Here is a 288,358-nt window from a genome sequence, read left to right as displayed (position 1 = left end):
TTTGGCATTAAAGAAAAATCAATAAATTTGACCCATACAATGTTTTTTGGGGCTATTGCTAAAAATTTACCTCAGTGACTTGGTTTTGTGATCCAGGGTCACAAATATGTTTCTTCAGAATGCATAAGAAACATTGTCGTGTTAACACATCCCTCGACATGTTTAATTTTTAAATGCACTTTATGTTTAAAAACCTAAATGTTCCACACATGTTGCAATTTAGTTTAAATGTTAACCAATGTTTTGGCAGCAACTTAAAGAAACTTACCAATCAGGTATTTGAACATCCCCAAACGCTTAATTTTGGCTGTATAAATGTTTGTACGACTAAAATGTAACATTTCGAAGTTGCAGTATGGTACAGCTCGAGTCTGAGCAGTAGCTATTCACTGAGGGATGAGTTAGTTTAATACACAGCATGGGTGATTTTAACACTAAGTTTGAGTGATAGGGCGATACATTTGAAATAGGTGGGCATTAATGTGATGTTGACAGTTCAGCGAGGATAGCATGATCTTTCTCTCTCTGTCTCTAACTCTCACCCACACGCTCTCCCCCAATGATCGGGCTCTGAAGGTCAGTGGGGGTGTTCTTGCATTGTACCAGACATAAGTGGGCTAATAACCAGGCAAATATGAGTGTGTGTGTTCGTGTATTGACGTCGGTGCGTCTGCATGTAAATTGCTGTCACAAAATCCATGGTTAAAGCTCCAGGCAGTAATCCATTTTCACACCACCTAATCCTGCCAAATAAAGCCACGCTATACAGGATCCACGCACTGCAGAAACGCTGCATCGCCATGGTAATCTAGCATACGTCACTGCTTATGTTTATATGTTTGGTTTTTTGAGTAAGGACAGTATCTCAATTCTTATGAAGGCCCATACAGATCAAAACTATAAATAGATCTGGTGCTGGATGCTAAAGTTATTATTTGAATATGCTACCTGCAACATGTTGACCTTAACTAGCTTTACCTGTTTTTCAATCATGACAGTAGATCTCCAGTAGATGTGGCAATGCTAAATGTGCAGCTTAATATACTGGCTAGGGGCCACGCCTGAAGCGCTGTAGCCCCTGTATGATCTTCTCTTATTATTTTCGTCCAATGGGAGTCTATGGCAGCCCTATGAAGGGAACATAGGAAAATGAGGAAAATTGGCACACTTGTAGTGATGGTCATGAAGAGTGATCTAACCAATTTTGGGGTCTCTAAGATCAACTCTATAGCGCCACCAGCAGTTCAAATATTCAACATTAAAATGATAATAACTCTTGAATCCCTAATTCTAGAAAAATGTACAGTAGTACACCTGATTACTCTCTTAATGCTAAATAGCTAAATAGAACACGTTAAATAGCTTACATTAAGACTCCACCCATTACAGTAGTGGCCATTTTGAAAAGTAAAGTATTCCGTTTTTTTTTCTCCTTCAAATATCCTTCAGATATTCTTCCCAACATTTGCTCACATATCCTTTGGAATATAGAAATGACTGAACAGAATTTTTTGACCTACTTGTGAAAAAGAAAAAAAAGTTATGACGCTGTGAAGTTAACAAGGTCGACCCGAAATTGGTTCAGAGGTTGTATCTCGGCCAAACTTTGATCATCAACACAAAACATGGTACGCATCATCAACACCATGATTTGAGGGCCCATGCCAAAGTTGGGAACAGCACCACCTATGGGTGGCGAGTTACCAAAAACGCACATTTTAGCTCATAACTTTTGAACAGTTAGTCAGAAAATCATGATCCTGGTTGTCATGCCAAATCTGTGGATGTCAATTGCCAGGATTGGCCGAAGCATGTGTCCGCCATTTTGAAATTTGTCATAAATTGTAATATCTTTTGAACATTTGGACATATCTGCATAAAAATTGGTGGGGATCATCAGCACCATGTGACTTTTCAGCTATCAGGTTAACCATAAGCTACATTAACATTTTTTAGCATAGCATGCTAATCTGGCAATAATGCTAAGTCACGCTTTCGTGAGCTCATTCTCATACCTTAACCTCTCCACGGCAGCCTGTTGAACATTGTGGGTTGTGGGTTCGAATCTTCTGTTCCAGATTTTCAGTGTGTGTTCGTATTGAATCAGAAACATGTTTTGGTCATTCTCATCTGAACTTTTGTTCAATTTTGAACTTATGTACTTCTGAACCTATCTGTTTTACATTCTATCTGTAGTACATTCTACTTCCGGTTTTGTTCTTCTCGCTCTGCACTGCGTTACAGCCCTTCTTGGGCTTTGCCTCGGAATCGCTGCTTGCAGCTATATTTTTGTATTATGATTTGAGAAGGGTAAAGTTATTTCAAGGGTCAATCTCTTAATAAATATAGAAAGCTGAATACAGTTTGGCCAAACAACTTTAAAATAAACAAAGGCATGCAAATCAAATTTAAAGGGGACCTTATGCAAATGCCTTATAATTTTTTATAGGTTTTTTAACACAGTTGTGTGGCCGCAGTGTGTGAAAACAACCAGCCTATGGTAAAAATCCACCCACATCGGCTCCACACAAAATATCACACGTTTGTTTTCCAAATTGTCTTTCTGAAAGAGCACTCTGTAAGGCTAATGTTGCTAAAGCTACCATTATTTGGTCTGTTTGGTCTGTTTTAACTGATGCTGCCTTCACGTGCTACCAGAATGATTGTAAATAGGAATGTGGTAGTTATTAATTGCATTATTAATTTGCGTTATTAATTTGTCGAGCTCATAATCACAAGCGGAAGTTATAAAGTTTGTTAAACCACATGATGGCATCATGAGTTATTTTTATCGTGTGTGTGTATATATATAGTAATACTATGGCATTCTACCATAATGACATTTTAAATATGTACTTAATGTGGAATCCAGATAATGTAAATAATTACTCAAATGAAATACTTATACATACATCATATACATTATTATTTACTAATGAAAGCACACATATTGCAATATGTCAAATTTCACATATAACATCATATTAATTTTCTAAATATAAACTATTACAATATACAATTTGTAAATATTACATGTGTGTGTGTGTGTATATATATATATATATATATATATATATATATATATATATATATATACACACACACACACACACACACATTATTTGTTTTACTAAATGTAAACCCATTAGAATATGCAATATGTAAATACACGTCAATAATATTTACATATTGCATATTGCAGCTTCAAACTCTTTCTGATTCATAGCGAATGACCTTTATGTGTTCATTCCAGCCATGAAACCCATCACTTTATTACTCTTTGACTCTCTCAGACAAGTTCACCAAAGCATTATAGACAGAACTGTCTTCTGCGTGTTAAAACTAGAGTCAGTTAATTAAATCTGAATGCGAGCGTGAAGCTGCATGCCGAAGAAGGAAGAAAGAGGATTTTCTGAGTAACTGTCAGCTTAACCATTAAAAACCGCAAACCCACACGTACCCTGTCAACAGCCCAACCCTGCAATGACAACACCCACTCTGAGCAGGGGGCCCCTATACACACACACACACACCAGGATGTGTTTGTACGTCACAAAGTATCTATGTATATGTGTATGTGCACATATACGTGGGCAGCCAAGTGTGCGTGGGTGTGTTTGAGTAGGAAGACACGCTTGAGTCGCATAGGCATAGCAAATTAAAGGAATCTTAGTTTTGTTTTTCATCACCACCCCCCTTTTTTCTCTCGCTCCCTCTCTTTTTCCTCATGTTTCTCAGGTTTATGTTAGAGGTCACCTATTTCCAGATACGAAAGGAAAAAGATCATGTATGTTGTACGTATATAACTATATATGTACTTTTATATCTACACACATGCATTTACTTGCATGTAATGTGCATGTATATGTTGTCATAATTTTTGTCCTGTGTAATATTGTTAAATGTTAACGCATCTTTGCAAAGTTTTATATTTATACATTTACAAATGTGTATGTTGTCTTCATTTTTGTTTTATAAATTGCAAAAAAAAACACATTTTCTAAAGCACCTTTTTTCCACAACATTAAAGAGATTAAGTTTGTTGATAAGTTGTGCCATTTGTTAATGGATCCTTTGCAACATTTTTAAAACACTTAATCTAATTGTACGCTTTACATTTAGGTATGTACATATTATCTTAATTTTTGTACTTAAAAGAACAATAAATTCTAGTTATTTTTCAAATGCGCTTTTTAAACAACATTGAAGAAACGTTATGCCATTTGTTAACGTATCATTTGCAATGTTTTTAAAATGTTTCATCTAAATGTATTTTACGTGTAAGTAGATATTGTCTTAATTCTTCAGATGCAACAGAAATTTTTTATTTTGCCATTTTTCAAATGCGTCTTTTCGCAACGTTTAAGAAAATTTTATGCCATTTTTAAAGCATCTTTTTCAACGCATTTAGAATATTTTATCTAAATGTACATTTTACATTTAGGTACATATTGTCATACATATTGCCTTTATGTTTTTAGATACAACTAAAATAAATTGTAGCTAGTTATTTTTCATTTGTTAATGCATGCTTTACAACGTTTTTAAAATATTGCATCTGAATGTACATTTTAAGTTATTTAAAGTATGTAAATATTTTCACAACAGAATCTTTTTCTTAGTGGTTTTCAAATGCATTGTATTGTTATTGTAAATGCATTGCAATGTTCAAGAAACATTTTACCATATATATATACACACAAATAAACAAATATGCATTGTTTACAACAGCAAGAGAGACACTGTGATAGCGAAACAAAGAAAATCATCACATTCCCCTGAGAGCAGATACGTTTTACGAAACCCCAGTAAAAGGATTCATGTTTGCAGGCAAGGTGCTGTCGCTTGTCATTTTTATCACATAAGATGGAAATTCTTTTGTTTCAGGGAACAGACCAACACGAAAGTGGGGGTTGACAGCAACCACCACGCACTTCCTCCCAGGGGTTGTTCGTTGTGCCCAGCCTCCTTCCCAAAATAGCTTGAGAAGTTGCTCAGGCAGATGGGAGGCTGCTGATGCACCCCTCTATCTAAAGATCCAGCCTTTAAGATGCATGACTACATTTCATTTTAATATGCAGCTTGTGCATTTTTCAAGCTAGTGTGGAGGAAAAACAAAACATTATTTAATTCTATATGTGGATTCTACTGTGGTGTTGGTTTAGGTGTTTATTTAAAGCTGTAATATAACTGAGATGTATGAAGGAAAAAACTTTCTGACTATTTTGAATGTACATTTCTATAGCGGTATACTCAAGTGGGTTTCGGGGGGATTTTGCGCTCAAGAGAGCGTGAGTAAATTTCCTGCGGGGTTTACTTGCTGAATGCATAAATGCAATCTGCATTGTAAGTTGCAAGTGGTCTTGCAATGTTTAGACATTACAGTATGCATTTCCGAAAACCAAAATGAAAATGTCACATGCATTTTTAACATACGGTAATTAGAATGTAAATATTTTGTGTCGCTTCTGCTTAAGAGTTCAAATTTTTAAATTAAGAGAAATAGAAGTAAAAATATACTCATCACTCTCAGGCCTTCCAAGATGAGTTTGTTTCTTCATGGGAACAGATTTGGAGATATTTAGCATTACATCACTTAATCAGCAATGGATCCTCTGCAGTGAATGGGTGCCGTCAGAATGAAAAAGTTGATCTGTTTTAGGAAATAAATATATTACCAGGTCAAGCACTATTTACAAGTGAAAACAGTCATAAACAGTTCTAAAAATATATATGTTGATGGATTTGAGATATGAGGAATATGATATGGGATATGAGAAGACAACAAAGGATGGACATGTCTTTAGGATGTAATTCTTACGGATTATTGACTCTTTTGGCTAGAAGTGACTTTTAAAGTTAAAACACCATAATGGTGTATTTGTTACTTAAACAAGTGTAACTTTTCCCTTCAGTGGACGTTAATCAATGGACAGGAGCCAGCTGGCCTTATTGAATTTATTGTTATAATGTTTTCATCAGCTGTTTGGACTCTCATTCTGACGGCACCCATTCACAGCAGAGCATCCATTGGTGAGCAATTAAGTGATAACGGTTGATTTCTCCAAACCTGTTCCGATGAAGAAACTAATTCATCTACATCATGGATGACCTGAGGTTGTGTATTTTCTTCATAAAATTTCATTTTCATCTGAACTATAACACCGGTAAAACCATCCCCTCTTTGCATAGCTCCAATTACTGTATAAATGTATATATATGTGTGTGTGTGTGTGTGTGTATTTATTTTTTTATTAATATTATTATTATTTTAACCATGTTTTTAACCTGAAATTTAATATCGAAACCAAACCTACCACAATAGACATTTACTGTAGTAAAAAGTGTGACAACTTTCCCGGGTTTCCCTTATTTACATGTACGAACATGGCCACCTCAAAACTACACGCATATGCTGTACTGAAGGCTGTGTGGTTTCATGTCGAAAAAAAAGAACACGGTATTACCGATTAATATTCCTCAATATGTCATCATGAATGTGTATTTTACCGTGTATGACCGTTCAGGTCTTCTCTCTTTCTCTCTCGGCATTCCGTCCCACGCGAGCAACTCCGCCCACGCGAGGATTTGCGTCAACTCGGCGCGTGGGAGTGAGACAGCAATGCAGCTTACATCGGAATATCCCCGCACAAGAGAGAAAGAGACAGTGCAAAGGAGAGACAGCACCGATGAGCCTTCAACAGACTTTCTCTCCTTCGCGAGAGGCGGAGCGCTGCCTCGAGACAGCGGCCAGCACCGGGAGCAGTCGCGCGCACCAGCTGAGAAAGAGAGGTACGTAAACCCGAGTAGGCTACTAATAGAAACATTTGATACATAGATGTACAGATAAGGAGGGTAGAGAATCAAAGCATGCTGATTTGAGATGGGTATATTGACTCAGTATCTGGATTATGGTGTAATGCACAGCAGTGTTTGCAACTATTTGTAATTGCATTTAATTGGGGTGTGATGGTGAAAGATCTGGTCGATGGGTTTGATCTTTTTACCTATGTGCACTTGAGCAAGGCACTCAAACCCTGGTTGTGCCAAGTGGATAGTACCTGTAATAACTTTAAATGAAGTCACTTGGAATGATACAATCTGCTTAAGTACATAAAAGTTAAAACAATTGAAATGCAGATCATCTTTTCACTGCTTGCTGCAAACATCAGAAGAAATATTGCTCATTCATTTACAGTTAACATCACTCATTTCCAGTTGAGAGTAGGACAAATGTATTGAAAGTTTGCAACTTTTGTGAGTAAACTTTGTGACCGTCAGACTGGGTATGATGTATAGACCTTAGTCAGGGCTGACTGAATTTTTACATGGTTGAAAACTGTATGCCGGTACTAGATCATGTAATTTTGATGACTTCCAAAATAGTTTTTAAGAGCTTTTGTATACTAATAGTCGTTAAAGAAAATGTTGTTAAAGAAAAGTCAAATCTGTTGAACACTGTACTTCTGTCCCTCACAGCCTTGTTTTCATTCTTGTCCAACATTAAATATGGCTCTACGCTGACTAAACACTATACCAGTTAAAACTATGTGCGCAGAGTCAGAATTATCAATCTTTTTAAAAAATTGAATCCTTGTTCATTTTTTTATTTTGTTGTTTTACACAGTATTCCCTTCAAAAAGTTTTGACGATCATTTTTTCCATTAGGCTACGACTAGCTTAATAATTAAACATCACATACTTTTAAAAATAAAGCTCCTTGATGGGGGATTTTTGCGGCGATGCCATGACCTCTTAAAAATAAAGGTTCTTCACTGGCATCAGTGGTTTGACTGAGAACCTTTAACATGCACAGGACCTTTCCTTTGCACAAAATGTTCTTTATAGTGGATTATAATGTTCTTCAAATTATCAAAATGTCCTTTACACTAAGAAAAATATATATATTTTAGGTACTGTTTACTGAAAGTGTTTTTGTGGAACCTAAAATGCTTCTTCCACACTCTTAGAAATAAAGATTCTTTATTGGGATCAGTGTTTCCATGAAGAACTTTAAACATCCATGAAACCTTAGCATTCCACTGAAGGTTCTTTAAAGTGGAGAAAGGTTCTTTAGATAATTAAATGTTCTTCACACACCGATAAAATGATTCTTTTAAGAACCGTTCACCAAAAGGTTCTTTGTGGAACCAAAAATGAGAGTTCACAGACCTGTCCTGGGAAATAAATAACATTGGTTCTTGGTGAATTTAAATGTTTCTTGAAATGACAATGCTTTGTTTTGTTCTGCGTTTGCATGTACAGCCATGTCAGTGCTGCTGCCACGTTCCTTGGGCGAGCTGCAACTGTACCGGATCCTGCAGAAGGCCAACTTGCTCTGCTACTACGAAGCCTTCATCCAGCAGGGCGGCGACGATGTGCAGCAGCTCTGTGAGGCCGGCGAGGAAGAGTTCCTAGAGATCATGGCCCTTGTCGGAATGGCAAACAAACCCCTTCATGTTCGAAGACTCCAGAAGGCTCTACGGGACTGGGTCACCAACCCTTCCATCTTCAACCAACCATTGACGACTCTTCCCGCTTGCAGTATACCGGTGTACAAGCTACCCGAAAGTTCCCACAGCAATGGGCAACAGAACCAGCTTGCTGTTCCGAGAGCATTATTACCCACAAGCCCCAGTCCTGGAAGACTGGATCTCAGCAGGGATGGGACGCCGGGTTGTTCCCCGCTCCAAGGGGCTAGCGAGAGTCGTTTCTGGGGAAGCGAGAGCGAACACAGCCTATCTCCATCTGGAGCTTGTTCCCCGTGTTCACCCCTCGACGCTCTAGACGCTCTCGATTCTGCTGCTGTCCAGTGCGTGATGGAGTGCGTAGAGCGACTAGCCCAAACGTTGCCCAAGAGCGACCCCACGGAAGTCAAAGAACACATCCGCGCCAATAAGAAGCTCAGCAAGATGATCGGCCATATCTGCGAGATGAGCGAAGACAATCCACAGAAGGAGGCAGAGATTCGGAAATACAGCGCCATCTATGGACGGTTCGACTCCAAGCGGCGGGACGGCCGGCAGCTTACGATGCACGAGGTTGGTTCGAATGCTAAGGTATTGATATTGTTGAGTGTGCGGATTGACAGAAATTGCTGTTCCATACATTCTTAAAAATAATGGTTTTATTGTTTTTTGTGATTTATCATCCATGGAATATTTCTACTCTACAAGTTCTTTATAGTAGAAAAAGTTTATTTTAGATTTTTTAAATTCCTCTTCATACTAAGTAAAAAGTGGCTCTTTTGTTTATTGTGTAGCTAACAGTCAACGAAGCATCTGCTCAGCTGTGCATGAAAGATCTGTCGCTGCTGACCCGAAGAGATGAACTTTTCTCACTGGCCAGGCAGATTTCACGTGAAGTTACCTACAAATACACCCGCAGGAGCAGCAGGTAAGAAGCAATTCTTCTCAATGTTTAATTTTTAAAGAAAAGTAATTGTTGAAATAGTAGATTAACACATTTAATTTAAAATACCATATTTAAACAAAAGTAAGATACTCCATAATACCATATTTTAAATTGGGTGAGGGACGTTCTTGTTCTAAAGAGTGTTTTATTGGTCTTTTGACCTTGTGAACAAGATGATTCATCAATATTCTTTTTCAACATCCCATAAGAACTTCATAGAGTACATTAGCATTTGCAAACGTCACATTACCAGACAAACATTTATGATTTTTTTTTAATTTTGAGCTTTGCCACTTTTCATGGTCTTTATTTATTCATACAAGGAGCATCTGTTTGTACAGTAAATGTTATTTAATTAAAACGTTTTACCACAAAGACTGTTCATGGTGTTCCAGAATAAGTGTAAAACACAAAATACATCTTCATTTTAGGTCCCAATGTGGTGATGAAGATGAACCATCTCCCAAGAGGATCAAATCTGAAGTAAGTTCTGTAGATTCAGTTCATATTCATAAACCTCACTGCGATAAATTGCTTTATTTGCATGAGATTCCTCAACTTTGCAATCATTTCGAGCTCCAGGTGGTTTCTCAGGACTTCTTTATTAGTTTTGCATTCCTGTCATGATATTTATTGCCAGCCGCCTTCCCATTGTGTCAGAATTAGCACTGTGTTTGTGTGTGCACTCTCTCTGTTAGTATTCTCAGGAGAATAATTACTGTCATGATTCGCTCTGAAATGTCGCGTTCACACAGCTTTTCCCATGAGCGACGGGCTGCGCCTCTGGGTGAACATCTAAAAGTAAATGATATCGTTGTTTCCGTAGCTCCGTGGGGCCTCTAAGTCAACAAAACTCGTTGCAAATAAAGCTCTCAAGATGTCAAATTAAAACACTGTGATCAGTTTTAGTTGGCTTTTAAAAGCTTGTTTTCAACGGAAGTTGTTTTTGTGGGGTTCCCTGGATAAAGAAAAGCTTAGTACACAAACGCGCAATCATTCATTTGCACAGGCGGAGAAGTACACAGTGGACTGAAAGACATAATTGACATCATCCTGTGGGTGCTTACCCACGCATGGCTGTGCCTGTCTCTGCCTGAGTCTAACGTCATACGTGGACACACCAGCTCTCACACACACACGCACACACACATGTGATGACCTAAGAGGAAAATGCGGAGGTTGTCAAGGGGCGACATGAGGTGTAAATTCGTTCAAAGGTGACAACGACCAGAGATGCAATTAAATGAAGCCATCATGGAGATAGAAAACACTTTCAATTCTGTCTCAGCTAATTTTCTTGAAAGTTTGGCATGAGCTCATCTATTTCTTTCACTTTTTCTCACCTTCTCTTAGGATGGTGTGTATGATTTACAAGAGGCTCTTCACGTTCTTCATATGCGTCAAGAGACTGTGAGAGAACAGCTCGCAATCGCCAAATCAAAAGGAGAGGAGACAATCAGACATAGTCTACAGGTAGTCTGCAATAAGTTGATGTATCATAAAACATCGTTTGAAAGTAGTTTTATTGTTGAAATTTTTCCTGAAGAATTTTGTTGGAATGTTCCTTCAAAAAATGGAATTATTTCAACTTGATTGAACGTCAATTTAATGTTTTTTTAAACAATGTTTGCTTCAAGTTGCTTGTTTGGAAACAATGTTTGTTTGAATTTCAGGTTTTGAAAGAGTTTCAAACTTGTTTGAGAATCAGTTTAAATTCTGATGAAAACAGCTTTCAAAAAACATTTTCACACAACATAAAAAAGCTCATTAGTCTAAACAATGTTGAAACAAACATTACAGTACAAGAACACAGTTCAAACAAGTTAGAATTAAACTTGAACTACAGTATGTTTGGAAACAACGTTCAGTTAAAAGTTTAGTTATTTGAACTTTGCTCAAAACATTCTTTTGAATAAATGTTTGAAATGCTTGTTTGAACATCTGTTTATCAGTTGTTTTAAAATGTTTGATTTGAAAACGTAGCTTTTTTTGAAACCTTGTTGTGAAAATCTTTTACCTTCAGGTACAGCTGGACTCTCTGTTGGCAAAGCAGGTGGAGCTCTTGCGTGACGCTGCCGTTCAAGAGAGACTAAAATCTTTGGACTGGCGGATTCCAACTGCAGCACTGAAATACCTCGCTCCCACTGCTCAACACTGCAACAACGGCCTTTCACATCTCTCTGGTACATTTCTCCTCCTCTTCTTTGTTACTTACTGCTACTTTGCATTTGCATTAGTTTCAAGTGTTCATATCAGTAGTTGAGTTTATGGAACTTTCTATTCTTAAATACAGGCGAGAGACCCCTAAACTTGCGCCTGACAGATGTGCCACTGGGGAGGCAACTAGCCAATGAGCTTAAAAGACATCACAAACAGATAGCAGAGGAACGATATCAAAACCAACAGACGTCCGAAGAGAGAATGGCAGCGGCCACAGGTTAGTGCTCACAGCCAGACCATGACTGATTCTTCACAACTTTGGAGTTGGAATTAATCTGGAGTGAAGCTATTAAAGAAAAGAAAAACACATAATAAATTTAGATTTGTACACTTTGAAAAAACAAACATTCTAGAAAGAGATCTTCTGCCTGATGCCATAGGTTCTCGAAGAATATTTAAATCTCTATTTCTTTAGAAAACATTCTTTGAAGAACCTAGAATGTGAATATAACATTCCAAAACCTAGTTCGAAAGAAATAAGTACTTTTAATCTCAGAAGAGGCACTAAATTGACAGTAAAGATTTTTACATTGTGACCAAAGATGTCTGTTGTTGTTGTTGTTGTTTACTTTTTATTCATCAGAGAATCCTAAAAAAATATTATTGTTACCACAAAAATATTAAGCAGAAGAACTGTTTTCAACACTGATGATTGTAAGAAATGTTTCTTAAACACTAAATCAGCATATTAGTAATATTTCCGTAGGATCATTTGACAAAGACTGGAGTGATGCTGAAAATTCAGCTTTGCATCACAGGAATAAATAACATTTTATAGTATATTAAAATAATAAACAGTTATTTTAAATTGTAATAATATTAAACAATTTTTAGATTTTTTTTACTGCACTTTTGACAGACTTTTTTGATACTGTTTTCCTTTCAATATTACATCACTGCTATCGATGCTTGTATAAATATTTTTTGTTATTCAATTATTTATGTTCACACCGTATGTCTTTTACAAATATTACAAGGCATCTAAATATATAAAGATAAAGCACATATTCTACTTTAGTTCAGATTTACTGTAGTCAAAATGCATTCTAGGATTGCCACACAGTCCACAAAATACATATGGTTCTGCCTTCAAATTTGGCCAAAACGTGGTATCTCTGAAGGCAGCGTAATGTTGCCACCTACCTTTTGGAACAACCTTCAAATGCTGTCTAGGTAGAGCGTTAATCTTGAAAGAGCCAGTGAAGAAACGCTGTACAGATTAAAATGGCTCTTGGCCCTGTTTTTGCATGCATGTTGTATCCTGGATTGGCACAGGTTTATCTCAGTATCATCCTGGCACACTGACACCTACACTGCTCCATTAAACCCTGATGTGTCAACATAACGCATGTACCAGCAAGGCTTCAGAGAACTTTTTGTAATATATGCAATCTCTTGCATGCAAATGTCCCAGATGAAGGTAGCACTTTCTCTCTGAAACTCCTACCTGCCTGCGCAAGCTGCGTTAGCGCACTGCGAGTAGGTGAGGAAGGGGGTGAGGATTTACTCGTCTTTTTGACGTTTCGGGTTTTTTCTTCCGCCCAAATGTGGTGTTGACACTGATGTCAATCAGTGTCATTTACTGATCACACTGGTCTTTTGAACTGATTTGAATATCTGAAAAATACGTTTAATACCCTCAACTGTCAATTTGGTGAAAAAGTACCATCCTTTATTTTGGCGTAAGCTCTTTGTTTACTGGAAACTGCTGAATTGTGTTGAAAATTCCAGAATACTGAATTGAGACCTGCACCATTTGCACTTTTATGCTTGTTAAATTGTTTTTAAAACCACACAATGCACCAGAAACAGTGAAAAAAGTGGTGTAGAAATTATTATTGAAAAAGCTAGTAAACATCACACATAATTACAAAGAAACGGCAAGCAACATTTTGAAGTAGAAAGACTTAAATGGTGTTTACTCAAATGGAAAGAGAAATTTGAAGAGTTTCGACATGATCAAACATGTATCTTTAAACTTGGTTCCTGGTTAGAAATTTAAAGCAATTATAATATTTCATATTTGTATTTCAGAAAATGGGTCTCAGAAGGAGCCTGGGCTTCTGGACAAGAGAACCATCAAATCAGAACCAGAGGACTCCAGATAACATATTCAGCCTCAAAGTGAAACTTGGATTTTGTTTGCTCAGTGGATATAGTACTGAAACTGTGTGGCCTTAAGAACTGTAAATGCCTAGAGATCCATTTATTTAGATTTTAAATTGTTTAAGAATTATTTTTATTTCTAATTTTAGAACAAAAAACTTGAATGTCTTGTGGTCTTGAAACTAAGACTGTATTTGTGCATCTTTTTGTACATAATCTGTGTTTGTTTATTTGATTGCATGTCTTATTCGTTACTATTTTTTTATTTAAACTATTCGTTAATTAACAGAAACACTGGAGTTTCGTAGAAAACTGTTGTGTAGTCCTAAGATAGTTGATATGGTTAAATGATGACATTCATCTGTTCGTGTAGTTTGTCATTGAGGATGAACTTAATGTAAAAGAATACTTAATATGTAGAATTAGCTTTGCGTGTTTTTGCGATTGCGTCAATTTCGATGTTAGTACTAGAGACAAAAGTTTATTGTGTATTTGTTACCAGCTCTAGCCTTGTTCTCAGCGTACGATGTTGTGTATCTTGCTTTCGTTAAATGTTAACTGTTGCATTGTGACTGTGATTTTTCTGGAAAAAAATGCGCAAACTTTTTTTTTTCATCAAACGTGGGCATTTTGTAAGTTAGCTGTGATAATCTTTCATTCTGTCTTTTTTTCTATACACATTTGTTGTGTGTTTCACTCTTTATCTTGTCTTTGTAAAATCGTTCTACAAATAAAACCGGACTGGAAAAAAACATTGTTCATGAGATTTCTCTGTGGTTTGCAAATTTTTTTCATTACATGGGTGTTTATAAAGTCAGTTTAAGACAAGTTTTCTAAAAATATGGAAACTTAAAAGCCTGAAAATATCTAAAAAAAAAAAAAACCTTGAGGAAATTTTTTATTTTCAATGCTTTTGTGTTCTCTTGCAAAACTTTTGCGTTTCCTTGAGAAACGTTTTATTCGTTCACACTACTTTAGAAACTATACAAGAGGAAACTATATTTCAGAGCTTTTGAGAATAAAGCAAATGCAGACATTTTGCAAAAATAAACAAAAACAACAAATAATAATTATAATAATAAACTGAATCCCCTAAATAATAAAATTGTATAACAATATTTAAATTAAATTATATAAAAAATATAACAAAATGTAAAAAAATATGTTATTGCTTATAATTATGTATTTAATATTTTACATCTATCTATCTATCTATCTATCTATGTTTTTCTGATCCTAAATCATTGATTTTAGCTGTTTCTGTTGTTGTTTTTTCCTAAATCATCTGGTTTTAAGCTGTTTTGTTAAAATAGCTGGTCTTAAACGCACAGTATGGAATTTTTGGCCACCAGGGGTCACTCAATCAAAATAATAACATAAGACGTACTTTGATGACGTCGGGAAAGAGCGTAGGCTCATGGGAGTTGTTGTTCATTGGAACACGCGCTCTGTCGCTCCCCACATTCCTCACTCATTTTAACTGAGGCCGGCGACACACTGGATGCGTGGCGCAAGCGTCTCAGCTGCACGGCGTGTCAGTTTTTAATTCGGCTCCCATGTTAATAGGTTAGAGCTTGCAGACTGCCTGTGTGAGCCGCGCGGAAAACGCGTGCATGTTAGAAATAGAACCGACGCCTATTTTTCACGCAACACGCGCGCGCGGCGTTATTTTGCCGTCAATACTGTTGATGGTGTCCTTTATCAGTAGGCTTTATATTTATGTTCAACATGAAGTATAGATATTGTTGTCATGAAGACAAGAGCCTGGTCTGTCAGCGGTCTCCCTTCACCTACAGCAGCAGCAGCCTAGTATTTTGACAATCACGTCTTTTCAAACGGAGAGATATACGAATTATCAGACCCCTATCAAATCAATATTCCATCTAACTAGTAGTAATATATGTAAAAAAAAAAACACGGTTGCCTTTCGTTAATAATTATAATTACGTTTATACTAGGATTTCGAACAAGATAGTGAACTGCATTTGAAGCTACTTTATAGAACACATGTAGATTTACATTATACTCTACATGAGAGCTAGTCCGTCTGCGTTTTACACAACACATCATTTCACAAAATATACGGATAGATACAGTTAGCTGAATGGATGCATACCTGTTTATTAGAATGCAAGCATCTCTCTGTAGTTTCAGCTTGTCACGAAGCTCTCTCTATCTTGGAAATGCAACTCCAATATTTACCCGTGTCTCGTTTCTTCTCTTGTCCCAAAACCTTCTCAGGTCATTTATTTCACCCGTACGTTTGCGCTTCACAGAACGTGCAGGCAAAGCATAATCATGATCCATAACTAAGTTATTGATTGAGGTATAAATACGAATATAAACAATATAAATATAAAATATAATAGTCTCGATCAAGGCTAGCCACTACTTTTTCTTCTTCGTCTCGTCTTTGCTTCTGTTCACCTTTGTATTTGGCGGTTCCGCAGGAAGTTAGATAAACCAGAGGGGTCAAAGTTTATATCACGCCATAGACGGGCGACAAAACGGAAATAAAGAAACGTGCCGTGTCTTCTAATTAAACTATAATTTTCTCCGGATTTGAAAATTTGTGGAAACTTTCGGGATAATGTAAGTACACAACTAAAAAATATATATAACATAGATATAGTGATTTCTGCTATTTTTAAAGCAGAAAAATTACATATTACGCCTTTAAATGGTTTTAGTTGGTTTTCACTAAATTTGTAAATTTATACTGTTTTTTTTAGATGGTTTTTAGTCTTATTTCAGATAAAACAACTATATATATGTAGGCTTACATGTGTGTGTGTGTGTGTGTGTGTGTGGACAATTAAACTTTACCGCCCATTTATCTTCGCCATTTAACTTTATATAAGCAAGCTAACAACTTAAAACACTTCACTTACAGATGCAGCCTAAAAAAACACAGCTCTCAATCTGGAAGCACCTCATAAAATCAAGCTGATCCAAGCAGCTTCCTGTTCTGTTTATGTCACACACACACACACACACACACACACACGTTAATGCTAAAAATGCGCCCACGCTCCACACACACACTGTCTCTTTTGCGTGTTCATCGCTCTCTTAGATCTACAGAAGCCTTACACGGGTGTTCCTCAGGAGAAACGTCACTGAACACCTACAGAACCGTGTGTGTGTGTGTGAGCGGTTAGATCACTTGTGGTGACCCAGATGTGTGGGCGGTGCCTGGATGTGGGCGGAAACCTTTCGAACAGCACTGTCTGTGGTGCAGAGGCTTTTGTCTTGATGAAAGAGGGATATAGTTAGATGCACTTATAGAGAGCTAGGCTTATTTTGGTTAAAGAAAAAAAGAAAGCATTAATGAAGATTTCTTGAACTTTATTTCGGCTTGTCAAAGCAGGATTTCCCACGAGGCCTCTTATATCTCACTGTTGATCTGCTCTCTGTGCAGTGATGGAGGAAACACTGGGTTTGTTAGAGAGCGTGACTTAAACAGCTGATTTAAAAATCCACTTGAATTGTCTTGTGCATTAAAATTATAATATAATATAATAAACATTATATTACACAGAATATATAATCCAATAAATTATACAATATTAACAATATTCAATTTATATAACAATCAACAAAAAACAAGTATATTCATTTTCACAAAATATATAAATATTTTATAAAAATGTATGCATATTTTTGTAATAAATGTATTCTAAAATATCACAATAATGTTAATTAAAATGTATTAAATTGACCTAATAGTTAACTAATGGGTAAATCAAATATGTAAATAATAATCACATTTTTGTAATTATTAATTGGTAATTGTTTTAAGGTATTATTTATTTATTATTTGATATTTAAATATGTTTAAAGTCCTTTAAATGTTGAAAATTGAAAACTTAATCCACCATAATTATCCATTAGTATCGTATCCTCTGGAACACGTTTTGTTGTTCATTTTCTGGTTACAATAGTCTAATTCTGTCACTTTCTTTATTGCCCACAAGGTGGCAAGATAGCCCAAGACATCAGTACACTTCCATTCAAGAAAAAGCTGCTGATAACGTATATGCTATGCTAATACACACACACACACACATATATATATATATATATATATATATATATATATATATATATATATATAGTAACCTTGTGAAAGAAAAGAACAAACCATTAATCAGTTGACATAACTAATCATTTGACAGATTAGCAAAAACATAAATAAAAAAACACAGTTAGGACTCACTTAAATGTGAATTAGCCTATATCAATTAGAAGTATAGGCTAGATGTTTTGGATCATAAGGGTTTTAAATCCACATTCAATAAAAACTCCTCTTTTGTCTGACGTCCAGCCTTTCAGTTTTAGACCACGCTGTCTCTGAAGCAGTCAGTGTTTGCATTAGCTATTATAATATTCATAATTATACGGTGAGTACAGACTCAATCCAGGTTCCTTCGCAGTCAATATTGACGCATTTATCCAAAGCGGTTTACAAATGAGGACAATGGAAGCAATCAAAATCAACAAGAGAGCAATGATATATAAGTGCTATAACAAGTCTCAGTTAGGTTAACATACACGTAGCTTGGGCTTTTAAATAATATAATAAATAAAAAGAAAACAGATAGAATAGAAAAAGAATAGAGCAAGCTAATGTTAGAGGTCATAAACACACACACACACACACACACACACACACACACACACATATATATATATATATATATATATATATATATATATATATATATATATATATATACATATACAGTACACACAAACACACACACACACACATACACATACATACACACACACAAAAATGCATAATGAATACAAAAAATTAGAAAGGTAGTTAGATTTTTTTAAAGAATAGAATTAGAATAGTGAGTGTTAAAGTTAGAGGGTCAAATAAAGATGGAAGAGATGTGTTTTAAGCCGATTCTTGAAGATGGCTAAGGACTCAGCTGCTCGGATTGAGATGGGGAGGTCATTCCACCAGGAGGGAACATTTAATTTAAAAGTCCGTAAAAGTGACTTTGTGCTTCTTTGGGATGGCACAATTAAGCGACGTTCACTTGCAGAACACAAGCTTCTAGAGGGCACATAAGTCTGAAGTAACAAACTTAGGTAAATGGGTGCAGAGCCACTGGTAGTTTTGTAGGCAAACATCAATGCCTTGAATTTTATGCGAGCAGCTATTGGAAGCCAGTGCAAATTGATAAACAGAGGTGTGACGTTTATTCTTTTTGGCTCATTATAAATTAATCTTGCTGCCGTGTTCTGGATTAATTGTAAAGGTTTGATAGAATTGGCTGGAAGACCTGCCAAGGGGGCATTGCAATAGTCCAGCCTGGACAGAACAAGAGCTTGAACAAGGAGTTGTGCAGCATGTTCCGAAAGAAAGGGCTGGATGTTGAATAAAGCAAATTTGCAGGATCGGACAGTGTATATGCCATAATGGGAGAGAATTTCATGGATGTGTTCAAAATAACACACTTCCATACTTCCCTTCTGATCGTCTGTCATGTATACAGAGGACAGCAAGCAAGACAGAGCACGTGTGTTCGGCTTGATGTTGTATTTTCAGTGATTTTTAACATCACTTTTTGTGTTCATAACACTAGCATAAGCCTACAGTTTACTGTACAGATAAATTGTACAACGCCTACTAATCTTATAATAAATATGCATTTTATAATATTATCATATTTATATAATAAAATGATATATTATAATTGTGTTTGCAGTTCAATACAAATGGATCGAGAAGATAATGACAATGTTAATGAACTGATCAAATGTATTATTAAATTAATTTTATAATTTTATGTTTATTTAGGCTGTTTAGCCATATGTTACTTTTCTTGACTCATTTGTTCAGACTGCATAAGTAACTATTAATAAAATAATGTTATTTTATATATTACTATTAATTAATATATTTAATTATTAGTTAACAATAATTCATATTAATGAATGAGTTATATTAATACATCCATATAAACACATATCTTGTAAGACTGCAAAAATGTATTATAAATTAAAAAAACATTATATTATATTATATTATATTATATTATATTATATTATATTATAACCTATTATATTTTATTTTTTGTTATTTTATATTATATTATATTAGCCTATTTACCTATACTATATTATGTATGCTTTTTATAATGAATGTTTATTATAAGAAATAATAATATAATAATTTATTACTGTTAAAATTGTATGATTATAAAGCATTATTGTAATCTTGACTTTATCAGACTGTACGCAAAAATTTGATTACCAATAAGTCAAGTTCGATATTAAATATTAAACATTTAATTATTATTTATAAACATGGATTATATATGATATAATTCATAATACTTAATATTTAGATATTTTTTAATTACACACATATAGTTGACACATTTGACCAAATTAAAAATTGTGGATTACAAATATTAAAATTATATTTTATTAGGCTAGACAAAATGTTTTAAAATTTATTTTTTTAACAATTAAATAATAATAGAATACTATTAAGTTTTGGTATTTAATGATTAATTAATATAATAATAATTAATGATATTATTTTTATGTAATAAAATATTATTTTTTTTTTTTATAATTTTGTGTATTTGCACAAATGTTTGAATAATACGTGACGTAGTGACATCATCCGCGAGATATGTTAATTGTTACATAGCTGTAGTTCGACATATTATTTTCTCACACATTGTATGTAGTGTGTACAGCACAGCACGCAGCACACAGCCAGTCCCTACCAACACAGGGAAGTGATATGCGTCATAATCCTGATTGACGCACGCCTGAGCCAATCATCGTTCACTGTGACGTCACAGCGTCCAATAGCGTGCGAGCAACGCTTCAGTGGGCGGATTCGATTCTGAAAACACACCGAGAGACGAGGGAAGAAACAAGAAACTGGCACGACTGTCTAAAAAGCGGATATTCTTACAACTCACGGTGTAATATTACCGGCATTATTGTCCGAAGTCATTCTGTTTGGCCTGTCGGGTTTGAAATGTTACACTTTAGGTTCTCGAGGGCGTTAAAGGAGTTTTGCAAACCCAATCTAAGGCGCCTTTGGAAAACTAGTAACGTTACAGATAATGACATTAAAGCAGCCTCCGGAGGATGCGCTTCTTCGTATAGACGAGCCCTGTGTACGCAGACCGATGGGGCCAACGAGAAGTGAGTAGAGCTCTAAACCAGGTCTAAACCTCAGTGACCAATGCGAGGGGTTGACAGAACCTGTCCAATATTGATATAAAATTGGATGGATTTTGTCCATTCATTCATTCATTCATTCTTATGGGGGCCCCTCATCCCCTGCAAATGATTCCCAGGCCTAGTTCAAGATGACAGATGTGAAGGATTTTTGTTGTATATTTAGAGCTTATGATATTTTAGAATTACTATGAGGTTTTCAAGATATTTAGGGCATGGTGCACAAAAATGGAGCTTGTACAATGAATGGGGGTCAAGGGTTGGGCTTTTAGGGAGGTTTCTGATATATTTGAAGCACTTTTTAATTAAAACAAAGCTTATTTTCAGTGTGAATCGGAGTAATGGACGTGTGGACTGTTCTAGAATCTATCTAAGATGCATTTTACCAAAATATTTGAGAGGAGACCAAATGTCAAGATTTAGTACTTAATCATCATCTATTAAAATAGTCTTTATTTGCATAAATGATTGGTAGACTGAATAACATCAGCCGATGATGGCAATCCTTGTCCAATTCTAAGACCAAGCTGGCAGCTTTTAGAAATGAAATATTTGAAATGTTTTTGATTAAATTGTAAATATGTTTACTGCAAGCAATGCTTTTCATCCTACCTTGTTATCATTAATTATTATTATTATTGCATTAGAATATTATAATTATGATATTTTATTTAAAATAGTTTAAATTATAAAGTTTTATTAAATTTATATTTTTATTAATATTGTTTTAAATTATTACACACACACACACACACACATAATGTAATATTTGGAATTTGGAATCACTTAGTCTGTGTCAAGCTCAAAATCTTATTGAAACATGGTAAATCAATCGGGTTCAGACGAGGTTAGTGAGTTTTAAAGGTGCCATAGAATGCAAAAATCCCTTTTATAAGGTGTTTGAACACAGTTGTGTGGTCACAGTGAAAACAACCATCCTATAATGGTAAAAATCCACTCACTCATTGTTTTATAATATAAAAAAATAATAAACAGTCTCTCCACACAAGCAGTTCCAGACTATGACGACATAGTTGGTGAAAGTCCCGCCCATTTGTGATGCTCTCTGCACTATTAGCATATACACAGCCCTGAGTGAGAAGATGCAGTCCGCCATTACTGTTCTCTTGCTGTAGCTGTATAAAGGTAAATCAGTAGCTAAACTCGAGAGGTTGAAAATCTGAATGTGAGAACCTGTGTCATATTAATATTTGTATTTGTACGTTGAAATTTACATTCACAGCTCTGATGTGAAAAGCTGAATCTTTCAATTTGCACACACAGACAATGATCAAAACTCACATGTTTTGAATTGGAAGTTGTAGATTAATAGTTACAAATGTGTAGAATGACATTCACACAAAGAAAATGACATACACAAATGTTAACGACATATTTACTGTTGCACTTTACTTCAGTTTCGCTGCACATTGTCAAGTTGACACTTACAACTTCTCAGATCTGGCATTACAAGTTCAAATCCTAGTGCTCTGACTTTTGCTACTCCTTTTGCGGTATTCCTGTTGCAAAACTCACTTGTGCACTTGTATATGGAGATGTGAGAGGGCAGAGCTGGGGGTGGGGCTACGGTGTAAATGAAGATATTTTATTGGTCGATGCCCGACCAATGAACAACGCCAGTCATCGTGATTTGCCAAGAAAGACATTTGTGTTTTATGCATATGAAACAGTTATTTGTAAAACACTGCAAACTGTTTTCACTGAATATCCTTAGCTTTGACAGGATTTTAAGACACTGCATTCATTTTGTCATTCAGGTATTATCTGGTAGACAAATAATGCAACATATTTTATATGTATATAGCTTTTACATTGTACCTCTATATAGCTGCTGGAGGTACAATGTCAAAGAGCGATTGAAAGTGTTGTGTGTTGGAATGTCACAGACCACTGAGGACATGGTGCTTAACCTTCATTTTCGAAGGAAATGTCCAGTGAAAAAACAAAACAGAAAAGTCCTATACTTTGTGCTAACATTTTACACCTGACTCGACTGCCTCACAAACAAGGGTCAGTTCAGCGCAAACGTCCAGACTCCAGACAAAGATCACGCGTCATATTTTGTTTTCCAAAAGAGCTTCTTGGCTCTCTGTAAGGCTAATGTTGCTAAAGCTAACATTTTCTCTGCCTGTTTTCACTAATGCTGCCTTCACGTGCTACCAGAATGATTGTGAAAAGGAATGTGGTAGTTTAAAATAACACTTGGAAGCAATGTGAGGTCAGTAACATGGTCAACGTAACACTGGTATCCCCTCGAGTATGAGCTCTTGAAGCTCCGCACTCTTCTGAGAAGGGAGCAGCGTTGCCAGGTTTTTGCCAACATGAAAAGCAACCAACGGCAACAGTGTTAAAGCAGACCGATTCCCGTGGACTAGGCAACCCCAGAAGGGAGGCGGGAGCACCAGGTCATTTTCATTTAAATGGGACCTACACATAAACAGAGCGTTTTGGCTCATACCCTAAAAGTGGCAATTTCAAGAAGCTATAAACTACTATCTGTAAAGTATTTTGAGATAAAACTTTGCGTGCGCATTCTGGGGACACCAGAGAACAATTTAAAATATTGTATCAATGCCTTCTATGGCACCTTTAAAGCATGTCAGTTTCTGCACGGCCAAATGAGCCACTTCCTCTTCCTGTAGTGACGGCATTCAAAGCTCGGAAGTGTTGAAACTGGGGTTTCCTCTGAAAACGTTTCCTCTAAATCTACTGCTCTCTAGTTGACCTTTGAGTGTGCACTGAATGTGTCAGAGTAGCATGTGCTGTCACTTTAGTATGCACTGCTTTCATTCATTCAATAGGCATGAGTTTTTGTCCTTGGAGAGACAGATTGACCTTTCTCTCCATCTGTCTGTCAGTGATTGTGAAGGTCAGGACTCAGATGATCGTAACATCTGTAAGTTTACGTCTAGAGAAACATTCTCATTGTTGAAGTTCTTTATTGAGAGTGGGGAGTCACGTGCCGATTTGGGAGGGGTCTGAGCCCGTCAGCCATGACGGTAGGAGACGCAATCGGTTGCCAGGGGCAATGCCTTCAGAACTTCACAGAGGCGCGACTAAACATTTCAGAGCTCTTTAATTTTTGTGCATTTATTATTTCGGCGGGACAGAGACGGATCTACGAATACGAGAAAGAAAAGCAAGAAAGTAAAGCAATGCAAAAAGATAAGATGAAAGAAAAGGGACCTTACAGAAACAAGTGCAAAACAGCTGAGAAGTTCTCAGGCATCCAAAATATCGACCCATACGAGCTCCCTGCAGCGGAATAGCACAGAGACCTGGACCATTTACCTCCATGCATATATACAGACATTGTGAATTATCTTGTTTTTGGGGTAAGTTACTACACAATGCAAGAGTTTAAAAGCCACAAGTCTTTGGAAAGTTACAAGGCTTTCTGCTGTGGCTGGGTGCAGGACTTGGTACGTTTCTTCACATGTGTTTTAGTGTGTTGTAATTACATTGCATGTAGCAGACACTTCTTGACCAAAATGATAAAGTAATTAACTGCGACTGTTTCGTAAACACTAGATTGTAATGAGATGTGCAATGTACACAAACATTTCCAACATGTTTTAATGTAGGCTAAAGCTGTGTATGTTTAGGTATTTAGCTGTAATTAGATTTTAGCCCAATGACAAGGCGTATGAGATTCAGACGAGGCTGCAGACTGATGCTGTGTCCATTTCGTTAACCTAAAAAACTGTATTCCATTGTTTGTATATTTTTCCATATGTATCGTGTGAGTTACTGGAGTAGTTTTTAACGCAGCAGTGACCTCCAGGCATGGTAAAACAGTGCGGAATTGCAAGCACCTCCTCTACTACCGAGTTAACAACACATGTAAACAATCATGTTTTGCCACCGGCATCCTGCCAACATGGCGGAGAGGATGATATCGAGAGGGGGGCTCTGTACCATGAAGACAACTCCTCACTCTCAATAGTGTATATCAGACAAAATGTAGTGGGCTGCCCTGTCTGCTACTTACAACACCTTCTAAGACAGTGAGTGATGAATTTGAAACTCTCTACATAGGCAACAACTATTTGTCATGCAATTGGCATGCAGGAGAATTGATTTTAGTGGAGTTTGCTGGTAGCGTGTTGCTAAGCTAACAGCTAAATACTGAAATGGGCAAATAGGACAGATTTAGCACGATTTGCAGTTGATTTCAGGAGAGTTTGCTATTAGCAAGGTGCTAGGCTAGCATTAATACTCAAAAAAGCAAGTGACAGGAGATACAATTTGCAATTGATTTGAGTTTGCTGTTAGCATGTAGCTTAGCTTACATTAGGGTTGTGCTGATAGACGATAATATCGTGTATCAACGATAGTCAGAGATATCAACGATAGCAGATGTCTCTGTCGATAGTCAAGACAATATTAGGCTTATTCTCCTATTAATGTAGGCTATTAAATTATAATAATTATTTTTATTTTTATTGGGCAAACTGCCCAGCATTTTCACTTCAGCACTGCATTTCACACACACACACGAGCGCAAATGAGGATCAGAGCCTGTAGCTGGTGAAGGAGTCTCAATCCACAAACAGACGTACATCGTCTGCATATATGAGGTATTTCATTGCACTTCAACAAGTAATCTGAATGACCTGTATATGTGCAATATTTTAAACGAGCCCTCGATGAGTTTAATGCTACAGTTATGTTAGGATGCATCTCATTCTTGTTTCTGTGGCGGTGCGACAGTCTCTTGGGGCGCGCGGCCCAGAGCGCTGTTTGACTGATGCAGCAGTTCTATTGAACTTACCTGTTTTGAATACTTTATATTTGACGTGTCCGTTTATGTCCAATATTAATGTTAAACTGCTGGACTTTAAATGAAATCTACTATTGATTTTCACCGTTGACTGATTTTGCAGAACATTTAGACTGATAACTTCCGTGCGCCGATGCGGCAGATTTGTCACAGGACGCGCGATTTGACAGCTGCGTTCGACTACATATGAACTAGCTGTTTTAAATACAGTATTTTTATAATCAGTGTGTTTGAAAGTATATTTTTTCGATTATTGGTGATTCCATAGGCTCTCTCTCTCTCTCGCACCTGTGCGGTTTAAAACACCAAATAGTTATACCATGACAAGAACAAAGTGTTTTTCTCTTGCTCCACCCATACACGATAATATTGTGTATTGTCGATCTCACGGGCTGACGGTATGACGATTTGAAAAATGACCATATTGCCCAACACTAGCTTTTATCATAAAACGCAAATATAGAAGTAGCACCAAATTGATTAAAACAGATGTTGCCAATAACATGTTGCTAAGCTAACGTCAGAATACGTACTAAGGAAGTAGCACAAAGGAGATACGATTTACATCTGAATTCAGTGACATCGCAGTTTACTAAGCTAACATCAATGCTCAAAAAAGTAGTAGCACTGAAATATGATTTGGAATCGATTTCAAGAGAGTTTACTGTTAGCGTGTTGCTAAGCTAACATAATATGCAAATAACGAAGTAGCACACAGGAGATATGATTTACAATTAATTTGAGTAAAGATTCGAGTTAGCTTGTTGCTAAGCTATCATTGTAATACACAATTCAGAAAGTATCACAGTAGATATTTACAACTGATTTGAGTAAAATTTGCTGTTAGCATGTTGCTAAGTTAACATTGTAATACGCAATTAAGAAAGTAGCACAGGAGATATTTACAAATGAGTTGAGTAAAGTTCGCTGTTAGCATGTTGCTAAGCTAAGAATATGTAAATACTGAGTAAAAAAGTAGACTATTTTTTAATTAGGTTAAACTTTTTTTTATAACTAAAAAGTAATGTAATTAAGTATAAGTATTTTGTATATATCTCGTCCAGTTATCTTGTATGAAAGTGACGTGACATTCAGCCAAGTATGGTGACCCATACTCAGAATTCGTGCTCTGCATTTAACCCATCCGAAGTGCACACACACAGAGCAGTGAACACACACACACTGTGAACACACACCCGGAGCAGTGGGCAGCCATTTATGCTGCGGCGCCCGGGGAGCAAATGGGGGTTTGGTGCCTTGCTCAAAGTAAGTCAATACTAAGTCGTGGTATTGAAGGTATGGATTTTTCCACGGAGCTGTTGCAGTGCATTCTGCGATCAGCAATTCCACATTAAATCAAGCCACATTTAGTGTCTTAGAAGGCATCGTGATTATTCTTAGAACAGTTTTTTTTTCAGAATCACACATATGGTGCCTAAAATGTTGTCAGCACACTAGGATTTGGAACACACCTTAGTAGTCTTTAGAGACTGACATAAGCTGGTTGTCAATGGCAATCACATTCTGATGTCAGATGCTGAATTAATTTTGTGAAGTCAGCCCTTTTTTTTAGACCAGCTGCTTGGTTCATTGATTGAACACACCAATGGTTCATTTGCAAATCCAATATTCTTTTAATCTCTTTCTCTACACATCACACTTTTGCTTTTATTGTGTTCATAAGCATCATATGATGCTCTCAGGCATGTTTGCAGGTCCTGGTTCTTATTCTCTACACTGTAATTTGAGGTGTCAGGTTTCTGAGGCACATGTGCTCTGTCCTGAGGGAGTTTACCCAGCATGTGGCCTCTTGATGGCTTTGTTTTTACACCACACAAAGCTGCTGTTATTTGGATGGATTTGGTGTTATGACTTTTCACCTGGCAGACGATAAACAAGACAAAAAAATCCCTTGTTTACATTTAATCTCCAGAACACTCTTGCATCCAATCAGAGAAGCCTAGCATTATATGGGTTATATATATAATGAGTTTTTGTTGTTGTTGTTGTTTTTTTACATTGATTACCAATAAATGATGGATCCCAAATTTCACTCAAACATTGAAATATTATCCTGTATTATCGCATTTATTTTTACACGGCAAAAAAATCCCAAATGAAATCCAGCCATTTCAAAAAGAATAAAAAAAATTAGGAGTTAATGCATAAATATTTCCAATGCAGATTTCGTTTAAGTTTGCCATGTTAACAAACAAAAAAACTAATTCCACTACACTTGTATAGTAGAAAAGCCCTAGCCTACATATGAATAAAAGAAAAAAAAGAAAAAATCTTCTGAAGAACCATTCACACCAATTACAAACTGTAATAATAAGTAAAACTAGTTTAATAATCACTGTCTTTTATGGGAATATAAAAGTCAACATCACAATTATAGCCATAACGTTACAGAGAAACAATATATTTAGAATCACTTTCAGAAGGATTCTTTCTAGTTGATGAACAATAAAAACTTGACAGCCAATCAGAATCCACCCAACTTGCACATGTGAAGTGGCAGACAACAAATCTGCAGTGCGCGATTATATTAAACAGAACATTATCGTTGATTGGTATAGGTGCTGATATAATTATTCTAATCGTTGTATTTATTGTTTGTATTAACAGGCCTTTGTATCTGTTTCCAATTGATAAATAAAAAATGTGCCTTTTTTGATCGATAATGTGAACAATATATATATATTAACTAAAATAAATGTGAATTTGACTTAGTTTAGTGGGTTTTGTTGGTTTTAACACAGACCCTGTGAACACTAAAGTGAGTGTAAAATGAATCACCTCAGACTCGCTGACATCCGAGGTTTATCGGACATGATGGCGCCAGCTGACACGTGAGTCCACCATATCATAGTAATACCATAGTACTTTTCAGTTTTTGCCAGTTTTGGAGTTTTAGTCGCTGCAGGCCAAAATATGTTGTAGTGAATCTAGAGTCTGCGGATATCAGCTGTTTTTGATGGTTGTTTGACCAATTCTCGTTGAGATGGAAGAAGATAATGAAGATACTGAATCATTTCACTTCCAGGTGTTCACACACTCACAGCTGTCCCCGCAGGGACATTTAGACATGGTTTGCGATTCTTCTGGAGGAATATTCCGATATTTTTTTCCCCCTAAATTGACTCTATCTTTTTTTCTACCTTTGCTTTCACACAAACACACTCTTTTTTTTTTAATATTCACTGTATCGTTCAATACAATGGTAACACCACAGGACTTTATTGAGAATATAGCAAGTGTACTTGAGACTGTTTATAAATGTGATTTTTATTTCAGCACAGGGACTGAAATTTATTTATTTATTGGTTTCTAATGGACTAAAAACTTTGGAATTCAGCCTTGATGTGAAATTTACCTCATATGTTGAAATGTAGGATAATAACAGTGTTTTTATTTAGCCGTGTCATCAAGTGGATTATTTCCAGTGTGGCACGGTGCATTAGCGAGGATCAGAACTGAGACCTTGCTAGGAAGTGAAGGCTTAACTCTCCGTCATCTTGGGACGGGAGGGGTTATGTGACCTAGTTTAATGCCTTTCCAGGTCAGACAGCCTGTCTCAGAGCGCTGGCTATGTTTGTACACAATAGTGTGTGTGTGTCTGATAGCATTTTATCAATAGTCTGGGGTGTTGGGGGAAACACATCACAAGTTACCTAATCAGATGACTTTTTTCAAGTAACTATTAAAGTAATACATTACAACAAAATAGCTAAGTTACTTTTTCAAATAAGTAACACAAGTAACACAAATGAATTTGACAGCTCTCCTGTCCACATGTTGAGGGAAACTGGGAGGGCACTGACACGCACATAAGGCTGAGACTTATTAATTTCACTTTTGGTGTGAAAAGGACTTTATAGTTGCCAGATATAACCTTTTGGGGTTTTTTTTTTGTATTAAAAACAAAATAAGAAAGCCTAGCCCAGGAGACAAAAGTAACAGAAAAGTAATGTAATGATTACTTTCCAATAAAAGTAATGCCATTAGTTACTTTTTATGGAGTATTTTAACACAATATTGTAATGCATTACTTTTAAGAGTAACTTTCCCCAGTACTAATCGCCAAAGCCAATTTATCATCCAAAATGTGAAAGATTTGAGATAATTCTTTTACCTTTTTTTTTTAACTCAGTGTCGTTTCCAACGGCTATTAACAATAGTATAATTATTAGTATTATTAAAAAATATATATTTGATTTGCATTCTGTGGGTCTGTTGTTAACTAACCTTTTATCGCTATTTTAATTCAATCAAGGTCAGTTTGTTTTTACAACTTTGTTTTAGAACGTATGCATTCATGTGTATTTTTCTAGGCCTATATGTTTATTTATTTTGCCAGTGTTTTATATGTCTTGATGTCTCATTCATTTCTGTTTTTTTCCCCTCTCTCTCATTTGGTTGTCTACGCACTTTACATTTGTTGTGTAAGTATCTGGTTCCTTTTTATTTGGTGTCTTTCTTCCAATTATTTCTTACAAAACGCTTTGCTTGGTTTTTCCCGCTGAAGAACATTCCCATTTTGTGTTCTAGAACCACATGTATCATCCTGAAATGACATCGCAAAGCCTTGGTGACCTTTGTTTCAGCCCACAATGGGTTTAAGAACAATGTTTTTCCACCAACTTAAATAACGTCCAAACACTCTTCAGTTCATTTCTGGATAGACTGTGGTCAGAATATAAACCAGTGCTCTTTTCCGAGACCTTATATGGGATTGTGTAGCTGTCCCAGAATGCAATCCATCGTTGGGACTTCTGAATCTGCAGTAGGAAGATTTATTCCCAAATGCTTTAGTTAGATCCTGCTTAACATATTAAAATTTAGCAAACCTGAATTATGTTAAATAACCACCTTTTCTAACAGACTAACTGTAAAATGGGTTTTCAGATGATCTCACAATGCCAGTCAATGGTAAAATGCATTTTTCTTCAATTTTCCCAAATCTTATTCACAAATACGTGTATGTATATGTGTTATAGCTAGCTTATAATCAATCCTCAAATTGTTGATCTTCCTTGACCGTGTAAAAGTAGAGAAAACTGGCGGTAGAAATGATTTATTTATGCTAATGCTAATGGCACTCCTAGTGGCCGACTTTGAGAATACAACTTGTTACTTGCGCAGGATATATTTTTGGCCTAATGCTTTTTGTCTTTTTGAGTTTTTGACAAATTAAATTGGTTTTATATTAAAAAAAACATATTTGTTATCCATTGTGAAACGACTTTTGTGAAATGACTGGCATAATGAGATTAATTCTGAAATTAAAATTAACATTAAATCTCAGTACGACCTCTCCTGCTGCTGATAAACACTTTCCCTTGAATAAATCATTTATTTTTGTTTTCTGTCTGCTTACTGGATACTCTCTGTATCTGTTCACGTCACAGGAGAAGGAAGGCAGGCGTTTTGCCCAGCCTGGAAGATCTGCTGTTTTACACCATTGCAGAAGGCCAGGAGAAAATTCCAGCTCACAAATTTACCACGGTAAAACCACAGCCCAGCTGGCCGAGGAGAACAGGGCCATTGCTACCATACCTCTTATAGCACATATCTTGGCTTATAGACCAAATAGTTGTGTCTAAATAGTGTGAGTTCATTGGGTTTTAAACAAAAGGCATGATTTCTTGTAAATTTAGGCTAAATGTTGTTCCTTTCCAGGCGCTGAAAGCCACAGGTCTGCTTACTGGAGACCCTCGTCTGAAGGAGTGTATGGAGATGTTAAAGGTCACCCTGAAGACCACATCAGATGGCGCTCTGGATCGACAGCTCTTCAAAAAGTTAATATATGGGCTATATTAAACTGAAATGAAACCGACTTACAGTTTTTAGTTTAATAAGAATATATTTGCTGTTGTGTCCATTTAACATATTTAGCCTTCAACAAAAAGTTGCAGTGTAATATTCAGATGGCAAAATCCCATAGCTGTTACCAAAGCATGAGGTTTCATATATCTGCTGTTTTCCAAGGACACATTAAATCAGAGGTCACTGGGATTTTTTTTTAAAGTCCTGCAGTATGTGAATTATTTAATTTTGCTCAGAAAATACATAAAAATGGTTTAAGGCCCGGGCATAACATTATACAAGGTTTATTGTTAGTGCTTGTCAAACCAGAAGAGGAAAACATTTTATTTGACTAAAAAAGGTTTCGTTTGATTTGAAATACTAAACCAACTACATCAGCTACATTAAAAAAAAGAATACAATTTATTCAAATTTGGTGACAACAAAACGAAGTTAAAATAGAAAATTGACAAATCAGATCTAATTCAAAATATGAACAAAAGCTATAATAGAACTGATTATCAATGATTCTAAGATAATACTGCCTCATACAGCTCCAATATTGTGAATTAGTTTTTCTTTATTATTAATTTTTCCTGAAGCATTTTGTAGAATGAGCTGTGGTTGTATTGTAGTTACAACAATTCTGTTTTCAGTATTTAATCTTGAAAGCAAGATATGAAATAGTTTATCACAGTCAAATAATTCAGCTTCTGTGTCTGTTTATCTTTCTAAAATGATTATTATTTATTTTTACGTTTGTGTTGATGTCAATGAATGAACTGATGATAATGCAAATAAAGCATGATCTTCACTTTTCTCTTTCTTCAGGTGTGTGCAAAGCAATATTGTGTTGCTGACGCAGGCTTTCCGGAAAAAGTTTGTCATTCCCGACTTTCAGTCATTTACCTGTCACATCGATCAGATTTATGAGAGCGCTAAATCAATGTCGGGTGGCCAGGTACGCTTCTAATCCAAATATTATTTCTGATGCTATTTGTTTACAGATTGTTTTACAATGTGTTTTATCATGTTTTAATTTTATTAGGTGGCAGATTACATTCCTCAACTAGCGAAATTTAGCCCTAATCTCTGGGGCGTTGCCCTGTGCACTGTAGATGGCCAACGGTGAGAGTTCTGTCTTTAGTACAGTTTAGTTTTGATTTTGCTTGATTATTAACACATGAACATAATTTAATGTATCAAACATTTATGCTGAGCTCTGTCGAAAATCTAAACTTGGCATTTTGTGTATTACAGATACACTGTGGGTGACACGAAAGTACCGTTTTGTCTGCAGTCGTGTGTGAAACCATTAAAGTACGCAATTGCTGTTCACGATCACGGCACTGAATACGTGCACCGCTTTATAGGGAAGGAACCCAGCGGCCTTCGTTTTAACAAACTCTTTCTCGACGAAGATGGTAAGGATTTCTTAGATGAATGTTTTTGAAACATTTTGCGTGAAGAAATAGCTAGAATGAAATATCGATGGAGAAATTAAATAGGTTTTTTGCATTATCACACATTTTAAGACAATTTAGCAAATTTTTCCCTAGAATTCTCATTACCGTAAGGTATTTTCATTTTCACTACTTTAATACAAAAACAATAATATATTATTTAAATGATATGTAATAATGAACTTAATAAATTTTTAAAAATCATTGTATTACAGTATAAAAATCTAAAAAGAAATAAAAGTAACGAGAATCGCAGAAAATCTCAAATTAAACTGTTTGGATGGGATTTTAGGGTGACAACTCATCCTCAAACCACACAAGATGTAGATATGTTCGTTTTGATCATTGGAACAGATTTTGAGCACTGTTGCATTACTTCACTTGGTCACCAATTAATATTCTGCAGTGAATGGGTGCCGTCAGAATTAGAGTCCTAACAGCTGATAAAAACATTAGAATAATCTTTAAGGAATCCACACAACTCAATTATCATCTTGTGTAGTGAAAATCTTTATGTTTGTAAGTAGATGTCGGGGGGATAGCTGGTATAAAATGCAAGGTTTGTGAAATTAAATGTTCATTAGTCATTCAAAGATTTGTTTAAATGAAATAAATGTGTATACGCTTAATGTTGTCGGCAAACGAAAGCAGTATTATGTTTGTCTTTCTATCACTAATCATATAATATACTTTTTGTATACATTATTCCTTTGTTTAACAGCTCTATCTGATTATCAGACTTCTATTCGATGGACAGTAAACGAGAGAGAGTGTGAGCACTGTGTGTGCTCAGGTGCTGCCTTTCTCAGCACCGTCAAAATAAAAGTCCCACCTCTAACACATCAGTCAAGCAGAAAAACGTATTGGCCAATCATATATAATTCGTAATCATAATTCGATATATCGGCATTGGCGATATATGGGTCGACCACTATTTATAAGGAACAAATCCATCATGAAGGCGTTTTAAATTGAAACCATCACATCAGGCCAAATTATGAGTCCATAATCCATAATAATGTTTCCCTACAGTGAAAAACTCCATCTCCTGTTTTCCTCCCACAATCAAAATCCACTGCCATGTTTGTTTAGAACTGGTTTGGACGTGTTCTATATATATATATATATTGTTTTTGTTTATGGTTTTGTTTTGTGCATATTTCTCTCTTGATTCAGACTAGATAACTTTTTCACTGGAAAAAAGCTATATTATTAACAGAGGACTCATATTTTAGCCAAAAGTAAAGGTTGACGTTAAAAAACTTTTAACTTTGCTAAATTTGTTTCTAAAATACATTTGTTTGTAAACTATTCTTTTAATGTTCCCAAAAATAAGCTTCATGCACTCCAAGTCATCTTCATTTATTCATTCATTCATCTGTTTTTCCAGATAAACCTCACAATTCCATGGTAAACGCTGGCGCCATAGTTTGTACCTCTCTCCTCAAGGTAAATCGCATTCTCATCTTTACATCCTTCTACTGTTTAATAAAATGGGGGTCCTAAAACTGCGTTAGCTGTGCCTCCTGTATTTTTTTCAAGTGCCTTGCCGAATGTTTATCTTGATGTGTTTGTGAAAACGAATCAGAGGGACAAATGGTTTTAATCTGATTACCTTCCCCGCTCTCATCCGATTAAGGTTATGAATAATCACGCTGAAAGGATTATATTGAAGAGAGAGATGGGGGAAGATAAGGGGAAAAAGAGCAAACAGATGCGATAGAGAACAAATGACGGTCAGGACTTTGAAAGGGCAGGCATTATACAATAATAAACACTTGAGAAATAAATTGAGAGGGATGAGAGGAAGACATTGACAATGCCCACAGAATTGCTAAATATCGTCTTTTTTTAAATAAAGCCACAATCTGTAGTTAGCATCCTTGCTAAAACCAACATTAGACATGCAGGGCTTTGTTTACCTGTTAACACTATTATGAACGATATTATAAACATGTATAAGCATATATTTATATATTTTTTTGTCATTTACGAATTTGTGATGACAGTTTGTGGCGTTAAAGATAAATCCTGTGCATGATCCCCATCTTTCTCAGGCCTGTCGGGGCGGTAATGTGTGATGTCTGTGTGAAGGCTTTTTTTGTGGTTTTATTGTTGTTACGTATTTTACAGCATTAGGAACTGTGGGGAATTTTGACCCTCCAACAGGTCAAAGATGTTGGTAATTTCCCTTTCATTTATTTGTTTTTCCTCAATGAACAAATTCCAAAGCCAGCTAATGCTAAGCTACGTTAGCGCAAGTCTGACAAATCCATTGCTTTGACAAAAAATCAAATGTAATTCTGTTTCATTCCTTCAGAATCAAGTTTTATTTGTGTTTTGTGCTTTTGAACTTCAAAAAAAATCACATATTTAGTAAGATACAATGCTTTTTTTGTTTGCCTAAATAAGCATTTCTTCAATGTGGAAAAAACATAAGAGCCTCAAATCAATGCATTACACAAGTTTCTCTAGAAGTCTACTAAAACAAACTTATAGACAACACACAGATCTTTTTGATCTTTTAGTTTCGTCTGATTTCTCCACATCCCCTTACCAACTTACATTTGTGATCCACAGCTATAATAATACTTACTTGGACACAAACACTGTTTGCCTTTATTTCTTCCAATGACGTCACTCAAATCTAGCGGGCTAGAATATTTTTTTCCATTCTTCATTTGAAATGCCTCTCATGCTGTAGAGAAATGATTTTACTAATTTATAGAATCTCTGTCTATAATGTCTATGTATTAATATTTTGGTAGTGTCCTTTAACCTGAATGGCTGTGCATTGAAAAGATTGTGTTTAACTCATTTCTACGGTATACCGCATTCATGCCGTTTGTTTTTGACTTTCAGCAAGGTGTAAGCAATGCTGAGAAGTTTGACTATGTAAGTATAATAGTACAGTGTAATGCTTTTTAGATTCGTACTGGTAATCATGTTGAAAGCTGTGGCATTTAATGAAGCGTTTTGTTTTAGGTGATGAATTTCATGAAGAAGTTGGCAGGAAATGAATATGTTGGTTTCAGCAATGCTACGTAAGTGAGGACGGTAGCAGTGAAATTTCAGATTGAAAATATGAAAGTAATCAGATGTTAAATAAAACTATCAATATTAAAATGCAATCAAATGAAAAGTTTATTGGAGTATGTTTAAAAAAATTCACATTTAATTCAGTGTGCTACTTACCATTTCTTTATAATTGTTTATGAAATAATATATTTGTGAAAATGCCCGAAAATTGAGTTCAAATTCATGCTGTAAAGTTTTTTCTTGTTGTTGGAAGGTTTCAGTCAGAGCGACTGTCAGGTGACAGAAACTTTGCCATCGGTTACTACATGAAGGAGAAGAAGGTGTGTGATTAAACATTTTATAGCAATTAGGTATCATTTGAAAATTCACTAAAAACATTATTATGTAAAAATATCTCCCCGTACTTGCAGTGTTTTCCAGAGGGTACAGATATGAACTCCATCCTGGACCTTTACTTCCAGGTTAGTACTAATTAAACAGCATTTTTTGTACACTGTTCGGAAAAGTGTGTTGAATATGTGTGTATATATATATAGCTACCAGTAGACTTAGGCTTCCAACAATTAAGAAATATTATTAAATTACAACATTACAACACTTGCTCATCAATGGATGCTCTGCAGTGAATGGGTGCCGTCAGAATGAGAGTCCAAACAGCTGATAAAAACATCAAACAAATGAATCCACACCTCTCCAGTCCATCAGTTAACATCTTTTGAAGGATAACGTTGCATGTTTGTAATAAACTAATCCATCATTAAGATGTTTTTAACTTCAAACCATTGCTTCTGTATATCTAAAATATGAGTCCTCGATCCATAATATTTCTTTCTCCAGTGAAAAAGTGTTTTTTTCTAAATCAGGAGAGAAATATGCAAAGATCTAGCACTGTTTACAGGCCTAAACACTTATGTTGGTAGGTTTTGATGTGAGAGGACAACAGGGGATGGAAGCATTGTTACTTTATGCACCGGTAGTTTAGCTGGAAGCAATGGTTTGAAGATAAAACCGTCTTAATGATGGATTCATTTGTTACAAACATGCAACTTTTCACTTCAAAAGATTTTATTGATAGACTGGAGTGGTGTGGATTACTGTGGTGTTTTCATCAGCTGTTTGAACTCTCGTTCTGACGGCACCCATTCACTGCAGAGGAGCAGTTGGTGAGCAAGTGATTCAAGATCTGCACAACTGGTGGCCTGAGGGTGAATAAAGTTTATGCATATTTACATTTTTGGATCAGTTATTTCTTCAAAGCATTAATATTTATTTATAAATGAGTAAATATGATCACATATGTTTTTGTATTGTTTGTTTAGCTATGCTCCATTGAGGTAACCTGCGAAAGTGCCAGTGTGATGGCAGCCACCCTGGCCAACGGAGGCTTCTGTCCAATCACGGGTGACCGTGTGCTGAACCCCGAGGCCGTACGAAACACTCTGAGCCTCATGCACTCCTGCGGCATGTACGATTTTTCAGGACAGTTCGCTTTCCATGTGAGGTTCACAGATACGCACCTGGGGAAATGTCTGATGGTTTTACTTTCAAATGTAAGACAACCATTTTCACAATCTGCAACAAACTCCGATTGTGCATTGTACTGTAGGTTGGTCTCCCGGCTAAATCAGGGGTTTCCGGAGGCATCCTTCTGGTGGTGCCCAATGTGATGGGCATTATGTGTTGGTCTCCTCCTCTTGACAAACTGGGCAACAGCGTGCGAGGAATCCAGTTTTGCACGGTACTAAATCTATATAGGCTAATCTCAGCTAATAATCTGTTACAATCGTGTCTCTCTCGCTCACATTGATTTAATTATTCTTTTTTCTTTTAGGACCTGGTCCAGCTCTGTAATTTCCACAACTATGATAATTTACGCCACTTTGCTAAGAAACTGGATCCCCGCCGAGAGGGCGGAGAACAACGGGTGAGTGACAGATCTGTCCCTCCAACCACAAACAGCATGCAGCTCATGCAACTAGGGGTGTGCAGTAACCCAGTGTAAATTACAAAATAAATATTAACTGTACATTCAAAGTGACAAAAGGATGATGGATTGACCTTTTTCTATATATATATATATATATATATATATATATATATATATATATATATATATATATATACATTCATACATAGTAGTTGTGGTTTTATGTAAAAGAAAAATTACAAAAAAGTGTGTGTGTGTATGTATGTATATATATATATATATATATATATATATTTGAAATTTATTTTTTACATTTTTTATATATGTGATAGTGTACAGTAACATAGCATAATATCATTAAATACAAATTTTTATTATATGTTATTTCATAAGGCATTTTTAAAACAAAATACACAAAAACACTTTTGTCATTGTAAAATAGCTCAGAAAATGTATGTTAGTTTGCAGATACCAATTGGTTTGTTTCTGTTTGATCATGTATTTTAGTTTTTTTTTTTTAATCTAATGCAATACATTTTTTATTTTAACTTTACTTAAATGTCCATTTACTTTTTGGGGCCACTGTATATCCCACCTCTAGATGCAACTAATGCTTATAATCTTGACATATTGTAAGTGTCTGCATATGTATTAATGAATGTGAACTGACAAAGCAAATTATGCTAACTGCCATGCAATATTAATCTGTACTATTTAACATTTCACTTCTCTTAGCAATTGCATATTTCTTTTCTTCTCTATTGTCTGCCCTCTGCTGGAGGACCAGCATACTCTCTGCTGTTAAACTCCTCTACTATCCATGTGCCTTCATTTACTATGCAAAATATTGTACTGCTTGACTTACTTAGATCTGCATACTTAATACAGCCTAAATATGCCCGCTCCACTGCTCCACTTGAAAATAACTCCTGAGATGTGCTGTTCTGATTGACTGGCTTGCTTCATTGTCCACCGTTTCCTTGTTTTCTCTGCCATCCATACAAATCCAAACAGGAAATTCCATGATGATATATCTGATAGTCTATCTATGTCCTTATTGGTTGAACCGCAGCAACAGCAGCAGCAGAATCTCGAACCACTGGACTATACGAGCCTCCAGAAGGAACTGGCGCTCACTGACAAAGTGTGGAAAAAAGTCTGTCCTTCTGAAACAGACGAGCACAGTTCCACCACAGAAGTCTATAGGATGGAAAGCATGGCAGAAAGAAACTAGAAGAGACAACGGAGCAATCCAGTCTTGTCTGCCTATCATCCAATCACTTTCTTTAGTTAATCAGTCTTTGGGATTAAAGAGGTTGTTATGGGGTTTTTTAGAACTGTTTTATTTGAGTTGTTTTTGGTTTGGTTTGGTTTTTTTACTTGTTTTAGTTAGTTTAGTTTGTTTTTATTTTATTTGGTTTTGGTTTGTTGTTGTTTTGTTTTAGTTGGTTTTGTTTGTTTTATTATTTTTATTTATTTATTATTATTTTATTTAGTAAGTATTTATAACATCTTTTGTAGTTGTTTTTGTTTGTTTTACTATTTTTATTTATTATTATTATTATTTTATTTAGTTAGTATTTATTACATTTTTTTGTAGTTTTTGTTTGTTTTACTATTTTTATTTATTTATTATTATTATTATTTTATTTAGTTAGTATTTATTACATTTTTTGTAGTTGTTTTTGTTTTGTCAGTTGAGTTTTGGTTTTGTTGGTTCTGTGTTTGTGTAGGTTTTGTTGGTTTTTATACTGTAAAGCAAGCCAAAGACCTTTAAACCTCATGTGCAATTTTCTTTTACTTTAAAATTAAAGTCTGTAGAAATCTGTAAGTCTCAAACAATGCAATATGATATCAGTATCTGGGTAATGATGCACTAACAAAACAAAAAGTTTCATTCATCCAATTAAAACAAATTATGGTAATGATTCACATCTATATTTTTTAACTTGAGCCAATGAAAAATAAATAACTTGCCCTTAGGGAATTTTTACTAAATATAGGGTTAAAAAATATAGATGTGCATCTTAAAATGACTGAATTACAAGTTACTTTCCATTGAGAAATGTTTTAAACTTGGTATCAGTTATACTGACTACTTTTTTTGTTTGTTTTTTCATTTTTATCATTGCCTTAATGAAATGTGACAATATGAAATATTTGAATATAAAACACTTGTTTGTGCCCATAAGATTTTCTTTGAACTAGGTAATTTTTTTTCTTATTTATTTTCTCATTGCGGTTTAATAAATGATTGATAAACACAAATTTATTTTAACGGAGTGTGCATTTTGTTTCAAATGCGACCCAACATGCTTTGGGAACCTCTAGCGATTTGTGCAAAGTTCGCACCGATGTGATGTCATCGTGATGTCGTTAATGAACCAAAAACGACTCCTCTGTTTTCTTCCAGGTCAAGTCGGTTATCAACCTGCTGTTTGCGGCCTACACAGGAGACGTGTCGGCTCTGAGAAGGTACCGCTCCACCAATTAATCATGTTTTTTTCCATTTCTGAAAACAATTTGTGCAGATTGAATCTTGAGTTTCTTGCTTCACGTGTGTTTGCGCTTTGTGCAGGTTTGCACTCTCGTCGATGGATATGGAGCAGAGAGATTACGACTCTCGGACGGCCCTTCATGTAGCTGCTGCTGAAGGTGGAGTGCCAGGAACTCATCAAACTCTGCAACTATAGATATTATCACGCTCTCCAAACCCCAGACCTGCTGTTTGTTTCCTCTGCCTGACCTAATTTTCTCTCTACTGAGTGGAAATCTTGCTAATATACAATTATTATTATTTTTTTTTGTTTGTTTGTTTGTTTCAGGTCACACTGAGGTTGTACGTTTTCTTCTAGAAGCTTGTAAGGTGAACCCTGTGCCCAAAGATAGGTAAGAATATGAAATAATACAACACAGATCTTGTTTTGTGGCATAACTGTTAAACCCACCTATATGTGAAAAGTGGGTCAAAATGTTCCAAAACAGAGATGTAATAAAGCTGCATTGAAGAAATTGTCTCTATAAGACCATCTTGATTTGTTTATTGTTAGCTATTTTAAATATATTTTTATACATTTGAAAGCATTTATTTGTCAATTTATTGTGCTTAAATATCCATAAATGTATTAACCATAATATAATATTAACCTTAATAAAAGTGTTTACTGACAATGAAAATGGATACTGTATAATTGTGGATGTTTTATTATTATTATCACAATGGTGGCAGTTAATTATTATTTATTATTGCAGTTAATTATTATTAATTAATATTGAATTAATAATAATATTAAAATTAATATTAAAATTAAGTTTTATCAATTTAATTGATTATTTAATTAAAATTATTTTTTTGTTTAATAAAAGTTTATGAATTAAGTTTCAGAATTTGTTAGCATTATGTTTATTAGGTAGGTATCATAAACTAATAATTAACAAGCAACAGTTTATTTTTATTGTTAATTTATTCTAGGAATAAGTAATGTGTAATAATGAAAAATAAATATAAAATTTATTTAATTCATTCAATAATATAATATAATATATAATATAGTTTATAGAAATTACAGATAGAAAAAAATGAATGTTGATAGTATATTATTTTGGCTGTTACTTTTGTTTTTAACATAATTATTAGAATTACTAATAACTGTTATTTATCTTATATAGCAACACTTTACAGTATGTTGTTAGAACAAGTTTTATAAGTTTAACTATTTATTAGTTGTGTATCAAATAATTCATTTTTTAAAGCATGTATTGTTTGTTGTTTACAAGTTTAAAAAAAATGAATTACAACATTTGAATGAAGCTTAATTTAATGTTATGAATCGTATGTTTTTAATGGTTGTTGTGTACACTCACCCCATTGTCTTCCATTTAAGTTCTTCACACAAAGAAATGACTTAAAATGATAATCCACAGTACACAGCAGATGCTGTTCCTTTAAACTTGCCGTTTGATCCCCATACAGGTGGGCTAACACTCCCATGGACGAGGCCATTCATTTCGGCCATCACGATGTCGTAACAATCCTGAAGGACTATCACAACACCTATAGCCCCAAGGAGACCACTGCCGACAGCGACAAGGAGACGGCCGAGAAGAACCTGGACGGGATGCTGTAGAGATGATCTGTCAAGTTAAAATACTCCAGATTTTCCCAGTGAGTCTGTGTGTCTTTGGGCCCTTTACCCTGTTTTGTGATGTTCGTGTGTTTGTGTGTGATGTTTAACCTCCATTAACGTGATAAGTTTGTTTTATCTTACACTCGGGGGAATGTAGCCTCATAAAGGTCTTGTTTAGCTGTATCTTCCACGTATACCTATAATATACGTTTAATATACTCAATACAAGTATATATATAAAAAGTGTATACATAGTTCATGTACATTTATGGTTTGAGAACCTTCATAAATAATGATGTCCAATAGATATTAAAGAAAAGATATCTAAGAAAAGACAGCTTGACTGGAGAGAGGGTAGCATTGGGAGGGTTGTGTCATTCTGATTTATTATTATTTATTTTTTTTACCCTTGACTTCCTTAAGTTATACATCAACATGAAGAACAGATCTAGTTCTTTATGCCTTTAATTTGTGTATCATGTTGTGAATATGTTCCAATTATGACAGTTATTTGATTGTCCAAAGAAAATTGCACTTTTTTTTATTTGTATTATATTTATTTGTCTTTCAGTATCTTATTAAACTAAAGTAACACTTTACAATACGTTTTTTTTATATAATCATAGTTAACATTAGTTAATTTAGGTATCATACTAATAATTAACATAATTTATTTATCTAGGCAATTAAGAAATATATTCTTGTTCATTGTTAATGTAGGTTCAAAATAGTCTATCAGGGGTGTGATTCTTTCATTTTTATATGCAGGTCTAGTAAAATTTGACCAATCAATTGATCACTTTTGTCATGATTCCATAACATTAATGTTAAATGATTCTGGGCTAACTTAGCAAAGTAACGCCATGTTGGTTATTGCTTACTTCTAGCTAGAAAGTTTAGCAGCTTCTACAAGGCTCGAAATTGCCAACATTTTTGTCGCATATGCTCCTGAAATTTAATCGACCTAAAAATATATTTGGGAGTAACGTTATATGCGCGGAGCTTATGAGCATATCTGTCCACTAATTACTCGTCCGATTTGCGAACTAATGACTAATTTGAACCGATTCACTTTAATGAATGCTTAAATCTGATCTGGGTCGAGTTTCCCGATAACAATGACTATGTTTACATGCAGCCAATAACCCGTTCAAAACCGGAATATTAGCAATAACCCGGTCGCGCACGGCCATGTAAACACCGACAAAAACCCGGATATGCTCATATCACGGTTTTTAAAAACCGGGATATTATACCTGGGGTACCCCTTTTCTAACCCGAATATTTGGTCTTGTAAACGCGTTTCGGCATATCCCCATCAAAATGTGTGTTCTGCGCATGTTCTATTCGCAAGAAATCTTGGTCTTTTGAATAGAGACGGCGCATAAAAAAACCCCCGCGTGCAGTATAGAGGCACAGTAGTGTCAAGTGCTGCTGGTGGATCAGTACCATCGCCAAAGCGCAAACAAAGACTATCGCTATCTGCCCCAAACTATTCATTATCCGCCTGCTGCTGCTGTTGATGTTGTTGTCTTTGGATACAGGAAGAAGAATCGGAAATGACGCATATTGCGTCTTGTTGTCCGTACGTCCAGACGCTAACCGTGCGTCGCCGTTTACATCGGGATATTGGCGACTGATTACACATTCCATGTTTACAGGAGTAACTCTCTCTGCTCACGCATGTAAACGGGTTATCCTGAATGTTTCAGAAACCCGAATAGTGACCTTAACCCGACCATAACCCGAATTTTAACAGCATGTAAACGTAGTCAGTGTATCTTAGCTCTGAAGAGCGCTCTCAACGTGCAAGGTTATAAACGCTCCACGCGCTTTTCCCAAAATCTTTACTTGACATGAACGCGTTCTACGTGCTACTTAAGAGTCGCTGTCCATTCGCGAAATTCGTGCTGAAATATAACCTATGGAATCGTATTCTGAACGTTCAACCTAATAATCGTCTTCTGTTGTGAATTAGCAATCATAGAAGTCTATAATAAAGCACTGACAAAATGGCTGAACAAAAACACAAGAAAAGATTCCTTTCAAAAATATAGAGGCAAATAAAGATGTTATTTTTAATAGATGTAAAGGACACCATAGAAATAAGGAAAAACAAAACATCTGGGAGGACAAGAAATGCCCAATAAATGGCTAGTATTCGTGCACATCAGCAGCAAGTTATTGACGGATTTTTTGGATTTCATCCCTATTTTGCCCACTCTTTGAAGCATATTTCCCACATTACTCCTTTTATGATTTTTTTTTTGTTCAATCATTTAATTTAGATGTGTATTTAAATTTTTCTTCCCTTTTTTATTATTTAATTTATAAGTTCATTTAAACAAAAAACAAGTACAATGTTTTTTATTAATTTATTATTATACTATATAAATTATGTCACTGTGTGCGTGTGGGGGGGGGGGGGGGGGTAAGTGCACCGTATAGTTTCCTGCTTTTTTGTCCTTTGTCCATCACACCTATGGTTTATACTTTTAATTTAAAATTAAACTAAAAAGTAGTATCTGTAAAAAAATAACAATAACCAAGATTCATAAATGTTGTAAAAGTATTGATTGTTAATTCATGATACACATCTACCTAATGTTAACTAACTGAAACTTATTGTGAAGTGTTACCGAAATTACTTTTAAGCACTACAAGGAACTTTTTCATACCAGCCTGTTCAATGAACTACAGGAATTTCCTGTATTTGATTTATATGTGCTTAATGTCAATGAATGAAACTTACTGTAAATTTTGACCAAAATTACTTTGACACTAGAAGTGTGTTCATTATACTACAAGAATTCCCTGTATTTGATACCTACATAATTTACAATAAGTTTAAATTTGTTAGCATAAGTGGCATCAAAATTACTTTAAATCTCTAGAAGGCTATTGTTATACCTGGCTGTTCAATGTACTACAGGGATTTCCTGTATTTGATAGCCATCTTCCAAACTTCTGTAATAGTAAAGTGTTACTTACTTTACAATTATTTAAAGCACCAAGAGGAAAAATGTCATACCTGCCTGTTCATTGACAGGAATTCCTTGTTTTTGAAACCTGTATACTTAATGTTAACCTAAACCTATTGTAACATGTAAACGTAATTACTTTAAAGCCCTAGTAGGACCATTTTTGGACCCAGACTTTCATTGTATTACATAAATTCCCTGTATTGATACTTATCTTCTTAACTAATGTTAACAATTTGAAACTTTTTGAAATTACTTCAAAGTACTAGAAGGACCATTTTCCACCTGCCTGTTCCTGAATTTCCTGTATTTCATACCTATATAATTTAAAGTAAATTTCAGTTTATTAACATTAGTGAAGTGTACTACGGGAATTTCTTGTATTTGGAAACCAGCTAACTAGTTAACAAATTGAAACTTATTGTAAAGTGTTACAAAATTACTTTAAAACAAGAGGAACATTTTTATACCTGCCCTTTCATTGTACTTAAGGAATTTCCTGTATTTAATATCTGTCTTCTTAACTAATGTTAACAAATTAAAACTTGCTGTAAAATGTCACCAAAACTACTTTAAAGTACTAGAAGGACCATTTTCATACCTGGACATTAAATGTACTACAGAAATTACCTGTATTTGATACTTATCTGCTTAACTAATGTTAACAAATTGCAACTTTTTGTAAATTGTTACAAAAATTACTTCAAAGTACCAGAAAGACCATTTTCCACCTGTTCATTCATTGTACTAAAACATTTCCTGTATTTCATACCTATATATTCCATTTATTAACATTAGATAGGTGTCATGAAATTAATTTTAAGCACTAGAGGGACAAATATCATACCTGCCCAGTCAATGAACTACAGGAATGTCCTGTATTTGATAGCCATGTACTTAACTAATGTTAACAAATTTAAATTTATTGTAAATTGTTACCAAAATTACTTTAAAGCATCAAAAGCACAGTTTTCATTCCCGTTTCACTGTATTTCAGGAACTTCCTGTATTTTTTAACAGGAACGTTTTTCAATACTTCAATCTTATGGCAGTTGCTTAATGAATAATTATGTGGAAAACCAACACAAGTAACATTCAAACTGGGTTGCAGTGTTACCTTTGGTTATTCTGCAAGATATTTAAATCCAGAATGTGAAAATTTATTTGTTTTGTGATTTAGTTCTGCGATTGTTTGGGAAAAGAACCAAGCCAAAAAAAAAACATTTTCTGTTTTATTCTTAGTACATGGTGAAATAACAAGATTCAAGATGAAAGTCGAAAATAAACAAAAATGCACTGGACTTAACACTGACTGCTATGGTCAAAATGCAGTCTAAACATGTCCCATCAGTTGTATAATTTGATGAAGTAACTCTATAGGCACATATTGTTTGCGGAAAAGCACATTGATTGTTCTAATGTACAGTACAGATGACAAAGAAGCACAAGTATACTTGAAAAACCTCCAAAGCTAAGTAGATCTCAGTTATGTGAATATTTTCTAGAGGGACACTGTTGTTAAAGTATTGTAAATGTGTTTTGTAATGTGTGTGTGTGTATATACAGGATAAACTGTGGAAAATGTGTTATTTATTGGGAAAAAAATGTAAGCAACTCAACCAAGAGACTCAAGAGTACAAACAAAAGTAGGTCACTGATCGTATCTGACTTTACTAAAAAACTGTTTAGTTTCTTTGACATATTTATAGTAAATCTTTGTTGCATTGTGTAATTTCTTGGGGGGGGGGGGGTTTTGCAGAAAAAGCGGTTACTATTTTTTTTGCTGTTACTTTATTATTTTTCTGCATTTGTTTATTACTGCTACGAATGTATTGCATTGTTATTGTGATATTTCCTTTTAATATCCTTTTATCATTTAACTATGCCATGCTGTAGATGTTCTAGATTTGTTTGAATTTAATGTCAAAGCTGATCAATATATTCCACACAAGAAATACTAGATAAAAACAATAAAGTCTTTGAACATACATAACTTTTGATATTCATTTTTCTTATCTTGTAGCTGTACATGCATCAGACAGATATCCATTCAATTGATATCTCAAAGATGTAATTTTTAGCTATTTTAAAACATTTTTGCAATGTTTATCTGTTTTTTTTTTTTACTACGTTTTTCAGACATTCGTACACAGTACCTTTTCTTTCGCCAATGTGGGGTTTGCATATCGTTGGTCTGTGCCGAAAGTTTCTAAGGTGCAGATGTTTAATTCCAAAGTAATAACTTTCTATCATGTCCAAAACAAATAAGACAAAATCAAATATTGCTCTGTAATTAAACACAGCAGTGCAATCCAGTGCAAAAAGTGAGAAACGACAACATTAAGGGAACATAACACTAATAGAGCACCAGTCTCTTATTTTCTTCACATATTTAGAAACGGTGTTAGAAAACAGCTTAAAAGGTTTAGTCAGACCTGTCGTAGTTCTTTCTGGATGTATCTTTGGGGGGTTTTATCCCAAAACCAAACAGAAGAAACTTAAAAATAGTTTCTAAAACTTGCTTAAAGAAAAGAAAGCCTATTTTAGGACCATTTTTGTTGAGGACCATTGTGTTTTTTTGTTTTTGTTTTGTTTGTTCACATTATTTTCATAATGTAGCTTTTGTTATTAGTTAAATTGCTGTACTACAATCATTTATTCTTATCTGAATTTAAAAATCCAAGGCAGTATGACGTGTACTGCTCTTGTGTAATGTTTTAGAATGAAAAGTTTTTTTCACATACATTTAAATAAAATATCTGATTGCATTACAGTAATTAAACTCTTATTAGTCCTAAAAACAGGTTTAATTTTCTTTACAGAAAATAAGATTTTGTGAAATGTACCCATCTAGCTTTTTTTTCCCCTTTCTCCTCCATTTTCTATTACTTGGCATCTAAGAAAATTACGGTAAATGCTATTCATTCACAACTTCACTGTCTAAAAAGTTTTCAACAATGAGTGCTGTAGTAACAGTAGCATTACTATGGGGGTTAATTCGATCTGTTCGGATATCTTTATGCTATAGTTGACAGCGTATACAGTGTTTTTCAAATAACGTTAGAATGAAAAAGAGAGGACCACAAACCCAATGGCTATACATTGACTACATGTTCCTCTTTCATTTGCGTTATTGCAGAAGAAACACAGAATGAAGGAGATTTTAAATTTTTTCTGCGTCATCTGTCCTTTCAGGTCACTTACGAGAGACTTAAGTCTGAGGGCTGTGAAAAAATTACAAAAAAAAAAACAGTATCAGAATCTGTTTACATTTTATATTTATATATACATACATAGGAATGATAGTACTCTACCTCAAAATTTAACGAATCGGTGACATATCGGTTCTAAAAAAGAGAGAAATGGAGAATAAGTGCTATTAATATTTTAAGTATTTCTTTAAACTATATTGTAAATGTATAATTATAATTTTTCATACCATGCGCTCCAGCTCGCCATAAACCTCAGGCGACATTGGCATGAGTGTGTCGTTATAGTCTTGTGGCTGCCTAAAATTATTTAAAAGCAGTTATTTTTTCAGTCCTGTACGTTAGCAGAGAAATGGCATTTTAAAATGAATCTAAGGGATTTATTTATGTGCTTTTACTTTTTGATTTTTATGTTTTGATTTCTTTTTAACTTAATCAGAATGGTTTGAAATTTGACAAAGGTTTTGGAGCGCGCTATGTGAACACAAAAAAAATAAATAAACATGGACATGATTTGTAAAGGTTACACAGTCCTGAAAAAAGCTGAAAAAAATTAATTATTTGAACAAGTAGATTACATATAAAGTCGATGCAAATACTCAAATAAATGCGAATCCACGTTGGATGGCAAGAATGATGTGAATTGAAAAAAAATTCAACTTAAGCAGGAAATTCACATAATGCACTGTTACGTATCCAATCAGCGAAGAGCTTTTTGACACATCTGGTTTGAGATGTCTGAGCGTACCAGAAAATGGAAGCGTGCATGCGTGTTGTTTTTATTCGCACAAGGGACACAAAAAATATAGTAATCTAGAGTGATAACGCAATGTGAATGTTCACTTCGCTTTGTATGCACAACGTTATACTATTTGCAATCAAAAATTCCCACATTGGAAATGAATGGGAAGCAAACACAATCTTACTCAAAGCTCATATTTTATGATATTGACCTCAAATTTGGAACACAAATTGCTTAGGTTTGGATTTGATTTTCATGCAGTTTTTGAGTAAAACATGTTTTGGAAAAAATTGTATTTTGTATATTTTTTGTGTATTTTGTAAGGTTTACAACAGTTGGAAATTTCCTTTTCAGGTCTATACAGGTAATAATAAATGGATCATAACTATTCCATAAGTATAATTTAATCCCATAAAATGTCCTAAAATACAAAATATTAAGTATAAAACATCAAACTAAAATATAGTATATTCATTTGACCACTATGCAAGTAGCATCAGAGGGTTAACATTGACTTACATTTCAGAGATGGAGATGAGAGTGGTGCTTATGTATCCCTCATGTAACTTCTTATCCACATCCATTGGTTCTTGCTCTGGATAAACAAAAGTATATCTTAGTATATATATACATTTTTTTATACATTTATTCATTTTTTACATAGTTTGCAACTGTGTGTTTCTTACTGTCGGTGGGTTTGGAGTAGTATTTTTTGAAGGCCTCATCTTTGGGAAGGTTGGGAAATAGGAAGCGCAGAGGGTTTTCTGGGACATTGTCAGCCGCCATCACGCGATAATTGCGGATGATGTCAGGAAGTGAGACGGCAGAGAGTTCCTTCTTCGTGTAGGGCTCCACGGAGCGAATCTGTGGCTCTTCTGAACAAACACAACACCAAACCTAAGTCATGAGCATTACATTTGCAAAACACATTTGATTTGAAGCCAAAGTTTAAGCGAAACCCAGATCCAAATCCAAATGAGCTGTTTTTGGATGTTTTGATTTCAAGACCAGTAGTGTTGTCAAAAGACCCGGTACTTCGGTACCAAGTCGGTACTAAAAAAATGAAAATGTGACGGTACCAGGTTTCTTTAAGTACCGGTGGTACCGAGTACCCGGTCAACCCGGTTCTTGACGCATACAGCGCTATGATTTCCGCTAAGCAGAAAACGCGGACGGAATCTCAAAATCCAATCATGAAAATTAAACTTACATTTTAATATGGACAGTCATGGAATTTGTCAAAGTTAGTATAAATCAATCAAATCAAATCTCCATATGGACCAGTATCTGTAAATGTTAAGCTGCAAAAGTTGGTTGAAATATGAATCCTGCATGTTCTGTGTTTGAATAAATAAATGGTAGAGATGTGTGGGTTTGTTTACTACACAGACTGAAGCGATGAGGGCCTAAATACATAAACCACATCACCAGAACTGTTCTGAGTCACTTCACAAGCATTTTACCATTTCATTTGAGTAAAACCAGTGTCAAAATAAAAGTTCATTTTTATATAATGGGTAGAAATATTACTATTATTTAGTAGAATGTATGTGATACTGCTACTACTGTTGAAAAAATTTATAAAACTTTATTTTTTTTAAAGAAATAAATCACACAATATTTCTTCCATGTTTTAATTTTAATAGCAAATCCCCTTTATTTACCAAAACATAAAATGTGTTTAAATATCATTAATTAAAAGACAAATTAAATTTGGGTTAAACTTGTTAACTTGTTTTTCATAATTATATTACTTGTAGAAAAACTTTAAACCCAATTGTAAATTAGTATAAAGAATGGCATTGGTTTTATATTTAGTGATTAAAAGTGTGTGTTTTTTTATTTTTTTATTAGCACATTTGTGTGTTTTGCTTTGGTACCGAAATTGGTACCGAGAACCGTGGATTTTTACTGGTATCGGTACCGAATACTGAAATTTTGGTACCGTGACAACACTAAAGACCAGATACATTTGTTTTAATTAGTTCTTTATTGTTTCGCAGAGTGAAGGAACGTCTCACCGTTTGCGTCGTGTTCAACCCAGCTGAAGGTGATGGCTCCGTCACGGTTACTCTCGCTGAAGCGCAACAGAAATGTTCCGGACAATTTGTCATGTAGCAGAGCTTTAGTTCGGTCTTTGGTCACAAAGCCCATTATACAGCTGCGAAAGATAGACAGGGTTAAAGCAGAATTCTACTGTGCAAGTCTATTAATATAAACACAATTTGGCATCTTTTTACACTTTAAAACTTCAAATTTCACAATCAAATCAAATTTAAAAATTAACGTTCCTAAAGATATTTCTATGTATTTTTGCTATTGTTTATGCATAAATGTAATAATTTTGTGACACTTATTTTAGTATTATTTATATACTATTTTAGTTTTTATTAATATTTTGAATTTTTTGTCATTTTGTTTTATGCTTTTGTCAGTTGTGTTCATTTTTTGTTCTTTTTAGATGTACTGTAACTACTTAGGCTTAATTTATTTTTACTTCAGTTTTGTTTTATTTATTTTAGAGCTTCAACTTAAACTTTCTTCAGTTATTTGCAATTCCATTTTATCCACTTTCCTTCAAGTTTTCCATCTTATATTGGCAGTTTTGTTGTGTTTCATTATGCTATGTGCTTTACTGGTTTTGTAATTTTTATTAGTTTATATATATATATATATATATATATATATATATATGTGTGTGTGTGTGTGTGTGTGTGTGTGTGTGTGTGTGTGTGTGTGTGTGTGTGTGTGTGTGTGTGTGTGTGTGTCGCTGGGGTATATTTTTTGTAATAGCAAAAAAAAAACATCATACGAGTCAAAATTCTAGATCTTTCTTTTATGACAAAAATCAGTAGGATCATGTTCCATGAAGATATTTTGTAAATTTCCTACCGCAAATATATCAAAACTTAATTTTTCATTAGTAATATGCATTGCTAAGAACTTAATTTGGACAACTTAAAAGGCGATTTTCTTTATTTTGATTTTTTTGCACCCTCAGATTCCAGATTTTCAAATAGTTTATCTCAGCCAAATATTGTCAGATCATACTAAACTACACATCAATGGAAATATTATTTATTCAGCTTTCAGATGATGCATACATCTCAATGTAGAAAAATGTACATATAAGACTGGTTTTGTGGACCAGGGTTTATTTTAATTATTTTGCTTTAGCTTAAATGTAATAAACTTAAAATTAAAGAGCCCCTATTATGGAGTTTTGAAAAATTACCTTTCATACAGTGTGTAACAAAGCTCTAAGTGAATGAAAACATCCAGCAAAGTTTTAAATCTAAAAGTGCATTGTGTAAAAAGTTATTGTCGTTCAAAAGAAAGAGTCGACTCCGAGTCATGAAAACGAGTCGTTTTGAAAACAAGGTGACTGTTTCAAGGTGACGTCAAACTGAAACATTAGCATATTTATGCCCGCCCACTTGTTGCATGTGCAGACCCGGGAAAACTTGACGCAAAGGAGGGGTTTGGAAAAATGAATCGTTAAAAGAATCATTTGGAAGTCTTTAAGCAAAATTGGAAAAAATAAATGCATAATTTTAAGACGAAAGTGTTTATTTTTTTTTACCTTGTATGCATGTCAACCTGTTGTTGGGGACTCCCAAAACCAAAATATGAACCTTTCATAACCCATAATAGGAGCACTTTAAAGTTTTTGTTAACGACAATAACCCTGGTATGTGAAATGGTGGCTGCACAAAATAGTCAGACAGACCAAGTCGGTCCAGGTGATCAACCGTCTAGACCAGCTAGAACCATATAAGATGTTGTTGAATCCTAGCTGGATTCTCGTAATTCAAACATATCTGGTTTCCTACCCATCGTCCCACAGACTCAGCAGGTGTCTCTTTATCAAGTCCAAAATTCCTTCAATCCACAGCCAGAAGGTGAAGTTCTTCTCACTGCCAGACTACATCAAACACAAGTCTCAAATCAAATCACTTCTAAACAAACAGCGGGAACTAGGAAATTTCGACTTAATGGATAAAATAAAAAATCTTGTATAGGCCAACCTTGCAGAATCTATTCCAAGGAATCTGAGCTTCAGGATCCATCACCGCTTTAGGTCCTGTGTGCCCAAGTTTGAACGCTTGTGCATTTAGTTCATCTGTTCCGAGAGAATCAGTTGCGCTCAGAGTGAAGTAAGTGCATCATACTTACCAAGGAGTTTGGTACCCAGCATGCTTAACTGTTCTTGGTTAAGACCTCTTTTGGTGATGGAGGAGAACTGCCAGCTCAGCACTTCCGCTAGATGCCCCCACGTGGCTGAAGGAGGAGTCACGAAGAACGAAAGGTTCTGGATAAAAAAAAAAAAAAAACAAAGAAATTGGAAGTTCTGTGGAAAAAAATTTTTGTGGTGCATGTAGAGCTTATATCTCTTACTAAACCATTAGTGTTGAAGAGGACTTACCTTTGGCTCAGAAGTCAGCATGTTGTACCACATGATGGAGGCCCATCCACTGGGGAGCTGACTGACGTTGGAGATCACAACAATGGGCAGAGATGTGGTCTGAAGATGGAGAGAGAGAAGAAAGTGGATGATGATTATGAATTGTGTTTTTAAACTCGGTTGTTCTGAAGAATGTTCTGACCTCGAAGTTCATGACCATTCCAGACCAGCAGAGCTCAGCCTCGAAGGTGATGGAGTGAAGTTCCTCCGTGACGATCAGAGGGCCCTGCCCAACGTGCAAGAGAGAATTTTGAGGTGCTGTTCTAGCAAGTTTAAAGCTCGACTATGCAGAAATTAAAAAGTGAAGAAGAGCTACACAAAGAGGGAATTGCATTTCTGCTTGTTTCTTACAGTAAATGATTATATGACTTCAGAAGACTAGGAAAACTGAACACAAAGAGTCATGGACTAATTTCTTGACAATTTGTATGTGATTTCTGGAGGTTTTTATGGTCCACATAAGAACAAATGTCATGCAGCTTTGGTAGGTGGGTCAATGATGACAGATTTGACCTTTTCTTAACAATTTGATGACAAGAAACAAGAAAATGTAAAAAAAATTTATTCTGAAAGGATGCATTCAATTGGTCAAAAGTGACCGTAAAGACATTAATGATGTTACTAAAGATTTCTATCACATATAAATGCTGTTGAACTTTTTTATTTATCAAGCGATTCTGAAAAAAAAAAAAATTCCACAAAAATACTAGGCAGCGCCACGGTTTTCGAAATTGATAATAATTATAATAATTGCAGCCTCGGTAATCAAGAGATACTTTTTTAAAAAACATTTTGAACTCACCTCACTTGTTCTGTTTCCGGTAACTTTCTTCTCTTTCAGTTGCTGTGAAGTAAAATTAATTTTGTTATTGTGATTTACTATTTGATTAAATTATGATTTTAAACTGAAGCTGTACTGTGATTTGCTATTTTTTTCTTCATATTACCAGATGACGGAATTCTGCTGCCATCCCATTGGATTCCTCCATGTTCATCACCTTCATGGCCGTTCCCAAGATGTTGAACATGCGAAACCTAAAACAGGAGCATTACTAAGTCAGTGAAATTGTAATTTTTAGGATAATTATATCTTTAAAATAGTATGTGCATAAGGAAATTGTGTAGGACACACCCTTTCCGTTTCTCAACGATATTCCTGAAAGGGGAAAAGAGACACATAAATGAACTTGTAGGCTAAATTACTAGCTAATTTAGAGACAAAAAAATCCCTTGATGATTTACGGTTGAGTCAGAGTATGTACAACACTTACTTGTCGAAGTGCACCTTCACCCGAACAGTGTGGTTGAATTCCTGAAGTTTTATGAGCAGCCTGGAGCACAGAAAAAATGTGATTCATCCATCAACTGAACATTATCTGCCCTTGAAATAGAGAAATGCGAAACATCTGCTGTGTGTTTACAGTTACCGTAATTTGAGGGTGAACAGAACACCTGTCTTCAGCACCAAAGGTCTTTGCAGTTGGGTCGGCATGCATGGCTGCCGCTCAACTACCAAGGAGCTGAAAAAATCCACAAAATAGGTCAAAATAATCCATTATCAGTGAAAAGAAACTTCCAGCAAAGTAGGTTTCTTACTTTGTGATGAGGTTTTTGAAGTTCATCATGATCCTGTCGTCCAGAGTGCTTTTGCTGAGGGTGATGGGATCCTTTTCGTATGTGAATTTCTGCTCCAGCTCCAGAAGTTTCTTGAGCTGCTGCCTGAGCTGAAGCAGAGATTCTCCTAGAGAAGTAAACCTTAGGAGAAAAACAAACACAACACAAAAAAATATGATTTAAATGTGATTTTATAGAGCCTAAAAGTGTGATTTAGCAAAATTATCAATATTTATATACTGTGAAAAGCAGAAAAGGTCTCTCAAATTAGATTTTGTGCACAAAAAAAGTCTATTGTCAGTGGTGTTACAAAATGATCAATATTTATATACTGCCAATATATTAAATATTATCAATATTTCCCTGAAAATTTGCAGGCAGAAAAATTCCAGAAATTTGTGAGCAAAAAAATATTCAATAGTGTAGCGAAATTGTTGCGAATTGACAATATTTCTGTGAAATTTTGCATGCAGAAAGGGTCTGTAAAATTCACTGTCTTCTGTCATTAGTGTTTCAAAATTATCTATATTTAAATACGTCAATATTTAATGGCGTTAATATTTCTGTGAAATTTCGCAAGTAGAAAATGTCTATAAAATTTTGCTCGCAAAATTATTTTTACAAATCCATTGTCTACGGTCAATAGTCTAGTAAAATGATCAATATTTAAATATTGTCAAACTATTTGTATACTGTCAATATTTCTGTAAAATTTCGCAGGTGGAAAAGGTTTATAAAATTTTGCCCATAAAAAAAGGCCCAATGTCAACAATTTAGAGAAATTATAACTATTTACATAAAGCCAATATTTCCAAAACTTTCGCAAGCAAAAAAAGGTCTATAAGAACCGAACAAAGCAGTTTTCTAACTTGAACCCTTGCAAAATCTTTCAGAAAAATCCAGATTGTGTGGATTACCATAGAAAATACTAGATTTTGCAAAAAAAATATTTAAACTCATTGGTATTTGCAGTCATCTGTACAATAGAAAAAATGAATAAAATACATATTGTACAGTCAAAATTCAGAATTAAAATATAACTATGAGCAATACCCATTAGCTTTTTTTATCTTAAAACTATAAAAAATGGTCATGACATCTTGTTAATATGATCATTCTGGCTTTGTTTACCAGAGAATCATAGGGTTTTTTTACAACTTTTCAATTGCAAATAAATAAAAAAAAGTATTACTACTCAAAAAAATAAAATAATTATGGTTAGATGGAAAACATAAATTAATTTGTGGTTTGTGTTTGTTACCAGTTCTGCAGCTGGTCCAAGCAGACATTGGTTAGTCCACCGATGCAAGCCATCTGTTGACGGCGTCTCCATTCGGTCAGTTCTGTTGAGATTAGCTCAAAGACCACCGGATCCATGTTGTTTAACACCTCTGACATGTGACTGATCACTTTCTACAGGGACAAAAACAAGGATGAAAGTAACTGCTTCTCTTCGTTAACCAATTAGCATTACAGAACGGAAAAATGTGATGGATCACCAATGTTCTCACCGTTCTTGTTTCGTTGAGTTTCATAAACATGGCATGGATAGTCAGTCTCTCACGGTTCAGGTCTTCCTTTGAAATGGTCCCGTTCAGTTCCTCTGTTAAAATGTTAAAAAATAAAAAATAGCTAGTTCTGAACTAAGGTGCAGTGACATTTACCATCTTAAACAAATTGTCACAAGCAAGATTTTTGGTACTTGACAAAAAACAACAGCAATTTTCTGAATTGGTTGAATCAGATTACCATTGTTTGGAGAATTTTCACAAAATAAAATAAACCAATACTGGATTTCTGTACTTTTTTATCAATTAACTAGTTCTGACCTAAGATGCAGTTACAGTTACCATTGCTAACTTTTCGCAAGTGAATAAGCAACACTGAGTTTCGGTACTTGTTCAAAATAATAGTTATTCCTGACTAAAGGTTCAGTCATATTTATGGCAAATTTTTGCAAGCAAAATAAGCAATACTGAACTTCAGTACTTTATGAAAAATAGCAACTTCTGAATTAGCGGTGTAACACATTACCATTGTTTGGTGAATTTTCATGACATAAGCAATACTGATTTTCCATAACTTTTGAATAATTAGCTAATTCTGACCAAGGATGCGGTTACACGTGACAATGCAAAAGTGAAATATGCAACAGGTTTCAGTACTTGCCGAAAAAATAGCTAGTTCCAACTTGTGTTGCATCACATTTACAGATGTTTGACAAATTTTCAAGAGCAAAATAAGCAATACTGAATTTCTACATTGTTCAAATAAATAGCTATTTACTGTCGTTTGACAAATTTTCGTGAGTGAAATAAGCAATACTTCGTTTCAGCACTTACTGAAAAAAATAGCTAGTTCCGACTTAAGATGAGGTGACATTTACCAGTGGTCAACAAATTTTCAAAAGAAAAATAAGCAGTTTTAAGTTTTGGTACTAAAGGTGCAGTCGTTTGGCAAATCTTCGCGAGCGAATTTCAGTACCTGACAAAAAGTTACTTCCGACTTGAGTTGTGTCACATTAGCTAGTTTGGTGAATTTTCACAAAATAAGCAATACTGAGTTTCTATAGCCTGCTTTTCGCATAATTTGCTAGTTCTGACACTTACCATTGTTACATTTTTTCAATAAGCAATAATGAGTTTCAGTACTTCGGGTTCTGACGTAAGGTAAATCACATTTACCAATGTTTGACAAATTTTCCAGAGCGAAATAAGCAATACTGCGTTTCTATACTTTTCAAATAAATATCTAGTTCTGACCCAAGATGCAGTCACACTTACTGTTGTTCAACAAATTTTCACAGGCAAAATAAGCAAAAGATAAATAAAGCAGAAATTTTAGTAATGTGACCACACATTTTATGAAATTTTGTTTTTTTGACTACGGATAAGGCATATTTTAATCCTGTTACCTCTGCTTTGTAGAGTTTTGCTCTTGAAGTCGTATTCGTCTTGCTGGTCTTCTAGATTTTTGATAGTCTGCTCTGTGTCCTGAAGGCAAATTAAAAAAAAAGCTGTTTTACACAACTTTTCTAAGAAAATTAGACATAGAATGCCATAGTGTTTGTGTACATCACCTGTACTTTCATCTTTATGTCTTTCACCCTTCCATCCATCTCTCGATGTTTCTCCACGATCATGTCATTTTGAGTGTTTTCGGTTCGATTCTGTAACAAAATACTAATTACTAACTCATTATGTCATTATGTGGAAAAGAGCGGCTTGGACAGTATTGCGAAATATCTCCTTTTGTGTTTTACAGATAAAAAACAAAAGTTCTATAAATTCTTTGTGGTTGAACTATTATTTTAAAATGATTTCGATAAAGATTTAAATGGCATATTCAACTTCACAGTGTTGGAAATCAGTGGCTGTCGTTGAATAATTCCTGACCTCTGACACTTGGGCAGCAGCCAGAATCTTCCTTTCCTCGCTTAGGTTCCTACTGATGATCATCGCCATTGAAACGGGATTGTCTTGGAAGAGGGTCTGAAACACAAGGTTTGTGTAAACTCAGAACCTCAACTGTTTGCAGGTTGCAACTTGTTTTTCTGATCTGTTTATTGCCTAATGATTCAGCGGCTGTAACACAAATACTAAAAGGAAATGATTGTGTAGCCAGTTGCAGACAGGCACCTGCAAGTTCCTCTTAATCTTGCGTATATTGTGCTGGTTCAGGAAGTCTTTCTCCATCGCGAAGCGGCTGTGTTGGTGATCCAACTGGGTCAAAAGATCATGAAACCGCACGGTTGCCAGCGACTCATTCTCCACATTAGCAACATGGTCCCTTTAAGAGAACAAAGAACAGAGGATTCACACCAAATGAACCTGAAACTGGTTTGAATTCTATTTTTAACACAATTCCTATATTTTTGCCTACATAATGCCCCTTTTATGAGAAAAATGCACTATGCAACTATTTGTTTACGTTGCACTGATTCTTATTTGTCTTATTGAACAACTAATCCTGCAGAATTCGCCTTTCTGTTGCCCTCACTAGCTCTGGAGAACCCACAATGCCTTTTATAATGTTGTTACAACAGGTTCGTTGTGTGCAAAACATACTGTGTTTCTGGAAGATGTCATATTTGAAGTAAGTTCATCTGAAGTTCATTCAAGTTTATTAACATCATGTGATCTCAACATGAGGGCCTTATGTACAATAAACAGTTCTTTTGTTTTTTTGGTAAATAGTAGATGTCTTTACCTGTAAAAAAAAAAATTACAAATAATAATAATAATTAATATTATTTAGATTTTCCTTTTTTTACTTTAAAAAAGATACAGATTTTAAAAAAGTATTCATCCATATTTTTGTATAATATTATTTTAACATGTTAATATTAATATTCTAATTGCATTTTTTTAAAGAATGCACATTTTAAAAAATTATAATAATATTCTCATATTTTATCATTTTATATAATATTTGAATTACCTTTAAAAAAAAACATGCAACTTAAAATGAATTAATTCATATTTTAATAAAAAAAAGTATTATTAATATGCTAATATTATTATTCCAGTTACCCTTAAAATGTAAATGCACATTTAAAAAAATATATATATATTTCTTGCCATTTTCATAATTTAATAATATATTAATACTTTCAATTAACTTTTTTCACTTCATAAAAAAAACACTTTTTAGAATAATCTTGGTTGCTTCGTTTAGCGTCATTATACTTGCAGAAGGTTGTGGTAATGTGTTTGATGTAGTAGTAAAGATGTAAAATGCTGATCCGCACCAGTCGTGGCTTTCTATCCAGCTGCTGAGGTACTGCCGAATGGCCATCGGAAAGCTGTCATCGTACAGTTGGTCGACCTGTTCCAAAAACTTTGAATCCAGTTGCTGAAGCTCCAACCACTGACTCATTTCTGCAACTCTGTAGGCTGAGAATTAAAATACATGTCAAATTATGGCTGATAAAAACCATTTCTCTGCAAGATGCAAGATAATGAGATTTCTATCTCGCATGAATGGCTCACTACATCCTTAGAGGGGCTTTTTTGTGTAGTGTGTTTCTCTAACCTAGTAGCTACTTACACAACGTTTTGCATAAAAAGTAAGTAAGCCATATATTATTGTTTTAACTATTATGATTATTATCAAAAATGCACATATTTTTCTGTTACGGCAAAGTCTGTAGTGAATATGAGTGTTTTTATATTATTATTGTTATGAAAATGTGTTCATAGTTTTAGTTTACAGTAGGATTAAATAAAACCAAAGCAATAAGAGTAACAGAAATGTGAATATATGCATGCTTACTTGCATGAAAACAGAATGTCTGTACACGTTAGATTGCGTTACAAGCCAGATGATACCTTTATTTTAAAGAATGCATAACGTTACAACAGAAACAACCATTACAGTAACTGAACATTAGTAATTTCAAAAAGATTGTGCATTATATTTATTTTATTTTGAATGCTTGAAAACAGTGTGTAGGGTGGGATTTGGAAGTACTGGTTTTGTATGAATATATTTTAAGGCTTAATATAAATACATCTTAATTCAGACAGCTAAAGTAACGTTAGGTAAACGTGGGTGGGTGGGTGCATGTGTATGGCTTATTTTTTTAAATACTTTTAAATTTGTTCAGCAAGTTTGATCTTTCAGACTGCGTTCGAATCAATAATAATAATAATAATAATAATAATGCTATACTGATCGATGTTGTTCTGCTGCTTTTATTATTATTAGTATTAGATATTACAGAATTCATGAACACATGATATTGTTTTGCCTGCATTCGTCCGGGCCACATGTAACTGCAGAAGAGTTTACATAAGACCTTATTATATAAAGGGCTTTTATGTTTTCCATTGCGTTCTTACTAGTAAAAATCCCCTAATATCTTAAGATTCCATGTATTCTTTCTAATTATAATATCACGCATTGATCAAACGTGAGATCAAAACTTCCTGTAAAATTTCACGCAGGAGAAAATAAAATGAACGCGGAAATTAAAGTTATTACTTTGTTACTCACCCCCAAACGTTATCCGAATCCGGTAAAAGTACGAATCCACGAATATGTAATAATGTGTTCCACAGCCGCAGAATAACGCGGAAGAACGGGCCAGCTCCCTGTTATTGTCAATTTGTTATTGATTTCCCAGTAGTCTTTCCGAATCCTTCTGCGCAAGTAGCGTGTGTGTGTTTGAGCGACAGCTGGGCGAACCAATCAGCAAGCCACATTTTGTTTGTTACGAGGGCACCAGCCAATCAGCGCGTCCGGGCCTCGTTTATGACGCAGGGTGGAATTTTGGACCAGACGTTGTAGCGCAGCCCACGTGATTTATAAGAAACTGAAAGTCTGAAACTGCGTAGTAGACTTGAGAAAGGTCTTTATTTCATCACCGCGTAAAAACTGGATGCAGAAAAGCAAAATTTTATGATCTCTTTTTTTAATTTGATATAAGGAGCTAATTTGTTTTATGCAGGGGCGATCCTATGATTTTTTTTAGCTGGGGGGCACAAGAGGGGCCACAGTTAATACAGAGGCAGAGGGGCCAATCTTATGTTGTGCATTTGGTCACACTATATTTTAAGGTCCAAATCTCGCAATTAACAAACCATTAACTATGACTTTTGTCTCAATAAACTTCTAATATGATGCTTATTTGCAGGGCTACAAACAAAAACAAATCGAGTAAGGAACCATTGGCTCCTACAAGATAAAAACTTAGGTGCCATTTTTTATTTTTTTAGGTGCCACAGAATAAATGGGTTTTATTTATTTTAATATTATCTATCTATCTATCTATCTATCTATCTATCTATCTATCTATCTATCTATCTATCTGTCTATCTGTCTATCTATCTTTCTGTCTGTCTGTCTGTCTGTCTGTGTCTCTATCTATCTATCTATCTATCTATCTATCTATCTCTATGTGTGTGTGTGTGTGTGTGTGTGTGTGTGTGTGTGTGTGTGTGTGTATGTATGCATGTGACCCTGTACCACAAAACCAGTCATAAGGGTACAATTTTTCAAAATTGAGACTTATGCATCATCTAAAAGCTGAACAAAAGCTTTCCATTTATGTACGGTTTACAATTTTTTTTTAAATCTGGAATCTGAGGGTGCAAAAAAATCTAAATACTGAGAAAATCACCTTTAAAGTTGCCCAAATTAAGTTCTTAGCTATGCATATTACTAATCAAAAATTAAGTTTTGATATATTTACAGTAGGCAATTTACAAAATATATTTATGGAACATGATCTTTACTATCCTAATGAGTTTTGACATAAAATAAAAATCAATAATTTTTACCCATACAATGTATTTTTGGCTACTGCTACAAATATACCCAATTATGGCTCATGTTTTCTTGACTTTATCAGCATTTTAATCCATAGATGACCTCGAAACTAAGGTTCACTTAAAGTTGGAAATAAATGTCTTTTCAAACTTGAAATATACAGTCACACATTGTTTATTACACACAATCTGTACCAATATCATGGACCTTAAGCATTACTTGGCCACTGAGTGTAGTTTGGGCTCCTTCTCAATGCATCCTGGAAATCTTATCATGCACAAAAATAAAGGTGCTTCATGAAGCCATAGAAGAACCTTTTTTGTCTAAATGGTTTCATAAAGAACCTTTAACATCTGAAGAACCTTTACATTTCACAAGAAATGTATGTGTGTGTGTGTGTGTGTGTGTGTGTGTGTGTGTGTGTGTGTGTGTGTGTGTGTGTGTGTGTGTGTGTGTGTGTGTGTGATTTAAGGACACGCAAAAGTTATTCTGAGGTCAATGTACATTAACGTTGCAATGTTTACAAGCTTTACATGTTTTCTGCAGTTTGAATGCATCTTTTCCTGCTTTTTAAATGCTGGCAAGCATTTTTGTTTGGTTATTTTATTTCATTTTATATATATATATATATATATATATATATATATATATATATATATATATATATATATATATAAAGAAAATCAAGTGCAATGCAACTAACCATATATCGTGCATAGTTAGCACAGCAAATAAATGAATACTTTCTAATGTTATTTTATTATTTGCTGTCCTGACTATGCACAATACACACTCACACAAATGAACACACACACACATATATACATATATATATATATACAGGTATATTTGAATTCCATTCAAAAAGTGAAACTTATATATTATATTCATTCATTACATAAAGACTGATATATTTCAAATGTTTATTTCGTTAACACTTTAGAATAGGTAACACTTGTTAACTATTAACTACAACATTTTTCTCAATAAATTCTTCATTTGCTGCTTATTAATAGTTAGTAAGGTAGTTGTTAGGTTTAGGTATTGGGTATGATTAGGGATGTAGAGTAAGGTCAAGTAGAATAAGGCATTAATATGTTCTTAATTAGCACTAATACATGGCTAATAATCTAGTAATATGCATGCTAATAAGCAACTAATATGTGTTACCTATTCTAAAGTGTTACCGAATATAACTTAAGACCAATACAAAGAAAGAATTTATAGAAATCTTGGCAAACTAAAAAGTATAAAAATGAAAAGTATGAGCATGTACAGCACTCAATAATTAGTTGGGGCTCTTTTTGCCTGAATTACTGCTGCAATGTGGCGTGGAATGGAGTCGATCAGTCTGTGGCACTGCTCAGGTGTTATGAGAGCCCAGGTTGCTCTGATAGTGGCCTTCAGCTCTTCTGCATTCATGGGTCTGACATGTCGCATCTTCCTCTTCACAATACCCAATAGATTTTCTATGGGGTTAAGGTCAGGCGAGTTTGTTGGCCAATTAAGAACAGGGATACCATGGTCCTTAAACCGGGTCCTGGTAGCTTTGGCACTGTGTGCAGGTGTCAAGTCCTGCTGGAAAATGAAATCTGCATCTCCATAAAGTTGGTCAGCAGCAGGAAGCATGAAGTGCTCTAAAACTTCCTGGTATATGGCTGCATTGACCTTGGACCTCAGAAAATACAGTGGACCAACACCAGCAGATGACATGGCACCGCAAACCATCGCTGACTGTGGAAACTTTACACTGGACCTCAAGCAACGTGGATTGTGTGAGTCTCCTCTCTTCCTCTCAACTCTGGGACCCTGATATCCAAAGGAAATGCAAAATTTACTTTCATCAGAGAACATAACTTTGGACGACTCAGCAGCAGTCCAGTCCTTTTTGTCTTGAGACGGTTCTGACGTTGTCTGTTGTTCAAGAGTGGCTTGACACAAGGAATGCGACAGCTGAAACCCATGTCTTGCATACGTCTGTGTGTAGTGGGTCTTGAAGCACTGACTCCAGATGCAGTCCACTCTTTGTAAATCTCCCCCACGTTTTTGAATGGGTTTTGTTTCACAATCCTCTCCAGGGTGTGGTTATCCCTATTGCTTGTACACTTTTTTCTACCACATCTTTTCCTTCCCTTCGCCTCTCTATTAATGTGCTTGGACACAGAGCTCTGTGAACAGCCAGCCTATTTTGCAATAACCTTTTGTGTCTTGACCTCCTTGTGCAATGTGTAAATGGTCATCTTTTGGACAACTGTCAAGTCAGCAGTCTTCCCCATGATTTTGTAGCCCACAGAACTAGACTGAAAGACCATTTAAAGGGCTTTGCAGGTGTTTTGAGTTAATTAGCTGATTAGAGTGTGGCACCAGGTGTCTTCATTATTGAACCTTTTCACAATATTCAAATTTTCTGAGATACTGAATTTGGGACTTTCTTAGTTGTCAGTTATAAACATCAAAATTAAAAGAAATAAACATTTGAAATATATCAGTTTGTGTGTAATGAATATATAATATAAAAGTTTCACTTTTTGAATGGAATTAGTGAAATAAATCAACTTTTTGATGATATTTTAATTATATGACCAGCACCTGTATGTGTATATATATATATATATATATATATATATATATATATATATATATATATATATATATATATATATATATGTATATGTGTGTGTGTGTGTGTGTGTGTGTGTGTGTGTGTGTGTGTGTGTGTTTGTGTATGTATGTATGTATGTATAATTATCCATAAAAAACATACAGATAAATTATATGAAAAACCTTTTTGAAAAATCACATTAAAACTTTTCTTAAGTGCACTCATTGTCCTGGGGACAGACTTCTACTGTTGTTGCCCCACGGGGCCTCCATCCCACAGAGGAGCCCTCCAGAGAACAAAATAACAGAAGAGAGGCTTTAGCTTCCATGGAATATGGGTTTGTTGCTTTTGAGCACCATAATGTGCTCCACATGCTTGGAAGGGTGTCAGTGGTGTCACTCTGTTAAGGGTTACAAAGGGACAAAACCAAAGAGGTCCTTTAAGGACACGAAAAAACAACTCAGAGACATCAATAACAGGCATTTTACTTGGTACATCAGATCAAAACTACAACATGATTTTGAACTATAGAATCTATACAATTATTTCCATGTTTTTTTAGAAAAACATATCTATGTTCATCTCTTGCCTATGACATTGTGTAGGCTAACTAGTGAATTTTGTTGATAAGAAACAAAAGATGCAGGCTTTTGGGTAGTTGACATGTTCCAGCAATGTCTAAAAAGCATTTAAAGATTATTTGTAAATGTAAAAATTATGACCAGTTACAGCGATAACAGAGTTCTCTTATCCCTATCATATGTCAACTACCCCATATGCTATGAAACTGCAGAAATCCTAAAGTTTATTGTTTGGACATCATGTTGAGTGAGTTTTTGGGTCAGTGTTCCTGTTTTTGGGTCACTGGGGGATAAGTGACTTTATATAAATAATCAACTATACAACCCCCTTTGACATTAATTTAAAACTTAAAGTACTTTTTGCAATTTTTACATTCTGATATCAAGCTGGTAAAGCCCATCAGGTCATCTCTATGCTCAACTGCATTCACAGAGGAAGCCTTATACCTTCATAAACAAAGAAAGCCTTGTCACCATGGTACTATTGTCCTTGTTTGCAAAAGTCAATGAGAACGAACTAAAGTAATTGGATAAGTTGGTTTGTTGGGATCCTGGTGTGGTCAATTGTTTTAGCAGGAACTATTTTGCCAGGGACAAGGTAAAGGTTATTTCACTTCCCCTCTGGTCCAGAGTAGTGAGGGCTTGCCGTAGCTACTCAAGAAGCTCAGGAGCAGCCACAAAGGTCCACGACCATTGAAGGGATTTTTCCGTATATTATCTGCTCACGGTCATTGAAATACAGCATGTTTATGGGTGACATCTTGGTGGGCGTGCAGCAGGGGCCTACGCTGCCCCGAGGGTTGGCCTTGTTGACAATGTGACTGTGGGGGTACTTCTGCACACATTCACCGGAGCAGTAATTGGCCTTGTAACGCTTGGGAGCAATTATCCAGTCCCAACCGAACTCCTCGAAGTCGACGGTGAGTGGATACCGGCAGCAACGTGACTCGGTGGAATGCTCATCACAATCGAGGCCTGTGTCCCGTCTGGACCGCTTGCCAGTGTCTGATATTTTCACTTCCAGGAAGGGTTGCTGGAAGGGCGGACGTTGGAAAAATTAGCTAAGTCATGGTCAATGAAGTTCAATAGTGCAATTAAGAACATACTTGATATTAATTGCAATACACCCCAAACAAACCTTAACAATCAAATCTATGTTCAAGCATATAATGGCCCTTTGTGGAGTTCGAACGTACCTTGTCCTCCACCATTACTCTGACAACTCATTAAGACTTGGCAAGCCTAGCAAGCCTGAATAAGATTTGACCAATTCTTAAACCAATTCTTTTAAACTACACAATGTACATACAATGTACATACAATTTAAAAAGCTAGACACCGTTAGGCCAAATATATCTTTATTCACAAGACCCGCAGTTCCTAAGTGGCCCCTTGGCAATGCACATTTTGCATGTCTCCTTATTCAAGCACACATGATTCAGGTCATAAACTCGTTAGTAGAGAAGCCAAACCTAAAATCAGTGCGTCAGACAAAGGATTAATGCAAAATGTGCAGTGTTGTGGGGCTTTCAGGAACAGAGTTGGAAACCACCAGACGTGCCCAATCCTGTTCCTGGAGACCCGCGGAGTCAGTCACACCTGTCTGTAATTATTAGAGGCTTCTAAAGAATTTAAAGGGATAGTTCACCCAGAGATTAAAATTCTAATTACTCACCCTCATCTCATTCCAAACCCTTAAGACCTTCATTCATCTTCAGAACAAAAATTTGTGAATTGCAGAGCTTTTTGACCCTGCATAGACAACAATGCAACTACCATGCTTGAGGCCTAGAAAAGTAGTGAGGACATCATTAAAATTATAGTCCATGTGACGGAAGAGCAGAAAAGGTTGAATAAAGTCATTTTTGTATTCTTTGTGCACAAAAAGTATTCTTGCAGCTTCATAAAATCAAAGTCTCTTTAAGAAAAGTCATGTCACTCTGTGGCCAGTTTTGAAACGCCTCTTGGGCATGCAAGTGCAACTCCTATCTCTTTGAATGGGGAAACATCAAATTCTACAAAACTGTTTTGTAAGTGTGACGAGTGGGGCGGGGCCGAGGGACATGGGAGCGAGGCCGGTGGAGTGATTGGAGATGAGTTACACCTGTTTGACCCGCCGGTCTCGAGGCCCATGGAGGAGATGGAAGGATATAAAACTGGAGCGACGACAGTGAAGGACGAGAGAGGACCAGGCCTGGGCTTTTAGTTGTGTTTTGGTTTTTATTTGCGCGCACCAGTCGTCCGTGAGGGGCTGGTGTGCTGTTTTGTGTTTGTTTTGTAATTAAAGTTTCATTTTGATTGTCCGCCGGTTCCCGCCTCCTTCTTCCCGACGATTAGGAAGTTTAATTCATTACAGTAAGCTTGCGATAAAATGTCATATTTGAAATGACCAAAGAAAACTGATAACAACTGTGTCATAAATGTTGTTTATTCTGCTCAAATATTGTTATAAAAAGCTTATTTCTCAAGCTAGATCAGCCAGTTCGCATTCGCAGTCCTAAGCGCACGTCTCAGAAAGCTGACTATTTCTATAGCAGCAGGGATTTCTAACGGAACCTGCAATGACACGATGACTTTACTGATTAGTGATTGGCTCTTTCATTCAGAAGGCGGGGCTTCCTGCAATTAAACGACCATATTGAGCATTGTATTTTTCACATTCAAAACTATACGAGTGACATGTCTTGGGTATTATAGTATTTGATAAAATTAAGTTTGAACCCCCGATGTCACAGGGACTTTTCTGATGATGTCCTAACTTCCTTTCTGGGCCTTTAACATGTCAGTTACATTGCTGTCTATATAGGGTAAAAAAGCTCTCGGATTTCATCAAGAATGTCTTCATTTGTGTTATGAAGATGAATGAAGGTCTTACATGTTTGGAAAGACATGAGGGGGAGTAATTAATGACAGAATTTTATTTTCGGATTAACTATCCTTTTAAGAAGTTGGTTCAGGTGAGTATGATCAGGGTTGGAGCTACACTTTCATAAATCTTTGGCATATCTGTTAATAAAAAGTTTGTCCAGCATTTGACAAGCCAAATATACTTTGTTGACTCCTAAAGAAGCATGGACCTAAGTACCAATGCATGCACTGACTTACCAGTCCTTCTTCTCCGGATTCTGCAGAGGTCACAGCCAGATCATTTCCATTTACATCAAAGGCCTTGATTTCTATCCCAAAGTGACTCTCAGGCTGTTTGAGCCACAACTGCAACAGCTGCTTCATGTTGATGTGCTGCCAGGAGTTTGTCCGGGCGTTCACGTCAATTTTTTGCGCTCGTATTCTTGAGTGGTTGCTCCCGTCAGACAAAGCCCTCAGGTGAGATATCTGGATGAAGACTGTGGTTGGCTCCTCAGCTGGTCGGAGGTAGATCCAGAGCAGGGCCTTGAGGATGCTGTTAGGCATAATCTTCGGGCTCAGTGAGAACATGCAACACTTCGGCATTCCCTCAAGATGCGTGAAGGCTTGAGCTGCAAGGTATTAAGTTTACTAAGACTATGAATACCTTTTTCACTCCACACTCTCAGAAGATATAATGTGGAAATACATTTTACAGGGCAGGGTTCCTCAAATCCTTACTGTAGGGCCACTGCCCTTCAGAGTTGAGCTCAAACCACAATCAAACTTACTTACTTGTGATTTTCTAGGGATCCTGAAGACCTTGATGAGATCACTCGGGTGTGTTTGATTAAGGTTGGAGGTAAACTCTGCAGGGCATTGGACCTCCAGGGCAATATTTAAGGAACCCTGCTTCTGGGGTACAAGGACTTGTTACCAGGTCAGTAACAAGTACCAGTAACTTAGCAGCGTATTTACCCCAAAAGTTCAAAGTAGTACCTTAAGGGTACATGTTACTACTCTAATGTACTAATATGCAAAGGTAGAAAGGTAGAAAGCTTCAAAGTTGTCCATTTAAGAGTACAAAAGCCCCACTGACAAGATGTTGCACCATCCCTATACAAAAGGCAACTCTGCTCCTGGGACCACTGTTCTGCAGATTTTAGTTTGCAACCCTAAAAAAACTGATCACTTGAAAATTCCAGGTAGGGATGTTTATTAGTACATTTGGTAACAAAAATCTGTGGGACAGAGGCCCTCCAGGGGCGGAGTTTCCCATCCCTGCATAAGTTTGTAAAAATCCTATTGTTGCTAGAGTAAAATTCAAATTCTCCAAGCAGAATAAGAACCTTTATTAATCTTTCTTTACTCTCTTTTTATGCTGTCACAGTTGGAAAATGTAAATCACCACAGTTGGATGTATTTATCGATTAACTACTGTAATTAAGGTTTCCATTTAAAATCGTTGAAAAGAGCCCTTATCTTCACAAGCCAAATGTGCTTTCTTTGTTTACTCTTGGTGCTCAGTTTTGTGTAAAACAAGGTCTGTTGCCTTTGGCCATCTTCCAACAACAGCTGAATGAATGAACCATAGTGGGTTCATAGTCAACCCTTTCAGATAATACAAGGCCCTCAAATGTATTTGGACACTTGAGCCACACTTCAAAAAGTATGAATTTCATTGCATTCAATAACAATATAACAAACAAAGTAGCATCTGCAGCTGATAATCAAACTTTCACAGAAGTAACTTGGCATACATTTTAAGTGTGACTTTTGTTTCCACATGTTTGTGATCACCACATATTGTAGTGCATCTTGCTACTTACGTTCTGTGGCCATGGTAATGATGGTCTCACTGCTGCTTTGTTCCTCATCCTCACTAATGCCTCCATTTTGGTCATACTGATCCAGGAGCTCCTGCAGTGGAGGTGCTTTGGGTAAGAGTAGCTTGACAGTGTCTCTGCTGATATTCGGAGCTTGTTCTAGACGCAGGATGCTCAAAATCTGAGACTTAATGGAGTGCAGGCGCATGAGTTTACTCTGCTGTCTAAACTGGCAGGTCGTGCATTGGCCGTTGTCTTCTCCAGGTGTCACAAATGCTTGCAATGTTGTTGTTTTTGTTGCTGCTGTTGAGCTCAGGCTCTGGCTGTGTGACCCCAACACACTCCAAAAGCTCAGATAAAGAAGGATAAACATGTTTTCTGATGCGTCTTTGCAGACGTTTACGCATTTGGAAATGGATGGCCTTTATGCAATCTCTCCAAACAGCACTGGACAGATGTTCAGCCTCCCAGGCAGTTTTATACTTAAGATTCCCTGCTGTTAGATATCCCATGATTGGTGGGATTGATAGGAACAAGTCCAGATGAGAGGAGAGTCCAGAGAGGTTAAGGTCTTTAGGTTTTGATTTGAGGATTTTCAGTTGTATTTGTTTTACTCCATACATTTCTTTATGCAAATACCCCAACTATCATAGAAATTTCATTTAATATTGTGTTGTTGTTTTTTTTATTTAAGATACCCTCATGTTGTTGCTTGGGTGTTATGGATAGTTGCTAGGGTGCTAGTTGTTCTGAAAGGTTTTTACAGTGTTGCTATAGTTGATATAGTGTTTCAAAGGGTATTTGAACGTTTTTAGCTTGATGCTATCCAATTGTTAGTTGAAACAAGATGCCTTCTGATGTTCATTCATGTTTATTTTGCCTTATAACTACAAAAAAGGAAGCAATGATTACAAGTAACACCAGTCAGGTAATAAGATTACCTTTTTGAAGTAACTAGTAAAGTAACACATTACTTTTTAATTAACAAGAAATTATCTGAGCTTTCAAAAAAGGAACGCCAGTTAATATGTTTTCCCATTTATTGACTGACAAGTCTCCTGTTCCCATATTTGGAGAAATGGGAAGTACAGAAGCATTGTGTGCGCTGTGTGAAGATGATGTAGTTCTGGACTAAATGTGAATGTAAATGCATTAATTCATCACACTTGCAAAAAAAAACTGATTTAGCATTCATCAAAATGAATTAAAACAGTGAAATGCAAACTCAGAATATGACGCAAACCTTGAATTTCTTACAAAATGACAAAATTTGAAAGCTGACATTTTGTTTCATACAAAAAGTAACCTGCTCTGTCTTGCCTGTCGGTGCATTGTCAGTGTCGTCTTTGCTCCGCCATGTATTTTTACCCGTGTGAGAACATGGTGTTTGGCGTGAGAACGCCACAGCTTGTAGGACATACCAACAGTAACGGTCTTTGTAAAGGGCCAATTCAGTGGGTGTTTTGAGTATTCCGTTTAGCATGTTTGGGTAGTTGCTAGTTGTTCAAAAACATTTTAAGTGTGTATCCAAGCATTTGATAGTGTACTTTTCTGTGTAAACACCTGAAAATGAGTGTATGAGAAAACACCACCAATTTTATGTTGGTAAATGGGCTTTCTATACTTTTAGACCACCGTTATAGTTTGTAGCATTGTGTTTTGGTGATGGGTTGCCTCTAGAATATGCAGAGCTGGCGACTGAGGACAATATTGCCACAGCTGTTCTCTGCAACTGCAGAAACAGATGCCTCTGATCTATCTATCTCTCTTTTCCAGCAGTGCAGCTTTAATAGATGCAAAAATAACAACAGATGAGAGCTATGCAAGGACAGAGGAAGTGGGATATTGAGCGTGGCCTTTGGTGGGTCATTCACAGCACCACCTGCTGGTGCATCATCAAGTTCAAACAAAAACTAACACTCCTCAGAGAGATAAAAGCAGGTGTAATGGAGAATAAAGCTGTTGTCATGAGATATTTGAAAAGATAAAACCAAATTGATCAATCTGTTGGATATTTGTTCAGTTTATTGGGTGCATGTTATTCTAGAAGTTGTGATAGTAAAAACAGCTTGGTGTGTTTCCTATCATTACAACTATGCGGTCAGACAATGGGTGGAACTGCTTATTCAAAATATGAAAGCACAAACCACAACCACTTTTTTTGTTGTTGTTAGTTTTTTTTTTTATTATTAATGGCAAGTGTCAGGCTCTTTTGCAAACCTAAGGAATGTTACATTACAATTACTTCATTGAGGACCACCCGTCCCACGTAGCGCGTGCGCGCACAGAGTTTAAGCCCAATTCACGCGTCCCACAAATTGAGACTGTGTCACGCATAATCAATGCTTGCTAAAAGAAAGTTGGTCGCTCTATATCCTCGAGCCCCATGCAGCCAAACGAACATTACTTGACAGTTCAGCACTCTACTGTTGCCACACCCACCCCTCAGTTGAACTGCTGATTAGGTTGTTGTCAACTTTTTCGTTGTTGTCATGACAGCGCACGCACGTGCATACCAGACACACTGGGAAGGAACTTTGCACGCTTTCCAATTCGAAAAATGGAGAAAGAGACTCTAAGGCACCGCCATCATCAATTAAAAAAGAGAAGGTGTGTCCTGTTTCAAACTTTTGAAAACTTTTAAAACTTTTTTTTATGCGCCTGCCTTTACTAACATGCGAGTTCACCATCCTTTCTCCTCGTGAACCTCTGGAGTTGTGAGTTTAGACTTTTTTTTTTAACTGTTCCTGTGGTGTTGAGCAACTTCAATTCATTTTAATCCTATAATTGTCTATTATAATTTATTTAAAGTGAATAAATTGTAATGAAAAATAAAAAAAATTAAATAGCTAAAGTAAATCATAAGTGGAAGTGCATCTGTCAATTCTGTCATGAGCATACATCAGCAGTTATACGTTTAGGGGAATATGGCATTATTAATATACCATGTAAGGTGGTATGTGCTAGAAATGGGTAAATCACTATCAGTTAGTCTGCCCATGGTGTGGGGGCAACGCCGCGCAAGGCAGTGTCCCACATTGTCCCTCAGAAACATACCCCTTGTCCCCCCTTGGGCTTATTAGCAGGTGGTCACCCTATTGATTACGTTGTCACTCACTTTAAATTTGTTACTTGGAAGTGGCATGAAAAGTATTTATACACTGTCTATTGAAATATGAGTGGTGCTTGTCTGTGCAATCCTTGCTGCTATTATTCTAAGATATTTTGGATGGTTGCCAGTGTGTTGAAAGGCTGTTTTATATAGTCTTCTGGCTGTTTGTTTATGTCAAAAGAGTACATTCGCACAGCTCTTATTCTGGTAAGTGTAAGTGTTTTTGCCAAAATCTCTTTCCTTAACAAGCTGCACAATTTTATTCATCCTTCATGTTTGTAAAGTGGTTACAAAATGCGTTTAAACTAATGCACTTACAGTGGCAGTCTGGGCACCAGAGGGTTTTAAGTTGCACATCAGCATGTCTTTATTTGATTTGTTCTTGTGAGTTACAGTCTGCATCATTTCCTGCGGTCGGCTGTCTCCAGTGCTAAGTTAGCATTCTCTCTGGCGTTCTTTAACAGCGCAGACAATGTCGCTTCAGTCTTAAAAACAACAAACCACAAATATGACCATGATCACCAGGAACAATTCCAATTAGCTCTTTGACATTTCTGAGTTCCTCAAAGCAAGTTTCGTGTCTCTAAAGTGTGGTTATTAAATGTTGAAAAAAGTTGGGATGATTAAAATGCATTATGGGAACTATGACGTAGATTTAGATAGCAGTTGTTCAGTGTTTTCTGATACTCACGGCGGCCCTGAATGAAGCATCCTTGATGTCCTTCAGGTTTATAATAACGTTGTAATATGCTCCAAATACTGCTGTTTCCAAAGCTTTTGCTGATACCTGCACATGACAGGAATTGTGCATTGCAATAAATGCTGATATCAGCTTATTTATGACCATCAAAGTCATGTTATTTTTCATTTTTTCCAAATGCAAAATCAGCTTTTTACTCTCAGTGGAAAGTGCATTGCTTGAAAGGATGTTGTTGTTTTTTTTGTCTTTGCATATGTCATCACAAGCAAAAAAATATTTTTTTTTATACATATTAAAAAAATTTTTTTTTTAAATAGTTCAGTCTCACCTGAATGTCTGATTTACATGCCACATTTCCGTATTTTACCATCTCTTTGAGAACAGGCCACAGTGTGTTTATTCTCTCTGCCAGAGACAGAGGAACGCCCACCGCCGCCTTCAGACCCTCCTGCATGGCTTCTTCCCTCCTGTACAGTCAAAGGGGTTAGACATTTTGAAAGGTTGTCCTAGCTACTGCACAATGTTTATGTGTGTTTTTGCCAATGCAATTGTAATTTGCATTCTACAACTAAAGAGAATTTACGTTGGCAGTCAAATGCATGTTGTGTAACATGGTAGTTATTGCTTTTCTCTGCAAATATATGTCTAGCCTTTCCTGTTTCTTTTTGTGAAGCATGACATTTGTTTGCAATCGATCAAATGCTTAAACTGGTTTAAAATGATATGGAATGCTCCTTAGTTTTCTGCCGACATATTGTGTCTCTAGTTTGATGGATTGGAAGGATGTTTTTGTTTGTTTGAACTTCACAGAGGTGATTAACTGTACCTTTTGATTTCATCAGGTGTGCCTTTGGGCAATTTCAGAGCAGCCTGTACCGAAAAACACGCAAGAAAACAATTAGATGTCAAGATAGTATCATCTAGCAATTTTGTTACACAAGTGGTATGTATATGCTGGCAAATAAATCCATACATTTTAATTCGCCAACTGTACATTTCTATGGTTATATGTGGTCGTGTACCATGTAGCTGTTAAAAGCTGTCGAATCAGCGTCCACTTTTAATAATAAGTCGTTCATGGCTTCATGAAATGGAGGAATAAGTTTCCTCATCTCCGCATCCAGAGACTCAAACTGCCTCTTCCCGTATGTCATCTGACCGACCATGCAGCCCAGAGCTGCACCCTTACAATAAGACACATAGACATAAAAATAAATAATATATATAATGCAATTTTAATATCTATTCAGAATATGTGTGTGTGTGTGTGTGTGTGTATATATATATATATATATATATATATATATACACACACACACACACACATATACACACACACACATTACATTTTTTTATATATTAATAAAATACAGTTAAAACTATATACATATATATATATATATATATATATATATATATATATATATATATATATATATATAAATATTTTTATATGATATCTTTTAAATGCATATATTTAAAAATGTATTATATAAACATACAAATATATAATATAAATTTACAAATAGTGCAATCTGTATATAAAAAATATACAGTCAGTATGAAAATGTATGGTTATTCTATATATAAATGAATATAGATATAAATAATAAAGGCATAATCTTCACGATTACCATAGCAGCGATTGCCGCAGAAACAGACCCTCCACCAGGAGCCGCTGTTCTGGCCCCAACACTGTGGACGAACTTCTCTAGAGACAGAGACACAAGCCGGCCATCGTCCCGGTTGTCCCTTACCATATACCTAAACTCAGCATCAACCAATCAGATACAGACATCACCGAGAAGCCAAACAGAATAAGAAATGTCACTTATTTTCGGTATATATATTGTATCTTAGGTCTTACTCTATGATTCTCTCCTTTGGAACAAATGGCCCCAAGGAGTCGAGTCCTAATTTGCTGATAACCTGACAGAAGAATGTAAGAGGAATGACATCAGACCTTTGACTTGCTGCTGAGTTGAATGTTTGACCATGTTCATTTTAACCCACCAGTCGGATTTTGTGCTCCTCTTCCACAACGAAGAGCTTTTCTTTTTGGATGTAGAAGTCCGCACAGTCCAGCATCGCCTTCAGAGGAATCAGCCCGACTATCTGGGACCCCACCACTGGAAGGTTCAAATCCTGGACAGGGAGAACAAACACACACCCGATTCACTTCTGATTCAGTTTCAAATGATTCAGATTCAGCTTTGAAAAAACGATCTCACCTTGGCATCTCTGCAGATCTCCTCATAGACCATGTGCATGGGCGTCACCTCAAAGTCCAGGATGTTGGTGGACACCTGAGCAAGGTTGGCCTCTTCCAAGTACCATCCCATTCCCTGAACCTTTCTCAGAAGCCCAGGCTGCGGGAGGAACAATCAGTGAATTAACAGGAACAAGAACATAATCAAAACCTCAGGGAAGTGATACATACAGTACAATTATTCTCAAGTTCGAGATTTGACGCACTCTGAAAACCTAGACCGACCCACTGAGGTCACACACAGACATACCTGATCTTTCCCACGGCCCTGTTCTCTAATATCCAGTGCGATTCTGTGAGCCTGTTCTTTAGTGCTCAGAAGGTTCACGTTGTAGGCGATGAGAAACTTTCGGGCGCCGGTTACTGTGGCGCCCCAAGAAGGGACGAAGGTGGCGGGGCCATATTCAGGGGCCCATTCGCTCTTTTTGAGCTGAGGAAAGAGGTCAGAAAAATAAAGCACATTTCTTTAACTTAATGGCACATAAATAAGTGCCGTTCCTCAGAATGTAGAACACATGTGTGAAGTCTGAAAGTTTTGATGCGAATGCTTTTTTTTTAAGTTTTGACGTTATGGTAGAAATTCCCCTTTGCACCTGACTTACGTTAAACCTGGTGTTTCCCGACACCAAAAAAGATCCTCAGCTGAATTCTCGGACCACAATCGCAATAGCTCTGAACACACCAGAGAACCAGTTTAACCAGTTCAGTGAAGAATTACAGCTACCCAACACCTAAGAGTCTCACTGATGTCTCGATAATTTATGAACTTTATCTCTTGAGACAAGAAATCTAGAGTTCCACTGCACTGCATTCCAATCACAGAGAATCCCTGCAGCGAAAAGGTTTATATATATTAATAGTTACATGGCAAAGATAATATGATTATGCAGCATTTCCCTGGAAAATGGTTGGTTCTTTATACAGTATATGTCAGTTCAGCAACCCCTTCCCCTTCTCTTACTGGCAAATTTGGTTTTTGATTACCTCAGCTTCTTACTCAAATCATTAGTTCTCATGGTTGTAATAAGTAACACAAGTATTCTTTGTTTTCCTATTTATTCACTGACTGTTCTCCTGTCTCTGTATTGAGAGAAATTGGGAGTGAGGCACTTTCTTCAGCCTGAGGCTTATTCATTTCACTTTTGGTGTGAAAGGGCCTTTACAGTTGCCAAAAATATAATTTTTAACAAGTAAGCAAGCCCAGGGGACAAAAAGCATGGAAAAGGTAACTGAATTCATTACTTTCTAAAATAAGTAACCAAGTAACTCAATTAGTTACTTTTTCATGGAGTAACACAAAATTGTAATGTGTAATTTTTTTTTTTATTAACTTTCTCCAATACTGCTAGAAAGTTTTATCCTTGACCACTTTTGCATTATTTTTCTCCAGAAATTTATAAGCAATAAAAATGGCATTATGGAAATAAGTTAACAAACTGTCCGGGCCAGTGTTGCCACCTAGTGGGCAAACCAAATAATTATTGCAAAAAAAAAAAAAAAGAGAGATTATCGGAATGACTTTATTCAGACTATGTAAACACTGGCAGCCAATCATAATCCATAAATATCTGAAGAACTTAAGTATTTAAAGTGACACTGCAGTGCTGCTAATAAACAGAAAGATATTGTACATTAATGTGGACATTATAATATAATTATCGTTCTTGGTGTGAACAGGCCTTAAGAAGACTGTAAAGTGGTCATGGATTTGTGGTCTACGAGCCCTAAGAAGTGAACAGAATTGAGGTCTAGCTGAGTTTTTACCTTCTCTGGCAATGCTTCATATTCCCCTGCACGGACTGAGGGAAGTGACCTTCTGCTCTCTTTTCTGGCCGCCTCTCCGTAGAGATAGACTAAAAGGTCAAGACAAGAAACAAAGGAGAATGGAGGTCAAAACTGAAGCAATTCTCAAACGATTCAGCTAACAGACAGCATGACCTTTGCTTGTACAAACACACCAGGCACATTGAGCATGTCTGACAATCTCTGGCCAAACTGATTGGCACACTGTACACACTCCTCCATGCTGACGTTCTGCACCGGTATGAAGGGACACACATCCATCGCACCCATCCGAGGGTGTTCACCTGTTCAAAAACATCATGTTTTACAAACTAAACTCATGTGAAGTATGATATATCTAGATCATTTACTCCCTCCACAGCAGTACCTGAGTGTTTGGTCATGTCAATGAGTTTAAACGCAACACGGGCGGCATTCAGCGCCCCCTCGATGACAGCCATTGGTTGTCCCACAAAAGTGTACACCGTCCTGTTTGTTGAAGACCCTGGGTCGACGTCCAGCAAACTGCAGCCCTCTGTGGCAGAGATGGCATCGGCTATGGCGTCAATGACCTGGATATTATATATTGGTCAAAATATCGCAAAACACTTAAAAATTGATACATCATCATACACAGGCTCTAAAGAAGATAAATAAATAATTGAATTGTAATTTTAATTTGAGTGTCAATATAAAGTATGTTTTATTTACTTTTTTAATTATACTTTTTAAAAGTGTGGAGTTTATATTTGTAAAAACAAATGCAGTTAATTCACTTGAGAAAATTTCCGTTAAAAATACATTTCAAAACAATTCATGCAATGCAGTTTTTACAGTTTACTTGGCCTTTATTTGTCAACAACAATAGGCGTACTAAACAATAACTTTTCATAAAACATTTTTATTTGGTGATTAAAGTCTCAAAGTTACCTTAAAGCTAAGTGTTTGTTTCACTGAAAGGAACCGAATCATTCCATCAAGAATCGGAATACACTACTCATGGTGTGAATTTAAAGGGATAGTTCACCCAAAAATGAAAATTCTGTCAATAATTACCGTCATGTCGTTTAAGACCTGTAAGACCTTCGTTCATCTTCTCAACACAAATTAAGATATTTTTTATCTAACCCTCCTATGGAAAGGCTCAGAAACGTAGCAAAGAGATCGTTAAAATAGTTAATGTGACATCAGTGGTTCAACCGTAATTTTACGAAAGCTAGGAGAATACTTTTTGTGCACAAAGGAAATGACTTATGTGATGTTCTCCAAAATGGCACAATAGGGTGACACGGAGGAAGCAATTTGTCGAATAAAGTTGTTATTTTTGTTTTCTTTTCACACAAGAAGTATTCTTGTAGCTTTGTAAAATAACAGTTGAATCACTGATGTCACATGGATTACTATACCGATGTCCTTACTATGTTTCTGAGCCTTGATTGTATGAGGATCCTTGCTGTCTATGGAGCTCTAGAAATGCATCAAAAATATATTAATTTGTGTTCTGAAGGTGAATGAAGGTCTTAAAGGTTTGGAACGATATGAGGGTGAGTAATTAATGATAGAATTTTCATTTTTAGTATCCCTTTAAGAAGAACTGACTCATTATGGCGATTCATTCGGGAAACTATTCAGCGTGAGCTGAATCTGATTGACTAAAAAGAACAGGCAAATTCGTTCGGAAAACAGTGTTTTTGATTTTTTTTTAAATTTGTTAAAGGACAAATCATTCATTCTGTAGGCTAATCGGGATACACTAGTTGCGTTTTTTTGTTTTTGATTCAATAAAAAAGATCAAATAGAGTAATTTGACCAGGAACCGGACTATGATTTTGATTCACAAAAACAAATGTCACTGGTCGTGCTGTTTGTTTTTGAACTCATTAGAGTCGTCCAGGAATCAGACTACAGTGGTTGCACCTTTTGAAAGTCCACATTGATGGAAAAACCATTAACAGAACATAATTACTTTTCTCAATGGAACTGGTCTGTGTGTGTTTATCTTACCTCCTTGTTACGCCCCTCTGAGAAATTTGGTACACATTCCACCAACTTAGCCATGACTGAGAGACAACACAAGCTTTCCTCTCACACACTTGTCTACTGACTACGCTGGTTCCCAAACTTGGAACCATATAAAGCGTCGGCAAACATATCTTTTGAATAATTAACCTGTCCTGTGGACTGGATATAGGTCAGTTGGCAATGATTCTCCTGTCTTCATAGATAACCATTTTTTGGGAGGGTTTCCCAAAGTCTGAACAATGTTTGATGGGAAACCCTCCCAAAAAGTCAGAATACATTGGCCTTTTTCTAAACCAGCTTCTGACTATGGCTTGGTTAAAAATTGGGGCGAGAACCTGACATTTGGTCTTTCAGTATGTAGCAGCTAATATAAAACCTGATAAGACCGACAGTTTAATAGTTGACTCTTGAAAACCACTCAGACCGTTGCGTCATGTCCAGAAAACAGGGGCCGTGATGTCTGGTTAATGGATGACCCAGAAAGGGGCCAAAGAGCTGGAAGAGGAGGACAGTTTACCCCTTCCCCGTGTTTTTGGATGGTACACATATACCCTCTTGTAACACTGATATTATGCAAGAATGAGAAGTGTAAAGTTCAAAAAAACAAGAAACAAAGAAAAACAGTTGCTTATGTGGCCTGTATTCACATGCTTTTCTAAAATAATCAAACAAAAATCTCCTTTCAGAAATATTACAATAATACAACCATTTTCAATTGTAATAATATAATAATTATTATTATAGTCATTTTTATTTTAAACAATATGTAATAATAATATACTATTCTTTATTATTTTCTATCTATCTATCTATCTATCTATATATATATATATATATATATATATATATAGATATATATATATATATAGATATATATATCTATATATATATATATATATAGATATATATATATATATAGATATATATATCTATATATATATATATATTACAAAATACAATATTTTTTATTGTAATAATCTAATAATAGTATTTTTCTTTTTAATAATAATGTAATATATAATATCTTATTATCTATCTATCTATCTATGTAATTAATAATACTATTACAGTGATGTACAGTAACAGAGTGAGCTTGGGGGCAGCAATGAACGCTAGATCTGTTTTAACTTACGAAAAAGAAGAAGAACCGGAAGAGAACCGTAGAAGAAGAAGCAGCAGCAGCAGCGGAAGGCGGTTGATTTCCCTTCGCTTGTTTGCTCATGTAAACCGAATTTATTTCTCTTTATTTTAACAACTACAGCTCACTTTTACTCTGGAGGTCATAATAAAGTGATAGGGAGAATGTTGGCTACAGGAACGGTGAGTTTTGGCGGGGTCTTGGGCGCTTTACGCTTTTGTTTATTCAGGAGCCTCGTAGAGCTAACGGCTAAAGCTAATGCAGTCAGTTACTATGGTGATGTATTAAACCTCATACACGCGCTGCTGTGTGTGTTAGGATATGATTAAATATCTTGCGCACTAGAGTGAGTTTACATATTTATTGGAGTAACTTAACTTATTTTTGGTCTACCGAGTTACTCTCGTGTAACGTTACTGTTTGTAAACACGCGTTGTTATTAGTTATGAATGTGTGATTAATAGTTGTATACTTATACTAAAGAAGCTAATTGTACAGAATATGAGTAACGTTAGTCTGATTTTGTCGCGGTTTCTTGTGGAAATAGTTTTATAATCCACTGTTAATAAAAAGTAATAATGATTAAAAAAAATTCTACAAGATTACAAAGTGTATAAATAAACAGAAAATAAACCTAAACGTCTAAAGAATGATTTAATGGAATTATAAAGCAAGGTAAAAATATAATCAATTTATTATATAAAATAGGCATTTCAGTTAAGGTGCAATTGAAGTGAATGCACAGAACGCATACATTTTAATAATAACAGTTAGTTGTAATATACATCAAGTGATGAGTTGTCTGTCTGTGAACTGTGTCCTGTAGACGGTAACCACGGCTGGTCTGACACAGGTGGACCGTGAGAAGATCTATCAGTGGATCAACGAGCTCTCCAGCCCCGAGACGCGGGAGAACGCCCTGCTGGAGCTCAGCAAGAAGAGGGAGTCTGTGAGCGACCTGGCCCCGATGCTCTGGCACTCCTGCGGGACTATAGCGGCTCTCCTGCAGGTGCCTGACTGCCACTTCACCCTCAGATCAACATGTGTTCAATTTGTATTTTATAGGGAAATTCTAGAATTCATTTAGCTCTATATACGTGACCCTGGACCACAAAACCAGTCATAAGGGTTTATAGATTTATGCATCATCTGAAAGCTGATTAAATAATCTTTAAATTAGGATCGGACACTATTTGGCTGAGATACAACTGTTTGAAATTCTGGAATCTTAGAGTGCAAAAAAAATCTGAATATTGAGAAAATCACCTTTAAAGTTGACCACATGAACTCTTAGCAATGCATATTACTAATCAAAAATTAGATTTTGATATATTTAAGGTAAGGATGTACTAAATATCTTCATGGAACATAGATGTGTTCATGGAACATGGTAATGATGTTTGGCAGAAAAGAAAAATCAATCATTTTGACACATACAGTAGTATTTTGGCTATTTCTACAAATATACCCCAGCGACTTAAGACTGGTTTTGTGATCCAGGATCACATATATTGTCATTTTATTAAAACTGTAGTTTATAAAATAGCGCTTAAATACAATTACAGCTCTGTAGGCCTAAACCAAAATCTGTAGTTGTGTAAAAAGTCAATACAAATATTACAATCTAATAAAGTGTTAATATTTACATCTAATAATTAACATCTTCCCCGGGAACACATGATAGGTAAATATTGATAGCCTGAATGCACTGTAAGTCGCTTTGGATAAAAGCGTCTGCTAAATGCAATTATTTTTAATTTAATTTAATTTAATAAAGGAAAGTGTTATTTTGCAGAACAAAAAATTAAAACTGACGAGTTAACAAGGAAAATACAGTATGTAAAAAAAAGAAAAAAAAAGTGTAAATTAAAAAATGGGGAAAAAGTTATTTTTTACCAAGTTTAAATTGATTTAATGGATTTTTTTTTTCAATTCATAATTCAGCCAAATATTTTTTTTATGAAAATGGATGACATTTGGCTGTAAAATAATAATAATAAAATTATCAAAACTAATTAATTAACAATTAATGAAAACAAAGTATAACAATTTCCACTCAATGATAGAAAATTACAAATATATATATATATATATAAGTTATTTGTATCTTCCTTTTTATTGAGTTAGCTGATTTGTTTTAGCTTATAAATTTGATCTAATTTTTATTTTTTTTGAAAATGCTGTTTAACAGTAAAAAAGGTCTTAAACTATTCAGATATTATGTTCAATTTTAGAGAGTGAAAATGTGCAAATATGATTGTATTTATAATACACCATATGTGCCAATTTTTAGAGTATAATCATTATTTTCGAATTTTTAAAGTATATTAGTAAGTAATGAAAATCCAATTGAAAATTTAATCAAACAAAAATAACTTTTTTAAATAAATGGTCCTTTTTATCTATAAAGTACATGTTTTGTATTTATAAATTGTCAAACCTTTTTTTTCTGGGATGAAAATGAATTATATTTGACCATAAAAAAAAATTAGTTCAAAATTGTCATTCACATTAACTCAAATATTAGAAAAAGTATAATGGGGAAAAATAATACATACAATAAATAATACTAACAATATAACTTTCAAATCTCAGATTTAATATCAAAAAAGGTGTTCTTAATGTTTAATGTTTTATTTTTACAGGAGATTGTGAACATCTACCCATCGATAAACCCCCCTACACTGACAGCACATCAGTCGAATCGAGTGTGTAACGCTTTAGCACTGCTGCAGTGTGTGGCCTCCCACGTAGAGACACGGTAACTCACTTCCTGTACACACAGGACATGACACACTACTATTAATCCTGTGCCATGCTGACTGTATTTTTGTCTCTCATCCTCAGCTCTGCTTTCCTGGCAGCTCACATCCCTCTGTTTCTGTATCCCTTCCTGCACACGGTCAGTAAAACTCGACCCTTCGAATACCTGCGGCTCACAAGTCTGGGCGTCATCGGTAAGCAAAGCGGCGAATACAGAAAAGATATCAAACATTGTTTTAGTGTGTATTATAATGTATTTGTCTGATAGGTGCACTAGTGAAAACAGATGAGCAAGAGGTGATCAACTTCCTGTTGACCACAGAAATCATTCCTCTCTGTCTGCGCATCATGGAGTCCGGCAGCGAGCTCTCCAAAACGGTTCGCTTGCAAAAAATATCACCAAATAACACGAGTGATTATCTGAGTGTTTACACATTTAGACGGAGGGATGTGTGTTGCTCTTTCAGGTGGCCACATTTATACTGCAGAAGATCCTCCTGGATGACACGGGTCTTGCGTATATCTGCCAGACCTACGAACGCTTTTCACATGTTGCCATGATACTGGTGACTCATTATATTCCTCTTATTCAGAATTCTGATTATGCTTAACTGACTTTTGTTACTGATAGATCAAGACACTTAAACATATAATAAATACATATATTTAATTCTATATTTACATTTTCTATATTCATATATATAATATACTTTAACTTTAATAATAAAGTTAATGTACTTTGATAAATAAAAATAAATTATATATATATCTATCTTTAACAATAATATTAATAATCAAATAATATATTATTATAGGTGTTAAATAAAAATGCAATATAAATTGTAACTTAATTTTCTTTAATGAATGAATACATTATACATTTATTTAAATAAATTTTATATAGATCTATATATATATATATATATATATATATATATATATATAATAAATATATATTAAATACAAAGTCTAAATTTGTAACTGCATTTTTTTATGAAAATGAATGCATTTGATGGAGAATTTGAACATATAATCAAACATATCAGTCTTAAATTGAAATATTACAAGAATTAAGGGGCAAATGTAGTAATAATGGTAATATTAATATGTAATGACTCTTGTGTCATTTTGGAGAACAAAATCAAATGAAAATATGGTATAAAAAAATTTTCATTTGTTGATAGAAAATTTAATAAAATTATTAAAGAAATACAAAATGCATAAATGAAAAAAAACATTGGATGAAAATGAATGATATTTGAAGGTAAAATGCTTTGAAATATTTTTTTCAGGTACTCTATCAAATTTAAATAAGAACAAATTAGAGAAAAGTAATACAATTTATAGTATTTACATGTAACTGAAAGTGTAATTAAGGAATGAAAATAATGCACAAATTTGCACTTAATTATACAAAAAAATCTAATAAATGCAAATATTAATAAGACGATAATATTTTTGATTCTATAAAATGTTTTGTAACTGCATTTATTGGTTTAACTGATTTAACATCACACATTTTTATTTGTATTTCTTTCTTTTTTGTTCTTTTTGTCTTGCAGGGGAAGATGGTTCTTCAGTTGTCAAAGGAGCCCTCTGCTCGCCTGCTGAAGCATGTTGTGCGCTGTTATTTACGACTTTCTGACAACTCCAGGTATATTTTTTTCACCAATATTTTCCCTGCTTTTGGAGCTTCTTGCTTAGTGCTGGCCTGTAGGAGGTGCACAAATGTTGCAGTTTGGCAAAGATTCGAATCCTGTTTGTGTTGCTGAATCATTTCAGTTCAATCAGTGTGATTGATCACTCCAAATAGGGAAGATCAGAAATCACAGAAATCATATTTTGTGTCTCTCAGGGCTAGAGAAGCTCTGCGTCAGTGCCTGCCCGACCAGCTGAAGGACACCACGTTTGCTCAAGTGCTAAAGGACGACTCCACCACCAAACGCTGGCTCGCTCAGCTCGTCAAAAACCTACAGGAAGGGCAGGTCACGGACCCCCGGGGCATCCCCTTACCTCCTCAGTAACACATCAGACTGTTTCACATACAAGGGCACTTAATATTTTTTTGCCAAGAAGCTCAGAAACGGTGCTCCGCATTCACGGTTTGTTTCGAGATATTAAAAATTGACTTGGGACTCTGCTGGACTGAGGAAGAGTCAGTCTCATCCATCGTTAGTGTTTTCTTTTTCCTCTTCATCCTTTTGACGGAATCAAGAGGAATCGAAAGACAGTTTTGTCTGTGTTTTTCATCACAAAAATGTGTAATTTTGAATGCTGTTAAATAAACAGTGTCATGCCACTGGAAATGTCTAGTGAAATTGCCTTTCTGATCTTAAGGAGGAATTTGGCTATTATAGGAATATTTCAGGCTAGTTTTAAATTACAATTAAAGACCTTATTCGGAATAGACTTTATGAAATGATGTGAATGAAACTGAGGATGTGAAAAGATAGATACATAGTTTGTTCAATACATTAATAGCAATATAATAATAATTACGGAATGGTAATAAGTTTATTTATAATATATATATATATATATATATATAGAGAGAGAGAGAGAGAGAGAGAGAGAGAGAGAAAGACAAACACTATTACATTAAGTGTAAAAAGTGTATATATATACACACACGTACTATTAAGTCCCGTTCACACCAAGAACGATAACTATACAGATGTTAGAGTCCACACCAGCAAATGATATCGTCTGTAAGCACACACTCGTCTGCTGCTATAAATTCTATATTAATATATGTTTTCAAATCAGCAATAATTTATTTTTATGCAGTGTAACCTGAGGTGAATCAGTGGCTAACAGTATGTTTATAATTTGTATAATAAAAGTACTGTTAGCTGTTCAATTTTCTACATCTCTACAACTTGATTATGTCCCATTTTCTTTAAATGGTGAAATCAGGTCTGAGATCCAGTATAGGTGTTCTTGTGCCAATTACAAGCATCATATCAACCGAACGGTCAGCTGAGTTTAGTTGCTAAGTAATCATTATTGTGTAATGAACGATCTGATACGTCGTTAAACACAAGGTAAGAGTTTCACTGAGGCGATGTCTGCAATGGAAAGTGTTTGTCTGCGTGTGTGCGTACAGGAGTCTGGAAGCGCTCCAGGCGCTGGCTCGATGATATAGTGGTTAGGCAGGGACCCCCTTTTAAAGAAGCCAGTGCTGTGTGTGTAAACTGAGCTCAGACACCGAGCTCGGCTGTGTTTTATTCATGAACAGAAACACGAGGAAGGGACAGAGATGAATGGGAGATGAAGCCAGGTTCAAATGAAATTGACCGACGAGACCCCTTGATAGACGCAAATGTGCTTCAGACGAGTTGATTTTTTAATACAATGTGTTTAAAATTAACCTAAAAAGGTTTTAATGCTCTCATTCCCTGTTGGTTGCTTAAGTAACCTGATCCGATCATCTGGGGTCTCCACTAAAGGGCCCCAGTGAGAGAGACCAAGTGAAGACAATAGACTATTGAGCTGTGCTCCACAAACATGCATTAGACTCCCTGAGGCGTGTTTCAGAGGCAGACTGGAAGTGGGTGGCAGTGGCAGTCTGATATATGGCTGTCAAAATAATGAACATTAAGTTGCTTTGATCATATGTATGCAGTGAAGTTATGCTCCTTAGTAATTTTTAGAGGGAGTGCTATTTATACTGTTAAGGTCCTTGCACACGGAGTCCAAAATTTTTGTATACGTTTTTTGTACTAGTCAAAATCAGTCACGCACAGAATGTCACGGTGGCTCTAAATCATCAAAACACCTTTCAAAATGTTGGCTACAAATGCAAATATTTCAGAAAATTAAACCCTAGCTAAATATTTTTGTGATGGATGAAAGTTTCGGAAGCAGTGTGTAAACGTGATTGGCGTAACGGTAGGTATTTCTTTTTAAACGTGCAAAAATTCCAATCGAAAATTTCATACTCCTTAAAGGTTTACTCCATCCACCAAATTTTTTTGTCATTATTCACTAACCCCCATTTCTTTAATTCGTTTCAAACCCGTAAAAGCTTAATTCGTCTTTGGAACACAATTTAAGATATTACATATTACAAAGTTGTTTGCCTTCAAACCAAAGCATAAATACATGTAAAAAAAAAATGTCTTAAAGACATCTAATAAACATCTATTGACATCTGATAGGAATCGTCTAATAGATGTATTGGAGATGTACAAACACTAGAAAAAATGTCTTGTAGATGTCGGATAGATGTCTCTATAGATGTATAGATGTCCATCTATACAGGCACATGTACGTGTCACATTTGCACGTTTATTTGGTCATGATTAAAGCTTTAGTTGTCACACCACAGGAATGCAACACTCCAATTACACAATGTGCCGGATTGTGTTTCCACCTCAAAACTGACATACCCTTGTTTTATGTTTACAGTGGACAGGGAGACACAAGACACAAGGGAAGTTTTTGACTCCCAAAGACAGAGAGGAGACAGAAAGTGTATTTTGAGGACAAGGGGCCCTTGTAGGCATAGAATAGTGTGTTTTGCTGTGGATCTGTGGGTGTGTGTGTTGTGCGTCAGAGGGAGGTGTGTTGTGGTACGATCAGCTCTGGTGAGATGTGGACAATCAGTCCGGCTCTGTTGCAGCGGGGGCCACATTACACCGGCTTCTCCTTAGTTATGCTCCTCTTCAAAGCTCAAATACAGATCCAACTATGAGCCCACAGAGGGTAAGACTTCCTTTAACCCTGAGATAGTGAATATTATTATTGTTCTCAGCTCCTTGGCTGTGAAAGTATTTTTACAGGATACCTGTTCGTAACTGGTGCTTGTTTTGTCTTTCTGCTTACAGTTAAAATGTTATTTTTAATACTTGTATATATTCATTGAAATTTTATAGTAGTTATTTATATTATTTGTATTTTTAATGGAAAATATTTAAATTAAAACATAAAATACATTTAAAAGTACATTTAAAAAAACATGGCTAGCTTGAGGTCATTTTTTTTTAGATGAGCTCTCCTAGTTTTATTTTAGTATACTCATAAATTCAGTTTTTTCTGATTTTGCATGACTGTGCAGTATTTGAAGGCAAGTGTGAGATGCTTTCACATTGAACAGATCCGTACAAACATTAGAGAGTCTGAGGCAACAGCTCTAGTGCTGTTCCCTGTATTAAAGCCAGATGTCCAGGGGCTTTTCACTAACAACAGCCATTTATACCTATGGAAAAGTTTTGTTTGAGGGGGTGCATATGTATTTGTTTAAAAGCAGTGAAAAGGTTAAAAAAATTCTTTTAATATTATTAGTAATGCAGTTCAGTTTTTTTTAAATATATCTGAATATTCTACATTTTTTTGCAATGTTTGTGTGTTTTTTCTTTTGAAATTATTGCTGATGGCGTTATGCTTTTATTAATAAAATTATACTGTTACATATAAAATCTAGCTTTTCATATAAGGGGATGTCCCAAGTATACCTTTTTAATGCATGGTTTTAAAATTTACAGGCGTAAATGTTATTGTATAAATGTGTAACCATTTGCTGTGAAATGTATGATGTCTCTTAATAATCTTTACTCCGCTTCATTCAGTGTGACTCATTCATATATTCTCTCTCTTTATTCTAAAACAGGATACACCTAAAAAATGACAGAACGACAAATGGCTTCTACCGAAAGGAGCCTACGTAAGTTGAAACTATGGGGAAAAATGCATGTTTTTAGCTTGTGTTTACAATGTGCTAGGAATCTGGGTCAGGTGCATTACCTGTTGTCTGACCCCTCCTCACCCTCTTCGTCTCCTGTACTGTCTTACTCCTCAGGTATCCAGGCTGATGACGACCTAAAGTCTATGTTTGTTGGCACAGTGATGAGAAAAATCAAGTCTCGCACTTGGAAAAAGCAGCGTTATTTCCGTCTACAAGAAGACTGCATGACTATCTGGTATAAGAGCAAGAAAGCAGGAAATGCACACTCCACCTGTAAGTAGTGCTGACAAGATCCATATTGTTCCAGTGGCTCAGTGGTAGAGCACTGCGTTCAATTCCCAATGAACACACATACTGGTAAAAAAAAGAAAAGAAATGTATAGCCTGAATGCACTGTAAGTAACTCTGGATAAAAGCTTCCGCTAAATGTATAAATGTAAATGTAAATCCACAAGCTGTAATTATTAGTCCTTTATCCAAAGCAACATGCGATTTAACATGAAGAATCGCATATGCCAGGGGTGTCCAGTCCTTCTCCTAGAGGGCTTGGAGAGGAGAACTGCAATACACCCTTATACATTTTGTATTGATCCTGAAGACCTTCATTAGCTGGTTCAGGTTTATTTAATTGGGACTGGAGCAAAACTCCGTTGGAAGGTGGCCCTCCAGGAGCAAGATTAGACTTATAACAATTAGAGTAATTGTTATGAGAAACCTGAGTTTAAGTATCTTACTTAAATCTCATTAGTAATTGTCCATGGATCAACTCTTGTGATTGAACCTCTAACCAGCCTGGAAAAACTGCACCATTACTCTAGGCATAAATATAGCAGCCATCTAAATATAAAATATTTTCAAAACCCATAGATCAGCACTGGACAACTTCAGTCTTGGAGGGCCTGTGCCCTGCACAGTTTAGCTCCAACTTTCAAACACACCCACCTGTATGTGACGAATAAAAATCTTAAATCTTGAATCTGTAGTTTTCTAATAATCTTGAATGCATTGCTTAGCTTGTTCTGGTGTCTTTGTTTAGGGTTGGAGTTAAACTTTACGTGACAGTGGCCCTCCAGGGCTTCATTCCAGTTCTAACTTCCCTCCGTCTTGTTTACTCGGATGTATATCATTGATTATGTTGCATGGGTGCCCACTTCTGGCACAACCCTTGGAATAGGCTGAACTGGAACGTCTTATCCCCTTGTTCACCTATGGCACTTTTCCACTGCTTGATACAGCACGGTACGGTTTGGTACGGTTTACTTTTAGGGGGGTTTTCAAACTGTACCATTACCAAAAAGTGATGTGTAAACTCTGCTGATCACAGATTAGCTGGAGAGAATCGTCACTGTGTCACTGAACTTGCGAGACAAACACAAAAGAACTGCTAGATTTAAATCAGCACAGCCAGCGAAGAATAGAGTGCTAATGTTTTGAATGAGTGCACCTTTTTTTAACAACCAAAAAATGGCTGTTTCATTGTCTGTTGAAGAAGGGCAGATGTTCCTCTCATTGAAGGCAGAGGAGCAGATCCAGCCAGAGCTTTATGGGGTGATATGGAATGAAAAAGTTTTTCACGAGTCATGGCAGTAGAAGTTGGTGCAACAGTAACGACGTGAATAATCCCGCCCTCTCTAAAGTTGTACTGCACTGCAGTGGACCAAATGCAATGTCTCCAATGCAAACCGAGCTGAGCCATACCGAGCCGAGTCGTACCTCGCAGTGGAAAAGCGCCATTACAATGTGCTATAGAGTTGGTTTATTGTTTACATTTTTCCCGTAATGAATTTGTTTGGTGCAGCATTCTATATGTATATAGGTATGCTTGGGCTGTTATAAAATGTAAAAAAAAAAAAATCATTTATATATCATAAAGTTGTTAGGGGTGGGGGTAAATTAAACGCGATCTGCGATGACGTCATAGTGATGTTGCATTGTTGTCTATAGAGCAGCCTGAAGTGTGCATAAGAAGCAGACTCGCTTCCTCTGTCAAAATCGAGGGGTTGAGGGTATGTCCATGTAAACTTCCCTCATCCACTTGACAAAGTGAAACACACTTCAAAATGGCGGCAGGGATTTCTCTGAGGGTAAGTGCATAGGCAAGTTTGCGAGTGCGTTTCTAAAAGTGAACTGGAATGCAGCGAAGGAATAAAAATGCAGAACCCTGCTCTAGGCAAGGTTCTGTTCCTGGGGGTTCAGCATCATCCAGAGTTTAGCTCTAATTTGCTCCAACACACCTCCCTGGAAGTTTGTGGTAATTGCAAATACCTTGATTAGCTATTTTAGGTGTGTTTAATTTTGGTTGGAGTCTGCAGAACATTGGCCCACCAGAAGCAGGATTGGACGCCCTAGCTCTAGACTGGATGTAGAGTTTGGGTGAGGGTCAAAATTTGAGTCGTAATCTTCTTTTATTTTGGTGTTGAAATCTCTTGAAACCACATAAATGTTGCATTTGTATGGGTCTGAGTCCTGATTGGCCAAATATTGGTCTGGTCTCCAACTCTTAGGGAAGGGGTTCTCAACTCTAGCCCTGGAGGTCCACTTTCCTGCAGAGTTTTGCTCCAATCCTAATCAAATACATCTGAACACTCAAATCAAAGGACTTCAGGATCACTAGAAAGTTATAGGCAGGTGAGTTTTATCAAGGTTGGAGCTAAACTCCACAGGAACGTGGACCTCCAGCGCTAGAGTTGAGAACCCCTTGTTTTGTGGTTCAGGGGATGGTTAAGTAAATGTTTTTCTATATGTTTCTATAGTTTCTGTGGGTGATGTGGAAGCTGTGCGGGAAGGGCACCAATCTGAGGTTCTGCTCAGCATTGCTGACGAGTTCCCTTCTGACCGCTGCTTCACCCTTGTGTTCCGTGGTCGACGAGGCAACTTGGACCTAGTGGCTGAATCAGCAGGTGAAGCGCAATCATGGATTAAAGGGATACGCAAACTCATTGATAACCTGGAGAACATGGGGCAGAGAGAGAAACTAGACCAGTATCCTTCACTGTCACTCTTTATCTGCCTGTCTATCATTCCACTCTCTGTCCATCTTACACACACAAGGTTTCAGGCAGGCTAAAAGGCATTAAAGGACACTTAAATACACTGGAACTGCAGCACGTCTGATCCATTTACCGGCTTTCACTCCATGTTATGCAACATGATTTATGCAAGTTGGACACGTTCCTGGGACAACATTCCTCTTTCTTAAAGTTATAACCCTATCACTTTCTATGCTTGGATTGATGTCCAAACCCCTAGTTTGAGACCTTAAAGGGATACTCCACCCCAAAATGAAAATTTTGTCATTAATCACAAACCGGAAGGCTTTTTACTGTCCCATAGACTGCCAAGTAAGTTAGGCCTGGTTCACACCGGACGCCGAAGCGACGCGGAAGCGGCGCGGAACGGAGGCCGCTTCCTTTCGGCGCCCATGTTAACCTATGATGTCGTTCACACCAGACGCGGAGCACCGCGGCGTGCCGCTGCCGGCCCGCGCCGTGAAGTGCCAGTTTCGGCGTCTGGTCTATTTTTTGCGCGAGCCGCGAGCGATCCGCGTCAATTCAAGCAGGAAGTCCCACCAAGAAACACGAGACAATCCGGTCAATTGTCAAAATATAAGCAATTTTTAAATTAAAATACCGCGAGTGACAAATGCGATCATATTTGTGTATCTAAACAGACTAGAAAAATGAAAAAAAAAAATAAAAAAAAACAGCACACAGAACAACGGGAGCGGGTGGACTACAGGGCGGGTGGGAGGGGGTGGGGGTTATTTACTTACCCATGATGTGCTCTGAATAAACAACAACTGAGCAGAATCGCTTCTCGACCGCTGCGGAGAATACGCGTCTGGTGTTAACAGGCAGGCGCCGGACCGTGCGTGATTTTCCGTTCCGGCGTCCAGTGTGAACCAGGCATTATACTTTCAAAGTCCAGAAAAGTATTAAAGATGTTGTCAGAGTAGTCCATCTGCCGTCAGTTGTTCAACCGTAACATTATGACGCGATAAGAATACTTTTTTGTACACAAAAAAAAATAACGACTTTATTCAACAATTCATCTCTTCTGTTTCTCTCCTCATCTCCATAGCACCATTTTGGAGATTATGAGCTGAACGCAGGCAGCGTTTGAAAGAGAACAGCACAACCATGTGGCACCACTAATTCAGAAGAGCATATGCTGCCTGCGTTCAGCTCATAACCTCTGGACTATTCTGATTACATCTTTCATACTTCTCTGGACTTTGACAGTGTAACTTTCTTGGCAGTCCATGGGATAGTAAAAAGCCTCGTGGTTTTCATCCAAAATATCTTAAATTGTGTTCCAAAGATGAATGAAGCTTTTACAGGTTTGGAACGACATGGGAGTAAGTGATTAATGACCATTTTCATTTTGGGGTCGAGTATCCCTTTAACTTCCAGCTCTTAAACATAACCCTAAAATCAGTTGATAAGAACTCTACTTTGGTAAATCATACCAAGCATTTCAGTTTTCCCTTAAATGCTGTTTCCAGATGGATCTGTGATTGGTTTAAAAGGGCAGACAAAAACAGAGATGGACGGATGAACTTTAAGGAAGTCCGAGATCTGTTGAAGATGATGAATGTGGACATGAACGAGCACCACGCTCTTCGTCTCTTTACAGTAACTGCACATTTATGGACAATCTTCTGTTTTTCTATTGTGCCACTTGATGTAGCTTCAGTTCAATGACCGTTTTGAAACTAGACGTTATTTGGTGATCCATTACCAAGCAGTTGTTTGTATTTTTACATTTTGGAACTTCTATTGTTCTGCAGATGGCAGACAAGTCTCAATCAGGAACTCTTGAAGATGATGAATTTGTGATGTTCTATAAGATGTTGACTCAGCGCGAGGACGTCCTGCGAGTGTTTCAGGAATATTCGGCCGATGGGCAAAAGTTGACACTCCAAGATCTGAAAGATTTCTTACAGGAGGAACAGCTACACAAGGACGGAGTTCAGCAGTATGCACTAAAACTCATAGAATGCTATGAACCTTCAGACACAGGTAACTAACATGGTTGTACTTTTCTTTCTCAATTTTCTTCAAAGCTTAGGTTATTTGTATTTTAATATCCATTTCCCAATGATCTCTTTAGATCATCCTTGGTGGTTTTGGTTCTTATCCCAAACAAATTTTTTACTTTCAAACTTCTCAGACTCCATAACTTTTAGTTCCAGGTATCCTAATGCTGCATTTTGTGTTCTTGACATCTTGGCTTAACTTTCAATGCATTCGTTTACCCTATGTTCCTTTAGCAACAATGCTACAAGTGATGACGTTTGATGGTTTTCTGATGTACCTGACCTCACCAGAAGGCTCTATCTTCAACCCTACTATGGTGGATCTCTACCAGGACATGACTCAGCCTCTTTGTCATTACTTCATATCATCTTCTCATAACACATACCTTTTGGAAGACCAAATCAGAGGACAAAGCAGTGTGGAAGGCTATATACGGTACACATGTTTTCAAAAACGTATTTTAAGTAGGCATTGCCTTTAATTCTTAAAACTTCAATTATTCTTTATATTTATTAATATGTACTTATATGTTTGCATTTTAGAGCTCTGAAACGTGGCTGTCGATGTGTAGAAGTGGACTGCTGGGATGGACCAAATGGAGAACCAATTGTCTACCATGGACACACGTTCACTTCGAAGATCTTCTTCAAGGATGTTGTCACTGTGCTGGGTGACTATGCATTTAAAGTATGTCTCAAACTAGGGCTTTGTTTTCATTCACTCTTTTACAACTGCACATTCATAACAAAAAAATATTTTCTAATACTGCAGTACTAGATATGTCATTTTAATGATTGCCATGGTATTAGCATAATGATAGTGTTCAACATAATTTATTAGCATGGTACCATTTTGAAACATGTTATTACCATGATAACTTTCTTTTAAACAATACTGTACCACAATATGGTGATGTCAACAGGTGACAATACCATAGGTGTGTCAAAGAATACCAATGTATTGGCAAACAAAAAATCATAGTATTGCCTTAGTAAATAAAAGGTTTTTGGACTTTTACTATGATATTTTTGAAAGCATTTTGTAAATATCATGTTACATGCATGTAATATTTCAAAATATACCATAGTATTGTCAGCTGATTCTACAACCCGAATTCCGGAAAAGTTGGGACGTTTTTTAAATTTTAATAAAATGAAAACTAAAGGAATTTCAAATCACATGAGCCAATATTTTATTCACAATAGAACATAGATAACGTAGCAAATGTTTAAACTGAGAAATTTTACACTTTTATCCACTTAATTAGCCCATTTCAAATTTAATGCCTGCTACAGGTCTCAAAAAAGTTGGCACGGGGGCAACAAATGGCTAAAAAAGCAAGCAGTTTTGAAAAGATTCAGCTGGGAGAACATCTAGTGATTAATTAAGTTAATTGATATCAGGTCTGTAACATGATTAGCTATAAAAGCTTTGTCTTAGAGAAGCAGAGTCTCTCAGAAGTAAAGATGGGCAGAGGCTCTCCAATCTGTGAAAGACTGCGTAAAAAAATTGTGGAAAACTTTAAAAACAATGTTCCTCAACGTCAAATTGCAAAGGCTTTGCAAATCTCATCATCTACAGTGCATAACATCATCAAAAGATTCAGAGAAACTGGAGAAATCTCTGTGCGTAAGGGACAAGGCCGGAGACGTTTATTGGATGCCCGTGGTCTTCGGGCTCTCAGACGACACTGCATCACTCATCGGCATGATTGTGTCAATGACATTACTAAATGGGCCCAGGAATACTTTCAGAAACCCCTGTCGGTAAACACAATCCGGAAATCACAGACGCCGTGTCCTCCAGGCTAAAGAGGAGGGAGACCTTCCAGCATGTTATCAGCGTTCGGTTCAAAAGCCAGCATCTCTGATGGTATGGGGGTGCATAAGTGCATACGGTATGGGCAGCTTGCATGTTTTGGAAGGCTCTGTGAATGGTGAAAGGTATATAAAGGTTTTAGAGCAACATATGCTTCCCTCCAAACAACGTCTATTTCAGGGAAGGCCTTGTTTATTTCAGCAGGACAATGCAAAACCACATACTGCAGCTATAACAACAGCATGGCTTCGTCGTAGAAGAGTCCGGGTGCTAACCTGGCCTGCCTCCAGTCCAGATCTTTCACCTATAGAGAACATTTGGCGCATCATTAAACGAAAAATACGTCAAAGACGACCACGAACTCTTCAGCAGCTGGAAATCTATATAAGGCAAGAATGGGACCAAATTCCAACAGCAAAACTCCAGCAACTCATAGCCTCAATGCCCAGACGTCTTCAAACTGTTTTGAAAAGAAAAGGAGATGCTACACCATGGTAAACATGCCCCGTCCCAACTATTTTGAGACCTGTAGCAAATCAAAATCAAAAGAAATCAAAATTGAAATGAGCTCATTTTGTGCATAAAATTGTAAACTTTCTCCGTTTAAACATTTGCTATGTTATCTATGTTCTATTGTGAATAAAATATTGGCTCATGTGATTTGAAAGTCTTTTAGTTTTCATTTTATTAAAATTTAAAAAACGTCCCAACTTTTCCGGAATTCGGGTTGTATTACTATACTTTGGTGCCACAGTACTTTTTTTTATAAGGGGGTGATGTCTCATAGAAATACCATGTAGCCATACATGTCCATAATTCTTAATACTTTAAATAACCCTCTTGGTTACGTTCTTCATCTCTGAGCCTTCTAAACTGGTTTAAAGTACTTTACTAGCTTGCATTTTTGTGTGTGTGACAGACTGGGGCCAGGTTCACTCTGAGCCAGGGCACCATGCCCTTCTGTTTTGGTGTAATGTGATCTAGGGCAGTCGACCCCTGCTTGGCAGTGTGTGAACTGCAGTTCTTTGTTGAGTGTTCCATTTCACTCCATCACTTATACACACACAGTCTCTCTCTCTCCCCTCCACAGGCATCACAGTATCCTGTCATCCTGTCTATTGAGAACCACTGCAGTGTGGAGCAGCAGACAGTCATGGCACAACACCTCACCCAGATCCTGGGAGACAAGTTGCTGAAAAGCCCTTTAGATGGAAAGTTTCCCATTGGTCTACCATCTCCTGAGGTGAGCCGGAGAGCATGGATGGATGCAGTTACTTAAACAAGTACATCTACTTAACGAGTCAACTTAATTGCTGGTTAATGAGCAGTAAAAGTCTAGCACTGGTCATTCATCTTGAAGAGTCAAAGTTCTCAAAGTTTCCACCCACGAGCAGACATTGCATCAGAGTTCAGATTGTGACCTCTCCAGGATACATTCACTTTCTCCGGCTGTTCACCTGGGGCAGAAGCCATATGATCTATGTCCATGTGACATAGCCACGCTGAATTATTAAAGCCAAGGACCCTGCAAAGAAAGACCATCTCAGACTAGCATACACTGCCTTGCTTGTCAAGGCTAATTTAGGCTAGGTGTTTCTGCTAAAACTTGCTAACTGGAGGCCTGCACACCACCATCATCATTTCAGCAGGGTCTAAGCAGAAGTGCTATATATTACTGACAAGACCATCATAGCTGTTAGCCATTATCGAAACTTAACTGAACACCATGGTCTTCCCGTTGAACCTAACTGACTAAGGAAATCTTACTGGTTTAGGTGCAAATTCATTGCATTCCTATTTAGCCAACCACTATTAAAGGCACACCTAATTTGTGTGTCCATGTGTCCACTGTTTAAGTCTTACTGTATGAGATTTCTGATGCTTGTAGTGTTTTCAAAAGTACAGACCACAATATCATTCAGTTTGGACATTTTAAAAACATCCATTTCCTGCTAACATTTCAGCACTGTTGAGCATATCCTTAAACAGCGCTGATTGGTCAATGTGTTCACGTGCTCAATAGATATGACTGTGATTGGCTACAATGATCATCGCTTTACGCTCTTCACTGAGCACTTACACAAAAGCACAAGGGAGCATTTGAAAATCGCATCTATCAGCGGATCCATCTACAGTATGTGCATATATACTAGGGCAGGGATTCTTAACCTTTTTGATGTCGGGGCCCAAATTTTACAGTACAAAGTGGTCCAGAGCCCAATCAGATATTAGCACTGTATTGGTTTATTGATCTCACCCTTGGTTTGATTGTATTCAATAAGTAAATGAAATCCACTTGCAGTTTAACCGTTTATTATTCATGTGTATATAAACCTGCACATACAACAACATGCCAAACACACAATTAATGGAAGAAATCAATCTGCATCAAGAACAAAATTAAAATATTTTACTTAAAAAAAATATATTAATAATATAAATAAAAATAAATAAAATAAAAACAATAAAATGTTTTGCTAAAATAAATTCAAAATAATATTTTTCAAATTAAATAAGTTGTAAATGAAAATTGAAATAGTGCAAATGAAAAAAATATAGCTTTATAATCTACAAAATAAAAAAATAATTATTTTAATTACTTTTTATTCTTTCTAGAAACTGATGCTGTATGTCTGTGTCCATGGCCGCAATACGATTTGGTCTCCCCTTTTCCACTTTAAAAATGTCTCCACCTGTTTCACACATAGGCTACTCCGTCTGCAGTGTGTATGCAGTCTGTGTGCATTTCGCATGTGGTGCAAAAGAAGCACGGACTCATTGAGCTTTCACACAGGACGCGTTTGCAGTCCGCTACTGATCCACGGCTGTTTAGTCCACAAACACAACATTTGTTCATTATTTTATATTTAAAAACAGTCTATGGTCCAACACTGTTTTTCTAACATGGTTAGCTAAATGTTAATGTTTTGTCCGGTTTAATTATGTTTATTCCAGTCATGCAACTCCTGCAGTTAAACTCCACACCACTTCCTTTTTTTAATTGTCCTTGTAAAAAGGATCGGAGGTGTCATATAATAATGTTAGGTTTTTCAACTTTAAGGATGAACCTCTTGTCATCTATTTCTGGCCTCCTAGCATGAATATAGTAATGTGAAATATGATTGGGAATCTGCACAGGGTGTTTATTTTGAAATGCAGATGATTTTTTTTACTTCTATTTTGTATTTTCTGTGCGGTTTGGACGCGGGATGCGTCAGAAATAGACCGGGCACCTATCTTTAGCATAGCGGTGCGGAGAGCTACTTCTGGGACGCTTTTGAAAAGTGCCACGGAGCGTCTGGTGTAAACACAAGCATAGACTAGAGTGACCATGATCAGCTCCGGTAACCGCGTCGGAGCCGTAACACGCCGCGCCGCAGACGTGTGCAGTGGAAATCAGAGGTGAAACAGGCGTAACTTTTGCTACAGGCTATGGTTGACTGAGTGTCTTCTTCTGCTTATTAGCGCTTGTTAAACAACTGAGGCATTACTGCCACTAGTGGTGGGATGGTGTATTGTAACTGTCTCATGGATAACAGTGGTCATTCTGGTGTCTTCAACTGATAACTTGTTTGGTCCCTCGGCCCTCGCGGCCCACAGGTGAAAAAAGGAAAGTTGTTTGCGGCCCTCCAGGTGGCGCTCACGGCCCAAGCGTGGGCCGCAGCCCTATGGTTAAGAATAGGTGTACTAGGGTGACAGATCCGCTGATAAACATGAGTTTCAAACACTCCCCCGTGTGCTTCTATCTAATTCCGTGTCCTAACTACACGTGATGTGACAAGATTTCAGCGACAAGCAATTTGGATGTCCACACTAGACCCGACATGACGTGAACGAATCAATCAAATATCACAGGCAAAAAGAAGCGAGCATGGAGTGAGCACTCTGCTTTTACAATGAAATGGATATGATTATAATCCAATTCAGAAATATTAAACCTTTTTAACATTTGAATGTACATACTGAGTGACTGATACCATCTTTGTTATGGAATATGCTTGTTGCTTTGCAGTGAGTTCACAGTTTTAACATAGATCTTTGCTCTTATTTATTTTCAAGATCTGAAGTAAATCTGTTGTTGTTTTCAGTATGACTATAAATGCAGTATGACAAACAAATGTATGTTGTTGTTCCAGGCAGAAATAGAAACCATTTCTAAAGTAGAAATCTAGCATGTTGCTGTCGTGGCTAATAAGGGCAAAAACTGATTAACATGGAAAAAGATACCTTTTATCGCCTTTAACAACGTCACATTGCATGTAGTTAGGACACGGTGTAAGGGTTTGGTGAAATGATGATCATTTTAGCCAATCAGTCATAATTGTTGAGTGTGTAAACACAATGACCAATCAGCCGTGTTTAAGAATCTGCTCAACAGCACTCAGATGTTAGGGGAAAATTGAAGTTTTTACAATTTTAGTTCCGAATGATATCGCGGTCGGTACTTTTGACAACACTAGATGTTTCCTGATGAAACTGTATCTTCTCCATATTTGTGTGTGTGTGTGTGTGTGTGTGTGTGTGTAGGATCTGAAAGGAAAGATTCTGTTGAAAGGAAAGAAGATAGGTGGATTAGAGGATAGCATGAATGGGGTGGTGGATGACCCTTTGATGGGAGAAGTGAGTGACGAAGAGGAGACTGCTGAAATTGATGATGACCATCATCGCAATGACAGTATACGGCATAGAGTCAAGGTATAGTGATACATTTCAGGAGAGATGTTTGTGTAGATTTTCTAATTGAAGCAGGGGTAATTTATCAAATGATAAAGATGAATTCCACAACCTTGCACTTAAACCATGCTGTGGTGTAGCCATGTCAGAAAAGTGTCTGAACCACAGCAAAGGTGGATTTAAAAACTACCACAGTTGTACCTTTCAACAAGACCAATACCCAGAGGTTACTCAAGGGGGGCTGTTCCTGTAACTAGTACACTCTAAATCACTCTTGGTAAAAGTGGTAGCTAAATGGTTAATTAGTAGTTAACAATGAAATAATGTTCAAGATAATGGGTCGTTTCTAGGATACAATTTCTTTGGCTACTTCATGAGCCAACATATTGTAAAATATTGAATGTCTCACTGGGATTCTTATCAGGTCATGGTGCTGCATCCTCGAGTAAGAGTTACAGTCTGTCATGACTTTAACCACAAGATTCAAATAAAAAATTTGTAACATGTTGAACACTTCGGTTTGATCATCCCTGAGACTTGCACGTCTGATCAGTAGGGTTACTTTGTGCCAAATTCAAGTGAGAAAATCTGGACCGTAGGCAGTTTAAATAATGTAGACCAGCTTGTCTCATGTTGAAGGTAGCAAAATATTCTTAGAGACGAGATGCTCAGTGGCCCTGAAAGCGGGTAGATTTCATAAAGCACTTATGCAAGTTGGATGGGGTGACACTGGAGCAATCTTTGGAAGAAAACAAGAAAATGAAAGAAAGTCATAGATAGTTAAGACAGAAACTGCATATCTTCTGTGGTCTTCTGCTATCTGATATGTGACCATGTGCATTTGCTGGCACTGTTGTTACCATGTGACACTTGATTCTTTGCTGCTGTCAGGGATCACCTCTCTTGGTTTCTCCAATGAGAGATACAGTCATCTTGTTGACTCATCAACTGGAAAAAAAGTTGGTATGAAATTTATAGCTTTCAAATTTGCACACAAGCATTGCTGTCTTGCAGGATAACTCGTTTAAGCCAATTACTAATCTAAATAGTTATTTAGTTAACAAATTTATGCTAAGTGACATACAGTACCATTACTTCGGGGAGTCCCTCTCTTTCTCAATGGTACAATGTTGAAGGATTAACCCTTGCTGGCTTTGGTTGCCAGTGCTGATCTAGGCTTAACCACTCTAAGCCAGCTGAATATCATGTTAAGTTGGCACAGTGGGTTGTCAGGAATTTACCCAACATAAGGTAGTGTAAGATGAAGCCAGGTGGATACCTGGCCTTATTATCCAAAGGGTCGTCTGTCATGACATTGTTTAAGGTAGTTCTGGGTTCAGTGGTTTAGGACACAGAACTAAATGCTTGCAGTAAAACCACATCATACAATCTAGCTAGCACCCTTCTCAAATATCACAGCCATTTCTTTAAGTTTTCTATGCTGCTAACCTAGTTAAAATCCTGGTACAATCAGTCCTTGCTCCTTAACAACTTGCTCCTGAGATCAACAAAAGTGCTTCTCAGATCTTGAATAGCTTAAGCTGGAGTTTAGCTGGGTTAGCTGGTTGGCCAGTTTACCCCAAAGACCTGACCAGCTTGACAAATGCCAACAACCCCTAGCAAACCACCTTAGGAAGGAGGTAAAAATGAAAACAAAGACGATCTCAAATTGTTTTTCTAACCTGTTAAAGACCTTTGTTTTACCGTCTAGAAATCCAAGCAGAGTCTCTCTAAAGAGCTGTCGGACTGTGTGGTTTACTGCAAGAGTGTCCACTTTAGCAGCTTTAAACATTCACGAATTCAATCCAAGTTTTACGAGATCTCCTCCTTCACGGAGTCTAAGGCCCGGAAACACATAAGGGAGGCAGGTAAAGGAAACATGAGACTGCTTATAACAGTTCATAAATAATTTTTTTAGAGAATCATATTGTCTTACTGTGTATGTCTCTGTGCTACAGGAGCAGAGTTTGTTCTCCATAATGCTCGTCAACTGAGCCGGGTTTACCCCAGTGGTTTAAGAACTGACTCATCCAACTTCAACCCACAGGACATGTGGAACGCAGGGTGCCAAATTGGTGAGTGTACCAGTTTAAAAATAATGGTTGAAATGTATATATTCCATAATTCATGAGATTATTGCTTAGAATGATTCCTAGCTTAGCTAAGATTAATGAGGCTTTCATGGAATTTTTTAATATTCTGTTGCTAAACATTGCATAACCATCTATAAGATATTTGTGATAAAGCAGATTTGATTAATAGTTCTTGGGTCAACTAGAAATTAGTCTGGCTAGCCTGTTAAAAAAAGTGCTTTAACCAGCCTAGCTTTAAGTGATGTGCTTGTTGTAGTTAACCATCAAGCTGGTTGTTCTAATTTAGTTTGTTGGTTTTAGAGAAATTTTAGGCACTTACCAGTTGTTCATACTAGGAGATCAGCTAACTGGCTAAATCAGCTGAACACTACCAACCTGACCAGGGATGCGTTTTCCAAAATCACCGTAATGCCAACTATGGTCGCAAGTTCCATCATTACCAACATGGTTCAACGAACATTCGCAAACAGCATAACAGACTTATGTAGTTGGAACTACAGCTCTCGACCTGTGGTTAGAAGCATAGTTATGTTTCTTGTTAGTAAGTCATATGGGCTTAAATAAATATGCTCTTGGGCACAATAAACAGTCTTACTTGCAGTACAATCTATATCTTCCATTCTATGTTAATATAAATGCATTTTAAACGATGGAGATTCGATCATGTTCGAGAAACAGTCATGACTAGCTAGTTTGTTTTCACAACAATGCATCGTACTATGGTGGTTAATCAGCGAGTTACATGGTTGTATGGGAAACTTAACCTACCACACGCTGGGAGACCAGCTAAAACATCTTAAAGGGGAACTACCTTTTTTATTATTTTGTACTGTTCTCTGAGGTAACATAATAGCTATTAGTAATGAAGTAATAGGCTATTTTCTGTCCTGTTTTGACCCCCCTCATCTGTAAACTCTGCTTGAATAGGTGTGGTGGTGTAAGGTCCACGAATTGGCCCAACGGAGGTATCCAATGGTGGATGAAGGTTTCCTGCGCTACTAGAGTCAACCAGTTAGTCAGAAATCTAGAATCTTACCTGATCTCACAGTGTGTACTGTCCATCTCAGAAGATCAAAGTGTCTGAGGTTCTCTAAATCATACAGTAGATTGTAGACTCGGAAGTAAAAGACCACTGCTATTATTGGCTAAAACTTGTGTATGTTTGACAACCTACATCCTTCAAAGATGGACACTTCTCACTCCACAATTGTGTGGCGCGACATTACTGTTGGATCCAATAAATTCTGAACAGAATTGTTTTTTTTTCTATCTTTCTGAAAATCCTGCGTCGAATTGTGCCTTGTTTGTTTGTAAACAAATCTGCAGAAAATGAAGTAAACAAAGGACCAAGTTATTAATGACATGGTCTGGAACTTCATTAAAAATAAAGTTCATCCACTCTTTCCTAACATTGGGATAGGAAGGAAAGCAATGCAACGACCACAAAGTTTTTCCACAACTTGCCACTGCACAACGTATTGTTGTCTTCAGGACCATCTTTACTATTTTCTGTATAGAACAGTGTATGGACCAGGCCAATTGTCACTCAAAACTAGCCAAATTGTGTATCGAGGGTAAAAAATCTGGTACAGTCCCCACATTCCTGGGCTTAAAATAGATGTTTTTTGGCAAGGTACCCCTGGTAAAATTTGCATTGCAGGGGCTAAATATCATGTTATTGGGGTCACAACAACCTGCAGCAACAGTATTAAAGTAGCCTAATTCCACGGGAATACCGCGGACTTTGCAATATTGGCGTAGATCTGCGTTTGTCTCTCTCGTTATTTACTTATCACGTAAAACGGTGGGCGGAGCTAAACAGGCAGTATGGGGTGCGGAGGTGGTGGTAAACAACACTATTATGACAAAAAGTGGCACATTCCACAACCTGTCGTTTAGTCAGACTGCCTTTCATTATTAGCTGTTTTTAGACTAACGAGAAAGTTTTGAGTTCTGATTAAGAGGATGTTTTTATAGTATAATGACCTCATGTCAAAAGATTTTTATTTCTTAGATCAAGACCCCCTTAAACCAATGAAGACTATTCAAAATTGATGAGCATTGCTAGTTAACTAGCCAACATATCACTAGTGTAACAGCCTAAATAACCATTCTTTATTCATAAAAATAGGAAATGTTCCAATAGACATTGTTTTAGGCAGGATCTCTTACTACTAAATACACATGGTGGTAAATATTTTTCATTGTTAAGTGTAGCATTCCCTTCTCTTCCCTTCCCTTCCCAGTTGCTCTGAACTTTCAGACCGCAGGGGTTGAGATGGATCTGAACGATGGCTTATTCAGTCAGAATGGACATTGTGGCTACGTACTGAAACCAGCATTCATGAGCAACACTGATGAAAGGTTTGACCCAGAAAGCCCCCAAAATGACGCCTACAAGCCGCTTAGCCTGTCTATTCAGGTACAAACCTGAATTTCTGTGTATGTCCTGGCGTTATTACATGTATATGCTAAACCTGCATATACTGTGTGACCTTTTCAGGTAATCAGTGGCCAACAGCTTCCCAAGGTAAATATCAAGGAGGGCTCAATCATCGATCCCCTCGTTCGGGTGGAAATTCACGGCGTACCACTGGACCAGGCCAAGCAGGAAACCAGATACATTGACAACAACGGTCAGTTAAAACATATAGGACGGAGTTGTGTCTAGACTGAGAAAGCCTAGACGCAGTTAAACCAGAGATCTAGTTGCATTTGAAAGACTAAACAAAACTTGAAACAAATCTTGTTTTCGAACGATTGGTTTTGGACATGCGCTAACGTCCACAGTGAACGTAGAATATTTACATATTGTATATTACTGTAACTTTTTCATGATTGTATTCACTTCTGAGCAGTTGAATTAGTCCTGTGATTAATACATTTGTAAAAATGCAAATATTTCAATTAATATGAGGTCATAAATTATATTTGTACAATACTTTGCTTTAAAGTTGCACTTTTTTCATTTGTTGATAAAGCTTGAAATTTTGTCAGCTACACATTTGTCTCTACAGGTTTTAACCCAGTATGGTACGATACGCTTCAGTTCACAATTCACGTCCCTGAATTAGCGCTGGTACGGTTTGTCGTGGAGGACTATGATAAAACATCAAAGAATGACTTTGTGGGGCAGTTTACTCTCCCTTTCACCTGTATTCAGCCAGGTACGTCTCCTTTCCATCAAATTCATCAAAAATGTATCCTCTTGTTAATACCAAGCACGTTTTTTCTTCCTTGTAGGATATCATCACATTCATCTCCTGTCTAAGGACGGCACCAGCATACCTCCTTCCTCGCTATTTGTTAATGTCCGGATAACTAAACAAACGTAAACTTACTTAAAGTTGTCTTACACTGACACATGCACAAAAGAAACTAAAAAACGCAACAATTTTAAGTCTTCCAAGTCAATGCTTGTTTTCAGATTGCTGACATTTTAATAAGTACAGTAAAAGTGTAATAAAAAGTAACTTTTAAGGTAAATTTGTGTTGCTATAGATTTAGTTAATTTGTACGCCAAATACTTTTATAGTTATTTTATTTACTGTTATTAAGATTTTTGTGATTGTAAGGAGCTGTATCTAAATATAACTTCAGTGCGATATAGGTCCAGGTTGTTTTAACTTTAAAATTAAAAGGAAAATAGAAAATTATATTTGCATAAGGAATTAATCCAATTTTGGTTTGTTTTTAGGTTTTGTTTTTAGCCCTATAAATTAGAATACATTTACTTGAGATGCAAAATGACTTAGATGATATAAAAATTCTTTATAAAAATATACCACAATTGAGTGAGTTTTTGCTTAAAACAAGAAAAAATAACAGTGAAGGAAAAAAATACCAGTGGAGTCAGAAAAGTAATTTTGGTTTCCTTTTAAATTATTTTTTATTGCCCCATATTTGGCAGAGATTTTTTATTGTCTTGTTTTAAGCAGAGACTAAACATATTTTAGGACATTTTTCAAGATTTATAAATGTATTTTAATTTAAGAATGTTTAGATATTTGCACTTAAAACAAGACTTGTTGTTGTTGTTGTTGTTGTTTTTAAGCAGTGTGACCTGTATATTTCATATGAGATTCACCCGATGTAATTTTTACCATGCATGACAAGTCTTAACATCTTGCTTTATGTATTTTAGAAATATTTCAATAGAAATAGTTTTGTTTTTTTAATCGTACCACTACATTTCAGTAATACTTACACTGTGTGTGTTAACTGCTCCTATGGAATAAAGTACAGAGATAATGGGCTCAGGGGCTCAATTACAATCTTACTTTGGCCCTGAAGTACCTCAGGGGCCAGACTCAGTTAGGCTACACAGAAATACAGAAGGAGGGCAGTGAAAATTACCCCACCAATAGTACCTGGATACAGTTTACCATCGTATACATTTCAAAATTGCACCAAAGATGTATAACTTAAAGTAGATTATTCTGAATCATGTCAAGACATTTGTTAAATTACACGTATGCTGCTCGACTAATAGTGTTATATTTTTATATTTCTAAGCTGTGTATGAGCTTGATCTATACTGTTTTTGTAATATTGTTCAACTATCTGTAAACTGTCTGTTTTGCTTGTGTGTGTATATATATATATATATATATATATAAATATATGCATGTATTTATTTGCCATATTAATTAAAGAATTAAGATAATTTTGAAAGGAGTTCCTGTTTCTGTCTTACCAGTTATAAATGAGAATAAACAACTTGGTAAGACCGAGGTGACTAAAAAGGATCTCCAAACTCTTATAAAGATCACTGAGGTATACGGTTGGGCTGTGACTGCTCAAAATTCAATGCAAATACTCAATACCAAATGATAAACAGAATAAATTATGCCTGCTCTGACCACCCCAGGTTGTAATTTTTGTGTAAATGAATTTATTCCACCTCTGGGCCGCATTAAACTGTGTAAAGACACTAAAACGCCACTTCTGTGCCAACTTTGATGTGTAAATTTCATTTACTACCAAACAGCACTAAAGAGGTGCTACTGAAACGGCATTTAGGGTCTTTACAAAGGTTCAGAGATGGCATAAATGCATTTACACAGCAAACAGAACTATGCTTTGATATTAGGAGTGAAGTAAAATAAAGTCAGGTCAGAGCTGGCTCAATTTAGTCTGGCTTTTATGCAGCATTACATTTTTACACAGGCACAAAGCAGCCCTTACGAAAATTTACCAGGATTTTACTACAAATAAAAGTCCACAAGTTTACTATAGTTAAACTGTGGTAACAACAAATTAACCACTAACACTAACCTTAGTTTAACCATGGGAACTGACATTTATTGGAAAATCGCGTTCGATTAAAGTTACATTTCTTTTTATTCTAGCCATTAGCTATGTGTTTTATGTTATAATTTGTGCTGTTATTTAAAGAGTGTTGGAAAACGATACCTGCACATGTGCACGTGTAGACGAACTTCAGCGACCTGAGGAGGAGTTTTAAACGGAACTAATCTTCCGTTTTATTTTTACTCGGACGGTATTAACTGTAACACCAAACAAATCGTCAACTTTAACACGTGCGGGACTTTTTCTTAACGTTCGCGCTGTGTATAAACGTAAGGATCTTAGCTAAATAAAACACGTATACCTAAGGCAGAAAATGGTGGGGAAAATTAAACGGGTCCGGCAGAAGCTCCATCACGGCGCCGTGAAGCTGGAAAATGAGCACCAAAACAGACCCACGCAGGAGAAGATACTGATCAAACCCGTTCAACTCACACAAACAGATTCACAAGAGACCAAACTCAGCACATCTGACAGCAGCATCAACAATAATTCAAAGGTATGGATATGTGTTCGTATTATTCATTTGTCCTATACTATTAGATATTTCACAAGTGAGTGCCATATGATGTATTGTACCCCAGTGTCATTTCTCCTCAAGATGAACTAAAGATCTAAATGAGTTTCTTCATGTGTGTAGGCTTTCAGTTTTCCCTCTGGAGTTTTTGCTGGAACTAAGATCTCTAAAGAGTCTTTAGTTCAGACGCTGAAAGTTGATGAAGCATCACATGTGACCAACAGCAAACCGTCTGCAGGAGAACACAAAGGTGGGTTTTCCCCCCTCTTTATTTCTTACAGATTTGCTTTCAAATATGTAAACTTTTCAACTGAATATTAAAGTTTCGTTTTTTGTTTTGTTTTTAAATAAGCAAATCAAATAATAGATGAATCATTATATCGTACTGTATTATAATTTGTAACTGTAATATGTGCATCTTTTACATTTCAATGTGGAAATCAGATTGTTTGTGATTTAAAAAAAATGTAAAGAATGATTTATTATTGATTCTTGATTTAATATTGTTTTTACTATTACAAAAATACTGTAATTGCACAATGTTTTAGCTTAATTCTGAAAGAGATGCAAAAGTTTTATAATTCTGTAAAATATGAAACAAAGCTTATACAAAATGAAGAATAATATTTATTTTATTGATATGTCAAAATAATTTAATATTCATTTTGATTCTGCTATTATGTTTACACTTGAGGATTTTTAAAATTATTGTATTGTAATATAGGATAAATAAATACTAATTCATATTTATATTTAAATATGTTGTTGACTAATTTAAAACTATGTCAAGAAATATTATTATCACTGTTATAGTTTTTCTTTCAAGTCTCTTAATACATAACTCATAAATGGTAATTGATTATAATTTAATATACTGGATAATAATTCATGTCTTTCCTTTATTTTACATTTAAATGTGAAAAATACTTGTGATTTTAATCTACCTAAAACAGAAAATGTATAGGCCTAATGCAAAATAAAAAGGACGTTTATTCTATTCATTGGTCATAATCCGTTTATATTAATTTCACTTTCTGTCACATTGTTTTAACTGTGATTCTATTTGCACTAATTTGTCATTTAATATGTATTTGATGCTGATACATACTCTATTTATAGGCTGTAATCATTTAATATTCATGTTAATCAAACTATTTTAAAATGATAATTTTATATACGGTAATAAAAATGTAATATTATATTAAAATGTAATTACAAAAAATATTATTAATATTTAAATGCATTTGTTGCCACAAGATGGCGGACTATTACATGTTTTTGAAATCTTGTCAAATCTAACTTCAACTTTGAAAATGATGTCTATAAAATGTATTGAGTATTGGATGTTTGAAATCGGGGAACAGAGATTTGATTCATGCTGTAACTCAAGAGGGTGGTGTAGCTTAGTGGTCAAAGAAGATCCAGGCTCCTCATTGAAAAGCTGCTGGTTCGAACCCAGGAAGTAAGCGAGTAGTGAAGTTGTTTCAGTGTAATGAAGGTATGATGTGACAAGATGAAGGTGTCGCACGTCCTCTGGCTTTGACCGGTCTCTATAAGTGTCCCCTGCGTGTGAGTATTGAGGCTGGGTAAGGAGGGCTGTTCTATTCCTGTCTGTCTGCAGTATAAATAACTCAAGCGTGAACATCACAGCGCTGCTGCATCAGTGCATTGACGTGACCGCGGCTCCACGGCTGCTCACGCCAACCAATCTGAGTTTCTCTTGAGGAGGAGGCAACTAGTAAAGCTGGAGCCAGTATATGAGTTACGGTCTAACTGTGGCTATGTCTGCTGTTCTAGTATGTTTACTGTACTACTTAGTATTCAGTCTTTTAGTGAGTGGGTGTTTCTGTAATTACAGACGGTTTTGATACTGCAGACATCTTTTAAAAACTCTTAAACCACTTTTTTTTTTACACAATTAATACAATTTTATTTGTTCAGTATTGACACAAAAAACATTTCTTAAAAGTCATTGACATTTCCTCCATGTCTGAGAATATGTAATGTGTTTGGTATTTGTTGTTTGTTTTTTTTGGGTGGAAATGTCATTTCGTTTTATTTTTTTCTAAGGCTAAGTTCATAGCTGTAGCATTTAATGTGTCCTAAATGCACAACATTAAATAACTTTTATATGTACTTACTGTATTTGAATAAGTCATATATAATAATGAAATGGTTTATTTAGATCATAGTATAAAAATTCAGTCCTTTTGGGATTTTCTTAGTTTATCAATTAATGAATGTATTTTAATAATATCCATTACTTGTTTTAAAATTATTCATATATATAATTTTTAAATACAATTTAATTAATTCGAAAATTAAAAATTATTATATAATATAAATGTACTTAATTTAATGCTTTAATATTTAATATTATACACACATAAAATAGAAAAGAATAACATTTAAAATGATAATATATTAATTTAATATGCTTTATTTGTTTGAATACGCCTCAAATTCAGTCAGTGATATTTCATTTGTTATTGTTTTTATATGGGTTTTGTACATGTAACAATAAACAGAAACAATGTTTTTACATAAAATATGTAAGAATAAATTGGAAATATAATTAAATTACACACACACACACAAATATATATAATTGATATAAATATAATATATTGTGTGCGTGTGTGTGTTTTTTTTTTTTTAATGCTCTTATAATCATTCGGAAGATATTTGATGTTTTGTTTGTTTTTGTATATTGTATGCACACACATAGTACACACAATGAAAAATTATATATTTTATTTGAATATTTTTTTAGTCTATGCTTCATTGGTGTAGTTGGAAGATCTAGTTTGATGTGCCTCGTTGCGTCTGCGTTTGACGAGGTCGAGGTGGAGAAGGGATGTGCCCGCGGCTCTGCTTTGACAGAACGAGATCTTTCGCCTCTTTAATTGGGAGTATCGGTGTCTCAATGTGACCTCGGAAATTCACCTCCAGCTCATCTCCCCAGACGCCCTGCCACCTCTCCTCACAGCGCTGGCGGGACGGGGAGATGAGAAGTGCAAGTGCAGAGGGGCAGAAAGGGCAGGCGGGGTGTTCTGTCCGCTCCTAATTGGCGGTGTCCGTTTCAGCCAGCTCTCTGAACATGATGCTCTCTCTGGGATGGATGTGGTGGGAATGATGGATTTTTTTCCCTACCCCTGGTTTGTGGCAAACAGACGGATGCAGAGCCGAGATTGGGTTTCCAGCGTCAGGAGTGCTGGAGGGAGATATGAGGGCCGGAGATCCCTATCGGGCAGATACAGCAGAAAAACACCACTGTTGTTATTCCTGTGGTGGCTGATGGTTGGATCGAGTTGCTGATGGGGGTTGTTTGTGATCTGAGTGAGAGTGGTTTAGTGATGGCTTTGAATGGTTTAGAGTGTGGAAAACTGATTGAGGATCAGTCAGGGACTAGAAATTGGCAAACAGATGTTGAATCGAAAGAATGTAAACTAAAGTTTGGATTTGTGTAATTGTAATTTATGGTTTGCAGTTGCAGATTCTGGTCGTCTTTGATTTGGGTTTGCATTATAATTCGAGTGTACATTTCAAAATCATCGTATCTGAAGCAAGACTGTAACGCCTAAGACATTCAAGACATTTCTTCAGAATAGCAGGAAGTAAATCTCAATCCATTCAACCCCGTTACAGAAGTTATTTTAAGAAAAAAGTATCGAACAAATATTTTTCTTTAATTTAGGGGTAATAAGGTTAACCAACAACCAAAAACCAACGTGATTAGCTGGTGCCTGAGTTAGATCTAAATTAAAGCTAAATAATCAACCCTGTTACTCGTTCATATTTATACGTTTTTATTTTATAGATTTCGTTTTATTCTTTCATTTTCAGGGTTTTTGGCTGAATTTCAATTGTATAAAGTTTGGTAACAGGGTTGAATAAATGATTTTTTTTTAAATATATATATATATGTGTGTGTGTGTGTGTGTGTGTGTGTGTGTGTTTTTTTGTGCATAAATATGCAAACATATATAATATTTATCAAGAATATATAAAGTATATCAAACTATTTTTTATATATATATTTTAATAATTTTAGTGTCTACCATACAAATTTTCAACGCTGTTACAGGATATTTAACTATTTATATATTTATATTACCATTTTTATAATAGAAAACATTTATCTGTGTAAATATCCTGTAATATTGTTGAAAACTTTGTACGTGTCTACTAAACAAATGCAGATAAGTTTTTTTGTAGTTGTTGTTGCTATGTTTAAATGCCATAAATTTACTTACTCTAAATTACTTGTGTAATTGTGGCAAATATATAATGTGGTAAATATAATATATTATTTAACAAAGTAACACGCGTAGCAGTGAAAAAATATCTTCTGAATTTATTGCCTTTCAATACAATATATTTTGTTTCAGGGATCCCCTTTTCTCATTATTGTCATTTTCCCAGCCGCGTTGTTTAAAAGCAGATGTTTGTGTTGTATTATCATATCATTGAAGGATGCAGAGGCTGAGGGCGTTTGTGTCTGGACTTCACATTAAGGTCTTTCTGTCAGAGATCGTCAGTCTGGAGCAAGTGATATAGTGAGGAGAAATGTGGGTCGTAGGACATGACGTTTATCTCTCTTATCGAGTCTCTGGAGGACTCGTTTCCAGAGGACCGAGCTCCTTGAGCAGTTTGTCCGTGGCTGTGTCATGCCCATATACAGACAAAAACACACAGATGTCTGTGTGTGTTTATAAGACTGTTAAAACTGAGTGAAAGCTTGTTTTGATGTGTACATGACACGTAATCGTTCAGGATTTATAAGTAATTCTCATGTTATTCTCTTGAGTCTCCTGCATTGAATCTGTCTCCTGGTTCATCTTTCCTCACAGGAAGATGACGGTCATTTGAGATGCTGTTTCTCTCACAAACACACACACACTCACAACAGGCCAGTCGTCTCAAGTGATCGACACATACAAAATAGCAGACATAAATGCACAGAAATGTGCTGCGGATGTGGCTAAATTTTTTCCAATTGGATTACAGATGTTGATTCACTTTTCACGGCTGGGAAAAAATGTGGCATCAAAATGTGGAAAACACACATACTGATACAACAAACTGAAATAATTGGTGAAGTTAAGTCATTTAGTTTGAGCACAGTATGAAAACATTTTTATTGGAAAAGAGAGAAAAACATTTTTGTTGATATTTTGTCTTACTCATTTATACAAAATATGCAATTTATTAATTTATTTATTGCATTTTAATCTGTGGATAAATAAAATGATAGGTTTTATTATTATGTAAAGTAAACCTTGTTAGATACCTCCACGCAAAAAAATCTTATCACTATATGAGGAATTTTAACATTTCACGGTAACGATATGAATCATTTTATTGTTATTTTTTGCTTTTAATAAAGTCTTAATGATAGAAAGATTTGTGATACCATAGAAATTTCTAAATTCTTGCCACCAGTGACATTACAAAAAACAAATACTAGCTTAGATTTAAAAAAAAAAAAGGAAATGGAGACAAGTAAACAGCCAGCTATTGCAAGCAACAGGACACACAAAAAAACTACTGTAGACCAAATATAAAGTAATCAAATGTATAAAAACACTGCATGTTCTTCACTGTGGGAAATAAATATATATTCCTTCTTATTAAAGTTACAAAAGTGATTTAGTCAAGAGCAGTGAGAGATTTTCTCTCTCTTGTTGTTTGATTAAAATGAATGAGAGACAGCAGGAATATTAGACTGCTGTCACTTTAAGAGCTACCTGGATCCAATATACTGTTACACAAGTGTTTTCTTTCTCCGCTATTTGTTTTCACTGAAGATCTCAATTACTTTGATTAATGATACTTGCAAAGATGGGCATTTTGACAAACGAGTGTGTATTTTACTGTTCAAGGCTTATAAAGCAGTAAAATAACTCCGTAGCCCTGTCTTCACGTGCCACTCTGACAGCGATCACATGTAGTGAAATGAGTTCTCCTTCGCTGCTGATTGCATTTCAAGAGCTTCAAATATCTGGTTTAAAACAGCAATGCTTATAAACACATGCAAACACTAAGTTTTCATCATCACGTAGCACAGCAACGTCTGGTGAGCGTTTAACCGCGATAGACACAAGAGTTCAAATTCATTACTGGATGACAAATTTCTACTATTTCAATGTGTCTACCAGTATATCGCACACCTGAGAAAAAATAAAATAATATATATATATATATATATATATAGATAGATATATAAAAACAACGGAAATTGCATTAAAATGTCCAAAAATCTCATTTTTGCACTCATTAGTTATGCAGATTTAGGGGGAAATCGCTATAATTCCTGAAGAAAATATAACACAAGGCTTATTTTGCAAGTCTGCTTTGCTTTGAAATATGCTTTATATAACCGTGATACCTTTTTGCTTTTTTTTTTTTTTTGCAATGAAATGTGACCATGACACATTTTTCTGAGACTCAACATTGTCCTCTTAAACATAAAGGTGCTGATTTGATCAAAAAGCTCCGACTAATTGATATGTGTTGTGGTGAACGTCCACAGCCAGCAGGAGAGGTCAGTGAGGTCTCTCAGTGACCAGATCTTTGCAGAGCTGCGAAGGCGTTTTTCATGATCAAATATCTCATACAAACACTCTTTTCCTCTGAATGTTGCTCAGCAACCAGAGGTTGTTGGTTGTTGAGTTCCTCCCTGGAGATGAAAATTGCAGAGGTCGACTCATTTTGTTCGTTTCTCTTTGGAGAAATGCACTTGTGTTATTTTTGGACAAAACGTTCACTGTAATATAACTTTTTTTAGCATATGTTGCACAACACGGATCATTTCAGAGTGCCAAGCGAAATTGAGTTTGGGCACTTTGTTGTTTTATGGTGATTTTAACAGTAATTCAATTATTATTATTAATTAATAGTAATTATGAATTACACTATCAACCAGATTATTATGATATTCAGTTATTAATACAAATGTAATTATTTTTGTTTAACACAGTATGCATTTTCTGAAAGTAGAGCATGTAAGTCTTGACATTTTCAATTTTTTTCAAAGCTTTTATTATATTTTTTAATAGTAATTATAATTTATACTAATAATTGGAATGGTATAATACTACTAAATTATTAACAACAATAAGTTTTATTTTTCTGAAAGTAAAACGCATATCTTTTGATGTTTTTATTTTTTCCAACGCACAATTTTTAAATATTTAATTAGCATAATTATTATTACGAATTATATTATAATTTAATATATATTATAATTATAAAATGTTATAACAATTTTATAATTTAGCCTTTTTTAAAGGCAATGTGCATTTCCTGATAGTGAAGCGTTTTTTTTTATACACCGTAATTTAAATGTTGTTTTTAATAGTTATAATTATTATTATTAATCATACTAACGATTGGAATATTATAATATTTCCTGAATAAAAACAACTTAATCGATTTTATTTATTAAGTGCATTTTATAAAAGTCCTGACATTTTTTATTTTTTAAATTCACAGAAATTGAATAGTGTTTTATTAATATTCATTATCATTCTTTATACTAACAATTTGAATGTTATAATTAAACTATTACAAACAAATTAATTATTTTTTATTAAGCTCCCAAATGAGTGGATTTTCTGAAACAGTAATTTAAATCATTATTTTAAGGAAATGTAATTATAATTCAATATACCATCAGAATTGTTAATTAATAACAATTTAATATTTTTATTTGGTCCATTTTTTTATGAAAATGAAGCGTGTAAAGCATGTGCATCACATATCACGTCTTAAAGAGGTTTATTTGTGGTTTGACCTCAGTGGTCTGTGAATGACCTCTGTCAGATGGACAATACACTGATACATACACACATAGGCAAATATAGATACCCCGTCACACTCGATCTGATCCCCAGAGGTCAGCACAATCATTAAATACGCACAATATGCTCCTTCTGATAAGACATCACTATCTGGGAACGGGAAGAGTTACATGCAGTTAAACAGACAACAGACATCCTACTGTGATCTATTCACACGAGGACGGTTGTTATTTTCCCTTCTATATGTTTTCCCACAGCCACACATGCCATAATTTTTGATCTAATTGAAATCACTAAAACTTCTGTCTAATTTCAGAACATTGCTAAAAAAAAGTTAAATTAATTTTGTTTTACTTTTCCCACCATACATAATTTTCTGAGCCAGCAGTGCAGTTCCAGGTTAATTTCTGTTGGGAACTGAACCTGCAGCCTTTGTGTTCACAGCCTTAACTGATTGGCTGCGTTATTTTGACAGGTGTGTGAAGTTCATGCTCTGCAGACAAAACAAAGCCCACGTGAACCAAAACACCTGCATTTAAACCAAAACTAAAACCCTCTTCAAAGAATAAGCAGAATGTGTAATGCATGTTTTACGTTTTGTATTTAAACCAGTGTTGTTGCTGGCAACTAAACTTAAAACGAATAAAAATTGTTTTCATTCATTAAAATAAATAAAAATGAAGCTTAAAAAAATCAGATGACAAACTTAAACACTACTTTAAGATTTTTTTTTTTTTAAGCTAAGACCATTTAAATAGTTTTCATTAAGATTAGGTTGAAATGAAATAGAAATGATTTAGAAATGATTCTTAGAATCTTCTTAGAAATGATTAAAGAGATCAGTTTGTTCCTTAATTGAAATAAAGCTGAAATTTTATAAAGCTAAAGTTTTAGATAGAAACCTTAAACTTATTAAACGTAATCTTAAGATAAGAAATGTTGCAACTAACTGAAATAAGTGGAAGTATTAAAATGACAAAAAAAAAACATACTAACATTAAAAAATTAATTTAAGCGAAGTAGAAAAATACAAAAACTAATAAAAATGGCTATATAATAATTTATAGTAATAATAATACTAAAATAACACTTTATGTACCATTCTATGGTTTTTCATTTGTCATTTTTTATTCCAGTTTATTTATTTATTTATAATTTTTATTTTTTAGCTGAATTTTTTTTTTTTACCAAATTGGTAATGCATTCTAAACTAAATATAAAGCACACTTTTAAGCTTTTTCTTTTTCCTCTTTTGAGAACGATGATGATTAATATTATTATTATTATTATTATTAATGTTATTATTATTATTATTATTAACCCTTTTAGTGTTGAACGCATAAAATATTTGTAAAATTGATCTGTAATGATCCATATGGAATTGTCTTTTTTTCAGGCACAGGAGAAAAGAAACAGCAGTCGAAGAAAGAAAAGATGAAGGAGCGCAGGGAAAGATGGCTTAACAGTGAGTGTTTTTTTCACCTACTCTTCTTTCTTTCCCGCAAAGAAAAACGCTAATATGATCAACCGAATGTGAAGCCATTTCTTTCATGGTGAACTGATCCCATGGGCTGGAGGGAACTTCAGAGATGGATATGGCGGGATCATTAACACCACACCCCGATTCTGACGCCTGTAAATGCTCGGGCCGATCAATGCGGCGTGTAACACAAGCTCGGGCCGAGGTGATTATAATTAGGATCTAATGGGACTCACGGCTCCAGCCGAAACCCAAGCCTCAGACTGCATGCGGCATTGTCAGGAAATTAAAAAGGGGGGAGGTTTGAGATGTCGATAGATTCATAAAACTCAAAGTCCTTCAAGGTCTTAACAAATGGTGTACAAAAACACTCATATACGAGGTTAACGAAGTCATAACCGCTGTAGAAAAAAACAGAATGGCCACTTGTGAGATGAAAAATGACATTTATTTTGTGTTTGCAAAAAGACGTAGTGCTTCTGTCGAAGAAGTGCTTCTCTGTCTGTTTTTTTCTTCCCTACATGTCTTTTGTTGTTTTTGGACTAAAGCGCTTGGGGTGTCCTGCTTACTGTCTCAGAGCTTGGGTTTAGATGGTCGGGTGACATCAGTCTTGTTTTCTGTCTGAGAGCTGGACAGGAAGTCACACTGGATATAGGCTTACTGGAATGAACCAACTTTTTCTTTTTAAAATCAGAAATTATGTGTGTGACCTACTGTGACTTTACCGTGATATGTTTCGTTTCAGATATTATTTAAAACCAATTTATTTCTTCGATTCCTTGCCGCGATTAAAAGGAGACTTGATTCTTTGAAGTACTTTTGTGTTAAGACATATGGCTTATGTATAGTACACTTTGTTTTTTTTTTAATGGTTTTATTTTATGCTTTTGTTTTTATGAATGTGTGCCATTTTATTTTATACCTTTTGTTTTTTTAATATGTGTATATATATTATGCATTTATTTTCCTTTTTTTATGTATAGCCTTTTATTTTACTCATTTTTCTTTTTGTTTATGCTTCTGTTTTTTTAAAAGGGTTTTTAGGCATTTATTTTGTCTTTTTAAAAAAAAATTATATTTTATAATTTTGTTTATATTTTACGTTTTTTAATTCCTTTGACATTTAATTTAATTTAATTTATTAGTTTTATAAGAATTTTCATTTTCGTACTTTTTATGGTATTTTGTGCCTTTTATGCCTTTGTTTAACAGCAGTTTGTTATTAAGTAAATTATTATTTTTATGATCCTTTTTTATTTTATACCTTTTTTTTATACACTTGTAGTTTTATTTTATGCTTTATTTTTTAATTCACTTTAATGCCATTTTATTTCATCCAATTTATTATTGTATTTATTATTACAATATTATCACCAATTACATTTATTATATACTATAATCTATATGCACATTTTTAATTTATACTTTTTTAATCACATCTTTAAAAAGTTATGTCTTTAATATATTTATTTTATACTTTATTCAATTATGTTTTGTTTTATACTCTTTATTTTATGATTTCCCTTGTTTTTAAATGATGCCTTTTTATGTATTCTAATTTAATTGTTGTTTTTAACTGTTTTATTTTATTCGTTTTCCGTTTGCCAGAGAACAGAAAAGACAATGAGAAATGGATTGGGAAGTGGCTTCTCAACTTCGCAACAGTTCAAAGAGCCTGTGTGAATTTAAAGGAACATGTGAATCTGTGTCATGTGTAGTTTGTGTCTGTATGGTCTCCAGAGATCAGTGCGATCAAGCTTGCGCGTGAGCAGCAGGTGGCGCAGGCGCGGAGGAAGGCCACACCCGTGGTGGGCGACATGAGGCCGCTGGCAGACGCCCTTCCTGAACTATCCCTGCTCCTCCCGTCTCTCAAAACCCCTGCCGGCGCACAGCGGAGAAACAAAGCGTAAGCCTCCGTTTTCTCATTGCTACACACAAGCTCTAGGATAATTTATGCAGATTTGTGCATATTTTCTGGTGTGAATGAGCATCTCGAAACAACAATTCATACAAACAGATTTCATTCAACACGTCTTTCTCTTTTATTGTATTCATTTTCTGCAAACCAATTTACATCTTTTCTTTTTCTGCCCTCTTGAGGTCTATATATATTTACTGAATGTTTATAGTACATTTAAACTATTCATTTTTCTATTTCCCCAGAAAGATATCTAATAAAATGCCAAAGGACAAAACATAATCTCATAATCTCAAGCCAGTTTCATTTTGTTTTACAAATGAATTCTGCGTCAACAAAAACTGAAAGTCTTAAGTAATCACAGACCACTGGAAGCTATGAAAAAACATTGGTCAATAACAACAAATAAGATATTAATTAGTGCTGTCAAATGATTAGTCGCATCCCAAACAAATGTTTTTGTTTACATTATATATGTGCTCTTTTGTATATTTATTATTTATATATAAATGCACACATATGCATGTACATATTTAAGAATAATATGTTAAGTTTATACAATTTAAAAAAAAATAATATATAAATTATATTAACATAAATATATACATGGAAATATTTTCAAAATATATACACGTGTATGTGTTTGTATTTATATATGCATAATAAATATACACAGAACACACAAAATTTTAACTTGAAATTGGTCTTTACTTTGGAGTGATTTTGTTCTGCATTATTGTCTTTTTAATTTGTATTTCCGTTTTAGTTATTTTAGTATATTAAGGTAAACTAAATGAAAGTTAGAATGATTGCCTTGGCCACTATCTGAAATTTATATTTTTTTCAGTTAAAGTTTTTATTTTATTTAAAGTGACCAAAATGTTTTAACTGTTATTGTTTTAGTTAACTATAATAATCCAGGTGTTAAAATGTAAACCTTGAACCGCAGACAAAACTTTTCAGTCTTTGATATTTTTTGGCAGTCGCCCCATAAGCATATTATAGTAAAAAGTAGATTTATATCACGCACAGGCTCTAAATGTATTTCTTAAGAAATTAAGCATGTCACGTGTTGACAGCAATTCACGCCGTTTTGTAGATTAATCGACTCACAACTGTTTAACTGCTTTGATTCAAACCACATTAGTCTGTTTTCTCAGTTTGTTTGTGGTGTTTTGTCTGTTCGTCGTTTGATGTGTTTTGAAGTCTTGCTTTGTCTTGAATGAGTCATAAATAACACTTGTGTGAAGAAAGCCTGTGCTCTGGAGAACTTCAAAGCCCTTCTCCAAATATGCCTCTACATCTCTCTATATTTAACACACTTGAGCTTTTTTCTGACACCTGTGTTTTTTTTTTTTTTTTTGTAGTTGATGATAAATATAATTTGTTTTGCATGTAACACAATTGTTTGTTCTTGTTTCTCATCACAGTTTGGTTAAGAAGAAACCAGAACCCACAAACTTCAGCTTGATGAAACCAGCCCAGAAACGAAAACTACTGTAAGACAATACCTTCCCTTTTATTTCCAAGCTTTGCTAATGTTAACTTCACAGTAGAATTTTATTTCATCAATTATTTAGTGCCACATTTTTTATAAAAACCTGGAGGTTAAGGGAGAAATCTCACAAAACATGTCAAGAACAAAGTCATATTTCACTCGGAAACAAAAAATGAAATTTATATATTGCATAAAGAGACAATAAATCCTAAATAAACCCACAATAAACCCCCAATTGTCATGACAGTTGAGCACATTCTTTGTTGAATGAAAATTTAAAATATATAAAACATAAAATACCAGATCATAATGTGAGAAAATACCAAATCATGTGAGTTAAAAAGATTAATTAAAAATAATACCCTGTTTTGTAACATTTAATGTTTAATATGCGCTAGCTGCAGGAATTATTCAACTGCCAGCCATTTAAAACAATGTATTTGCTAATTTTTTTATGCAAAATATAGATTCCACAGGATAATATTTAAAAAAAGACACTGATTGCAAATGTGGCTACAGTTATTGGTGAGAAGAAAGTATTAACCTTCATTATTTTTACATTGACATTTAAGCACATAACATTAATAAAAATAAAAATAAACTGTTATTAAAAAAATTTACATTTATAATTTAAATCAAATATTTTAACTTATTATTATAATTAATTGTATTGTTTTAATTTATCTATCTATCTATCTATCTATCTATCTATCTATCTATCTATCTGTCTGTCTGTCTGTCTGTCTGTCTGTCTATTTATATACACACACACACACACACGTGTGTGTATATATATATATATATATATATATATATATATATATATATATATATATATATATATATATATATATAAAATATATACATAAATTTAGCAGGTCTGCTTGTTCACCATTGTAAGTTTTCTTGGTTTAGTCACATAACATTTTATTTGTGCACAGATATTATAACAAAGTCAAATGAATCGTTACATTTGTCTGGTTCCAGCGAAACTGAAGCATCTCACTTCAGCGAAGCCATGAAAAATCCTGCCTTCAAGACCAACCTTTTAGCTTCGCTTGGTGATCACCTGCGAAAACGTCTCAAACAGGAAGAGGAACAGAGTTAACCGCGACTCTGCTGCGCCGCCCTGTTGGTAGAGTCCAACAAATACAGTAAAACAGGTTTTGGACTTCCATAACAGAATATGAAAATGAAGAGGATTCCAGAGATTTGCGTAACTTGCTTTATCTGACATGCATAAACACTATGGAGGAAACGGTTTATCGCGGTTTCTCAAGTGTAATACCGTAAATTAATTTCATGAGTTTGCTTTAATAATCATGTTGCCAGATATTTAATGAGTGTTTCCACGCTGTCTGTTCCACATGGTCTTGGCAAGATAAAAATAAATCCATTGGAAAATGATTATGCATATGTTTTTTTTTCTTCTTTATTAGCAGCACATATTAAGAAAAGCTTGACTTATAACAATAAAACGAAAAAAAAAAAAACTCCATAGGCTTAAATTGAATTAAAAGTGATGCATTCCTTACTATGAAACAGACTCTACCTGCCGCTTTCGTTCATTGAACATCGCAGACTAAAGCCTCTAATTAAAGCAAGATCTGATATACCAGACGTTTAGCATGTGCTTCTGTATTTCTATGGCAACACGTTGCAGAAAGAAGGGATGGGCGGAAGAAGGAGAAATGTGCACCCAAAGCCTGTCATTAACCTGACTTCTCTTCATGGCTTCATGAGCGCAGACTGATGGGGCTCTTTGATGTCTGATATCAGGGAGGACCTTCTTTTGGGTCTCGTCTCAGCCAAACTGGATCCACTTCACAATCCCATCATGTGTGTAAACGCAACATTATGGAGTAGCAGAAGCACAAGAGTAATGTTTGTGATTAAGTGAGAGAGGACTGTGGGTGTAGATGGATGTTCTTCACCCACACAAGATTCATCTTCAGCCTGTTCTTGTTGGTCTGTCCTAAATCCATTTATTATAGAATAAGATACTCTATGTATGATTTCAATGACAGATAGTTTAAAAGAAAAGCAACATTTCCGTATTAATATCTGTTTGGCGATAATCGTAGCCACATTTGCAATCAGTATCAGAAATGAACAATATTCCTGACTTTCGTTTTTGTCAATGCAACTGTGTTGAATTGTTCGCAATTGAATTAATTCTTTATTAGTAATTTAGTAAGTTATAAGTAATTATGTTAAATGTTATCTAAATAATATATAAAGTTACAAAACATCACAGATGTTTTCAAATCTAGATAGTAAGATAGTTTCTTTTTGCCTACTTTTGTTATTTTGTGTTTATTAATTACCCTGGCTTTTATTTATGAACCTGGTCTGTAGTCATTTACAATTTTTATTAATTTTTAGACATTTAAAGAGAGTGATGTATAATTCTCAATTTAACTTCATGTCTATCACTAGAAGAAAAACTTCAGATTCTATATATATAAAAAAAAAATTACCATGAAAAGGCAAGTGTTGTATAATGTACAATAGCTAGATTGAAATGAATTCTGGGTATTTGTACAACTGATTATAAGGTGAATTATGAATCTAGGTGAATGTATTAGTAAATCTCTTAAAACCTGACAAGAACATTACTGGCCGATAATGTAAAGGAAGAATTTATGAATATAAACATTGAATATGATTTTATTTTCTCGTAGTGACATATTTTATGACAGCTAAATACAGGTCATTAATTCTCACGCTATGTTAGTGTTCACTGATTTACTGTACTATTTCTGCAGTTATACGAAAAAATGCTATGTTATAGTAATGAGCATTTTAGTCTTAATGCACATAGCACAAGCTTAATTTTCATCTTTTGGTCTCAAATTCTTGCAGCGTTTCTAAAATCAGATTTGGCTGTTATATAAAGCAATATGCGTCAGTAGACGGAGGCGGCCGCTGCTCGCGTGCGCGCGCTCGCTCTTCATCCTTCAGCGGGTCAGGCTCGCACCCGCACCCCAGCCCCCCTCAGATGAGTGAGTCACACACACACGGGGTCAGAACCATACCACAAGCCTTCATTCATTAGTCTTTATCAACTATATCTAAAAATATCTATACAATTCTATATTTTATTTAAATGTAAAATAATATTTATTTATTTTTATTTATGCACATTTGGATTCAAATGCAAAATAATCCAGTGATGGCTCGGTATCTGATTCAGATTCTGTTTTATGTCATTTAGTCAGATACTATTTTGTAAGTAGCCTTTGTTGTAGTATACAATGATTAAATTCAGCAAATTAGTCACACTAATTAATTATATAAATAAATATTTTATTTATAATAGGTCTACATATATTATATATAAATAGGTAAGCATTCGAATACATACAAACATTTAAATGAATTTAAAATAAATTTAAATGTAAAACATTTTATATATAAACACAAATGTTTACAGTATGTATACATTCTGCCATTTTTACGTATAATATATAGGCTATAAGTATATATATATATATCAGATTTCCTGTTTAACAAGTATGACTAAAAATGCAAAGGAATCTTTAAAAAATGAAAAGAAAGAAAGTATACTGTAACAGAACAGAATAATCATGCAGCTCTTAAAGAAAGAAACCAAAATATGGCAATATCGTAATATAGATTGTAATTTAGGAGATAAAGATGTTATTTATTGATCAAATATGTCGGTAATGATTCAGTTTGACTTAAAAAAACGATACGATATATATAAAAATCTCATAATCTATAATCTACACACTCTTTTTTTCTGATGTTCAGGTAACGTAAGTAGTCTTTAAAATTTCTCCGTACAAATGAAACCATACGACCGTCTCCCTGTCCAATCAGCGCTAGAATTTGGCCCGTCAAGCTCTGATGCACCAATCAAACGAAAGAGAGTAGAAGAGCTCGCCCACCCTCTAGCCAATCAAGTGTCCGCATCGGTTAGAACCCCTTTACGTCACCGTATTCGTCTCACCGATGCAAACGCGCATAATTGAATGACTCGCGGTGTGATGTACTCTGAGGCTCCGCGTGCTTTAATTCAACGAAAAACTACACGTCTGCTCTTCTAATCCATTTATCTTTAATTCAGCATTTACGTTTGATTTCGTGGACGCTTTTTGTGCATCACGATTCATCTCATCCCAGGATAGCAACCCAGCATCACACTGTGAGTGATATTCAAATTTATTCACGGACTAAATTATATATGCAGTGCTTTTAGTCTAGATTATCGTGCGTTTTACCAATACTACAAGATACCTGTATCAAATAAATAGTGATATTAATACTGAAGAATGATCCGTTATCTACAGTTCAGCATCCAGTGGTCCAGAAATGACTTCTGCTCACACACAGATGCTGATGTGCTGGATTATGTTTTGTGTTATTCAAATTAGTAACCAGACAAACTGAGTTGTATACAAATGTATGGTTGACCAGCAATGACTGATGAGATTTTGGACACCCAAGTCAAAGGAGCATGTGTCCCAACTGCTTTTGTCTCTCATGAGGGCCAGCAGTTGGTTTCTGTGCACTGTTAGGGACGTTTTTTTTATATTTATTTATTTTACACATATATCTAAGATTATACATGCCGATGTTTTAAATTATGGTGTATTTTAAATAGTACATTTTAAATAATATCAATAATAAAATGCATATTACATTATGATATTAATTTGGTAACACTTTTATTTTAAGGTGTCTTTGTTACACAGGTTACATGTACTTACTATTATAATAACAATTAATTATGCATAATTACATGCAAGTAAACCTTAATCCTAACCCTAACTATATAGTAAGTTCATGTAGTTAATTAATATTACTCCGTACTTAAATGTATAATTACACTGTAACAAGGACACCTTACAATAAAGTGCAACCATTAATTTAAACCCCGGACTTTTTTTGTTGTCTAAGTAGGTTATTGGTTGATATTTCTAATCAAAGTTTATTAGTTTTATTTTATTATTTGTAATTTTTTTATTTTATATATATATATATATTATTTATAAAGCAATTTATAATAAATTATATATATATATAATTTATATTATACATATATATTATACATAATATTTTATATTATATATTTTAATATTTGCATATAAAACATCCATATAAAAAATGCAGACATTTTAATTAAATGGGAAAAAAACATAATATAATATTATGTATAAAAGCATATAATATATAGGGGCACATGAATCCAGATTAATTTTAAGGACGCCAGTTGTGATCAATACAAATATTCTTTGAACTTTTGTTTGGACAGAAAGTCTCTGTCGCTGTTTGGTACTGATGCTGAAAACGACTTTGTACTTTTGTTTGGATTCCAATCATAGTTTGTTTAATGAAAAGCTATCTAAACCACTTGCCCGGGCCAGTTTGAATTCTGCAAGTAAAGAAATGAGGTGCGCGAAGACGTGGAATTGAGCCTGGTCTGAAAAAAATGAAAGAAAGAGAAAATACACAGAAGTCGAGCAGAATACAGAGATCAGAGCATTTTAAAAGTTTTATTAGTATTTTACACTGGGTACCTTTCGGTGTTTAACAAGGTCTTCATCCGTTCCTGGATGGCTTTGAAGCGCAGTGATCTGGCTTTGGTAGTTTGACGGTCAGTCTTAGCACAAACAGGCCAGGCCTCAGGCAGTTTGCCAAACCTTGATCTTTCATAAGAGCTCTTTAACAGAAATTGGATTTGGTTAGATGATCTTACTGAATTGCTGAGCAGCAGCCCGTTTTACATCAAACAGTTTAGAGTTAGGATGAGAATAAACTAAAGTTCTCTATTTCATATCACACATTGCACTGAAGTCGCATTAATATCACCTTGTGTAAAACAACCACAGGCTCAGTAGATTAGGAGCGCAATAGTAGCCATACCCTGCGCAAAATCTGCTATAAAACTAGAAAAAGAGGCACTGTGAAAATTGCATTATTTAATATAACATTATCAGATATTTAATGTGTAATATTTTCTATTTTGTTATGTACATTTTCAGTTTAAATAAGTAAATAAACAAGACATTTTTATTCATAATTAATTGCTTAATATTTAATGCTGTCCTGATATCTGATATGTCTTGTAGTCTGAACCTGCCCATTAATAACTTAACACTTTTATCAGCTTATGCATGTCTTTTATTTTGGAAAAACTCTTCTTTTTATTTGGTATCAGTTGTTGGTTTCCTCTTCCTGGTTCATTCCACCTGTTTGTCATGTGTTGGTGAGTGTGTTGTGGTTGTTGTTGTTTTTTTATTTTTTTATTTTTTATTAATTTCAGTGTATATATATATATATCAACCTGCATTTGCCAAAATTGCATTTGCTTCTTTCTTAATCAGATTTAGAGAAATGTAGCATTATATCACTTGCTCATCAATGGTTCCACTGCAGTGAATGGGTGCCGTCAGAATGAGAGTCCTAACAGCTGATGAAAACGTCACAATAATCCACAAGCAATCCAAACCACCACTCTAGTTCATCAATTAATGTCTTGTGAAGTTAAAAAGCTGCGTGTTTACAAGAAACAAATCCAGGGCATTTGAATTTTTAAAGTCCATTATTAATGATAACTTAAAAGTTAAATCGCTTTTGTCCTGTTTTGGGCTGTTTTCACCTATATATGTGCATATTTCCCCCCTGATTCAGAATAGATTACTTTTTCACTGGAAAGAAATGTTCTGGATGGGAGGCTGTGTCCATATTAATAGTAGTATTTAAGAAACACTTTGAAGATAAAAACATCTGAATAATTGAGTTTTTTATTAAACGATGTTAATTGATGGACTGGAGTGGCGTGGATTACTTGTGAATTATTGAGATCAGCTGTTTGGACTCTCGTTCTGACGGCACCCATTCACTTCAATGGATCCACTGCTGAGCAAGTGACGGAATGCAACAGTAAATATCTCCAAATTCATTCCCATAAAAAAACAAACTGAATTCAAGCTGCTCTTGCGTGGCCTGAGAGTGAAGTTTCATTTTTAGGTCGATTATTCCTTTAAAGATCATTGGCTGATGCTTGTGGTTGATTTATTGCATTGAAAACGGGTTAAGCACATTGCATTGTGGGATACACCGTACCATGCAGTGCACTCTAGAAGTATACTGTGCTTTTTGGTGAATATAGTAAGGGAAACGGCGCAAAATGTGATGTAGTTCCAGCATCTAATTAAACAGGCCATGTTAACTAGCCAAACCATGATCCCTTTAGTTAATAACTGAAGCTAATTACTCAACCAGAAGCAGATGATCTGAATAATATCAACAGAAAACACAGCGTTACAGCAGGTGGACGTTTAGCTCGAGTCTTTGTGCTGAAGTGGCTCGTCTCTTCATTGTTGTTGGAGTCACGAGCCAGCTGTTAGCAAAGACAACTGAAGCGCCTCTAGCTGAATCATCGGGTCACGAAGCATGATTCATCGTTTTTTTGCCTCATGGGTTGCGTGAGAGGCACTCTCTCTGTATTTTACATTGTCACTCGAAAACACTCAAAGTGTGAGGTTTCTTGTACTAAATATGTCAAACTTTAGGTGGAAGATTTCCGATTTTGAGCAACTGTCGCTGAGGCGGGTGAGAATGCTAATGCTAATGCTAACAGATAGCTTTCTTGGGCTTTTCCTCTAATCTGCGGGTTGTTGAATTATATTAAAAATAGTAGTTGTGCTCTTGTTGTACAAATTGTTTCTGTATTGAGTGCTTTACAAGAGAGAAGAAGATTTAATCCATTGCTTTAATGAGCTTCTGTCGGGCGACTGCATCTGTAAAGCAAATAAATGAGGTTTTGAGAGCTGAGAGTCGAGTAAAGACGGATTACAGAAGACTTGACTGTTTAGTTTGATCTACGCTGAGGGACTTTAAGACAGTAAGAAATGCCTCTTTCTGGGGCTCTAGGTTTCTAGTAGTTGTTTAATTAAAACTAATATGGATATATATGTGTATGCTTTTGACATAAACTGGTAAGTAGGTATCATCAGGGGGTATTAATATCTTTTTCATTGTGAGATTGTTTTTGTGTGCATTTCTTGGACAATTGAAGAATAAGACTCTGACACACGGCGAAACATTAGTTCGTGTCCCTTCAGATACGAGTCCATTAGAGTTGTAGGGACTCGGTGAACTTATTCAACAGGAACATTTTAATTTGATTTCTCTAGAGAAGGTCTAACCACTTTTTGACATTTGTTTTCAAGCTTGTTTTCCCCAGATTATAAGGATGTGCAGAAATGTAGTTTTTTTTTTTTTTTTTTTAAGTAACTATATGGTTTACCTGCACAACTGGTTGAATAATTGATCTTTATAGACGCCCTGTTTAATCAAGACTTTTTACAAATGTATTTTTAAAGTTATTGCAAATTAAATTCAATCTTACATTTATTATTATGAATTGCATTATATGTGTGTTTTATAAAAGTGTTTAGAACTATGTTTTTTTTTTAATTTTGAGTAGTTTATCATCTTTTTTAGAAACTGGTGCAAAAAATAGTGTTTTTTCTCTTTAGAAAAATGAAAGCTACTTTATGAATCATAATTATTATTAATTTTACAGATCACATTGTACATATGTAGTACATATGCAATATGTACATGTGCTTTCAAGGAGTCAAAAGGAAATTATGATTAAGATCGTTCTGTAAATACTAGCCAGTCATGTTTCATATAATTGCAGCTATTTAACTCTTTATTTAATTTCCTTTTTTTATTGTATTTAATTTATAAGTATTTTTGTTTACTTATTTTTTTTAATTTGTATTTATCACTTGTTTTTAATACTTTTTATTCAAAATATTGCTAGTATTTAAATTATTGTTATATTCTTGTTTTTGTATTTTACAATAATTTAAATTATTTTATTTTAAAAAGAAGAAATGAATATTCATGTAACATCACAGTGTGCGTGACAATATTTAATTTTCTAACACTATATTTTCCCAGCCCTGTGATTTCATTTGACATGCCTCTTGATGTTACATTTTAATTCGGAAACAAAACTAGCTTTTGTTTAATTAGACACTGTTTTCAGCAGCTTGTTTTCATCTCGTAAATAGGGCTTTGTGTATTTTGCGCAGTAAAATTGCGACCGCGGAGTCGAACTGCGGGATACTGCTGTGTTTATTTTTAGCTTTAATTGTGAATGTTAAACAAAAGGCGGCCGTACACAACCTGAGAAGATTACACAGGGAATCATTAAAAATATTATTTGTTTGCCGCGCCGAGTCATAAATGATGTTTTCTGGGAAGGTTTCCTCCTGTGGGCTTTGCAACCAGGACTCATTTTAGTGTTTTGTTTTGTTGCTGTAAATGTATGGCAACAGATAATAAGCTCATATCCTTTGAAAACATATTAATTCAGAGGCATTTGAGTTTTGGCTGGGCTCGGATACAAGCACTTACATGCGAAATGTATGCAGATTGAGACTGAAAGTCTAGTGAGCTCAAATATTTAATGAATTAATAAAGGGATGTTGACATGATGAGAAAATGTTAAGGGTCTCTGGTAATGCTTTTTAATATTTCAACAGTACAATACAGCAGTTTATGTGTGTGAAAGAAAGAGATACAGTTTTATTGTATTGTAATAGTGGTTTAATTTTATATTCTATCACTATTGTGCCCCATTAAATGGCAATATCTGCAAAAACATTTACGGATATCCAACCATTTGCAGGTGAAATGGTGAAATCAAAATACAGAGGAAATCACCTTTAAAATTGTCCAAATGAAGTTCTTAGCAATGCATATTATTAACCAAAAATTAAGTGTTGGTAGGAAATTTACAAAACATCTTCATGATCTTTACTTAATATCCTAATGATTTTTGGCATATAAGAAAAATTTATAATTTTGACCCATACAATGTATTTTTGGCTATTGCTACAAATATACCCAGCCACTTGAGACAGGTTTTGTGCTCCAGGGTCACACACCCTGCGATAACCTCCCCTTGCTGGGGTGCATTGAAAGACGATGATCTTGTATCGAACTATAGACGATAGCCAGAGATACTGTCAAAAACAAAAAGAGGATTTGGCATTTCCAAATAATGTAGGCCTGTCACACTATTATTTTTTATTAGGCCTATTATTATTATGAAGTTACTTTTGTTATTAAATTAAAATTACAATTAATTTGCCCCGCAATAATTACCAAATAACTAATGCTCTGTGAGGATAACAAAAGATTAGGCTATTTAGTCTGAAAAATTAAACTGTTTTTAAAAAAGTTATTTTAAAACAGGTCTATACAATGATATATAGGCCTTTGATTAAAACATTAAAGGGGTCATCGGATGTCCATTTTCCACAAGTTGATATGATTCTTTAGGGTCTTAATGAAAAGACTGTAACATACTGTAGATTGGTTCAAATTTCTCAGTGGTGGTAGTATAAAAAAGTTTTTACTCTGTCAAAAATAGCTCTGTCTACTGTTTTATTGCATGCCGCTTTATGTTAATGAGCTCTGCTGACTCCACCCCTCTCTTCCGAGCTGCTCTCAGAAAGACGGCTTACTTTATCCGCATTCATTGCAAGACTCACTAATTAGCACATTATTAGGAAAGGCAATTAGCAAAGATTAATTGAAAACCCTTATACTCACTTCTTCTGTTGGTTAAGCTGGATCATGAATGATTCGTGTAAACATAGACGCATTAAAGTATATCGGGAGTGCATTCCCTTCAAAAACAAACATAACCCACTGCGTCTTCAGCGGCTCAGATGTCGAGAGTAAATGATGAAGGCTACGTTCATTATTACATCCAACAACAAAACACCTCAATCGCTTAGGAGTCATTCTTGTCTACATCTGCTCCGATGGTGAAACAATGGTCAACTGATGACATCTCACTCAGGGCGGGACTAAGGTAAAACACTAGCGTCAATCAAACTATCGTGGGAGGGGCTTGTTTTTGTGACGTCACACAGTGTCCCTGTGGCTCAGTGGTAGATCATTATGTTAGCAGCGCAAATGGTTGTGGATTTGATTCCCAGGGAACACATACTGGTAAAAAAAAAAATGTATTGCCTGAATGCACTGTAAGTCACTCTGGATAAAATGTAAATGTAGACAGGCATCTGAGATCGGCTTGAACTGAGAAAGGGGATATTATTATTATTTTTTTAATCACTGTTTGGCTCTCTATCATTACAGGGGGGTTGTGTATACACTCGACACACATTTCAGTTCAAACTAGTTGTAAAAGTGCATGTCGCATCCGATGACCACTTTAACACTTGTAACAACCTGTTTAACTCAAAATTAGTTTCTTCTTATTTTTTCACTATGTAATATTAGAGTTATATACCATTATCAGCATATTATTAGTTTCTTGTTGTCTCTGAGAGAATATGAGCGTCAGATGCCGAACGCGCCAACGACATTAAGACGTTCATCAGCATAACTCTTGCACAAAGTTTGCACGTTGCTTGTGTGATATCCATTGGCTCGCCTTCATGGTTTAAAATCGAAGTATTTCCAACATTGCGACATAACCAATTAACCCCCCCACACGTACTGAAAACTAAATGAACCATGGCACCACTGTGTCGTATCGAACCGAACCATGAATTTTGTGAACGGTTACACCCATAATATATATATATTTAAGTAGTAATATAAAAAGTATTTTACTTCTTGCTATTTTATATATTTTTATTTAATAAACATTTAATTTAAAAAAAAGAAAAAAAGAAAGAAATTTCATTACTGTTTAATAAGAGGCTGGTGGCTGTTTATTAATAGTGCTAAAACCCACTTAAATGTTTATAGATTTTATTTTAATTTTCGATTTAAATGCATTTTTATTTAGCCTGCACTTCAATTTTATTTTAATTTGTATTGTTATAATAATTATTAATTACTAGTAAATGTATTTTATTTTTTATTGTCAAATAAGTGACCAGTAGCTGTTTATTAACTGCTTAAACTGACTTTGAACATTTCATAACACTCAGCCTCTTACCAATGTTTCAAAAGTGCACTGAATTTCAGCCCAGTTATGCAGTCATGGTTTTATGTGTCCTTCATTCAGTCGATGATAATGTCATGTCAGGTTTGCTTGTGTTTGTGTTCACACATGTGCAGGAGCTGGTTTATCGTGTGTGAGTTTATAACTCATCTCCGGTGTCCTGTCCTCCTAATATGCTGTTAGTTATAGTACTAGTCTTACTTTAATGGTCTCTTTTCCATGTCCAGTTTTCTCTAATAGCAGTTTGTGTTGACTGTGACAGACGTTTTTTTTTCATATCAGTCGTTTTTCTCTTTTAATGTCTGCTTCTCTTGCAGATGACTGTCTGAATGAAAAAGAGACAGTTCAGGACAATGAAGCCCCACACAAAACGCACACACATGATGTTAAGGCAGTGGATGTTCTCGTTTTAAGGTCTGACACGGTTAAGGTCATCCTGAATCCTTTAGCAAAATCTGCAGTGTCAAAAAAACAAAAACAAAACAGCACATCATACCAGAAGCCCTTTTGAGGTTTTCTTCTCTGATTCACCTCAAGTCACGAAGAACCCAAACTAGCACTTATTCAGTTTATAATTCTCCTTTTACACACTTTTTTTTGTTTTTGTTTACCTAGCTACATATTTGACTGATAATATCTTATTTAAAAGAAGTGTATGGACTGAAACGTGCCAAATTTGTACTTTCAGCATGACGCAATTAAAATGAGGAGCGGGATTTTTACCCAATAAGATTTAGCAAAAAGGGAAAGAGTTTGGTATCGTGTGATACATTTTTTCGTACAGAATGCAAAGGCACAATGTTTATGATACTATTTTGTTTGCTTTATGTGTATTTGTTTATTTGTGTGTCTTCTTTCAATAGCGTCGCCGCTCTCTGAATGTTCTGACTGATTTGACGCGAGTTTGAGTTGGCGGGAAGTTCCTCTTGTGTTTTCACTGTGTGTACAGCGCCGTCCTCTGGCAGCTTTTAGCCACTGCGTGTCAGGAGCAGAGACAGAGACGCTGTTTGAGCTACACGTTTAAACTACAGTACATCTAAACCTGGTGCTGCATTTGACTGATTTACATGTTTTCTATTCCTTCCGTTTTTATTATTATTATTTTCCCCCAATTTTTATTTATTTAAATGTATAGAATAGTTAATCAATTAATTAATACAAATTATGGGAATTAACTTAATATTTGTTTTTCCATAATTTATAAATTAAATGCATAAATAGGATAATTATTAAATAAAGGGAATGAAAAATCTGATAAAACTAAAATGTGATGTTTTATGTTAGTTTATTTCCGTATTTTTTATTACTTAACTTATTTTATTATATATATATATAGTTTTTTCAAAAATGTATTAATTAAATGTATAAGATAGTTACTAAGGTATAGTTACTAAGGTTACTGTATTTTATTATTATACTTTTTTTACCGTTTCTTTTTCCATAATTTATAAATTAAATGCATAAATAGGATAATTATTAAATAAAGGAATGGAAAATATGTGAATAAACTAAAATATGTTTTATGTTAGTTTATTTCCGTATTTTGTATTACTTCGACTTATTATCTTTTTTATTAATTTTTTTTTAATTTTTTATGTTGTTTTTCTATATTTTATAAATTAAATGCTTAAATGGGATAATTAAGAGAATGCAAAACATGGGAATAAACTAAAATATCTAAATGTGACTACCTAAAAAAATAAAATAAAAAAATTATATTATATATATATATATATATATATATATATATTATATAGCTTGTATACATATTTTGTATTATGTTCATTTAGTATCTCTTTTGTTGTTGTTATTGTTCTTATAGTTATTTATTTTATGTATTAATTGCAGGTTTGGTCCTTTACATGATCTGTCATTTACACTGAAGATGTTTAACTGATCTGATTGTGTTGTGTCTGCTGTAAATATGATATCGCTGATATCTCTGTTCTTTTGTTACAGGTCTCAAAACTTCCTGAAAGGCTTGTAAAGAAAAGGAGGCTACACATACAGGTAGGTTTCACATATATAGCTTGATTTGCATGTTGAATAGTAATCTGCTGCTCAGATTACTGATTATTAACATTGGTGATGGCACAGTAATTGTGATGAAGTTGTCCTGAATGTCCAGCAGAGGGAGGCAGAGGTTTGTTTATGTATGTATGTACTCTGACTTCACCTCTTGCTCTCCTTTTGCCTCAAAATGTATCCGTGTGTGGAGTTCTTAATGCGCTTTGTTGACATGTACACATCAGAAACTGAATTATGTAACCCAAATTGCAAGAGCCTTCGGATTTAGTATAAGAACACTTTTTTTGTGTTAAGTTTTGTGGAGTGAGTTATGGGACTGAAGCTATGTGTGATTGAGAGGTGAAGTGTGTGTGGAAAAGGAGCAGAGGTGGAAAGAGTACAAAAATATTCTACTCAAGTAAAAGTACCATTACATTAATGAAATTTTACTTAAGTACAAGTAAAAGTACCAGTCTAAAAATCAACTCAAGTAAAAGTAAAAAGTAGCTCATTTAAAATTTACTCAGAGTAAAAATTACTTAGTTACATTTTAACAGTGGGAGGGAGTCAAAAATGGGACAGACCAAGGGTGTCAAACTCAGTTCCTGGGGGGCCACAGTCCTGCACAGTTTAGATTTAACCCTAATTAAACTCACCTGATCCAGCTAATCTAATCATTTAGGTTTATTTGAAAACTACATGATATGTGTGCTGGAGCAGGGTTAGAACTAAACTCTGCAGGGCTATGGCCCTCCAGGAACTGAGTTTGACAGCCCTGGGATAGGTCTATTAATCTCAAACTAGTTGTTTTTAATTAAAGGAATCAGTTATTTAGAATAATAAAACATTTGGGCTGTTACCAGGCAAATCAGTATCAACAAACTCATCTTTTAATGCAGAGGAAATGCAGAAGATTCATTGGAAGTGGCATTTAGATGTATTACACTGTTTAGTGCAGGACAAGAATGCATTTAACCTGCAGTTTCAAATGCATGAATAATGTTTTGATATACAAGACATAAAATGTTGAATACTCATTTGAAATGATAAGAAATTAATTATTTAGAAAAAAATCAAAAGATACTTTAAATGTGAAATTAAAATGGCCAGTATGTGTCAGCAAGTCACTGTTAATAAGTGAGTCATTGCGACTGAACCGAATCATTTAAACGGTTGATTCATTCAGGAACGAAACACTGTCACTCACGTTGCTCAGAGACGCAAAACTGTGCTTTGGTGGCTGTGTTTGGAATTATTTTCTGTTGTAGAAATAGAGCTAAAAAAGGCAATATGGTGTCTGAACGCAAGTCTCTTAATTAACTTGTTTACTGATATATACTGTTTACTGTTATATATATGTATGTATATATTCATGATGATTTTTGGAGGAAAAGACGGCCTTCTTTGTGTGATTTTGATTTAATATATGAAATTATATAAATATGTGAATTTTCTGCCCCTATATCTTCAATTTTGTGATCATTCTAAATGCATTTTAGGAGACTGAATCACACAGTGAAAGAACGCACTATAAATACGCGCACACATCATTAAAACAAAAAACATGATATTATCGCAGACGATATATATAGCACACTCCTCACCACTGTCTTTTTTGCTAATTTGTGCAAAACCTCTTGCTAAAATGTCAAAGCTTCATTTTAACTACCAATGCAACGATGCAATTATTTAGCTTACCTACATTCTTGCGAAGGGTTGATGTCTTGTCGAGATTTTATAAGCTGCTAGTTTGTTCTTCCTAGACAAGTACAGCTTACACTTCATTTCCTTCGAGTTCAACTTCAGAATATGACGGGGTTTCGTTTTCAGCGGTGTCTGCACCACGAACGCCTGTTTTGACCGTCTGCATCTTTATTGTGATTTTAGCGCCAGTTTGCCCTCCTGCACATTATTTACTGACGTAGTTTCCAGGGAGCGATTTTTTTTTTTTTTACTCAGTAATTAATGTGTTTTAAAATGTAGCGAAGTACAATACTTTAAAGAAAATATACTTAAGTAAAAGTAAAATTACAGATTTAAAAAATTACTTTAAAAAGTATTAGTACACAATTTATAAATTCAATACAAAAAAATAATATTATTTAAAAGTAGTTAATTTATTATTTATTTGTTAAAATAATTAAATATTTATTTGCATTTTAATTGAACAAAAAATATTTCAACTTAAATATAATATTAATTTAATTTAAACGTTTACTGTTAATTTAAGTTTATTGAACTGTATGTAATGAAAAATTGTATCGAATTAATTTGTATTAATTTTATAATCAATTTATTTAAAATAAATGCAACTGTAATTTAATTAAAAGGTAAATGATGAAATATTTAAAATGTACATTTTGATTTAATAAAATTGTTAAAAAAATTATTTAAATGTATTTAATTTTAATGAATGCATTTCATTGAATTTGTTACAATTTATAATAAAGTATATTCTATTTATATTTTAATATAATGAAACTAATTAATGTCATCTAAAATTAATTTGTATATATTTAATTATATTAAAGTGAGGATTTTAATTCATTTAAACAAAATTTGATCTCAACCGATTTAAAAAGTGACTAATAGGAAGACGTGATGAACAGATATCTGTCTTCATGTTGGTAATGTCAGTCAAATTAAGCACAATTAAATACACTCCTTAAGTATTTTAAATGAAATTTAACTAATTTTCTTTCAACTGAATTAATAAAGTTAACTATTAATAAAAATAATAGTTTAGTTGCATGTTGATACCATGGTGCTCTAAATATAAAAAATAAAATTCAAATCACATTTAATACCTAATCTTACCTTGAGAGGTTTGATTGATTTAAATGATATGTAATTAACTTTAATGTAGTAAAAAGGTGACTATTAATGATAAGAGTGGTCAACAATAGCTATTAGTGTTGAGTTGTGTGTTGCTAACTGTCAGTTAAATGCTGTTCTGTAAGCATTTGACTAAAGAAAAAGCCGAAGCTGTTTTCAGACGTGTGAAGCGACAGAAACACGAGGGAAACACCCCTCCCTCCCTCCCTCACTCCCTCCTGTCCGAGCTGACTTCACAGAGCGCGCTCGTGTTGACAGTTAGTGTACGGCGCTATGGCTCAGAGTCAGAGCTGCTCTCGAAGCATGGGCGAATATTACTGCCTCGTTCGCAGGAGGTTCAAGAGAAGACGCAAAAAACGATCCGAACGCAAAGGTAAACCCTTTTTCTTATCACACTTTTGAGTTTCTCTGGATCAAAGTTCATTTGTGTGGACGTTTACTCGTGAACATGGACTCACAAATGTTTGTTGACGTAAACGTTTGCGTTGTTTTTTTGTCACTTGTTTTTCTCGTTTTGATCTGATTGTTTAATAGTTTTAACTAAAACTGGAATCTACAAAAAATGTATTAACTTTTTGGTATTTTGAGTAGATTTAACGTCTGTTTGTACAAATTGTGTGGTAGTTTTAGTATGCTTTTTTTGGGATTTATCTACGCCATTAATAGAGTTCATCAAGGTTTACAATACTGGAAAACCTAAAATAAAATGTTTTGAATTTTGAAACTTGGAATTTTTGGTTCCACAAAGAACCATTCAGTTAAAGGTTCTTTACAGAAGCATCTCTTTCGCAACTTATAACTTTATAATCTGAGGAACCTTCTTTCACCACAAAGAACCTTTTGTCAAACAGAATTCAGTGTTTAAGGTTCTTTATGGAACCATTTAGACAAAAAGGTTCTTCTATGCCATCTTGACGCACCTTTATTTGTAAGAGTGTATATATAAATGATGTAATCCTAAAAGAGTTTTCCTAATGCGCAGCAAACATAACATTTAGAGTTGAGTGTACTTGATTTCTGTTTTGTGTTGTGCTTGTTAATTTTATTTCTGACACTTTATATCAGCATCAGTAACAATGCAAATAAAACTTGGTTTCAACTGCCATGAAAATGTTTATTAAATGAAAGTAAATTCATTTCAGTCAAGTCAATTTGTCTTTGTATAAAATATTTATTTACATTTTAATTTAACAAAATTATATTTAATTGAAATGTTTAATGTTAATTTAAATGTATTTAATTTCTTGTGATGTTTTTTTTAAATAAATGTAATGATAAAATTAATACAAATGGAGTTTTTAATTTGAATAAAAAATTGTATTATTTACCTCCTGACTTAATAAAAATACATATTTCATGTAAATTTAAGTGTTTAATTGTATTTATACACACTGTACCAGTTCCTCCGTTATTTGCGCCTGCTGTGTTACAGCTATCAGCCGTTATTTTGGTGTATGACTTGAGGTTGGTACGGAGTGTGTGGTGTGGGTGCTGAAGGCAGCAGATAGCAGGTTCAATTCAGACAGCTCCTCATGTGTGAAGTTTAATCCGTCTCATTAGAACGGCCGCTAATCTCTCTCACCACGGCCACGCTGCAGATCCAGTCCAGCAGCCATGAGCAACTGAGTTAGTGTTCAGATAACAGATTGTATCATGCTCTTGTTTAGTGAACAGATAACCTTTTAATGCAGATTCGTGATGCTCTGATGGCTCTGACGCATGGCTTCTCTGCTCGTTTGTAGCTCACAGTCTCTTTAAGATTCCTGGATGGAGATCTTGATAAGCAACTGTTCAAATATAATACAATCCTTCCCTCCTGGTACGATCTGGTCTTTGTTCCCACAATCCTCTTACAGTGGCCAGCCTCTGTGGTCGAGGAATTCATTTTGCAGCTTTCTAGCTGATAAAGTGTTGTTAAGCAGTATAAATAATAATAATAAATGTACATATAATAATATATAATACAATTATAAGTATATAAATAACAACTATATATTTTAGTATTAGTATTATTAAATATTAATATTTATTATTAGTATTTTAATAATGGCTTATAATAATAAATCAGTCAGTAATTTTATATTATTATATTTGCGTTATCTTATTTATTAAATTTTTTATTTTAGATTGATTACTTTAAACAACCGTAATAATTCTGTTCATGACTAATTTAGTAGAAAACAAAGCCTGGTTATGACAAAATATGGAAATTTAATATTTCAGTAATTGTTAGTTTATTAGATTTGTTTTTTCTTCTAAAGGCAAATTGAATTGATAAGATGTAATGAACATTTTTGGCAAGCAAGTTTATATTTGTTGTATATAGTAATATATTTATATATTGTGTTTAGTATATATTTATTTTGTAATTCTAAAAAAATAATTAGATTAATAAATGTATTATAAATAAATAAATAAAAAATGTGTTTTTTCCAAAAAAAAATAAAAAAAATACTCAAAACAGTTTTATATATATTATTAAAACTCTATTAATTGGAGATGTATGTATATATATATATATATATATATATATATATATATATATATACACACACACACTCTCTCACACACACGTCTTTAATAAAACTGTTTTTAATATTTTGTTGAGAAAACAGCTTTTTTTAATGTATTTTTTCTTTCTTTCTTTCTTTCTTTTCAGTTGACTGCTGTCTAGGAATAAGTCTGCAGTGGTAAATAATCCCCAAGCAAGGATTAGAAACTTTCTGGCATCAGCTGGGTGAAAATATTCACATAAAAATGCCAAATTATTTCCTTTTGAATGCCTGCTTGAAAATATTGAATTTTGAACAGAAATGGGGCAGAGCAAATGAGATAAACATGGTTACTTAAGCGTTTCTACACCCTGTGCCATCGTCTCTCATGCTCAAACATGGAGATAAAGAAACCCATTTCCTCCAGACCAAGTGTAGTGGAGTGAAGTCCTGAGGGACGGACTGTGAGTTTAATCTACTGGAGGGGGGAATAAATTCGGCATTAGCTCAAGCGGTTCAGGTTTGACCAGCCGTGTCCAGCCCACCTGTCTCCTCCTCTCACTTTCACTCGCTCTCACTCTTTCTTTTCCTTCTGATGGACTCGGCGATAGATCCATTTCTGTGGCATGTGGTCTGGTCTGGAGCTTTGCTGATAAAGTGTGTTATCTGTCGCACCTGTTCTCAACCCGTAGCATCAGTGGCACCTGTGTTTACCCCTTCATGTGTTAGGAATAATGGCTGCTTTTCACACACTTTTAAAGTTTGCTTCTAGTTTAAACCAAAATAAAAAGTGGTGTTGTTTACTCAACCTTATGTCGCTCCTGTATGACTGACTTTCTTCTGCAGAACCCAAAAGAAGATCGTTTGAACAGTTTTATCTGGTTTAAGTCAATGGGGTCCAATATAAAACACAACATTGGACCCCATTGACTTCCACTGAAAGGGGGGGGAAAAAAAACAAGTAAACGATTTTGTCTTTTTTGTTTTTCTTCATTTTCGGGCAAAATTTATACTCAGTAGAAACTCAATAGGAAAAAATGCAAAGGAGAAATCCTTCTGTCGGAGTATGAGTCCATTTTTCTAGCTCTCTCTATCACAGTGCTGGTGTGTGTGTGTGTGTGTGTTTCAGTTCATGTGTGTTAAATGATGAAATCGCTTGATTGGCTTTACGAATTGACACGCAGCCCTGCCGCTGCCCGCCGAGTCCCTACGGAGGCGACACTAAACGAATGCTGTCATAAAGATTTTACAGGTCCTGTGGTGAAGACATGGCGGTACTGGCAGCTGCTAATTGTCTGAAAGATAGCGAGCTTTATTTGATCAACTCTGATGCTAAAACCTGTGACTGGCTGTTAGCATCGTGTGCTCTAAGAGTTAGTAGAGACCCTGACACATTTACAAAACTGGGCTCACAAATAAAGCAGAACTAGTTGTTTTTATATTACTGTATGTAGTTACTAATATTATGACATTTAAATAGGATGTTTTGGTCTACCACTATCTATTTCTATGTCTATCTATTTTTTTCCCCCACAGGGATCATCAACAAGACAATGAATGAAGGTAGGCAGAATATCTTGTGTATTTATAAAAAAAATTATATAATTAATTTGTTGTGTTGGTTGAGTTTTCATGTGTTTAAAACCCTTTAAAAGTGGATCCACAATTAATCGCATCCAAAACAATAGTTTTTGCTTACATAATATATGTGTGTGTACTGTCTATACTTATTATGTAAATATTAATACACATACATGCATGTGTATATTAAGAAAAATATGTTATGTTTAAATATTATTAAATATATTTATACATAAATGATATGAATATAAATATATACACATAAATATGTCAATATTTTCTATATATTGTACGTGTATATATATATATATATATATATATATATATACACACAGCACATACACATATACACGTATTATATAAATAAAAAAATATATTTTGGATGCTATTAATCGCAATTAATAATTTGACAGCACTCATTTTATGCATTTTATTGTTTAAAAAAGCCCTGGCCATAAAACTGCTCTTTAAAAATGTAATGAAACCCTTTTCTAAGACTTCAAAATGTCTATAGAAATTTTCAGTCACCTTGGTCATTGTAAAATATCTTAAGTGTTGTTTTGAAGTAAAAATGATTGGAAACACGTCATTTCAGTCTCACTAGTGTGACCAAATGAAAAAGAAAATATTGTTTTCAGGTTTTCTGAATACTATTATTGTCTTTATTGGTCAGTCCAACAGAAAGCCACGCCCCAAACTCACACCATTGGTTGACCCCTGTTGGACAGATCAGGATCTTAAAGGTATAATTCACCCAAAAATAAAAATTCTGTTGTTAATTACTCAACATCATATAGTTCCAAAGCCGTAAAACCTGTTCATCCTCGGAACACAATTTATGACATTTTTGGTGAAATCCGAAAGCTTTCTGACCCTCCATAGAGAGCAACACAACTGACACGTCTAAGGCCACAAAAGGTAGTAAAGACATCATTAAAATAGTCCCTGCGACTTGGTACTCTTGTGAATTTACTTCGAAGACTGACAAGGAAGAGAAAAAATAATTGAATAAAGTTGAAAAAAAGTTCTCGTTGCTTCTTAACATTAAAGTTGAACCACTGATGGCACATGGACTATTTAAAAAATGTTTTTACTACTGTTCTTGGTCTTGACCATGTCAATTGCGTTTCTGTCTATGCAGGGTCACAAATTTCATAAAAAATATTTTAATTTGTGTTCTGAAGATAAATGAAGGTTTTACAGGTTTGGAACGACATGACGGTGAGAAATTAATGACAGAATGTTCATTTTTGGGGGAACTATCTCTTCAAAAAAGAGCAATGTTTGGGGTAGGATGAATGCAAGAATGAGTTTGCATTTCTGTTCGTCGAAAGCCCTGTTAGTTGCGCTTTCCTTTAATCCAAGAAAACATGTAGTACTTGTGGACCGTAATACCTTATAGGCTGACACCGAAAGGTGGTTTCTTTACTTTTGCTGACACTTAGAAAGAATCAGGCCAAGTGTCTTTTTCTATCTGCACAGGACTTGCACTCCACACACTCACACACGTTTCTCTGTCCAGATCTCTTTCTGAATTTCTTCAGCTCTCCCTTTGGTCTCTCTCACTCCTGTAGGGTTTCCTGATGAGCTGGAGGGTCGTAGAGCTGAGCTATTGCTCGCGTTCAGGCTGCGTCTTATGATCGTACATCTACCCTTCACTCAGAAAGACCCGCTGTGCATTCTAAGCCGTCTGCTCTCCGTGGTCCTGAATTCATCTTTCTTAGCTCGCAGCTCTCCATGGTGCTGAACAAGAGTGGCATTTAATGCACCGTCCCGTGCTGTTTTAAAGCACCAAATGCAGTTTCCAACACGCTAACAGTGTCTGTGATGTCATTTGAACTTAAAAATGCCTTGAGCTAATAGCTGACATCTTCAATGGTTAAGAGAGCCAAGTGTTTTTATTTTTGTAACTTTAAGACTGGCGAGGATTAAGAGTTCAAGCCAAAAGTTCAGTTTTATGGTCACAAGCAAGGTTGTAGTAGAAAATGCAAAGAAAAACTGCTGTCAAGTAAAAAAGACAATTAATATAAGATGGAAACAGTCCCATGAGGTTGATCTGTGTGCTTGTTCTCGTTTATAAAAGCAGATGTCGAATGGTGAGTGGCGTTGGCTAATTTATCAATTCCGCTCACTAATGTGCTAGGCGTCACACTGTGAGAAATGCCTCCTATTATCCCACGGCTTTCATTTTCACAAGGTTTGACATGGCTAACCCTTCTTTTATGGCATTGTAGCGTCGTCAACATCAATCGGTGATCGCCATCAACGAGCAGGTGCACTTATCTCTGAGTGAAATGTGGACAGATTTTGCATTCAGAATATGTGATTTTATCCAGCTCCCGACACCTTATTTTCCAGTTCTTGCATTCATAATGGTTTCTAAGAGGGAAGGAATTTTGATTTCATGTTTATTCACCCAAGACATTTTCTCAGCTCAGTCCGGCATCAAATGGGACATTTTGGAAAGATTGAAAAGTTGAGATGACAGGAAATAAAATGGTGTTTATGTCTAGAGCGTCAGTATATCGGCTTTAAAAAGCTTCTGTTGAAGTGCCTGCGTGCGTCACTCGCTTTAATAGCTTTCGTGATTTATCGAGCTTCTCAGGCTTGTTTATCATGGAGTCTCTTATCAACTGTATCCACTTCACTCAACCCCTTCAAAGTCTCGTCTTGACGGCCATGTCCTCGTTCAAGCCTATCCGTATAGACGCTTCCATATCTCCCTGCCTTTGGATTCAGTTATTCTGTTTCTGCCAATATTGGTTTCAAAATATTTCGTTAATGTTGCTACAGAGGTGTGGCAAAGCATGAGAAAGAAATATATTTAACTGGCATGACCACAGTTTTTAAGTATATTCAGGTATTGGATTCAATTAAAAAACATGCTCCTCCCCAACAGACGTTTAATTCCTCTAAAGTTTTTTCAGTTCTCACTCGAGCTGAGGCTTGAGTGCTAAAAGTGACTGTTTTCTCAAAGCGTGATCCGTCTGTCTCTTTCACTGATTCATTAGGGGAATGTTAGCATTTAATTGGGCAATAATTGCACCTGCACATTAGTTGTCTCCCGTCATTAAAGCTGGTTAATTAGCCTCATTAAGGGAGCAGGCGGAGGGTGTAAGTGGGAACAGATGACTTCAGTAAGCAGAAATCATGATTGGAGATGAATTTTAAATGTCCTTCCCTTGGTTTCTCTGCAATAGGAGCCGGTGGGCGGCCCAGGGGGCAGCAGAAGTTCTGCAGTCTGGAAGTGAATGAAGAAAAACACATGAGTGAGTGTTTTAGCGTTTTTTGTTTTGTGTGTGTGTATTAGGTACACATTAGCCATTTTTACAAGTGGTTCCTTACTTCCTTAACAAATTCTACATATGCATTGTTTTGTTGCTGATGTGATGCCTGTATACTCCAAAAACTGCAGTGTCACATTATTATTAGCAGCGTCATTGTCATTTTTTTGCAGTTAACTGTTAAAGATGATTATAAAACGAGGGGACCTGAAATCTCTAAAAGAATCCAAGAATCTGCAACAGAATAGCAGATGTACACAAATAGTGACAGCCCTTGAATTCTTCTCTCTTCTGCATTTTTCCATCTTATCAGTGAGATCCTGTTACATGTTTTCCACTTGCTTGTTGCCTTTGAGCTAGTGCAGAATCCACAGTATCCTCAGAGTCTTTTAAGGGGGCATGGTCAGGAAGTTAACACCGTGCCCAGGAGGACAATTTGTAGACAGGCAGCACAGAGGAAAAGTGAAGGTTGTTGACAACTCTGAAATTGGAGTGTGATGATTCAGTCTGGTGAGGATTATAAACTCTCACACTCCAAACACAACACCTGTGTGGAGTTTTCAAGCATTATTTCAGGTTGCAGGTTATGTTCTGTGTCATTCATTTCAATGACGAAGGCCTTTCTTTAAATCTGTTACTGAATGTTTGCCAATGTTTGAAGTCAACTTTTTGTACTATATAGGGGCTTTCGCACTGGAGGAATAGTTCAAAGAACTCTTGGCGAAAATGTGCTTTTTGCTGGAACTAGGAACCACAGGAACAAGGACTGAACTTTTGAGATGAATCACTTATTGTATTGGCTTTTTTTTATTGTCTTTATTGAGATCGGACAGTATGTAGCCAGGAAAGTGGGAAAAAGAGAAGGGGATAGGATCGGGAAAGGTCCATGATCCGGGACTCAAACTCAAGATGCCCAAAGGCGCTGTATGTTGGCGCACTGCCCACGAGGCTATCCATGCCGACTGATGTGCTTATTGTTAGCATTAATTGCCTGGAATAATTATTTAATAATTATAATTATTATAGTTTGTAATTGACTTTTAAAAGATAACAATGTCATTCCAGTTACAGAGAGATGAATGTACTTTTAAATTTTTTGGACCGAAGTTACTTTCTCTGGACATCACAGGTTTGTGTTGCTACTTGTACATATTCCATCGAAGATCCTGAAACTCCTTCTGGAGAAGGACAACGAAAGTTGTGTCTGCTCCACTTTCCAAGGCTAGTCTGGCTAAAGCATTGTGTGATGGAACTTGATGAGACTATACAACAACCTCAGTACAAATTGCTGTCTCAGGACATTCATTTATGTTCAGTGCTTGTCTAGAAGTTGCCTGTTTGCTGATATAGGTTCAATGTAGAAGGAAGGCTAGATGAATGCTGTGGAAAAAACTTTTACACTTTATAGTTATACCAGTGCATCTCAGACTCACATTTCCATGAATGCACATCACCTCCAAACATGCAGATCTTCCCAATCAGAATTTGGGAAGAACCTATTGACAAAATCGTCCCAAATTGACATCTGAGATTGATTTTCTGGTAGCACTGTCTATATCAGATGTTTTTGTCTGTCTGTTCTCTCTCTTTTAACTTTTTTTCCTGATCACCAAATAGAGTAACTTGTCAAGCTTTTACTGCAGGATGTTATAAATGAGAATTTACACTCATTTCCATCTGCTTTGGCAACTGGTTGATATGATGTTCTATGTTTTGGTAGATTGCAGTTGTTCTTTAGTTAGGGGGAACAATGACCCTTTCTGTATTTAGTAATATAATTGAAATAAATATTTGGGGGGGGGGGATCTGGATTATTAGGAAAATTTAGATATTTTTGAAATTCTATAAATATCTAAATAATGAAAATGTTAATGTGCTGCAAGGTTGGTGTACAATTTATATTTTACATTTTTTTAATGTTAACAAGGCAATTTGCCCTCAATCTAAGTGTTATATCAAAAAAATCTTAGTTTTAGACTAAATCTGATTTTAGGATGGTATCATTCAATCTAGTTACAAAGAGAGGTGAAAGAATCTCTAAATTTTACATTTACAAGGTCCTGCATGGAAGGCAATGTAAGTTACTCTCTCTGGACATCACAGGTTCGTGTAGCATGGACGTTAAAGAAAACCGCAACCTTGACAACCTCTTCTCCAAAGAAGTGCTGGGGGAGGGGCCTCACTTAACCAATGGAAATGCTCGGGGATTGAGCAGGAAACGCCCTCTGGAGGAGGGCAACAAAGGCCACGGGCATTCCAAATTCCGGCCCAAGAAGCGCAGGAAACCGCAAGGGCCAGTCTTGCCAAAAAATGCTCTCATGCAACTGAACGAAATCAAACCAGGACTGCAGTACAAGCTTCTGTCTCAGACGGGGCCAGTACATGCACCCGTGTTCGTCATGACCGTTGAGGTTAACGGACAGTTATTTGAGGGCTCAGGCCCAACGAAGAAGAAAGCCAAACTGAATGCGGCCGAAAAAGCTCTGCGCTCTTTTGTTCAGTTTCCCAATGCATCCGAAGCTCATCTTGCGATGGGCCGCACGCTGACCGTTAACGCAGACTTCACTTCAGATCAAGCAGATTTCCCAGACATGCTATTTAATGGATTTGAGACGCCCACACCGCCTGATGACACCTTCTACTTGAGTCTTGGCAGCAATGGGTCTCTCTGCTCCTTAAACGAATACCCTTTGCCCGTGGCGCTGAAAAACATCAACCGGTCACGTCCTCCTCTCCCACTACCCCCTGCATTCACAATGCCCCCTACAGGCAGTGGCAAAAATGCTGTGATGATCCTAAATGAGCTTCGGCCTGGACTGAAGTATGAGTTTGTGGCTGAGAGCGGTGAAAGCCATGCCAAGAACTTTATAATGGCAGTTACTGTAGATACACAGATGTTCCAAGGTTCTGGACGGAATAAAAAGCTGGCGAAAGCGAGGGCAGCCCAAGCCGCTCTGTCAGGCCTTTTTAACATGCAACTGGACCAGACACCATCCCGGCAGCCAATCCCAAGAGAGGGACTTCAGCTACACCTTCCTCAGGTGAGAAATGTGTACCCCATCATTTTTTCCCCTCTATGGTTTCAATTTCTTCCCTAGAATGTTAACTCTGGGTGCCATTGTGTAAGTGATCATTGTTTGGTCAAAATTGCCTCATGGTGGGCTAAGTTTAGACTACGATGAACGTAACTGATTACGCTATAAATTAATTCATTTAATTTCTTTACGACCCCATACATAGGACTTCTGTCTTGCATTTTATCAAGCTAGATATTGAAAAAGCAATTTTAATGCGATTTAAATGCCGTGCTTCGGTAGCTTTGCTTAACCATTATTTGTCCTTTATAAAGCTTCTGCCAGTCTTCATTTAACAATTTTAATTAAATCAGAACCTACACACGAACGTTTCAGTTGAATTTCAAATGAACTCAGGCATTAAACTTTTAATCGGTGCGCCAGTGTACACGGCATTATTTACACATTAGTTAATCCTGTTCATAATCCCTCCCATTCCCCCTTGATAACAACCGAAGAGAATAAACAGAATCTTAATTAAAATCAGATACAGAAGCACTTCTCAAACAGGAGAAAACATCGCTCTCACCTCTCTGTCTAAAGAGATCTTTCAGTAAAAAGGTCTGTGTCAGTCAAGCAGTTCATTTCTTTTGTGTTCAAAAGCATTTGCCATTGTGTCAGCCATTTTCAAATGGATACATGTTCTATTTTCAAAAGCATAAATTGATTGTGTCCTTGGAGTTTATTCCGTAATGCTGTAGTCTTATAGCAGTTTAATTCTTGCTGTTTAGCTTAATGACATGCAAGCACTCTATACAGATGTTTGTACAGTTATGGTTGTGGGTTCTACAGGTCCTCGCAGATGCCGTCTCCCATTTAGTTGTTGAAAAGTTCAGTGAGCTGACGGATAACTTCACATCTCCACATGCACGGCGGAAAGTTCTTGCAGGTGTTGTCATGACAACCGGTAAGCACAATGCATGCTTATGACTGGAATGTTGAACATGTCCTATTTGGCTAAATCGCATTGATTTTATTTTATTTTTTATCAGGTACAGATGTGAAGGATGCTCAGGTGATTTGCGTCACCACAGGAACCAAGTGTATAAATGGGGAGTACATGAGTGATCGAGGACTGGCCCTTAACGACTGCCATGCTGAGATCATCGCACGTCGCTCCCTCATCAGATACCTGTACAGTCAGATGGAATACTTCCTCAGGTGAAACACATACATATTTATCTTACATTTGGAATTATATACTTTTAATAATTCTAAATTATAATAATAATGTTTTTTTATATATATACAGTGCTTTCTACAAACTCAAGGATGCTTTACTATCATTCATTATTCACCATGACAGTAGAAATAAGGGCATACATTTACACAATGTAGAGAACACAAAAAGCACAACCAGATCAGATATGGTTTCAGGTGTTTAGTTGTGTGTCATCTGCATGAAAATTAAAGTTAAAGCCATGTTGACGGATAATGTGACCTAACAGAAGTAAATGATGAAAACTAGAGACCCGAGAACAGATCCCTGAGGAACACCATTAATGTCAAATTTACACTAATATATAATTTCCATGCTAGTATATCATATCTTAATGTTATTTATTGCGGTTAAAATTAGAATTAAATTATTAACCAAATATACTTATAAAATATATAAATTATATATTTATAATAACAATAATAATAAAATATGTAATATTGTTTGTGTAACAACAATACTCTCTAATCATCCTTTATTTTGATCATTAAAAAATGTCCACTCATTCACATTAGCCTGTGGATATGGACGATTATTTTGGGATCAATTTCTCAGATGCCGATTAGCATGAAATTATATAGACATGGATATGTGTGTATAATCAATTAGACACAACCTTTATTTGCTGTGAAATAATAAATGACAGATTTAATGACATGGGTGTCAGGCCAAGGACCTATTTTCAATTATAGACATTTCAAAGCCCTCTTAATGGTCTCTGTTGACATCATAGATCTCACAAGTGTGTGTGTTTTCTCTTTAGCGACAGCACTGAGGAACATGAGAAATCCATATTCAGATGGTGTAGTGAACATGGCTACCAGCTAAAAGACGATATTCAGTTCCATCTGTATATCAGCACGTCGCCCTGCGGAGACGCCCGGATCTTCTCCCCTCATGAGGCTGGTGCCGAGGGTATGTAAATTATGACGGATGGATGGATTTGCTCATTTTGTTGTTGTATGCCACAACAAAATATGGACCAGTTTTTAAAAAGTAGTAAATTCAATTCAACTCGCTCTTTCTAGACCAGGGCGACCGACATCCAAACCGCAAAGCTCGCGGACAACTGCGAACCAAGATTGAGTCTGGAGAAGGTACAATACCTGTTCGTACGAGTAACACCATTCAGACCTGGGATGGCGTGTTGCAGGGAGAACGACTGCTAACCATGTCGTGTAGTGACAAGATTGCCAGGTATGATTAAAAATATTGTTTTCATAGAATATTTGTTTTCTCAAATGCCTCTTTAAAAATACATTTTCCCTAAAGCAGATATTTGTAAGTTTGTAACCCATTTCAATTCCATTGAAGGAAATTTGTTTGATGCATTACGATGTATTTTCAAATCAAAGTTTGTTTTTTGCAAAAATTCTGATTGTAAATAGGGGTCAGTGTTTATTTTCTAGTGCTGTGACCGTAATCTGAATAAAACAGATTTTATTTTTTCCTCTTTGTTTTGCCTTTTTTTTTTTTTTTGGAAATTATATGGCTTTAATGATTGATTCTTTTTGAGGAAAAAAAAAAGCCTGCTAACATCAGGTGGCACACTTCTGTGGTGACACCTCTCCTTTATCTGCTTGATGTCGGATGCTTCCTATGACCATCTTACTCTTTTCTTAAGCCCCCTCCCCACAACTTTAATGAGTGTCGTTAGCATTCTGTTGCCTGCATTCAGTGGCACTCAAAAAGCAGCTGATTGGCTGTCGTCTTGGCTCTGAAACCCCAATCACTTCAGCTCTCTCCAGAGCGGGGGGCTCCCTGGAGCAGGGGCATTGGGCCCCTGATTAGGGCTCTGATTTTGGTCTCTAAAAAACAGCCACCTGCTGAGGGAAGCCGTACTGCCGCAAACACATCCGTATGCCTTGCATTGGATGCCAAGAAATACACTCCAGTTAAACACAGTCGTTATCATCCAGCTGTGAGCTAAGGCTTTTTGAAAGCTCAGATCTGATGCATCACCTTTGGAAAAAAAATCATTCTGAAGGCTTCGAGGAAATCACAGTGATTGAGATTATAGATCGCAGGTGTTATTTTTCCGATCATTTCAGTGGTTGCCGTAAATATGACTGTGTGAGTGCACCCTTTTGACATCAGGATGTTGTTTTATTCCTTCATGGTACTGTGGCATAAGTATCGTGCTGTATGTCCGCAGGGGGCAAATACTTTGTACTGCATGCAACCAATGACTTTGTTTCTATCTGTCAACCAGGTGCACACCTGTACTTTTTAAAAACATTTGTGGTTTTCTTTCTCCCTTTGTAGATGGAACGTCATTGGAGTGCAGGGGTCTCTTCTGAGTTATTTTACAGAACCCATCTATTTCTCTAGTTTAATTTTGGGAAGTCTGTATCATGCGGACCATCTTTCCAGAGCCATGTACCAGCGCATCGCCGACATAGACGATCTGCCCAAGCCATTCGCCCTCAACAGACCTCTTCTTAGTGGTAAAACATCTCAAATAAATGATTGATTGTATCGGTTTTCTCAGCTCTTTTCCCAACCATGTCTGTTTTCTCCCACCTCTGCAGGTATCAGTAACACAGAAGCAAGGCAACCTGGGAAAGCTCCCAACTTCAGCGTCAACTGGACAGTCGGAGATCAGGGGTTGGAGATCATTAATGCCACCACAGGAAAAGATGATCTCGGAAGACCGTCTCACCTTTGTAAACAAGCCCTCTACAACCGCTGGGTCTGTCTACATGCCAAGGTAAAGCATTTCTGTAAAGGTGGATGATAGTTCATGGATGAATCTAAAGAATCAAGTTTGACTTTTTATCAAATATGGTAACTTGGTCAACCCTCCACATTGTGAGTAAATCACTCACATATGCGACTAAATCTTCACTCTGGGTAACAAATTCTCAGATTTTACTCACCAGTGTGTGAGTTGGAGGCTACGTAAGTATAAGTATAGCACAGATATATTTTCATTCGCCTAACACACTGACTGCACGCTTTAAAGTTTCACTCTCCGTCAATCGATCGGTGTTATTTTTCAGTTAATCTCAATGGATGTGCACCGCACAACTCTCGTGTGAAGCCATGGCTTTGTCTCACGCACACGCAAAGAGAGAAAGAGAGAGAGCAAGAGAGTCTTACTGTACATAACATGCAGAATTGACGCAGTACATGAAAATTATATTCTTTCTTGTATTTTCCTGCCAATTCCTTTGGAATTCTTCAGCTTTAAGAACTCTCACTCGGGTTCTCTGGTAGTAGGTGGAGCTAACGTTCAAACAGCAATCTCATTGGCTGGTGCTCACCTATTATTGACCCTGTTTTTACATACAACCTGATTAATATTCCTGAATCCAGTAACCCGTTATTTCTTAGTGTTTTTTATATTGTTCTTATTAGTAGAATTTGTAGTATTATTTATTACTATTATTATTCAGTTAATACTGAATGACCAAAAAAGGGGTGTAACAGTTTACAAAATTCACAGTTCGGTTCCATACGTCCTTTTAGGCTGCCTTGTTGAGTGCAGTGGCACTGAGAACATTATATTTCACACACTATTTTAAACGCTCTTTTATTTTCCAAATGTAGTAGGATTAGTCCAACAAATAATTTGGTTTGTAATGCGTACCGAACCGAAAGCCTCGTACCGAATGGTTCAATACGAATAAATGTAACTTTCACCCATATCAGTCTGGCGAGTAAATAAAAAAATGTACTAGCCAATGGCGATTCAATTGCTAAGGTGTTTGTAGAGGGTTGTTGGTATATTAAAAAGCAAATATCCTTTTACCTCTCTCAGCTCAGTGAGACTCTGCGGATCCAAGGATCTCGGCCAGGCTCCTACCACGAGGCAAAACAAGCGGCAGTGGAGTATCACGCGGCCAAACAGACTCTCTTCAAAGCTTTCTACAAAGCAGGACTTGGAGCATGGGTTGAAAAACCCATTGAACAAGACCAGTTTTCCCTTACTTCTTAAAGGGTTAGTTCGCTTAAATTTGCAAAATTATGTCATTAATAACTTACCCTCATGTTGTTCCAAACCCGTAAGATCTCCGTTTATTTTTGGAACACAGTTTAAGATATTTTAGATTTAGTCAGAGAGCTCTCAGTCCCTCCATTGAAGCTGTGTGTACGGTATACTGTCCATGTCCAGAAAGGTAAGAAAAACATCATCAAAGTAGTCCATGTGACATCAGAGGGTCAGTTAGAATTTTTTGAAGCATCGAAAATACATTTTGGTCCAAAAATAGCAAAAACTACGACTTTATTCAGCATTGTCTTCTCTTCCGTGTCTGTTGTAAGAGAGAGAGTTCAAAACAAAGCAGTTTGTGATATCCGGTTCGCGAACGAATCATTCGATGTAACCGGATCTTTTTCAACCAGTTCACCAAATCGAATTGAATCGTTTTAAACAGTTTTCGTCTCCAATACGCATAAATCCGCAAATGACTTAAGCTGTTAACTTTTTTAATGTGGCTGACACTTCCTCTGAGTTCAAACAAACCAAAATCCCGGAGTAATTCATTTACTCAAACAGTACACTGACTGAACTGCTGTGAAGAGAGAACTGAAGATGAACACCGAGCCGAGCCAGATAATGACTCATTCACGAGTCAAGAACTGTTTCTGTCAGACGTGTCCAATTCGAGAATCGAGGAGCTGATGATACTGCGTATGTGTGATTCAGCGTGAAGCAGACCGACACACAGGGCGTCTGAACTGAACTGATTCTTTTGGTGATTGATTCTGAACTGATGCTGTGCTAGTGTTATGAGCCCAGGTAAACTGAAGGCTTGCAGACATCGCCAATGACGCCATTACGTCGAGCGCAAAAGAAACGGTGAACCTTTTTCTTCAACCGGTTTATTGAATTGAACTGTCAGAAAGAACTACTGGTGATCCGAAAACCGATGCAACCGGTTCTTGACTCGTGAATGAGTCATTATCTGGCTCAGCTCGGTGTTTATCTTCAGTTCTCTCTTCACAGCAGTTCAGTCAGCGTACTGTGAGTAAATGAATTACTCCGGGATATTGGTTTGTTTGAACTCAGAGGGAGTGTCAGCCACATTAAAAAAGTTAACAGCTTAAGTCATTTGTGGATTAATGCGTATTGGAGACACGAACTGTTTAAAACGATTCAGTTTGATTTGGTGAACTGGTTCAAAAAGATCCGGTTACATTGAGTGATTCGTTTGCGAACCGGATATCACAAACTGCTTTGTTTTGAACTGTCTTACAACAGACACGGAAGAGAAGACAATGCTGAATAAAGTCATAGGTTTGCTATTTTTGGAAAAATGTAATTTCGATGCTTCGAAAAATTCTAACTGACCCTCTGATGTCACATGGACTACTTTGATGATGTTTTTCTTACCTTTCTGGACATGGACAGTATACCGTACACACAGCTTCAATGGAGGGACTGAGAGCTCGCGGACTAAATCTAAAATATCTTAAACTGTGTTCTGAAGATAAACAGAGGTCTTACAAGCTTGGAACGACATGAGGGTGAGTTATTAATGACATCATTTTCATTTTTGGGTGAACTATCCCTTTAAGATAAGCCAAAAGAAAGGTGATCGTCGGCAAGAGATTTTTTGTACATTTACATGGAATGCAAGGTTTTAATCTAACCTCCATAGTTGTTGTTATGTTTTTAGCCTCTCTTATTACTGAGAGTTGGTTTGTTTCTTTTATCTGTAAAAAACATGGTGTGTTTACTCAGAAAAAACGAAATGGCTGAGATAAAAGTAACCTGGCTGAAATTTTACATTTGGGTATGAACAAGACCATGCTCTAAACAAATTAATCAAGGTGGCTTGCACAGTTAATCACATTGACTATAATGCTGCCTTAATTTTATCTCAAAATGATTTTAAGTTACATCTATAATTGTATTAGGTAGTGGATAACTGTTTTCACTCTAATTAAATAATGTAAAAAAATTATTTCACCAAGGAAGTTCCCTGCAGGAAGTTTTCACTCAGGACAGGAGACAAACCGATCTATATTATGGTTGCTATAAACCAGCAGCTTGGTTGCGCAAAAATACACATCATTGTGAAAATAACTATAGAGATGCGCAATACAACATGTATGTGCTAATACAGATTTCTGTTAAATAAAACCTCTTCTGATAGCGATAATTGGTACTTCTACCACCTTCTACCAGGTGCTTTCTGCCACCTTTTTAAACACCCTTACATTTAAATAACTTCTAATGGAATTGAATTATTTTATTCTCTATAGCATCTTTTTGAGATTTAGCTAACTTAGGGTGCTTAAATAACAGTCAAGCTGTGATAATTATTATTAAGTGCTATTAATTAACAAGCCGGAGATGTTTTATTCACTGCATGAGTTTTGTAATGGCCCACTTTTTCACCTCCCTTTTGATTAATAGGACCTAATTAGCTGTTTAAATATTCAGCCGATGTCCAATAACTCAGATAGTTACAAATATAGGCCAATAGCAGTAATTGACCAATATGTGTAGCTAAAAACAATCCAACAAAATGAGCTCAGGCTCAGCCCAGTTTTGGGTAAAGTCAAAATCCAGTGTTTTTTTCTTTTTTTTTTTTTTTTTTTAATACTTGTTAATGTATTCTAATGTACATGTTTTTTGTTGTTGTTGTTGTCTTTTTTTTTGTTTTTTTGTCTTAAACCACATTTCCACTGTATTGTAAATGTGACAATTTAGTTTTCTGTTTAAACTGTAAACAGATTTTATCACCCAATTTCTTGTTTAATGTTAAGAATGTGATGCCATTTTTATTGAAAACAATAAAGACTGAACTGTATCATCCAAAATCAAAGTTAATCAGAGTGCGACTGGGAAACATTTATTGCTTTTAGAGAGAAAAAAGCTTTGTGTTCCTGTTTGCATGTGTTCTTGAAGTACACAAGTCTCATTCATCATTTTACATTTTAATAGGGTGCTTTTTAGCCACAGTGCACACTTTTGCAAAGCACTGAAGTGAACTTCACAGTGGGTTTCAACCCAGCAGTCTTTGCTGGGTTATGTCACTAAAGTGTTGAGTCCTCACTCCTCAGACGACTAAGAGCAACATTTGAGACCAGGCCTTTATTATTTAGTGTGCCTCTGCTCCGCAGGAGCTCTAGAATCAATGTAAACTCTAGTCCTCAACCTAGTTATGTCGAGAACATGTCCTGGAATATTCCCATGATGCCACTGTGTTCTACAATTCAGGATGCTCTTTGTTTTCTGAACTAGAGTCCCGCGTGAATTCAGTAAGTGCTGCATCTAAGCAAAGACTCGAACGTTAAAGCTTTAACATGAGAGGAAAAGTATAAAAGGATCTGTAAGAAAATCAAACGATCACAGTCTTTGTGGTATATCACTCTCTCAGATTTTGGTCTGTCAAACTTTTGTTTCATGAGTTCTAATGTAGTTCCCCAAACAACAAACGTAGTTGCAACGTGTTTCTCTTATAATCCTGAAAGTTGTACTCAACCCCCCCCCCCCCCCCCCCCAAAAAAAAACGGTATTTTGTGCAATTATACCGACTTATGAAAGCTTGAAAGTTTTTAAATACCCAAACAATTTAATAGACTTGGTGAGGGATTAAAAACACATTATCAGTATTCTGTGGGTTCTTAAGAACAAAAGAGGTTCAAGTGGATTCGTTTCTGGAAGTCTAATTCCACTAAATTATGACCTTTTGTTTACCGGCAATAGCGACATAGGAAATGAAGCGATTAGCGGTGTGCTAATCGCAGTGACTACAGTGAAATTGTGTTTATCTGAGCTCGCAGGCTCACTGTGGTGGATTGGTCTTTGAACAATGGCACTTTCGGCTAAAGTGCTTTTATCCGTGACTCCTTTAATTCACGTTCTAGAATGCTTCCTCTCTTTTCTCTTTTTACATTACCATTTATCAGTTTTTGAGGGCTGAAGCCTTTGTTTCTCTAAAGAATGTAAAAAATGTCTAAAACATGCCTGTATCCTGTTTTATGTGTGTTTAGAGGCGTACAACTAATTTTAATAATCCAATTTCTAATACTTTACGATGTCCTTGAACATTGGATTTTTACAAATGTTCATTTATTTACAAATATTTTTATTTTAAAATAATTTCATGAAGATGCAATAACAGTAATTTCCTAAACAATTAGCATATTATTTGTCCAGTTTGTTTATCAACACATGTTTTACTGATTCTGTTCACCTCTAAATGTCAAACTTGATAAGAAACTTAGCTATAATTATTTGCAGACTTATTGGTGTCTTTTGGGTGGTCTCAACAATATTGTTTCATATGAGTGAATCAGCCTGATGATTACACGAAAGTACGTTTTAAGCATCAAATCATCTTCACTATTTAGATTATGGAAGTCATTTCATTGCAAAGGTTGTTTAGCAATTGCTAAACAAAGAACTATGAAGAATATTTCCCCATATACTATACACATCTTAAACTAGAGTTCAGGCAGGACTTTTCAGAGTAATATTCTAAAGCGATTCATTTCTTTCTTCTCCCATTCGTGTGAAATGGAAATGGTCTGATCATCTGTGCAAACCTGTGGCTTCCCTCTCACAGCTGTCCCGCTTCTTCCCATGGTGCATTGGGAGCATGTGGGTTTTTAGGCCATATCAGCTCTCCACACCTGTGCGAGGTGAGAAAGTGGAAGATAATCCCAGCACGGATTTGCCTCATCTCTACGCTTCACAGGAACCTGAACAAACAAAATAAAGTAACCTTATCGGCCATCAAAACTTAAAAAACTTCCACCTTCTGTCGGCACCATCTTTAACTTCAGAGAACTTCCAGCGCGAGAAAAAGAAAGCTCCCCTCCGTTGTGCGAACCGTGCGGATGTGTTTACGGTTCAGGGAAGAAACGAGAGATTTGCGGATGATTTTCTGAGTTCGATCAGACTCAAGGTGAGGCAGGATTAGCGTTAGACGCCTTTCATGGCTTCCGGCTTCAACCTTTATCTCCAAATTGCCTTTCAGGAGGTGAAGTGTGTAAAAAGAGAAAAGCGGTGCTTTTTCTGCCCTTGTCGCTGGAGTCATATATGTGCGCATGTACGTATCTCACTCCACTTAAACTGTTTTTGTTAAGCGTAATTTGAAAGCATTGTGTGCGAGCACAACGTGTTGGTTGTTTTGGTTGCTTCAAATTGCCAAAGCGAGATAAGATGATTTGAAGCGTTAAAAAAAAAATGTCAGGGCTTTTGGATGAAAGCATTTTACCTCAAAGAAAATTGACTCAAGTACTTATGACAAAAATCTCGGACAAAGCACACAAAGTTCAATTTATGATGGACATCTCTATTTTTTGTTTCTTTTTGTTCAAGTAAACACGCAATTGTATTTCACAGAACTAAAGTGATGCTAGTTAAAGTTCACAAAGAATATAGTTTATAATAACTCGTTATTTTCAATAGAATAACATAAATGAAGTTCAAACTGAAATTTCAGTTAGGAACGTAAGTAAACTTGGAGTAGACTTGTGCCGGTATTCGGTACTGCGATATATCACAGTAATGAATATGCACGATATCCTTATCGTGGGGACTTCAAAATACCGCGAATAATTACATTACAAATTATTCTACATTTGGAATGCATTTTAAGAATACTATTCCCATCACCTGGTCAAAATGCACAACACCGCTGTATGCTGCTTGAAAGACTCTTTGCGCTCTGATGTAAACAAGCACGTAAGAGAAGCACACGGAGGAACACGTGAGCAGAGGTGGAAAGAGTACAAAAATATTCTACTCAAGTAAAAGTACCATTACATTAATGAAATTTTACTTAAGTACAAGTAAAAGTACCAGTCTAAAAAATCAACTCAAGTAAAAGTAAAAAGTAGCTCATTTAAAATTTACTCAGAGTAAAAATTACTTAGTTACATTTTAACCAGTGGGAGTTAAAAATGGGACAGACCAAGGGTGTCAAACTCAGTTCCTGGAGGGCCACAGTCCTGCAAAGTTTAGATTTAACCCTAATTAAACACACCTGATCCAGCTAATCTAATCATTTAGGTTTATTTGAAAACTACATGATATGTGTGCTGGAGCAGGGTTAGAACTAAACTCTGCAGGGCTATGGCCCTCCAGGAACTGAGTTTGACACCCCTGGGATAGGTCTATTAATCTCAAACTAGTTGTTTTTAATTAAAGGAATCAGTTATTTAGAATAATAAAACATTTGGGCTGTTATCTGGCAAATCAGTATCAACAAACTCATCTTTTCAATACAGAGGAAATGCAAAAGCTTCATCGGACGTGGCATTTAGATGTATTACACTGTTTAGTGCAGGACAAGAATGCATTTAACCTGCAGTTACAAATGCATGAATAATGTTTTGATATGCCAGACATAAAATGTTGAATACTCATTTGAAATTATAAAAACTTAATTATAAAAAAAAAAAATCAAAATATACTTTAAATGTGAAATTAAAATGGCCAGTATGTGTCAGCAAGTCACTGTTAATAAGTGAGTCATTGCGATTGAACCAAATCATTTAAACAGTTGATTCATTCAGAAACGAAACACTGTCATGTTGCTCAGAGATGCAAAATTTTGCTTTGGTGGCTGTGTTTGGAATAAATTTTTGTTGTAGAAATAGAGCAAAAACAATGGCAATATGGTGTCTAAAACGCAAGTCTCTTAGTTTACGGTCCTGTTGTAAAAAAAATAAATAAATATATATATATATATATATATATATATATATATATATATATATCAGTGGCGGCTGCTGGTCTTTCAAAGAGGGGAAGCTCATTTTCGGCCTACATTATAACCCTCTGATGGTCTTCATTTGTAGTGACACTCCGGGTCTTTTTGACCCCAGACAATAACATTTCATTTTGTAATAGTAAAATATTTAAATTTTTTACAAATATAATTTTACTCTGTTCATTTATGTTTTTACTAAACTTTGTACAGTTTTTGGAGGATTTAAATCTTTTACATTTCTATAAATAAATAAATATTTATTTAAATAGGCTTTTTTTTTTTTACAAAAAAAGAAAAAAGCATTTCAGGTAAAATTCACTTCATAAAAGACCCAGATTTCTAACTTTCATACATGGGGATACCATGGATAATTTTATAAGGTTTAATGTAAGATTTTTGCCCATTTTTGGGGAAATTCAGTTTAAAAATTGTAATAAATCACTTTAACCACTAGATGGCTATAGTGTGTGTGTGTGTGTGTGTGTGTGTGTGTGTGTGCGCGCGCACATTTTCAATCTGTCTTAGTTACCAATTTAATTGTGTGGTGGTTCTGCATTTTACAAATATCAAGAAATATTGCCGCAGTTTGTCTTTCGAATACACTTGAGAAATCCGCGATCATGGGACTGAGCGTGAAACAGCTTCGTCGACTTCTTATGGTGCAGACCGCTGTCAGTCAAAAGGAGATCGACAGATCCTCCAATCATCACGCGGAAGCCCAGTCTTCATTCACCTCCAGAGACGCTGAGCGTCCGTGGGCGGGACATAATCGCAGCATTTATCCAATGACCGTCTAGCTTCGGAGCACTGAAAAAAATATGTTCAAAGCAGCCCCATCGAAGTCAATGGACGCTCGGCTTCATCAGGGAAATGCACTGTGACGCTACGGGAATGTATGAGAAGAAAATCGAGTCAGCCGACATGTAGCTGATTAACACAATACATAATACACAATAGTACATATTTGACCGTTGGGTTTTTTTTGTGTGTGTGATTATGATTTTTAGAGGAAAAGACAGTATTCTTTGTGTGATTTTGATTCTAAATGATTTTGATTGATTTCATTCTAAATGCATTTCAACAGACTGAATCACACAGTGAAAGAACACTCTAAATGCGCGCGTACATCATTAAAACAACAATTATGATATTATCGCAGACAATATATATCGCACACTCCGCACCAGTCTTTTTGGCTAATTTGTGCAAAACCTCTTGCTAAAATGTCAAAGCATCATTTTAACCACCAATGCAATGACGCAATTATTTAGCTCACCTCTATATGCTTACGTGGGGTTGATGTCTTGTCGAGATTTTATAAACTGCTAGTTTGGTCTCCCTAGGCAAGCACAGCATACACAGCATAATAGAGCATACATATGGCCAGGGGTTCACTTCATTTCCTTGAGTTCAACTTCAGAATATGACGGGGTTTCGTTTTCAGCGGTGTCTGCACCACTAACGCCTGTTTTGTCCGTCTGCATCTTTCTTGTGATTTTAGCGCCAGTTTGCCATACCTTCCAGGGAGCGATTTTTTTTTTTACTCAGTAATTAATGTGTTTTAAAATGTAGCGAAGTACAATACTTCAAACAAAATATACTTAAGTAAAAGTAAAATTACAGATTAAAAAAAATACTTAAAAAAGTAGAAGTACACAAAAAAGCTACTCAATTACAGTAACGCGAGTAAATGTAATTCGTTACTTTCCACCTCTGCACGTGAGGGACGAGCTGAAGGAAAGCACATTCACTCTCTGACAGCAGATGGTGCTAAACTGCAGAAAATGTCCTTACCCTGGAAACCCCTTAAATAAACCAGCTGGACTACTTTCTGAAACATATTTAGATAATTTTAAATAGCCATTCAGATTTGTGTATTTGCTATGATGTTCATCACAGTGCCAAATACTTAAGTATTAAGACTTAGTAGGTTATTTTAATCTGAACTACAACGTGCCATAGATGTAGTTTGAAAATGTTTAGATTTTTTACTGTTAATTCACACTTTACATCAGGGCTTAATTTTTAACATTAGTTAATTCATTGGTTAACATAAACTGCCAATGACAAATTATTCTGAACATTCATTCATCTTAGGTATTCCAATATTTAATAAAATATTGTTAAAATGTAAAGTTGCAACTGTATTATTTAATGAGCTAACATGAACAATGACTTGTATTTTTTTTAACAAAGATTAATAACTTCTGTAGCAAATGTAGCTATTGTGAATGTTAATTGTTAACTAATGAGATTATAAAGTGATACCTATGGGTCTTTATAGTTCTTTTGCACTTTAATCTGTGCAAAACTTTTAACTTTATATATTTTTCTTTATTGTTTTATTTTATTCAAATGTTCAGTTATTTTTGTTATTAGAATAAAGTTATTTAACCTATTATATTATACTATATTTTGAGCACTTTTTTAAACTAAATTTCAATACCGTGATAATACCGTTTACCTTGATAAAAGCATGAGCAATTAATCGCAACAGGAAAATTTGATACCAGCATAACCCTAACTTGGAGACATGTGTTTTATTTTATCTATGGGATATCGTAATTTATTAGTAACGCTAAGAATAGTGCATTTAATGATGTTCAACCAACATAATTTTATTCTTGTCAAGTCAAATGACATCCCCATCTACCAGTAAAATTTTAATTGATTTACCATGTGCTTAACATTTTATTTTAAAAAAAAAAAACAATAACTCTGAGAACAAAAAAATCTGAGCGCCATGCATAACTGACAAAGTCATATTATGGGATGCATATTTGGTGTAGCTGGCACTCTTGACCAGCATAGGCAGACAGTGTAATAGCATTTGTGCATGTGTCTTAGGTTCATTTTTGAAAGATGGAGAAACAAATCCGTACTTATTTCAGAAGGTGTTGATGATGGTGATAAGAATTTACTTTAGAAAATCAGTAATTAAAGAAGTTGTTGAGGACCAAAGAGGATAGAAGCAATGAAGATGAGGGCAGTGATGAAGAACAGGTTGTTGTAAGTCAGGCCTTTGGTTACAATATTGTATGCCAGTTTGAAAGATGTGATCCATTCACAACAAAGATGCCAATGTCTATTGATACACAATCTTTCTCCGTTCCTCTATTTATGTATGTATGTATATATATATATATATATATATATATATATATATATATATATATATACATATATATATATATATATATATATATATACATATATATATATATATATACATACATACATACATATACATACATACATACACAAACACATATTTTAGTTGTGATAATTTCAGTATGCAACAGCGTACAAAGCAAAGTGGTTGCATTTAAGTTTTTGGCCTTAGTCAAGCTCTAGATGTCAGTGCTGAATGAGTTTGGCCTGCACTGTTGTGATAATGTATCGATTCGCCAGTGTCTTTGATTCAGAATGCACCTTGCTTCATTTGTCACAGCTCGTTTATTCGTTCGATTTGCCACCATTAAACTACTTAATGGACCTTCCCGGGCCTTTTAACGTCAACAGATGGGAGAACAGACCCCAGAGCATCTTACCTGAGTTAACAGAGCATCAACGTCAATCTTTCATCTGGTGCTGCAAAAGTGACCAACCTGCTCAACGTGTCGAGCTGAAGAAATGAGCTTCTCTCTAAGAAAGTGGAATCCAATGTGATCGTTCATAAACAGTGAAAATAAACAGTGAGACCATACAATTTAGTAGCACAGTTTCACCACAATGTCAGAAAGACATACTCATCATTAAAAAAAAAAGTAGGCTAAATACATGAAAAAACTAATTCAAATACATGAAATCTATAAAAAAAAGTTATAATACATTTGTAAATTAATACACTATATATATATATATATATATATATATATATATATAGCATAGCTTTAGCATAGACTCTGCATAAAAACAAGTCATTTAACATTTAACATAACATAATAATAGTTTTTATACATTCACTATTTGAAGGAGACCTATTGATTATGATTTTATATTATCGTTATAATTGTAATAACTTCAGCACTGTTGACTATAGTATGGTTATTTTCAGAAGCAACTCAGGCAAGACCTAATTTGCCTCAGAGACTGCGATATGGTATGTTTTTCTTGTTGAGAAAGTCATATTTATAATATTTTTTTATTGGATAGTCTTTATATTGCATATAATTGTAATTCTTATTCGGAAACAGCGTTCTACTTACGTGTCCCGCCTAGTTTCATCGTGTAGGTCACAGACTTTGGTCAACGAAAGAAGTAGCGCCTCAATTTGTGGGCGTGGCTTCATCATCAACGGCTAAACAAAGGCGGCAATACCTTTGGGCTTGTGATCGTTTGTTATTAACGGTCTATTAATGTTTTCCTTATTGGTGTTTTATTACTTTATTTCATATGCAAAATGTTAGGCTTTAATATTAACCTTTAAAAATGAAAACAAGTAAAAAAAACATTTATTATTGTTACTTTACTTTTTTGAATGTTTATTTGCTCATATCCAGATGGACATTTTTAAGGTAGGTTTCTGGATATTATAAAATTAGGATAAAAGACATACAAACGGATGGTTTCTCAGTTTCTCTTTCTTTTTCAGATAGCCGTTTCATTTGCATGCTGACCTTCATCCGAAGATGAGTTTGCCCTTTCCAAACCAAGGCCGCACACTGCAGGAAGAGCAGCACGAGATGCCACAGAATCTGTGATTTTAGGAGCGCAGTGCCTGTGAAGTGAGATTAGAGCCTCAATCAGTGCTGTCTGTAACAACCGAAGCCACAGAAATGTTGGTTTGAAAGATTATGGAACTGATCTGTTGAGGTCTTGTTTGCATTCTATGCATATTATTATTATTTTTTGTATTCCACAGTAAATGGCAACTGTTTCTTTTGTAAAATATTATTATTCAATTATTCATAAATGAAAATATTATTGTTGCATACCTTACAGTGTATTTACATAGTATAAAATACCTTATTTTAAATTTCTAGGTTGTCCAAATTCCAAAGCTCAGCCTCTGCAGCCATCTAGTGGCCACTAAGTAACACCACTACTAAATAAAAACATAAAAAGAGGGAAACGCCTGTACTGAAGCACAAACTACGTGATGGGCGTGGCTTGGTCATTCTGTCTTCCTATTGGTCTAAACTCGGGAAGCGTTTTGTTCGCGTCAGTTTCTGCTCGGTTTGAAACAATAAACAACTCTAGTTTCTCGGTTCATAAAAGGATGAATTGACGGTGGTGCTTTAAGGTATGGTATAAATGACTACAGCTTGAGACATTTGCAAGTAAATTAAATTTAACCTGCGTTTGTAGTTACTGTTTGCCCTGCAGTATTTCTTACTGCTTATATTTTGTGTGTAATACAGTAATACCACGTTTTTGTACATTTTACCATTAGAATACCATATTTTTTTTGGCTTTAAAAAAAAAACTTGAATAACTTAATTTATATTTTATAAATGTATTGTTGTTCGTTGTTAAATCATTTTCTTTCATAATATATTATCCAATGTGAAATTTAAAAAATGTATATGAAAATGTCAAGCAATTGATCCTTATAAAGCGTGACCAACTTCTAGTGTAAGTTCACGTTTTATTAATTTGCTAATTTTAAAATTTAATTCCATGCATCAACTATCAAAATAATAATGTTCAATAATATGTAAGTTGTGTATCAAGTATTGTTCATTATTGTAAAGTGCATAGACTGATACAATTTATTGGTTCAGTTTATGCAAGAACAGTTTAGAAAAAAAGTAAAGCACATAGTTTTAACTTTTTATTTTAAAAGAACCTAAATTTGGGAATGTGCGATTGCTTTGTCAAGTTGCAGGAGTGGGTTTCAGGAAACATTTTATTTTACCCCAAAAAGCCTCCTTTATTCATTTGTAAACTGCAGACAATTGGTGTTTGTGTTGTATTTAACAGTATCATAGTAAAGCTGAAGGAACATGAGGAATTCTTCCCGCTTTTCCACTCGTTCATTCTGGAACTTCTGCAACCGCTGGTTGAGGACAAACCGTTCATCCAATAATATTCTATTGCACTAAAATCATGATTTGTTTACCAAAAAAATAAATAAAATCTTGTTAGTCAGACACTGTGGCACTGGTTGGGTTTCCTCTGTTTCAGACGACCCGAGTCTAGACGAAGTTTTACCCACAGTATGTTCTCTCAAAGGATGCTGATGTTTTGTAAAGCACCATGTGGATTCACATCTGTGTTCATTTCATTGTAAGTGGTTCATATTATTATTATTTTTTTAAATAATCAATTTTGCTGTTTGTTTTTTTAATCCGCTCACAACCGCAGTTACTCTCAAAAGCTCATTTTGTAACATCACAACCAGCAAGTTTTATTCAAAAATCTCTTCTAAAAGAATCAGTACGTAGATTTGGCTCAGGTTTGCAAACATCCATCAGTCCGTGTCCTCTGAGGCACTGGCGTGTCCCTGAAGTGTCTCCATGATCAGACTGTTGGAAGGTGCGTTAGTGATGAGTGTTAAGACGAACGTGGAAGTCTCCTTGAAGACGTGTCGTATGACCGTACACGCCGCCAGGTCCTCGATGTGAAAACCAGCGTGACGCTGTAGAATAGAGTCTGGTGTCTGAGCGCCAAAAAACTGCAACAGGAAACAATCAGGGTTTTATAAAGTTTGTAAATATCATGGACAGATATAGATGAATTTTTCATCTGTTTGGACTGAGATGAAGGTACTTACAGCTTTTCCTGACAGTGGATTAATGAAATCGGCCCAGTATCCCCCTCTCCACAGCGTGAAGCAGATTTCTTTAGCACCTCTGACAAACTGCAATCAGATGTTTAAATAACACTTATATACTTCGTTTTTTCATTCAGGATGCACTGAATTCACTGAAAGCGACAGTAAAGACATTTATAATGTTACAATAGATTTCTATTTCAAATCAAAAAAATCCTAAAAGATTTCAACAAAAAATATTAAGCAGCATGACTGATTGAAACATTAATCAAATGTTTCTTGATCAATAATTCAGTATATTAGGAGGATTTCTGAAGGATCATGGGACGATATGGCGATATATCGTTGTCCGTCTCCATGCGATACGAGAATCGATATCTGGCACCAAAAATCGATATTTAAAATACTACAATAAGGTTCTCTATATAGATTTCCTGCTCCAGAATTCCACTTTACGAATATCCGTATTTTCTGATCTCGGGTTGGATGTAAATTTGCGTATTTTCTGATCTCGGTTGGATGTAAATTTGCGTATTTTCTGATTTCGGTTGGATGTAAATTTGCGTATTTTCTGATTTCGGTTGGATGTAAATTTGCGTATTTTCTGATCTCGGTTGGATGTAAATTTGCGTATTTTCTGATCTCGGTTGGATGTAAATTTGCGTATTTTCTGATTTCGGTTGGATGTAAATTTGCGTATTTTCTGATTTCGGTTGGATGTAAATTTGCGTATTTTCTGATCTCGGTTGGATGTAAATTTGCGTATTTTCTGATCTCGGTGGGATGTAAATTTGCGTATTTTCTGATTTCGGTTGGATGTAAATTTGCGTATTTTCTGATTTCGGTTGGATGTAAATTTGCGTATTTTCTGATTTCGGTTGGATGTAAATTTGCGTATTTTCTGATTTCGGTTGGATGTAAATTTGCGTATTTTCTGATCTCGGTTGGATGTAAATTTGCGTATTTTCTGATTTCGGTTGGATGTAAATTTGCGTATTTTCTGATTTCGGTTGGATGTAAATTTGCGTATTTTCTGATCTCGGTTGGATGTAAATTTGCGTATTTTCTGATCTCGGTTGGATGTAAATTTGCGTATTTTCTGATCTCGTTTGGATGTAAATTTGCGTATTTTCTGACCTTGGAAGCATGTGTCGTCGATTCTGTGTCTGTTCTGTGCAGAGAAGCAGCGCGTTCAGTTGGCCGTACTGCAGCCGACTCGTCAATAAATGAGTATAAAACAGTGTTTCCAAGCACCTGTTGCTTAATGTATGGGCTTATAAATATCAGCATATTTCATCTGTTAATATACGCAGGCAGTGCACTGCACGAGACAAAAAAAGTAATCTTGCCAAAACCACTGCATATAGTCGTTCTTTATTGTAGATGTATGCATATTTAATCAGATGATGTCGCGATTATAAATCAGGATTTAAGGAGTAAAGTGAGAGTGACTCCTGGTTAACATAGTATTAATGGGTCAAGTTTAGTCACTATTTATACTTGTTTAATGTATGACTAAAGAAAATATGTAAATGAGAACAGTTTAATTGGGCATTCAGTTGTGTAATAGTATGTAACTGAAGTGCCGAACTTGTCTGAATGCAAACCCATAAATATGCGAATTAATATGTGACATCACCTGCTGCCACAAGTCTCACAAAATCCTGTGGGAAACACTGCATTCTGATATATAAGAAGGATATAAGAATATATTTAGAATTTTCTTCCCATTGATGATTTGAATTGTAATACATCAGTTACTTTCAATAAAGATCAGCATGAAAATACCTAAACCTAAGGGCCGAGATACAACTATTTGAAAATCTGGAATCTGAGGGTGCAAAAAAATCTAAATACTGAGAAAATCACCTTTAAAGTTGTCCAAATTAAGTTCATGGCAATGGATATTACTAATCAAAATTAAGCTTTAATATATTTACGGTAGGAAATTTACAAGATGTAAATATGCCATTTTATTTAATATAATAATGTAAATATAAAAATAAAATGCATCACCGTCCAATATAATTTATGATAATGTACATTATATTAATATTAATGTATTATTATGATATTAATGTATAATGTATTTATAGATATAATATATAGTTGAATTTAACTTATAAAATAAATGTTATCACAATTCAATTAATATATTCATTTTAATAATCCTTTATTAGTAATATAATGAAACTTTACATTCCTTTGGATTTTTTTATTTATTTAAATGCAATTATGTTTTTTAATGTATTCAAGCAATATAACATCATTTAAATGATCATATATTTTTTTCTATAAAGTAATTATGATGAACATAAAATTATAATATAATATAATTATTATATAATAATAAAATTATTATATAATAACTTACATAATTTATAAAAACAAAAATGTATCACAATGCAATTAATATAAATATACAGTTTAATAATTGATTACTATTATAATGCAACTTATATTTTATATACATTTACATTATTTTGTTTGTTAGTTTTTTTGTATTTATTGATGATCCTCATTGTAATGCAATTATGTTCAATTGAAATCTGCATTAAAAATATAAAAAGTATCAATGCAATAATATAGAATTTATAAAATGATGATTTTATCAAGCATTATAATATTATATAATTAATTATAGAATAGTGTATGTATAATTAATAATCTATAATGAGAGAGAATGTGTGGTTGAATGTTCCAGTCAGACTCACATGATCTAGTAGTTTCTGTTGATCTTGGTTCTGATCTTCTGTGTCCGTCTTCTGCTTCCTCTGTGTTACGGTGACGACAGTGATGGGACTCGCAGGCAGCACTGGGAAAAACAGCTCCAGCTCTGTCCAAGACCAACAACGAATCGATTCAAAAACTGTACGTGTGAAGAGGTTGGACATGTTGTATGAGATACAGTACCTTTCTTCAGCAGCTCTGGACAGGAACGCATGGAGCACTCCACATCTGACTGACTGAAATAGTGTTCAGCTTTACTGACTCTCTGCACCAAACCCTGAACAAACAAACAGAAGAATCAGCACCACAACTGAAGAACCGAAGGATTCCTGAGCAGAGTTTTACCTGAAACTCATTCACAAACTGAGAGAGGATGAACTCGTATCTCTCTGTGCTGGATGGGGTGGTTAAAACATCCGGGACCGTCCTGTGTACCGGCCCCTTCATCTGTAACCCGGAACCCTTCAGGTGACAGTCGAAACCCACATTGCCTGGCAACTGGAAGCGCTGATCCTGAGGCCCGAACGGACCCATGGTCTCATCTGGCCACACTGTCCTGGGACCTGTCAGACAGACCAGTACATTTACATTCATTTCAAAGCACCGCAGGATAACAGTTGGCCATTTTAATCTATCCATCTATCTATCTATATACACAAAATAAGACTTTCACACACATATCACATTATGTACTGTTACATTATAATATTAAATACATTTTTAACACTATACAGTATAACACTTTATAAATAAACATGAAGTACATGTATAAATAATATTAAAATACATCATATTTTATATTGTTGTATGCTATAATTAAAATATAAATAAATATAAAATAAAAATCAAAACATTTGAATGTTAATATCAATAAATTAGATATAAGTATTGTTACACTTTGATATTAGACATTTAATGTTCAACGACATATTAATAAACAATATTTTATATATATATATATATATATATAAATAAACAATATAATGTAAATATATTAATATATTTATATGAATCTTATTTTATAACAACTTTTATTATATATTTTAATTATATTATTTATGTATGTATATACACACACACAAATGAATAAAAAATACAATTAAAATATATAATATTTTATATTTTAAGCTACTTTAAATTTAAAGTTAAATATATTAATAAAACAAAACTATTCATAGATAAAATATGTTAACAATTTTTAATGTTATTACACATTATACAATGAAATTTATTAACTTTAAATGCATATCTATAACAAATACATATCATATATATTACACAATTTATATATATATATAAATCATGGTTACTATAGTTAAACCATAGTAACCACAAATTAACCACGGTTTTGCTTCACTAACCATAGTTTAACCATGGTATTTGTAGTAAAACTGTGGTTATACAAATAGTAATCAATACGCCAAAAAAAAACAGTTCCTACACATTTACTACAGACAACCACGATGTTGTTGTAACAGAAGTGTTCATAATGTGCATTCCACACCTTTTTTTTGAGATGGCACAGCTATATACGGCTCATCTGATCCAGATGAACCAGCGGCTGAAAAGCCTCTGACGGCCACGATCCTCTGAGCCAGTGTGTGACCCACAGACGACTGACTCACCTGTCTCACCCTCCTGCATAGCACCTGCGTTAATAACACACACAGCGTTACAGCACACACACACACACACGAAGAACTGGCGCTGCAGTCTGTGTAACACTCACACTCGCCATAATGTGTGCACAGCTTCACCTCACTGCAGTCTGCAACAAACAAATACAACACTCTTTACAAGAGACTAAGAACAAATAGAATAATAAACAATTATAACAATAACTTAAAGTCCAATATAAGGTATTATATACATAACTATAAATAAATAAATATATATGTAAAAAAAAAAAGTTTTTTTAATTAAGATAAGGATTCTCATAGTAGACTAATATTATTTGAGTGTTTCGATGTGTTAACCCCTTATCACTCACATTTTTGAACGTAGACTTGAAAGTGCATGATCCAAACCTAATTTTTATAATTCATGACTGAAAACATTTTGTAACATGATTTTGATGTACCGTTTTCATGATAATGCAATGTTTGATTTTAAAATGGGTTTCAAAGAATGAATTTTGAGATTTTAAGTTAAGTGATATATAATTTCTGATGATTTCTTAAGTGTAATAGAGAAAAAGGCAACAAAGAAGACTTTTTTGTTATTATGTATGGTTTTTGAGGTGCACTCTAGCATTTTATTCAATAAATGAATCTATTACTTTTCCTACATAATTTTTAACAAAAAAAAAGATTGGTAAAATGTCTATTTAGTAGTCTTAGACCTTTCCAACGATATACAGTTTATCATGATTAGATTACGATTTAATTTTAATATAGTGAAGTACACGTAGGTTACAGGTTAAATTATATTAAACTTATTCAAAACGTAAATGGGTTAAATTATATTAAACATTATAAAAAAAATCCATGACAGCACTTTTTACGTAACGTAAATAACCCTAACAACACGTTATGTGTCTAAATCTGTCATACGCACATGTTATACGTGTACACATGATCATGGAAGAGGTTGATTATGTTTGTCTTTTCATCATAAATCATATTTTAATCACGTCACACACACTCCACTGTTATGATCCTCTCACTTTCACTTCAAACGCGATTGAAGAACGACACAAAACGCGACTTTAGGGTCAAACTGTGCTCGACGTGCTCTTCTGGTATCATAGATCTACATGACACGGGTTTAATCGGGCTCTGTCGTTGTTTTAAAAGTGCTTTTAATGTAAAGTACAGCGTGTCCTCCACTTAACGTTACTCACCCAGTTTGTCTTCACAAGGTTCTGCTGATCTCACGTTCGCACGCCGAGCGTCATGACGTCATGACGGAGCACCGCAGAGCACGACAGCTGAGACTTAGGTCTCAAAAGTGGGCGTTTATCACCGTGTGGGGGTTTTCAAACTGCTGGGTGTTTCTAAATCATGCAATCTAAATGATCGCCAGAGAATGTCCCCCTTACTCAACCCCACCCCTAAACCTAACGTCACTATGACGTCAACCAATCAGGTATCATGGTGTAAAAACACCCTGATTTGGTAACTCCCATTACTTTCCTGCAGAGACGTTGGCGAGAAGCTGCGAAAAAATGTAATGTACATGTTGAGTCATTAAATGGTAAAAAATTGTTCAACAGCATATTAAAATATGAAAATGTTAAAATAAATAAAAAAATTGTTTAATGTTACAAATATTCAAATTTATATTAATCAACATTAAATGCACATATAACTAATAACAATAACACGGTAAAAAGTAGACATGTCATTATTTATATATGTATTTAACTGAAATATGTAATATTACTATATATAAAACATTTAATGTTGAACAAAATATATGAATATAAAAAAAAATATCAGTACAGTAAAACAATATTACGATATTACACACACACACACACACACACACACATATATATATATATATATATAATATATATATATATAGGTTTATTGTAATAATGGCGACTAGTAATAGTACTGTAGACCAATGATATGATATAAATGACAATAAAAAGTATTTTTATTTACTTTTATATTATGGAGAACTAAATAACTAAAAATTAAATGACCAAATGTTGAAATATATAAATAAATTGTTAAATACATAAATAAATGAATATTTATTCATTCGTTTATTTATCTATTTATTAGTTTATTTAATTAAAGGAATGCATAAATGAATTAATATTTATGAATTTAATTTTATTTAGATTCATTTATGTATTTCTTTGTTTAATTATGCATTTAACGATTTATTTATACATTTCAACATTTATCTAATGATTTACTTTTGAGCAGTTTGGCCCTCCATGTTAAATAGTCTTGCCTTTATTTTTAGTACACCGAGAAGAAATTATAATTATTGTCAATAATTTTATCGCAGCATCATTATATTTCATTATCCATTATTTCCTGTGACAGTCTTCAGCGATCGTGATGAAATCTCGCATGCGTTTACAGACCACGTCCACTAGGTGTCAGCAAAAGAGAAGCAAGCGCTTGCTATTCTGCAGCTGTGCCACTGATCTATAACAGAAAATATTATTATACAAATCAGTGAGCTCTGCTAAAAATTTCATTTTAATGACACTATAAGAAGCCACATACAAAAAAAGCAAGTAAAAACAAAGAGCAAAGGTGAAAGAGACAGCAGTGGCAGGGTTATAAAAGAGTGGGAAGCTGTCACATGAGGTGAATGTCGCTGCACAGGAAGGTTAGATGGGACGAATGTGTCAGCAGGCCAGAGAAAGCCTGTTTGAAGGGCAGTGCTCCTCCTCCCTGAAAACTGACGCGTCCTCACGACACAGTGAGAGAGCGAGGCTTGTGCCAGAGGCTTTAACTCTCTCAGATATTCACTCCCGCATCTGCATCACTAGCGGCCGCCCGCCATCTGGCACGTGGACATGGGACGATGAGCAGGTCAGCAGGCCTTGGAGAGCAGGGTTACCAGGTTTTCACAAAAAAACAATTGCTGCCCAAACCAAAGCCACTAGAAGGCAGGCCCTTAACTATTGGCCAAAAAAAGCATGACATTTTCACACCTTAAAAAAAAAATCTACCTCAGGTTGTTAATCACATTTACACACTGCCTCTAAAACTTTCGTCCATGATATGAAAAAAAAATCAGATAGGGGTTGATTTTCTGAGTTTTTCGCATTAGCAAGCATTTTCAGAGTTTTTTTGACAACTCAGAGCCAAGGGAAAAGAAAAGGACAAAATTGTGTGCTGGTTTCAATGACTGGCGTGAACCTTTATATACAGTATATATACTGCCAGTCTCTATTCAGGAACAATTGGTTCACGGTTGGTCTTCTTTTACATATGTGGCTCCAGTATTGCTAGTATTGAATGGATGTTGATGGATGTGGGGCTTCACTATTCTGAATAAACAGCTTTTCTAGAGGAAACGGCTTATCGTTTAATGAATCGACAGGCTATAGGCTAATCTTCAACATTCTCATTTATTTCAATGGGATCCGTAAACGGCGATTGAGTGTTGCACAACTGTGTCTGAAATTCAATATGAAATTTAATATATAATTCTATGAATTTTTAGTTTTGGTAGTTAACTATTCTTAAGTTGCCAGTATGTTGCTGGTGTTTTGAGTAGTTTTAAGTTAGGTATTTGCTATGTAGTTGCTAGGGTATTCTCAGGGGTTTCAGGTGCTATGTGGTTCCTAAAGGCAGATTCAAACCGTACAGACAAACGCCAACAAACAAAGTTGGTTGTTGGATTTAGAATTTTATTTAAAAAAAAAAAAAAAAAAAAAACTGTCATGTTCACACTGCCCCAACAAACACCAACAAACCTAAGAGTCACAGAGAGTCATGTAACACTGTCTCTTTAAAAAAATGTCTTTGCGTGTCATTCTTCGCCTGAAAAGACAGCAAATAAAATGAAAGAGGCCGTGGGTGAAGCGCTTTAAGTGAAATATGCACATCATCATGGCAAGGGTTCGTGGTCACGTCAGAGTTTGTTGTAGTTTGTTGGAAAATCATTTCACACTACTCCGACATTACACAACCCAACAAACGTCAATTAAACATGTTCAGTCGGGTGAAAACAAACTCCACCCAACGCCAGCACACTGATCCAACAAACTCCAACAGAGCAGTTTGTTCATGTTTATTGGTGTTTGTCTGTCCAGTGTGATTTGTCCTTAAGGTGTTTTAGGTGGTTATAGGTGTGTTATGTGGTTGCTAAGATGTTATGACTGGTTTCAGTCATGTTGCTATGTGTTTTTCTTTTAAAGTGATGTGTGGTTGCATACAATGTTCTGGGTGCTTGCAAGCAAGACAAGTTAATGGGATGAAGAGAATTCAGGGAACACTTCTGAACCTGACGATTCACTGAATCGTTCATTAAAACCAACTGAACTGAATTCACCAAATTGAATCTGGAATGCCCACTTCTATCATCCATGGGCTACTTTTTTCAACAAGAAGAAATGATTACAAAAGATGTAGCGAGGCCAGATGTTTCGGAGGAAAAACAATATGAGTGATATAAACAGGAGTGTGTGTGTGGAAGCATCCTAATTCAGAGCCGTCGCCTGCTGCGCTCCAGTCTTAGAAAATGCGACATGGGAGCGGTGCTAGTTCAAATCTGAATCGTGTTCAGAATCTTAATTACTTGGCATTTGTCAATGGAAGATATTAAACTGTATGTGATTATATCTGTCTTCTCATCACGCTAGAAACTGGAGTCTGAAGGACATTTTTAAGCTGTAGGACACACAGTATTAAAACAAAAAACGGATTTAGCTGCTTCTGTGTGCTGAAAAAAAAAAGGAGTAGGAGATAACAGACAGCTTCCTCTTCCTTGGCCCATTATGGCACGTAATCATAATCAAATCCATGCTTGATGGATAGCATTCAAGTGCCCACATTCTCCACCATAATTATCAAATTTTATGCAAAAATGTCACAGACCAGAAGTAAAATTGGCATTTAGCAAGTCCATTTATTTTTTAATGGTTAAAAACAATTTTATTAAATCAAAAATACTTTCTAATTAGAGATCATGAAACTTGCAATATTAAACAGCTAATTTATTAAAAAGTCTAGCAAAAGATACATTTTAAGTTTTATTTTTCTGCTAAATTAATCCTGGTAAATAATTCTTCTGGTAAATAATCTTTTAAAAATAATATTTTAATAATCCTTTTAGTAGTAACAGTAGTAGCGGTAGTATCATTACATTAGGTAATATTTCTGTCACAGTCTCTTCAAGTTAAACCAAACTTTTATTTTGACATTTATGTTTCTGTTTGCATATGATATGACTAGTTTTATTCAAAAGAAATGGTAAAATGCTCAGGAAGTGACTCTCAGAGCAGTTCTACAGATTATGTTCATGTGTTCATATTTTGAGTCAATAGAGGCTGAAAACACAGTGAGCGTCACATTTGCTTCAGTATGTGCGTAGTAAAAGAAATCATGCATCTGCGCCATTCATTCACACAGAGACACACACAACATGCAGAATTCATATTTAAATGGTATTTTAGCAGCTTAATATTAACAGACACTAGTTTATATCACATTTTGATTTAAGTGTATTGACCTACTTTAGATTTATCTGTTCAAAATGTGACAAATTCCACAACATTCCTCATTATACTGTAAATACTGTGATTGGATTCTGTCCGCATTGCTAAAACCATAGGGCCCTATCTATGCACATTACAGTAATAAAATGGGCGTTTAGCACATCCATTTTCCGAATGGAGCATGTATTGAGGTCACTCTAATAGTTTAGACTTCAAACTCCTCGTATTTCTGGTCCGTAGCAGAAACGTGCGAGTCAGAACTGAGCCGTTTATTGCTGAGCTGTCAAGCTCCGAGAGCCCCAGTGCCAAGAATCAGCACTTTTCCAGGGCCGTTTCATTTCTCGTCCTCCCTCTCGTCTTCTCTCAGGAGAGATGGTAGGGGGCTGCTGGAGCCTCATTAACTTGCCTGGTATGGTTTCGCAGCTCTCAGATGAGCGCGATGGTCGCTTGCTGAGAGAACTGACTGCATCTGTCACCTAAAACTCATAAGCGCCGCGGAGCTGCTAGAGAACTTTGGGACAAGCCTGATGTTGGTTTCACAAAGCTTAAAAAACAACAACTTTCCAATTCCTGTTCGCCCCATGCAAATAAAAGTGTAACCGCAGCTGGTCTTTGAACCAAAGCTGACTGACAGGAAACGAGTCTTCACTGTAATCTTTCCCCTCAGCAACAGGGTTTCCACACCCTGACTTGTTTAACCCTACACAAGAAACTCTTGTGCTCTCAGAGAGATTTAGTAGGTGTTTGTGCGATGTTCACTGAGCTGGCTGGTGGTTTGCAGCCGACGAAAGTTTACATTTTTGCAGTCTGGTCACCCTAGGACTGCCTTAGCCGGGCCACTAGACTGCCATGAGTCCTTGGAGTTCAAGTTTGACATTCTTCTTTCAAAGATCAATAAATTATCTGATGACAACATTTCTGGTTTTAACTCTTCCAAGTTATTCTGCCTTAAGCATGGTATAGAATTGCGAGGAATTTAATTATTCCAGTTCTAATAATGAGAGAGAAAAAAAAGTATATTATCATAAATAATGATTAATATATATATTTATATATATATATATATTTTTTAATGGTCTTTTAGAGTCAGGTTTTGAGTTACTAAAAAGAACTGGTTAACACTGGTTCTTTCATAATCAGATTTGACTGATCGCGTTTCATGCTCTGATTCATTAAAAAGAAGTGGTTCATGAGAGTGATTCGTTCGGGATTCATAGACAATTAACTAAAGAGACAACTCATGAGAGTCATTTTGTTCAGGATCCAGACTACACTGGTTGAGCTAAATGGGCTCAAAAGATGAATTGGTAACACTTTCTATGAAACCCGTATTTATAATACATTATAAGGGTATTCTATTCTTAAGGCGTTATAATGAATGCATAATGCATTACTAAATAAAACAACTTGTATCATCTCATGAATATTCAAAAGGACCGTTTTAATACATTATAATATTTACTTATTTGTGGTTATAGCTTTTAAGAGTATGATGTTTTATAACACAATGAGCACGTTGTATCCACTTTTACAGTGGATTATATTTCTCATAGTTATGTGTTATAAGTCTCATATTTTGCCGTTTTTCTGATGCTACTTTACTTAAAGCGGTCAAAGACACTTATAAGTAGTAATAATAATAATATTAATATCAAAAAAAAAAATTCTCTCAAATAGCCATAAGATCATATATCAGATCGTGTAATATGCCACATTTGCTTTGAACTATTTTTATTGTAATATCAGTTTGATTATTTTGATGGTACCCTTTAGACAGCTGTTGATAAGTTACTCTGCAACTACATATCAACTAGCAGTCATTAGAGTAAGCTACTGAAAATATATGCAAACACTTTATTTTTGGTCAACCAACAGATAAACTGACGATAAGTGTCTTTGCAATTACGTCAGCTTATTCTACTATACTAGATTCTACCATTCTTGAGCACACAGATACTCTAATGAGAGTTAGTTGGCATGTAGTTTCAAAGTTCCTTATGGTTGACTGATTAAGGGATCATCAAAATAAAATTTAACCATATAAAACATTGCATTAATTTTTTCAGTTGGAGTATTAAACTCACATTAATTAATGAACATTAGCTCCACAGGAAACACTCAAATAACACTCTACATCTAACCACTCACAAGCTGTAGTAAGATACTGTGCAGATCTTAAATAAACAATGTCAAGATATGATCCAGTCCATTATACTGTAAATGAAGTAGATTTAATATGGTGTTCACTGTGTGTTATAAATAATCATACTCTTAAACTTATAACCACATATACGTAAGTATTATGATGCATTATAATTGTTGTTATAATTATTAATGAATTGATATAACATATAAGTTTTTTATAATGCATTATGCATTCATTATAAAGCGTTCAAAATACAATTATAATGTATTTTAAATATGGGCTTCAGTGAAAGTGTTACCAATGAGTTTGTTCACAATTCACAAAGAGTCATGCGTTCAGAATTGAGCTACACTAGTTGTGCTGCATCTTTCTGATTCACTGTAAAGAACGTTTCATAAGAGTGATTTGTTCAGGAATTGAACTGCGCTGGTTGCACTGTAAGAGTGATTCACTAAAAATTGCAGACTCATAAGAGTCATTTCATTTATTAGTACTGGTCGCACTGTATAATTTTGATCTACAACACGGCCTCAAAAGATGTATTCCTTCTGAACTGGACTATACTGATCACACTAATTCTTATTTTTTCATTCAATAAGAAGAACCAGAGTTGTTCATTCAGGAATCAAACTGCACTACGCTCTTTATTTCATGCTGTAGATTTAGAAGCTGTGTCGCGTCGCTGCTCAATGCAGAAACTCGTTCACAGTATTTTAGTACGAGTAAACACCATTGAAAACATTATAAAAGACTGTTTTTTTTGCCCAGTATAAACAGCCTAGGCAAAAAAAAAACACATAACACAATTCTGTGCTATTCAGGACTTTATACTTTCTGTGGAAAAAAAACAGCTGTCAGTTGAATTTGTGCAGAGTGCCGTGTATCTGCTCCAGGGGCTGTCAGTTCAGTCTGTACCCAGAAGACCCCTCTCTGTCCCGGGGAACACAGCCCTCTGATCTGTGTGGGTTTGTTCTTTCCCCTGCTTTGATTCCGGAAGAAAAGAAGCGAGTATTTAATTTGAATACTCTTAACAGTGAGGAACAGAAGAGATATATAGTGTGAGAGGAGGTGGGGAAGAGCGAGAGAACTTTGAAAGGAAATAGTTTGCATATAGTTATGACTGATTCACTGACCGCATTCTAAACGTGGCTACAAAGTGTTGAAATATTGTTGTTAACTCTGTCCAAATACTAAATACTCATTCAGAAAGAGAAAATGAAAGGGATAGAAACCCCAAAATGGAAATTCATGCAACTCATGCAGTCAAGTCACCTTTATTTATATAGCGCTTTAAACAAAATACATTGCGTCAAAGCAACTGAACAACATTCATTAGGAAAACAGTGTCAATAATGCAAAATGATAGTTAAAGGCAGTTCATCATTGAATTCAGTGATGTCATTTCTGTTCAGTTAAATAGTGTCTGTGCATTTATTTGCAATCAAGTCAACGATATCGCTGTAGATGAGGTGACCCCAACTAAGCAAGCCAGAGGCGACAGCGGCAAGGAACCGAAACCCCATCGGTGACAGAATGGAGAAAAAAAAAACTTGGGAGAAACCAGGCTCAGTTGGGGGCCAGTTCTCCTCTGACCAGACGAAACCAGTATTTCAATTCCAGGCTGCAGCAAAGTCAGATTGTGCAGAAGAATCATCTGTTTCCTGTGGTCTTGTCCCGGTGCTCCTCTGAGACAAGGTCTTTGCAGGGGATCTGTATCTGGGGCTCCAGATGTCCTGGTCTCTGCTGTTTTTCAGGGATGTAGAGGTCCTTTCTAGGTGCTGATCCACCATCTGGTCTGGATACGTACTGGATCCGGGTGACCGCAGTGACCCTCTGATCTGGATACAGACTGGATCTGGTGGCTACGGTGACCTCGGAATAAGAGAGAAACAGACTAATATTAGTGTAGATGCCATTCTTCTAATGATGTAGCAAGTACATAGGGTGTCATGGGAAGTGTTTCCGGTTCCGGTTTACCTAATTAATGCAGCCTAAAAATCCTTTAACGGATTTGGATATTAAAAGCATATTAGTATGTTATGTGTAAACCAGGTTAAAGAGATGGGTCTTTAATCTAGATTTAAACTGCAAGAGTGTGTCTGCCTCCCGAACAATGTTAGGTAGGTTATTCCAGAGTTTAGGCGCCAAATAGGAAAAGGATCTGCCGCCCGCAGTTGATTTTGATATTCTAGGTATTATCAAATTGCCTGAGTTTTGAGAACGTAGCAGACGTAGAGGATTATAATGTAAAAGGAGCTCATTCAAATACTGAGGTTCTAAACCATTCAGGGCTTTATAAAATAATATTTTAAAATCTATACGATGTTTGATAGGGAGCCAGTGCATTGTTGACAGGACCGGGCTAATATGGTCATACTTCCTGGTTCTAGTAAGAACTCCTGCTGCTGTATTTTGGACTAGCTTTAGTTTGTTTACTAAGCGTGCAGAACAACCACCCAATAAAGCATTACAATAATCTAACCTTGAGGTCATAAATGCATGGATTAACATTTCTGCATTTGTCATTGAGAGCATAGGCCGTAATTTAGATATATTTTTTAGATGGAAAAATGCAGTTTTACAAATGCCAGAAACGTGGATTTCTAAGGAAAGATTGAGATCAAATAGCACACCTAGGTTCCTAACTGATGACGAAGAATTGACAGAGCAACCATCAAGTCTTAGACAGTGTTCTAGGTTATTACAAGCAGAGTTTTTAGGTCCTATAATTAACACCTCTGTTTTTTCAGAATTTAGCAGTAAGAAATTACTTGTCATCCAGTTTTTTATATCGACTATGCATTCCATTAGTTTTTCAAATTGGTGTGTTTCACCGGGCCGCGAAGAAATATAGAGCTGAGTATCATCAGCATAACAGTGAAAGCTAACACCATGTTTCCTGATGATATCTCCCAAGGGTAACATATAAAGCGTGAAGAGTAGCGGCCCTAGTACTGAGCCTTGAGGTACTCCATACTGCACTTGTGATCGATATGATACATCTTCATTCACTGCTACGAACTGATGGCGGTTATATAAGTACGATTTAAACCATGCTAATGCACTTCCATTAATGCCAACAAAGTGTTCAAGTCTATGCAAAAGAATGTTGTGGTCAATTGTGTCAAACGCAGCACTAAGGTCCAATAGAACTAATAGAGAGATACAACCACGATCAGATGAAAAGAGCAGGTCATTTGTAACTCTAAGGAGAGCAGTTTCAGTACTATGATACGGTCTAAATCCTGATTGGAAATCCTCACAGATACCATTTTTCTCTAAGAAGGAATATAATTGTGTGGATACCACCTTTTCTAGTATCTTGGACAGAAAAGGGAGATTCGAGATTTGTCTATAATTAACTAGTTCTTTGGGGTCAAGTTGTGTTTTTTTGATGACAGGCTTAATAACAGCCAGTTTGAAGGTTTTGGGGACATATCCTAATGACAATGAGGAATTAATAATAGTCAGAAGAGGATCTATGACTCCTGGAAGCACCTCTTTTTGGAGCTTAGATGGTATGGGGTCTAACATACATGTTAGATGATTTAACATGTTTATACAATTCTTCCTCTCCTATAGTAGAGAATGAGTGGAACTGTTCCTCAGGGGGTCTATAGTCTGATGCGATACTGTAGCTGACGGCTGAATGGTTGCAATTTTCTCTCTAATAGTATTGATTTTATAAGTAGTTCATAAAGTCATTACTGCTGTGGTGTTGGGAAATGTCAACACTTGTTGAGGCTTTATTTTTCGTTAATTTAGCCACTGTATTGAATAAATACCTGGGGTAATATTTGTTTTTTTCTAAAAGAGAAGAAAAGTAATAGGATCTAGCAGTTTTTAATGCTTTTCTGTAGGATAGGTTACTCTCCCGCCAAGCAATACAAAATACCTCTAGTTTTGTTTTCCTCCAGCTGCGCTCCATTTTTCGGGCTGCTCTCTTTAGGGTGCGAGTATGCTCATTATACCATGGTGTCAAACTGTTTTCCTTAACCTTCCTTAAGCGTAAAGGAGCAACTGTATTTAAAGTGCTAGATAAGAGAGAGTCCATAGTTTCTGTTACATCATCAAGTTGTTCTGAGGTTTTGGATATGCTAAGGAATTTGGATACATCAGGAAGATAACTTAAAAAGCAGTCTTTTGTGTTAGAAGTGATGGTTCTTCCATACTTGTAACAAGAAGTAGAATTTACAATTTTGGCTATATGAAGTTTGCACAAAACTAAATAATGATCTGAGATATCATCACTTGGCTGAATAATTTCAACACTATCAACATCAATTCCATGTGACAGTATTAAATCTAGAGTATGATTTTGACAATGAGTAGGTCCTGAAACGTGTTGTCTAACCCCAATAGAGTTCAGAATGTCTATAAATGCTGATCCCAATGCATCTTTTTCATTATCAACATGGATATTAAAATCACCAACTATTAAAACTTTAACTGCAGCCAGAACTAACTCAGATGTAAAATCACCAAACTCTTTAATAAAGTCTGTGGTGCCCTGGTGGCCTGTATACAGTAGCCAGTACAAACATAACAGGGGATTTATCATTAACATTTGTGTCTCTGGATAATGTTATATGAAGCACCATTACTTCAAACGAGTTATACTTGAAGCCTGCCCTCTGAGAAATCCTGAAAACGTTGTTATAAATTGAAGCAACGACTCCCCCTTTGCATTTTAGACACGGCTCATGTTTATAACAGTAATCTTGGGGGGTGGACTCATTTAAAATAATGTAATCATCAGGTTTAAGCCAGGTTTCTGTCAAACAGAGCACATCTATATTATGATCAGTGATCATGTTATTTTCAAAAAGTGTTTTCGTAGAAAGGGATCTGATATTCAATGAGCCAAGCTTTATCATTTGTTTATCCATATTGCATCTGTTTTTTATTTGTTGAACCTCAATTAAATTGTTAATCTTAACTTGGTTTGGACGTTTTTTGTATTTTCTAGTTCGGGGAAAAGACACAGTCTCTATAGTGTGATATCTAGGTGAAAGAGTCTCTATGTGCTGAGAATTAACTGACCTCTGTGACGGGAGGCAGCTAGCAGACGGTCGGTTTAGCCAGTCTGTCTGCTTCCTGACCTGGGCCCCAGTTAGTCAAGTATAAACACTAAGACTATTTGCCATATTTCTAGAGAGAAGAGTGGCGCCACCCCAGGAGGGATGAAGACCATCTCTTTTAGACAGGTCAGGTCTGCCCCAAAAGCTCGTCCAATTGTCTATGAAACCTATGTTATTCTGTGGGCACCACTTAAACTTCCAGCCATTGAGTGATGACATTCTGCTATGCATCTCATCACCACGGTAAGCAGGGAGGGGACCAGAGCATATTACAGTGTCTGACATCGTGCTTGCAAGTTCACACAACTCTTTAATGTTATTTTTAGTGATCTCCGACTGGCGAAGTCGAACATCATTAGCGCCGGCATGAATAACAATCTTACTGTATTTACGTTTAGCATTAGCCAGCACTTTTAAATTTGCCAAGATGTCAGGCGCTCTGGCTCCCGGTAAACATTTGACTATGGTGGCTGGTGTCTCTATATTCACGTTCCGTACAATAGAATCACCAATAACTAGAGCACTTTCATCAGGTTTCTCAATGGGTGCATCACTGAGTGGGGAGAACCTGTTTAATGTTATGCTGCCTCACTGTCACCCAGTTGCCCTGCTGCAGGGGCTCTGTTTCCGGAACCGAACAATGTACAGGAATCCCTGAGCTAGACGCATCCAAAGGCGTATCTAGAGCCCTAACATTCTTACTGTCCTCAATTAAAGTTTGGATGCATGTCTCTAATTCTGAAATCTTCTCTGTCAGCCTAACTATTTCCCTGCATTTATCACATGTGAATCCCTCATCTGCGACAGAGATTGATAAACTGTACATGTGGCAAGAGGTGCAAGTGACAATAACAGGAGAAGCCATTACTCACCGTGCTTGATGAAATATTCTTACTGCCGTTGTTTGATGAACTTGTGAAAAACTGGAGCGAGAGAGAGGAGAGGAGAAAAGAAAACAGTGATAGGTTCGAATGAAAACGCTAATGACAAGCTAACGAGTGCTAACGCTTTGCAGGTGTCACTCACGGATATAAAATAAAAGTAAACGATCAAAATTAATCTGATAAGATTGATCAATAATATCAGAAATATGGTGTGAATTAAGTTATATTTTATCACTTTAAAAAAGCAGAGAGTGATAGTAAGATAAAGATTCTAGAGAAAAAAATAAAAAATAAAAACAGCTACACGGAGCTACGATTAGCTACAGAAGGCCAACAGGAAGTAGAGAAAACACTGTCCAACCTCGACCATATAATGCATTATTATTCTGCTGTCACCTGCTTTCTGCTCTAATCACAGGTTTTCCTATGTGCTGGCAGGTTTGTGTGTGTACATCTGTGTGTGGCAGAACTGCCGTGAGCCAGATCTCTACCTCTTGCTTCACACACAGACAAACACACACGCACGCACGCACACACACACACACACACACACACACACACACACACACACACACACACACACACACACACACACACACACACTCACACACATAGAGATGTGTTGAGGGAAAGAGAGCAGAACGGTGACATTTTGTAAGGCTGAAATCATTGTCACACTAAAGCATTCTGTCACTTTATGTCACACCAGCACAGAAAGAGAGCTAGACTGCGGAGAATAAATTGTTTTTCACAGATGGACGTTTACAGGTTTAGCCAGAACAAGAGCAACAGAAATAAACTATCATGGACTCACATGTAGGATTGCCTGCACGTTTCTGACTTTAACTAACCCACAGTCAGTACACTTGTTTGTACTTCGCTCCAAATTTGTTTGCGCTAGTAAATCTGCAAGTAAAACTTTAAATATTTTTTTTCATCTGTTTTAAAAATAACAGTATTTTTACATTGTTCATTATCTCTCTGCAATTTACTTTGTTCATTTTGCCAGCTCAATTTGCCAATAGAATTAGCAAACAAAGCACTACTGTACATATCCAATATAAAAACATTCACTTATTTTTTTTTTCGACTTCTTCCAACTTTTTGCTAATAAAATACTTAGCATCTGCCTTACCAGCATTAGTTTGTACTTCGCTTCACTTTTCAAGAGATATTGCAAGCAAAAAAATAAATAAATGTGTTGGCGGGTAACACTTTACTTAAAGTCTTTATGTATAATGCATTATAAAGATATTCATAATGTACATGGTAATGTATTATATCTTTTCATAAATAATTTACAACCAAAGTTTAATGCATTACACTTTCTAAATTAATAGATTATGTTTTGTAATTTTGGTAAAAAAAATTCACGAGATCATACAATGCATTATAAGGTGTATTTCAAGTCATAATTAATGCATTAAAACTACTTTTATAAACCATAACAGTTTTAAGTGTTACCGTATCCGCTATAACAATATTAGAAATCCATGCAATTTTTAAATACATAACACATAGTTCACATAGTGAAGTTGCTGTGATAATAATAGGCAAGTACTGCATATTTTGAATATTACTGAAATAGTACATAAAGCAGAATTCAGCGAGCAATCATATTCAGTTTGTGTGAGGGGTCTGATGCAGACTTTGTGTTTGGTAGGAGAGGCAAGCCTTGTTTACCTGAGGGAAATTCAGATGGTGAAACTCTAACCCAGACACACTATGCAGCTGATGGCAGTGCTACTGTCAAAACACTCACCCATCCACACACACACAACCGCTTTAACCTCGCCTCTCAACATGCATCACGCACACACACGTTTCTGGGGTCCTAACCTGCCTCCATCAGCACGCATTATGCACGGCATGTGTGTTTCGAACCCTGACAGATACAGGGGAGTGAGGCCGCCACACGACACCTCTGTACACACATACCATAATAAATGCAGATTAGATTGACTGTCTCTTCCTCCAAGTGTGTCTACAAACAATGTAACACATTGCGGACGTACAACAAGCGCCCCTCTGTGGCTATTGTCAACAGATATTTATTTTCCTTCAGCTAAACATGCGATTGTTTGGACAAGTCGAACAATATCCAAACAAATGTTGAAACAAAATGGCTATTTTGTTTGTTTGCAAATTATTGTGACAAGATGAAAAAAAATGTTTAACTGGATATTTAGTGTTGTAAAATAGTGCAACATACAAACATTATTACATGTTGGTAAATTGTAATGACAGTTCAAAGTGCAAACAAACATTGTCAAAGGAGATACTAAGCATTTTGTTGGTAAATCGTGGTGCTGATTACAAACAGTAGTTTGTTAAAGAAGATTTTTTAAAGTTTTTGATGTTTTGCAAAAAGGTATAAACAAATATTGCTAGAGAAGATATAAAGCATTGTGTTGTTAAACTATGGTGACGATTTAAACAAAGTACAAACAAACATTAGAGTGAATGTTCAGTGTTTTGTCTTGCAACAGTGCTAGCAAAAATACATCCTGCTGAATGAATTTGAGTAAAATGGAAGTACTGTAGGCAGTAACATTCACTGAACTGGACTGCTCACCGTAACTCCTGAAGTCCATCGATTTCCAGAGGCAGTCAAGCAAGAGCAACACCAGGCGAACACACACACACACACACACACACATACAAGGCTGTTTTGATGCTGTCTTTCTCTCACGCTCCATCGACCAGCATCTGTAATATATCTCTGAAGCAGAAGAAACATCAAAGGTTATACAGTGGGTTTATGATTTCATATGGTGCTTTGTTTCTGTTTTCCTGACCCAAGTATTGTGAAACACTAGCGTTGGGAGTATCAGCTGTACTGTGTGGACAATCAAAAACGGCCATATGTCCATATCATTAACTGAAACAGGGATATTTTTCTCTTGTTTATTTATTATAATGTGATTTAATGGTTTATTATATTTACATAGATTTTATTTTACACATCCATCTGTCAAAAAGTTGAGAAAAAAAAAATAAAAATGGCAAAAGATGCTTCTGTCAATCAAAAACTCCAAATACACTAGAAGTATTAATAATGACATGACATATGGTGATGGTTGCAACAGTACTTCAAAACTTGTTGACATAACTGGGTGAATCTGACTGCAGAAAGTATTAAAATCCACAACATGGATCATATGAAAAAAACTCATTGCAACACACATTTATACACGCAGAGACAGTCAGACACACACAGTGTGGTACAGTAGGTGTCCTGGGGCTGATGTCCAGGTACAAGCATTGACCTTTATTGTCCAGATGAGGGGAAATATTAGATTATCACTGACCTGATTCAGCTACCGAATCATATCACCTGAAATTAACATCACACGGATTACCACAAACAAACAAATACATGTAACACAGGCATGTGCAATCACACATTACACTAAACTTTTCACAAACAACAACAGAAATTTAGCACATTTAAAAAATAAAATTTTGTTATAATTTAACAAGCTACAGATAAAAAATAAAAATAAATATATATATATATATATATATATATATATTTGTTATTTAATTGATAAGCATTATTTTTATAATACTATCAATACAGTACTATAAATATATAAATATAGTTTATTAGCCTAAATAAATAAGCCTATTTTCAAGCAATGTTTCCGAAATAAAGTAATTCACCTTTAAACCCATTATAAAATATATTTAAAGATGCAGTGTGTCATTTCTGCTACATCTGTGGCACCCGTGTTATTTTATTATCACTGATACACTTTTGCAAATATTTTATTTTGCCATTTTAAAATTTAGATTTTATTGTCATATTTTCTGTTTTCATCTTGATTTCAATTGTAATAAATAGTATACTATGTATATTCAAAATTTTCTAATATACATATTATTTAAGTTATAAAAAATGTGTGTTTTTGTCATTTTATTAGTATTTTTGCGACATGTACACTTCTGTATATCTTAATTATAGTTTTTTTAACTAGTTGCACATAACGTAATATATATGCATTTCAGTTGAGTTAACAGTTTCGGTTAACCTTAATACCAGAGTTAAAAAAATAAATAACAAAAGATGATGATAGCTGAAACTAAGATATGAGAACATCTTTTAACATTGAAAAACTGCTTTCAATTTAAAAGCAGCACAATAGGAGTCTGTTTGCGGTCACGCCACATCTGGATGAAGAGTTCAACATCACATCCGATGTTGACTGAATCCTTCAACACGACAAAGCCAAGCAGTTAATGAATCTGTCTAAGAACTGCCATCATGTCAGAACTCGACTACAGAGAGAGAGAGAGAGAGAGAGACGAGCCAGAGGGACAGAAGAGAGAGTAGATTCGTCAGCGTGATTTGATTTGATATGGCTGGGCCACGAGCTCGTCTAATTGCAGGGAAGTTGATCTGACAAATGGATCTGGTCAGTGTTATCATGCTGTACATGTGCCTAGAGCGGGAGAGAGTCACTCTGTACAGCTCCATTGATACTAATGACGCAAACACAGACATTTCAGATTAGTGGCGCTCCCTTCATCACGCCCTACCTAAACAAAATTACATTTTCTGACCGATCAGATCTCAGAAACTAAGTAAATACTGTGAAATGTCAATCCAGAGTTGTTTTAGTATAATTAATTGATATTCTCTTACAGTTTTTGCTGAAAATGTATTCACCCTCAGGTCATGTAAGATATAGATGAGTTTGTTTCTTGATCAGAATACACATTGCATCACTTTCTCAGCAATGGATCCTCTGTAGTGAATGGGTGCCGTCAGAACGAGAGCCCAAACAGATGATAAAAATGATAATCCATAAGTGATTCACATAACTCCGGCCCATCAGTTGTAAAGAGCTGTGTGTTTGTAAGAAACAAATCTATTATTAAGGCATTTTAACTTTAAACCATCACTTGTGGCCAATATATCAGATCATAACACACAATGTCGATCGGTATACTGTTGTTCTCTCGCATCAAAATCCACCAACATTGTTTATAACCATTTTGTTTTCGCACCTAAAACAATGCTTGATCTTTGCATAGTTCTCCCCTGATTCAGACAACATTACATTTTCACTGAAGAAAGAAATATTATGGATAGAGGACTCATATTTTAGCCCAAAGCAACAATTTAAAGTTAAAAACATCTTTATGATGGATTTGTTTCTTACAAACATGTAGCTTTTCACTTCACAAGATGTTAATCAATGGTGGTGTGGATAACGGTGATGTTTTTATCAGCTGTTTGGACTCTCTTTCTGACAGCACCCATTCACTTCAATGGATCCACTGGTGAGCAAGTGATTTAATGCTAAATTTCTCAAAATCAGTTCCGATTATGAAATAAACTCATCTATATCTGGGAAGATCTGGGTGTTAGTACATTTTTTGTAAGTCAGTATAGGGATGTTTTTGGGTGAACTATTCCTTCGAAACGAAATGAAAAGAAGAAATGTTGCCTTGGAAAAATCTAGCTGAAATAAAATAAGTTGTAATTGTATTTCAAGTAACATTTTATAGTTCTAGTTTTAGTTATCAACAATAACCCTGCTCATTTAGTAGGCTCACAGCAGTGCACATACTAACACCCATAGGACGCAGATTAAAGGGCATAAATGAGCAGACAGTGCAGCTATACTCATTTAAAAAGCCTGATTCAAACCTCAGGGGTGTTATACGCTAGAGATGCATTTAGTGTATGGATGCTAAACCATTGTAGAAACCAAAAAACGCAGTTAAGCTGTGAGAATTTACTATTTTCTTTAAGTAACACTCAATACTGTTTCTATGTCTTTAAGCAAACCCTATAAGAATAGCAAAACCTGTCAACATTCACAGACAAACATCTCGCCAACCAGAGGTTATAGGTGCACACACACAGTCTATGTCCTGTAAATCTGCAAAGAGGTGAACTGCAAGGTGAAATATCTATTCTAGGAGCATCTGTGGAGCGCCATGTCTCAACGGAGGTTAACTTAGAGGTCGCAGTGGCTTTCAGTTCTCTATTAGGAGAGAAAAGCGCTTTGGAAAGAAACAATGCTGCTCTGGAGCCCTGTTTAATAAAACACAGTCTGCACGTCTTTCAAGAGCTCCCATTTGATCCAGACCGAAAACAAAGAGGTTTCTCTGTCTGATCTGTATAAAAGCGCTTTTTTTTTCTCAATTTTACCTTTGTTTACACACACACACACACACCACAGATCAAGACCAACTCACACACAAAAACACGTTTTTTTGCTGTTCTCAATGTGGTAAAATGATAGATGCAACAGTAGTTAAATATGAAAGTTAACGATTAGAAAGTGTGAGGGGGGGGGGGGCATCTGAATGTTTAAACATTCAGATTCTGACGGCACCCATTCACTTCAATGGATCGTTTGGTGAGCAAGAGATGCAATGCTACATTTCTCCGAATCTGTTCTGATGGAGAAACAAACTCAACTCCATCTGGGATGGCCTGATAGTGAGCAGATTTCCAGCAAATTGTCATTTTTTGGTGAACTATTGCTTTAATATTGCCATGCGATATACAAAATTGGAAGTGATTTCTCTGTGGTGTATGTAGTTTGCTCTTAGATATTGACACGAGGTGTAGTAGAGTTAATTGTGTTGTGCTGGGAGATTGTTTAATCCTCTGCTGATGTTCCAGGAGCGGCCCGAGGGTCCATTGATCGTCCTCCAGGACAGGAGGGGTCGGGACTCTTCTGGAGCCCAATCGATGTCATCCGTTTCAAGGGCAGTGGGACTCGATAAAGGTTTTCTTCTAAATCCAGAATCTGCTGCCCTCCATCAACAAGTGCTGATAAACAGATGGATTCAGACCAGGGATTTGCAAGGTCAAATTCAGATTAAAGTTTTGCAAACACTTTATGGTCTGACACTTTCTCTCACACACACACACACACACACACACACTCGTACGACATGTGAAACGTTTCCAAACACAAACCAAACTTAATTAATTATATTTAAAAAAAATATATATAATATTGAAATTATTCTTGCAGTGATGCAAACTTGTGTTGTGTGTGGGATTTATATTTCTCTAGTTTATAATGTCATTTTATCCAACACACCTACAATATTTAACAATGTAAAGGTATTTTTTATATATGTTGTACTAAACATTTTTATATTCTGTAACGCTGCTTTGCAACAATTTGCATCGTGAAAAGTGCTTTTTTGCATTGTTGGTTAATAATAATTGAAAAATCTAAATTGAATTATTAAATACATTAAATGTATTTAAAATATTTGTGTAGATAAATATTGTGCAGAATAAATTTTTCTAGCTTATGCAAGGTCATATATTTGCTATATTCATTATCATTACTAATTGAAAAAACATAAAAATATAATAATACATTAAAAGAAAATAAAAAATACAGTAACCTTTTTTTAAATCAATGTAAATAAAAATAATATGAATACACCACAAATAAAAAAATACTATAAATGTTAATAATTATTAATTAAAAATAATGAAAAATATAAACAATACATATATTATAGTAATCATATATAATTATTATAATGAATTTATGTAATTATATTACCATAATTATATATTTTATATTGTTAATTACAGTATTTTTGTGATGATGCACCTACAATTAATTTGGATGCACAAGGCTCTATATAATTTATTTTATTAAATTTTAAAATAATATATATTTTTAAATGTTTTAAACATAATTATAGAGTAAATATAATCTTATATAATATATTAATTATTATTACATATATTTAATATTAAATGAAACCACATATTGGTTATTAAAATATGTTTGTGATAATGAACCTACAATTGATTTGGGTGTGTAAGACACTATATATATTTTAAAATATTACAAAACATTTTTTTATTAATAATTATTTAGTATTCATGATCGTTCATATTTTATTACCGATTATTAAATATATTTAACACAATGGATCGTTAAAAGCGCTATATAAATAAAGGTGATTTGACTTGACATTGAATTAAAGCACATACACAGACAAACATAATGTGTGTGTGCTCTTGTTTTTGTGACATATCAGGACACAACTCTGTATAATGACATGGGTATGACACAGGTATTAAAAGGACAGGGTAATTTATGAAGACATAATCCATGTCCCCATTTTTCAAAACGCTTATAAATCATACAGAATGAGTTTTTTTGAGAAAGTAAAAATGCACAAAGTTTCCTGTGAGGGTTAGGGTTAGGGGTAGGGTTGGTGTGGGGCCATAGAATATACAGTGTACAGAATAAAAACCATTACGCCTATGGCATATCTCCACTTTTCACAAAAACAAACGTGTGTGTGTATAGAGTTTGTACTCACTCATCTAGTGTTTACATCACGGCAAAAGTTAGTTTTTCACATCCTCTGACTCTTACTCTTGTCTGTTTGCATTTGCATGAGCCTAAAAAGACAGAGGAAAAAAAGAAACATATGGATCAGGTAGATTTTGTTTGCACAGGTGTCGCTGAGTTTTGTTTGGTGTACAAACGAAACAGGTGTGTTTCCATATATTGACAGTTTGACAAAAGGAGAGCATGCAAATGGCGTTAAAGCAAAAAAGAAAAAGAAAAAAAAATTCGATGTAAACTACAAGCAATTGACCTTCAGCTGCAGTTTGTTTCCAAATAAGTGTGTAATAAAACACAGGGGCGTAAAGGTAACCAGTCCAATAATGCCAAAATGACTTCATTTCATTCGGCTGCAGTAATTGCTAGGAGAAAAGAAAATCAAGTCATTGGGTTTGGAGTCCACACATCCTCGCTCTAACATCCAATTATTTCAGCTCTCAGAAGAGCACTCCAGTTTCCATTCCACTAATTGCCAGGCGTGTGTCGTCCTGCACAGCGTTGCATTCTGGGAGCTGTTAGGAGACAGGTGAAAGACCCTCTGAGGGATTCGATGAACCGCACGGCGAGGCAAATCACAGAAACTTCCAGAAAGAAGAGAGAGAGCACAAAGGAGAGGGGTCAAGGACAGCTGACCTGAACCAAACAGCGTGATGATGATGATGATGATGAGCGCTGACTGAGTCTGAGAGAGAGAGAGAGAGAGAGACAGACAGACAGAGAGAGAGAGAGAGAATGAGAAAATGCTTTGAATGCCGGGAAAGCGACTTTGAACCTGCTATAAATGTACTCATTATGATTATATGAGTTATAATAATGATAACGATACTGATAAAATAATCAACTTTACTACATTTTTTGTTTTTTTAAGGTGGCAGCATGAGAATATCTCCATTTTATTAAAACTACTTAGTATGGAAACAATGAGGATTTAATATGATGAAATATGAGATATAATATGTGAAACTGGATGGAGGATGTCCTTAAACCCCGTCACCTTCCTCATTCCCTTCCTCATCTTCTCCTGACATCGGCTCCTCTCTTCATTACCATGCCATTATTTCTCCATATGACTCCAAATAGGGCTTGTTTGGAAAATCACACAAGTATGAAACATACCTCCAGGCTCTTCGATGACCTTGCAGAATATAGCCACGAGCTCTTCTTTACTGTGGCCATGTGGAGTGTCTGGGGGCATCAGTCCCTGCAGCACTCGATGTGTGTGTGTGTGTGTGTGCTCCTCAAGCACTCTCCTCACTGTCCTGTCTATAGAAATAACTCACTGAACACACTCCAAACTCCCAGCGACAGCCCACCCTTCCTGCATCAGAGCCGTCCCAACAGCTAACGTCAAGAAAAACTGCGCTGTCAACACAAAACAACACAAAAGTTGCCCTTTCAAAACCAAGAGAGGTTGAAGTAACCATCTCCACAATGGACAACTGCTGGCAGCACCATGTTACAGTGACCGTATTTGATGCTAATACCATGGTACTTTGATCAAAACCGAGGTACTGAAATTGATGTACTTTGATGGAACTGTTTTTTACCTGGTGCATGCCAAAGTAGTTTCAAGGATACCATAATATTCTGGTTACAGTAGTATGATGATCTTTAATTTGAGGGTATTCTCATCAATATTGGAGGAAAGGTTTAGGAAGTACAGCTCTTTAATATGTACCTCCCTCCTTTTCAGGGGACTATAGTAATTGGACAACTGACTCAATTGAGCTGTTTGATGGACAGGCGTGGGCTATTCCTTCAGTTTTTCTACATCAGTTAAGCAGGTAACAGTTCTGGAGTGGTTTGTAAGTGCGTCATTTGCATTGCTGTTGTTGTGAACGCAAACATTTCACAACATCCAGCCAAGAGAAGAACCATCTCCAGGAGGTAGACGTGTCACTGTCAAAGTGTACAATCAAGAGAAGACTTCACCAGAACAAACACAGAGGTTACACCATGAGGTGCAAACAAGGCCAGATTAGACTTTTGATTTAGATTTTTTTTTACCATTATGCGTCTTCCCTGGGAATTGAACCCACAACCTTTTGCGCTGAAAATGCAATGCTCTACCACTGAGCCACAGGAACACTGATTGAGCAGCATTTTACTCGCTGAAGACAAAACTAAAGACCCACAAACAAACAACTGAAGTCAGCTGCAGTAAATGCACGGAAAAAAAATCACAAAGGAGGAACCCCAGTCTCTGATGAAGTCTATGAGTTACAGACCGAAGTCAGTCATCGCCTGCAAAAGATTCTCAACAAAATATTACAAATGACATTTTATTTATGATTATATTTATTGGGCCAATTACATTTGAGCCCCTGAAAATGGGGGGACTGTGTATAAAAATGGTTGTAATATCTATGTTTTTTTTTTTGTTATACTTCTGTTCAACTCCTTAAATTAAAGCCCAAATTCTGCATTACAATTTCTTAATGATCTTGATGGTTTCTTTATAATTTCAAAAATATGAAAATTGTGTCAGTGTCCAAATATATATGGAGCTAAGTGTACAGTATGTATATATATATATATATATATATATATATATATATATATATATATATATATATATATATATATATATATATATATATATTTATAGTTTAAAAAGTTGGAAAAACATGTTTTATATAATAAATAATTACAATTGTTCAATTATATAACAATAACATATTTCATTGATAAGCCTTTTAAGCTTTTAGAAATAAATCTATTTTTTTTATTAAACAAAATAAAATAATAATAATTGGGACATGTACCATGAAAATACCATGTTTTTGTTGGATTCACTTCACATTAGCAATTTACCATGTTATCAGTCATTAAATGTAGTCATTCATAAATTTGACATGTAACATCACATTTTATCAAACTATACAATGTTGTTTTTGGAAATATACATTACCATGATCTAACTACAATAATATTACCATCTGATACCATCAATATACCACATTATGTAAATATGGCAAATAAATAAATAAATAAACAAATAGTAAATGAATAAATTTATTTATTTAATGGATTCTTACTACTTACTACTAATCTTACTATTCATATAATTAGCATAGTACATCAATAATATGATAATAATATCATAATTATCAGAAAACACATTACACTGGTTAGTTTGCATTAATCAGCTATTAAACTAAAATGAAGCCAAGAACAAAGAGTGTTTATGTTGAATGTTGAAAAAGACACTTTGAAGAGGAATCGGAGCTGAAAGCCTTTGTTTTTGTTTTGTCTGATGTCTGTGATATTTACTTTATTGTGTCTGCAAACGTGCAGGGCTTTATTTCTATTTGCACACATTTGTTTTTTTGTGTGTGTGTTCTTTGACCCCAAAGCCTAAGCAGAGATCAAAAGATCAAAAACAAGTGAGAGCTGATCTTCAGGGCATGAACACATCATTAACATGCTTGCACCTGAGCCTGACCTTCAAGGTTAAAAACACACATAAACTGAACAGCACAAACACACATAAGCAGGGTTAGTGAGGTTTTTAGGTCATGCTTACAGAGAAACGCACACACACCTGTCAAACAGTATGTGCCTGATCCAGGCAGATCAAACCCGCAGGTCCATCCGTCCAGAGAGCCTCACAGACGAGAAACCCACCCTGAGCTGATGCCATCCCTGAAACACTGGAGCTACAGACATGAACAAAGGAAGAGATTGTGTGTGACTGGAATTTAAGTATTAAATAGATACATAATAAAGGAATTTGTGCATATACAGTATATTTTGCTATACTACACTGGATCAACACTATAACACAATAAACAATTTAATATTTTCATTTTTATATCATATAAAAAAAAAATTATTTTCTTAAGTTTATAAATTAAATATTTTTATGTGATATAAATAAATTTAAATTAAAAAAAGTATTTTATTTACTTTATTCAATAATTAACACACACAAACAGAGCATAATATTTAAACAGAATTGTATTTAGATAAAATTGTATTTTATAATATTCATATTTATAATTATTAGTACTAATACAATACTATAGTTATATTAGAAAAATTATTAGTAAAGTTAAATAATAATATGTATGTGTATAAAAATGACAATACTAATATAATTACACATACATAAAATATATCAATAAATTTATAATTGAGTAAATTTGTATTATTAATATTATAAAAGTTATAAAAATATAAACAATAATTATATACAAATATAAAATATATATAAACTATATATAAACTATATATATATATATATATATATATATATATATATATATATATATATATACATATATATATAATAGTTTATTCAATAATTGTATTCAGTAACTATCATTTTATGGGACAAAACACACACACACAAACATGATATTTAAATATTTAAATAGAATTGTATTTGTACTATATTAATATTTATAAAAAATATGACGGATATAATACTGTAATTATATTATTTAATAATTATTAATAATAATAGAATATAAGTAAATGTATAAAAAACAATAATGATAATTATATTTATTTTCATCATATCAATCAATTATATTCTAATTATTAATATACATTTTATAACAATATCGTTTTTTAATAATTGTATTGAATAACTAATATATAATTTATATATATATATATTGTTGTTGTTTATATTGTTTTAAATTAGCATACTTTGTACACATATTTACAGTAAAACAATAATTTATATATAAAAAAAACAAAAATCAGTATGTGCCATTCTACCTTGTGCTACTACTTCGCTAGTAAACAGGTATTTCACATTTAGCGGTTACTATGTTGTGTATATTTCCAAAGGATAGAACTGACCAATCAGCTTTCAAGACAAGAGCTATAATTAGTTTGCATATGCTCAGCTTTCACGCAACACGATTAATAGCCCATTTCTTTCTGCACGTATAATAAAAAGGCTAGTTTTAAAGACAGCTCTCAACAACCCCCAACTGTCCGTTCCTGAAATAATACGAGCTTTTTTTAATTTAGATCTCCAATGAAGATTTCGAAGCTCGGAGAGGCGAACAGCTGTGCTTCTGCCCTGATAAAGACTCATTTAAATGAGTTTCATTAACGCTACGTAGGAGTCTTGTTGAGCGCCGCGATATATTTTGATGTACAACAGCCGTTATGACAGCAGGGGTTTGTGCGGCAGTCCGTGAGTTAATGGAGTCAAATGGAAATTATCTGATGGCTAACACATCTCTGAATGTAAATCTCCCTCCAATATTGAAGTCGGGCTTGTTGTATGTCATAGCTATCAAATTACTCATTCTATACACACAATAGAAACCAGTTTACCTCATGAAAAGGACGCAGAGAAATTAATGAGTTCTTTAGCACTGATATCTCCTCATGCTAGGTTGAAATCACTAGCGTGTGACTAAGTGTTTGACGATGTGGCCTGATCCGTGACCAGTTTTTCCGGTTTCTGTGCTGCTCAATTTGAAGGTTTGGGTGGTGGAGTTTTCAATGTTGTATTAAATGAAGCTAATCCCATTTTAGATCTGCACAAAACAAACACGCCAAAGCAAAGCCCTGCCTGAGGCTAACCGAGACACAATGCTTTAATCTTACAGGTACAGATACTGTCACAAGTGCGCACATTTAACGGACAAATGAACGCTAACAGATTTTAACATCCTTTATTAGCGTATATCCATTGCTCACAAACCTAAAATCAATAGAAGTTAGTCTTTAAACCATTTCAGTTTAGTACAAAGTGTACATGAATGCTAATCTAATGAATGCTAAACAGTAGGCCTATTTTACTGCAAACATGTTTCTTAACATCTGGGTTGATAAAAAAATACCCAATATATGAAGAAGAAACGGCTTTATTAAAACCAGAAAACAATGTAGCTTAGAATTATGAAAATTTACAATAGTAACCATAGTACTTCTGTGATGTCTGTAGTAATTTTTTAATGTATTTATGGTTTCTTGCTTCTGAAGCTACAAGTTCAGCTACATCATAAAGTAGTTGGTAACATCGTAATGTTTCACATAAAAAACTCATGGTAAAATCAACACAACTCTGGTTTCTATAAAACAAAAATATGATATTATGATATTTAGCTTCTGCAGCTACAGCTATCAGGCTGTAATACGCATTTGATTTCTGCCTTAGTTTACAGTTCAATAAACAAAAACTGTTTAGCATTTTGTTATGCTCATTGAAAATGTGCATAGAGAAACGCTAACTTTTGAGTCGTACAGTGGACATAAAAAATTATGTAGGATTTACTTCAACTCATAAATTGCAAGTAATTACATAAATAATTACAAGGAAATGGCAATTAACTCTGAATTAAACATGGAAATTTACTTGCTTCTTGTTAAAAGTAATCTAATAATTTACGTTTTGTTTACAATTTTACATTTTTATGGTTTAAAATGTTCTATATTGCATGTTAAAACCAGTTTAGCTGTGTAAAACATGGTAAATTATCTCTCTTTTTTAGATTATAGATTCAGCTTTATTGTCACTGTACATGTAAAGTACAAGGCAACGAAATGCAGTTGTGCAGCTACAGAAGAAACACTTAAGCGTTTCATTTCTCATACGCCATCGTCGAGTACTGAATAACAAAATGCCACGTGCTCATGTGACTCAGCGAATGAATTTCCATAATACGAGGTGAATTACGGTCAGAACTTAGTTCCCCTCAGAACTGAGTAGCATTTCAAAGGATGCATATAAACCTATTTCATATAGAAAATACAGCTTATCATTGAAACGCAGACCTGAACTCTCTTGCACATACACTTACGGCTGCTAGACACCCCGGAGAAACGTAAATTTCCCTGTGTTCATTTAATCTGCAGAAGCGTGTGGCATTTATTCAGAAAACAAAGCAAACTGAAAGGATAAATGCTCAGATATTATTAAAGTCTGATGTATGCCGTCAGTACGGCAGATCTTGGAGCAAAGTGATCGATATTCATCATCGCCAGCACATTTTAGGACACTCAAATGAAGAAAAAAACACCAGATGGAAGAAGAATTATAAATTTTATATATATTTTGATTACAAATCTGTCTGACATCTTTTAGGACTAGAATAACCAGATATGTCAAGCATTGTGCTTATACGTGTTTGTCTTTGCACAAACCCCATGAGCTTTGAGCTGTCGCATCCATCACTGTCAGGACTAATTATTGCTCTACACTTTTCTTTGTGTCATGCAAACATACTGCAAGCCTCTGTCTCTCTCTCTCGAGATCGTTCTGTCTCGTTTTGAGGTCACAGTGGCTGTCTTTAGTTTTAACAACCCCCCCCCCCCCCCCCTTTATGTCTTGTGACCTTAAGGGGTCACACGGATGCATTTAAAGGACCATATTTCACACCATTTAAGTCCACTTTTGACGTTAGTCAAGGTTTCTTGCACCAAAAATGTCAAAATGTTTCACATGACCATTACCCACTCTTAGAATTTAAACAGCATGTTTTTGCTAACAATTTTCTTATGTAAATGACTTCTGTTGGTATGACCTTGTCTAACATTCACAACCTGCACTTCTCAAGTGGTATATTTTTAAGAGTCTGTTATTATTATTATTATTATTATTATTATTATTATTATTATTATTGTTGTTGTTGAATGAAACAAACAAACAAAAGCTATTTTTCCTATTTTTCAAGAGTTTGTCATTAATACTACTACTACTACTAAATACTACTTCTAATAATAAGATGAATTAATTTAATTAATTATAATTTATATATTTATTATTATTATTGAAACATTTATTGACTTTTATTTTATGACCAAAAAGGTTTTTTCATCAATAATAACGCTTTTTTTTCTTCGTCTTATTATTAAAATATATATTTAAAATTTGTTCTTAAATCATATTAAATACTGTACACCAAATAACTTTAATAAATAAATAAATACATCTTTTTTTTCCCATGAAAAACTCTTAAAAAACAATTAAACAATTGAAAAATAGAAAAACAAACCAACAGAAAAATAACACATTAATAATTATCTGATAAAACTAACAATAACATTCCCAAAATATCATGGTATAGGTGTCTTTTTACAACATTTAGCAAGGTATTTTTGGAAGTACCTTAAAATACATTGGTGCATGAATTTCATCTTAAAGTATTGCAGTGTTTACCAGGATAAGGGCAAAAATGGGGCCTTATGGTAAATGTTACCATAAGAATATACATACAGGTAAGAGCTCTTTCACTAAAGGCATTCATTTTATCATTTTATATTTCCTAGCACCCTTATGAATTGCCAATGTAACTTTATATTTCTATTTTTATTAAATTGTCAGCTGTATCGAGAGAAATTCACCCCGCATTTCACGCTCAGTTAATAAAGTTTCTAATATCACAGGCCTAAAGTTCTCCGAGGTCCACAAGGAGCGGCTGTTCGTTTTGGAATCGATTCAAGACTTCTGGAGTCTGGCCTGCGCTGTATTGATTCACCGTTAATGCCGTAATGACTGTTTTGGCAGCGGATTTTAAAAGGCGCTGTGGTGCTTTGGGACGCCGGTCATTAAAAACATGTAGATTGATTAAAATCAGGAAATGTTTTTCAACTGTACTGCAGTTTGAGAACAGGATCCAAATGTGAGATACACTAGAAATCACCTCCAAACACTACGCACACACACAAATGGAAATGCAACGCACATTTCCGCCACCGCTGAGGTGCGATATCATGTTGGCAGTGAGTTTGTCACGGCGGGGGGCAGGTAGGTGTGAGGATTTGTGTTTTGCTAACACATTAGCTCTGTTATGTTGCATCCTGTTTGCAGCAATCATCTCAAAGGCACCATAGAAGTATACAATTGGAAATATGTTACAGCTTTGCTTACGGGTGGCCAATTTTGGGCAGTTTTGAGTCTGTAAATAAATATTTCATCAGAATACACAGCTTCTCTAAAAGCTAATACTTTTTAAATGGCTGCTGATTAGAGGGAGATGCAGAAAAATTGTTACTGAATTGCTAAACATAGAACAGAAACTGTTTTCACTCAAAAATTACAAATAAATAACTCTAGCTAGTTAGTCCACAGCAATATTTCAAGTAGGTTTGCCGTCAACATTTTGCTAAGATAAAGCAATAAATCTCTATTTTCTAAAGATTTTTTGGCATTTTTGCCTTTATCGTGACAGGACAGATCAGACATGACAGGAAGTGAAGTGGGAGAGAGAGAGGGGGGCGGGATCGGGAAAGGTCTTCTTCTTTGGACACCAAAGCGCAATGGCACTGAATGTCGACATAAATTTCGGTTTTCTAAGCATTAAAAATACACAGCACACAGAAATACTCTTTAAATCTGTGCACAATTTACAATAAGTTATCTTCAATTAGTCAGCCGTATTGGATGTATTTCCTCAGCTCGTTGCAGTGCATTAAGGGATTGCTTTAAAATGCCAGGCTGTGGAACACAGCTAATGTGATACTAAAACAGAAAAACTGTTCAGACGGACAGAACCAGAGATAAACAGTCAAAGATGTCTGACACCAGGGAAAACGAAGGACGATTCGTCTGACAACAGGAGTCAGATTACTGACAGACTCACTCGTACAGCAGCGCGCGGGTGTGAGGAGTGTGTGTTGTGTCAGTGCGCTTACCGCCTGCGTCTCTTTTTGTGCATGATTACACACAGCATGCCCTCAGAGGCCACTGCCACTTCTACAATTGTGCACAAACACACAGAGGCCTTTTCTTCCCATTCGTCACTGTATGCCTTGGTAGTCTGACAAGGAATAATATTGTGAAAATTGCACGTTTAGAAGACGGCGTCATTATATCAGCTGTGGCAGGTAATGACATATCAAGGCGCGCAAAGTGTGTTTTCATCTCCTGTGGTGCTTTCAGAGCATTTCAATTCACACAATCCCTGCTCATCACTGCAACTGCGTTGGTTTCTTCATATATGTTCTCAGCCAGAGATGCTATCAGAGACTGGGGACAGAGATCTACGTACGTTTATCCAGCTAACATTGCTTTTTGTATGGTTTTAAAGATGTAGTCTTCACATTTGTCCCCGTTAGGTTTGTAAACATGGGTGGAGTTAGCTAATAAATCTTTATTAGCCTTGCTTGCTAAGACTAACATCACTAGTCACATATTTATGAGGTTTAACAAACTTGTTTATCTCGTTCCAGACAGTTTGTCCTAAAAACATGAAATAAGCATCTAAATTTTACGATTTTCGTTTTGGCGGACACTAAAATGACAAAAAATTCATAGATAGACATTCCTGAGCCTTATCCAAAGACTTTGGACTTGGGTCATAACTAGCAACCACGTAAAACACCCCAGCAACCAAAAGCACCCTAGTTTTATTTTGGCAAGCTAGTTTTGCGAAAAAATATAAACGTTTGTTGTTGTAGCCTGCTAGCTAAAGTAATCACAAATTGTCCATATAAATCAAGTTACATTTCATTTTCATCACATTCGACAACAGTTTGCGCGATTTCAGCTAGGCTTACTGTAACCAGCTAACAGTAAGGCTGCGCAACCATAATAAAAAACATAATTAAAAACTTGAATTTTTTGTTTGGATAATTATTATTTAAATTATGTAATTATTTTTTAAACATTAACAAAGTTTATCATATTGCTATTTCCACCATTTTATAAAAGCTCCATTGTGCGTTGTTTAACAATATACTTTACCTGAGGTAAAATCACCTTAAAAAGAAATTATTTTACATTTAGAAAATGCTAGTAAATTTCACACCTCTACACCGATGTCTACACCAGACACAACAGTTGTCGCGCAACACCACAACAACTTGAAGTCTCATTTATACTTCGCTTGTCTTTACATCGCGAGCCTCCGCTGACCTTCCCAAACGGATGAGGTGTCTTTATAATTGATGTTGTTCTTTTGAACAAAGGGGTGAAGCGAGAGTATAAACCAGGCTTGAGTTTGCCTACACTGGATGTGACAAAACAACCATTGCTAATCCTTTGAAATGTGTGTCTCGTACGTACGAGGCATCAGTTTACTGTCGGAGACTTGTCGTGTTGCATCCAGTATGGACAGCATCACTGATTATAATGGGTTCTACTGTATTTTGTCACACCGTGCCACTTGTGTCCGGTGTAGACACGGTGTAACTTTGAATTAAACGTGACATTTTGAAGTAGAAAGAACAAAATAGCATTAACTTGTAAAATGTGCTTTGATGTTTCACTTACAATTTGAAAAAAAAAATGTTTTACAGTGTGCTTGCTTTATTTCTAGACAAACTTTCATCATATTTACACATAAATGAACCACAGAGACTTTCTCTAATAAACTCACTGTTTCTGATAGCTGACACACTCAAAATATGCCTCTGGCAAACTGGCACCGTCCCGCGATTCCAAGTGTCACAAACCTGCCGAGAGAAATACAGATGCTGATGATGTCTGACATTAGCGAACTCTTAACAGCGCCGCTAATTACATGTAAATGTAGACCACCGCAGGCCTGTTTACCCCTGCGGCTATAATAGCTTTGGCTGGAAAAAATACACATTTATTCGAGTCCAGGGGAAGTTTTATCCAGCTGATGATGATGATGTATCAATTTAGAAGGCAACTAATAATCTGAATTTGCTTGCGAGTGGCTAATTACACATATATGCTCCTAAAAATGTGTATCAATTACATTGACGAAGTTATTAGCAGGATACTTCAGAGCAGATTATCTGTCAGTCAGAAGTCATGTGACTTTTTAACCATTAAATTTGTGCATTCACATGAATGCTTGCTTACATACACAAGTGTGTGTGTGTGTGTGAGTGAGAGAGAGAGAGAGAGAGAGAGAGAGAGAGTTTCTATTGGCATATAATCAACTGCAAAGGCAGCAGTGCAATTAAAGTGACAAATTGGTTGTGAACATAAAGAATCTTCCCTGTGTGTTCATATCCTCCAGAGCCAACTACACTCGGGAAACACACACACACACACACGCACACACACACACACACACACACACACAAACACACACACACACACACACACACACACACACACACACACACACACACACACACACACACACACCATCTGAATGGCTGCACATTTAATTGGTAGCCATGCTAATTGCAGACAGTACATCATTTTCACCGCGTCCTTTCAAGGGCCCGAGGCCTCACAGAACATTAGCGGGTGAAGACCATGACAGCCGGATCACACCTCCAGAATTACCAGCTTCACTTAAAACCCTTATATAATCCTTCTGTGATTTATTTATAAGGTGGATGTTTACTTATGTATGAGAACAATACAGAAGAATACCCACGCACACCTGAATCAAAGGAGAAAGATGCACTGGAGACATGAAATATTATGAAGGGAGAAGTTTCATTTAGTAAAATAAGCCATGAAAAATAAAACTAAATAAATATCTGGGAATAGATAGGTAACAGTTTTGTAAGGAATGACTGCAACTAAAACTCTCAATGTCATAACACATTCAGTTTAGATAACTAAACTAGTCACATGACTAAATACATCTGTATTCTCAACATAAATGATAGCTACTGAGACGACTTACACCACTTGCACATGAATAAATGGGTTTGAATGGTGCCTAGTTCCTATTTTAAAACAAATAAGAGTCTTTAGACAGAAAAAGAACGAAATATAGAGAAATTGTTGTGTGTTTATCAGCCTTCTTGAGACCTATGAATGGCTGAAAGGATGTACTATAGAATGAGTCTGGATTTAGAAAAAAGATCAGTGTGGAAAGATCAACGCTAGAATAATGCTCGTAAACAGCAACAGATCTGTCTTTCGCTCGTTTTCCCCGCCGTCATTTTGAAAGGAGAACATTATAACAGTCCTATTTCTGTCTCTCTTGCGCTCTTTCACAAATGTACCTCCTTTTAAAATCATTCTTTCACGCAGCCATCTGTATTTTTCCCTTCACAATTTCCCTTTTCTCTCAGTAATTGTCGATGCATGAGGAATGCAGTACTGTTTACATGTATATAAAAAAACGTTTCGTTTATTTAGTATAAGTCTCAGATTCAGGCCTAAAAAACACAGCAGTTATATACAAATTTATACTTTTTACTTTTTTTATTATTCATTATTTTATTAGATTTAATATATGTATACACTGTATAGTAAACATATATATATATATATATATATATATATATATATATATACACACACACACACACACACAAACTGTATAAATTTAAATCATTTATCTATTTTCTGAGGACTTCAACTGTACTTTTTGAGCCGTTAAAAACAAAAACTACAAAAAGTTTCATAAAAATAGAAATCAGCTGATGTAATATTATTTAAGATTATTAGATACTAAAGAGAGAGCAATAACACGCACACAGACACACAAATATATATATAAAAACCCTGGCTAGCCGCAATCCAACAAGAATGAAATGCTCTACTTGGAGAAAAACCACCCTATTGTTTATTACAAGAGTCAATCACATGACTCATTTCCTATGGAAGAATTCACTAATCGGTTTTAACTGCATCCGCTAATTTGTTTGTTCACATAAACAACTTATCCAAAAATCTCAAAATAACTCACTCAGACGAGCAAATCGTATGTTTCAACAAACAGCAACTCATAAAACGAAAGTAAGCCAAATATTTACAATACACATTTTCCAGGACCGCAGCATGTGGCGGTGAACGGTAAACATAGCTGTCTGCGAATCGGGCCACGAATGTTCCCTGACGGTGTATGTGTTCATGATGTGCGTTTCCCGAGTAAAGGGTATTTTTAGAGGTGATCTGTGTGTGTGTCATTGCAGCTGCTGTCACACACTCCAGTCTCTGAGGAAATGCTGGATTTGGCCTCCATTACAAGTTCATTTCAGATTTGCAGACCTGGTTCAACTTGTTCAAACCGGTCGAGATTAAGTTTAAGTTCACGAATAGGTTAATCACCCAAAAATGATTATTTGGTCTCATTAACTTGCCCTCATTTCATCCCACACTCGACTTAGTTTCTTCTGTGAAACATACAAAGAACATTTTTCTAAAGAACATCCTCGCTTTTCTTGAATGTGAACTGAATCTGTAAGCTCTAAAATAAAAAAATAAATAAAATAAAACCTTGAATTAATCCAAGCCACTCATGTGACTACATTCCATGTCTTTTGAAGTCACTGTTACCAAAATACAGAAACATAGTTGCATCTATCCACTTATAGCTCTCAAATCCGATATGGACACTCAGTAAGGACAGTCACTGGAGAAAACACAGCACATGTTGCAAGTATTAAAAGTGATTTCAATTTTATATAAAAAAATAATAATTAAACAAAAATATCCAGGACAATCAGTTACAGGCAATTAACTGAGCCTTTCAGTGTCATTTGGTTACTGCCCGAGGAATCAGATTGAGAGAGTACTGGCTCAGCTCTCTTTATACAAAAAGACCTTGTAGCTTTAGCGTATTTTATTTGTAGAATTACTCTCAAACATGCCTTAAAGTCATGAAATCAAACCTTTTTTTAATGTATTATAATAAATGATTTATCAAACTGTCGTTATAAAGAATCAAATATTTGAATCTTTCTTCAAAATGAAGCGGACTGTTCAATGATTCTTTCTGTAGATTACATCGTTACAGCTGTAGGTGGCGCCAAATCACTGAGTTTAAGAGATTCATTGACACATTTACTTGATTTGTTAAAACACTCTGATTCATTTGGACGTAAAACAAGTAAAGGTGCAATTATTTGCATAGCGTTACTAGCTCTAGATTACTTGCACAATGTTTCACTCGCACGAATAAAAACATACTCTCCTCCATTTTCTGGTACAAGCGGACGTGAAGAAGCTCTTCACATGCACAAAAACCTGTCATGTGAATTTCCGGTTTAAGTTAAAAATTTTCAACTTGTGAGAAAGACATGATTGGGGCGAATATTGCACATTTGTGTCATTCGCACCTTTGCATTGACTTTGTAATCTAGTCGCGCAAATAATTCAATTCACTTCAAATGTGAAGCAGATATTCTCATTGCATTATCACTCTAGATTACACGTGGGATGTTTTCCGTGTCACTTGTACAAATAAAATCATTGTGTAATGCTCTCCTCTATTTTCTGATACAACTGGACGTATCAAACCGGAAACACTTCGCTGATTGACTTGCGTCATTGTGTCATTGCGTGACAACGCGTCATAGCTACTCTGTGTTTAAAACATTATTCAATATTAAGTTTTTGTTTTCTGAACTGTCGTATAAAAGTAATGCTAAGGAAATTTCTTTTTTTGCAGTATGGAAATCTAGAATATGCATAAACAGACTAAGTAAACTACTGTATTATAAATAAACAGCATTTTTTTGCTGATGCACTAAATTTGATATCCTTTTCTGATCCTTTGGGAGTGTCATTCACTCAGTGTGAACCAACATGCCGACATATGTTCAAACACACACACACACACACACACACACACATATACACGCAAACTACAGCAATACAGACCCCATGACAGAGTCACAGCATGCAGGCCTGCGGGCTCTTGACAGGGTGATTAAGAACACTGCGTACATGTTTGCATGCACGCACACACACACACACACACACACACACACACACACACCAGTGTATGGTGCCTCTGACAAATACACACTACCCTCCGGAAAAGCTTAAGAAATAAGCCACCCCTTAAGACCTAGAATGTGTGTTTGTGAGTCTCTGCAGTTGCGAAACATTGCCGCAAATCTAACAGGCAATAGTTTTTCTTTTTACTTTCAATAGGCTTTCTTATTTGGAATAAAACTCTTCAAGATCATGAAGATTTGATGTTGGTGAGCCACATACATAAACACCTATAGTCACCCAGACAGCTGGCACAGAGGGCCAAAATGCCACAATGAACCACATTAAAGTGAAAATCCTGCAACTATCAAAAGTAAACTTTGATCCAGGCTCACTGCTAATGGTCACAGGCAGCGTCTGTAAAACATAGACTTACACGCAGTTATTCAGGCCACACAGGTAGATAAAGAGACTCACTGAGAGCAGTTAAAAGCTGTTAAAGTGCCATGTGAGAGCAATTTACTTGACATACTGTTTAAGAGAAACCTCAAATACTCACAGAAAAAAAGTGCAGGATAAAGATACTTATCCTAATGAAAACGACAACTTAAACCAGTTTAAGCTGGTTTGCTGGTCTTAGTTGTGGACAGAGCACAATATTGTATACTTTTATTATATACTTACTACACTATTTATTTTGTTTAGTGTTGGCTCTTCAGCAGGGGCGTTGCACAAGATCCCGTGCCCTATGCATAGGCAGTCCTGATGGGCCCCCATGAAAATATCCAGGTAAAATAAAATATATATTCCAGACTTTTCAAGGGCCCTCTCTTCATTTGGGGCCCTGTTAATCAGTACTGGTTTTACCCCCAGTCCGACGCCCCTGCTCTTCAGTCATTTTTAACAGAAATATTTTACCTTTTTCTTTTTACTTTGTTGGAATGGTCTGAAATCTGGTAAAGGTTTTGGTATTACGTAAGTGAAAAAATATAAGAAATCATCGATATGATTTGAAAAGGTTGAATGGTCCTGGAAAAAATAATGTTGTGCTCCACAAAATGACCAAATTGAAAAAAATAATAATAATCTAGGGGAAATGTTTGGTACTGCACTCAAGAAAGGTTTTTGACAGCTGTTTCTTTGTGATATCAATTTCAAATTTGGAACACAACTTGATTTTCAAAGTTTTAGAGCAAAGCATGTTATGAAAAAATAATTTCTGTGCATGTTTTCATAAAAATAACCTTAAACCCCTGTAACTTCTTTAATTTATCTTTTTATTTATTTATTTAAAGCTAAACCTTCTGTAAATGTTTCAATTTACTTTACTATCTATCTATCTATCTATCTATCTATCTATCTATCTATCTATCTATCTATCTATCTATCTATCTATCTATCTATCTATCTATCTATCTATCTATCTATCACTTTGGAGCACATTTGGCAGAATATTGCCCGAGCATTAAAGATTCACGACAGTTAAAGTTTTAATTAAAGTTTTCATTTTCAGGTCTATGTTCAAAAATTATAATACATTAAATAAATATAATTAAGTGCCATAAAATAGTACCATTAAAGTTCCATAAAAATACAAAATATTAAATAAATAAAAACATAACACTGGAATGAAAAAAATGAATTATGGTAATTTTTCACCACCACACAAGGAGCACCAGGCAGTTATATATATATATATATATATATATATATATGTATATATAATTTTTGTTTTGCTAATCAGCATTAAAAATAGTCATTAATATTAATTATTACTTACATAAGTGAATAAATAAAATGTTTTGATAAAAGGTAGCATGCATAAATTGATATGCACTAATAAATGATGCATATTAATCTTTAATTTCATTATTATTTAAATTTGTAAACAATGAGTACATTTGTATTTTAACCTTTTAACTTTTTTTGAAAAAAAAATAAATAAATACACATTTTCTTTAATAATACAGGACATGACTTCTGTTAATATTATTGACTGGATCTGATTGGATTGTGAAAAGCAGGCTGTTATTACTGGACAGTATTAATTATTTTACCCATAAGGCATTTGTTACACCAGCAGAATTATTATTATTCTTTTTTTTTTATAAAAGGAGGAAAAAGTTATCAAATCTGTCTATATGACCTGAACCACAAAACCATAGGGGTCATAAGGGTAACTTTTTTGAAATTGAGATTTATACATCATCTGACAGTGGAACAAATAATCTATCTATTGATGTATGATTTATTAGGATTGGACAATATTTGGCCGAGATACAACTATTTGAAAATCTGGAATCTGAAGGCGCAAATAAAAAAAAATCAAAATTCTGAGAAATGTTTGAGTTAGCCTTTAAAGTTGTCCAAATGAAGTTCTTAAGAAGGCAAATTACTAATAAAAAAATAATTTTGATATATATACAGTAGGAAATGTACAAAATATCTTTATGGAACATGATCTTTACTTAATATCCTAATGATTTTTGGCATAAAAGAAAAATTTATAATTTTGACCCATACAATGTATTGTTGGGTACTGCTACAAACATACCCCAGCGACTTCAGATTGGTTTCGTGCTCCAGGGTCACATATATATATATTTGAATATTACACACAAAAAACTGTGTATAAAACTATAAGTAGGCTGTATTGAAGCATCTAGGCAATCTTAAACGTGTGGGGCAGCACAGCAGGGTGGATATTGTTGAGGCTTTGTACTGAGGGGGCCGATTCTCATTGAAAGGAAAACAGCTCACGAGACGCTTTACAGCTGCTTTGGAGACATAAATCTCTCTCTCGCGCGCTTTCTTTCTTTCTTGTTTTACTCGTACTTATCACATGCAGTTCTGCAGACACCTGGCTCAAAGCCAGACCTCAGAGAAATGTGTATGTAACTGGATCCGCTTTACATGTAAATACATCTGTAAATGTGTGCTCATACTAAACGTCTGGATGGAGAACAGTCTCTCTGGCTGAGCTGAGGGTCAGATGTCACATGTCTGTCAGGGACGGTCATATATGTGTCCGCTGCTTCAGGTAAACACAGACTCGGTCTCTCCATCTGGTTCCAGTAAAGCTGACGCCTGCACTGTACAGTGAATGATTACACATTCCCTTGTGGGCAGCGGTCCAAACACAACCTGAAGGAGACCCAAAACATGACGTAAGGCACATGGTTGCAATCAGATCTTTAGGGCAAGACCTATTCAGACTCGTTTTCCCAGAGGAAATCAGGTAAATTGTGTTTTACAGGTGATTTAAAGCCTGTCTGAGTTAAAAGCGCCTGTTTTTGCAAACTTGAGTACAAATATGAAGTGAATTACCTACTGTTTTTTTAGCTAACAGCATCCTTTAAGAAATCTAATCCCAGTCGTGATCGAAATGAACGAGAAGCTAATTTCATCTAGTGGAAATCTTTGATACAGCCCCCAATCAAAATCTTACTGAAAGCTCTTTTTTTTTCGCAATATCAGCCTCAAATTTGGAACAAAACTTGAATTTCATGCAGATTTAAGGCAAATTTAGCATTTTGAAAAATGTGCATTTTTCATAACAAGCTTAAACCTCTGCTTGCTTATGATTGCATTATACATATTTTTACAATGCAAATTTTGTTTTTGTCATAATACTAAATATGTCTCAGATAGTGTCATAGCTTCATTATAAAATAAATAAATAAATAAATAACTGCATGTGCACCAAGATTAAATTTCTATCTGAAACCAATATAAAAAAAGTAATATTAATAAAATTCTACACTCTAAAAACTATAATTATATGTATATAATATGTATAAAATAAATATTTCATATATCATATATATTCACACTGCCGTTCAAAAGTTTGAGATCAGTATTTTTATTTTTTTAAAGAATTTAAAGAAATGAATACTTTTTTTCAGCAAGGATGTGATTAAATTGAAAGTAAAGACATATTGTTAGAAAAAATTTCTATTATGAATATGGTATTATTTTAAAGTTTTTATTCATCAAAGAATCCTGGAAAAAGTATCACAAGTCCATACACATACATTACATATACAGTGTGTGTGTGTGTGTGTGTGTGTATATATATATATATATACATACATACACACACACACACACACACACACATATATATATATTCCACTAAAGGATGCATCACTATAAGACCATGTAGAGCAATCATCATCATCATCATCATCATCATCATTATCATCATCATAACTGCCATACAGATCCCAGCAGGGGACATTGCAGGATGTATATACGACCTCTAACTTTCTCACAATGCAAATATATAAGGATCTAAACCTTTTCATTAGATGTTTTTGTTATTTTATTCACGCCACGTCCATAAATTTACACAAAACACATAAAAAAACCTATCTTGCTTCAACAAAAGATTTCTTTTGCATGGGAGATGCAAATGGTCCTAATGTATATAATGTCGGAATACTGCTAAATCTTGATTTTGGGTTGAAATATGATCCAGACAGAATACGCACATAATTTAGCACAAATCACATATCGAATGGAGAGAGAAAGAAGGTCACCCTTGACGCCGCTGATGTTCAGGGATGTCACATAATAGGCAGTTCACTTTTTTTTCCAGGGCATAAAGTTGTGGCATTCTGGCCCAGATATGTCATAAATGTGATATTTTGAAGAAAATGTCATCTCTTAACTGAATCTAGTTCCACTCCAGTGACTGCGGGTTGCTTCCAGATTGGTTTGCTATAGATGATTCTGTCAGTCTGAGTAAACATTACAACGAATGTGTGACGCCCCTGAGCCAGAGCTGCAGTGACTTTGGGTGGGTTCAAGACAGGACTCTGGACTCTCATTGGTCAGGAGCTATGAAATTAGGAGGATTGCTGACACGCTATTGGCTGACGAATCGAGCTTTTAAGGACAGTTGTGTAGGAAACCACAGGCGAGACTTGCTGTTGAAATACAGTACAGTTCAGTACTGTGTTCATTTCTCAAATTTAAAAAAAAAAATTACTAGAAATAATCAAAAATGACCTTATTTAATTAAATTCAAATGTCTTCTTAAATAAATATACCAAGTAATAAATACAAATATAATAATACAAAAATTAAAAATTTAATTTATGCATTTAGCAAACGTTTTTATCCAAAGCGACTTACAGGGCATTCAGGCTATCAATGTTTACATATCATGTGTTCCCGGGGAATCTAACCCACAACCTTGCGCTTGTGCTCTACCAATTGAGCTACAGGAACACTAATAAATAATATTAATAAATATTTAAATGTCCATGGTTTAAAATGCATGACTTATGAATAAATATACATAATAAAATGTTACATGTTATTTTTTTTGGTATTTACCAACTAAAAAAATAAAATAAAATCTAAAAACATTTTTTAAACATTTTATAAACTTTTCTGCCCTATATATATATATATACATATATATATACCAGTACAGATTATATATATATATATATATATATATATATATATATATATATATATATATATAATCTGTACTGGTGTAAAAAATAAAAATGCCTAATGGGTGGAAAAATTTATATTGTCCAATAATAATAGCCTGTTTGCATGATCCATTCAGATCCAATCAGTAAAATTTATAAAAGTTATGTTCTGTATTATTTTTAAAAAGTAAAAAGGTTAAATACATACATTTTTCTTTTTTACAAATACAAAACCCTTTTTTATGGTTACCTTTTACTAATATATATATATATATATATATATATATATATATATATATACTTTTGCAGTCTAATTTTCACAATTCCATTAAGTCCCTTCCTGCATTATTTAAAAAAAATTATAATAATAACACATTAAAAACAAATATATCTGAAGTGTATCTGCTTTTAAAGGTCTATTAAATATGACATGAAATCAAAATAGATTTATAAATGATTGACTATTCACTAAATGTCCGTGTTTTTATTATGCTTTTATAATAATAGTATGTTATATTATGTTAATATTATAAATTCATCAATGCATGTCAGTCTAAGGAAAAAAAAAAGTTTAAGAAAATATTACATATACAATAATGTTATAAAAATAATTAAAAAAATAAGAGAAGTGAAAAATAATTTCATCCCATACCCAACCAGCTTTTCACTAATTGTATCCATATCAATACGCATTAATACACATTGGTTTTGTTATGAACTTGTACCATGGCTTTTCGTTTCTCCTGAAGCCACGTGAGTGTTGAAAATAATAAGTGTATCCTGATTTTCTTGATCCAATCAAATCCAATCAAATAAGCCCCGCCCACATTATTTCCATAGATTATTATTTTTACACTTAAAAAATACCTTTTATCGAAAATGTTTCATGTCTACAATATGTATATAAATAAGATCAGAAAAACAAACATAAATGGAGCGCAAAAAAATAGGTAATCCAGGTTTACGAACTAAGACTTCACAATAACGCAAACTATATTCGCTGCCAGCACTGATGATTTCATTCCCTCACTGATGCAACTGTTTGTCATTTTACCAATCTGGCACATCCTTGTTTTCTTTGCACTCTGGATGAGGCTGAACTGCTGACACACAGATTATGTGGAGTCACATGAGCATGGTAATATCACCCCGATGCTTTTATGATACCGACGAGGGGAGAGAATTGCAATATTTGGTTCTTTCATCTTCTGAAGCTGAGGTGCTTGTCAGCAGGGCTGAGCCGCAGCTTGTGGGTTGGACTGTATAATGCAGCGGTGACAGGGAAAGGCTTATGAAAAATCATAAGCCAGAAACCTCTCACTCTCTCCTCATTCTGTTCGTCAGGGCCAAGAAGTGCTCAGGATAAAACCCACCGAGCGTCAAACTGCTACCAATCAACCCGGAAAAACACTGTTTGTCTGTAAACAAAGATACGGGAAATACTTCTCATGAATAACAAATCCTGTCTTTCACTCAAGGGTGTTGAAGTACTGGAAGTGAAAACAGGAGTTGTATTATTCATTAGTTTAGTACTCGCAATAGCATAATGTGGCATATTTATAAATGGTATAAATAATAGACTTGACTTCATCCAGTGGATTTCGATTGGATTGTAAAAAGCAAGCCGTTTTATTGTTAGTTATTATGTTTTTATTCCTGATACGCGACCAATTTTGAGTCGCAACTACAGTAGTTTGTGACTAGTTTCTCTAGGGAAATGTGCCATGACAATACTGATTGGCTGATATAATTGGAAAAAAATATTAGTGATTAAAAAAACAAAACAAAAAAAACAAATCTGATTCAAAAACAGTGACAAAGATGCAGACCTTTCAAAATAAAAGTCATGAAATGACTTAAAAATAAATGTTGATAAATAAAACAAGAACTAGGAAAACATTGGAGGGCAGCAAATTAAACATAATTTTACGTTTTGAACCAATATGATTAAATAATCCAATTTGTTTATATTAAATATAATTAGAAAAAGACCAGCACATGACGGATAATTAAATTGACTAAAAATGTAATTTATTAAATATTTGATATGATTAAATATTACATTTTAATAATAAAAACAGTCTACTAAGGGTTTTATATGCACATCTATGATTCATTAAATATGATAAATATTCTATAATCAAATATTGCTTTAATAGTAAAGACAGCCCATTAAAGATTAATACTGTAAAAAAATGTAAAAGTACTAATATGATAAAATAATGTAAATATTTAAAATATAAATCAATGGTAGGTTTTCGCATTAAAAAGACAGCCCATTAAACACTATTCTAATTAGTTTGAGATAAACAAATATGATTAACGCTTTTTGTAAAGTTGAAAATAAAAAAATAAAGATTTTTAAAGACCTTTCTAAGTTACTTTTTCTAACTTCGCATTCATTTCAATGTGTGAATTGGCATTTCTGTGTAACTGTTTGTGAAATTTGCTAGCAATTTCTGAGTGAAAGTTGATTGTACAACTTTTCTCGTTCGGATATTTATTTTTCAAGCTCGACCACCACAATATGCTTCTGTTGTATACAGTACAAAGGAACAGCATGAAGAACATTTTTCTCCTCAACAGAAGTCGGTCAGTCTCAGGTTTAAAGCGTCATGAGGGTGAGAGCTGAACTATAACTTTAAGAAGTTCCTGAGATGAATGTGTCCTCTAGAGAGTCCTCACAGTGTTTTTGATATGAGATCACAGGCAGACCTTACCGTCTCCATATGTGCGGCTGGAAGCCGTAAGTTGTGTTTCCATGGTGCCATGAATCATTTCAGCCCTCACGTACATGCATAGCTCACGCTTTATAAGGTGTTGGAAAAATTGAGTCGAGGGTTTGGCTACTCCAGCACCCCTCACATGAAGGAAAGCCTCCATTTCCTTTAGATGTACCCAGAAGTCATCAACATTCCTGCTCTTTTCAGGAAATTTCACGTTGAGATTGAAACAATGACTCACCGATTTGAGAAACTGTTTCGAGATTACCTGCGTGATTGTAGGACCTCTAAACGCTGATTTTTTGCAGATGTAACAACTCTCTGGACATGTTCACATTGCTGCGTCTAAATCCAGATACACTCCTCTTCTGAGTGAATTCCCTGTTGAGTGTAAAAAGTTGTGTTATTTGGTTATTTATATGACGATCATATTTACATTAAATGTTCATACTGTAAAGAACAAAGCCGTCAATGGCCATTTTACCAAAAAATGTCAACATAATTGGTTCTTCGATATATATGTATATATAGGGTTTGGGAAAGGTCAACTCAACAGTGTTATATATGCACTTGCCCACACTAGGCTATCAGTGCCAACATTTTTATTACAACATTATCTACACTGTAAAACAAGCAGTTTTCAATAATAAACCTCTATATTGGTCAAAAAGTTATAAATTTAATTTTATTTTATTGGCAAACAATGGCAAGTCACACATGGAAACGAATGTGACATTTTTAAGTAGAAATACTGGAACTGTATATTCTTATAAAACATAATCTTAATTTTTTATTTTCAACTTTACAAAAAGCGTTAATCATATTTGTTTATCTTAAACAAGCTAATTATAATAATGTTTAATGGGCTTTCTTTTTAATGTTAAAACCTAACATTGAATTATATCAAATATTTAATTATGCAATCATATTTGTGCTCTTAAAATAAATTTACAGTATTAATCTTTAATGGGCCGTCTTTACTATTAAAGCAATGTTTAATGATATAATATTTATCATATCATATAATATAATCATAGTTGTGCATATAACACCCTTAGTAGACTGTTTTTATTATTAAAATGTGTTTGTTAATAATATCAAATATTTAATAAATTATATTTTTACTAAATTTAATCATCTGTTACGTGATGTTTTTAAAATGTAAAATAAAATAATCAATTGGTAATCGATTTCAATTTATGTTACTTCAAAATAAAAATAAACTTGACAATTTAGATCCCCAGAAAAATGCAATAAATATAATGGTATAAATAAAAACAACAGTAGTATTAACTGTGAATATTATTGTATAAAAAAAACAGTAACAAATAAATACCATAAAAATAAAAAAAAACGAGGTCACTAATTTACCTTTCGTTAAAATAGTTAAAAATATATGAGTTAAGCTGAAAGAAACATCCATGTTTCTTGTCACCAGATGTTCTAAATCAATAAGGTACCAGAAATAACTCTACACACATACAGCTATTTCAGGGTATGAAACATATTTGACACATATTTCTTGTTGTTTGTCAGAGCAGTCCTACAAGTAAAGATTGAATTTCTGCAGTTCAGAAAAAAAGATGTTTTAAAGTTGAGTTTCTCGGAATCCTGTGGAAAAGATGCAAAGCAAACAATTCGATACGTCATGAAAAGAGCCAGCGCACGTCTGTAAAGACAGGGTGTAACTCTGTGACTTCATCACAACTGACCAAGGCCAAAGTTTTAGGTCAAAATATTGGCAAGACGAGGTGGAGCCCAATAAACGCATCCAAATAAAAGATACGCACACACACACACACACACACAGAGAGAGGAATCCAGTTGGACTGCAAAACCCAGAATAAAACAGCTTGTACATTTGTGTTTTAACTGTGCCTGCTGGTTTTGATTATTGAAACATTAAATCATAACACAAACAGCCCATCAAGAAGAGAAACAATTAAAATGAATGAAGACGTGACAAGTTTGTTTCCTTGACAACCTGGTATGAGTGTGTTTTTCTGTCTAGTGGGGTCGTGAAAGGGACGGTCGCTTCCTCACACACACACACACACACACACACACACACACACACACACACACACACACACACACACTCATATCCCCAGCTGAGAAAGAAATAAGTATATTTTCCATTGTCTTCCTCCATTCAGCTAGAGAAGCCTGTTTTTAATCGCAGAGAAGTAAACAAACCACAACATTTCTGCGGGGGTTATTAGCGATCTTTATATCAGCCCGGCGATTAATCTGTCGATATTTGGCCGTTTCGAGATTATTGGCAAGTTATCTTGTGGTTAGTGCAAAACCTAGATTTACTGGCCTGGCTGATGCATCAATCTTTAATAAACCAGAAGAGTTGTACGCTGAGATTTTGAGGTTTGCAATTGAAAACAGACTTCCTCCCACAGAGCGTGAAACTCCTGCGCAATGTGAGGCAATAACAACCAATTATACAATTTATTTTTGGTTAAATAACCAATTCTGTGAAGCAAGATGTTTTTTTACTGCCAAATGACCTGAAGAAATCATGAAATTAATGATTTATATATGAAATAACATTTCCTGTATTGAAAGCAAAACAATTCTGATGTTTTTTCATGTTTTCGCATAAAACAAGAACAATCACATCAAATGCAAGAAGCTGTTGTAATTAGTGTAAGTTTGTTGTAAGTTTAATTCAAATTAAAATTCTTTGTGCTAGATTAGTTTTTACACACCATATTCATCTAAAAATGGAAAACTTTTAACATTTTTTTTTTTACTTTTTCCTATTTCAGAAATGAAAAACATACCCAAATAATAATGCTTCTTTAGCTAAATGGTAGCGAAGCAAAACCTAATCATTTTAAGTTGTTTCTGCAAAACAGATTTATAAATATTTTAATACTTTTGTTAGTAGCTTGTAGTGTACTTAACTACAGTTTTTAATAGGTAGCTTAACAGTTGTTTGAATCTGCACCTTGCTAAGCTACAAACTAATAATAATGTAAAGTATGAGATGCAAATTTCTCTAGATTCTCTAAAACGGATTTATAAATATTGTGCTTTTTTTAGTAGCTTGTAGTGTAGTTTATAATTGATATTTTAGCAAGTTATTTTCAACAGTTAAACTACAAATTAATAATAATGTAAAGTACCGGACCCAAATCTCTAAATATTTTTAGCTACTTTTGTTAGAAGCTAGTACACAAAGGAGGGGAATAAAACAAAACAGTGTACGGTTTACTACAAGGAATGCATTGAATTAAACATGAAGTTTTAAAGTAGTAAAACTAAAATAGAATTTTCTTGTAAAACGTAATCCAATAATCTTTATTTGCAGTTTTAGTGTAGTTTTTTTCCTAATTAAATGTATACATTAGTTTAAATTAAAAGTAGCTTGTTTCTAAATGTCTTCGTTTCAGTGTAACTTCCCATCATTAAAATCGAAGTAAATGGTGACCTCACAAATCCTTGTTTTTATTCTCCCACTTATAGTTTTCCTTACGGAAATATACAACACCCGGGGGTTACATCAGTGACAGGATATGACCTCATCAGATGACTTCCTGCATCCTGTGCAATTCAGCTAAAGGGAAGCACACCCTTTTGTTGGTTTATCGTTATGCTAAAAATACTTTCAAGCCAAAAGACTTATAATAGCAATCTGGTGATGCTTTTTTCCCTCACACACAGCACACTTACACACATTTCTTTGATTAATTATTAATGCAACCGAGGCGTTTTCTCAGATTCATCTGAAGTGATCGTCAGCAGCAGAAGACGAAGATGAATGTGTCTACAATCAGACAATAAATCACAATTACTTCCACGTTTAAAGGACCGGCAAAATATTCACACTCAACCAAGTCAAATTGCACGTTTACTATTAAATAAAACTAAACGTCAATCAGTGGAAGAAAGGGAATCGAATTACTTCAAAATTCTAATAAATGCCACTCGGTGTGATTTTTTGCAATGACATATATGCATTTTTAAAACTGTCCAAACTCATTTTAGGGCCACTGTATCTACAATACATCATATTAGAGGATCTAGCTGGGAATCTAGGACAGACATGTACAGAAAAAGACTGGAAAACAATGAAGAAAGTGCACACAGACACACACACTTACTCCTCGATTTGGTCGTTTGAGATGCATGAATGAGAGAAACCTGGCCAGAGAAGAGCAGAAATGAATCCTAAAAACAAGAGAAGATAGAGGACCATAAGGATGAATACTCGATGTTCCAGGCTTATAATTCAATACCGTTTCTATATCAGGCAGAGGCACATGTGCTCTAGGTGGCTTGAACTTGAAGCCTGTGTTTGAGTCTCAGGGGTCATGAGAGTCAAAGCATCACCTCCTTTGAAGTCATAAATCCCCGCAGGCACCAATTGAAGTGCTACTGTGGTATAACGTTAGCATAAACTTTATAAAACGCTTAAAAATCGCAGTGAAAAGTTCACATCCATGCAGCCGGTCAAAAATGTTTGTTGTATAACTAGCAAATGCAGTTTTATATGCCAAGCATGAGTCATTTTAGTCATTTAGAATTCACTTACATGAATTCAATTCAATTCAATTCAAGTTTATTTGTATAGCGCTTTTTACAATACAAATCGTTACAAAGCAACTTTACAGAAAATTATGTTTCTACAATATTTAGTAATAGCTTATAAGTGGTGACTGTCAGTTTGTGCACATATGACAGGATTTGTAAAAAAATTTATACAAGTCGTAGTCAGCCAGATGATGAACATTATTAATATTATTAATAATTAATAATTATTATATGATGCAGTCACACTTGTAGCAATATTTGTTAGTTCTGTTGTTGATTCAGGGTTAGGATCATCTGGGGTCCTCTGAGGGTCAGCATCATCTCTTCTCAGGTGTTCTGGATCCAGACTGGAGCTTGTGTAAATCCTAGTCACCACGGGATGTGTAAATCCCATCTAAAAAGATGTGAATCCCATGGCAAAACATAGAAACAAATAGAGACATCATTAGCATAGCTGCTGTTCCAACAAAGTAAAATTAATTATTTTAACCCAAGCTAAAGAATAAGAATGCTAATTTGATCAGATACAACTATACTCACAATCAGAGGTGGAAAGTAACGAATTACATTTACTCGCGTTACTGTAATTGAGTAGCTTTTTTGTGTACTTCTACTTTTTTAAGTATTTTTTTTAATCTGTAATTTTACTTTTACTTAAGTATATTTTGTTTGAAGTATTGTACTTCGCTACATTTTAAAACACATTAATTACTGAGTAAAAAAAAAAATCGCTCCCTGGAAGGTATGGCAAACTGGCGCTAAAATCACAAGAAAGATGCAGACGGACAAAACAGGCGTTAGTGGTGCAGACACCGCTGAAAACGAAACCCCGTCATATTCTGAAGTTGAACTCAAGGAAATGAAGTGAACCCCTGGCCATATGTATGCTCTATTATGCTGTGTATGCTGTGCTTGCCTAGGGAGACCAAACTAGCAGTTTATAAAATCTCGACAAGACATCAACCCCACGTAAGCATATAGAGGTGAGCTAAATAATTGCGTCATTGCATTGGTGGTTAAAATGATGCTTTGACATTTTAGCAAGAGGTTTTGCACAAATTAGCCAAAAAGACTGGTGCGGAGTGTGCGATATATATTGTCTGCGATAATATCATAATTGTTGTTTTAATGATGTACGCGCGCATTTAGAGTGTTCTTTCACTGTGTGATTCAGTCTGTTGAAATGCATTTAGAATGAAATCAATCAAAATCATTTAGAATCAAAATCACACAAAGAATACTGTCTTTTCCTCTAAAAATCATAATCACACACACAAAAAAAACCCAACGGTCAAATATGTACTATTGTGTATTATGTATTGTGTTAATCAGCTACATGTCGGCTGACTCGATTTTCTTCTCATACATTCCCGTAGCGTCACAGTGCATTTCCCTGATGAAGCCGAGCGTCCATTGACTTCGATGGGGCTGCTTTGAACATATTTTTTTCAGTGCTCCGAAGCTAGACGGTCATTGGATAAATGCTGCGATTATGTCCCGCCCACGGACGCTCAGCGTCTCTGGAGGTGAATGAAGACTGGGCTTCCGCGTGATGATTGGAGGATCTGTCGATCTCCTTTTGACTGACAGCGGTCTGCACCATAAGAAGTCGACGAAGCTGTTTCACGCTCAGTCCCATGATCGCGGATTTCTCAAGTGTATTCGAAAGACAAACTGCGGCAATATTTCTTGATATTTGTAAAATGCAGAACCACCACACAATTAAATTGGTAACTAAGACAGATTGAAAATGTGCGCGCGCACACACACACACACACACACACACACACACACACTATAGCCATCTAGTGGTTAAAGTGATTTATTACAATTTTTAAACTGAATTTCCCCAAAAATGGGCAAAAATCTTACATTAAACCTTATAAAATTATCCATGGTATCCCCATGTATGAAAGTTAGAAATCTGGGTCTTTTATGAAGTGAATTTTACCTGAAATGCTTTTTTCTTTTTTTGTAAAAAAAAAAAAGCCTATTTAAATAAATATTTATTTATTTATAGAAATGTAAAAGATTTAAATCCTCCAAAAACTGTACAAAGTTTAGTAAAAACATAAATGAACAGAGTAAAATTATATTTGTAAAAAATTTAAATATTTTACTATTACAAAATGAAATGTTATTGTCTGGGGTCAAAAAGACCCGGAGTGTCACTACAAATGAAGACCATCAGAGGGTTATAATGTAGGCCGAAAATGAGCTTCCCCTCTTTGAAAGACCAGCAGCCGCCACTGATATATATATATATATATATATATATATATATATATATATTTATTTATTTTTTTTACAACAGGACCGTAAACTAAGAGACTTGCGTTTTAGACACCATATTGCCATTGTTTTTGCTCTATTTCTACAACAAAAATTTATTCCAAACACAGCCACCAAAGCAAAATTTTGCATCTCTGAGCAACATGACAGTGTTTCGTTTCTGAATGAATCAACTGTTTAAATGATTTGGTTCAATCGCAATGACTCACTTATTAACAGTGACTTGCTGACACATACTGGCCATTTTAATTTCACATTTAAAGTATATTTTGATTTTTTTTTTTTATAATTAAGTTTTTATAATTTCAAATGAGTATTCAACATTTTATGTCTGGCATATCAAAACATTATTCATGCATTTGTAACTGCAGGTTAAATGCATTCTTGTCCTGCACTAAACAGTGTAATACATCTAAATGCCACGTCCGATGAAGCTTTTGCATTTCCTCTGTATTGAAAAGATGAGTTTGTTGATACTGATTTGCCAGATAACAGCCCAAATGTTTTATTATTCTAAATAACTGATTCCTTTAATTAAAAACAACTAGTTTGAGATTAATAGACCTATCCCAGGGGTGTCAAACTCAGTTCCTGGAGGGCCATAGCCCTGCAGAGTTTAGTTCTAACCCTGCTCCAGCACACATATCATGTAGTTTTCAAATAAACCTAAATGATTAGATTAGCTGGATCAGGTGTGTTTAATTAGGGTTAAATCTAAACTTTGCAGGACTGTGGCCCTCCAGGAACTGAGTTTGACACCCTTGGTCTGTCCCATTTTTAACTCCCACTGGTTAAAATGTAACTAAGTAATTTTTACTCTGAGTAAATTTTAAATGAGCTACTTTTTACTTTTACTTGAGTTGATTTTTTAGACTGGTACTTTTACTTGTACTTAAGTAAAATTTCATTAATGTAATGGTACTTTTACTTGAGTAGAATATTTTTGTACTCTTTCCACCTCTGCTCACAATATAAGATACATTATTCGAATGATTGGCGAAAGAGATGCGTTTTTAATCTAGATTTAAACAGAGAGAGTGTGTCTGAACCCCGAACATTATCAGGAAGGCTATTCCAGAGTTTGGGAGCCAAATGTGAAAAAGCTCTACCTCCTTTACTGGACTTTGCTTTTATCCTAGGAACTACCAAAAGTCCAGCGTTTTGTGACCTTAGGGTGCGTGATGGGTTGTAGCGTGGTAGAAGGCTAGTTAGGTACGCAGGAGCTAAACCATTTAGGGCCTTATAGGTAAGTAATGATAATTTGTAACTGATACGGATCTTAATAGGTAGCCAGTGCAGAGACTGTAAAATTGGGGTAATATGATCATATTTTCTTGACCTGGTAAGGACTCTAGCTGCTGCATTTTGGACTACCTGTAGCTTGTTTATTGAAGAAGCAGGACAACCACCTAGAAGTGCATTACAATAGTCCAGTTTAGAGGTCATAAATGCATGAACTAGCTTTTCTGCATCAGAAACAGACAACATGTTTCGAAGCTTGGCAATGTTTCTAAGATGGAAGAATGCAGTTTTTGTAACATGGGAAATATGATTTTCAAAAGACAAGTTGCTGTCTAATATAACACTCAGATTTTTGACTGTAGAAGAAGTAACAGTACATCCGTCTAGTTGCAGATTGTAATCTACAAGATTCTGTGTAGTGTTTTTTGGTCCAATAATTAATATCTCTGTCTTATCCGAATTTAATTAGAGAAAATAATTGGTCATCCAATCTTTTACATTTTTAACACACTCTGTTAGCTTAGATAATTTAGAAGTTTCATCTGGTCTCGTTGAGATATATAGCTGAGTGTCATCAGCATAACAGTGGAAGCTAATTCCATATTTTCTAATAGTATTACCAAGGAGCAACATGTACATTGAAAATAGAAGGGGACCTAGGACGGATCCTTGTGGCACTCCATATTTTACTGATGATAAATGAGATGACTCCCCATTTAAGTAAACAAAATGGTAGCGATCGGACATGTAGGATCTAAACCATCTTAGAGCCTGCCCTTGAATACCTGTATAGTTTTATAATCGATCTATGAGTATGTCATGATCTATGGTGTTGAACGCAGCACTAAGATCAAGTAAAACTAGAAATGAGATGCAGCCGTGATCTGGCGCAAGAAGCAGGTCATTTGTAATTTTAACAAGTGCAGTTTCTGTGCTATGGTGGGGCCTGAAAGTTGTTCAAATAATTAAACTTGTGTTGCTATGCGGATGATAAGGCTTTCAGATTGGTTTTAATGTTTGTTTGCTTGGGTTTTGTCACTTTTTCAAAGCAACACTTCTGACAAAGTGCAGCTGAAAAAATTTTAGTATCTCGTTGTGTAATAAGTCTGTGCACCCATAAAACAGGAAGCCACAGACAAAGATTGTTTTTAACCATTTGGATTATAAAACACTAAAGCTGCCTGAAACCTCCAGAAGAAATAAAGACAAACATTGTTTATCGCCAACTGATGTTTCCAATTTGTTGTCATGGCCCCTGGACTCCCGACTGAGCTTCTTTTTAAACTGATAAACGGATTAAAATAGTATCTGTCTGTACTGTAACGACAGTTTCATCACATCGATGTCTCTCCGGAAACGAGGACTAGATTTGAGAACATGTGTTTGAAAACAGCATCATTAAAGCTGTTTCCTGAGCGTAGTTGCAAGATGATGAGTCCGGCACGGCTTCATCAGTCTATCCTGCGCTGGACTGGAGAAGCACAGCCGTCTAGAGTCTCGGACATCAGACCATCATCACACTGCAGCTTCTGCTGGCCAAAGAACTGCCCACTTGAGCCATCACGTGACAAACACTACAGCTTTACAGTTGTTCAGGTATTCAAAGGGGTTTTAGAGTGTAGTTATTTGGTTGTTAGGGTTTTCGGAATGGTTTTAGTGTCGCTTCGCAGTTTTTAAGTTTTTGAAGTATTTTACTGGGCCACTATGTGGTTGTCTAGGTTTTTGGAGCAATTAGTGGTTACGTGGTAAATAGTGCATTCGGAGGGGTTTTAGTGTCGCATGTGTTTGTTAAGGTTTTTGGAGTAGTTTTAGTGTGTCATTATGAGGTTGTTAGGGTTTTCATAATGGTTTAAGTTTCTTAGTGGTTGTTAAGGTTTTGGAGGGATTTTTATTATGTCACTTTGTGGTTGTTAAGGTTTTCAAAGTGGTTTTAAAGTTTATCTATGTGCGTAGCTATGGTATTATTAAGGTTAACAGAGTTGTATTAGTGTGTTGCTTAAGTGGTCGTTAAAATTTTCCATCCACACGGAAATGCTTTCAGCTGTATATGTATTAATTTTGTATTGTATAGGCGTTTTGTCCAGATGGATCCAATTTGGGATAGTGAAACCGATATTTTTTGAAACTGGGTCACAGAGTGAAAAAAAAAAATCGGAAAATGGTACCCTTGTGGACCGCAATTTTATTTAAAAATGGCGTCATCAGCCCACATCTCACCCTTAGTCAGACACCGCTACGTCATGTAACAGCAACAAAAACATGAACAAACACTAAACGATTGTCTTTTTATTAACTATCATTAAAGGGGTCATATAATGCTACATGCACTCTTACAAGTAGTTTGAACTGAAATGTGTGTTGGCAGTGTGTGTACACAACCACCCTATAATGATAAAAATCCACCAAGTGGTTTTTCTGTAATCTCTTTAAATGTTTTCCTCTTTCTCAAATCGAGCCGTCTGACCGTGTGACATCACACGGTCAGAGGCCCCTCCCATGATTGTTTGATTGACAGCAGCGTTTCAGTACAGACTGGACTTGTGTCTAACCTCAGACCCGCCCTGAGTGATCCGTCATCAGTCAGAGATGCAGACCAGCATGACTCCTAAGTGATTGAGGTGTTTTTTTGTTGGATGTAATAATCAACATAGCAGCAGTTATTTACTCCCGACATCCGAGCGACTGAAATCGCAGAGGATTAACTTACGTTTACGAGAAATTAAAGAAATGTGCCCTAGATCCTTCATGATCCAGCCTCCAGCAGAGAGTATAATGTATTTAAATTAATCATTGAAAATCGCCTTTCCTAATAATGTGCTAATTAGCAAGTTTCACTATGGATGTGGCTAAAGTAAACAGTTCTCAGAGAGCAGATCAGAAGAAAGGGGCGGAGTCGGCAGAGCTCATTAGCATTAAAGGAGAATCCCACAAACCAGCCTGTTTTGAAAAGAGTTGTTTATGAAAGGGTAACTAACACTAACATTGAGAAATTTTAAACAAACTATGGTACAGACCTTTCATTAAGACCCTAAAGAATCATATCAACTTGAGAATTGGCATTATATGACCACTTTAACACAGATTAATAACGTATTGTTCCATGTTCAGTTGTATACAGCGTGCAAGGTTTATGCATGAGTCTTCTCCGTTTTTATTGTGTCTCTGTGGCAGAATTACAGCGCTACATACTGGTCTGGCATGTATACTACAAAGTTTTGTGGTTTCGTGTGGATGCAGATATTTCTTGAGACAAGGGGAAGAAAGATTGGTTAGGGAAATCTCTGGCTTTGTGTGTATGTAGCCTTAGTGTGCCGCTATGCGGTTGTTGAGGTTTCAGAATGGTTTTACTATGTTTCTATGTGAATGCTAAGTTATTCTGACTGGTTTTAGTGCATTGCTATTTGGTTGTTAAGTCCCTTTGGAGTGGTTTTACTGCATTACTGTGTGGTTGTTAAGGTTTTTGGAGTGGTTTTAATATGTAGCCATGCAGTTTTTACAGTTTTCAGAATGGTTTTAGTATATTGTAATGCAGTTGTTAAGGTTTTCTGACTTCTGAGTGGATGCTATGCAGTTTTGCCAGACTAGGTTGTTCTGTAGACTTGTTTGGATATCATCCCACCTTCAACCATACCAGTCTCTGGTTTTGGGAGAATATAAGTGATTTTTCCAGCCCAGAACCAACTCCCATCAGAATCTGGCACCACAGTCTGCATTCCTGCAATGGAAAAAGGCAGCATTTGATATGCAAAGACAAATTCAGGCCTATTCCCAAAGGTTTTCAGAAGTACAGAACCCTTAAGATTGCAGGATTTAAAATTCCCTATAGCTTAAATCCCTCCGTTTTTATCTCCAAATTCCCTCTTTTGACGGCAAGCTAATAGCTCAGCAGTGAACTAACAGGGTGAAGATGAAACATTGGGAGTTCTTCTGCTGAGCCAACCACAAAAAATGTGTCTGTACCAGGGTGGAACTCAACATCCGCAGAAATGAGGTCAACAAACCCTCTTGCTTATATCAGATTTTCTCCAAAATTGCCCAACATCTTGCAGAGGCTCCCCGACCAACCGTTCCCAAACACATCTGGGCCACAGCAAGCCAAATTCTCTCCTAATCCATCCAGTTTTCCTTGGCTCAGAGGATTTGCAACAATACTGCCAAAAACCATAAAACAAACAGAAGGTTAAAACCAAAAATCCCCTATTGCTAATTCAAAAACAGCATTTGTCTGAGAAAAAGAGAGGGAGATGTCTCAGATTTAGATGCAATCATGTCAGAGACGCTATCAGATTATTGATTAGTGACTGGCAGGAGCTGATAAGACCCTGCGACAGCTGAGATGGCATCCCGGTTGGCTCCTGCCTGATAATATGGGGTTCACAGGTCTGAGTCCGAACGCTCCCAGAGAGTTGCTGTCATTGTTGGCATAAGGGGATACTGCAAGCATGTCACGGACAAATCTGATATCTCTTTGTTTATTTCAGGTGCACTCATTAAAATACCCCAACCAGATCCCCCCCGCCTCGGATCGCTCAGCTCTTCTCCTCCATCCCTCCATCTCTCCGTCCCTGAGGGCGTAATAATCTCTCCCATCTCAGAGCACATTAGCATCACAATTAAAACCATATTTAACCCTTTAACACACAACATATTCTGCTGTCTGGAGGGAAGTGCTCACAGCTGAGAAAGATGTGGATGAGTCAGATCCATATTTGCAAAAACAAAATGATTGTGTTTGTTAATTAGAAGAGCTTAAATATGATGATTATGTTTGTTAAAAAGAGGTATGGGGTGATTTCTATGCATAGGGTACAAAGCAGTGTCAAGTTATTTTTTTTTAAGCAATGGTTATAGAATTTTAAATGTAAGTGATAAAAATAATTCTTTTTTTTATTTTTTATAAATAATTACACTTAAAATAAAAAATATATACAATTACAACAGAATAATTACAATAGCTATTCAAAAAATAATTGAAATATTAAAGTTATTTGTAATAATTGAAAAGACAATTTATTACAATTTTTAACTTAATTTTTAACTTATTTAAAAACAATAAATAAATTATTTCAAATAAATGATAAAGAATTAAGATATTTAAACAAATAATAAAGTATATTTAAATATACTATATAAAAATATTTATATTTGCTTAAATATAATGCAAAATATAAAATACCAAATAAAAATGAATATTTTGTATTTGAAATGAACACTAAAAAAATCAGATATTTAGTAATACCTCCTTAGGTTAACAACCAACATTTCTCAAATATAAAGATATTTTTTTAAACAATACCTGAAACTTAATTTTTTTTTAATATTAAGATTGTCAGTGTAACTTCCTGAGGTAAACAACTAACATTTTACAGTAGAAACACTTAATCTCACGTTTTTCTGTTCTAAGCACTATTTTGTGCCATAACTGCTCTTTCTTTCTCTGTCAAACCCCACCGTATCAAACCATGATGGCAGCCATTCATAAACTGAATAAACTTATCTGAAAGGGGTTTTCTTCAAAGAACAGAGGCTGATCATGGCTATGTTTGGCAGAGAGAGTTAAAAGACCCCTTCCCATGTCTTTAATACTATTTAGATAATAAAATGAGTCCAGGGTTAATGAAATCTGTCCTTGGTTAATGAAATCACTGATTATGTTCCATTAGTGTTCCAGACTCCACCCACTCAAAGAATTCTCTGAGCCCTGATTGGTTATATCTTGTGTTGATGTGTTTCAGTGCACCGCCCATGATAGCAGTACCATTTTAAAGTCAAATAATTAGCTAATACTAATTTAAAAATTCAAAGGATAAAAATACAAAACCTCATTAAATTTAAACAGTACATCAAGACAACACAACCACGGTTTGCAGTCAATAATGAGACACACAAACCAATGAAATTTGACAACAATAAAGTCAAACCTGGTGTAGTGCATCAAAACGCAAGCAAGAATATAATTAGAGAGCTAAAACACAATAGTAAGTAATACAGCAAAAGCAAAAGTACTTAATTCAGAGAAAACTTGCCTGGAAATCACACATTTAACGCACAACAAAGAACAAGGCAATACTTAGGGCAAAATGCATAACATTTTCAAAATAAGACATGACGTACTGTATCAGAATAAAAGTCCAACAAAGACAGAAATCAGGTGCTAGGATTTTTTTTTTTTTTGTATGTGTGTGCAAAATAAAAACAAAAAAACTGTTATTTTCATTTTTGTGTGAACTCTAAATTTAATGACACATTATCAACTCTAGTTCTACCTAAAAAAAAGAAAAGAAAAAAAAATCTGACGCGCAAAATGTGCGGCATTTCACCAGAAACTAACAATTAAAAGTAAGACAAGTTTAAAACTTTTAAGACTATTAAGATTTTTTAAAATGTGGAGTTTTTTTTTCATCGCAAATAGTAATTTATTTATTTTGCAACGTGTATATTAATTTGTGTGTTTTTTTTTTTTTTTTACATTTAATTAAAATAAAATGTAAACAAACAGTAAAACAAATACTACATGGATGTATATACTGTATAATTTCACATATTTTTATGGTTTTTGTATGACAATAATGAGAATATATTTTTACATTACTAAAATAAGTATTCAGCCATAATGTTAACTAAAACAAAAAAAAATTGTTAAATTAAATAAAACAAAGGTAGACACCACAAAAGTCAACTGATTTACCATTTACAATACTTCAATGCAAATTCCTGTGTCTTATTCTCTTATTCACCCACACTTTAATTTTTAAAGCAATTTAGCACTTTAAAATGGCATTGGGATCACAAATTGCACCCTGCAAAAAAAAAAAAAAATTATAATTTTTGCATTGTCTTCTGACTTGTTTAATTCCTTTAGTCCTAAACAATGCATGCGCAAATAAACAATTTTATCAGTTGGTTCTTTGCAAATTCCTCCCCGGATCTTGAAAGTTGGAATGTTTGTCTTGAATTATTCCCATCCTCAGACATTTCCCTTGTAAGCCTAATCTTTTAATAACAATAAACATTATTATATATTCATGACCGTCTGTTTGGTTTCCCGCACAGCACCAGAAACAGAAAACATCTTTCTCTCGAAAGATGCACCCCCATAGACACAGACACACACACGCACACACACACACACACACACAGAGTCTGATCTTCATCCGTGGTTAACACACAGCATAATTACACCATTCCGTGCTTAATGAATGGATTAAATGTGAAAGCACTCTTCGGATACACAGGGCTCCTTTTCCGTGCCCTACAGGGTCACATGAGCACACCCAAACAGCTCTTCACACTGACAGCGGTTTCTAAAGAGTCCATTATTGGACTGGAGCTATTCATTAGCGGGGGAGAGACGGTCTCGTCTGCAGCAGGCAGACAGGAGGGCCGACAGACAGACACAGTGAAGGTGAATATGGGGAATGTTGTTGGAGACAGCTGGCTGATGGACTGATAATGACCCGAGTGTGTCTCTGTCAAATTTTTTTCTGTCGCTGCATTTTAGTCCATCACTCCTCACTGGGGTGTGGGGAAAAACATGCATCATTTCAACAAAAAAGAGTCTCTATTAAAAAGAAGAAATCATATTTGGAATAAAAGACCATTTTGAGCCATTAAGATTTTTGGCATTGCAGAAATATTTTTACGGAAATATTTCAACCCCAAATTCTAATTAATGGGTGTATTTATTTATTTATTTTTTTACAGTTAGCTAAATTAACATTACTCTCAATGGTGATTTTTTTTATTATTAAATATAATTTAAATTAAAATACATTAATTGAAAGCAGTACAAGAAGTACTACTAGGATGTATAAATACTTTTATATTTATTTATAAATAACAGTTTTTGCATTACTTTCCTGAAATAACGCTGACATGAGATATATGTGTACACATACACACACAGTGTATATACAGTGCCTTGCGAAAGTATTCATACCCCTTCATTTATTTCATGTTTTATGTTGCTGCCTTATGTTAAATTGCTTTAAATTACCTTTTTTCATTATACACTCAACACACCATAATGGTAAAGCAAATCTTTGCAAATTTATTAAAAATAAGAAACTTAAATGATTCCATTGCATAAGTATTCATCTATCTGGGACAGTTTAGCTCAGGAACATTCATATTGCTTTAAGATGTTACTACACTTCATGTGCAGTTAACCTGTGGCAACATAAGTTAAATGGGTAAGATTTGGAAAAGCACACGTCTTAAAGGTCCCGTTTTTCGTGCTTTTTTGAAGCTTTGATTGTGTTTACAGTGAGCAATATAACATGTGTTCATGTTTCGCGTGTAAAAAAACACAGTATTTTTCACACAATTCACCTATCTGTATACCGCTGTTTTCACTGTCATAAAAACGGGCTGATGTCTTCCTTGTTCTATGAAGTCCCTCCTTCAGAAATACATAAGGAGTTCTGATTGAGCCAGCGGTTCCTTACACCAGCTTAGCGCACGCAGCCCTCCTGGAAACGTGATTGGGCTAGTTTAGAGAAGCAAGTGGGCAGGAGCACGTGCTGGAGATGTACTTATAATCACAGGAGCGTTTTTACTGATGAGATGCGCATGAAAATCGCATTCGATTTTTTTGCACAGCCCTAACATCTAGTTAACAAAGCTAAACAGCGTTGCCCTTTGTGTAATAAGTTACAGAAACTGTTAAAAGCACCAACTTAAATAATAAAATACACTTACCGGTTGTGGTCCATAAACAACACCTTCTCCAGACAAAGAGGGAACTGCTCCATCTTTCAAGAATAATCTTTGTGCGAATCCGGCATTAAACTGATTGAGATTGAGGAAGCTGTCCTCAGCAAAATGTGCTGCACATAGTTTAACATGTGGATTATAATTTTCGGGAACAGAGTTAAACATAAATTGTAACCATTAATCTCCAAGTACAGCATCCCTGGGAAGCCCAAACAAAGGTGATTGGACTCAGAGATGAAAATAACAGCGTTTCAACGACATGGCGACAAACACAAACCAGCTCTTCCTCTTCTCCGTCGGAGCGCATCAAGACCACGCCCCCATTTTTTGTGTATTGATGTGGGCGGAGGTTAGTCAAAAAACTGTTCTAGTGACGTCATCACTGCAGGAACTAGAGGGATGTAGTCCAAACGGGTCGTTTTTTGTAGGCGAATTCTGTTAAATAAAATATCTCGCTTGGCATTGAACATTGAGCTTTAGAATTTTACAGATATTATTTATACTCTAACAACAACATTACACACTAACTAAAGTTTATCACGAAGAACGGGACATTTAATAAAAGATCCAACAGCTGAAAATGTATATCAGAGCACTGAGGTCAAAAGAATTCCCTTTAGAGCTCAGAAACCGGTTTGCATCAAGCCACAAATCTGGAGAACAGTTCAGAAAATAATTTTGCTTCATTGAAGGTTCACAGAAGCATAGTCTCTGTTACTCTTAATGGAAAAAGTTTGAAAAAACCAGGACTCTTCCTAGAGCTGGCCTCCTGGCCAAACTGAGCTACAGATGGAGAAGGGCTTTGGATTGAGTCTTGACCAAGAAGCTGATGGTCACTCAAGTTGAGCTCCATGATCATATTTGGAGACAGGAGAAACCTACAGAAGGACAAACATCTCTGCAACACTCCACCGATCTGAGCTTTATGGTGGTGTGGCCAAACTCAATCCTCTCCTCAGTGAAGACACATGAAAACACACACTTGGCATTTACAAAAAAAAGCACCTAAAGGACTCTCAGGCTATGAGAAATACATTTATCTGGTCTGATGAACCTCAATTCTAAGCATCATGTTTGAAGGAAACCAGCTGTTCATCACCTGCAGAGTACCATCCCTAAAGTAAAGTGTTGGTAGCAGCCTCATGCTGTGGGACTGTTTCTCAGCAGCGGGGACTGAGGGACTCCTCAGAGTAGAAGAAAAGCTTAATGCTCCAAAATATAGAGATAGTCTTAATGAAACCCCAGTCCAGAGCATTCAGAAGCTCAGACTGGGCAGAAGGTTTACCTTCCAGCAGGACAATGACCCTAAAAACATAGCAAGAGTGGACAACTCTGTGAATGTCCTCTAGTGGCCCAGCCACAGTCTGAACTTGAACCCAATCAAATATTTCTGGAGAAACCTGAAAATATGCCCCAATCCAACCTGACAGAGCATGAGAGGAGAAGGATGGCAGATAATTGCTAAATGCTGATATGCAAAACTAGTTGCATCATACCCAAAAAGACTTGAGGCTGTTGAGTGCTTCAGCTAAGTAAAGAGTTAAGGGTATGAATACTTATACAATGTACTTACTTCAGTTTTTTATTTTTAATAAATTTGTGTGTTTGTTGTGTTTTTGGGTGTAACAAAAAACGAAATTCCCATTTTCAATATTTTTTTTTAATTAAATATATATTCAAATAAAATATACTACATTAATTTAGAAGCAGTACAACAAATACTACCAACTAGGATGTGTAAATACTTCCATAAATTTGTATTTAATTTTATTACGGCTGCCCCCTAATAGTCGACTAACTGTTAGTCGACGAGAAGAGGCTTGGTCCACCAAAATGTCATTAGTTGCAAAAAAAAAAAAAACACTTCCACACAAAGTGGCTAAATCACGCAGTCTAAGTGGTAATATAGTACATCGGGCAGGACATCCATATGCTCACATAACATTCATCGACCTAAAAAATGCCTTATCATCTGAAAAATGTATGTACAGTAGTAGCAACTTTACATGGCAGCTCAATCTAAATGTTATCTGTATCTAAATCTGTATGAAACATGCATACAAGCACATACTGTATGACGAGTCAATGTCGCCAACTTCATCTCTTAAACCAAAAACAGAAAGCACTAGCGTAACATTAAATTATTAAAACATTAATGTACTTGCTGTTTATCCCTACCACATTCATAATCATTATATTTGCCGGTGCACTGTGGCAGAGCTTGAGTGCTTATTAGGCTATCTAGGCAATTAAAGGCTTATTACTATGATTTATATGGTTTATTAATAAAAGAACGACTAATAATAGACTAATGATTAAAATTAATGACTTCTAGTCGAACAAAAAAATCTTTAGTCGAGGGCAACCCTAATTTTTATATATTTATATATTATAGTTTTTTTGTATTGCATTATTGCGGTTATTATGAGAATTATATTTTAACATTATGGCAATAAAAATTCAGTTGTATTAATTATTTTACAAATCATATTCATTAAATGACATTTATTTTATTTTATTATATACAAACATTAAAATAAAATGTATAACAAAATAGAATCTTTAAATTAGCATATTAGTACAACAAATACTATACCATAATGTATGCCATACTGTATATATCCTGTATATGTATTCCAGTTAACTTTTTCAATCTGAAAGCTGAAATAAAATAAAATAGCCTATAAATATTTGATGAAAAACAAATGAACAAAAATTGTATTCAAAAACTAGCAATGTTGCCTTGCAGCTGAAATAAAATTGAAAAAAAAGTAGAAGTTTAAGTATTAAAAACACTAAAACTAAAATAAAAAAAAAGGTTATACTAAAAATATATAAATAAAAAATATAAAAAAAATATAAAAATAAAAGCTCATTCAAATATGAATCAAATATATTTAATAATTAATAATAAATACTATAAATGTATTTAAATAACACTACAATAACACTGAGAATTGAAAGAAATAATATCACAGTGCCAAAACCTCATAGTTAACAGTTTTCTTTAAGCAGAATAGAATTACTTATTTTTCTCTTTTGTTTTTGGTAGGAAATGTGACCCTTGTCCTGTTCTTGACAGGCTTTGTGATATTGACCCTGGGAATTCTTAGTTTCTTGGACAATCTCTCTCTACACCGATCCCATTATGATAAGAGACTCCTCGCTAATTGAGTCATTAGTGAAAAGCGACTGGTATAATCACACGCACACGCCATTTATTCCAACATACAGCCTCGGAAATTAATTTTTTTTGTACAGAAGGGCAAAGAAAACCTCTCAGATAATTACACACGGTCACATCAGCAAACAGCAAGACACAAACATACACAGCTCAATCCCCCAAAGGCTTAATGTTCAGCCATCGCAAAATTAGCATGACCTTTAAGATCCGCACATTTATCTCGCAATGACTAACTACTTAACTTATCTATCCAGTGTATCTAAATGAGAACTTGACACTTTTAAATTAACATTAATGCATTTAACATGAGCTCTTTTTTTAGTTCATGCTTTCATTAATAAAAAAATAAAAAAACAATGACCTTGGTGATGCTATCACTATGCTCTATTTTTCAAGCTACATGAATGTATATTATTAAAAGAAATAAAATAAAATAAAATAAATGAAAATAGCATTTGTTAATAATAAACAAAATAATTAGCTATAATGAATACAAACTACCTTAAACCATGCTTAATAATAATAACAATAATAAAAATAAACTACAGGAAACAATATTTAATTAAATAAATTAAAACAAAATGAGAACATGGATCCATCGTGCCTTGTTACCACTAATGTTGTGGAGGATGTTTTCTTGGCACACTTTAGGCCCCTTAGTGCCAATTGGGCATCGTTTAAATGCCACGGCCTACCTGAGCATTGTTATGACCACCATGTACCCATCCTCTGATGGCTACTTCCAGCAGGATAATGCATCATGTCACAAAGCTCAGATCATCTCAGACTGGTTTCTTGAACATGACAATGCGTTCACTGTACTAAAATGGCCCCCACAGTCACCAGATCTCAACCCAATAGAGCATCTTTGGGATGTTGTGGAACGGGAGCTTCGTGCCCTGGATGTGCATCCCACAAATCTCCATCAACTGCAAGATGCCATCCTATCAATATGGGCCAACATTTCTAAAGAATGATTTCAGCACCTTGTTGAATCAATGCTATGTAGAATTAAGGCAGTTCTGAAGGCGAAAGGGGGTCAAACACAGTATTAGTATGGTGTTCCTAATAATCCTTTAGGTGAGTGTATTTATCAAAGCATCAAAGAAAAAAAACATATAACAAGTCCCAAAAAAATTATGTTTCCAATATTGATAATAAATCAGCATCATATCAGAATGATTTCTGAAGGATCATTCATGTGACACTGAAAACTAAAGAAATGATGCTGAAAATTCAGCCTTGCATCACTGGAATAAATTATATTTCACAGTATATTAAAATAGAAAACCATTATGTCAAATTGTATCAATCTCACAATATTACAGTTTTTTCTGTATTTCTGATCAAATAAATTCATCCCTGATGAGCAGAATAAACATCTTTTAAAAGAAAAAAAAATTCTTAATCAGTTTTCCGAATGCACAATCGAAGCATAATTATTAGACTCCTTATTAAAATAACAAAATGAACAATTGAATGGAAATGAAATGATGCATGAAGGAGTAGCCTATGATTGGGTTGAGAGTCACAATGCAAATGCTCACAGTAGCGGAACAAGTGTGTATCGGCCTCATACATGTGAACATCTCTTACACACAGAGGCCAAAGAGCAGAGCAGATGGCAGAGATGAAGAATGAGAGTGAATGTGTGTGTGTGGCCAGAGCAAAAGGCCGAGGCTTCACCATATGTTCAACTGACTGCCCACTGTGAGAACATTTACCATTGTGTGTGAGCTAATGATGGCATCCTTCATCCTCTGTAATCTACAGTGTGTGTTTACCAGCGTGAAATAAGGTGTTGTCTTCAGTCAGGGATACATAAACACAAGCAATGACTCATGGAAGGGATCATGTAGTCAGCCGGTTAGTCATTAACTCCAAATAAATCCTAATGTGAGGCAGAGAGGCGTCGCATGACTCTGAAATAGAGTAAGAAGCCGAGAACCGCTTCTTTTGCTTTAAGTTTTCCACTGAAGCAAATGAAATAGCGCACTAAAAATAGCCTACTCTTATAGAGTTTTGACGGGAAATATAATTCTCCACCAGTCTAATCACAAAACGAGTGGTTATGCTGTATGTTTTTGTACAGCTTGATAACTATAAAAGATAATTGTTTATTCAGCATTGTCTTCTCTTCCGTGTCTGTTGTGAGAGAGAGTTCAAAACAAAGCAGTTTGTCATATCCGTTTCGCGAACGAATCATTCAGTTCACCAAATTTGACTGAATCGTTTTAAACGGTTCGCGTCTCTAATACGCATTAATCCACAAATGACTTAAGCTGTTAACTTTTTAACTGTGTTCCAAAAATAAACAGAGATTTTACGGGTTTGGAACAACATGAGGATGAGTTACTGTTTGCTTCGCGATGAGAGGAATAAGACATAAATCACCCCAAAAAGATGTGATGTGGTTGAGGATTTGAGAAATGGATTTCCTCAGAAAAAATAAGAATGAAGCACTTTATTCAGCAGAGAACATGAGTAAGTCTCTTTTTATTTATTTATATACTTGTACTAGTTTTCACATAACGTGTAAACATTTTACTAGTTAGACTTTTTCCAAACTATAATTCCTGACTAAATGTATAATCAAGTGAAACATTATGAAGTTTCAATAACAATATACAATACTATACCATTCAAAAGCTTGATGTAAATAATATAAATGTAACAAATAAATAACTGTAACAAATGTAAAAACAATGCTGTTCTTTCTATTTATTCCCCCTAAAAAACCTGAAAAATATTATTCTCAGCTCTTTTCAACATTAATAATAATAATAATAATAATGATAATAATAATAACAATAAATGTTTTTTCTTGTAGAAAATCAGATTGTTAAAAGGATTTCTGAAGGAATGTGTGACTGGAGTGATGATGCCAAAAAATTTGTTTGAAAGTCAGCTTTGATTGTTCCTGATAAACTGTTTAACTGCTCCCCAAAGTGGATATTAAATTATGTTGTGGGATAATTATATATATTCTTAATAAACTACAAACATAAAATTATATAGATTTATTTTGTTCTCACATTCTTTCTTGTAACTCCTTCCTCTCAGTGGCACCGATGACTGAATGGCTCATTATGCAGCTCATTATGCGGGCCTTTGTCTTCTCAGGTGTAAATCACAATGATATTCATGATATCAATATATTGTTTTCTGTAAGTGAGTAAACAAGATGATTTTCACATAATTTAGAAAGAAAAATTCTAGGCTACAAGCTCCAGTTCTCAAAAATTCCCGGGAACCAATGTTCTCTATGTGTTTTATTGCCTTATTCAAGTGATTTAACATTTTTCACTAACCACGCATAATATTTTTTTTTCTCAAAAATACAATCATGTACATGCATGCATTTCACATATTATTATAGCCCAGTTTGTGCTGTTTACAGTGAGATTAGACTTTAGCCATTTAGATATTTATAAGAAACTGAAAAAAGCACAAATGTCAGGGCATGACAAAACTTCTCCAGGCCCCAAAAATACCCTTAGACTCCAGAGGGTTAATGACATAATTTTGCTATTTGAGTGAACTATCCCTTTAAGAGTCATTCATTCATTAATCAGACATGATTTGGGTTCACCAGAAAGAATCGTCTCATAAGAGTCTTGATTGGCAATAACAATTGACTGCAGTGTCAGTGTTTTTGATCCAAATACCAGATCATACGAGTCATTCAAGAATTGGACTGCAATGGTCTCCCTGTATTTTTGGTTCCATAAAAAGAACTGGATTAGGGTTATTCATTCAGGAATTGGACTGCACTAGTTGCACTGTGTGTTTTGAATCCACAGGATCAAGAATCACTCATTCAGGAATCAAAAACTACTGGTCGTGCTGTAGTTTTTTGAGAAGAAATTACAATAAAAACCACTGTAGTCCATTTCTCGAACTAATGACTCTTGAGAGTTTCAAATCATATAATTTTGATATATATATATATATATATATATATATATACACACACACACATACATGTATATACTGTATATGTATAATTTACAGGACTGCGCATTGCGTCCAAAATCGTTTGGTGTGATATAATTCCAAATTTAGGGCCCCCCTCTAGAACGGGCCCTGGCTGGGAGACCAGCTAAAACCAGCTACTTCCAGCTTGCTTTTATTTGAAACAGTTGTTTGTTATGTAAGAAGAACGAGCACAGGGCAATATGAGAGACACGGAACTCAGAAATCAATAGCTTGTGAACTATAATCAGTAACAGTGATTTATATAGTTCAGTCATTTTATGTAAATATCTGACAGCAGTATGCTTGACCAATCAGATTCAAGTATTCCAGAAGGCTTCACAATTTTTTATATATATATATATCCACCTGCTTCCGGTCTCATTCGCTTCCAGCTTTTTTGCTGTACTAGCTAAACTGCTTATTTTGCTGCTTTATATTGCAAATTGGTGTGTCTTACTATATTATTTGAATGTATTATCTTAATTATGAACACTGGTTTGTAAGACAAACAGGTTTCCTGCACTTTGTTGTTCTTCTCTTGCCTATAGCGGCTAATGAGCTGAAGTCTCGCCCATAGGCATAGAGTGGATACAGAAAACTAATTTCAATACTCAATCTTTATGATGAAAAACTTTCTTCAATCATTTCAAAAGAAAATCATTTAATTAAATGTTGTATGTGAGTGCAGGGTGAGCTTTGAGGCCGAGTGCGCATCTTTGATGTTATAACTCCCAGGACTAATACAAAATGCGCACAATAAACACGCACTGATGGGAAATGTAAACTGTAGCGCTCGTCACCTGCCTTTGAAAGTCTTTGTGAGCGTTTAATTGTACAGGTAGCTGTTCTGCTTTGTGTTCATTGGTTTTGATCGCACAAATCTACACACATACACGGTGGCTATTGTCTGTTTGCTCTCTGTCTGTATTCTGCAGCTGTGCATGACTGATTCTCTCAGCCTCGGGATTTACAGAATAAAGCTTTGCAGACAGCACCTATTGATCCTGCATCTTCTCTCCCTCTCTCTCTGTGTGTGTGTGTGTTTGGTCTGGGTTACAGGGACAAGGAATGGGAAGTGGCATTTCTAACCCTTGCGAAACACTTCCTTAGGAAGAATCACTGTTTCAAACCCTGGTGAACTGCCTTTGTGTCTTTTTTCCCTGACGTTACGTTTACATACGCAGCATCCTAACTGACATATGACCTCGTAAATTATAGTTTTGAAAGTCTACATAGTCTTCACACAAAGCGAGTGAATCACGCTCGACTCTTACCTTATTTTTGAATGTGATTCTGTCATAGAATCTGATAAATAAATAAAAATCAACTCAGAGCAGCTTTCGCTTCGGTAGCGCAATTTTTCAGTTTATACCGCCTTTTAGTGGCGTTTCTTTTGATTATGAATCTTTTTAGTAAACGCGTCAACCTGCGTCATATTTTGATTTACGTATTTGGCGACACGACCAATAGCATTCGAGCGCGGGCTTCGAGGGAGCGTTTTCATTGGTTGGATGTACTGAATGGCTACTTCCTCTTTGCTGTGATTGGAAAATTAAATGTTTTGGTTCACCAAGGCTGTTTCTTGAATCTGAATTTTAAAAAGATAAACTTTTTATCTTAAAATTTAGACTTTCCTTCTAGCAGTTCTGTGTCTGTTTCTCACATTTCAGACCTTTTTCCTCGCAATCTTTTTCCTTGAGTTTTCCCCCATGAAAATTAACCACAGTTTTATTATAGTAAAATTGGACTTACCATGTTTTTGGTGTATTGATTACTAATTGTATAGAATTGTTGGAAATAAACTTGCAATTACAAGAAAAAGTCAGAATTGTGTCAAATTTGTTTCCGCAAAGGAATAAAAAACATATATATAGTAAAAGGTAATTGCGACTTTTAATCTCACAATTCTCGCAATTGCAATTTTATATCTCACAACAAATCTTTTCTGCTCAGAATTATCTTGCTATTCATATTTTTTTCCCTCATAATTGTGTTAATATCATAATTCTGAGGTTAAATCATGCAATTCTGAAAAAAGAGCATAATCAGAATAAAATTTGTGAATCGTCAGATAAAATGTTGCTATTGACTTAACCAGTAAACAAATCTTTTTAGTAAATATTTGAGCCATTGCGATGAATGACAGTCAGTTTTAGATTTCCATGTTGTGGTTTTATTTTATATGTATAATCTGTTCTACCTGCTCTTTCTATATTTTAATACTTTGTTTGACTTGAGCACCACATTGAATGCAAGTGTTCTCATAAACAATTTTGTCTCCAAGCAAACAAATCCACAACAAAACATGATAGAAATGTCCGAACAAAACATCTTGCGTCAAAACTCAAGTCACAGCAGCTACTGGAGATGATGAATTGAGCTATTTCATGGAAAATAGTCTCTTGCTAGCTTTTCCCCCAAGGCATCATGGTTAGGCAGGTCAAGACAGACAACAAAAGCACAATAAAAGTCGATCACCCGTGCGGCCCATTGCTGATCCGCACTTAGGGGCCATTTAGAATGGAATTTCAATTAGTGCCTGTCTTATCAGCGCTGTATGTGTGTTTGTGTTTCCAGCAGTGGGACATGATTTAATTTCCTCCCTGTCTGACAGGTGTTAAAACGATGTGTGTAAATTCACACAACCGTCTCTATAGCGGTTACCGCTTACATGTCTCAAAATAGCAGTACAAACAACTAAATTTCAATATGAACCCAATATGCTCTTTATGCTGTCTGAGACACACACACATGACCTTTAACCTCACAAAAGCATTAAAAAACACGTGCAAAGAGGTACGTGAACGTATAGATTGTTTTGCTGAATCCCAAAGTGCTAAATGGTTTTGAGTTTCCGGGTTCACTCAAAAGTGAAACGCAATTCATCCAGAGATGTTTTGAACGCTATATATTGCTTGACATTTCATTTGTCACGTACAGTAACCTTGGTCAATTAATGCAAAATGTGAGAACAACGGCAGTGACATTTACGGGTACCTGAGCACACACGCTATTAAACCCCGGCAGCAGTTCGTTTCAATATGCCGTCAAATATTCAAAGGTGTTATTAAACAAAAACCCCAGAGCAGACACAACACATCGACAGTTCTTGTTATCGAATCGGCCTTGTTCACCATCTCTGACATTTCCCCTGACTGCAGCCGCGTGTTCACACATTAGAGCGTCCAGGCAACCAGAAAACACCCAGAGATACACACTTACACTAAACACCTACAGCAGATACGATTGTAGCTTGGCTAGCTTATTTGGGCAGGTTGGCTGAAGCTACAACTCTAAAATTTGTGTAACTTTCTGATGTGAAAGTTTGTAAAGTTATAATGTAGTATCTACTGTAGAACTAGACTGGATTTTCTGAAGAACTTTGATGTGTTCTAAAGTGTTCTCAAGTGATTTTGGCATGAATATTATTTATTTTTTTTTTTTGCCTGTTCGAATACCACTTTACAATACCATGGTAATATTGTGGGTTTACAGCCATGGTAGTCCCATGATTATTTGTACGTGTACCATGGAAATACCCTGTTTTTCGGACTTGTAGCTTGGTAATATAATGATATTCCTTGAAAATCCTGGTAATATATTAATACCATAGTATATGAATATAGTAATCATTCAAGCACTTGGAAAAAGTATTATATTATAGTTTATAAAAGTATATATATATCAATGTTATATTACAGTGTAATCTGGACATTTACCATAGTACTCATGGTATGTACAGTATAGTACCGTGGTCTATATAGCAAAATATTTGTACAAATATTTATAATTTATTTATTATTATTATTATTATTTTTATTACATAATATATTTTTGCAAATATTTTATTTTATAAATATTTTTTATTACAAATATTATATAAAAATATTATAAATTAAACTATTACTTTAGTATGCTATTATAATATTTATTAACATTTTGAATGATCTTTTTTTATATTTTATTAATTTTTTTTTAATTTTATGTGCTGCTATCATTTAATGGTGTACACTATTTATATTTAGCCTTTCATTTATTTTTCTTTCAGTTTTAGTAATTTTATGTGCTTCTATCATTTTATGATGTATAATATTTACATTATATTATATTATAGCCTTACATTTATTTTTATTTCAGTTTTATCTCTAGTCAATCTAGGTTGGTTTAGACTTTATTTCAGTAAGTTGTCAAGGTGAAAAAAAAATCTCAATTACAAGTTTTTTAAGTTAAAGTTTTTCTTGTAATATTTATATTTTATTTCAGCTTTATTCAGTTAACGAAAATTTATAGTTTTAACAATAACAAATAAAATTATATTATTACATGAAAAAATTACATCATTTTGTGTATATAAAAATATAAAAAATAAAGTCATATATAATTTTAAAAAATTGCTAAATATGATATTCTAGGTTAATTCTATTATTTTTAAACAGAATATAATTTTCATTTAAATATAAATACAAAATTAAATTATAAATTGCAACTTTAAAAATATGTATCATTTTATCTAGCAGATTTTTACAGTACTGTGTAAAGATATTAAAAGTAAATCTTATACCGTCACTGTTCCCTGTCTTAGTACTGTTTTTTATGAGATTTTCACCACAACTGTCCTTGTTTTTGTTTTTAAACGAAACATTTTTGTTTATAGCACAAAAACAGCCATCTGACAGGCCTGTGTTATCATTCATCATGTTTTGCGTGAATTTATTCCATGTTTCTGCCTGTGATATATGAGCTATCATGCGTAAAGGAAACACTATTAATGTGTGTTCCAGTCAGACGCTGCTGTAATGAATCACTTTCACTCTGCGTAGTCTCAGCGTAACAACAAAGCACTTTCACAACTCGCACAAATTAATCAGGGCCACAGTGTGTGCTAGTAATTGCCTGGATTTATCTCTGCCATAGCTGTCAGTCAGAAGCGAAAATATCCCGATGCTCTTGACAGTAAAAAAGTGTGTGTGTTTAGTCTGCATTCACACAAAGACGAGATGACGGCAAGGAGAAAAAAGTGAAAATTCCGGCCTCGACTGAAGCTTGTCGATGTGATATCTCTATTCCTGAACCACAGCTTTCATATTCAGTTGCATGGTGTTTGCATATAGACTATTTGATGCCATTTTTGTCTCGGGAAAGCCGAGATAAATGTATAAAGAACAAGGTAAAGCACTCCTCTTTGCACCAGTGTGACTTATACGCAATACAAAAATAAGATGAGCAAAATCATGGCCATATATTGGCTCAAAATGAGTAATGAAGCCACACAGCTCTGAACTGTAGGCCTGTGGGGTCTATGAATGAAGGCTCCGGAAAGGGCTGGGTGAAGGTCATCTGAAGGTCACATCCTTCCTCAGGGGAAGTGACCCGAAACCGCGTGAATGAATTTGAGGAGCACACAGGAAGAGATCCGATGCCCAAGGCAAAGTCACACATACTCGGAATGTAATAAAGGAATGAGACGATGAACCTCAATTTATCTGCTGGCTTTATGAATATCATATATTTCTAAAAGTTATATTTAAAAATGAAAAAAAAAAATGTATTTATACAGTATATGCAATTGGAAAAAGATTTCATATGAAAAATCCATTTTCATTTTATTTTTTCATTTATTTTTAAGGGGAAAAAAATATATAATTCAATAAATATTATGGCAACATCAACAAAAACAGACATACATGGACTTCAACACACAGAAGGCATTAAAAAAAACAAATCACAGACATCCTACATTAGGAAACAGTTTGTTTTTGTTTTTTAACAGCAACTACACATTTCTGAACATTTACACACACCAAAACTGTTTAATACTGCCTATGGGAAAACAAATCGAGGAAATGCTCTCGGACCCGTTAAAAACAATAAAAACGAATGTAAAAAAAAAAGACAGTTTTTGTTTGTTTTGCGCAAGTTTTAACGAAAAGTGCAACTACAAACATGCAGCAAAAGAGACTTTGCAGCTAGCTTCAAACTTCTGAAGATTTGTTTTGAGAAACTTTTAGCACTACAAAGGTGAGACGCATCTTTTTTCCCCACGGCTCTGCAAGGCAATACACTGAGTCGCAACAAATGTTTTTTTTTTTGTTGTTGTTGTTTTGAAAGAGAAAGAATGTCCATTAGTCATTTTTGGCAATCCTCTCGCATGTGTTCAGAAGCTGACTGCATAGTTTAGTGGAGAGAGGAGAGAATGTTTTTTGAAAACCTTTTTTTTTTTCCTGGACTTGGCAGACAGAAGTGCAGATTTAATATGACCTTGAATTTGATCTGTTTATTTATTATTTCAACAATTGTGCCTAAACAAAATTTCACAGATGTCAGAAAAGGCACAAACGTTCATGTAACATTTTACTGAGAAAGACGCTTTACAATAAAAAGCTAGTTTTGTGCTATTTTAATAGTGTTAATTATTTGTTACGTTAATAGTGATGTTATTCTAATGCAGCATTCACACTGACAGAAATTAAAATCGCTGGATGTCACCAACTCGTTATACTATTGGTTTCTAATATGAAGTTGAACTCAAATTACCCACCCTCATTGCAAATTATTGGCTTCCAGATGCTTTGTCACTGCAAATGGCTGTCAGTGTGAATGCCCCTTCAGGGACAAACCGAATGCAGATGAATACTAAATGGTTAGGTCACTTCTCAAAGGTCGTATTTGCACTTCCATATACCTGGCCTATAAAAACAAGCGGAACCATGTTCTTACAGAACCGTGAAAGAAATTGTCATTGATCCACCAAAAGCACTCAAATACACATCCATCATGCACTTCAGAAATTCAAACATTGAGTCATCCGACTTGAAAACCTTCCAGTTCTTTGGTTTTTCTTTTTCTGAATCCTAATGAGCCGTAATGTGATTATGAGGAGTTCTACAGAAAACGGTGCAAGTTCAAATATACCAGCGGCGTATCCATGGTGACAGTTTTAGCTGAGCTTAGCATAAGACGACGAAAACCACGCACACACACAAACTCGTGCTCTTGGTCTACAGAAAGAACAGAACAGACAAGAGGAGGATTGAAGGAGGAAGTGATCCGTAGCCACAGTGATACGCTCTCGTTTCATATCCTCGTTTAGCTGTACGGACTCAAAAAGAAAGAAGCGAGAGTTGTCTTTATTCGAAATTTCGCCATTTTGGAAGTCATCTTCCCCTTCGCTGTTCCGCCGTGTTGCTGTTAATACCAACCGAAACGTGCATCTTTTAAAAATAACATCAAGCCAAAGCTCAGCGGAACTCTGGACTCAATGGTTATGTGATTCTACTTCCTCCTTCCTTTCCTGCAGGAGAAGCTTTCAGAAGGAATCCTCTAGAGAGGAAGCAGCTTCACGTCCAGGAGCAGGAAGGAAGGCCTCTTATTGGCTGAGAGGGTGGTGACATCCTCCTGCTGAGTGGCTAAGTTTAGGAGAGGTGGTTGGGGACGTTATATGGGTTTACGTCCGCAAGCTAGCCAAGTTCTGGCAACAAGAATTGGAACCCTCAAACTGGAGAGACCTTTAGGGACATCGTGCAAACACTCCCGCTCTCCACTTTTGCTTTCTTGCTTCCACAGTCCACCCTCACCGTTTCCCAGAATGAATCTTTCCCCCAGAACGCCTTTCATTACATTACTGTGCAACTCTTTGCTTTGTCTTTGCGTAGGTCTGTTGCGACGGCAGCTAGGTCTGGTCGACTGGGCATATGCGAGATGCGTTTGGTGGAGCGTGACGATTTGTTGCGCTTGATGTTTTTGTTGTTCTTATTTACGCAAGCCAATGTTGCCACATGGAAAATGTCCCGCACGCTGTTTTCTGACTGCACTGCAGAGCATTCGATGTAAGGTGCAGATATCTGCTTAGCCATAGCTGAACCCTAAAAGAGAAAGAGAGGATAATGCGTTTTGATATGAAACAAAACCAACAATTAGCAGTAAATAATCACGATTTGCGGTCTAAGTGTTACGATTACCACTTGCAATTTAATCAGAATTAAGTTTAGCTTTGTGCTCAGGAAGATTTTGCTCTCTATCACTCAGACATTTAATGCAAGGATCAGTTAGTAACCTTAACCATTGCAATGTTGCCAAACTGCCCTTGCCGATAAGAATAATTACTGGTAAAGTAATAAGATGGGTGTTAGATATCAAGCCAAAGTTGAGTGTCTCACTGGCGTCCAACCAAATTTCAATAGCAGTTTATGAGAACCTCTCACCTGATCATACGACACCGGTGTCTGTCTGTGATTGGACAGCTCCACTAAAGTCGTTAGGTCCGTTCTAAGGTCTGACTTGCATCCGACGAGCAGCATCTTTGTGTTGGGACAGAATTCCTGGATCTCCCCTTTCCACTGTGAGAGAAAGAGACAAAACCAAAAGCAAAAGATGAAAGCAACTGGCCTTGATCCATCCCTGTCTGAGAGAGGACAAAAGACAAGAACAAGTGTTTCCTCTTCCAATTCTCTAAGCATATCACGTTTCACCCCATCCCTTTTTTTCACGAGCACAAAAGTATTAAGCTTCCTTGCTGTAGGTAAGGAAAGCATTTTATTTGTCAGTGTGGCATTAAATCACTTGATTTAATCTGGCAGGAAACAAGCGCGTACAATACACTCGTACGATTGTTCACACAGGAACACAGACACCCTACATTCCCTTGTTCCCATGATCTTTTTGTGCACACATTTGGCTCCCAGAGGCCTCAGTCTTGGTAGACAACACTAGCTTATTCCACCAGGTACTCACGTGTAGCCTGATCGTATTTCAGATTCTGTGACCTAGATCTCAACAGTTTTAAGACAAACCACCCAGCTGAATTTCCACTCACATGGTCTAGTTAATGCCAGCATAATACTATCAAACCAGGGGCCCAGGCCCACCCTAACCGAGTGAAACAGAGCCACAGGCCATTCCACACACCTGACCCCAGACTGAAAGTCTACCAGAAGATATTCAATCCTGCTGAACAAATGATGACTTTATTGGGATGCAACAAAGAGTGGGCAGATCACAAAGGACTTGTAGAAGTATTTCTCTGAATCACAGGCAAGGCATTTAAAAGCCAATTAAACTGTCAGGAACCAGATAGGTCAAGCCTATAGTTTGATATCCAAGAAACTCCCAAAAAATTGTGCATCACACCCGTATTCTGCCCCAGGCATTAGCAGTTTAGACAATTTTTTTTAATTTCAAACATCAAAAACTGTAACATAAAGGTACCTCCTATCAAGATTCTCAGGTGTTCATTTTGGAGCCCTGTTTTGGATTGGTTGATGGGAATGTTGTTAAACACCCCAACCTCTCCAACACTAAAATCAGATTGTTTGATTGGAATGTTGTTCAAGACTCCAATCCCAGTCCTAAAATCTAGTTGGTTGAAGGGAATCTTGTTTAAAACCCCAACCCCAGTGCTTAAATCTTATTTGCTGAGGTGAATGTTGTTCAAATCCCAACCCCAGTCCCATAATCTGACAACACAACCCCAGTCCTAAAATCTGACTGGTTGATGGAATGTTCTTCAAATCCCCAACCCCAGTCATACAACTAATTGGTTGATACAGATGTTCACCAAGACACCAAGTCCAAACAAAGAGTTTTGTTTTACTTGTTTAACCACATCAACTCTGGGGACCCACCGGTGGGTCCAATATTGCATATGCCTAATTCTCAAAAAATCAAAATAACAGCTCAAGTGGTTAAGTGTGTTGAATCAGTTATTACAGATTGGGAAAATGTTCACCTTCTTTAGGACGCTGTCCAGGGTCTCTGGTCGGCTGATGTCAAAGCATATGATGACGGCATCGGAGTCTGGATATGAAAGCGGCCTGACATTGTCATAATACGGGGAGCCTGTAAGATAAAAAGGTGGATTTGTCAGGAAGAGCAAAGTTAATATTAACATTAGCAACTAGAAAAGGATAGTGGATCTGTCTAGAGGGCTGTCAATATATTACTTAACTTCATTTAACTTTCACTCTGTGACACTGTATAGCAAGTAATTTGAAATCACTCATACATTTTTAACTACTGAAGCCCCTTTTCAGACATTTTAAACATTAAACTTTTACACATTAATGCACACTTTTGCTTTCAGAAGGAATAAAGCTTTTAAATAGGTTTTTATTTATATATATAAAAAATATCAGCAAACAGAACACTTCCAGTTCTCTGTCACTGGTGCAATGCTAAATGATGATTTACACAAACACAAGATGATTCTTCAAATGTCTAAATCAAATAAAAATACTGGCGCTTGCCTTAGCAAACACTGCTAATAACTCGACCCTAGCCAGATGTTGCATTTCCTTCCTGGCTAAAACTCTGGAGATGTTTTTTCTTTTGTGAGGACGGTACAGTCCAGGATTTACTCTGACAGAACGAAGCATTCCCACCCACCGCTAACTCTGTCAGACACGGTATGTACAATCCACACAGGACAGACACATTTATAATGTGCCAGATTCCAGGACAGAGGTGATGTTTATGAGAGAGAGAGAGAGGCAGAGGGAAGGGAGGGTTCTTTAGTTTGACACAATGATAATTCCCAGTGCCAGAAGTTAAGTAGAAAAATGTGAAGTTGAAAACACATGCAGCCACAGGACTTACAGCTCAGGTTTCAACCACAGCTACAGGCCAAAAGACGAACATTGACGTTTTACTGTTTCACATCAGATGTTTGATTGCTTTTGTTTTATTTATTTTTTTTACGGTTAATCATTTAAATTCTAATTTGTAATGTAAACTAGTAACTACATCTGTATGTCGATCTAATTATGAAACGTTTTGAATGAAGTTTGTTATTTTAGTGTTTACTTTGTTTATGTTGTTGTTGCTGCTGTTGGTTTTTTTTTGTTAGTGTGGCCTTCTGCCTTTTCGGAGAGACACACAATATATGCCCACACACGTTTGTTTTTGTAAAAAGTGGGTTCATCCCATAGGCATAATGGTTTTTATACTGTACAAACTGTATATTATATCGCCCTTCACCAACCCTACCCCTAAACCTAACCCTCACAAGAAACTTTCTGCATTTTTACTTTCTCAAAAAAACTCATTCTGTATGATGTATAAGCGTTTTGAAAAATGGGGACATGGATTATGTCTTCATAAATTACCATGTCCTTGTAATACCTGTGTCATACCCATGTCATTATACAGTTGTGTCCTGATACAGTATGTCACAAAAACAAGAGCACACACACACACACACACACACATATATGCATACATGAATATACATACACTCTATGGCAACCCCATCCCCACCACACAGTTTTCTCTCTAAACAGCTCGCTAAACATATTATTTTGTTTGTCTGTCACCAATACCAAACCCTGCTGTTTGTGTGTGTTTGTACAGTATTTGTGTAAGTAATAGCTAACTGGAGCGACACACACACACACACACACACACACTTGTGGAACACCATAGCTATCACAACACACACATTCCATAATGTGTGTGTGTGTGTGTGTGTGTGTGTGTGTGTGTGTGTGAGAAGGATACTGACAACTGATGGATTCCTCAAGTGTTCAAATGCTTCTCTAAACATGTGGTGACCATGCTAATGCACACACACAGTAAAGAATTCTTAGCCACTGGTGTTTTTGGCTTGGATCCCGCAATGTCTTCCTAATCTACATCAAAACAAAGCAATAAACAGACAGAATTCTCTGCAAAGTACATTTAACCCCTAAGCTATGCTATGAAATCTTTTGATGCTGATCAGTGTTTTGAAAAACTGCTAACACGCCATTACAACTTTTACAAAAAGGCTTTTTAGAACTCTGCTGAATTTAATTTCCTTCTTGACTAACAAGGTAAGAATGATTTCAGAGAACATAACGGTTCACATGGCACTTTTTTTCCCTGGTGGCCCACCGCACAATAGCTGCTTTGTGGAGTACGAGAGCAAACCTTTCCTCACAGGAATGTGAGGCATGCAGGCCCAAATCGTTGAGGTTAGAAATATGATCCGGCTGACATTAGTTGACCAGCTTTAAGGAGTGGGTCTGAAAGAGCCTTTCCCAGCAAGAGCCCACTGAAATGAGCCCGGGAACATTTTGTTTTCGGGGGTCAGCTGATACTGAGGTCTCCCCTTGCTGATAATAATCAAGGGTTGGATTAAGGAGGATGGATAGCAATGTCTTAGTTCAGGACTTTAAAGAAACATGCAGTAGCTGAATGATAATTATTTACAAAATAATTGAATAATGTGAATGTACAAACAAGATTAAGAACTCATGTATTAGCAAACACTTTAAATAGATTAATTTATAATTTACCTTATAAAAAGAAACTAGATTTGACATTCTGCAAAGAAGAGCAGTACTCTTCCTGTACAAAACTTGGCAATGAAAGTGTTATCTTGAAAGGGCCCATCCATAGCCTAAATCTCGAAGATATTTTTCTAGTAGTGATTCTTGAACATAAATGGCCACATTCCATTATTTCCCCATTCACTAGCTTGTTTCAATTTAAAATACATAACATTGTAGGGTTTAAAGCATTACTTTTCTGTAAGGAAATACCTATTCCAGCTTTCAGCCCACAACCTCATAAATCTGATCAAGAAGTCTGATAAAAATTTCAGCTGCAAACAAGTGACATCTTAGAAGGTCATCCTATCAAACTTGCCAATTCAAAGACACCATCCAATCGAACTATGTCATGACAGCATATCCGTCACCAGCCCTAGGGGAGCAAGGAGATAGGACACTTGAGGAACAATGGGCTGAATTTGGCGATATAATTATCTGAAACGATATGCTTATTGTAAAACTTACAACTCACAAAGGGACAAAAAGATCCCGAAGCAGAGTGTGCGTATATTGATTGATCATGGTCCGACTGGTGGATAAGGAAGCTTTTGAGACAGGCATGTCAAGATCCTGGATTCACATCTGTAGGGGGTTTCTGGTCAATAAGTGTCTGGAAGAGTGGAGTTGGGGGAAGGGGGAAGATTCCATGGAGGATCGGCTTTTAGGGGGATATACACACTCTTGCTCATGGCCATCGAAAAGATCAGAGAGCATGTGGGCTCTTGTCTCCGGTAGGGTCTTATCCGGACACTTCACCTCTTGTGTATCACATAACACACAATACATGCACATACACATTTGGGTTTCAGATTTAGAAGGACTTACTAAGCCATAGAATCAATATACACAAGACAAGCCTAATGAAACATTCATGCAGCAGAATGGCAGCGGCACTTTGACATTGGAATAATGACCAAAGAATACTCCCGTTTTTCATTGGCGGAAGTGGGAATCATTTTAACAAACGCAAAAGAATGGGCAACAGTCCTGAAAAAGATGTTGTTACGCAAGGCTTGAGCTCAATCAAAAGTAAAACAAACAAAAAGAAAAACAATTGTATTCCCTTCTTTTGTATCGGACACAAAAAGTCTTGGTCGTACCCTTTTGGAAGCCAACTGTTTAAATTCTGAATGGTACGCATGTACTCTACTGTATCAATGGGTTCCGTGGCAGATCAGTGACGGATGCTGCCAGCTGAATGGTGAATGGGGTCGTGACTCAACAGCTGATTGCTGGACAATGACAGGAGCAGCCAAGCCTTTTGGTTGATGGGGGTGGCAGCTGTTGCAAACAAAGCAGCACTAAGAAGAGATGCCAAGAAACTATCCATTTGGGCAATTTTGGGAGCAACCCCTGGACGGTTCAGAAACACTCGAGGCAAGGAATTTGAGATTGTTCAAGGGCAAATTACCAAGGTTTCCTAGTCCGCATGTCTCTTTCTCTCATTATCTGGAAAGTGCTCAGGTGTGTTCTGAACTTGTTAAACCCTAGACTTAGGCATTTGAGAGGAAAGACCACACACTGGGGAGACCTTGGAGCCTGGCTCTGACACAATAACTTACACTGTAATGAACAGCAGGCTGGAAGCCCACAGCCTGACACAAGCAACTAACTACATATCCAACTGCCAGCATCAGACGGGCGGTCCTGCCCGCAGACGCCCACCTCAGACATCTGTCAGCTGAACACACTCCTGTACCTACATCATGAACCAAACTGAACCACTGTGCATTGAATTATCATCAGATATAGCTCTAGTTTGAGTTTAAATGGCTCTAGATTGAGGAAATGATTCTCGATTTATGCAATAACTCTAGATTTAGCACTTCCCTGTTCAAAAATCCAGCGTATGCTGATTAGGTATGTTTTGAAGCCTGACTGATGGTTTGAGCCGGTTTAAACTGGTACTTAGCTGGTCATCGGCTGGTTTAAACTGTTCCTTAGTTTTTCCATATGCTGTTTTTTTCAACAGCGTTAGCTCCAAATTTAGGCAATTACTTCCAGAATCTGATTCAGGAAATTAATCCAGATTGAGCACATGACTCCAAAAATGCTGGAATTTTCTTTCAGGATTGTAGCACTACCTCTAGTTTTAGGGAACAGCTAACAAAATGCAACACCTGGAATTATGATATAGGTTCACATTTATGACAATTCATATTCAGAAAACTGTATACTGATTAAATTTGAGATTTTACTCTTCATTAGATCAGTTCTCTAGATCTAGGGCTGATTCTACCATGCAGAAAAAAATAGCAAATGTCCTTTTTTGGCAATGTCTGGATTGGTGGTGGTATAGCTAATGTACAAGCATGGCCATGCTGTTCACAAGTATCAAGTTTTGCTGGTTAAGCTAGTTAAGAAGCCCAGACCTCAAGAATACCAGCATTGGAAACACAACATAAGCAAGTGACCAGCTGTGCTAGCCTTTCAGCAGGTCAAATTAGCACATGGTTCTTGATTTATGAAATTACTCTTGATTCTAAAAGAAATGGATCCAGATTGAGAATTTAAGAAATTACTTCAGATTTGCAAACCCTGCTGAAAATTCCATTTTAGCTGATTTGGTGTTGGTCTCACTTGCCAGACTGCAAAACATAGCTGGTAAAGTTGATCAAACATCATACCCTAGCTTGATGGCTTAACATATACTGGTGAAGGAAAGATTTAGCACACAGCTTTACATTTCAGACCACACACAGCACCAAACAACTCAAACCCCCAGGTCCAGGTCTGAATGCAGTTTACCCCAGATCATAGCTAAGCTCCAAACAGGCCATCGTCTAAACCAGTCTGTCTGGCTGGATGCTTTACAGGGCCTGTGATTACCTCCAGCCAGCAGGTCTGATCTCTCCGGGGCGATCCGAGCGCGAACTCTGGAAACGTACCAGTACCCTACATATAGACAGAGTGAGCCAAGACCCCACTCTCATTTGCCTGTGTGGTCACGGCTGTTTGGTTTTGTTGAACGTGTGAATTGCAGCACAACCCCAGCTGTGGCAACAGTTTCGGTTTCATTTGTTTATCCAAAACATCACTTACAGCAACGTTCCATGTGATGCCATCCTAACATTCTTTAAAAGTGAGGTGTCCATGGATCATATTCCACAGATGGGTGGAGTGAGAGAGAGTGTATTAGCAGGGTGTGTGTGTGTATGTGTGATTAAATGCTTGGCAGGCTCTTGTACTGACTCAAAAACCGAGAATCGCTTAACTGCTCAGAAAATGAAAGAAAATCTATTAAACAAACCCAGATTTTCCTTCAGGCATAAACATAAGAGCTAGCAATCACATTATTAACCTGCACAACACACTGATGCATCAAAATAATGAAATGTCCACTGGATTTATGAAAAATGACAACAAGTCTGGACATGTTTTGGACCAATAGCATGTAAATGAGCTAAACCGACATAAAATATATTAAATCAAGAGCAAAAATCATTGCATAGGTCAAATTCTAAATATATATAATTTGTGACAAAGCTTGCATTTACTGACTGCATTTTATATTAACAGCCATTACATTACTCTTTATATGCATATACTCTTTATGCATATCAATTTAACTATTTATAGCTACTGAAGGGAGTCTACAAATTATTTTTTGTTCTCAAACTCCTTTTTATAATTATACATAAACTCATACAACACCAGCCAAAACTAAAGAAAAAAAAAAGCTTTAATTCAGCATTAATACAATGATATGGGAAAATATGGGTGACCCATACTCAGAATTTGTGCTCTGCATTTAACTCATCCGAAGTGCACACACAAAGAGCAGTGAACACACACACACACTGTGAACACACCCCCGGAGCAGTGGGCAGCCATTTATGCTGCGGCGCCCGGGGAGCAGTTGGGGGTTCAGTGCCTTGCTCAAGGGCACCTAAGTCATGGTATTGAAGGTGAAGAGAGAACTGTACATGCACTCCCCCCACCCACAATTCCTGCCAGCCCGGGACTCGAACTCACAACCTTTCGATTGGGAGTCCACCTCTCTAACCATTAGGCCACGACTTCCCCGGTCTGGTTCTCTATCCACCCCCAAAGTGTCATAAGAAATGCTGAAGACCCCATACTATAGTATATATTTAGTGTAAACGCAATATATTTGCACTATAAAAAGCAATTAATACTAAAATATCCAGATGCATGTAGAACAAATACATAATTTGTGACTCACCTGAGGTGTCCCACAGGCTGAGCTCTATTCTTTGCTTGTCAATCTCAAAACTTGCTGTGTAATTCTCAAACACAGTGGGTACATAATTCTGGGGGGGGGGGGGGGGCAGACGACACATGAAGGAAAATTGCAAATATTATTAAACAGGTCTATTTTAAGAGATTTAAGTGTAAAAATGAACGCACATGCTACAGAACTAAAGCCAATATCGTAAAGCGCAGTTGCGCATCCAACTAGGTTTTACGCATCTCACCTCTGGGAAACAGTCCTTGGCAAAAACGTGGAGCAGAGCGGTTTTCCCACACTGACTGTCCCCCACGACCACGATCTTACATTTGAGGCTCTGACTCGGATCCATACCGGGCTGAAGGGACAGTTTCTGTATAGATCTTCTCTCCTTCATTGATTGTCTTTACGCGCAAGTCCGCGGAGGCGCACAACGGAGAAGACGGGCACAAACGCACTTTCTATAATCACTCTGGAAATGGTGCGGATTCCCTATGCCCGTGTCCTGGTCTCTCTGTCTCTCCCTCTCCTGCAGGAATATACATCAACTGCTTGAAATCCAGCCCTCTCACTTTTAGGGTATGTGCTGTGTTTTATATGAGCCAGGTGAACCAATGGCTGTCCTTGAAGACACCCAGAGATCCTCCCCTTTCCTTCAGTAGGGAGAGGGAAAGAGCGCACCCTACAGACCTTAATAAAGACGACTTTGCTTCTAGCGCTATGAAACTCAAAAGTTCCAATAAAGAAATAAACCCTTAATAAACTGTAATAGACCTACATTTATACAAATACAAATACTGTTATTATGAAATGTGGCATTATTTATTACTTTAAATGGTATTGCATAGCACAAACATTTCAAACGAGTTAAATCTATAATATAGTACGGATTGTTTACAGCAAATCTTGTCCAGAAGTTTTGCGCTGTCGCAAAATAGTTTTCAAATACTCCATGTACTCTCTCTCTCTCTCAGAAATATTAAATAATAAATAAAGTAATAACAAAAATGCTTTGTTTTTTATATGTAGTATTGCACGGCATCTGCCTGGTTTTCAGATTTGTTCAGCTGTGATTTGAATGTGAAGTAATCAATTATAAATTGATCACGGGAGCAGGTGTATTTTAAATGAGGCACGAACACAGAGACGGTAAACTGATCTAATAATCATATCATGTTGGCTGTAGAGCAGTTACCCAGGTGTGGAGGCGCTGGAGCAGAAACAGGCCTTCTGGAAGACATGGAGTCAGCGGATATTTATCTGCTACATATTTGTAACACATTCATTCCATCAGCATGTCACCAGCTCTTACAGTAGATGCTGTGAATGTGTGTCAGACTGACAGAGAAAAAGAAAGAGAAAGCGAGAGAGTGTGAGCGAGAGAGAGAAAAAGAGAGAGAGAGATTACTACCAGACAGAATGATAAACATAACACAATAGACAGTATGATAAATAGATAGATAGACACATAGATAGCTAGATAGATACCATAGATAGATAGATAGATAGATAGATAGATAGATAGATAGATAGATAGATAGATAGATAGATAGATAGATACCATAGATAGATAGATAGATAGATAGATAGATAGATAGATAGATAGATAGATAGATAGATAGATAGATAGATACCGTAGATAGATAGATAGATAGATAGATAGATAGATAGATAGATAGATAGATACCGTAGATAGATAGATAGATACCGTAGATAGATAGATAGATAGACTTAAGAACAACTACTATAACAGCAAATGGATAGATAGAAAGATAGACAGATGGTTCAACAGACAGATAACAGTTTTTCTGTCGTCTTCAGTATATAGATATCATTTATTCTCTGTGCAGAACCACAGCCAGTATAACAGGACTGTAGCTTCTGATTCCTCTGTGTGTGTCGAGGGAAGGTCAGTGTATACTGACACACACATTCTTTCAAGTTTGTTCTGTGAAATGAGAACAAATATTGACCCAGTGTATTGCTAATAATTTGAAATCTACCTTGCTCCTGTGTCCAATGGTTACCATATGAAACCCCTCGTCACACAGCTAACATCTCGCGTCACTCTGTGAGATGAAGCAGCGTGATCTGACCCTTCTCCACACATCCCAGCTAAAAGATCATTACATGCGTCAGTAGTGACAGTAATTAAAATCGTGGATTTGGGAGTCTAACGAACCCACCTACGCCCTCTGTAATTCCATGCCACATATTCTTCCTGCAGGTCAATGGTCAAAGTTTGAGAGAACTGAAATAAACCCACTTAGCCATCCTAGCTGAAACACACATAAAACAATGTACATTTTAACAAAACACAGACTATTCTAACAACAGTATTATCCTGTGTCATTATTATTATCAAATAAGGTTTGATTAGATGAAGATAATAGTGTATTTTAATATTTTCTTTTTTTTTTTGTATAGAATGAATCTCTTTTCTTTAGGAAATATGAGCGATGCTAACCCAATGCAAATCTTACCGCCACAATGCTAATGTGTTCTGAGTTCTTTCTAGGGTGTTGCTATGTGATTGCCAGGGCGTTGTCAGCTCATTCTGGGTGTTTGCTAGGTGACTGTTTAATAACCAAATTTAGAAGAGACTTCTAATGCTAACTATTAGCGATAGTAATAATAAAGCTTGCCTTAGCAAAACACAAATAGAGTATTCGATCAATGCTATAATACTTAACAGTTTGCGCAATTAAAATGTAATGGTTAAACAATTCCTGTGTGTTGACATCTTTATTCTAATCAATTTGATTTCAATTAAATATTTGTATTAGTAAAAGGTTTATTAAGATATCAGTGCATTTCAATATTTTGTGTACAGAAAACTTTCAAATCTGAAAACCTCTGCAAAACTTGTCGCCACAATGTAAACCTGTTTTGAGCAGTTGTTTGGTGCAAGGGGCCTCATTTATAAAGTGTGCGTACACTTAGATTTGATCTTAGAATGTGCGTACGCTTAAATGCACGACAATGCTCATATTTGTAAAAATTGGCTTTGATGTGGAACAGTGTTTAAACATCACGTCAGGGTCTGAGCAGATGAACACACTTTTTCTTGTCAGAATAGGCTACTGCAGGTTTTCGAAAATGTAAGATGTTCTTGCTGCTCACTGTTCTAAAGGAAAGGATTTGGACAAGGACTGCTGATCTTTTATATGTTAATGACATTAATTAGGAGTTATTTAGAGAGCTGAAACGATTCATTTGCACACAAGTTCAAGATCATTTAAGTTTCATAGAATGAACATCTAAAAGAGACACATATTTTCTGCATTTTACATTTAGCAAATGGTATGTGTGTCCCCTGGGAATCGAACACAATACCTTTTGCGCTGCTAACGCAATGCTATACAACTGAGCCACAGGAATGAAATAGGTTCATTCTATGAATTACACATTTGTTTATGCGCAACATTTTATAAATAGGCCCTAGGTGTTTTTAGCTGGCTGTTTACTAGCCAAACTAATAAATATTGTATTATCACATTTATATTTTTATTAGTATAAAAAATTGTTTAAATACAGCTTCTCATTTACTTGGAATGGGTAATGTAATGCATTGCCGAAATGAATTGTAGATCTGTTGTGTTGCGCCGCTGGCATTGCTCACATCAGAAAATTAGACGGTACATTCACACGGGTGTAAGCATCGATGCTTGATGGATAGCGTGTCTCTAAAAAACACTGGGTTGTTTTTTAAACCCAAATGCTGGGTTGAGACGGCTGCGTAGGACTTTGGGTTGAAAATTGGTCTCGATATTAACCCAGCAGGGCTGAGTTGGGAACACAGACGTGAAGGACAGCACGCACGTCACGTTAAGATCGTACATCTCCAGTGCGAGCAGCCGCCATTTTCTCAGCGTGAAAGAAGCGAGTGAAAGACATTATGGTAAGTAAAGATTAAAAATGTAAAGTTATCGTTTATAAAGTTGTATGAAAGGCAGAAGGTTTTGTGAAAGGCGGAAACAAAAGAGCTTAACGTTATATAAAAAAAACGCGGACGGGGTTTTCGCCTCAGACACGGAGGTCTTAACGGCCTCATTTAACGTTACTGAACGGAAGAAGTACTTTTAATATAACATCCATGAATGTCTTATGTCATATTTACATAAGATTTTACATTAGCTGCACTTTTTAGTAAAGAAAAAAATTGTGTAGTAAAGACTAGCATAATTATTTTGAGGCTGTTGAAGTGGTAATTGTTAAAAGTATGTTTTACATGTAATATTTCACCTTATGCAAATACCCTGGTGCAGACGCTAGCCAATCGCATTCATGCAACACCAGAAAACTAATGTGATTGGCTGTTGTCACTACAATCACATCAGCACCAAGTTTTAGACACACCCTCCATCAAGTGTTAATGCCGACGCCCGTGTGAAGGTACCGTTTAGGAAATGATAACTATGCTAACCTCTTCAAAAACTAACCACCTCAATGCTTACATGTTCTGAGTGGTAAAAGGCCTGGATGGTTGCCTAGGCATTCTGGGTATTTTATAGGTGGTTGTTTACTAGCCAAACTACTAAGAGACTGCTAGGAATTAGCAATAATAGTGAAGCTTGCATTAACATAATACTGACCAATTAGCGGTTGATTAAAGAAAACTACCCTTTAATGTGTTTGTATTACTATCAAAACATTCATATTTTTGTGTACAGAAAACATTCAAACCATTTCTTAACAAAATGCTAGCAAAAACGCCACAATGCTAACATGTTCTGAGTAATTGTTAAGGAGCTCTAGGTATTATATATATTATATTATATTATATTATAGATGGTTGTTTACTAACAAAACTTATGTGTGACTGTTCACACTAAATATTAGTAACAATAATAAAGCGTACCCTGTTGAAAAAAAGACAGCATATACTGGTTAGTATGTTATGAAGCATGACGGTTGATGGTTTGAGCTGGTTAAAGGGTTAAAGCTGGACCTTAGCTGATTGAAGATGGTTCTTAGCTGGTCCTAAGCAACTAACTCCTGCTCAGGACCAGCTTAGGACCAGCACATGACCATCTTAAACCAGCTCATGGCCAGCTAAGAACCAGCTTAAACCAGTTAAAACCAGCAGTCATGCTTCAAAACATACCTAACCAGCATATGCTGGATTTTTCAATAGGGTAGCAAAACACAAATAACACTTTAATACTGAACAATTAGCACAAATAGCAGTTAATGATTAAACACAACTGCTGTGTGGTTGACATCTTAATTATATTTATATTAGTATCAAGTAATATGTCAGTGCATTTGAATATTTTTGTGTACGGAAAATCTTCAAATCTTTTCATAAGGAAATATTAGCGACACTTACCTCTCCAAAATTTACTTCCACAATGCTAACATGTTCAGAAGGGGTTGCTAATTGGCTGATAACTAGGTAAACTTACAAGAGTCTACTAATGCTAAGTATTAGCGATAGCAATAAGCTTGAAGGATTTCGTTGTGACAGACTGCCCAATTTCAACACCCTTCTGATGGTTTTATCACAGTAAGCGACTTAACAAATCTCTCTCATACTGTTATTTGTTTGTTTACGCGGCATGTTCATTGACTCGTGTTTAGCGATAATGGCTGATTGTCACGATAAAGCGGAGACACAGACTGACAGTAAAATGGCCCTTTTCTTCTTAAATTGCTTTCTGCTCCACAGATCTTTCTGTCAATAGTTATTCAGGCAGAAAGCACCCTGACATTTTCCTCCAGCTAGCACTGCTCAAATCCTGCTCGCTTTAAACCCAAGATTCATTTTCCTTGAGTGGAGGTGACTGCAAGGGAGAGCGTAAATGAGATCAGGAACTGAGATGAGGTAGTACATTTCAAACGTACATCAGCAAGCAACAAGCTGATATACACAACTGCAGAATGAAATGGAGAATTGTGGGAAACATGTTGCTATTTAACATTTCCCCTGAGTAAGACTTCCAAAACTGTCTCTCTTTCTCTCTCTCTCTCTCTCTCTCTCTCTCTCTCTCTCTCACACACACACACTTGTTGGGGCCGGTCAATTTTAAAAGGTGTCGGCTTGCACTTGGAATGGGAAACACATAATATGTACAATGGCATGCGAAAGTTTGAGAACCCCTTGCAGAATCTGTGCAAATGTGATTCATTACAAAATGTGAGATCATACAAAAATGCATGTTATTTTTTATTTAGTACTGTCCTGAGTTAGATATTTTATATAAAAGATGTTTACATTTAGCCCACAAGGAAAAAAAATTAATATAATAAAAAATAAAATTATTAAAATGATTAAAATAACCCCATTCAAAAATTTGGGAACCATTGATTCTTAACATGCAAAAATAAAATATCTTAATCTAAATATGTGTAAACAAATCCTTTTAAATCATAACTAAACTGACTTTAGTTAATAAAAAGTGTGAGAGTAATAATATTAATACATGGCATTACATAATATTTATTAAATACTTTATATATTAATATGAAAACCTTTATTATGAATAAATTAAATAATATTTAACACTAGATATTTACATTTTATTATTGAATATCAGATTTTATCTATCCATCCATCCATCCATCCATCCATCCATCATCTATCCATCCATCTATCCATTATCACTGTAAAAAATGGAACGAGCTATTTACTTTTTAAAAAATGGTAACAATATTACACATAATATTTTTGAGTAGTTTTTCCAGGCTTGATTTCTTTTAATGGAATCTACCTGAATAAATCATTTAAAATCTTATAAATTATTTAATCTATGACACAATGGATTTAATATAAATAGTGAAATGTGCTCATTTATTTTAAGCTGAATCTCAAAAATCTGTGATTTTGAGTGAGGTCGTATTTTGAGTTTTTTTTTTTATATACATTTAATAGACTGTATACAGCCAAACAGCTCAAGTAGAAAGATTCTTGATAATTACTGGAAAATACTGCACTAGCACTAGCAAAGCTACTGCACATTAATCAAGGCTTGATAACTTAGAGGAGTAGTATCCATAATCTCCACTGTTCTGCACAATGGTAACGATTGCATTGTGCAATGGAAACTTCAGTGTAACAGAAACTCTTTCAAATGTCAAACATAACTGAACATTAAACATTAATAGAAGTTTCCATTCACTAAAAACACAAAAATAGCAATTAATTTCATAAAGTTAATCTACATATGCAGCCACATGCAAAGCATGCTGGGAACTTACAATCACCTCTAAAATAAAAAATAAATAAAATAACTGAAAAATAAATAAAAAAACTGCAAAATTGAGCTAATTCTCTTAAAATAAATATTTAATAATAGCCTTCTTTACTTCATTCTTTTTAGTTTCATCAGTTCCTCAATTCAAGCCCCCAAACTGCTTAAGTTTCATTTAAAAAAATGAGGAAAACATATCTCTTGTTTTATTTTTTAGTAAAAATGTCCTCAATATTTTCTATACATTTTCAATATTTTCTTTAATTAAATATACACAATATTTTTCATAATCACCTTTATTTTTTTTCATATAAATTATAAGACCCATGATTAATTTTTTTTACAGATGGCACGGTTCGCTGAAAAAAAAAATGAACCGTTCGGTTCACCACACACGGTTTGGCACGCGCTGTGACCCCGGTTCAACTTAAAGGTACAATTTGTAAGATATTTACAGTAAAATATCCAAAAACCACTAGGCAAGTGTTATATATATTGTCCAGCTGATTACTAACAATATCTCTAATGTTTTCAACTACTTGTAAATTATGAGAAAATTCTCATTCTAAACAATGACACGGGGCAGTGCAGTCACCTGTCAATGACATTAGTTACCCTTTGTTTCTGCCTTTACTGACTTAGAAACCACATTAAAACAGTGTTGTGGACAAATGCGGAAGTAGTGTCTAGCGTCCAGCAAACTACTAGCTTGCTTCAAGCAGTTCCTTATTTACTTCTTCTTGCATGTTTTATGGTGGATTGTGTTACTTATTTATGGAACATAATTACTGTTTACCGTCTGCCGCTGGTTCTGTCGACAAAGACCGCTTCCGTAAATGTAAGCATACGGGCCAACCACACGACCCAAGAAGAGTTTGGGACAAGAGGAGAGAAAGAGCGAGGATCAATATGGGTGTTGCATTTTCTAGATTGAGAGAGCTTCGCGACAAACTTCAACTAGAAAGAGATGTCGATCTTGCTTGTGTTTTACTCGACAGGTGAGTTGTTTTGATTCGTATCTTTACAGAAAATGTATGCTATTATAACGATCAACAAGATTAATATTATGGGGCATACATGCCAAACGCGGGGCATCGCGTCTGATCCATAGTCTGATCGCGTGTTTGCATTGACTTTGTATGTAATCTACTGACGCAAATCGTTGAACTCACGTTTGCTATGTATGCCCAATTATTGTGTTTGAATGTACACCAGTGTATATATTTGTTGAACAAGTGGTAATCGTTTTCATATCATTTGACTAAACAGTAATCAATTAATTTGATAATTTTGGGTAGAAGACAACAAACCCCATCATTCCACGCTCCTTCTTAGCGTTATCAAACCATACGATTGTTGTTGTTTTGGTAGTGCGCCCTCTAGTGGCAGGTCATACAACCTGTACCTTTAAATCTGACAAAGCACCTGTAATATGGTTTGCTATAAATAACACGTAAAACAAACAGGGTTCAGTTAATATATGTTTCTGTTGATGCATGCGCATTCTGGATTCCCAGACATAAAAAGTGGACAAACCATGCACTCTTGATCAATGTGAATGACTTCTGCTGGAATATGAGCAGTCATTTATTCCGTCATCACCCCGTTGCTGATGAGACGTGAACAACACACGTTGATATCTGTGTTTAAACTAAACTCATTTAAGATTTGTCAGTTTAAACATTTAAGAGCCAGAGGACGCGAGCTCGCGCGCGTGCAGTGAGAAGATTTGTGCGCTCATCTGAAGCGCGCAAACCCGCGCCTCAGAACGCGCTCAAATATTAAGCTCTCTCTTGAAGTATTGTGTTTAAATGGACAAATTCACACAAAAATTATGTCAAAATGCCCGTTTTGATAAGTATCCTACATCAGACATAGCCGGTTGACAGTGTTGGGAAGGTTACTTTGGAAATGTAATAGGTTACAGATTACAAGTTACCCTATTTAAAATGTAATAGTAGTGTAACTTTTTTAATTACTTTAATAAAGTAATGTAACTAATTACTTTTGAGTACATTTTGATTACTTTTATAAATTTCTAATGAATGTTAATTTGCAACTGTTAATCATCTTCAACCATTTTACACCATGCAGGTTTAACCTTACAGTAGTGCTCAATACTGTCAGACTTTCACCATCCTTCATCACTTAAATTAAGATGATCACATTTGAACACATCCACCACACAATCAGACTTTACTTAGAGATTGATCTGAAGTTCAAAGCAGATTCAAAATCAAAAGAAATAGTTTATAGATACTGTTTTTGAAACCAAATCTTTGCATAACTACAGGCATCTAACTGCATCTAACAATGGTTTGGGGAAAAATAGTTAATAAAAAAATAAAAGCATATACATCAACTCAAATACGGTTATCTAATAAGCATGTGTCCTATTTTGTGTACTAAACTCCTGAAACTCCTGGTGTCTTTTTGAAACACTGCTGTCTCTTTGTACATGATATGATGATAGTTTCTCAAAATAAGTAAAAAATGCTCATGAAGTGACTGTTCTAGAGATTAATTTCCATGAGGGGCGGACTGGGAAAAAAAATAGGCTGGGAAATCTCACACTCATACACCCACAACACATTCTGAAACATGGACAACCCTATTTTTTTTTTTGGACCTGACATCAAAAAGATTTAACTCCTTAGGTTGGGGGACTTGCAACGTAATTAAGAGTTCTCTCCTGAACTGCACCTTCACTTCCATTATCCATCCATCTCCCTCATGACTTTAATACTGAAGATTTTTATTTGACTTTTACCATGTTTTGTAAGTGCAATTTTGTTTTTTTGGCAAATGAATTACCACTTGTATTTATTTTTACTACAAATTCCATAATTAAACCACGGTTAGTGCCATACCATAGGCTATATTAATTTTCCTAAGGGTTGTGTTTTTGTATCCACTAGCTCCCCCTAAACCTATGATAAAATATGATGATTTGTCTGCTAACTTACTACTGTAACATTACAAAAGATAATAATGACGTCGTTTATACAGTATTTTGAGTGATTGCGAGCAATGTGCTGCTGCTGCTTGACTAAGTAAACAAAGACAAAACTACATTAGCATATTTACAGATGAAACTGACCTGCACCTGAAACCCTGAACAGAAGTGTCACTTCTCTGCTCCAGCTGTGCGCTTACACAGTTCACTCGGGTCTCTCTCTCTCGCATTGATTACTAGGAGTCTGATCGAAACCGTTCGGCGGAGGCGCGGAGAGCGCGCGAGCCCAACCATTGCCAGTCACGACTAACCGATTCATGATTTATTAGAATTTTTATTATCGAATGGCGGATTCGGAAATAATCGCTTTAGTGTATTCGGCCTGCAATTATACAATAACAATATTAAAGTAGAAGGCCAAATCGTCTGCCAGGCCACCGGGAATAGTCCCGGTTCTCCCGATGTCCAGTCAGCGCCTGATTTCCACAGACACGCAGAACGTGCAGGATTCATTTTGAGTCTTTTTGCGGCTTAATATTCACAGACATCAGTCCATATCGGGTTTTGATTCAAGTGTACTGACCTACTTTTGATTTATTCGTCCAAAATGTGGCATATTGCGTCCGCGTTATAGGCTGAATTCCATTTTTATGACTGGATTCTACGAATGTGTTTTCCGCGTCTCGGAGATTATGGGCCATATGTCTTAGTGCAATTTGGGAAAGAAATAAGCTGTATGTGGATGTGTGTAAATATTCAAATGTAATCCTCTTTGTAATCGTTACAAATTTTCATAAGTAACTGTAATTTAATTACTCATTTTTTCTTAGTAACTGTAACTGATTACTGTTACATTTATTTTGTAATTAAATTACGTAACGCCGTTACATGTAACTAGTTACTCCCCAACACTGCCGGTTGAACACAAGCCTACTGGATCAGTGCATTCTCTTAAAGTGACAGGCTTTATTTTAATCGAACAGGAACAACTGTTCACTCACTCACTGCTCTTGATTAAAAAGCTTTTGTAACTTTAATAAAGAAAAATGTTTAATTTATACAGTAAAATATGCGATGCTGTTTTACATTTGATTACTTTATTCAATTTCTGTACCTAAAAACTAATGCTAGACCTCCCTAAAAATAAAACATCGATAGGAAATTTATTCGTTTTAGCTAATAAACATTTTTTTTATTCCTTAAATATTATTTATATATAATATGTAAACTGTAACATTAAATAATAAACTATAGCTTATTTTTAAACAATACATAAATACTAATAATTAATTATATATTACCATTAAACTCACAAGTGTAGACATTGCTATATTTCCCATTGAATTTTACTTAAGGAAAATGTTACATTATGTAATTTATTTCTGTTCTAAATAGAAGTTAATGCTGTTCAGCTCCCTGGTGTCAAGGATGATGAATCCTACATAATATATAATGAAGAAAGATTTCAACAAGCATATAGTTTACTCATACTTTACAAGATCATTTATTACTATGGTATGATCTTACAGTATGTTTTTACATGTTTTTGTGTTTTTAGGGAGTGCGAGGTACAGAATACTGCTTTGACTGTGGAATGAACCCAGAGGCATTTCCCTGGCTAATTATTCCACCTGTCAATCACAGTGTAAAGGGAAAAAAAGAATACCAAAACCTGTCTCTGTGCTGGCTTTAAAATCTGTCCTCAGAGGATGAGCTGTTCATTAACAAGAATGCCAAGTTTCGTCAAGACATGAAACACAATGTAAATAAGAGGATACTGCTGTAAAAACCTGTCTAAAGAAATGAAACACAATGTGTCAGATTGACATGAGCAACTTCCCCAAAACACCAGGTGTTTCAAATAACTACACTTTAGCCTTGGGAAGAATGCATTTAGGTGCAGTTTATCAAAAAATGATTTGCGTTCATACAAGGTTCACAAAATGGTCTGAACTATTCATTCACAAACAGATCAGAACGATTTGTTTTCAAAAAAGTAGACACAATGATTAATTTACAAAGTGGATAGAAATTTGTTCAGAAATTTGGAAAAAGCATTCGTTTACATTTCCTTTTTTAAAATGGACTGACCAATTTGTTCAGCAAATCAGAATGAATGAGTCATTCACAAATCAGGCTGAACAATTTAGACACAAACCCAGACTGAAGGAATCGTTCACTAATCAGACTGAAAAAAATCATTCTTAAATGAATTGATAAACTAGCTGAATGATTTAACATAGTAAAATTCTATACTTCATTTGTAATTGTAATAAACAGGGGGAAAAAAGCTAAATCAAATCAAGAGGATTTGTCACTGCAGTGCTCAATTTGTGTCTCTGTTGCCAGCTGATTTGTGCAAGTTCCCTGTAATCATCTACATTTTACGCTTTGATCCACAAAACGTGTGACAAACTGACTGGGACTTCATACATTGCTTGTGAGTTATGCTTGTGTGACTAGAGTCCCATAATTCCCTGGGTGTGGACAGTAGTGACAGAGGGGAAGTCTTTTGTGGTAAATCTTTCCCTGAGGTCTCTGATGTAGAGTCGTGGATGTGTCATTTGTCAGTGTCGCAACAATAAGAGCCAAATCTCATTACCAGTCCATTCAGATTTCACTGTAGAAAGTCGATTGCATCAAAATGGCATTGCAAAGATGATTGTTGGCTCACAAATCTTGGAGCCCAGGATTGAATCTTGTGGTACTCCAGAATGAGGACGCAAACGATGTGGAGGGAAATGTCTGTGGTAAATGCCATAAAACTGCAGACCGTGAGAGAGCAAGTCGACAGCTGCGATGCAGATTTGCGATACCACACACCCAGATAACAGAGACGAAAAGAAGCCCAATCCACTTCCACCACGAAACACAAAAATCATGCACTCTTCCATATAATGAAAGTCGATACAAAATGGAGATGTCAGGCATTATATTCCATTTAAATTGTAATAAAATTTAATTAAAAATAAATGTTGAAAATATGATTTTTAACAGTGACGTGTTAAAAAATGTATTTGTATATATAAAATGGTTTTATTTACTAATTTTACAATAAGAAATATTTAAATATCATTAATACTATTGTAAATTATATTTTGGTACTTCTACTGAAACTAATTCAAACCTATAATGTATTCCATTAAACCTACAATAAATTATATAAGTAATAATACTGTACTTATATGACTATAAAACGTTGACTCAATTGTTTTTCAATAAAACGTACTGATTGCCTAATTAAAACCTTGTTAACCATTTTTAAATTTTTTATTTTTGCAGCATAAATGTGATGCTAATTGCACTGGGAACCAGTTTTGTGCTATGGTGTGAATAATTAATACAATTCTTTTTTTTCACATTTAGAGACTTATTTTTTTATATCTAGTACTTTCTGATGCACAATTCTTCTTAATTCTCTATTCTTGTTCACTACTTTTCTTTCCATCAGTCAGCCTTTGTTTGTACCAGTCTTTTGTTTGACCCTCTTTCTGTGAGCTGCAGAGGGGGGCCGCTCCCTCTGGAGCAACAGCGTGCCAGTCCCCGTTGACGACGGTGGCAGTCTGCATGTGTTTAAGGGGCTCAGTTGCGGTTCACGCGCCGGGAGATCGCATTGGCATGCAGCCTTTGATCCTTTAAGGATTTTTAGAGCGTCCTCTGGGTTTAGGCAAGCATGTAAGTGTGTGTGTGTGCGTTAGTATAATTAAGTTATGGCTCACAATTGGAAAGGGTCAATGGGGTCACAGTTTTGGGTTCTTTTACATTTCTCACACACAATTCTGACAACAGACAAACCCCAATAAGACAAGAAAGTTAAGGAAAGTTCCGAAACCTAGGGCTCACTAATATATAAGTATATTATATTAAGATGGCGAACCTGAGAGAAATGTAATTCACTAAAAACCAAAATTAGAGATATAACAATAGTTCAATCTAAATAAAATGTAATAACTACTTTACCCAACCTTTGTGTGTTTTATGCTGATTAGAGTAACACATAGTTAGCTTAGCAACTTGCTAACACCATACTCTATTAAAATCAATTGTAAGTCAAGCCTCCTGTGATGAATCCTAACTAGAACCTACGTTTCTACTTGTTACATATCTGTCTTAGACTCGCTAAGTTTTGGAATGGCATCACACTCTCTATAATTCTCTCCTTAAACTCCATGCTGCGATACAGATTCTGACACCGCATGCTGTCAGGGCCCGTTTTAATAAAGGCACTACAGCAGGAATCCCTTTGAACTGGTCTTTATGATGGAAGTTCTACATTTAATGATTTCACTGACATTTCTTGTAACATTTTACTCCAGCAGCTTGTGTTTATTCGCTAGCTGTGCGGAAGGTGTGGCCGCACTTCTGGAAAAGAAAAAGACTAGAAACATTCACAATAATAATATTATTTATTACAAAAACAATAATTTTATTCTTCAGAGAGGTATCTTAGAATGTCTTAGATAAAGTTAAGGGGTTTATATTTACAAGTTTTTGATTTAAGGTGCAGTCACATTGGCTAAATTTAGCAAAAAAGGTTTTTGTCGAACAAAACAAGTATTGTCAAAGTGTAGTGATGGATGAAGCAGTCAAACCAACAGCTTTCTGTTGGTCAACATGGCAAATTTACATGATCAAATGAAATCTATACAGGGACATCTTTCGCCTAATAAAATAACTGGATTTCGCCAAACAACAGGAGATGTGACTACACCTTGAAACATTCATGCTGAACAAAATAAAATGGTGCATTCAAAAAGACTGTATTTACAAGTAAATTGCACATGATCACCACCAAAAGTTGATAATTATGAGTGGGAAACTCATATTTAGTATTTTATTTGAACACTTTCCAAATTTGCACGGGTTCGTGAGAAAATATGGTGGATGCAATGAATGCCACACATGAAGTTGATGGTAAATATGTTAATTTATTTTATAAACTGCATGTACAATATATATTGTACAAGTATTGTAGAAGATATAACGATTCGGTGTGCACAACCTTCATAAACTATATAAAAACAAAGCGGATATATTCAGCTGCATTATCTATGCTGTAAAAGGAATTAAACATTTTGGCTGCATTTTTTTGCAGAAATTGTATATCAGCATCTTTATTTAACCAAAGTGATTTGAACATGCCTGACATTGTAGCTACGATTGCTCAATTTAGGGGGACTTCAAGAGAGCAAACGATCCATTCAGTTACTTGGCGGCCATCTTGTTAATGCTCCTGGACTGCATTTCCCAAAAGCATCATAACATAAGCCTAAGTTGATTGTAGCTCCATTGGTTTCAATAGGTCTACGATGGACTTAAGCTTAAGATGCTTTTGGGAAAGACAGCCCTGGGCAGTTATTTTCAAGTCTAAACATGTACAGCTCAAATCGACTTGAAATAGTTCTTCCAAAATGTTTGTCAAGATTGTATTTCACTCACATTTAAAATCAGCAATACAATCATAAATAGCTCGTTTAGCTCAAATCATGCTAACAATCTAATCTAGTCTAAACCATCCTATTTTCTTTTCCCAAACATTATTTTCCTCTATCTATTTTCCTATAAATTAAAAAGAAATGCTAAAAACTCGAACAAATTTTTACATAAAGCTACAAGACTAGCGTTAGCACTTAATTTTTGCCCGTTAGCGCAGCAGCTAACTTCACAAAGCCGGAAATCCAACAAGCACCAATCCGTTCATCCGATTAGCACTTCCGCATGCCATTCCTCAGTATTTCAACTCACAGGATCTTAACAGAGGATTCTCCCGCAAGCCCAGAGGCCAAACGAACGTGATTATGTGTTAAAACGTCTGAGCTGGACTCAAACGGGGACTTTAGCCGTTCACGCTGGGTCCTGACCCAATTCAGATGATTGCCAGGCTTAATGGATGCTTTATTTTGTATTTTGGTCTATGCCACATATTGTCTGAAATATCAGAAATAGTAGCACAATTTACATAAGAATTCACTAATAATTTCTACATTTGAGTGTTTGTTCCAAAGCTAAGGCTGAACAATCTACGTTAAGCCAACACTACAATTCTTGGATCATCTCCAAACATTTGGTCAGTTGGCTCTTGCAACACCCAATCTGGGCCGTCAACAGCGGGGCACAACCGGGAACGCTGTCCTTCAATTGCTGGGACTAGGACCCCCTGATGGCCTCCTAAGTGGGACCCACCCACCTAAAAATGTTGTTGTGAGCAAAAAACTCTCAGTACAATGAATGACTTGAATGATCAAATCTTCTGCCGAATGAATAAAGTTTAAGGACCTAGTCTTAAGTTACTTTTAGCAAAAATAGATATAGGCAACATGTCAGCCATTAATTTCTCCCTAAGTAGCTCTCAGTCTCTCTCACACCGAATATTTCATTAAAAGCCAATTAGCAAGCATATAATCATTTATTGAATTAGCAGTTTTGAATTCTGTGTACTTGCGAGGGAGCCGCTGCGTGGGTGAGTTTCACTTGTGAACCACACAAAAACTATGCTTTTATGCAAATATGGGCTGTTGCTCGGCACATTTAAACTCGTATAAGGAGTACTTTTAATAACTCGGTTCCATTTACAGACCATTTGAGAGGAAATAGAAAATATAGGCAAACTGTGATATTTAAAAACAGCTGTTTTAATCAAACACTGAAACCTTTTATTCAGAAAAGTACTTTAAAGAACTTGCATCAACTTGACCTTAAAGGAAAAGCTAACTCTAAAACGAAAAATTGCTGAAAATGTACTCACTCTCAGGCCATTAAACATGTAAATTAATTTGTTTCTTCATGTGAACAGATTTGGATAAACTTTGCATTGCATTACTCGCTCACCAATGGATCCTCTGCAGTGATTGGGTGCTATCAGTATAAGTAAAAAAGTCTTAATAATGAATTTGTTTTGTACAAACATGCAGTTATTCATTTCAGAAGACATTAATAGAATTACTGTGGTGTTTGGACTCTCATTCTGACGGCACCCATTCACTGCAGAGGATCCACTGGTGAGAAAAAGGATGCAATGCTAAATTTATCCAAATATGTTACCATGAAGAAACAAACTCACTGTTGTATCCGAATATGCCTACTATGTAGTAGGTGAAAAATATTATGTGAAATAGTATGTCCGAACACATAGTATTAACAAACATAAAAAATTTTTTAAATAATATATAGTGTATACTAAAACACATTTCTTTTTGAACATGCTTGTGGTCATACATTGTATGACAAAATGTGTTTGTGCTCCATCAGGAATTCTCATTAAAATCTGTCATGAATCGCACTCTTTGTACTGATGCATACTGTGCCTGGTATTCCCTGTAAAAATCCTGCCTTTGTTTTTCCATATGGCTTTGGCATGTTAACATCATTACACTAGAATTGTTAGCCTGCAGCTATGGGCATTAGCATAGCAGGAAAATCCTGTCCGTTCAGGCCGGCTGCCAGTCGCCCGCAGACGCATCTGTGCGAACTGTTTTCCAGGCAACTAGCGATGTCTCCGATGAAATCTCTTCTGGAGATCAATCGTCCCAGATAGGTGGTTGATTGAGCCAAAAGCTGTTAGGAAAGTAGTATAAACTTTAGGAAATGTATTGTTGTGAAGTGCTTCAGGACATTTTTACAGTATGTGCTTTTGACATATGGACTTTTAGATGCATCGTGACTGGGAAAGAAAAGGCTCCTATCATCCTTACCCATCTGTTGCCTCAGGAAACAGTCTCATTTCTCTTTTTTTCCTCAGCCGGATTTCTGTGCAGACACAACGGAAAAATACTGAGGCAATGAAATGCGTTTTCAGCAGGGTGCGCCATCACTCAGACCAATAAACACCAGCACCTGGGGGATTGCATCTATCAAAACCTGAGGGGAGAAGATGTTGCAACTACCTCTGATCTATCTATCATTTAATTTATAAAAGCTATTGAAAACCCGTCGTGACTTGTGAGAAAGAAAGATAGAGAGATATGGGTGGTTGGGTAACCACTGCAGATAAATTGCAACTCCTGCAGCTGATCTGTGACCTGCTGTTGCACATTGAGAAAGCGTTTAAAATGTCTGGAGCTAGTGCGTTTAACCCCAGTAGAGGACCTGAGTGAGAGCAGGACCTGACCAATAACTTTACTAATAATTCATAGCAGGGAAGCAAACTGGCATAGCATGAAGGCAGTTCAAATCAGCAGGTACACCTAGCTTCGGCCAAATTTTAAGGCAGCATTGAAAAAAGCCAAGATACTGTAATGCAATGTGTAATGCTAGAACACACTGCATCTGTAATTATGATTAATTTTGTTAATTTGTTAATCTTGCACATTAAAATGTAATTACGTTTTACTGATTAAGCAGCAAAAACATAAATGCATAAAAATAAAGTAGTAAAAACTGAAAAATAAAACTAAAATGCATAATAAAGTATATACAGTGAATTATTCTAATATACAGTGATTTGAAAAATTCTACATTATATATAGTTTATATATACACACATATATATACATACATACATACATATATATTTGTTACATATTTGTCTATCTATCTACCTTTGTACTAGTCTATTTTTCCATCTGTCATCTATCTATCTGTCTGTATTTAAACAGTAAAATTTAGTTACATTTTACCATTTAATTAAGCAGCAAAAATGAATAAATTAAAATAAACAGTAAAATCATAGAAAAATTCATTCATTCATTGATAAACGTAAAATGCATAATTATGTATATACAATGTATTATACATTTCAAATAACAATTATAAAAAATGTTATACATTATATATACAGTTTACTGTACATTTTAAATAATAATTGAAGCAAACATTGTGTATGAAACATTTAAAATTTACTTGATACATTTACATGTTTTTAAACTCTCTCTCTCTGTATTTAGTGTATTAAAAAATAATTTAAATAACAGAAATTGAAAAAATTACAGTGCAGTGTACATTTTAAATACAGTAAATATTTAAAAGGAATAAAAATTCTAAACACACATAGTACAGTGTATGATACATATTAAATAATATAGTAAATTGTACACACACATGCAAGCATATATATATATATATATATACACACACACACACACACAAATTGGCTGACATAATACTATGCAGACGTTTTTCACAACCTAACGTAAATATTGATCTGTAAAACCTTTTATGTCCTTTCTACGACCTCTCCGACCCCCTAAAGAAATCAATATGAGTAAATAAATAATAAATTAACAATACGTTTTTCTGCTGGTCGCCTTCAGGTCCCTGATTTGAGACCTCTGACCTCCAGAAGCATCCGTGAGGCCGCATGCACACATCCCATGACTCTTCACAAGGACAAAAGAGGAACTACGGCTCAAAGAATCGGCAGGTTTTGAAAAGGGACAAAAATGTTGGAGAGGAAGTCAAAGAAATGGAGAAATGACGAGAGCCTTGGACGGACAAAAGCAATTAGGATGATGGTGGGGGTTCAACATTGAGAGATGGAGAAACATATCAATGAGCTGGAGGCCTTGAGTGAGATGAACGACCCCCAGAGTGAAGGAGAGGCCCCCGAACAACAGCACTGGAGTGTGTGCGCGGGGGGTGTTTCTGTATCCCACACCAGCTGTAAACCTCTTATGATTACCATCCTCCCCCCAAAATTGTATAGCTGGGATGGCTTCCATCACATCGCTATGGCAACAAAGAGTGGCCCGATGAGGGGATTGAGAGTCACAGAGCAGGCCGACAGATTTTCACAAATAAATATGACTAGAAGACTCTATTAAGAGTCAATTTCCTAGCTTTGTTTTATATGTGGTTCATTTTTTAATGATTTGATTCATTTATAATGGTTTATTTCTGTGTGCTGAAATGCATGTTAGTGGACAGCTGTGAGCGAGATGCCTCTGGTGTCCCAGAGTAAGGTGGACAGTTGACATGTGACCCCTGTGGGAGCAGGGTCAAAGGTCAACAGAGTCAAGCTACAAGTCATTATCTGTCCAAGCTAAAGCGCTACACTGATTACAATGACAGATTCACCATCTATCTATCTATCTATCTATCTATCTATCTATCTATCTAATTCAAGTTTATTTGTAGAGTACTTTTCACGATAAAAATCGTTGCAAATCAGCTTTACAGAAAATTACGTTTCTGTAATATTTAGTAGTACCTTATCATTGATTATGTCAGTTAATGTACATATGGCAGAAATGTATGGAAAAATCAAAGAGGTAATCAAACAGATGATGAACACTATTAACAGCAATTATTATTATATATTGTAATCAAAATTTGTTAGTTCTGTATGTTGTTTCAGGGTTAAAATCATCTGAGGTCCTCTGAGGGGTTGACATCATCTCTTGTATACACACACACACACACACACATATTATATATATGGATCCAGACTGGAGCTTTTGTAAATCCAGGTTGAAAATCCCGTGGCAGAAACAGAGAAGCATATAAAGCTGTTGTTCCAAACACACAAAACTGATTTTTTTTTTAGCCCAAGCTAAAGAATAATAATGTGCATTTGATCATATATAACTGCAGTACAAGATTAGGAGATGCATTATTTGAATGCTTTGCCAAAGAGATGTGTCTTTAATCTAGATTTAAATGGAGAGAGTGGGTCCTGAACCCTGAATATTTCCAACACGTATATAAAATAGAAGGGGACCTAGGACGGATCCTTGTGGCACTCCATATTTTACTGGTGATAAATGAGATGACTCCCCATTTAAATAAAGAAAATGGTAGTGATCGGACAGGTAGGATCTAAACCATCTTAGAGCCTGCCCTTGAATTCCTGTATAGTTTTGTAATCAATCTATGAGTAGGTCATGATCTATGGTGTTGAACGCAGCACTAAGATCAAGTAAATCTAGCAATGAGATGCAGCCTTGATCTGACGCAAGCAGCAACTCATTTATAATTTTAACAAGTGCAGTTTCTGTGCTATGGTGGGGCCTGAAACCCAACTTCTCTATGAAATTCTTCATAGAGATCTTTTTTTTTTGCAGCAAGGAGCACAATTGAGCAGAAACAACTTTTTCTAAAATTTGGGCCTATAATTTGCCAGTTCACTAGGATCTAGTTGTGGTTTCTTAATAAGAGGCTTAACATCCGTTAGCTTGAATGGTTTTGGGACATAACCTAAAGATAACGTTGAGTTAATATGGAGAAGCGGTTCTTCTGCTACAGAATCAATCAGGATCTAATAAACAAGTTTATTTAGCTCTTCCTGTCCTATAGTTGTAAAGCACTGCAGTTTATCTTTGGCTGTAATGGATGAAACTGAACTATTAGATGCTGTAGAATCTACATTTGTTATTGTATTTCTTATATTATCTTTTCTATCAGTGAAGAAATTCATAAAGTCATTACTATTAAACGTTGAGGAAATATTTGAATTGGGTGGTGTCTGGTTATTAGTTAATCTAGCCACTGTGTTAAATAAAAACTTTGGATTGTTTTAATAATTTTCTATGAGTTTGTGGATATGCTCGGCCCTGGCAGATTTTAGAGCTTATAGCTGGACAATACTAAAAATTTCCATCCATCCATCCATCCATCCATCCATCCATCTATCTATCTATCATAATTGTTATTAAAAGGGTATGTGGTGTAATTTAAGTTATAATTCTTTATTTAATTGTCTCTATTCTCATTGACAGTGATAAGTGAATTAGGCTGGCCACAGCGAGTATCAGGTGAACATGTCTGGGCATGTAGAAACCCTTCTCTCTGACTGAAAGGAGCGTGTACAGACAGCTGGTCTGTTATCACACCCTCGTCCCCTCCTCTTCCTCCAGGCCCACAGCCACTGGCATGACACAATTATCCATCAAATCCAAACCGACAGCACTTCAACCCTGAAAAAATAAAGACTGTGGACACCGTCCTGGGCCAAACTGATTATTCTGAGCCCTAAACATTGCTTTTCCGATCTGGTCCCATGCAAACATCTTGCCTGACACCTGCTATAATGGCAAGACTGGTTTGTGGGCTAATTTATGCAGGACACACATTGACTCTCCACTGGCACAGAGCCACTGCCCCATATTTTGTCCTGACAAATTCTCCATCTGGCATCAATTACATGACAGAAAACCAGGGAACTGAGGTTTAAACACTTAGCATTCATATAAACACTAGTCTTATTAATTTATGATGCTAATGAATGGGTAATTGTAGTGTAAATCAGAAAGTGTATATTTCGAATATACAAAGATGACTTTGAATAACAAAACTGCTGACATTTTTAAATGAGGTATTATTAAAAATCCTATTACTTTTGAGTGATGAGGTCGTTTGTATCCAACACCTACTGTCGTAACTGAATGGAAATGAACACAGACGATAGCACAATGATAAAAAATGACCATACAGCTTCCAGAAATGACTGCATTTGTCAAAACGCTCAGTATAGAGCAGAACAAACCTCATACTATCCAATGATGCGACGAATAAATGTAAACTGTAGTCGATTTCCATCGTGAGTTATGCGATTGTGCGGTCAAAGGTTAAGATATTAATATTATTTTACACAAAATATATTAAAACACAACGTATCTGTTTTTAATGAAACATGCAACGTCATGCAGTCATGACAGTAAAAACTGCACGAAACTCTTGCAGTTTCTCATAATGTTTGGCACGACTCAGTACAATGGCGTCCTCTGGTGATTCTGTGAGGAATTACAGTATCTTTATATACAGTCTGATGGTGACGACTCTCTAATGCAACTTGCTTGTTTTCTGCACTAGGCAGGGGCGATTCTAGGATTTTTTTCAACTAGGGGGGCACAAGAGGGGCCACGATTAATACAGAGGGGCCAATCTTGTGTTGTTTGAACTGTATATCCAAATAATTTCAAGAGTTCAGTAACCTTTAAAATCAGTAATAAACAGTGATACCCTATTATATTTTAATAGCAGTTATTCACTGCTCTAAATCAAAACAATCAAATACAATTTGTATTAACTTTTCACTTTACAAAAGTGAAAGAAAAACTGTAATAAATAAAAGAATCCAATGTATGAACAGTGTACAACTCACAAATAATAACAATAATATAATTTATTTATAATAGCCTTATATAATATATATATATATAATAAATACACAATTAATGAATTAATATAACTAATATAAATTTAATATAATAAATTGTTTTTGTTTATTATCCACATCCCATTCAATTTGCATAGCAGCAGTTGCAGTAAATTTGCATTGATGAATAAACAAAATCTACTTATGTCAAGGCTAATTAATCTTGAGCATATTGATTTAAAAATATCATATATTCATACTTTGTTAGATAGCTACTTGTTCAAAAAGGTAGCTTTAGTTTAACATGTAAAATATGTGGATCCTATAGAAACAGTTTAGAATAGCTTAATTAGTCCAGTGTTAATCATGCATTAAATATTTATGTATGATATTTGCGGACATATGATGAACATATGATAAAGCCAGGTGCTAAATTATTTTTTTCATTTTGATTACACACAAGATGAAAAAAGATGTTCAGAGGGATTTCAGCATATTTATATATTTTCGGCATATTTTTTTATTTTTATTAAAATGTCTCATTAATCAGGCCAGTAATGATTTATTAACAAATCCCTCTGGAGATATCTTCAGAATACAGAATATAAGTGTATAACTTGAGAGCTGGTGCACATAGCTGCTACATAGGCTAAGATGTTTGTACTGAAGAATGACAAAAAAACTCATTTTGAGAAAACGGCATTTAAAGATTTGTAATGTAAAAGCTAATTATTTTTTTTTGTGGAAACAACTATTTACAGACACAATATCTTGTCAAATCCTTAGCAATCAACAGTACAAGCCAACTAAAACACATCAAAACCTATTACTCAGCATTTATGGCCTTCAACTTAACAGAAAAACATCTCGGTTACGTATGTAACCTTGGTTCCCTGAATAGGGAACGAGATGCTGCGGTGACGTCACCACTATGGGAACACCTTCGGTGTGACGAATGTCTGAAGCCCTATACCATCCCGCCAATCCTATTGGCCAAATAGCGCGTGGCACTGCCCATGCATGCGTACGGATATATATACCTGGTGCCGCGTGCCATTTCACTCAGATTTCATGACTGAAGAAGAATGCTATCAAGGTACGGCACGGCCAGAACCGCAGCATCTCGTTCCCTATTCAGGGAACCAAGGTTACATACGTAACCGAGATGTTCCCTTTCATAGGTAACTTCAATGCTGCGGTGATGTCACCACTATGGGAACGCTATACCATAACGCCTGACGTACCTGATAGCTGAGATCCAAGGAAGCATCTGCTCAAGCGGAGAGAACCTGGGAGCCAGGAGCCATCCTCACATCCAGACTGTAAGTCTTGATAAAAGTGCTCGGTGAGGACCAGCCTGCCGCAGCACAGATATCATCCATAGAAGATCCACTGAGAAAGGCTTGAGAAGAAGCCACTGCTCTCGTGGAATGACCTTTTTCTCCTAAGGGCGAAGCGAGCCCGCGCGCCTCATAGGCTAAATATATTGCCTCCACCAGCCAATGGGACATGCGTTGTTTGTAACCGCATGGCCTTTATTCCTTTGTCCAAACAGACAACAGCTGGTCAGACTCAACCATGGGGCAGTACGATCCAAATAAGTCTTAAGCTCTCACAGGGCAAGACTTAGATCTCCAGACTTCGCCACAGCAGGGGAAAGCCTCCAGGACCACCCGCTGAAAGCGAAGGGGATAGATGCGACCTAGGGACATAATTAGGCCTTGGTCGCAACAACACTTCCACAGAGCCCGGTGCAAACTCCATGCACGAGGATGAGACAGAAAAAGCCTGAAAATCCCCAACTCCCTTGAGAGAGGATAAAGCCATAGTGTTATAAAAGTCAGGATTTATCCGGAACAATTTCCAAGGGCTCAAACAGATGCCCTGATAAACCATGCAACACAATGGAAAATCCATGAAGGAACTCGCACGGGGCGGAAAGGCCTCAGCCGTCACGCACCCTGTATGGACGAGAAACCAGTGGATGACGGCCCACTGAGGCACCATTTATATATTCGTGGTAAGCTGAATGGCTGCCACGTAAACCTTAGGGTAGCTGGTGTCACTCCTTCCGAAAAACGTTCCTGAAGGAACTCCAGTACTGACGCCACTGGGCAGTAAACTGGATCCATATTATGAGTTTCACACCAGGTCGTAAACAGTCTCCACTTGAAAGCATATAAGCGTCTCGTAGAAGCTGCTCTAGAATTCAGTATAGTCTCGGTAGTTTCAGCAGAAAGACCGGGACATATGAACTCACTCCGCTCAGAGGCCACGCCCACAGATTCCATAGATCTGGCCTCGGGTGCCAAATCAGTCCCTGTGCTTGATAATAAATCCTGTCTGAGGGGAATCTCCATGGAGAGCCCGCTAACAGATTGATCAGATCCACAAACCACAGCTGTGTGTGTGCCACCGCGGAGCCACCAGCAGCAGCTGTTCCACCCTGTCCACCCGTATTCTGCATAATACTACCGAAATCAGACGGATTGGGGGAAAACGCATACAAACCGGTCCTGGGCCAATTGTGGGCTAATGCATCCAAGCCCAGGGGTGCTGGAGGGCATAGGGAGAACCAAGCGGGCAATGCGTAGTCATGTTCGACGCAAATCACTTCGCTTCCCTGAAAATCTGCCATAGGAGACTCACCGTTTGGGGGTGCAATCCCCACTCCGCTTGCTCCAGAGTCTGCCTGGATAGCAAATTCGCTCCGAAGTCCAACGTCCGGGGACATGAACAGCTCGGACTGATAGAATTTTGTTCTGAAACCAAAAGAACATGTCTCGCCAGCCTGCACAGGGGGTGAGAGCATAATCCTCTCTGATGATTCAGGTATGACACAACCGCTGTGTCCCTTGACAAACAGCTCCCCAGTCGGTCAAAGACGCATCCGTCGTGACAGTCTCACGGGAAGCGCAAATCCCCAGCCGAACTCCGGTCAGGAGAATTAATAGTTTTAGCGACATCACACACCGCCGTGTCACCGGAATCGTCCGGTGCGGAAGACAACGGGGTGAAACATTCCATCTTTTCGTCCACCACTGAAAAGGGCGCATGTGAAGTAATCCCAGACAAGTTACAGGGAATGCCGTTGCCATAAGACCTAAAACTGAGGCACAATCTCACTGTCACTGCGCGACCTGCTCTGAAGCGCCGCATGCATGATGCAATCGACTGAGTGCGCGGGAGAGAAAGCTTCGCTGTCATAGCGCGAGAGTCCAACTCTAATCCCAGAAGGTTATCTGTTGAGAGGGGATTAAAACACTTCTCTTGGATTTCATGCGTAAGCCCAGGCTGTTAAATTATTCAGCACAAGATCCCCATGAGAGTGTGCTTGAGTCTGCGATTGCGCTAACACCAGCCAATCGCCTAAAATAGTTCAAATACGAACGCCCTGGAGCCGCAACGGGGCCAGAGCTCCATCCATGCACTTTGAGAAGTACTGATACGCTTTGCCCTCTAAAGCGAATCTGAGGAACTTCCTGAGTCTCCTGATGATCATCAAAATCTTGAATTTTCTCGGCCTGAGTGCAAGATTCAGATGGTGTAAATCCAGAATGGGTCGTAATTCGCAGTGTTTTTTTTTTTTTTTTTTTGTACCACAAAATAACGGCTGTAAAAAAAAAAAAAAAAAAAAACCCCGCCTCCATCTGAGAGGGGTGTACTTCCTCTATAGCCCCTTTGCTCAGCAGAGTTTATATCTCCTGTCGCATCACCGCTATTTCCATCGGTTTCGCCACCGTGGAAAGAATTCTGCGGAAAGGAGGCGGGCCTTATTGAAACTGAATGGTGTATCCGTGATAAATCGTGCGTAACACCCATATAGAAAGGTCGGGCAAGCGTTCACACAGCGTTGCAGGAAGCAAAATTCCCGCTTCCTGCAACGCTGTCATACATGTTAAAATGTCCGGTCACGAAAAGCTCGTGGCGTTTGTGCACAGGGGAAGTGTATGCATAAGAGCCGTTGCGTCTCGTTGTGTATAATCCTGAAACGTGTCCACGGCAGGAATTAGGCCAACAGATTGAACATCGGGCTCTGTCGCTAGCGAAAAGCGGCGGCTGTGCGAGCCGTCATAAATGGGTCGTCTGTGCAGGACCCTTGAATCGCCCCTCGAATTCTGAAAGCTGGACTGCGCAGAGAGTCTAAGGGAACGTTTGGCATTACAGCTCAATCCAATGCTGCTCGAAGCACTGTTTGCTGCGAGGCAGACAATGTAGAGTATGGGGACTGCAGTGAGAGGGTTAGATGTGCATTAGCAGTCCAACAGCACTCTCTGGTGGAGGGCACAGTCCCTGGCAAACATTAAGGAAAACACATGCGTCAAACTCGCTGCGTTTCGTTGTGTATAATCCTGAAGCGTATCCACGGCAGGATTTAATCCAACAAGATAAACATCGGGCCACGCCGCTAACGAGAACGCGGCAGCTGTGTGAGCCGTCATACGCTGGCCATCTTTGCCAGCCTCCGCGCCGTCCCTCAAACCTTAAAGGCTGGACTGTGCAGAGTGTCTGAGGGGCGCGCGAATGAGAGCTCAGTTAAATGACGCTCGAGGTGCCTTTGCTGAGAGACAGTCAAATGTTAGAGTGTGGGGACTGCAGTGAGAGGGTAGATGTGCATTAGCAGTCCGACAGCGCTCTCAGTGAAGGGCATAGTCCCTGGCATATTAACATGAAGAAAAGCGTGTGCATCAAACTCGCTGCGTTTCGTTGTATATATTCCTGAAGCGTGTCCACGGCAGGATTTGATCCAACAAGATAAACATCTGGCCAAGCCGCTAGCGAAAACGCGGCGGCTGTGTGAGCCGTAATCCACCATGCGAGTAGCCACATAAATAGCTCACTGAGGAAGGAGAGGCGCGTTTCCCCTGTCCGCTCGGAGGGAGAGAACCGCGTATGCCGGCCAGAGCCTACTCAGAGTTCGAGGCCGCAGCTCGGACAAACATAGTTTGAAGAGCAAAACTGCTGATTAACGCGCTCGAGTGGGGGAGAGCGAGCACATGGAACTACAGTGCATCACTGTATTCATAGTCAAGCCGCACATATCGCCCCTAACCAACACCTCGTGCGGGGCCTCGGCGACCGCAGAAGCGAAACGGTGGGGGTTAGACGCGAGGCGACTTAAGAAATACACTCCAGAGCGCGGATACTTTCTTATATATATATATATTTTTTACTGTAGCCGGAGAGAACCTGTAGAGAGGCTGCAACGAACCTCTCATAAGTGCCTCCTCTTGATAACCCATCATACGGCTCCTACCTTTCGTTGACTCATCGCGTCCACGGTTGAGGAGAATACTGCTTGTGACGATCGCTGTTGAACACGAGATAATAGGGCACAGAAGATTCGCTTCGTTACTGAAGGAATGAAATCTGAGTGAAATGGCGCGCGGCACCAGGTATATATATGCGTACGCATGCATGGGCGGTGCCACGCGCTATTTGGCCAATAGGATTGGCGGGATGGTATAGGGCTTCAGACATTCGTCACACCGAAGGTGTTCCCATAGTGGTGACGTCACCGCAGCATTGAAGTGACCTATGAAAGGGAACTGTCAAAAACACTGTGGAAATGTCAGAGCACGTCACGTGATGCGTCTGAACGAATCACGTTGTCGGAAATTGGCATCAGCCAATGAGATTCACTTTTAGTGTTAAATGCCCCATTGTACTTTCACAATTGGTTGCTGATGAAAAGGAAATGACCATATTTGGATCCGAGAACATTGTACAGGAGAGAGAGCTAGAGAGAGAGCTAGAGAGAGAGCTTTCCAGGGTGCAGACAGCAATCGCGGAGCACCATGGTGATTTAGAACGCCAACTGAATTTATGAGAAATCTACAGACGCAAATAGACTAAAGGTGTAGTAAAATAAAGACCTATATGTGTATTTTGGACTTTTTTTTCCACCACAAGCCTGAAAGAAGACATGTTATTGAAGACAAACAGCCCCAAATCTCAAAATTGACCAGTAAAAAAAACTAGGTTTTTGCATGTGTTGCACCCATAGACTATAAAAAAAAGTCTCAAGTGTGGAGCGTTAGATAAACACCATACGATTTGTTTCGTCACCTCACTTAAAGGGGTGGTTCGGGATTTTTGACATCGGACCTCATTTTTAAGTCAGCCTGGTTGTTATTCATTAGTGGAGACATTTTTAAAAAAAAATTATCCAGTCTTTATATTTGGATTGATAGCCGATGCTAGGCTAGCGCGAGTCAATGGGTATATGTTAGCCAGCCATTAAAAACCGTTTTACCCGCTCCACAGTGCACCAAACGCAAATCAATTATAACACTAGACTATCGATGCAAATGTCCATTGATAGAATAATGTTAGAAATCAAACTTACCTTTCATCACATTGCATTAGTTATAATTTGTTCCCTGTAATCATAAGCCTTGTCGACAGCAGCAGCAGAGTGATATTGATTACCTAGGCAACCGAGTGAGCCGGTCCACACATGACGCAAGTGTATTTACCTGCTGCTGGCACACTGATTATCACCAGAGAATGTCTAATAGGAAGAGAATTGGCACTCTCTGCTTACTTCCGGGTTCTGGATTGGTTGCAGTAACACGTCTCTATCCATGCGGGGGCGCTCGCGAGCGAGTGCAGAATGAATGGAGGTCTATGGCGAAATACCCCTCAAAACCCACTTTTCTCAGGATATAATTTTTTGTCTAGTAATTTAAATGTTGTATTCGAAAAGGGGGGGGGGGGCTAAGATAATACACTCAGCTGAAAATTGCATTTTTAAGTTCACTTATCTGCTCTAAAAAAGCGTTCAAAAATGTGATGACGTCACATATTTTCACACTGCCAGAGGGTCTGCTTTACGGCAATTTCCGCCCCTGCCCCGGAGGTCTGTGCACACCACTGATACAGTCTAAGCAGATGCTGAAGTTGTTAAATCGTAAACAAACGATCTGTATGGAACAATTGGTT

The 288,358-nt window shown here is 35.7% G+C and overlaps 11 protein-coding genes and 2 long non-coding RNA genes across 22 annotated transcripts; 6 read left to right on the top strand and 7 right to left on the bottom strand.

The window, feature by feature from the left end:
* Window positions 1–6,272: 6,272 nt before the first annotated feature.
* On the top strand, window positions 6,273–14,208 carry LOC132159715 (NGFI-A-binding protein 1-like). Of its 2 annotated transcripts, none has more exons than XM_059569301.1 (8): window positions 6,273–6,792; window positions 8,266–9,041; window positions 9,263–9,396; window positions 9,846–9,897; window positions 10,768–10,887; window positions 11,438–11,597; window positions 11,708–11,851; window positions 13,669–14,208. In XM_059569301.1, the coding sequence occupies exons 1-8, from the start codon at window positions 6,498–6,500 to the stop codon at window positions 13,740–13,742; spliced, it is 1,755 nt and encodes a 584-aa protein (XP_059425284.1). In that variant the 5' UTR covers window positions 6,273–6,497; the 3' UTR covers window positions 13,743–14,208. The 2 variants fall into 2 exon arrangements, with proteins under 2 accessions (XP_059425284.1, XP_059425283.1); XM_059569300.1 differs by having other exon boundaries at window positions 8,266–9,059.
* A 6,405-nt stretch (window positions 14,209–20,613) lies between these two features.
* On the top strand, window positions 20,614–42,184 carry LOC132159713 (glutaminase kidney isoform, mitochondrial-like). Of its 2 annotated transcripts, none has more exons than XM_059569299.1 (18): window positions 20,614–20,928; window positions 31,186–31,276; window positions 31,451–31,569; window positions 32,408–32,537; window positions 32,625–32,704; window positions 32,837–33,000; window positions 34,430–34,488; window positions 35,902–35,934; window positions 36,025–36,083; window positions 36,332–36,398; window positions 36,489–36,539; window positions 37,398–37,574; window positions 37,685–37,816; window positions 37,910–38,002; window positions 40,419–40,480; window positions 40,584–40,660; window positions 40,831–40,894; window positions 41,979–42,184. In XM_059569299.1, exons 1-18 carry the CDS (start codon window positions 20,759–20,761, stop codon window positions 42,130–42,132), a joined length of 1,782 nt encoding a protein of 593 aa, XP_059425282.1. In that variant the 5' UTR covers window positions 20,614–20,758; the 3' UTR covers window positions 42,133–42,184. The 2 variants fall into 2 exon arrangements, with proteins under 2 accessions (XP_059425282.1, XP_059425281.1); XM_059569298.1 differs by having other exon boundaries at window positions 20,615–20,928; window positions 31,180–31,276.
* A 5,922-nt stretch (window positions 42,185–48,106) lies between these two features.
* Window positions 48,107–61,298, bottom strand: stat1a (signal transducer and activator of transcription 1a). 2 transcript variants are annotated; one of them, XM_059569305.1, is made up of 25 exons: window positions 61,141–61,298; window positions 59,894–60,038; window positions 58,782–58,932; window positions 58,539–58,634; window positions 58,223–58,312; window positions 58,058–58,136; window positions 56,655–56,746; window positions 56,405–56,556; window positions 55,126–55,284; window positions 54,957–55,049; window positions 54,801–54,860; window positions 54,662–54,685; window positions 54,477–54,564; window positions 54,332–54,373; window positions 53,672–53,755; window positions 53,491–53,589; window positions 53,241–53,376; window positions 53,093–53,148; window positions 52,898–52,989; window positions 51,086–51,225; window positions 49,751–49,939; window positions 49,584–49,659; window positions 48,553–48,622; window positions 48,428–48,460; window positions 48,107–48,337 (listed from the first exon to the last, which is right to left on the bottom strand). In XM_059569305.1, exons 2-25 carry the CDS (start codon window positions 60,019–60,021, stop codon window positions 48,314–48,316), a joined length of 2,253 nt encoding a protein of 750 aa, XP_059425288.1. In that variant the 5' UTR covers window positions 60,022–60,038; window positions 61,141–61,298; the 3' UTR covers window positions 48,107–48,313. The 2 variants fall into 2 exon arrangements, with proteins under 2 accessions (XP_059425288.1, XP_059425289.1); XM_059569306.1 differs by lacking the exons at window positions 59,894–60,038; window positions 61,141–61,298 and adding an exon at window positions 59,211–59,345.
* Window positions 61,299–65,484: 4,186 nt separating this feature from the next.
* mstna (myostatin a) lies at window positions 65,485–71,111 on the bottom strand. The gene is made up of 3 exons (XM_059569297.1): window positions 70,272–71,111; window positions 68,704–69,074; window positions 65,485–66,631 (listed from the first exon to the last, which is right to left on the bottom strand). Exons 1-3 carry the CDS (start codon window positions 70,639–70,641, stop codon window positions 66,263–66,265), a joined length of 1,110 nt encoding a protein of 369 aa, XP_059425280.1. The 5' UTR covers window positions 70,642–71,111; the 3' UTR covers window positions 65,485–66,262.
* Window positions 71,112–73,724: 2,613 nt separating this feature from the next.
* On the bottom strand, window positions 73,725–80,293 carry ftcd (formimidoyltransferase cyclodeaminase). 2 transcript variants are annotated; one of them, XM_059569295.1, is made up of 14 exons: window positions 80,136–80,293; window positions 78,520–78,703; window positions 78,308–78,436; window positions 78,114–78,202; window positions 76,600–76,779; window positions 76,312–76,449; window positions 76,094–76,225; window positions 75,948–76,009; window positions 75,715–75,844; window positions 75,103–75,264; window positions 74,907–74,950; window positions 74,409–74,547; window positions 74,072–74,167; window positions 73,725–73,865 (listed from the first exon to the last, which is right to left on the bottom strand). In XM_059569295.1, the coding sequence occupies exons 1-14, from the start codon at window positions 80,187–80,189 to the stop codon at window positions 73,782–73,784; spliced, it is 1,623 nt and encodes a 540-aa protein (XP_059425278.1). In that variant the 5' UTR covers window positions 80,190–80,293; the 3' UTR covers window positions 73,725–73,781. The 2 variants fall into 2 exon arrangements, with proteins under 2 accessions (XP_059425278.1, XP_059425279.1); XM_059569296.1 differs by having other exon boundaries at window positions 73,725–73,858.
* Window positions 80,294–81,308: 1,015 nt separating this feature from the next.
* Window positions 81,309–86,353, top strand: cnot9 (CCR4-NOT transcription complex subunit 9). Of its 2 annotated transcripts, none has more exons than XM_059568689.1 (8): window positions 81,309–81,473; window positions 82,145–82,300; window positions 83,937–84,052; window positions 84,139–84,248; window positions 84,323–84,432; window positions 84,522–84,620; window positions 85,617–85,708; window positions 85,910–86,353. In XM_059568689.1, the coding sequence occupies exons 1-8, from the start codon at window positions 81,456–81,458 to the stop codon at window positions 86,076–86,078; spliced, it is 870 nt and encodes a 289-aa protein (XP_059424672.1). In that variant the 5' UTR covers window positions 81,309–81,455; the 3' UTR covers window positions 86,079–86,353. The 2 variants fall into 2 exon arrangements, with proteins under 2 accessions (XP_059424672.1, XP_059424671.1); XM_059568688.1 differs by having other exon boundaries at window positions 81,310–81,473; window positions 82,118–82,300.
* A 1,976-nt stretch (window positions 86,354–88,329) lies between these two features.
* plcd4a (phospholipase C, delta 4a) lies at window positions 88,330–107,067 on the top strand. Its single transcript, XM_059569293.1, has 16 exons — window positions 88,330–88,761; window positions 89,666–89,719; window positions 89,855–90,013; window positions 92,494–92,722; window positions 94,245–94,374; window positions 94,530–94,761; window positions 95,013–95,214; window positions 95,322–95,466; window positions 97,688–97,840; window positions 101,125–101,292; window positions 102,983–103,139; window positions 103,230–103,346; window positions 105,611–105,786; window positions 105,868–106,000; window positions 106,382–106,531; window positions 106,608–107,067. The coding sequence occupies exons 2-16, from the start codon at window positions 89,680–89,682 to the stop codon at window positions 106,697–106,699; spliced, it is 2,283 nt and encodes a 760-aa protein (XP_059425276.1). The 5' UTR covers window positions 88,330–88,761; window positions 89,666–89,679; the 3' UTR covers window positions 106,700–107,067.
* Window positions 107,068–108,857: 1,790 nt separating this feature from the next.
* slx9 (SLX9 ribosome biogenesis factor) lies at window positions 108,858–123,299 on the top strand. The gene is made up of 6 exons (XM_059569294.1): window positions 108,858–109,173; window positions 109,315–109,441; window positions 118,393–118,461; window positions 120,217–120,382; window positions 121,825–121,893; window positions 122,880–123,299. The coding sequence occupies exons 1-6, from the start codon at window positions 108,991–108,993 to the stop codon at window positions 122,998–123,000; spliced, it is 735 nt and encodes a 244-aa protein (XP_059425277.1). The 5' UTR covers window positions 108,858–108,990; the 3' UTR covers window positions 123,001–123,299.
* A 2,571-nt stretch (window positions 123,300–125,870) lies between these two features.
* Window positions 125,871–154,301, top strand: LOC132159706 (double-stranded RNA-specific editase 1-like). Of its 3 annotated transcripts, XM_059569291.1 has the most exons (12): window positions 125,871–126,063; window positions 135,829–135,879; window positions 142,740–142,766; window positions 145,985–146,053; window positions 148,172–149,109; window positions 149,935–150,049; window positions 150,135–150,303; window positions 151,125–151,276; window positions 151,390–151,558; window positions 152,627–152,808; window positions 152,893–153,071; window positions 154,125–154,301. In XM_059569291.1, exons 3-12 carry the CDS (start codon window positions 142,757–142,759, stop codon window positions 154,299–154,301), a joined length of 2,160 nt encoding a protein of 719 aa, XP_059425274.1. In that variant the 5' UTR covers window positions 125,871–126,063; window positions 135,829–135,879; window positions 142,740–142,756. The 3 variants fall into 3 exon arrangements, with proteins under 3 accessions (XP_059425274.1, XP_059425273.1, XP_059425275.1); XM_059569290.1 differs by lacking the exons at window positions 125,871–126,063; window positions 135,829–135,879 and adding an exon at window positions 138,966–139,084; XM_059569292.1 differs by lacking the exons at window positions 125,871–126,063; window positions 135,829–135,879; window positions 142,740–142,766; window positions 145,985–146,053 and adding an exon at window positions 146,216–146,578.
* LOC132159708 (uncharacterized) lies at window positions 127,456–165,355 on the bottom strand. 2 transcript variants are annotated; one of them, XR_009437899.1, is made up of 4 exons: window positions 165,249–165,355; window positions 164,592–164,685; window positions 158,867–159,022; window positions 127,456–127,581 (listed from the first exon to the last, which is right to left on the bottom strand). It is a non-coding gene; the product is annotated as an uncharacterized LOC132159708 (long non-coding RNA). The 2 variants fall into 2 exon arrangements; XR_009437898.1 differs by lacking the exon at window positions 127,456–127,581 and having other exon boundaries at window positions 158,766–159,022.
* A 2,011-nt stretch (window positions 165,356–167,366) lies between these two features.
* LOC132159705 (cobalamin trafficking protein CblD-like) lies at window positions 167,367–173,421 on the bottom strand. 2 transcript variants are annotated; one of them, XM_059569288.1, is made up of 8 exons: window positions 173,331–173,421; window positions 172,218–172,256; window positions 171,993–172,137; window positions 170,834–171,051; window positions 170,672–170,765; window positions 170,473–170,594; window positions 167,759–167,845; window positions 167,367–167,659 (listed from the first exon to the last, which is right to left on the bottom strand). In XM_059569288.1, the coding sequence occupies exons 2-8, from the start codon at window positions 172,224–172,226 to the stop codon at window positions 167,456–167,458; spliced, it is 879 nt and encodes a 292-aa protein (XP_059425271.1). In that variant the 5' UTR covers window positions 172,227–172,256; window positions 173,331–173,421; the 3' UTR covers window positions 167,367–167,455. The 2 variants fall into 2 exon arrangements, with proteins under 2 accessions (XP_059425271.1, XP_059425272.1); XM_059569289.1 differs by lacking the exon at window positions 173,331–173,421 and adding an exon at window positions 173,130–173,302.
* Window positions 173,422–192,027: 18,606 nt separating this feature from the next.
* On the bottom strand, window positions 192,028–243,160 carry LOC132159109 (uncharacterized). Its single transcript, XR_009437783.1, has 5 exons — window positions 243,012–243,160; window positions 205,380–205,455; window positions 197,636–197,750; window positions 194,063–194,144; window positions 192,028–192,530 (listed from the first exon to the last, which is right to left on the bottom strand). It is a non-coding gene; the product is annotated as an uncharacterized LOC132159109 (long non-coding RNA).
* Window positions 243,161–248,263: 5,103 nt separating this feature from the next.
* Window positions 248,264–258,812, bottom strand: rnd3a (Rho family GTPase 3a). Its single transcript, XM_059569287.1, has 5 exons — window positions 258,482–258,812; window positions 258,229–258,316; window positions 251,462–251,571; window positions 249,939–250,073; window positions 248,264–249,599 (listed from the first exon to the last, which is right to left on the bottom strand). Exons 1-5 carry the CDS (start codon window positions 258,629–258,631, stop codon window positions 249,351–249,353), a joined length of 732 nt encoding a protein of 243 aa, XP_059425270.1. The 5' UTR covers window positions 258,632–258,812; the 3' UTR covers window positions 248,264–249,350.
* Between the last annotated feature and the right edge of the window lie 29,546 nt (window positions 258,813–288,358).

The sequence above is a fragment of the Carassius carassius genome, chromosome 16 (assembly GCF_963082965.1).
Source record: "Carassius carassius chromosome 16, fCarCar2.1, whole genome shotgun sequence".
Lineage (NCBI taxonomy): Eukaryota > Metazoa > Chordata > Actinopteri > Cypriniformes > Cyprinidae > Carassius > Carassius carassius.
The sequence above is the reverse complement of the archived record's forward strand: the minus strand, read 5'-3'. Positions and strand labels throughout refer to the sequence as shown.

Excerpts from the sequence above, each read along its gene's own strand:
- LOC132159715 (XM_059569300.1), top strand. The coding sequence starts at position 6,498 with ATGTGTATTTTACCGTGTATGACCGTTCAGGTCTTCTCTCTTTCTCTC. Across the intron at positions 9,060-9,262 it reads AGGTTGGTTCGAATGCTAAG|CTAACAGTCAACGAAGCATC; the intron begins GTATTGATATTG and ends TTTATTGTGTAG. Across the intron at positions 11,852-13,668 it reads GAGAATGGCAGCGGCCACAG|AAAATGGGTCTCAGAAGGAG; the intron begins GTTAGTGCTCAC and ends TTTGTATTTCAG.
- LOC132159713 (XM_059569298.1), top strand. The coding sequence starts at position 20,759 with ATGTTACACTTTAGGTTCTCGAGGGCGTTAAAGGAGTTTTGCAAACCC. Across the intron at positions 31,277-31,450 it reads CAGCTCACAAATTTACCACG|GCGCTGAAAGCCACAGGTCT; the intron begins GTAAAACCACAG and ends GTTCCTTTCCAG. Across the intron at positions 33,001-34,429 it reads ACTCTTTCTCGACGAAGATG|ATAAACCTCACAATTCCATG; the intron begins GTAAGGATTTCT and ends CTGTTTTTCCAG.
- stat1a (XM_059569305.1), bottom strand. The coding sequence starts at position 60,021 with ATGAGTCAGTGGTTGGAGCTTCAGCAACTGGATTCAAAGTTTTTGGAA. Across the intron at positions 58,933-59,893 it reads TGGATAGAAAGCCACGACTG|GGACCATGTTGCTAATGTGG; the intron begins GTGCGGATCAGC and ends GTTCTCTTAAAG. Across the intron at positions 52,990-53,092 it reads CTTGGAATAGATTCTGCAAG|TCTGGCAGTGAGAAGAACTT; the intron begins GTTGGCCTATAC and ends TGTTTGATGTAG.
- mstna (XM_059569297.1), bottom strand. The coding sequence starts at position 70,641 with ATGTTTATCCTTCTTTATCTGAGCTTTTGGAGTGTGTTGGGGTCACAC. Across the intron at positions 69,075-70,271 it reads CATTACCATGGCCACAGAAC|CTCAAGCCTTCACGCATCTT; the intron begins GTAAGTAGCAAG and ends AATACCTTGCAG. Across the intron at positions 66,632-68,703 it reads AATCCGGAGAAGAAGGACTG|CAACCCTTCCTGGAAGTGAA; the intron begins GTAAGTCAGTGC and ends CCGCCCTTCCAG.
- ftcd (XM_059569295.1), bottom strand. The coding sequence starts at position 80,189 with ATGGCTAAGTTGGTGGAATGTGTACCAAATTTCTCAGAGGGGCGTAAC. Across the intron at positions 74,951-75,102 it reads CAGCTTTTAACAGCTACATG|GCTGCTCTGAAATTGCCCAA; the intron begins GTACACGACCAC and ends TTTTCGGTACAG. Across the intron at positions 73,866-74,071 it reads ATGCTTCATTCAGGGCCGCC|ACTGAAGCGACATTGTCTGC; the intron begins GTGAGTATCAGA and ends GTTGTTTTTAAG.
- cnot9 (XM_059568688.1), top strand. Across the intron at positions 82,301-83,936 it reads CTATAGCGGCTCTCCTGCAG|GAGATTGTGAACATCTACCC; the intron begins GTGCCTGACTGC and ends TTATTTTTACAG. Across the intron at positions 84,249-84,322 it reads CACAAGTCTGGGCGTCATCG|GTGCACTAGTGAAAACAGAT; the intron begins GTAAGCAAAGCG and ends TTTGTCTGATAG.
- plcd4a (XM_059569293.1), top strand. The coding sequence starts at position 89,680 with ATGACAGAACGACAAATGGCTTCTACCGAAAGGAGCCTAC. Across the intron at positions 89,720-89,854 it reads TTCTACCGAAAGGAGCCTAC|GTATCCAGGCTGATGACGAC; the intron begins GTAAGTTGAAAC and ends CTTACTCCTCAG. Across the intron at positions 103,347-105,610 it reads GAACGCAGGGTGCCAAATTG|TTGCTCTGAACTTTCAGACC; the intron begins GTGAGTGTACCA and ends TTCCCTTCCCAG.
- slx9 (XM_059569294.1), top strand. The coding sequence starts at position 108,991 with ATGGTGGGGAAAATTAAACGGGTCCGGCAGAAGCTCCATCACGGCGCC. Across the intron at positions 109,442-118,392 it reads GTCTGCAGGAGAACACAAAG|GCACAGGAGAAAAGAAACAG; the intron begins GTGGGTTTTCCC and ends TCTTTTTTTCAG. Across the intron at positions 118,462-120,216 it reads CAGGGAAAGATGGCTTAACA|AGATCAGTGCGATCAAGCTT; the intron begins GTGAGTGTTTTT and ends TATGGTCTCCAG.
- LOC132159706 (XM_059569290.1), top strand. The coding sequence starts at position 138,985 with ATGGCTCAGAGTCAGAGCTGCTCTCGAAGCATGGGCGAATATTACTGC. Across the intron at positions 146,054-148,171 it reads GAATGAAGAAAAACACATGA|GTTCGTGTAGCATGGACGTT; the intron begins GTGAGTGTTTTA and ends TGGACATCACAG. Across the intron at positions 151,559-152,626 it reads TGTAGTGACAAGATTGCCAG|ATGGAACGTCATTGGAGTGC; the intron begins GTATGATTAAAA and ends CTCCCTTTGTAG.
- LOC132159705 (XM_059569288.1), bottom strand. Across the intron at positions 170,595-170,671 it reads TCCAGAGCTGCTGAAGAAAG|AGCTGGAGCTGTTTTTCCCA; the intron begins GTACTGTATCTC and ends GGTCTTGGACAG. Across the intron at positions 167,660-167,758 it reads ATCCACTGTCAGGAAAAGCT|TTTTTTGGCGCTCAGACACC; the intron begins GTAAGTACCTTC and ends TTCCTGTTGCAG.
- rnd3a (XM_059569287.1), bottom strand. The coding sequence starts at position 258,631 with ATGAAGGAGAGAAGATCTATACAGAAACTGTCCCTTCAGCCCGGTATG. Across the intron at positions 251,572-258,228 it reads CAGCCTGTGGGACACCTCAG|GCTCCCCGTATTATGACAAT; the intron begins GTGAGTCACAAA and ends TTTATCTTACAG. Across the intron at positions 249,600-249,938 it reads CACCGGTGTCGTATGATCAG|GGTTCAGCTATGGCTAAGCA; the intron begins GTGAGAGGTTCT and ends TTTCTCTTTTAG.